The following is a 288358-nucleotide window of genomic DNA, read 5'->3' on the forward strand; positions in this document are numbered from 1 at the left end:
GCCCTAACCTTGAACATATTTCATCTTGCCTCAATTACCTGTGAGGAAACTCACTTACGAATTTATTTGCCCATTTGTGGCAGACAGTATTTTCCAAGGATGGTCACATCCATTTCCCCCATTTCATAAGCTCTTCTGCAATGTGAAAGTAATGAAAGGAAAATTGGGTCTGAGAAAGTATGTGATGTCCAGTCTATGGTCATTCACTTTCTCAACATGGGCACCAGTGTTCCAAGTTGTCCTTTTGTTTGTCATCTAGAGGTTTAGTGAGGATGGATGGGATGGGTCCTTTTTAGAAAATATAACATGGGAAATAGAACTTGAAGGCACATCTCCAGGAGTATTAGTTTGGGAAAAAGAATACAAGGAAGTGAGAATCTGAAAGTTGATTCCCTGATGGGATGTATTCTCCAGCTTGAAGGCTATTGCTCTTCACAGCCCCTCCTGTGGTATAATTTGAAAACTACTTTTATAAGATATCCTTAAAAGTTAGCAAATCAAAGTGGGATTGAGTTCAATAATGGAAAAAATTTTTAGTTAACTTTGATATAATAAAGATCCTTTGTCTTTCTCAGAATGCACTGACTCTCCAGGGTGGTGGAGGACGCAGAATGCAGCATTCCCCACACTGATTTGGATGTGAAACCTTTTTTTTCATGACATGAGAAAAGTGTTCAACTAAAGATGCTTTTGGAAGTACTGACCATATTAGCTATTGATTCCTGTGTAACAAAACACCACAGATTTAGCTTCAAACAACACACATTTATTATCTCACAGTTTCTGTGGGTCAGGAGTCTGGGTACACTTTGCTTTATTTTCTGCAAGGCTGCATTCAAGGTGTTGTCTGGGGATGGGTCTCATCTGACTCTTTGACTGGGAGGAGGTTCATTCCAATCAGGTTGTTGGCAGAATTCATTTCCTTGTGGTTGCAGGACTGGGGGCCCCATTTCCTTGTTGGCTGTTCCTTGCCCCTTGGGTCTCCTTTCATCGAAACCAACAAGTGAGCAGAAAGTCTCTTCAGAGATGTATGCCACCATCTTATATAACGTAACTGTATACATGTCTTCATGCTCACTCCACCATCTTTGTCGAAATCAGTTGATTAGAAGCAAGTCATAGGTCTCACCTGCACTCAAAAGGAGGGAATTACAGAAAGGCATGGATACCAAGAGTTAGGAATCATAGTGGTAAGAACTGCAAACCTCTTTGTACAAATGACTTTGTCCACCACCCACACTAAAAGACTTCAGCAAATTCTATCAACGCAGGGCTGCGTTCCTAGAAAGATAATTCCAACCCCTTAAAATGGCTGCCTCAGAAGGCTCAGGAAAATTTACTTTTTCTTCTGAGCTAAAATCTGACTCCTTTTTCTTCATAGAGCACTTACTTTAGAAAACTTGCAATTGTAAATCTTTTCTCTGTCCCTTTGAGATGTATCTTCTACAACCCAGAAATACCTTTGTCAATGACCAGGAAGTCATTCCTTTAACTGTGACCATCATGAAAGATAGGGTCCTTGTCCCCGCCCCCATCTCTGTGGGAGGATAGGAGCCTATCTTCAAAAAGCACCAGTTAGTAGTCACATATGGCCACCCACACTGACCAAATGCACAACATCCTTTAATATTTTCCATTAGCGCACACAGCATTTAAAAGACACCCTGTTTTTGTTTCAGGGAATCAGACTCAGTTTATGCAGGAGCATCTTTCTCCTGCAGTACCCTGAATAAACTCTGTCTTGCCACCTGTGACAAATGGCCAACTCTGTTTTCTCTGACAAGCGCAACCTTAATAGTTGATCTGCCACAATACCTGGAGGTTTTGGCATCATTTTGCTTCCCATTCTAATGTATCTACCTTAGCAAAGCTGAGCTTCAACAAGCATTTGTGGGTTCTGTGTTTGTAGAATAGCTTCCGTATTTCTCCTCTTATATAACAGACATGATCCTAATGGGTGCTGATTGTTTTAAAACAAATTAATAAAAAATAAAGCCTGAGGGGACTTTGATATTGATAAGAACCACAGACAGAGAAGTACAGTCTAGGTTGTAAGTCTGGCTCTAACATAGACTAGCCTGGATGGTGTTAGTAGGTGGAAATGAATCCTCTTGGTGGTAATGCATGGTTACCTTGAGGCATTTTAGAAGGGGAAAAAGAGTCTTAGGCCTGCTGGGAGAGAGAAACTGAGGTGGAGTGGGTAGTAATGATTCCCAAGTCCCACTGAATGGAAATTCACTCTTTTCTCCTGAGGAGTACAGATAATCTCAGCAGAAAAATATTCCATTTATGCAGCTCAAGCCTGATTTAGAAACTGACAAAATACAAAGAATTGGGGCTCTATGGGAAGTATGTCTGCGAAGCAAAGGCACTCATGGTCTTGGGGTATTTATTTCTGTCCTCCTGTTAAAGAATCTTTCTGAGGCTGTGTTGGATCTAGAAGGCGTGGCCACATGTGTTTCCTCTGGCCTCCTCCACACAGGACCACAGTCGACCAAAGGGCAGGTCCTGCCTCTTGTGGGTTCCTGTGAGGAGTGGGTCACTGTCTACCAACCATCTCTCCTCTGACCCTGTAGGGCCGGTTCCTCTGAGTCCCTCAAGCCTGTACCGCCAGCCCAGTTCCTCCAAGGGTATATGTGATTCATGAATCATGATACATCAAACCAGGAGAAGACATTGACCAGGTGTTGAATGAGTAGAGAGCAAGAGGGTTTTATAGGTGGTGGTATTTTGTATTGTTTTTCAAGGGAAGCTCAGAACTTCTTTTCTGTTTTATAATATAAACTATGGACACCAAGAGCTGAGACATTTTGTCTGTTCAGTGAACTGCAGAAAATGGCAAACCTTCGCAAGCCAGAGAAATGTATCTGCCCTGTGTGTGCTTAGAATATTTAAAGACCAATATGTTCTAACCTTTTTTGTTCTCAAAGTTTTGGAAATAGGATTCCACTAGATTGTATCTTTTAAAAAATTAATTGGTTTCAATTTTGCAAGAGCGTTTTAAGTCAACCATTATTCCCCTAGTTTTGTATCATCTTTAGTATTTCAGACTACATCATTTTTGTCATTGTAATGTCATTATAGAGTATCCTTGAAAATATGATTCTGAGGAATAGTATTCACTCCCTACCCTCAGCTGGTTGGATCCAAAGCCGTAGTAGCTCTAAAGTTAAATTAAATTCTATATAGATTTTTGCCTCTTTTTTAATATCTTATTTTCCCTCCCAATATTTAGACCTACTTTTCAAGAAAACTATTTATTAATATTTTTATATGGAAAGCCTCATTTATATTTTTCTTTCATTAGTGGTTTGGTTGTAGATTCTTCAGTTTAACATTGTTCTGCTCACATTAAGAAACTTCAGGTCATGTGCTGAGTGTTGGTCATCAAGTCATAGATTCTGGCCTAGGACCTTGAATATCAGTTGATTTTCTCATTCAGGGTCTGTTTGGACAAGTCATATTCTTCATGCTTTGCATTTCCATCACTATGTGTAATTTCTCTGAGCCACTTGGCTAATATTACTAGCTTTCATTTTTCTATTCTTGCTAGATTATAATGGCTTTATAATAGCTTTAAGCTTATTTGGGAATAAAATGTTTTAATGAAATTATAAAGGATACAATAGAGAAGATATTCCATAAATTTGAAACTATTTGAGAAAAGTTATTTAATATCTATCATGTTCATTATACTTATTTCATCTTCATGTAGCAGATAAGTCTTAGTGTCCCTGATCTGAGAGAAATGTCTCCTTCCAGGGATCCTATCACTGCCATTTGTAGTGCACCACTCTCCACCCACAGCTGATTGGACGTGAGGAAACATGCGACACAAGAACTGTGTCAGGTTACCTCATGTGAGACTATAGAATTTGTTAGCAGTTTCTAGAGTTAGATCAGGGGCTTCTTAGGGTTCATTTAAAACCTAGGATGATGAATACTCAGAAAAGAAGGATGTCCACAAACAGAGAGAGAGAAGGGGGTGGGGACTGAGACTAGCTAAGAAAAATAGGTGGAAGACTACAGAAAAGAATGCTGATCATTAGCAACCTTCATTCCAGCATATCCGTGGCTTTCCAGCACTTGGATTCTGTTAGAAATCCCCAAACTCATACATAAAATTGTTTTTTACATAAATTGGCTTGAGTGGATTTTTATTCTTTACAAACTAAATGTATGTGACTAAGAAATTTTACAACCCTCCTGTGAAAAATCATATTTAAAAACTAGCGCTGACTTTTCTTTTAAAAATTGTAGACAGAATCCATGTATCTCTCTGCTGCTTCTCTAAGAACTAGTAAAATTGCAGTAAAGAAATAAAAGGATTTGTAATCACAGGGACAAGTAAAAAATGAAGTCACATTTTGGACCAATGGGAAGAAAGCAGGAGAGTGATAAGTGCCTGAGGTAAGCAGGGAAGATGAGGCCCAGGGGCCTCAAACCCCATAACAACTCAAGAAGTGGAAGCGTCAGGCATGGTGGGAAGCTGGAGTACAGAGTGGAGCTAAAAAGAACATGCATGAGGAACAGACAGCTAGGTGCACCTCCCCCGCCCGCCCAGGTGGGCGAGTCCCTCCAGCTAAAGAAAGGGAGTCCGTTCCCTGCCCAAAGTAAACCAGAGTCTCCAGACGAAGGCACAGTGGGGAGGCTCCTTACTGACCATGAGGTTGAGTGAGTGTCCATGTGGGCCCATGAGACTCTCGAGCCCCCCGAGAGCCCTGGCTCCCACACCCCTGGCACGCTGTCTGCCCTGAGACACAGGCCCAAGATGGAGGCTGTAGCCTTCATTCTTCTTGCAGGAAATGAACAGCCTCACAGAAGAGAAACAGAGGGCTGGCATTTGGAAGAGCCTCCTATCCAAGCCTCCTGGGTGAGGCTCACCAGCCTACAAGGTGCCCCGTGTACATAGCGCCCACTCTGTAAATATGAGTGAGTCCAAGAGTTCCAGACATGTGAGGAAGACCTTCCACATGAAAGGGGAGAATGATGGCGACAGGATACTTAGGGGAGCAGAGTTGGGGGAACGGCCTGCAAAATAGCCCTTAGCTTCATTTAGATGAAGAGGAGAGTTTGGAACCATCAGCTTTGGGAGAGAATGGCCTCAAATGGGTAGAGATAGGTGGCTGGAACAGAACAAGGGGTGCTACCAGTTCCAGAAAGCAGGAGCTAGAAGGACATTTCCTGGTAGAAAAAAAATAATGCAGGAACAACTGAGTGCCTCGGTCATAGAGAAAGGCAGTCAGGACATTAAAAAAAAAAAAAAACGACTTTGCAAACAACCTCATGGAGAAAAGGGGCACAAAATTTGAATGTGTACTTTAGCAAAGATTATATACAGATGGCAAATAGGCACATTAAAAAGCATTCAACATCATTAGTCGTTAGGGAAATGCAAATTAAAATCACGAGATGCCCATTTGACTGGCTAAAGACAAATCAAAGCAAAAGAAAACAGAAAATACCAAGTGCTAGTGAGAAAGTGAAGATGTGAAGCAACTGTAGCCATCATTGCTGGTGGGGATGCAAAATGTTGCTGTCACTTTGGCCAACATTTTAGTAGCATCTTACAAAGGTAAACATACACTTACTGTTTGACCCAGCAATCCCGTTCCTTGTCATTTACCCAAGAGAAAAGAAAGGTATGTCTTCACAAAGATCTGTACATAGTAACTTTATTCGCAGTCACCAAATCCTAGAAGCCACTCAGATGTGTCTCAGCTGGTGAAGGGGTAAACACACTGTGGTAAATTCATACAATAAACACTACTAGACAATGAAAAAGAATCAAGTCCTGGTACATAAAATAGCATAGTAAGAAGCCTCCCTCAAAAGCTATGTACTGTACAATTCCATTTATATGATATTCTAGAAAAAAGGCACAACCCTAGGGGCAGAAAACAGATTAGTGGTTGCCAGAGGTTGACGGTGGGGAGAGACATTTACAGTCAGTCAGCTGTAAAAGGGCACAAGGGAATTTGGAAGTGCAGTGGAACTGTTGGCTACCTTAATTGTGGTAGCGGTTACACGATTGTATGGTTTGTCAAAACACAGAACTTCACATTAAAAGTGAGCTTTACTCTATGTAAATCGTAACTTTTAAAAATGAAGGAAAACTCAGTGAGGTTTCTGAGCCAGTTGAGAATGGTGTTCCTCAGGTGCATTGGAAAGCTGAGCTGGGCAACAGACAAGCCCAAAAGGAAACAGTATATTCTGCCTTGGCACACGGAGCCCAAGATGGCAGAAATACAGAGAATTAATATGGGTCAAGGTTGCGGGGCTTTTTATCGCTTACTAGTGTTCTAGTGTGTGACTTTACCAGAATTTCTCAGTCAGCCAGTTGAGGGACATTTGAGTTGTTTCCAGGTTCAGGTGATGATGAATAAATTCTCTACAATAGCCCCTCTCTTATATGCAGCTGCACTTCCCACAGTTTCAGTCACCCACAGTCAGCCATGGTTCAGAAAGATCCAGTGGACAACTCCAGAAAGAAACCTACGTTTTAAATTGTGCGTTGTTCTGAGTAGCACGATGAATTCTCACAGAGTTCTACTCCTTCCCGCCACCTCCCCCCTGCCCCGCCCTGATGCAAAGCATCCCTCTGTCCCGCATCTCCCACCCATTAGCCACTTAATAGCCATCTTGGTTATCAGACTGATTGTCTAGTATTGCAGTGCTTGTGATGAAGTCACCCTTATTTTACTTACTAAAGCACAAGAGTAGAGATGCTGGCAATTCGGACGTGCCAAACGAAAGCTGTAAAGTGCTTTCCTTAAGAAAAAGGGTAAAAGTTCTTGACCAATAAGGCATTTTCTTATCTTACTTCATCAAAGAAGGATGAGTACAGTACAATAAGATATTTTGAGAGAAAGAGACCACACTCACATCTTTTATTACAGCATATTGTTATAATTTTTTAATTATATTATGAGTTATAAATCTCTTACTGTGCCTAATTTATCAATTAAACTTTATTATAGGTATGTATGCCTGTACAATTATTTATATATATAAATATATATCCATGGTCTCAGACATCCACTGGGGGCCTTGGAACGTGTCTTCCATGGATAAGGGGGATCTACTGTATACATATTCATGTGTCTACTGAAAGATCTGAGCAGATAAGCCAGGGATATAGGTTTCTAAAATGCAAATCTGGTCATGTTCTTCCCCTGATTAAAATTCTTCACCGTTTCCTTATTGTCTGCAGCAGGGACTCTGCGCCGTGACAGCGCATGGGAATTACCTGGAGCGCTTTCCAAGCTTCCAGATGCTTGGCCACCCCCAGAGATTCTGATTTAATTGATTGTTGGATGGGCTTTGAGTGTCAGTTTTTTCAAAAGTTCATTGTGTGATTTTATTTTTTTTTAGATAAATCTTTTTTTAAAGTATTATTGAAATATAATGCACATACCATATAATTTATCCTTTTAGGCAGTACAATTTAATGGTATTTGTTACATTACATTATTGATTTTTAAAATTGTGGTCAGAGTGTATATAACATGAAATTTGCCATTTTAAAAAGTAACAATTCAATGGCATTAATTACTTTCGCAGTATTGTGCAGCCATCGTCACCACTGTTTCCTCTTCCTAGTTGACTTAAATGTCCAATTCTATAAACTAAACCCAAGTGCCTTCGCCAACCCCAAAGCCTTTCTGTCTTCCCAGATGCAACTCCTATCACTTCCAGTCCTGCATTCTCCTGGATTCAGACATGCTGAATCATCTTTAACCTTTGAGAACTCTTTACCTGTGCATATTCCTATTTCATCTCTCCGAAACTGTATTGCCATTACTTCTGGTAAAACCCCATGTCTTCAAGGACAGATTCAATATGATCTTTTGGGAGTGTTTTTTCTACCTCTGGGCTTATTTAGCTGCTCCCCTCTGTGATCCATAGCACCTTTATCAACTTCTAGTCAAGCACTTACTCATGACTATTTTCTATGTTTTCTATGTCTGTTTCTCTCTCTCTTTCTCTCTGAAACTCAAATGGTGAATTTGAAATGTGAACATATAAATTCATGAGACAGTTTTCTCCAAGAACTGCCAAGAAAGCCACCTGAGAGGGTGCTGTGAATGAGGAGTAAACTTAAGATGCTGAGATTTCAGGGATATTTGTTTCCACAACATAACCTAGCCTAGCCTGACTAATACACTCATGAAGATTTACTTACCATACATTTTTTTTATCCTCACCCCAGGACATTATTTAATTCCTTTTAGAGAGAGAGAAAGGGAGAGGGAGAGAGAGAAACATTGATGTAAGAGAGAAACTTCAATTGGCTGCTTCCCATACATGCCCTGACCAGGGATTGAACCTGCAACCTAGGTATGTGCCCTGACTGGAAATCAAACCCACAACCTTTCAGCATATGGGATAATGCTGTAACCAACTGAGCCATGTTAGCTAGGGCCATTCACCGTATTTATTAGCTGCTCTCTTGCAATATAAGTAAAAGGAAAATGAGACTTCCTGGGAAAGAGATCGCAGGTTTGAGAGAAGGCAGAAAGAGAGCTAGAATTTAGAGTCTGGGAAAGATGAAGGTGTGAAGAGGAGGTCTTGAGCAGAAGCTGTTCCTTCAGGAAGAGAGACCTGGGCTGGGATGAGGGAAGAAGGGGCTCACAAACTGAGCACTGAAGACAAACAGCCCACTAAAACCTTTTGCATAAGACTTCTTGGCTTCCAAAATTAGATATAATAAAATGTAAAATTTCAAACCCCAAATAAATACTTGCCAAAGAGATGCAGTCTAAAAAATAATCAGAAAGAATCATAATCCTGAACAGATGTTCCATTTGTTAATTTGATTTTCACTAACAAGATAGATTTTCAAAGGCACTGCTAATACACCACTTTTAAAAGTGTCATGTTTATATTAGATGTCTTGGTTCACCAGTGCTCCGGAGGTTGAAATGTGTTCCCCTTTATGATATGCAGCTCTGATTAGTTCTATTTTTTTCTTTTGCCTAAGATGCAAAAATGCAAACATGAACTGAGATTCTGTGTCATTTCTGCTTCTTACATCATGACCATTAAAAAAATTCAAAGACAATATCTTCTTTGAATCTCACTAAAAATGTGGCCTGAGATGCAAAAGACAAAATATACTATGGTCCAATCTTCCATTACCATACTAACCTGTTGACGGTTTCACATTATTGAAAAATTGAAAAATAAAACAAAATGTGCATTTGTCATAGAAAAACATTAAACATATCCAATCAGAAATGAACTGTTGAAAGGAGAAAAATAAATGTTAAGAAAGCACTGCTATCTGGGAATCTAAGGGAAAAAATATATAGATAAAGCAAGCATGGCAAAAATCTTAATAATCTTCCTGAGTCTCATTTATGAGTACATGGAGATTCTCTCCACTGTTAAATGTCTGGTATTGTTGATGATGATAAATGGTAGAGGGATCATAAACTTATAGATAAATAGCTTCAAACATTTGCACAAATCTAAGGACACAGCTAGTTGTATTAGGTTTCTTGATCACAGAATTTCATTATGTAAAAAATAATGATATTTTGCAAATAATAGGTTGAGTCTGTTTTTGGAGATCCCGCACGTGTTTTTTTCATTGTTGAACATAGAATGACAGATTCTGCAGTGATTATCACTCTTTCTGATACTGACATGAACCATGGAGAGCCACAGCTTCTGCTCCTTATGTATCAATAAGGAAGATGATGTGTTCAGACTTAAACATACAATATCTGATTCAATTATCTATTGTTTTCTGGAAACTGTGTCTATTGATTGTGGCTTGAAACATGCATATGAGAATTGTGACTCTTTTACTTCACTGACAGTATCAATAAAAGTAGAGTATATCTTATTTTCTAGAGTGAGATATTTAGTATGCTGTAGGTGGAAATGAAAGGCATAACCTAAGAGACAAAAGTGAACCTTTGAAACGTTAATGGGATGTTGTCTGTGTTATTATGAGCCTGATGATATCAAGTGCACACAAGAACACATAGATGTCATGCTGGGAAACCAATGATCTAGCCCTCATCTTGACTGCAGGCAAAGAATCTCATTAAAGCTATAAATTTCATGAGTCTCTCCCCAAATTTAAAACCCTTAAGGAAAATGGCTCTCATGGTTCAGTAGTTTTAAAGGGTTGTTCTTACTTGGCTTTGTAGCAAGGAAATTAATAGTTTTTCTGAAACAAATCAGAATTTTGCCATAGTTGCAAATGTTTTCATGCCATTGTTGTTAGCACTTAACTTCCTCTGTAGAAACAAAGTCATGGACTTCACATTGAATTCACCATGGGGTGACATTTATTACCTGCCATGATTGCCTAGGATAGTCGGGGGTGGAAATGAAATGTGCTCATTCATGGCTACGTAAAAATTGTTTTCTTGAGGTAAGATGAAATGGAGTGGGTTTCTAATCAACCTTCACTATTCAGAGTGAATCCTATTTAGCCTACCACCAGGAGAAGTATGTTGCTCCAGTCCCATATGGGGTCAGCACCCAACCAATAGAAATGTGTGCAGGCCTCAGGGATGCAAGACATTGGGACAATGTCAAGGCAATTAATTGAACTTTTTTCTTCTTTCTCAATGGACTTCAGAATAAATCTCACACGGCCACGTGAGAGATGCATTTGTAGAAATTCTCTCTCTCTCCCTCTCTCTCTTTCTCTACATTCAGTTTAAAGAGCAACTGTTTGTTGCATCTGGGAAAAACAAGACAAATTATAGTGGATGTAGGGCAGACAGTACAGATATATCAAATGCCTGCAGCTGTCTAAGCTTAGTGAAAATGTGTTAGTGATTGTTTTACAGAAAGAGCATACACAAAATGAGCAATAAGAATATAATTATTGCTTTCCAAAAAATATTAAACAATCAACATGACCTAGACTTACCTTATTTTATCTGGATGATCAGAAAGTTACAAATGAAAAGCTATTATACCCCAGGACAAGCATGTCCTATTTGGTGTGTGTGGGAATGAAACTCAAAAAAGTTCATTGACACTTGAAACTCAAAGCAGTTCATAAACCCTTCAAGTTGGAGCAACGGGGCACACAACTTGCCTTTTTCCTCCCTCTAGCTTTCTACTCCAAAGGGAAATGGATAGAAATTGTCCAGAAGATATTATGATTTTAAATTTTTAAATTAGGTTTAAATGTATTTTCAACTGTAAGACCATTAAAAAATCATTAAAATAGAATATGCAATCATTAAAACGCTTTAACTACATTAAATGTTTTCAATAAGACATCACACTATGTTTTGAATTTTTGTTTGTTAATTTCTTTTAAAACTGTCATTAGCATCTTTTGCAGTTATTATTTCTAACTTTTACACTGTTACTGTTACAAATGCTATTGTACAATGCCTCCAATTTCTCTGAAAGAAAATCAAGGATTAAACACTAATTTTGTGAACAACACTACTTAATGAAATAAGTGGTTTCTGAAAAGAATAACCATTATGAAGTATGTGCCATTTACTTAAAAAGAAAAAAAACTGCCTCTAGTTTTTGACTATTATGAATGAAGTTGTTAAAATATTTATTTCTAGATCTTCATGTGGACTCTTTTCATTTCTTTTGTGTAATAACCTATAGTGGAGTTACTGGTTCATATATTAAGGGAATGTTTATTTTTTAAAATATTTATTTATATTTAGAGAGAAGAGAAGGAAGGGAGAAAGAGGCAGAGTAAGATTGATGTGAAAGAGAAACATCAATCGGTTGCCTGTCACACGCCCCCATCCAGGTACCTGGCCCGCAACCCAGGCCTGTGCCTTGACCAGGAATCAGTCTGGTGGTCCTTTAGGTTTACAGGACAATGCCCAACCCACTGAACTACACCAGTCAGGGCTAAGGTTATATTTAATTTCATAGGAAACTTTCAAACTCTTTTTCCAAGTGGTATGCCGTCTTATACTTGCAGCAATAATCAGGTAGAAAAGATGACAATTTCATTTAGCTGTCAGCTTCCTTCTGTAGACACATAGCTGCTTTTTCAATAAGCTCATGAACAAAATGGCCATGCTGCAGGGAGAGAGATTGTGTATGGACTCAATAACATTCGTGTTTATTCCTGAAGACTCATTTGGTGTCCACTGCCAAACGCCTACCTTGCCAACAGCAGCAACCTATTCTAAACCCCTTATATGATATCTCTATTAGTTTTGTATTGCTGCATAAATGTTATCACAACATTAGCAGCTAATAATGATACACACTAATTATTCCACAATTTCCATGGGTTTATAGTCTGTACATGGCTTAGCTGGATACTTTGTATTAATTTTTATCAGACTTTATATTATAGCCTAAGACTAATTATGTCCAGTTGAAATGAAACCATGTATGTAATTTCAAATTTTCTATGACCCATAATAAAAAATGAAAATAGTTGAAATTTATTTTAATAATATATTTTACTTAACTGAATCTATTAAAATATTATTTCAGCATGTAATTAGAAAAAATTATTAATGAGGTCCTTTAGCTTTTTTCATGCTAATTCACCAAATTCTGACATGTATTTTATAGTTACAGTTGGAACTAGTCATATTTTAAGTGCTTAATAGGCTGGATTGGACAACAGCACTATAGACATTTTAGTGGGTATACAGTGGTAACTCACTGTTTTTTTTTTTTTAAGATTGTATTTATTTATTTTTAGAGAGAGGGGGAGGGAGAAAGAGAGGGAGAGAAACATCAATGTATGATTGCCTCTCATGCGCCCACTACCAGGGACCTGGTCCATAACCCAGGCATGTGCCTGACTGGGAATTGAACCGGTGAATGCTCCGATTCACAGGCTGGCACTTAGTCCACTGAGCCACACCAACCAGGGCTCACTGTGGTTTTAATTTGCATTTTCCTTATAATTCAACAATGTTGAGCATGTTTACTTGTACTTACTGGCCATTTGTATATCTTCTTTTGTATGTCTGTTCAAATGTCCAGCACCAGGTGAATAGATATACAAAGTGTGGTATAGTTATACAATGAAAAAGTACTCAGCAGTAAAAGGGATAAACTACTGATCATGCAATAACATGAATGAATCTAAAATACTATGCTGAGTGAAGAAAGTCAGACTCAAAAGGATAGATACAAAATGGTTCCATTTATATGAAACTAGAACAGGCAAAAGTAATGAAAAAGAAAGCAGATCAATGGCTATAGTAGGGATATGTTAGTGATTACAAAATTTCACAAGAAAACTTTTGGAAATGCTTTATATCTAGATTGGAGTGGTGATTGCATAGATATATACAAAATTTATTTAATTGCACATTTAAAATGGGTGCTGCTTTTTTTGTATGTAAATTATATTCCAATAAAAATGACTTAAAGATAAAAGCAGTATATGTTAGCAGTACCTGTCATGCAATTTGATGGTCAACTGTAAAATAACTGTGAGGCCCCTTGTTCAAAAATTAAACCTTTTTAAGAATTTCAAGACAGGGCAGATGGAGTTTGTCTGTTATTGAGTCCTCAATCATGGACAGTGCAGGGCATACATTAGGTCCCAAGAAAGTTCTGTTGAATAAATTTAAGAATTTGGGCATCTTAGTGCCCAGAACTTTGCATTACAGAACAACATAACACCTCTTCCTATTTCTGCTCTTTGTTCTGTAGATCTGAGGAAAAAGAATTCTGAATAAATTTTTTAAATGTTGTTCATAAGTATGAAAGATAAAAATACTGATTAAGAGCTGTTCTGTTTTTAAATTCTTTGATGATGTATGAAGAATTATAGCTCAATAATTAACATGAAGACAATACACTTTGGGTGACGGGGTGGAAATGATGCAGGAATCATGAGATAGAAGGGAATTTTGTCCTTTATGTATTTTATATTGTTAGTTACAGATTGACTTCTTGCGGCTGTGTTACACCTAGCATAGATGTGAAAATAAACTGAGTACTTGGGATATAAAGGTAAGAGAGGTACATATAATTGTGCAGTGGTTTATCTTCTTTAGAAATCAATTTTTAGATTATATTCTATTAACTTTGCTAAGGACCCTAAATATATTGCCATAGAGTTTTCACTGGGACTTCACTGCCGTGCTCTGTAAGATAAGTCAGAATTGTTGTAACAGAGGCATTTGGACTTATTTATATAACGTTATGGACTGTATGTGCCCCCCCTTCATAGGAAAAGCCCTAACTGTCTCCCGTCCCCACTTGTATGGCTATATTTGGAGTAAGGAAAAATTAAGACTAAATGAGGTCTCAGATTATGGTCCTGACCCAATAAAATTAGTGTTCTTATGAGAGAGATGGCAGAGAGTGTGCCTGCTCTTTCTCCGTGCACACACTGAGGAAGGCCGTGTGAGGACCAGCAAGACCATGACAGGCCAGCCAGAGAGAGGGGTCTCGCCAGAAACCAAAACCCGCTGGACTTGATCTGGGACTTCCCTTCTCCAAAACTGTGAAAAAGTGAATACCTGTCTCCAAAACTGTGAAAAACTGAATACCTGTTGTTTAGACCACCCAGCTGAGCTGAAACAATATGTAATATTTTATATAATATAAAATATATAATATGCATAATTTGATTCAAATTAAGTGACTAGCTTAATCACATTCACATAATGTGGGCAACTTTGTAGCATTTTAACAAGATTTATATGTATTAACTTATGATATGAATATGTGGGCCCTAAAAATTTTAGAAACTCATGACACATTTCCCCTAAAGGAAATTTAGTGATTCTACTCTATTACTATTGTAAATCAAGGGAGATATATTTGAAAAAAAAGTTTTTAAAGGAAAACTTGTGTTTTCAATGGTAAAAGGTATCATACCACTTAAATATAAATATTTAAAATGCCTGCTGGGTGGCTGAGTGTTACTGTGCCTCTCATACTCAAAACTTGCTTTAGAAATTAACAGCTGAGATGACAACACACTAATAACTAAATAAACAGTCTACTGAAAAATATGGCCATAAAGTTATTAAAAAAAAATCATAGAAAGCAATAAGAGGCTTTCACACTTGTTGTTCCATTATAACTCAATGTAAAAAAGATAAAGCAGGATTTTCATGTTTGGGAGCAGGTGGAATGATAGCTATAATTGTCTCACTTATTTCACTCAAGCCAGTCTTCAAAATGAACTAAGCGTGGCTAAGAAGTGAGGGGAAAGAAATAACTAAAGGAAAGGTAGCAGACGACGAATGAGATGCTAATAAGAAAGGGTGAGAATAGTGGATTGAAAAGAGGTACGACATTAAGTATTCCAGAGATAAAATGTGACATTCTGTGGTGAGACTGCTTGGGTTTGAAGTCTTGCTCTGCCAATTACAAGCTACGTACCTTGGTTAACTTATTTCCCTTGTCTAAGCCTCAGATCAATCATTGATAAAATGGGAAGGGTACTAGTAACCATATTATATGCTAATTAAGATGATTAGCAGTATAATGCATACTTAGTAGCATTTAACACAGTGCCTTCAAAAAATAAGTATAAAATCAGCTATTTTATGAATCATGTACTATTGCTTCTTTTCAAAAGTGACAGTTAATGTAATTCCAATCTATGTAAACATGAGCATTTTGAAATAGATTAATATCTATTTCAAAAATAGAAAAAAAATAGGAAAAGTCAAATTAATTTGTATTTGCTTATTGCAAGAGCCCTCTGTGGACTCTGACCTGACTTCCCAGGACTTCCCTTTGTCTCAAAGTCTTTGCTCCCAAATTCTTTGAGGGAGTCCAGTTGGTAGGATATAGCTGTTTTCCTGATATCCACTTATGTTGCATTATTTGGGGCTTACACAGGAACGAATTTTCTGTCTTGTCTAGCTGCAGTTTTCCCATTTCAGCTCACTGTGTCATAGCTGCCAGCACGTCCCACCGTCACACCTTTATCGAGCTTGTCAGGCGCCTGTGATAAAACTGTGGCTTCAGGGCAAGTACATGGATTCTGTTCTCATGGGGCAGTTGTATTTCTGACATCCTCCTATAAGCCTTCCAAAGTTCTGCCTCTTATTTTAAGAAACTCTGCCTTAAATAATCAAACAAAGACATTTGTCAAAAACATCTGGCTCTGCAAATAGCAAGTAGATTCTTTGCTCCTGCTGTAGCTGGCAAATGACAGGTTGGGAATTAGAACCAGGGAAAGAAAAACGGCTGGTTACTGAGAACTGATAAAGATGGAAATCAAAGAAATTTTACAAAATTCTTAAGACAAACAAACAGGTGGAGAACTGTTCTTGAAATGTTCAGGAAAACTGTGTAGGGCACAGCACATAGTAGGTCCTTAGTAAATATTTTATGAATTAAAAGTCATGGCCCTAGCATTAGACGGGAGGGGTTTGGGGGTTGGGTGAGAACGCTGAAGGGATTAAGACTCAGGGACACAGACAACAATAAGATGTTACCTGAGGGAAGGGGGGTGAGGGGAGGTAGGAAAAGGTAAAGGGGGATAAATGGTGAGGGAAGGAGACTTGACTTGGTGTGGTAAACACACAATGCAATATACAGGTGATACGTTGTAGGACTGTATACCTGAAACCGATACAATTTTATTCACTAATGTCATCCCCAATAATTCAATGAAAAAAAAGTCATGGCCCTACTTCTGCCACAGAGAATGTTATCGTTTCTTTTTAGCTTTTACCTACAATTCTTGAGTATTACAAGATATCTAAGTTGGTATCTAAAATGAAACCAGAAAATGGTATTTAATTTTGTGTCATTGGTTGATTTTAAGTGTTTTCACATGCATGTGTTGCCTGTTCACTTTTGAACTCTGCTGGTTTTTCTTTATAAAAATAATTGGTATTCTGTTAAGGCCATTGAAGAAGACAACAGAGATTAGTAAGGGGATAAAAGACTTTCAGAGTTTTGTTTTGTTTTTTTTCAGGTCATACAGATGTACTAACCTTAGATTACAGATAAGAGAAAAATTCTGCTATTCTCAAATTTCAGTTAAGAATTTTTTTAAAAAATATTTTAAAGGCCTAACTTTTGTAGAAAGTTTAAATTGCTCTAAAAACATACAAATTTCAAATGCAAGCTCCTATTTCATTTTCAACAACTTTATTCAGAACATTTTGCAGATTAAGGTTTTACAATTTAACATTTTACAATTAGAAATTTTATCTGCTACTACATAAATTGCAAACTTTTCAAAAACACTACAGAAAATCCTTTATTTCTTTGGATTTTTCTGTTCCATGCTGAGCTCCTGAGATATATTTTTTCTTTCAGCTTCATTTTCATCTTCCTGTGAAATAAATTTTAGAAAACATTAAAATATAAACTTTAGGGCATTTTATCAGCTACACTTAATACATTTTAACTCTGTTTCTCTGGAGGATTGACTATTGTGATTCCAGTAATCCTAGGGAAAAGGCTATAAAGAAAATGTTAAAATTATGTAACATTTAAATATTTACAGTGGGTGCTATTTTATACTACACATTGACTAAAAATTTCTACGATATATTTTAAAGCAACTTATTTTATCAACTCCCTAAAAATTTCTTTTGAAAATCACACCTGCCACTACCAAGTGTCCTTTTGAAGGGGTGAATCAGATCTTTTTACTTCACTGTTTGATGAAAAACAATAAATTTAACTTCCAAGACACTGTGTGCTCCAAGCATGGCATTTTTGTGTCATCTAGCATACTTCCTTGACAGGTCTGCCAATTTTCCAATTACTTGTACCACCATATGTTATCTGAAGATCAGTCAGCTCTAAAATAGGAAACATGGGCATGTCAGGCTATAGAATGCTTACATCTTCTCCAGTTTCAGTTCTAGGGGGTGGCCTCATAATTCAGAGCAGGATCCTGTGGAACACGGTGAATAAATGAAGTGACATCATAATGTCTGGTTCCATAGGAATAAAGTGCTTCTGGTGCTCAGTATTAAACGGCGACCTCCAAAGTCTGAATAATGAGAGGCTGGAAAAATATTTCATCTCACAATTTGAAACCCATCTCATCATCCCAATTCCTTCAACAATACCCAGGTACAAAGGGCTCTTGCTTTTCTAATATGTTTGATTTATCAAGTAAGACCTTTCATTTTTAATAGCTGCAGTAAAAAGCACTGCCTAACTCTTCACTGAGTTAATTAAAGCAGGAGTAGCAGTTTCTTAAGTATCTCTAGACAACAGTAATAATATCAGTATCACCAGACGCATCACCCTGTATCTCCATTATCTTATGGAACAAAATTCAGTTAGTTAAATAATTGTATGAGAAAATGCAAATCAAGATATATGTATTTGTTTTCCACAAAAACCCACACTTCACCTGTACACATTAAGTTGGAAAAAGCTTCCTTTATATGCTTTGTCTCTAAATTCAATAGGATCTGTGATTCAGACTTTGTCAACACCAGGAAAGTAGAGAAATTGTCAATATTATCAACCAACCTGAATATTATAGCTACATGGAATGCAAGGGACGGTGCTTCAAATATCATTTCAGCAACGTGATTTTAATACACTTCTCTAAGCACAAAAGCCACTATATTTCGTTTGCTCCTTTTTCCTAATTTATCTCTACTGAATGGAGCTACTATGTTCTGTTGACTCTTGAAAATCCATTAATGAACGTGTAGTTTCCACTTTTAGACAAGCATTTCTAGAGATTGCATTTTAATTATATCCTAATAAAAAGTCAATATTACTCTACAGTGTCCACTTTCTTCAGGTGAGATGCTGACAGAAAGCATTAAATCAGCAGGTAAAGGTGGCAAGACATTTTTGTTAGGTAGCACTGAATTTGTCTGTATGTTTCTCAAGGCAGGGCTTTATCTTTTTCCTTATATTCCTACCATCAAACAGGGCACAGTTAGTAGGTAGTTGGAATCCAAGAAATGTTTTCTCAGCTATTTGAAACAGTGGAGTAAAAATTGAATAAAAGAAAGGTCTGCCTAAACTAATTTAATTAGTTTAAATTAAATGTAATGTATTTTAATGGAAATTTAATGTAATTTGGAAAAGCATAATATCCTTCCTTAACCAGCTCACTCTCTGGCAATCTCAGCTTACTAGAGCAGTATTAAAAACAGAAATAAGCAAATGTTTGAAGCAACATCAGCTGAGAAGCCATTATCAAGCTCATATGCTTGAATGTGTACGAGAATGGAGCCTTCGTCATGTGGACAGCCTACTAACTTCCCCCACACTGATAACACTCTCTGGTTTAAGATGCTTGGCTATCCACTTTTCCTAGCAACCTTCAATTATGCTCTCAATCAAAATAGAAATGTAAAGGCTTAATGATAACCCTGAGGACTAGGAAGTATCTGTATGCTTTACTTTCATATTTACCTAACTTTCTTAATATAATGCCAGCCTTTTTCTTGTTGAATTTTTCTGAGTAACAAAGTATGGTTTATAAATGCATGTCTCTCCTAACATTGCCTTCTGTTCAGTACAGGTGCAAAAACTGGTCCTCACTTCCCTTTATGCTGAAGACATGTCTTAAAATATCTTGCCTTTCTATGCCTTTAAAAACACTTGTATAAGTAACAAAATCCCATCTCTTCCTTTGTATAAGGATAGCTGTGATCTGGATGTAAAAGAATTATGGAGGAATGGAAACGGCACCGAATCCTAACTGCCCAAGTGCAATCCATAACTGCTATGTATAACATTATCAAAATAATCACATTAACAGCAATGTATTTTTATCATTATAAATAAAAGCATTAGAATTAGAGCCAGTAAAGCTCCAGAAAGGATTTTTAGGGGTTGCTTTGACCCCCGCTTTTTTTTTGAAGTGTTAATTTGTGTTTTTAACATTGCAGGTCCATTTCTGTAAGAAGTTTACATGCAATTCACGATCAGCAAAAACATTAAAATTGCTCAGGCAGCAAATCAAGTATCATTGACAAATGAGTGCATAATGAGTGAAACTGCAAAGAAAGGAAGGCTTTTTACTGAAGTATTTCTTCACTACTGGATATTAAAGGCAGACAAAAATTTCTTCTGATAGATGGCAGGTTTTTGTCACTTTTTGCTGAGAAAAGACATCTGTTTGTTTCCCTGTGAAAGACCCTTGCCACACGGATCATTTTCTTGGTGACAGCCCTGACAAGTTTGACATTTGTTTCCTGAAGTGTTCTGAAGCAGTCAGCAAGAAAATGTACCCTTTGGGGCTGCTGGGAAGCAGACCGATTTACCTCTTAATGTTCAAGCTTGTTAATTCATCCTCCAAAAAATGTGTTGATTGTGACATCCTTGCAGATCTGCTACTTACATGTGGAATTTCAAGAATACCCATTCATATAACAATAATACCCATAAAGCCAAATAGCTACATATGGTTCTTGCTCTTCTTACACTAACAGCATTGCTGTAGTGAGGACAATGCAGTTATGGTCTAATGCTCCAGGTGACAACATGAGACTAAAATAGTTATTCTAACAGAGAAATAAGTACAAACACTGCCATTTTTATCCACACTAAATCTCTCTTAACATTGAATAAACTTGCAAGATTTTGTTTAAATGTTATTCAGATTGCACCAGATTGTAAGAGAAGAGTCCTCTATTTTCCCTTATTTACAAATTTGACTTAGTTCTCATGATAGTTCAAAGAATTGATGCTAATTAATAAAACCTATCCATCCTGCTTTCCCTTTCTCTTAGAAGGCATCCAATTCCAAATAAATGTCAATTGTTTTAGCAGCTAGAATATCTGTGGCTCAGACAATATTTAGATTCAAATTACAGTCCATGAGTACTGATAAATTGTATTTATCCTATAGACTGCTAAGTTTTAAATGATTTCTATAAAGGGTAGAATTATACAAAAGGACAACTTTCCCCATTATTTCTTTGTATCTTTAGAGCTGGCTTTCAGAGTACCTTGATAGTGGAGAAGCCTGTCCAAACACCACCTTAACAAGGGATGAAGGTTAACATCACCAGTGATATTTACTAACATTAACCCTTTGGGATAATGCACTAAAAAGGACACATCAACTCTGGTTCTGCGGTGTCCTTCCCAATAATGTACCACCTCTGTCTAGCTATGGGAAAACATCAGATAAAAACTACAAAATAATTGAACGGTAGTCTTCGAAAGTGTCAAGACAAGGCAAAGCTTGGCCTATCACAGATTGGGAAAGATTAAGGGGACATGATGACGAAACGCACTGTGGGATCCTAGGCAATAAAGGGGCATTGGGGGGCACTGGCAAAATTTGACTATGGTGCGTGCGGTTGTTAATAGCATTGTCCTGATGTTACTTTTCCTGGTTTCCGTGATTTACTTTGGTTACAGAAGATGATAACACTACAGGAAGCTGGATGACGGGCAAATGAGAATTATTTTTATTATTTTTGCAATTTTTCTGTAAGTCTAAAATTATTTCAAAATAAAAAGGTTAAAAAATAAAAATGGCCACTTAATGAGAATTTTCTAAATTCAAAGTAAATACAGCATGTGCTAAAAGATTTTATGTAGAAACACAAAGCACTGGTAGACCCTACACTGAAAATATATAGCTGGAATAAATTTGTTTGCATTTCATTGTTCTGCTTACAATTCCCCCCCTTCTTTTCTTCCTTTGAACCTGCTCTTGTTTTCACTAATCTTCTGTATTTTTTGACACTCTATTTTGTTTATTTCTTCTCACTTTAGGCTTTGTTTGTTGTTCTTTTTCTAGTTCCTTTAAGTGTAAAGTGAGATTGCTTATTTGATATTTTTCTTGTTTCTTAAGATAGGCCTGTAATGCTATGAATTTCCCAGTTCGGACTGCTTTTGCTGTGTCCCATAGATTTTGGATTGTTGTGTTCTCATTTTCATTTGTTTCGAGGTATCTTTTAGATTTCTATCTTGAGCTCATTGTGAACCCATTCATTGTTTAGCTACATGTTACTTATCCTCCATGTCTTTTTCCATTTTTTTTCCTCTTGTGATTGATTTCCAATTTCATATGGTCAGAGAAGATGCTTGATATGATTTAAATCTTCTTAAGTTTATTGAGATTTGTTTTGTATCCTAACATGTAGTCTCTCCTAGATAATATTCCGTGTGCACTTGAAAAGAATATATCTCCTGCTGCTTTGGGGTGAAAAGCTCTGAAGATATCAGTTAAATCCATCTGATCTAGTGTGTCATTTAAGGCCACTTTCCTTTTTGATTTTCTGTCTAAAAGTCCTTTCTTGAGTACTTTAAATGTTCATAGTGGTTATATTATTAATTTTTATTTTCTTGCTGTGATTTCATGTATTTCTTATTTTTCTACTCTGAGCATGGACTACTTTCACAATCAGAAAACATAAGCTTTCTTTGAATAAGTCCCTTCATAATTTGGCCATATGAACTATTTTTAGGAATAAGCCTAACGGGGGTCTATGCTTACAAAGAGAATGATGTCAGTTGTTTTTACTTTACTGAATTTGCCGTTCACAGCAGACAAAGCCACATGGTGATACAACAGTAAAAATGGAAGAGAGAAGGTGCAGCTAAACACTAATTAAAAGTATTTCTATTTTCTTATGATATATTCTTTAGATTTTAAATATTCCATTGACTAATTAGAGAGGAGTTATTGTTATTGATTCAAATGAACAGTCAAAATCATCCATATAATAATGGTCTTTTTTTATATGTTAATATACACACACACATATATTTACATATATACATATATAGAGAGAGCGGGGGAGCTTTTTGGCAAAAAAATATGTTGACACACTTGATCTATTCTGTTAGTTATAGAACAAGTGTAGAAAAGCAGTATATATTATATTGTTCCAATCTGTGATCAAAAACTTTCTTTTACTCATATAAAACACATACCAGATATAACTCTCAACAGCATTTAAGACTGTGTTTTTAATAGAGAAAATATGCTAGTGCTGCATAGTGAGCAAAAATTTATCTTAATAACTGGAAAAATACTGACGATAATGAAAATGTTTTAGGCAAAATGAGCACGCTCCATGCTTCAGACTAAAATTAATTAGAGTTTTTAACGTTTTACAATTCCACCATAATTCTTTAACTAGTACATTTACTTCATAGTAATAAATACTTGGATCATTAAGTAAAGTGCAAAATGTGTGTGATGTGCTACATTTAACAACCTTTGGCCCTTTTTTCTGTATTCCTGCATTCAGTTTTCCAATGCATTGAATAAGCAATTGAAGAACACAATTAAATTTCCTGACTTTGCATATTTGAGATTCTTATTTCATTTAATACAAAAGGCAATTAATCTACCATTTTACAACTGAATTCCAACTTTAGTGGGCCATGATAGATACTGAAATGAACTTACAAGAAATGCTTAATTAAATTTACTGTAAAAAAAGCATACAACGTTTTTTTTTTTCTTATGACAGAAGTTGCATATTTAATTAGAAAGTCTAGGGCTATACCATAAAATTAAACTAGGCAGGTTCTTAGCAAACCTAGCTCAAACACATATGTCATTAAACAGAATGGAGCTGTTCTATAAGTTTTTCTCTTTTTTCTCTACAAAGTGATTCAAACAAAAGATAGCTAATCAAAGAAATCTCCCTTTATTTAATATTACAAAATCATATCCTTTGTTTTAATAGCAAGTTAGATAGATAAAAGAGTAATAAGGGATATCTAATTCCATGTATGAGAATACATGCATAATTCTATTTCATTTGTTGAGTCATCACTTATCTCTCCAATTTGTGATTCTGGAGCAGATCCAGTGGAGTGGGTGTGCTTTTTGAAGTCTTTAGTTCCTCCTGTCACTGTTTATTTCTTGGGGGGGGGGGGCTTTTGGGAGCATGGGAAAGGGGCATTTAAAAATAAGACTTTGGATTTCCTCAGTACGATTTGGGATTAAGAGGGGATCCCTCTGACCTGGGGAGAAGGAACAGGAAAGTCTGCCCTGTCACCTGGGAGAGCACGTTTATAACAAAGAAAAAGAGGATTGGTGAGTAGGAGGCGGGAGTCCGGCAAACCAGGTGGGATGAGAGAGGATAAAGTGAATGGTGGATGGTGTGTCAGAGTGGACCCCTAATGAGCATAAACCCAACTCTGTAAGTTTATAATCTCGCCATGAACATGAAAAAAGCACAATTTTCATAATATGAATTTTAGGCATTTAAGATAGATTGCTAACTTGCTGGGACTAAGAATACCATCATACCTTTTTCTTTTTCTGGCAGATAAGTTCTTGTATGATGGCTATGTTTAATAACCCCCGAGGAGCTTATGGTCTTAAACATAAAATAAACAAACAAACAAAAGCACCTCTTCTTCTCTAGTAGACTTCTAACATGTGGGAAATATGCATGGAAGTGTATGTTAGAACTGTACTTTAGAGGCCCCATATTGATAACTTTCCTTCAGTTATAACAGTTTTTGGTTTAAAGGATATTACTTGTTTTTGAAATATTTAAGTTTGTAAGTTGGTATGTAGTTAGCACTAATTATAGGAAAAAAAAACCCCTCAAATTTCATAATTGGCTAACATAAATATATTGTCAAACGAGGATACCATATGTTAATGTATATGAATTAAAGTTTATGGCCTATGAAGATACTTAAAGAGGTTCTTCAGAAAATACTTTTGCATAAATCATGTACTATTCACTAAATGTAAATTTCAAAGATCCAAAACATGCTAATATTTAAAGGGATTACATATAAACCTCTTCTTTCCACATAGGTACCCATATGTTGTTTTCACCTGAAATACATATATACAGGTTTAAATCCCCAAGAGTTTAAAAAAATTCTACCAAATTAAAGGTAAAGTAATGTCAAAAAATGTTTGAGATATGCAAGTTCACCAAATTATAGTTCCATCACCAAGAGATTTCCAGGTTGAATTAGAAGAATCAATTGTTGACTCATTAAAATTTTCATACATGCATGCATTATTATGACTAGAAATTATTCAACAATAACTTAGTTCATCATTCAAGTGTGAAACTACTTATTTATAGTATATTTTATTTATTCATTAATATAAGCAATAACCATGGTACTGGAATTGGTAGCTTTCTCAGTAATGCACCCTTAGTCTAATCAAGAAAAAATAACACACAAATCTAAATTAAGAGAGAGTCTACAGAATAAATACAAAATACTCTCCAAAAGTGTCAAGAACATTAAAGGCAAGGAAGAGGAAGAGGAAGTAACTGTCATGAATTGGAGGACTCATAATGACAAAATGAAATAGGGGATCCTGAACCAGAAAAAGGACACAATTGGCAAAACCAGTAAAATACAAATGAGTTCTATAGTTTACTTAATAATGTTATACTAAGGCTTATGATCGGTAAGAGTTCTTCCTGTGTAAGATGTTAATATAAGAAGCTGCATCCTTTCCATGCAATTTTTGCAACTCTTTTAAAATCTAAAGTTATCTCAATAGAAAGAGTAAAAACGGACAAGCAAACAAATAATCTTTGTTAGATGATTTAGAAATATGTATACTTTGGTTTCAAATACTATAAAGTTTCTCACCAAAATAGTATGCCAAAGTAATCTGAGTTATGGATAATGAGGTTTTAGAATTTATCTGGTATGAACAGCACACTACAGACTGCTCACTCTGCAGAAGTATTTACTGTTAGTTGGTAAAACCATAGTTATTCAGCAACACTGAGTGATGTTTCCACATGAAATTCATTGTCATATTTTTAGGACTCACTCATGCAGTTTAAGAACCACTAGAACAATATTCAACTTGTAAAATAATAAGATATAAGAAGACCTGTTTGTATTCTTTTGTATTGTAGTTTTTGTGGGGGTAGTAGCTGTCCTTATTAATACTGACACTTCATTTTTGTACCTTTAATTAGGGATTTCAAAATAATGTCTGACTATAATCTAGAGAAAAAGATACGCTTTTGCTTAGCAAAAGAAATTTCTCCATGAAGCATCATTTAAGACTGACTAAATTGTGTACAAATATCAAAACAAAATGAAACTGTTAGTAAATCAAAAGCTAAAAATCATTTTGATTTTTTTTTTGTAACACAGTAACAGACTTGATTGTAAACTCATTTTCAAAGAGTCTGGAATACAGTTGTCCTTTGTCTTATATTAAAACATTTAATCTTTTTAAGATGATTATAACTCTTTAAGTAAATTCTATTCCTAGAATTCTTCACTTCCTTCTTCAACAAAAGTTGATTGAACAATGATTGTGTGTCCAACACTGGGCAAGGTGTTAGAAATAATAAAGATGAACAAGATGTTTGTTGCCGAGAGGAGCCCATGTTCCCATGAGGCCGACAGCTGTGCATAAAACTACAATGCAATGGAGAAAGTATATAATAAAGTTCATCAGGCATATAAATGTGAAGGGAAGAAACTGAACCATGACAATACAGAAGGAGAATTTATTTTTTAATGATTAATATTCTACAGAGTTGGGCTACAGCGTCCCACACACTCAAAGGTTAGTACTGTGAATCTTTAAAAACAAATACTTCTCAATGTCACTTACACTGCTCTTTTATTAAGGTAACCAATATTGAAGACTATATCCTTCAGAAATAAACTTATGTTTGGAAAGTGAATTTTTAAAACTTTACTCCCAAGTGAACAGATTAAGTTGCCTCAAATATCTATTTCAAGTTGAATGCTATTTTTCCCAGAGTGCACTCATTAATCTTCACAGTTTTATTGGAAATTAATTGCTCATTAGACATTCAAGTAACACATCTTCTATGGCACATTAATTTTTCATCCATGAAAAAAAGTTGACTTTGCTTCAAAATATTGTGCTAGAAGGATCTAAAAGTTTCAGGGAAGGCTCCCACCCTCCTGAAAATGACAAATACCTTGAGACCCAAAGGATAAGAAGGACAGGTAAGATGAGGAAGAGAGGGATAAGTGTTCCAGGTAGAGGGAACAGGGAGGAAGTGTGAAGTCAGCTGAAGCCCAGGGCCAGGGAAGAAAGGAGTGGGAAATGACATGGAAAGACAGGCAGTACCGGCTGTTGGCCTCTTTTGGTTCTAACATTGCACAATGCTCATAGATGGTTACTTCAGATATACCTGATATTTATCTTGTTTCTTGTATGCAGTTGTGTCCCAGAGGAAACTTGGGCTTTGTGGTCAGGGATTGGCAAACTTGATTCAAATCTTGACTAATATACACTGCATCCCTAAGCTGTGCAACTTTGGCTGGGGTTGGGGGGTGAGTGCGGGGGTGGGGTTTTGGGGGTTGGGGGAAATCACTTCCCCTTACATCACTAGAGTGTAAGTTTCATGATAGCAGCTTTTTTGTCTTGCTTACCACAGTATCCTCAGGCGAGAGTGAGGTTATCATACCATACCATAGCCTCTCAATGAATATTTCTTGAATCTATGAATGAATTCCCTACTACATAGACGCATGGGAAACAAGTAATAGTTTTATCTCCTTTAGTACTTAATAAATACTAAGTATTTGCATGCATTATATGCAATTTTCACAAATGCCAGACAAGTTAAGTATTGTCATTCCCATATCCTATTGAGAAAATTGAGGATTAGACACATTGAGGAACTGTCCTTAGTCACAAACTCAAGAATATAAGAGGAGCTGTGTTTCAAACTCCAGAATTCAAAGACTCCAAAGAATTCTCTTTCAAACATAACATGTAGACAATTAGAATTGCTCATGATCAATAAATTTTGAAAGCTTCACATACCTTTCCAAAATAATTGATTTTTTATCTGATAGATATTGACCACATTAATTTCTCAGTTACACAAAACGTCCTAAGTCTATCTTGCACAACTGATCCAAAAGCAATCTTCAAATTCAGAACAGTTCAATAATGCTGCTCTCTGAAGACTATTTATAAACACACCAACTGCTTTTCATTTTTCAAGCCTCCTGACAATGTTCAGGATTTGTTGTGTTATATTTCCTAAATCTCATGAGAATACAGAAATAGTTGAGGACAAAAAGGGGTATTGGGAAGATGTCACAAAAATCACTTTCTGAGCAACATAAAATTTTGCCATTACCCTGGGCTGACTGCTCTTCAAAAAAGCTCATGTAAAGAGGATTTATGATCAAGGTCCATGGCTTTCTCAATTCCTTGGCAGCTACTAACACAAAAGCTTACTTTCTGAGAAAGAAAAAAATAGCCTCTATTTGTAAGAAGAAGATTCATAAGGTCCGTGAAGGACTCTTGAGGGCTCTTGGGAATGTTGAGAGTTCAAACTCAAGAGACTCAAAGAAATCCTAATATGCTATTACATTGTGCATAAAAATTCTGACGTAATGCAATAGTTAACAACAAATGAAGTTATAAATTTAAGTTTATAAAAATGAGAAAGTTAATGATTTTATAGCCACATTATGTGACAACCATATTGTTAAATCAAAAATATGTTAAATGTTTCAAAAGTGTTTTCATAATATAGATGTTCAATAATTACAGAGGAAATTAAAATTCTCCATTGCACTATGAGAGGGTATTTAAGAAATTATCTTACTTTTTATTTTTAAATTACTGGTATACATTTTGTCACAGACAGAAAATACATATATAGAATGTAACTCCTTTATTCAATTTTGTCCTAAAATAGAATACAAAAGTAGACAAAAGTGGGCAAAAGTAGGTTTACAGTTACAAGTACATGAAACAGTTTATTCTTGTATTAGTAATTATTTATTTCTATTACAACTGTAAACCTACATTTGCCCACCCTTGTATAAACTGTTTATTCTGTATTTCACCACAGTTTGAAATGCCTTGTTAATGTATTCAATATCAAAAGAATAATAAAACAGGAATTCAACAGCAAAACAGGCATTTGAGACTGTTAGCATTTTGATTTTGTCCTCTCTGAAAGTAGTGGCCTGAATCATTGTTTGGACTTAGCACACAGGTAGTTACCCCATAATTACTTTGTGTTACATGTTTCACACATACTACAAGCAGCACAATAAATACATAATAATATCTGATTTCTGGAAATCTGCATGGGAAACTTAGTAACATTCTATTTTTCTTTGTAACCTTTTAACATCTATCTGCCTTAGTTTAAACTAAGATTTACTTGAAAAATTAATGATTTGTATGAAAGAATGAGAAGAAAGAAGAGGGAAAACTACTGAAAAATATGCTCCTTTCCGTTTTCCTTTCCTCCATTTTTTTCAGCCAATAATTACCTGGTTGAATACCTACTACATATCACATGCCCAGGGCAGAAAGGAGTACAAGCAGAACTGATCCTGCTCTCAGGAATTTTGTACACTTGAAATGTGAAGGTGTATTCAATTTATGTCTCCTACCTTCTGTAGAGCTTCCTCAGCAAATCAAATTATTTTGTTATGAAATGTTGCAAACATAATAATCATAACCATAACATATAACACCTATGAAGCTTCTGGATAGTCCTTCCCCATCCCATTTTCCTTCCTTCCTTCCTTCTTACCAAATGTGACCAGTATATGGAATTGGATATTAGTAACTCCCTAGTGTGTTTTTATGCTTTAACACTTTATATGAATGGCATTGTATCATGTCTACACCTTGCAGTTTATTTTCAAAATTATATGTTGCATGTATATTTATTTTGTACTTTCTTAATAGAACATGTTTTGGCTCAAAGCTAGCATCGCACACTAGAAACATTTACTACTAAAGTCAAAGTGATGACAAAAACACCCCTATTAATTAATCTTGTCTTGGATATATTTGCAAATAGTACTAGACAATAGAAAAGACATGAAGTATAAAATTGTAGAAGAGGTGGTAAAACCATCCCTATTCATATATATGTGGAAATGTCAAGAGAATCAATTGAAACACTGTTACAAACTAAGATAATTCAGTAAGAGGCTTTATTGATAACGTGAGGACAGTCAATAGTAGGTAACAAACAATAAAACTATATAGATTATTCAAAACTTTTAAATTCTATATCTGTACTCTTCTAATTACCTCCCTAAATTTCAAGACTGATTAAAGCTAGGATACTGCCCACTACGTTTATTTCCAAGAAAAGCAAATCGTTAAAGAAGCAATTCATATTCAAGAGATAAATCAGTTGCCAAGATAAGTTACAAAAGATTTCAATGATCTTTTCCAGACCATTCTTCTCTATTAAGAGCCATAGATTTTAGGGCTAGAAGGCACCTTCCTTAGAGGAGGGGTCATCTGATCCTTTCTTTTAACCCTGCTGATGAAGGAGCCATCCTTGGAGTACATAACTGACCTCCACAGGATCCCGCAGCTCTTTAATGACAGAGCTGGAATCAGAATTCACACCTTCTAAGTTGCTGCCTGGAACTGTCTGCCATGATGAGTCAGTACTGACCATAATGAATCAATACGATTTTAAATCAAATGTTGGCAAAAATAGAGCATGCATAAAAATAAAACAAGTTGGTGAGGTTTGTATTTGTACATGTGTGTATTCTGTCAGTTGAACTGATCCTATATTGAAAAAACAGTTGTGGGATTTTCTTATGCCGAACACCTTCCAGAGCACAATGGACCGTGTGTAGGCTTTGGCGTCACTCAAACCTATCTGAATCCTGCTTTGGCAGTTACTATAGGTGTGACTTTGGGGAGGGCACATGACCTCTCAGTCTCAGTTTCTCACCTGTAAAATGTAAACCAACAAAAACTCTAACCTCAAAAATTATAATTTGAGGAATTAAAAGTAGAACTATGCACACACATTTCACTAGTAAAATGCCTGTAACAGTAGGTACTCAAAAAAAAAAAAAAAAAAAAAGGTTCTCTATTATTAAGTTTAAGACAAATTTCCAAAAACTGTGGTCCAATGTTGAGCTCAAATGCACATGGTTAGAGTGTTTTTTTCTTCTTACAATAAAAAATGATCAGTTTTGCTTCCTTTTCTAACTATAATTTTAGCATTTCAATAAAAATGCTAATTATTATATAAAGAAGCACTCAAACTTACACATATAATATAGAAATGCCTATTTGTTTATTAACCTACAAATATGTGAGTGTCTACAACGTGCCAGCTTCTGTTCCAGGAGATGGAGAAACAAGTAGCAACAATAGTATGTCTCTGTGTTCATGGATCCTGAATTCCCAGGGAAAGATAAACAGTAAATTGTTAAGAGATAAATAATTTCATATTTTTCTATAGTAGGAAAAAATTGAGGAAAAGGATAGAAAAGTGTGGAGCACACTTTTTTTTTTTTTAACAAAGTAGACAGGGAAGTCCCTCTACTTAAGAGGTGACATTCAGGCTGAAACCTGAATGATCTGAAGGAACTGGTCATGTGAGAAGAGAATCCCAGGCATAGGGAACAAGGGCCAGGGCCCTGAAGTACAAATGAGCTCAGCGTGCCTGAGCACCAGAAAGGTCAGCGTATCTGGCATAAGATGAAATGTTAGCTGTGACTTTGTAGGCCTGTGATTCCCACTTGCTGGTTATTCCATTTGCAAAAATGAGAACCCATTGAGGAGGTTTAAGAATTTAAGTAATATGATTTGATTTTGAGTTCTAAGCTTATGGTGGCTACTGTATGGAGAAAAAAAGAGTAGAGATGAGGTTAGGTGTATAAAAATAAGGAAATAAGGCAGAAGGTTACCGCCATAGTCCAGAACAGGGATGACGGCAGCTCCAAGAACTACAGCAGTCATAGGAACGAAAAGGATGACGTGGTTCAGAGTCAGGACAGGCTAATAGGTAGGCAGAGGGAGCAAACAAGAGGGTAATTAACAATGATGCCTTTGTTTTGGGCACCCCAAAATGGTAGGAGTTGGGACAGACTATGTGAAAAGCAAGTTGTGATGGGAGTGAGGAAGGATCTGGAAACAATAATTCTATTTTGGCAACGTTAAACTTGAGACAATTTTCAGCTATTTGTTCAGAGCTCATATGAGAAGTTTGGAAGTCCCAACATAAAGATATTATGAGAACATAAAAAATCATCTAGGGAACGATGTGTAAGTAGAGAAAAGGGGGCCCCAATGACTAAGCCATGGTAATAAAACTTGGGTACAGTGGAGAATTCACTTAGATATAGGAAGAAAATTAGGAGACTGTGGAAGGGGGATGATATATACCAAGACAAGAAAATGTTTTAAGAAAGAGGGAATGATTAATATTGTCAGACGATGTTGTGTTCCGGTAAGATTCAGACAGAGGCAATGACGATTGAGTTTGATTAAAAAAAAAAAAAAAAAAGAGAGAGAGAGAGAGAGAGAGATTTTAAGTGATGAAGCACTTTAATTGTTAAGACAAGAACCATTTTGGTGGAGATTAAAGCCTACCTGAAACAGTTTTAAAGAAGGAATGGGAGATGTCATTGTGCATGTCTGCCTCCCTCCTTAATTTCAGGAACATGGATGTAATAACTGGAAGTAGCCATCTTTCAGCCATTAGCCATGGTGGGAAGACCAAGAGAATCATAGTAAAGTTACTCTTGACAGCCAGGGCTTTTTGTTGAATATTATGTTTTTATATTTCCTATATTAATCAAACTTTTCCTGCAGCATAAAAAACCTTTCCTCTAAAATCAATATATAATTATACTTTTTATCCTGGTCTCTAAGACTTTCAGTCTGTATAAAAAACAGAAAACAACTCCAGTGGTGATTTGCACAGTGAGTTCAGTGCCTTTACTGTAAATAGAACAGTCTTACGTCTCCTTTTAGGTTTGCATATCTTAGTTATGCTGAAAATGACCATATGGAGCTGACTGTGTATGTGAAAGAAAAACTCACATATAAGCAGACTTCTATAAGTGCTATTTTTAAAAAATGTGCATATATTGGGTTAGCCAAAAAGTCCATAAGGTTTTTTTTCTCCAGAAAATAAGACACTTTTTTCATTTTCACCAATAACTTTATTGATTTGGATATTTTGAGTATGTCAGCTATCTCCTGCATGGCATAACGTTGATTATTCTCAATTAATGTCTCAATTTGATAGCTATCAGCTTCCACACTGGTCTACCCAACCATGGAGCATCGTCCAGTGAGAAACCTCTAGCATAAAACTTCACAAATCACTTTTGATTTGTTCAATCAATCACAGCACCTTCATATACTGCACAAATCTATTGTTTCAGTTGCGTTTTTACCTTTCTTCAAATAATAAAGCAAAATATGCCAAAAATGTTGCATATTTTCATTTTCGAGATGGCTACACAAAAGTTCAATAGTTTTGATAAGATTTTTAAATGCATGCTGATATGACAGCTGTCACAATATACAATAACAAAATTGTTTTGAGGAAGTTAAAGACAACTGAGCGCTACTAGAGCCATCTTTCAGAAAAAAACAAACTTTTTGGCCAGCCCAATATGTTGCTTTATACACCAACCATAAACAGTCAGAATAATCCTCCTGACTGCAATTTAATATTCAACTTCAACTTAATGTTCTGAGAATTTTCTCTGCATGGCTGAATGAGAAGGCGAATAATATTTTGTACTCTTCACTTATTTTTTACAAACATTTCTAATTTTGGAGGAAATAGCGAAAATGGAGGTATTGAATACAGACAACTATTTGGAAGTTTTCCTGTGGTACAAAAATAAAAATAGCTAAAAAGGGATGAGATCAAAATTAGAGTCTGTGAAAAACTGGGAAATATTAAAACATGTTTGTCAAAGGAAGTATTGAAAAATAAAGAGATTTTTGAAAGAACTAAAATTATTTTTATCTGATATGCTTCTGGTATTAATTTAAAAAATAATGCCTTAGATCATACCAAAATTATTTGCTTTCAAGATATAATTGTATAGTATGTAAATATTCTTTTATAGGAAAGGTGTTAAGCACTAGAAACTATGTCATAAAACATAGTGTCAGAAGTGAAGATTTTCCTATGAAACATTTTAATATAACAGAATTAATTTAGTATAGTTAATAATAATGAAAAATTTAGACCCAACACATTCAAGAGCTTATTTGCCATTGTTTTTACAAACTTTTTTCAAATATTAAATGTTCTTATATTTTCCTTAGTTTATTTTCTAATACTAATATAACAAATTTAAAATATGGTAATATATAACATATAGAATAAAAACATGTGAAACAAATAAAGGGATAGTATTCTATGATATTGTTAAATTACTGTTTTAATGACATAGGGTTGATACTATTACATGGATCTATAATACATGCTACTTTTCATATTTATTAGAATACAGTGGTAAAAACAAAACACATGATTATTTGATTAGAAAAACAGCTCTTTAAATAGTTTGACTAAATTAAATATATTAACATAAAATTATTACAAAATTTCTATGAAACTATGGTGTGTTTTAGGACAGTAGTAGTGTTAAAACTGGTAAAAAATAAAATACTTCCATAAAATATACCAAGTGAATAAGCAACTTTATATTATCATAAAAATAATTTGAAAATGCTAAATTCTTTTCTGCCCAAGGAAAGTCATTCCCTACTAGACATTTTGGAGATTTGTTCATTTTCAGTCTGTTTAAGTTTATAGCAGTGATAATGATAGATACCACAAAGTTTTAAAATAACGTGAACTTTCCAGATATGAGGACTATATGTACACAAGAATTTTTTTCCTCCTTCTAGACCCTCACTGAAATAGCCAATGGAATTTTTAAAATAGAAGAAAAAGAAAGAGAGAGAGCAAGTGAGACAATATGCCTATAATGGTACTGGACTTTTACCATATGCTAAAATTATCGAGAATATTTGCTGGGACCCATCACACCAGGTTAGTTCCCCTGCTCTGGTTTTGACAGTACTATGGGTTCTTCTTTCATAGCTTTCATGCCATTTGTCTATATTCTCTGGTTGACTATAAGCATCATGAAGGGTTTTATCCTGCTTTGAACACCTAGTATTCCCAGCAACTGCTCTTGGGCCTTACGCTTATATGACGCTCAGTGAATATTTGTTAAACGAATGCAAGAAGAAAAGCTAGAAGGAAATACACCCATATGTTAACAGTGGTGATCTCTGGAAGGGAGGTTATGACTTTCGTTTTCTTTATCCATTCTTCTACTTCTTCCAAATGAACTATAAAGAATATATATTACTTGCATAATGACAACAAAGTAATTAAGAGATTTAAAACACACCTCAAACTAACCTGCCATTTAATTTCTTACTGACTCTGCCATAGATAAGTAGCAATATGAAAAAAGTAATAACTAAATGAATGCTGCCTGTTTATTTATAGGAAACATTTATACTAAATGACATTTATCTTATTCACAAATTGCTATAGCATGCCATCTTCAACAATTATCTAAAGTATATTTTAGTATAAACAATATAGTTCAATATATTTTTATTTTTCATTGTTGGAAAAGACAGTATCATGTCAAAGTCAAGAAATGTAAATATGGATTCCCAAAGCCATGTCAAATATCGCTAAAATAACTAAAACCATTTTAATTTCTAATTATTAATATAGATCAAATGGTGTATTGTTACCATTTGTATAGAATTATTCCTTTTCTATACAAATATCAAAAAATGCAAGCAATACTAAATCACAGGGCTACATTTTGTGTGCTAGCAGAAAAATCTAGATTTTTCAAATTGACAACTTTTATTAATTAACCATTACTGCATTTTGCCATGTATAATGCCCACTTTTTGCCCAAATTTTTGAGGGAAAAATAAGGACACGCATTATACATGGGATTATTATACAAAACCATGCGTGAGCATTATGCATGGCAACATATGATACATGTCATTAATGTAGCTTCTCACTATATTTATATGGGATAATTCTGAGAATTAAAGTTAAAAACTATGAACTATTAAGATAACTACTTCATTTCTTAATATATTTTAGTAATTTTTGTTTATGATCTTGTATATATAGTGAAAATGTGACTAAAACAAAATCTTGCCACTATTTTTTCCCTATAAAAAATAACAGTCTTCTCTAAGCTAGGTTTGTGATTCTGATAGGTTAAATTTGTCATACTATTTTTAATAAAATACTGCTTTCCTACTTTAATATAAGGAAAATACATATATTTTCCTTCAGGTAGGGAAATGCTGATGTTATCTTGGTTATAAGCTTGCTGCTGAAATGATTTAGGTAGTTTTCTCTTTCACACAATACCACTATAAGGCTTTTCTTTTCAAGCAATAAATTATAGTTGATACTTCAAACCCATTTAATATGTATCTTCTAGTTCAGAAATATGAGAAAACATAAATATTTATTCTATATAAACAGAACAGACACAAGATATAGATAAAAATGATCCAGGAATAATGAATAATAGTTATATGCACCACTATAAAAACAGAAAAGGGCATTAAGTATTTAAATTTGAGGATTCCTAAGGTTACTAAGAAAATTTAAAATCTGTTATTTTACATGTTTGGGATTCATGATTTTGATAATAAATTTAACATTGTTTATAGCACACTTTAGATAAAGTACAATAAAACCATTTGCTTTAACTGAGGGGCATCTGTGGCCAGTAAAACATCAAAAAAACTTGTCTAAGCAACCCTGATGTTAAAAATAATACCCAAACTATTTGTTTAAGCAAATTTTTCATTTTATTTAGCCATTTGTGATATTAGATATTCAAAAGGTGGCCACCCAAAGTTTTGTAGGCAAATAATTCTCACAGTCTGATAACTTGAGGAAAATATGCTAGTATTTTTTTTTACTTTCATGAAGCAGTAGTTTTGCATTTTGTGAGACTGCATGGTAAGGAAAAGCAAGTATCAAGTAGAAACAGCAATATCACTAACAAAGTGATATAAGTATAAAAACTTACAGGTGCTAGAAAAAAACAATTTGAAACTAGGTTTAAAAAGTCTAACACAAAAATAAAAAAAGATTCACATATACCACTGATGCAAAATGAAGCTGGCAATATCAAAGAATAAATCTGTATATAGATTAAACCTGCGTGTGGGAAATATATATCAAATTATGCTCTCGATGAAACTCAGACTATTATATAACTAAATGCAAAGAAAATTTTTTAATAACTTATTTCACATCAAAATAAGGAAATACTTATCTACATTGTCAAACAATAAGCTCACTTAGATAATCATAGAAATTATACAACATTTAGGAGTTTGTGGTTAAAAGAGATCTAACCACAAATGTACATAAATGAGGACTGAACATTGGGACCGTACAGGGGAAAGACCAATGGACTTGGAGACAGAAACTCAAAATCCTTTTCTGTGTCTTTGACAATTTGTTCTCAACTCCAGATTTTTAACGACAGAGTCTGATCTTGAGGGGTATAAGGTCTAAAGAGAATCTGACCAGTTGATCTACAGAGTCACTTCTACATTTGAATTTTGACTCCAACTACTCTAAATGAATAAGTATACTATTATGAATGAAACTTAAGGTGAAACTGGTATTTTCCTCAAACTTGGGAAACAAATTCTCTCCCTGTGCGAATGCTTTACAAACTGATTTTTTTTACAGGAGACATTACTTGTTTTTAGGTAAATCTGAGCACCTAATACCTACTTACTGACCTCATTACTAGCAACAATATAGTATCATATTAAATGCAACAATATGGGCTGGAATTAAAAGATGCTTAGAAAATACAGTATTCATATAATCCTGTTTAAAAACTATGAAGTAGTACTATGCCTTAATTTCATATTAATATGGAAAAAAGTGTCTATAATCAAATTTATATATGATACTGTTTTTCTCAAGCAATCTTTTTGACAGTGACAATGATATAAAGAGCTACTATAAATTTTTAGGCATTTCTTATTCTTTGGGCTATGAAATATCAAACATACATTCAATAAAATATCATGACTTTGTTCGTAAATCAGGATATACATGAGATTAACAATATTAATAACTGTATAATAATAGTCACATTGATAATGTGCTGCCATTTATGAAGGGTTTAATGGACTGGACATTTTGCTAGGCATTCTACACATTCTATCCTCTGATCTTCAGAACATGCCTATATAGATTTACCTTTACTAATGAAGAAACTGAAACTCAGGGTGGCACAGCTACTAGGCGGAGGAGTAGATATTCAAAACCAGGTTTGTCTGACTACAAACCTCATGCTACTCAGGTACATTGCACTTAATTTAAATTTTATAGAAATTGACATATATTACCGCATAGGTAATAAATATACAGAAATGGTATTGGCTTCTTGACATTTACATGACAAGACTGACCATATATCAAAGATGTTTTCCAGGAATTAAACATTTCTCAAAGTCAGTAAGTAGATGGGAACAATTTCAGATGATGCCAGAAATTGCAACCTACTGCCATTCTATTGGCATGAAGCCCTTCATTTTAACATGAAGTATAGAAATTTCAATATTATTACATAAACCTCTTCCAAATCCTATCATTTGAATGTGTTTGCTATTATAACAGCAAGCATGTGCTGGTCTAGACAAAAAGGTGAGTTTAGTGAGTTGTGAAAAACATTTGTTTAAAGATGTAATTTAAGAAAATCATGAAATATAGGGTCCATCACAAATAGTAAGGACGAGAAGGTTGCTGCACAGAGCTATGTATAGAGTCTGTATGGGAACGTATACAGAGGCGTATATGGATGTATGTAGGATGGTATGCAGGAATTTGTAGGGAATTGTGGTTCCCAGACAGAGGACTTTGAAAGTTACTGCTCCAAATAAACGGTCTGATAGGCCAGGTCACCCCTACTACCCTGACAGAAATCCAGAAGTCACTGTTATTTTTATACGGACTTGCTGATCAAAAAGATGCATTAATACATTAAGTCATAGGAATAGTACACTAAGTCATATCCTATGAAATATTTGATTTAACCTTCATCAATTCTAGAAATATTTACTATACTTTTTGTACACCTACTATATACCTTTAAAAGGTACCAAACTTACTTGTCATATATTTCATTTTTTGTACTTTCTTTAATTCTTTCAAAACAAAGCTAATAGCTTGTCACACTCCACATATTCGCCTCCACTTTTAAATTATCCATATTTTAGGGTTAGTGTACAATAGATACATTATTCATTTAAAAACAACTTTTTTAAACCTTTTAAATTTGATTTCAAACCAAAGGCTGATGATTTCTATTTGACTTTAATTTCCTTTCAATATGAAGTTCATCAGAGTGTGACAATTAGTTAACTTAATTAGGCTAACTTGATTAAGCTCTTTTCTAGGTCAATATGTAAAGTTACTCAAATTGAGAGCAGAGTTTATGAAATTAATGTTCCTATGTAATACAAATGACACTGAATCATGTATTAAATACTCTCCAAATATAGAAGAATGGTAGATATTGAAATAAATAGTGGCTCTAAAGGTTCAATATTGATAAATGTATTATTTTTAATAAAAACACAAATTACTTAAATATTCTCATCAATAAATCTATAAATTTATATATAAATCAGTTCTGTTCTAGCGACAACTTTTGCTTTAAATTACTCAAAACTAACTGCTTTCTATTGTCAATTCCAGTAGGACTGAAAGAACACATCTAAAAATCCTTCTGCTATAAAATAAAATTTTGCTTATGAATATAAATATTGCAAATGTGAAAAACAACACATAAGTTTAGCAGACATTGCTACTCCCTGAATTTCTGTAATAAGAACATTTCCAAGGCCTTTGCTTTTATTAGATTTTTACTCATACAAGAAAAAAAAAAGTAAAATATTTGTCTAAAAAACAAAACCCTCCCCAAGCTGTAAAAACAAGTCATGCATAACAGCCTCATGTTTGTGTTTGGCTAGACGACTTGGGTTCCAGAGTCACTTGTTACATGACCTCCAAATTCACTAAAAAGGAATAAAACTTTTAAAAATAAATTTTTATACTATATGATTCAAATCAAGGAGTTTAAATTTTACCGACAGTGAACTAAATGGAAATGAAACTTGAAATTAAAAATAGAAGTCTTCAGGCTGTAAAAATAAGTTCTCTGTGTCCATCAATCACAAGGTGATCTAGAATTTTGTGGATATTTGTATACTGCTAGCATTGATGGATTATCATCTCAAGTGAAATCGCAAATGAAACTGGTTATAATGACTGATGCTGGTAACACAATTGAATCTACTATTAACTTATTAATTTAGTAGTATGCCCACTGGCTTACATAAAAGAAATTTTTAGTGATTATGTAATACTATGAGAAAAAGTAGGATAAAAGTCATTTATGCCAGTGTTTCTCAACTGTTTTTTTTTATTAACATCCCCCAAAGGGTCTTTTTAGAACTTTTTCCTAAATTCCCCATGAAATTTAACACCACATATGTACTGTATATCGGTTTATGTACCTATGTGAAGTTGTACTTTATATATAAAAAGAGTAAAAACAAAGCATAACCTCTTAATTGATATGAGATTATGAATGACTACATATAATTTTAATCAAAAATAAAGGCTATTAATATGTAACAATTTAAAAACATTTCCTGAGTAATCATTATATAAATTATAACATCAAGTTACATATGCAAATTATAATTCACATAAACATAAAACAACAATATAAAATCAAGTCTGAATAAATCATTTCCAGCAAAAAAATAACTAAAAAATTAAATAAATCTTTAAAATCATTTATAGTGAACTTTAAATTTTTCTTGATAAAATACGTATCTGCTAAATAATCATACTGTCAACATTTACATTTTAGTATGTGACATAATTAATGACAGATTAAGTAATTTTTATAATATTAAGTTACAAAATATATATAATCTACTTTTATTTAATTCTAAGGCCTAGTTATACACAGAAACCATAACGAGCCAGCGCAAACAACGCCCACAAGACAGCAGTGGCAGCCAATAAGCACACGCATGGCCCAGCATGTAAAACGACTTCAAGATCAAGCAAGTGGTCGAAAGTTATCTGATCATAACCATCTGTTTGTCATTGTTTTGTAGCGCTGATCATGTATATGTTTGACATATTTTCTAACTCAATGTCAGCACTACTTGTACGATACCCAGGAAAACCAGAGAGACATTAAATACTAACAAGAAGATGTTATCAGAAAAGGTTAAGCTGTGGAAGGTCACAAACCAATTAATTTTGGTTTTTCCTCCTGCAAGAACCAATTTTTGCCCCATTGGGGTGACACTGCTCCCACTGAGAACGCATGGCGCGTGTTGTATAATAGTAAGATCTTAGAAAAATACACATAGGAGAAAAGTAACAAAATGTTAGCAGTGGTTATTTCTGAATAATCTTTATTTTCATCTTTATATACTACTTTATAACAAGCATTACTATTTATAACGTTCAAAAAAGTAATTAAAATAAGGATGGCCATGTTTACCATAAATACCATAATTAAATTAATTGCAGTCTTTTCACCTGAATACCTAACTAGAGAGCTAGACAAGTTTCACTGAATAAATTAGAGAATTTCTCGGTCTCTGACCTATGTTTATATACTTATGTTTATGTTTACATATTTATGTTTATGTTTACTTTTTTTTAGCTTAGGTAACCAAAATATTTGCAATGTACTAAATGTGATAAGCATGGTTAAAAATGGTAAATGCATTTTTCTAAAAGTTTCGACACGTTCTAGGATCCTGAAATAATAGAATATGGCAAAAAATATGCCCACCCTGAACTGTCATTTTTTTAAGGGAAAAGTAACCATGCAAAGATTTAAACATGAAGAAAAATGTAATCCATGTTTTGCTTGTAAATGCTGACAAGAAATTTCTAAAAACCTGGCTTCTTTCACAGTACAGAATACTTTATTACGGCCGTTGTATTATTTGTAAGTCAGAAATGAATAAATATGTTAGAATAAAGAGATAAAAAAAGCCAACAAGGCAAAAAGCCAAATACTAATCAAATACTAATTTTTAAGCCCAAATAAAAATGAAGAACTCTAACTTCTATCAGCTTGTATCCTGAAAACGGTTATTTGTAATTAAAATGCTGACAGAACGACTTAGCAGCAGCATCGCCACTATGTCAAACAATTCAAACAACAGAACTGGCACACGGAAGTCACAATAGCTGCTGACTGTCCCCAGCCTCACACTGACCTTAATATGTGATGAGAAATGAAGGAGTTTAAAAATAGCAGAAATGCAAACAGAGCTGATTTTAGAAAGAAAGGACAAGAAGCTAGGCTTGAAATAAGATGTTGGGAAATTTAAACTGTTGTCAACAATGTTAATTATATGCACCAAAAGCTTATTACTAATTATTTTTTTCCTACCATTCTCCACCACCTGTTTTTAAATACCAGTTGACTTTAATAAGACAGGTCTGAATGTATCATAGGTTAATTCTTTATCAGTTTTCATATATCATCGTTTACCTTGGTTGGCCAGCTGAAAATTATACAAGCTATAAATTAGCTTTAAACAAGCTCTGAATCAGGTTAGAACTGGTTTTCAAATTAAAGAGCCTTCAGTATATTACAGGGTGCTGTCAGTTTATTACCTCAATCAATTCTGTGTGGCCTGAGGTGGAAGGAAATGAATGCTGTCCTCATTTGCAATGGGTTTATCTCTTACAGCAGGCTCTGGAAACATAACCACAGCAATGAATTGAAAGCTAAAGCACATTTAACATTACCAATGCAGGAAACTGTTACTCCTTAACAAAGGTGGAGTTTCAATGGGGAAAAAAAAAACCCCACATTTCTTTACTGTGAAAAATATACAAAATATTAACAATTGATTATGCTTAAATTTTATAGAGTATTTTTTAAAAAATATAAAGATGACATTGTATTGAAGTAATTTTAATGGTCTTCAAGTAAAGAAAAAAAAATAAAAACACTAGATGTGCGATTCTCAGTGTTTCGGAAGTACTAGACATAAATATATATTTAACCTTTATGTTTGTAAAAAAGCCTTTTATTTCTCTTTCTTATGGATGTATGATTAAATAGAAAAGTGAATTAGGTACTAGTCAGGCTCATCATCATTGTTAACAGACTCTAAAACACAAATAAAATAGCCACAAAAAAAAGAAAAAGCTAGTAAGTAGGTATTATTTATTACTGAGGAAATGGGGCAGAGAGAGAACAAGTCACCTCCAAATTTATACAGATACCAAGATAATTTGATTCTGAGCCTGTGTCCTTGAAGAATATTTGACTAAATACAGGGACACTGAGTACATCTAAGAGACTAATTTCTCAGAAAACATTGTTTGTACTGGAAGATGTAAAGAGAAGCATTGATGAGGAAAGGAATGAAGTCAAGTTTAGAGGCCTTAGAAGGGTACGTAAGTGGAAAAGTGGGTTCCAATACCAGTAGATAAAGGAATCAGCATGTTTATGTGCAAGTACTCATTGAACACACATATAACGCAAGAATGCTTTCAGTCTTTTGACAAAGTTTGCTTAGAGGGCTATGTGTTGCTCTAACTAATCAGTCACTGTGTATCCTTCTATAGTTTGAGTATACTCATGCTGATGAAAAATGATTTTAGACATCTATACTTTCTCAGTACACTTGTTTTTAATCATTGAACAGATTTAATGATAATATACAACCATTTCTGAAGTGCTTAATGATAGAGTAATAAATGACTATAGAAAGATCACTAATCTGTACTAACCTGGTTAATAACCAGCTGTGTAACCCTGAGATTAAACTAGGCTTACTTCTCTGAAAAATAAAACACTTTGACTAATGTAAAATAACACACTTTGACTGTAAAATAAAGCACTTTTGACTAATTAATATTTTTGATATTATTTAACCCTATTAAGTGTCCATGAAATCAGTTTAGTGGAGATTACTCAGCATTCTTAATCCAAAAAAGAACAAAATTTTTAGCCTGATTTTATTCCAGGATATCTTTACATCATATATAACAAAGTATATAACATAAATCTTATTGAAAAAGTTTGAAAAGGATTTGTCTAAATGATAAGTCCTTTTCTTCTGATTTTTAACATTCTCTAAAGCAGGCGGTTCTCAACCCCGGAGGCCATGGACTGGTGCTAGTCTGTGGCCTGTTCGACATTGGGCTGCACAATAGGAAGTGAGTGGCGGGCTAGCAAGCAAAGCTTCATCTGTATTCACAGCTGCTCCCCGTCACTCACAATACTGTGCAAGCTCCGCCTCCTGTGAGATTAGATGCAGGGTCAGATTCTTATAGGAGCATGAACCCTACTGTGAACTGTGCACAGGAGGGATCCAGGTTGCGCACTCCTTAGGAGGATCTAATGCCTGATGACCTGAGCTGAGGTGGTGGTGCTAGTGCTGGGGAGCGGCTACAAATACAGGGTATCATTATCAGAGAGGTTGGACAGCACAGAGACAGTACTAAATCAACTGCTTGCAGACTCATAGCAAAACCCTATCAGTGAGTGGCAAGTGACAACTAAGCTGCATCTGGTGGCAGACTATAAAGCCACCTGCCACCCCAAGTCCGTTGAAAAATTGTCTTCCTCGAAACTGATCCCTGGTGCCAAAAAGGTTGGGACCACTGCTCTAAAGGACTCCAAACAGACTTCAGTAGTTATAGATTCATGACATAATATTTACAAGCCTTTATAATATGGTCTCAATCTAATCTCCCAATCACTTTGCATTAAAAACATTATTAGCTGAAAAGACTATAGCTTTCTCCATTGCTCCTTTACTAAAAATTAGTTCATTTTACATATATGTGTAGACTATATATATGTATGTATACATGTATGTAAATGTGTGTGTGTGTGTGTGTAGAGAGAGAGAGTTTTATTTCTGGGCTCTTTACTCTGTTCTGGTGATCTATATATGCCAGTTCCTTTGCCAGTACCACACTGTCTTGATTACTGGAGCTTTATATAAATCTTGTAGTTAGATAGTTTCAGTTCTCCAAATCTGTTCTTCTCCTTCAATATTGTGTTGGCTATTCTAGGACTTTAGACTTTCTATATTAACTTTAGATCAGTTTGTCAATATCCACAAAATGATTTGCTAAGATTCTGACTGGAATTGCACTGAGTCTATAGTTCAAATTGGGAAGAACTGTCATGTTGACAATATTGAGTTTCCTATCTATGTACATAGAATATTTCGCCAATTGTTTTTTATTTCTTTCATTAGAGTTTTGTAGTTTTCCTCATATGGATCTTGTATATATTTTATAAAATTTATACCTAAATATTTAATTTTTGGTGCTAATTAAAATGGTATTGTGGGTTTTTTTTTATGTCCTATTCCAGTTTTTCATTGCTGGAATATAAGAAAGCAATTGACTTTTAAATACTAACAAATTCAAAACACCACATCACATGAAAATAAGAATCTATGCAGAGACCTTACAATTTTCATAAAAGTTAACTCAAAATGGATCACAGACCTAAATGTAAAATGCAAAACTATAAAACTCCTAGAAGATAACATTAGGAGAAGATCTAGGTGACCATGGGTTTGACAATGACCTTATAGATACAACACCAAAAGTAAAAAGTAAAATCAGCAAGAGAAAAAAATAAGCTGGACTTCATTAAAATTAAAAACTCTCTGCAAAAGACACTGTTCAGGGAATGAAAAACCAAGCTACATACTGGGAGAAAATATTTGCAAAGCATATATCTGATAAAGGACTACAATCCAACATACACAAAGAACTCGTAAAACTCAACAGTAAGAAAACAAACAACCTAATTAAGAAATAAGCAAAAAATATGAAGAGACAGGTCGCTGGTGGGAATGTAAAAAGGTACAGTCATTTTGAAAGAAAGTGGCAGCTTCTTGCAAGACTAAACATACTGTTACCATGTGATCCAGCAATCATGCTCCTTGGTTTTTTCCAAATGAGCTGAGAACTCATTTATGTCCTCATTAAAACCTATGTGTACATGTTTATAGCAGTTTTATTTATAATTGCTCAAACTTGGAAGCAACCAAAATTGTTGTACATCCATTAAACTAACTATACACACATGTAGGTGAATAGATAAATCAACTGTGGTACATATTGTATGATTCCAACCATATGACATTCTGAAGAAGGCAAAACTTGGGAAACAGTAGAAAGATCTGTGGTTGTCCGGGGTTTGGGAAAGGGGACAGGGGTAAATAGGTTAGAGCCTAGTGGATTTTAAGGGCAGTGAGACTATTCTGAATGATATTGTAATGGTGGATATATAACATGCATTATTTTCAAAACCCACAAAATATAGTGCATTACAAAAACTGAATCTTAATGTAAATTATGGACTTCAGCTAAGAATTTATCAATACTGGTTCATCAAGTCTAACAAATGTATCACACCAATGCAAGATGTTAACAACAGGGGAAAATCAAAATAAATTTTAAAACACATTAGCAACTATTATTAGTAGAATTACTACTTTTCAAACTATTATGCAGTTTTCCCCATACCAATTGTGCACATCCTCTTTTTCTCCAAGGATTCCCTTATGTTGCTTCAAATACCAGAAAGGACTTTGAAGTATGGTAGCGCATGGTAGCATTATACTTCCCTGGCTTCTTAAAATTAGATTTAACCATGTACTTTGTAGAATGTAAACTGGAATGACATGTGATAATTTCCACGTATGATTTTAAAAGGCACTCTGCAATTTGCCATGTTTCCTGCTGCAGTGCTTTGTACCGCATATGTTGACATAAAACTGTCATCAGCTTGGGTCCCTGAGTGACCATCATGTGAATACTTGCCCTTCCAACCTATACTTGCATGAGGAATCAGCAGGTGTTAATCCACCAAAATTTTGGTATTTTTTGTGTTTATGCTGTATAACCTAGTCTAACCTGATTTATATTCCTATCAAACTCTACTTAGTTTTCATAATCCCATTCCAATGACATATTATTCACAATTTCTTTTTGATTCTTGGAGCTGAAAACAATGTTCCTAGTCTCTCAGTTCCCACAGTAGCACATCTGCACCTTCTAACAGCATTTACCCCTTTAAGTCTTGTATTATAATTATATGCATACATGCCTTATCTATCCTTCTGGAACGTAAGTTTTTTTTAAAGACCGGATCATGTCTGATTGTCTTATTATATCTGTAGCATCTAGTAGACTATATGGCATCCCTTTTGAATAATACACAGATTTTTATTCAATAAAATGGAGTTCCTAGTGCAGACATATTGGTAGGTCCATCAAGAAAAAGAAAGTACCTATATAAACAACAGTTACTGTTTATTATCAAATTTTATGTATGAAAAATACAAAATAGACATTTTCTTTGAGATTAATGTTACACTCTTTCAACAACTCCACTGTTGTTCTTTCTGGAGGACAGTTTCTTTTTAATTTAAAACTATATTTCTATTCCAAAGAAATCTGCTATAAATTCCAGAAACTCTTAAATGTTCATCGAAATACTGAGTGAACTACACGGGAGCAGAAACTATTCTAAGAAAGGATATTATTTTAAACTCGCTCATTAGATATTTTATGTTGCTTACACTAATTCTTTTCTGCATATTTGGGTCACAGCTACAGGCACTTACATTTCAGGCATCATCTGTTGTTTCAACAAATAGCCTTGGGCATCTAGGGCAAAGGCTAGAACCTACCTGCACTCTTCCACTGCCATTCAGAAAAATATTTAAAAAATGACTTCAATAACAACTAATAGGAAATAGGCTATCAGTGAAGAACTACCAAAAGCAACTTCAAATCTATCTTAGAAAAATTATGTGTAACATTCTAGCTCCTTGTCTTCAAGGAAGTATGAGAAAAATATTCTCTGCCATAAAAGTTTACAGTCTAGCTGGTAAACAGAACCTAGACATAAAAAGTGAATAAAAATATGAAGAAATATCTACCAAATGCCAAATGAACAGTCTAGCAAAACAAATGCAAAATAAATTTAGTCTAATTCCAAGGATTGTGGAGAAAACTGGGATTTCAGTTGGACATTTAATTTTTAAAAATATATAAACAAGCCTGATCATATTTATAAGTGACAGAAGGAAGGCTCAAAGGAGTGGGGAGAGAGAGGGAGACATAGGGAAGTCTATGTGGAATATTAGCTTGGGGCCGGATTATAGATTGCCCTGAAATTCAGGGATGATCCTTGACACCTGTCCTATAGAATGGACAATGCAGAGCTCCTTTTTGAGTTTTCAAACCTGGAAGGACATGTGAAAAGCCATCTTTCAAAAAGGCTGACTTGGAAAAATACTTCTAACATGGCTTAATGAGGATTGAAAAAGATTCTGGAAAGATTTTTGGAATAAAGAACAAAAGTAAGTGACTTTTTATTTTTTTCTGAGACAGGAAATAGAGATTGAGGTAGGGAAAGTAACGAAGATTGAAGTACAAAAAGTACAAGGGCTATTTCTCAGAATGAAAGGAGATAAGATGAGGCTATGGTCCCTTTTTTCTCAGTGAAGTAAAGGACAGAGTCATTGATAAATGAGAGTGCTGGAAATAAAACTGAGACTTGAGATATGTGGCAAAGATTTGAAATCACTGCCGTAAAAAATCTGATAAGGGGCTCACATGATGGCCACGAGGCCTGGGTTAGCTGTGGAGGCATACATTTATTGTGAACCTAAGTTCATAATCTCCTCCAGTTATTTCTGGCCAGAAAAGAAACAGTTGAGATGAATCAGTTGCGTGGATCCAGAGAAAGTTGAGGAATTATAATAGAGGGCTCTAGTGGTCTGTGAAAGTCTACATTAAAATGCCAAATCAGTTTAAAAAAGAAGGAGGGGGTTCAGTCAGAAGGAGGATAATGCCCTGGAGGTCTTGAGAAGTGCTGAGGAACTGGTAGAAAGCATCTGAAAAAGTGGAAGTCCTAAGAAAAAAAGATCATGACTTGAGTCACAGTGATAGGGTATTTGACATGTTCACATTAAAGGACTCATTGGATGGGTGAAATTTTCTCTCTCAGTCTCCCACAAATGGTCTAAAATTTCTTTTTTAAAAAGATATGCCCTGAAAGAATACTTCAGGAAATAGTTTCTTTGAAAGAAATATTTTCTGAAGCATTTCAGACCAAAAATTGGTCTGGTAACTCAAAGGAGAAGCCTGGAGAATGAGGAAAAGTGAGGCTGGAGAGTACGGATTTCTTTAGAAGAGGTACTTTAAAGGAAGTGCCTACGTAAGGGTGAGTTTTCTGAAAAGTACTTGGAGAGTTTGTCGCCTAGGGGTTTGAGGGACACAGACTGGGTGGCGATGCATGCCTGTCTAGCCACAGTGTCAGAGAACAGTCCAAGGATGCAGGGGGAATGACTGCTCTTCTGAGCTTGAAAGGCAAAGGTCCGCGTGTGCTTATTGAGGACAAATGATAACCTGTGAGAGAGCAAGACTCTGGTTGTCTAGAAAGGCATCTAACCGAAGAGGACAGCCTAGTGGGAATGAGGTGATACCGATCAAAGAGGAGGAAAGAAACTTAAGTTTTGAAAATGAGTTATGAGTGACCCATAGGAGAAATGATCTCTCACATCAAGGGAACCGCCAGTAGGAAAACCCTAGCAATGGCGGACAGCTAAAACCCACAGAGGAAGTAGGGACAAGAGGCAAAATCCAGTAAGTAGGCCCCTTCCAAACTGTGGACTTCCCAGTTTGAAGCAGACCTGAGCTGGTGAACAGAGAAGCTTTGAACCGGTTGAGAAGACTGAAACCCTGACATTAAACTGGGCTAGATTTTTCATGTTTTTAAAAAGACTATGAATACCTTAGGGAGACTGAAAAAAAAAAAAAAAAAAAAAAAAAAAGATAAAATATGCCCTGGAGTCATTTCAGGAAAGACCCAACAGAGCTCATTTAAAGTCACGGGCTGAAAGAATTAAGTTGCTTTCTGTTTGTATCTTGTCTTGAATTCAGGGAAAAAGTTTAATTATATCTGAATAAAAATGGAAGATTGGTCTTTTAAAAACAGGACTCTGGATAGCCCTTAAAAAATTTCATATGGAGAATAGGTAAGACCACTTCTAGTGTCTCCTTTTGTACTCTTTATTTAAATTTAATTTGAAGGGTTTTTATTAAAAGCGTTGGTTTCAGACTGAAGGATTTTTTTTCAAGTTGCTATGAAGAGTAAAAAATAAATAGGCAACTAACTATATCTGGCCCTATTGGGAAAATTCCTACGTTTGAGAAGCTTTTTACTGATAAAGGAATACAAATATACTTGATTAACATATAGAGTGTCATGTTTCCCAATGCTACTTTCATTAACTCAGGGGAAAATGAGGAAGGGGTGGGAAGGAGTGGAAAAGGAGAGAAAATTTGGAGACTTGGGAACAAATCTTGAAGACAGAAGGTTTACCTCACACACAAATTAGATTCATGAATAGTAGACTTGGGAGCACTCCAAAAGAAATGGAAGACAAGACTATACTTAATATAGTCTTTATACTGTAAACAGGTTAAAGCTTCCACACTGTTGCTGAATGTCACAGAGAAAAGGTAGAGAAATGGCCAAATTATATAGCAATTTGCCTGCTTAAAAGAGAAAAGGATGCTTCCTAAAAATATTTACTTGATTCACAATCTTAAAATGGCTTGAAGTAGGGAAAAATTAATGGTAAGTAAACTAATGACTGGATCCTGGATTAAATGTTATTAAATAATGCTGTTTTGTTGCTATATATGTTGAAACTGCTGCATTAGAATAAGAAAGTAATGCTTAAATACCATCTATTTATTACTTGCTTAAGCTACCTATATATCTGTGCTTTAAAAACTGATTCACAAATATCTGGTAATTTAAATTCAGAAATCTGACTTTAGAAACAGAATTTACAGAATACTATTTGCCTCTAAAAGCTGAGAAAAAAAGTCCAGTCCCTCAGGATCACAAAAGTGAACTAATAAAAATGCTCCGATGCAGCTTGAACTTTTCAAAGTGATTCTTAAAAATTTTAACCTCTGTGAGAGTACTTTAAAGAGTTTTCAAACCAGTGAAGCAGATAATCATTTGTAGGCATTATTGAAGGTACAGTTAACAAAAAACCAACTGAACTGCAATGAAGATATATCACTACAACATAAACCTTTAAGAAACCTTCAGAGAAAACATTAAAATAGATTGCATCTTAGGTGACCAGAGTTTAAATTTAGCATAGGAATATATTTCAAAAGAAAAAAAAGGAACAATACATTAAGGCTAAAACAACTCCTAGAAGTCCGAAACCACAAAAGAATCTAGGTAGCTGAGCTAGATCACAGGTGGAAATACAGCAGAGTAAAAATAGTTAATTCCATGGATCTTTATCTGTCAAGGAGGAGATAAACATTTTACTTTTTGTAAGTGAAGTAGTAACTTCATATACGCTCTTTGATTAACAAACAAAAGAACCCAAATGAGTCTATATTGCATTATAATTTGTATTTGATCCACTGACAAACAAGGTATTATTTTTGAGTAAGGGGAATTTTTACTGCAGAAGAATGCTGATATTGAGAAAAGTGTACAAAATCTTCCAGTTTGTACACAAAGTGGCTGACACTGCACGAATCAGAATATTCTTAAACTATCTTTGCTAACAGTTTGAATGTGGTTGGTTTTAGTTTCTTTTCACAATAAAGGTTTTCAAACTTCACAACTCATGACATTAAGAAGAAATATTTGACTCAGCTAAAATACAGTGCTTAGTGCCTAATAAAAAATTCACTTTTAGATCCCTTTCCCTTACCCTCCCTCCAAGTATGACAGATTAGATCCTGCTGGCTCTATATAAATCATCCACATTGTCAAGTGGGAGCTCTCTTAACACAGATACTTATTTCATTGAATTTTATGAAGAAAGAGCCTTGAGGCGTTACAGTCTATCTTCCACACCTTACAGTATGACCACCTTTAATCAATTTGTTTGTTTTAAGAATAATCTCCAGGTTCTCTCCCCTGCTTGTTGGAAAGACCAAAACAGGTCCTACCTAACTATAAAGGTATTTTTCCTTTTCCTATTACTCATAGTGTTTATTTATGAAAGAAAAATTGTCTGAGTTTCTACATTATGAAAATCTATAATGGCTTCGGGACAAAAATATGAGAATCTCTTGCAACAAAGAGAAAATATTTAATTCAATGTATGTATGAAAGCAAGTTTCTAAAATACAGGCTCTAAAATTAGGCAGGTGTGGGTTTGAATCTCTACAATAACACTTATTAGCTGTGTAATCCTTAAATTCTTTAAACTTCATTTTTTAAGCCACAAAAAGGATATAAAAAGACAGTAACTACCTTACAGACTATGGTGAGAATTAAATGGGATTTTACGTTTTAAGTGCTTAGATAGTGCTAGGCACATAGAGGTACTCAATAAATGTTCATTGCTGTTATGACTTTCTTATTTTAAAATTGTTCATTTTTTTGACCCAGCAATTACAATGAGAGTATATGTATGCAAAGAAATATTTCACAATACTTAAAAAATCTGGTTAGAAGAGTATTTAACATGAAAAATTCTATATACAATTATGTGGAAAAGGCCATTAAAACAATGTATATGCAAGGACTCATGGACAAAACCAAAGGGGAAGAGCTGAGGGAGGGAAGGAGGGAGGGGGCAAGGGAAAGAGGTGGGGGGAGGCAGAGACAAATGTATTTAAAAAGTAAATAAATTTAAAAAAAAATAAAAAAATAAAAAAATAAAAAAATAAAAATAAAAAATAAAACAATGTATATGATTACAGTTTTTTAATTAAAAATTTTTCCATTACAGTCAACATACACTATTATATTTTCAGATGTACAACATAGTGATTAGACATTTATATAACTTACAAAATGATCACCTCAATAAGTCTAGCACCCATCTGACACCAAACACCCGTGACTGTTATTACTAGCAATTAGTACTTCTTAATCTGCTCACCTATTTCACCCAGACGCCCAACCCCCCACCCCCCCAGTAACCATCAGTTTATTCTCTGTATCTATGAATTTGTTTTTGTTTTGTTTGCTTTTTTTTTTACACTCCACATATAAGTATAATCATATGGTACTTATATCTTTCTTTGTCTGACTTATTTTACTTAGCATAATTCCCTCTAGGTCATCCATGTTGTTACAAATGACGAGATTTCATTCTTCTTTTATGGCTGAATAGTACTCCATTTTGTGTGTGTGTGTGCATGTATGTATCCTCTTCTTTATCCATTTGTCTATCCATGGGCACTTAAGTTCCTTCCATATCTTGGCTGTTGTAAACAACACTGCAACACTGCAAAAAGCAAGGGGTGCTTTTTGAATGGGTGTTTTGGATTTCTTTGAATAAACACCCATAAGTAAAACTGCTGGGTCATATGGTAGTTCTATTTTTAATCTTATTGAGGGAACTCCATAGTGTTTCCCATAGTGGCTACACTTATCTGCATTCCAACCAACACTGCACTAGGGTTCCCTTTGCCCCACATCTTTGCCAGTATTTGTTGTTTGTTGATTTATTGAAGACAGCCATTTTGGCAGGTGTGAGGAGATCTCATTGTGGTTTTAGATTGCATTTCCCTTATGATTAGTGATGTTGAGCATCTTTTCATGTCTATTGGCCATCTGTATATCCTTTTTAGAGAAATGTCTACTCAGGTCCTCTGCCCATTTTTTTTAATTGATAAAATACTATCTTATTTTTATTTTATTTATTTTATTGTTGTTCAAGCAAAGTTGTCTCCACTTCTCCCCACCACCCTCCCCCACCCCACCCACCCCTACTTCCCATCCTCAATCCTACCCCCTTTGGTTTTGTCCATGGGTCCTTTATACATGACATGTTCCTTGATGACCCTTCCCCTTTGGGTTTCTTTTTGGTGTTAAGTTTTATGAATTTTCACAAAATTTTGTATATTAAGCCCTTAACAGATATAACACTGGTGAATATCTTCTCCCATTCAGTAGTTTTTTTTTTCATTTTGTTGATGGTTTACTTTCTTAATATGATTGCCATTCTTAAAGAGCAGGTTGTAGTAGGATACACTACCAAACATAAGCAGAAATATAATACCTTTAGATGCTGAAATTGCAGGTAATTTTAAACATTTGAATTTTTTTGAATTTTCTAAATATTCTGCAATGACCATGTATTACATTTATAAACAATTTAAACACACACACACACACAATGTATGTAACTTATTTTTCTGACTCCAAATTTTTCCAGAGAGTAAGGGTCAGAGAAAAGAAGGAGTAAAAGATTGAGAAGCACATCTTTTTATAGAGCAAAATTTTACACAAATGTTATTAATTCTCTTATATTAAAAATTACTATTTGAATTTTTTATTTCTAGCTTTAAAATTAAACAAAACATAGAGCCTGACACCTTAGTTATAGCCCATTTAATTGTATCTCCAGAATAATATTTCACTTGGAGATCAGCTGATATGTATTCTCCTCCTCAAGTAAATACTAAACCTTGTAGTAAAAGGACACTATCAGATAATGGAAATGGCCAACCAGAGCTTATTGGTAAATTTATCACTGCATTATGTCTTAATTAGACCAAAGGACAATAGTTTAAAAGGCAGAAAGTCTCTCTCTTGCTGATCATTAAATCAGAGAAAGTAGATGGATCATTAAATCTAAATCCCAAGTTTTCCTGTAGCAAAACTGGTGTGGTAATGAGCTCTGAATATGGATGCTGTCACCTGCAGAGTGAGAAAAGAAGACTGTGACAACAAGCCAATGAAGCCTATCAAAAAGACCAAAACATGGTCTAAGAAGGGAGAAAACCAGGAGAGAACCAGTTCACTAAAGGCAAGAATCAAGTTTGTAAAAAGTAGGAAGTTACCAACAGTGTCAACTACCACAAAGAAGTAGCAAAAAGATGAGGCAGAGTGATGGAGGAAGATGGGTGATGGGGACAAACTGCATACAGCTCAGGGAATATCCTTGAGATGTTGCTGGGCAATTCCACCACTTGCAAAGAAGAATGGGCATATGGTATGTTAGTAAGCCCGGGATGCTGTTGCACTGACCCTGAATCAGGGGTCATCAGTTTTCCTGGAACCTTCCTGTGGGGTTGAAAGACAGCCCTATTACAGAACAGCAAAATCTGAATACTGAAACTAGAGACAAAAGCATGGGCAAGCAACTGAAGAGATTAGGGTTAAAGCAGTAGTTCCTAAATTTTAATAATCATAATTATCACCCATGGAGTTTATGAAAATCTGACTCCTGAGCTCACTCCAGTGATACTGGTCCTGGTTTATAGCAGGTTTGCATGGGGCCTTTTAAACCACGTATTTCATAGTACTTTAGGAGATCCTGGTGCAGGTGTTTTGGTTTGTAGACTACACTTTGAAGAGAAATCACTGGCATTTGGGCTGCGTGAATTGACAAATGATGATAATTAGAAATTATGATGTAAATCAGAAGATTCTTTATTTTGATAAAGTACAGAAAGGAATAAGGTGATGTTCACCTCTTTATTAGGCCACAGGAGCTATCTTTAAAGTGAGTTCAAGGTAGCTTGTAGGGCCCCGTCCCAGTGAGAACTGAAGCCAAGAATCTGGCTTCAAGCCGAGCAGGACTGGACTATGCTGGGACCATGAGGCTGTGAAGGATACTGTGGACCAGTCTTGTAACTTGCCTTCCTCAGCATTTTACCAATGGAAAATATATAAAAACAGTTAAATATGTTATTCCCAGAGATATTCATTTTTTAAAGTAACATGAAGGTAAACAAACAAATTTATATGTTACGACTAAGGAAGTACAGTTATTCATCAGTATCCATAGTAGAGTTGGTTTCAGAACTACCAGGGATACAAAATCCTCAGATTGTCAAGTTCTTAGTCAACATCCCCCAAATCCACAAGTTCTGTGTCCCTAGATTCAACCAACTGCAGTTCTCAGTTGGTTGGACCTTGGTTGTGAAATCCGTGATACAGAGGGCTGACTGTGATTTCTTCCGCTGGGAATCAGGAGCAGGTGGCAGAAAGGGAGAGAACAGGTGTATACAAAATAGGGTTCTGGAGAGTTCAGGTGTATAAATCATTGCCTTTTGACTCATATATATAAAGGGCATGTTGAGATTCTACCTTTCTAAAAGAAAGGCATTAGTGCCATCTGAAAATGAGTATCATTTCCTAACTTAAGAATGAGTCTTTCTCTTAGCTTAAATGCCATAAGACATATTGAAGGCACATTATAATGTTATGAAATTCTAAATGTGTTTACACAGTGTGCCCTAAAAGTTAATACCCTTCAATTCTCTACTCCACAACAAATGTGAACATGTTAGCCCAGATTTTCTCACATTTCCATCCTTAAAAGTATTAAAACATTTATACAATAAAAGGATGAGTTTCTGATATATGCCTCCTCTCTAAAAGACATTTGTTAGGCTTGATGAATCTTTTATTATCAAAAAGTGCCTACACCTTGACGAAGTGGGCACATAAATTATCTTACACCTGTTTTCAGTGTTTGTTACTTTTGATTTATTTTGTTTTTACTTTTTATTTTTATTTCAGTTTCAACTTCATAGTTTTAATGACCTAGACAAGGAAATAATACCCCTCCACAATGTATAGAAAATTTCTTGGATATTTTCTCACCTATTAACAAAACATGTCTTTAATTAAAAACAGGTTTCCTTTTATGCACATATCAGTTATACCTTCCTATTATTCAGTACTTGGTTGAGTCATTGGTTTAAATATGAAATTAAACCTTTACTTTCTAAATATAATGCCTTTTACTTCTAAGCTAAAATAAAAACATTAATGTATGATCTATGTGATTCACAAAAGACCATGATTCTATACTTAGTGTGAAATAGTCATTGCCATCAATATAAAAATACCAATTATTTGCTAATGATATACGATAAATTTAGCAAAAATGCCTTATGCAATACTACATAATTTTAAAAGTCTAGAGAACCATAAGTGCCTTAGTTTAAAAAACGTTAATTATAAAAATACTTTTCTTTGCCTCTTAACTCTAGCAAGAAATTAAAATGAATAGCCTTTTTTTGTGAATAAAGAAATTAGACATGACCTTACTGTAGCATCAAAACTAAGAGACAAGAAAGATTTTTACTTGGTATATGTGAAGACAAAAAATAAAACACAAAAAGTTGGTCTTCAGATTACTTTTTTAAAAACATCTCTTACATTTAAAAATCTGAACATTTTCACTAAATTTGAACTTTTCTCTCTGTGATTAAAGAGATGCCATTTACAGAGTATCTCCATTATTCCAAGTTATTGCCATTAAATTTGTCACAAATGAGCAACCTGAAGCTCACTAAAGTGAAGCAACTTACTGAAGGTCACAAGCATTGTAAATAGTTAATATATGAACCCAATTTATTTCTCTTTAAAGCTCATAAAGCTATTTTCTCTACATCATATTGCATACTTTGACTTTCTGAGTACTTTAAATTATTCTGTTTTGCTACTCAACAATGCCTCAAATTATACGAGACTCCATAAATTTAATGACACCTTTATATGGAAAAAGATATTATCATTTAAAGATATAAACTACTTATATAGATACACATCTGAATTTCAGAAATGTCAAAAAATAAATGTCAAAATGGCATTTTGTAATATGGCATAACCCACTCTATGTCCCCAACTGTAATCTATAATTTCTTATCGATCTTGGTAAGCATTCTATCAGAACATCAAGATTGGAATGCTTAAATATATTTAATTTCAGAACTTAATTCCATTAAATATCAGAATTTATTCTTTGAGTTTTCTAGCTCAGATATGAAGAAGTCTCTCTTAATTGTAGGCAAAAAGGTACTTCTTAAACCACAATATGTAAGTTAAAAAGACAATTTTTAACATAAATAATTCTACAAAATGAAGAAATAGTTAAACTAAATGTTTAATAAATTAGAAGGAATAAACTAATTGTATCTACATCTAGAATACATGAAATCACACTTTTTTGAGGTGTTGAGCCTTTCTTAATTGGGTGTGACTTTCACAACCCTGGGAACGGACTCGTTTAGTTCAACTAGGACCATCTTTTTGCAATGAACCATGTCTCTGACACACACACGTTACATACAAATACTGGATAACAAGGTCACATAATTAATATATTCTACATTCCTTTTGGATTTATACATTGGTATATTTTAAAACTCAATTTTAATATCTCAGGTACTAGGTTAATAAGGTAAAAATATTTTTACTAACTTTTTATAAGTGGTAATGGGATGTCTTCTGGCCTAACTATCATATTCTTAGCACGAGACTTTTTTCCCTCCAAAATAATAAAAAATAAAACCATAAAAAAGTTTAAACACTAAAGGATAATATGAAGTTGGTGAGTTTTGAAAGACAACTCTATGTATGGCACCCTACTGTACTTTGATTAATTATCTCAGTTATGATTTAGTTTTTCATCACATATGGCATTCCACAGCATGCTATGTAAAAGCATCAGGCCCACATGCCATCTGAATTAGAAAATGGCTTGGTTTTTCCTGTTTGTAGTAAGTGTAACTTAAAAAGTAATTTCATTTTTCAATTTTGCATATTATTAATATAGGGAACATCTGTCTAATTTTAGAGGTTCCAATCATTTTCATTCTCTGTGAATACGATACTGAAATATATAAAATATATGTCATAAACATTGATACATTTTACCTAGAGGAAAGGGATCAAATTTTTGAAAAGATTCTTAAGGAATACCTGACCATAACTTATTGAAGTAAATCAATATGCTTAATGCATATTACACAGTCCCCACGAAAACTACCTTAGGTTACAGGACTAAACAGATCAACATAGATTCTAATTCTATTATAAAGAATAACTATAAACAATCATTGTTTTGCTGAAAAGTGTTACTTGATAAAAATATTACCTAGGGATAGGTTTCAGAAACCTGTCTAGGACAATCAAGTAATTCAGAAACATGTTCAGGACAATCAAGTAAGCAACCTCTTTGAGCAGGCAGTCGTGACAAATAAATAATAAGTTCAGTACATAAATGTTCAGTTTAAACAAATAACATACTTTAAAAAAAAAAGCACAGTGGAATTGTTTATGGCTATTACTTTTTATTGAATTCACAAATCATTGTTGCCTGTCTGAAAGTATGGCACTCCTTTAGAAACTAAGGGTGTAAAAAACTATACACAATTTTGCCTGCCAGGAAAAATGCTAGCTTAACTGGCTACATCTTGAACATGGTCTGGGATAAGGTAGAAGATCAACTGGAAGTTTGTGGGCTTTCTTCCATACACTAACTAAGAGGAAATTTAAAGTTTAAATATTTAACTATAGTCATCATCAAGGATAAGCATCCCAGAGTTTTAGTTCTCAGACAGATTTGTTCTATGAAATTCTAATGTAGGGTACTGTACACAAGTTTTCTCCAGATTTTTACTTACCTGTATCAGTAAAAAGGCAAATCAACACTCATTAAAGCTAAATAAACTACATTGTTGTAAGCTCTACTGCTTGTCACACAAATGCTAGAATACTGAATTAAGACACTTAGGTGGTATAAATTTTAGCTGAAAATGACTTCTCTGTCAACCATGTTAAATTCAAAGATTTAAAATTTAAACTAACGTCAGATAAAATCCAAGAAGCCAAATGAATAATTAAAATATTAAAAAGTCCTTTTTTATGAGTCAGTTATGTGCTTCCAATTTAAAAGAACCTTAAAGGATAACTCATTTTAATTTCATAGTTTTCATAAATCTTAATGATACATAAAATTCAGACATCCAATTTCTAGTATTTCCAGGTTCAATTAAATGTTCTTGCTTAATGTATTGTGGCAAGATACTCCTTGGAGAGATTATTCTGATCTGTGATTAAAGAAGGAAAATTCTCAATGACTATCTTACTTGAAAATAAATATTGTTTTGACTTAAGTATGTCGGTTATAGAATTTTTCTTGCTCAATGGAGAAAATTTGGGAAATAAAATCTTAAAATATCTTATTCCCCCCTACTCAGGGATTTCTAATACAATGATTATCAAAAAGTACTACTTGTTTCAGTTGGCATTTGTAGTTCCAGAAAAATCTTCCATAGGGATTTAGATGAGATTTCTATGCATATTTATGACTTAAAAAGAGTAGTATACTAGAAAGATCAAATATAAGCAAACCACATGGAGGTCTCCAAGCTAAGACAGCTCATCTTGTACTAGTCAGATAATGACCTGTCATATTTACTCCATGCTTTTCGTATAACAGAGTTTAAACAAGTATGAAGAGCTAACATCACAACTGGCACTATAAAATATATGATGTATATTTAAATTCTCAGTGGCACTTGTGTATATAGAGGACTTGGATGAAGCACCTTTAAAATAAATATTTATACACATTCATTATCCATGTGAAAAGAAGTTGTCTTCACGTTGGGTGTTTCAGCAGACAGAATTTGTTGCAATCTATATCAAGTATACCGCAGAAAGAGATCAAGTAGTGAACTGTGTCCTGTATTTTAAAAAATACAATATTAAATCTACTTTATATTTTATATGTTAGTATACATCATAATTTTTAAGTGTCAGTTAAAGTTTGGTTTGGATTATACACATTGTGTGTATTTGTTTTAAAATTCTAAAAAAGTTCATTTTTAGCTTGAAAACTTTAATAACTGAAGAATTCATAAAATATATAAAACAGTGGTTCTTATTCCTGACAGTTCATTAAAGTAATTTGAGGAGCTTGTAAAAAATATAAACATCCACCCTCATTCCCTCTCTCTTTGCTTCCTGAACAATTCAGTCTAAAACCCATCAGGTTATGGTAAGCAAAGTAGGTATCCATGTGGTGTAGATGTAAAGGGTGAAAGAGATAAGTTTTATATCAGGGGATTAATCATGTAAAAATATATACTAAGGATAATGGGAGCCAATTTTCTGTCAGGGAATTACAAATATGGATAGGGAAAAACTAGAATGGTTTATAATACCAGTAAACACATAGAAGTATAGATATAAATGTATATGTGTATTAATTTACATGCAGGCATATTTTGGAGATATTGCAGGTTTGGTTCCAAACAACTAAAATAAAGAGAATATCACAATAAAGTGAGTCATACAAATGTTTTGGTTTCCTAGTCCATACAAAAGTTATGTTCACACTACACTGTAGTTTATGAAGTGTGCAATATCATTATGTCTAAAAATATGATGTATATACACACATACCTTACCAAAATATGATACAGAGACACAAAGTAAGCAAATGCTATTGAAAAATGGTGCTGATAGACTAGCTCAATGCAGGGTTGCCACAAACCTGCAATTTGTAAAAAACATAGTATCTCTAAGGTGCAATAAAATTAAGTGCAATAAAATGAGGTGTGCCCATACATACATCTAGTCCTTGGCACTGTCTACTGAGAAGACCTAGTAGGAGCAACATCCCAGTAACAATGAGCACATATAGTACCCATATCTTGGCTTCTAAATACCATTCTGTACTAAAAGGAACCAGAGCTCTTTGGATAAATAGCTGGTTCCAGGAATAGGTCATGGAAACTACATGTTGAGCCAGAACATTTTTAGGAAGAAAATACTCAAAGAATTGCTGATGATGTCAAAAGAATACAGATGTCAATTAGAGCCAGTCTGAAGTGGCTTTCATTAAACATATTTGGGACAATTTGAAAATCAAAATAAATAATGGTAAGAACCAGTATAATCCACGGGGGGGGAACAAAAAATGAATATTTAATTAGGAATAGGATATTTACATAGTTTCAATTCCCCCCCTCCCCACCACAAATTACTTATTAATTAGAAAGGGGAAGAAAATGGAAAAGACTTTTCATATAATTCCTAATTCAAGTGATTAAAGTTAACATCGCTATCGATGGTTCAAATAAAGATCATGTGTTGACATGTTGTGAAGATGAAAAAACGCTAGTAGTTATAAAGCACAGGTGTGACAAATTCCCTTTCTAAAAGGTTACTCAACTAGCAGTATAAGACGGTGGTCTTCAAATACTTTTGCTGATACACCCCAATACTAAAAATATTTAAGTATGTACCTTAACATAAGTGTGTATGTGTAAAATTCTCTATTTGTCCTATAGCATGAATAATTGTTTACATAATAAAACAGACTCAGGCATAGAAATTAAAATGGGACATAACACAGAATTAAGTTGATTCAATCAGTCATCTTGTCTGCCCCTTGGGTGCAAACACTCCATTTTGGAAGCCTCTAATGAAGGGAATGGAGAAAGGGGGAGATGAGTCTGGTAGGCCTATTTAGATAGCTTGTAAAACAGGAGGAATTGATAGAATGAGATAAAAGTGAGGCACTGAAGCAAGGCAGCAGCAGTAGAGAAAAGGAGTTAAGAGCAGACTGGAGAAACATTTAAGGAAGAAAACTTACAGGAGTCAGGAAATAATGTTCTGTATGAGACAAGGATGGGGAAGGCTTGAAGATGATCCCAGGTATTTGGCTTGGGTGAATTGATGGAAGTACAGAAGAAAGAACAAATAAGAGATGGGTGAGGTGGAGGAGGAAGAATAAAATACCTTGGTTTTCCAGGCATATTGCACATGGTAAAGAGCAAGAAAAAATTAATTCATATTGATAGAAATCAATGAACTAGCTCCACTGAAAATAAACAGTTTACTGTCTTGGTAGTTACTGCCTTAATCAAATGTCTTCAAAGTGTAACCTATGGGAGAAGATATATTTTGTGCATGTTGGTTTCCGTGTGTTTGTATGTGTGCAGATTTGTGTCTCCATGTGTACACATGTAACGGTGTATACCTGCATCCATGTAATTGGTCATTTTTCATGAAAACTAAAGCAACTACCTACATTTATGAAGTGTTGATAAGACAGAGAAGATCTTATCATGCCATATTTCATGGGTTTGGGTAGAATAAACATTCTATATACAAATATTGAATCAGTATGTTTTATACCTGAAAATAATATAATGTTATAGTCAATTATATCTCATTTTTAAAAAGCCATTCTACTTTTAGGTGTATTGTTATTAAATTTATTTTACCAGACCTAACTACACTTAGATGTATTTTATCTTTCATGTGCTAAAAATTAAGTTTCTATATTTAGATATGATGGTTCTTTGTACACTTTTGTGGATTACTATAAAAGTAATAAGCATAATTAGTGACATAGTGACAAAAAGCCCACAGCAAAAAGCCTATTACTTGAGAGACAAAGTCATGTATAAATCTATTATGCTGCTGAGAGTATACATGGCAATATTTCAGAGTTTCCCTCAGTGAGTAAAATTGGGAGACTATTAACAAGCAAGTAATATTTAAAGTGCAATGCATTTTCAAATTAATATTAAACTATATACCTTCACCTTGTATTATTTAAAATTGTAAGTAAATTAAATAATTTCTTTTTTTATTTGCAAAATAAATAATTTCTTATTTGGAGTCAAATATTTATACTAAAAGTTAACACTTCTTGGACTTAATCCTGACTACCACAGAGAAAGGAAGTTATATATTTTATGGCTATAACAACTTTACACTCACTTTCCTCCACCTAAATTTATTGGCAACTGTATCACTTCCTTTCTTTGGCAGTAACTACTTCTGCCTTAACTTTTCATATCATTAAAATACATGAACATGGCAAATATACTCAGTATTAACTAACAAATAACATTCCACCAAAACAAAGGAGAAAAATAAAGGACATGCAAAATCTATTAACTTGCATTCTGAGGTTCTTTTAGGCCCTAAGATGATACAAATTTTCTAGACTCAGATATTAATAATCCACTGCTTTTCTAATTTAATAGCTTCTGCAGAAATTCATTGACTTATAAAGTATGACATTATCTACCAAGGCTTTCTTGTTGGGGCCCAATACTAGCAAACATCTTTCAAGAGAGAATGTAAACAGAAATATACTACCTGTTGGTCAGGAATGGAAGTCTTCAAACGTGAGGAAAACAGAGTTGATATAACACAAATATTCAAGAAAATGAATCGTTTCCTTACTTTCAGTTTAGCTGTTACATTGAACTTAATTTTTTATTGGAAAAAGTATAAATCTGTAATAGTCATGTTGGTATGACAAAAACACAAATCCATTTCATTGCTGTTGTTCTTACAGTAAACTGCTATGACATTCCCAAAATGAGATACTATCTTTAGATTAAATTTCAAAATGTTGGGTTTTTGTTGTTTTTTTTTAGCTATTCAATCACTGGTCAGAGTATAGCAAATACAATGCAAGTTTTCTAACAATGTGCCATCCGAATGGATTTCCATTCAGTGTCCAAAGACCCATTTATTATTCCCTGGTAGAGAGGAAAAAACAAAAACAAAAAACAACTTACCCTTCCTTCTCATGGCTATTGGCACCTACTGCATTTACAAAATATGTGATATATTCCCAAACTATGTGAAATATGTTCCCTTGCATTTTCAATATTCATTAATAAAATTACTATATAACTTAAAGCCACTCTTTGCATTTACTATAATGCTACATATTTATAGTATTATAGAACCTTTTCAAAAGAATGTATGAAAAAAAGGCATATTCATAAAAGGCAATAAAATCCTTTTTCAAAAATTGCTTTCCTAATTTGCTTGTTGAGAGTACGAGGAAACCATGAACAAAAAAAAAAATGTACCTTTTTATTACAAAGAGTTTCATATGACAACTATTTAAAATGTATAGTACGCAACTAATTTTTTATTTAATACAATTTCTGGATAGCATTATTAAATTATGCAATAACTTCTTTTGATAGTAAATATGCTCCCTCTTAAATCTGGGTCTTAATCAAATAAGTGGAAAATAATTCTTGATATTTTATAGTTTAAAAATCGGGCAAAATGATTTATTATGAAATATAACGAATATCTGTTCCATTTTAATAATTATTGTACAAGTATATAAAACTTTTAATAAATGTGTTATTTTTAAAAACATTTATATAGTTTTTTTCTATAACCAAATATTCTTCTCCATTTTTTAAATTTAAAAAATATAATGTATACAGAGGGCCTTTGGGTAAGCTGGAGCAAATCATTTTAAGTAATGATAAAAAGAATAGTTTTGATTCCATGATCATATGGGAATTCAGTATCAATTGTAATTTATTCTAGGACAGATAAAGGTATGTAAGTGGCATTTTAAAATGGATGGCTTGATGTCCATATTACAATAGACAGTTAATTTCCATGGTCTATTTAAGGAAGAACAATTTGATTAATCTAGAGGCTGACCAGAATGTCTTAGTTCAAATATATTCAATATTTCTGTCAAATCAATCAAAGTGTTGAGTCTAGCTCTTCACTAACATACTTGAAAGAAACACACTAATCTTAAACTGTAAATTTTCACCATTTAAGGTGATAATAATGATATTCAAAAGACATAACTTCAACAGTTTATTTTTAGAGATAAACTATTAAACAACCTAATTAGAAATTTCATCCTTTCTATTTAGCTAAAATAAATATCAGAAATAAATTTTAGAATATGAAAATTAGCTTTCTCAAAAAAACAGAACTTATAAACACTCAAAATATACTTATTTTAGTCCTCTACCAAAAAATTGGATTTTTACCAGTTATTCTTTTAGTCAACATTTATACCTATTACTACATATCTTTTTCTGTCAGAACAAATTTCTGTGGCTAAAGTCAGAACTTCCCTATTAGTCTCTATTTCCTAGATGTGGTAAATTAGCAGAGGGTGACTTTATTTTGATTACCATAGTACTATTTAATAAGTCGCATGAATAAAGAGAATACCCAAAACAGCTAAAAAAATATTTCATAGAGGAAATTTATATAATTTAGTAGAGCTGCTTATTCAAGAAGGTAACGGCAATTAAATACCCATGGCAACATATTTTCTTAAAGTGTACTAGATTAAAATGTTGGTCCTTCATATTCCAATCCCTTTAAAGTTAGGAAGTTGATGGTATGTATCAAAACAACATGTTTTCTTACAGGCTTTCCCCCACTTACCTTAGAAGATGAAGAATCACACTCCTGACATATCCATCCATAGCCTGTTTGTTTAGGAGACTTTTTCAAAGGAGGATCCAAACAGCCAAAGTGGTAGCACAGTCTGCATTCATCACACCTGCAGGGTAAACAGATTTATGGTATATTTAAATAATATTTTTAAAAACCCTCTCTCAAAGACAACTAGCAAACTATTATACATTTCAACTTTAATACTATTAATTCTACCATTACCTCACAAGATTATTAAATTAATGTTTAGGACAAAAAACAATCTAAACCTGAAATAATAATGGTAGGAAAAACAAAATATAACAATAAATTTAACAAAAAAATATTCAGAACACTCTGATAATAGAAATATTAAGAGTATATGAATGAATATATGTGTATAGCCATATGTGTTTAAAACTAACAACAATTTCAATTTTGAACTTCAAGAATTAATCATTTGCCCATTAGATAGCTTAAGAACAATAGTCAAGATTTGGAAACAGCCTAAGTGCCCATCAGCGGATGAGTGGATAAAAAAGCTGTGGTACATTTAAACAATGGAAAACTACACAGCAGCAAAAAAGCAGCAGCTCTTACATTTTGCAACAGGATGGATGAACCTGGAGAAAATCATGCTAAGTGAAATAAGCCATCCAGTGAAAGAAAAATACTGCATGATCTCACTTATTTATGGAATCTAATGAACATGAGAAACTAATGAACAAAATAGTAATAGAAGCTTAGAGACATAAAACAGACAGCCAGCTGTTGGAAAGGAATAGGGGGACAGATGAAAGATGATGAAGGGATTAACCAGAGGACATTTAAGCACAACCCAGGGACAGGGTCAACAATAAGAGGACTGGCTAGGGGAGGGTAGAGGGTGGGGCTGGGTGGAGGTGGGGAAAGGGAGACAAAGCGGGAACAACTCTAACAGCATAAACAATGAAAATAAAATTTAAAAAATTAAGAATGTGATACATATAATTCAAGATTATAAATTCAATACATTGTCATTGTTCTAAAATTTTCAGAGCTCTAAAGAATCTGACAGGCTATATACACAAATCTGTAATCATTTCTATACAATTCATATCTCATCACTCTCCAGGTTAATGTAGATTATAAATAAACTTTCCTCTGTTTACAGCATGCTATTACAATGTATAGCAAATAACAACCATTCTAAAATCTGGATGATATTTTCTCAAACATAAATTTTCTCAAAATTTACCTGTCGCTTTTTCTTAGTGTATTGGTTTTTCAAAGGACCTCCTAATACATTTTAAACCTTATTAATAAATGTTTTGATAGTGTCTTTGCCACCTATGATGTACAAAATCTAAGAAAACTATCATACCTATTCTTCGTTTCAGACAATCTCATCCTGCTGACAATGAAGAAAGATCTGTATTATTTCAGTGTCTTATAAAAAGAATTTTTTATCAGTAGGAATAACAAGACCAAAATTTAACAACAAATAACAAAGATGTATACATCCTATAGAAAAATTATATTCCTCCTTTCCTTTGTGTTCTTTTTAAAATTAAAAAAAATACTTTTCGCCAATCCAATTTGTCAGATTCTCTTTATATACTGTTTTTCTTATTGATTTAAAACTTTAAAAATGGAGAAATCCACAACTTAGAAACCAAGGGAAAAATTTCAGGACCCACATTATTTGACTATAAGCCGATTCCTATTCAATAACCTTTATGAGAAAAAAAGGGGAAGCAACCATTATAAACAACACATAAAAACAACTGATTTTTAAAAACCACCACAATAAATGAGACTATAAATATACATGCACACTAAAAATTTCATATAATGTTGCAAAACCCAATCTCCCAAAAGCCCATTTTAGGAATCAAGAGGTTTTTTTTTTCAGAAAAGTTAGCAACCTAGCTAATATTCAGGCATAAAGAAGTTTAAAACACAATATGTCATAAGTTTATGCATTTCTTCTGCTACATCTTTCTCCTTATGAATCAAATAAACTTACGTATTTTTCCAAAAACCTCCTTTTAGACTCAAGATATAGATTTGGAAAAATAATGTTTACTATGATAATTCTAGCTATGGAAAAAATAAAATCAAATAAGAATAACAGTACTTTATTTACTATGTGAGTGTGATAAATGAACTATCCAAAATTATATTTAAAAGTATTTAAAACAGTTAAATGTCTGTGTTCCAAGATTAAGAAAGAAATAATGGATCAGCCCAAAGATCATATATGCATAACCCACAGACACAGTCTGCAACAGTGTGGTGATGGCCAGAGGGGATGGCTGGGTGGGGGTGGGCAAGGCGGGGGAAAGAGGAACATCCTAATAGTGTCGACAACATATCCAAAGGAACCCAAAACACTAAATCGAAAGAACATAAGCACCCCTATGTTCATTGCAGTGTTATTTGTAATTGCCAAGATATGGAATAAGCCCAAGTGTCCATCAATAGATGAGTGGATAAAAAAACTATAGGACATTTACATATTGGAATTCTACTCAGCTGTAAAAAAGGAGAAAAATTTACCCTTGTAACAGTATGGATGGACCTGGAGAACATTATGCTAAGTGAAATAAGCCAGTCAGAGAAAGACAAACACCATATGATTTCACTCACATGTGAAATTCAACGAACAAACTGAACTAACAAACAAAACAAAGATAGACTCATAGACGGTAAGCAGATGACAGCTAGTTGCGGGGTGGGGAATTTAGGGGGCGGAGGATTGAGCAAAAAGGAACAAGGGTTCAGGGACATGAACAAGTGTAGTGACTGCTGCGGGCAGGTGAGCACAAGTGAATTAAATGGTAATGAAAAAAACAATGAAGATTAAATAAAAAATATCAGACAGATATAAAAATATAAGGAATAAGGCAAATAAAAATAAGAAATAATATATAGCTAGCATCAAATGTAATAGATTAAATGGCAAGCCCACACAATTTGATGTCCTTTCTTAATTTATTTCCCTTTCAATAGTTAAAATTTCAATTACATTAAATATATGGATGGTTATAGGAACCTTCAGAGTATAAACATTTCTGAGTTTATGAGAATTTGAGATTTCTAAATAGTTGAGGGCATAGTCCTTCAAGCATGAAAACAAGTATTTCAGTCATCTTTGAATGGGAAATTTGAAAAGAATCACATTCTTTACTTTATCAAGAAAATATATAAAATGTAAGTTGCAGTGTCTTTGTCATCTCAGGGTCATGAGTATGAGGAACAGATGGCGCTGTGTGTCTAACAGTGTGCCAGGCTTTTGTGTCTGCAGTGAGAGCCACCATTCTGCTGTCGTGTTTGAATTCTTCTATTCAACTTCTATAGGTTTTCAGAGTCCTCCCTTGCTTGCAAAGTATCAGCCAGTGCTTTCTGATATTGTCGGTGTATTTGTCTAAGCAGCATTTCCCCAACAATTTGTTATGAATTCAGACACCAGATCACTAAACTTATTAAGACTACACTAAATTGACAGTACAAAGACATGAAAATGAGAATTTCTACTGAGTTAAGTACATGGACTCAATTTTCAGTATAGTCTTTTCTGTTTAACTTAAGGTTTTTGCACAACATTCTTTACAGTTCACAATGCCGGTATTCTGGGCTCTTGATAGGTAAGAGTTGTAGTATTAATGTCCCTAGTTCATATCAAATTACATATTTACTTTATAACTCTGTGTAATAATTTGCAAATTGAGATTCATAGTATATAATTCAAGTCAAACACCATGATGAATATAAACGTAGATTTTAATTCACTATTGTTTACCTTCTTGCATGCAGGTGATTCTTGTTGGAATATCTATGAATTTCCAGCTAATAAACTAAGAACAAATTTGTTAAATTGATACAGTTCCAATTTGTAGATGATTTCAATTAATTGTAAAATCAAGCTATCTTTCAGTTCAAGAACAAATGCAAAAAGGAAAAAAAAGGTTTTATATGCTAGATTTGTTAGAAGATAATGTCAAAGTATATGCCATTTAGAAATGACCCAATCCTTACTGATTCCTCCAATAGTGATACATTTTAGACTGACTTACATGTGGAACTCTAATATATTTGTGATGGGTTCCAGAGGAAAGGAAGACTTTGCTTGTCGGAACAAATGGTGATATGGGAGCCCTCTCAAGTTATAGCTCACTCGCCAGTAAATAGAAAACTGCAATTCCAAGACTAAGTAGCAAAAATGAGTAGTTAATACACTTAGGAACTGCCAAAATCCAGGAAAGAAAAACAAAAAGAAATAACTCAATCTTGAACTCATTAGCTCTATTAATAAAAAAAAATAAGCTCTTTCTAGAAATGACTAAAATTATTTCCATGTGGAAAAATATCTGGTTGTTTCTACACTAGAATATTGAACTAAAAAAATATTTATGTGCTGGTAACAAAAATATCCTGAATGATACAGTGAACTTGAGCAGAATTTGCAAATATTAATATACCATAGACAAACATAAGAGATACTATTAAGAATACTAGAAGTTGAAGAACAATGTAAATGGTAAAAATGGTGGATTACATATTTCATGCACATACACACCACTGTGTAAACTTTAGCAAATTTTGTCAGAACAAATTCTGGATATGTTACAAATTTATATCATTTTAAAACTCAAAATCAGAAACTCATAGGGTCTGCAAACATTCTGCTACCTAAAAAAAACTGAGTTGAAATAATTATTGATCAAATTATTATTTTTGATCTGTACCTCTACTTCTTACATATACTTGGATATACCTAACTGTAGTACATATTTTATTTATCAAAATAAACAGTAAATAAAATGTTTTTAGAATCTTTTGCAAAAGAAGTCATTGACCCACAGAAGAACAGTGACACAACACAATATATACTTTATTAAATAACGCAAATGTCTATGTAATAAAAACAGACTATCGTAACATACCAATAGTACATATATTAAATAGGAAGGAAATGTCTTAAAATATTAAGAGGGAATATAAAACTAACCTGTAAAGAAACACAATGAGATTTTTAATAAAATGCAAACTGGATGCTTAAAGAAGTACCCTTTAAACATCTAACAAATACTGTCCACGTTAACACTATAGGGCACTCTAAAATTACAATTTAAATGAAATTAAATGAATCCCATTTATAAAATAAAAGGAAAATTGACTGTTTAATTGGATTCTTACTAAATACAATTTCCTAGGCATAAGATTAATAATGGATACACATATAAATAAAGTAGCTGTGTAAATTCTTTTACACATTTATTTAACAAAATGCAGTGAGCAAATAAACATAGTTCTATATGTGTTTAAAATACTTATTTAGCATATGGTTAAGTATAGCACCCTAGACAAAGAAGAGGATGAAAATGATTTATGTTCGTATGTCCCATGATCCATAATGAGCGATCAGTCATGTTTATCTGATTGCTGAAAAAATACATACCAGTGAAAAAGAAACAACTGATATATTTCCTCCTGTGCCTAAGAGACAGGCCAAAGGCAGTGTTCTGAAGGATTTAACTCCCCTAAGGTCCAGCTGATAATTTCACTAGGAGAGTACAATAACTATTTTTTAAACAGAACAATTCAGTGCCCCTCTTATGCATAAAATTTGTAGCTAGATGTTAAGCTAAACTTCAGGAGGAAGAGCTATCATGGGATTTGAAAAGGAATGTAAATTTTTTATCATCAATTTGATTCATTATCAAGCTATTTTTCATATCCATGAAACATTTATTTAGATCCCTTCCAAGTTTATATAGAGACAAATAAAATACTGACTCTGACCATATATGCTATTACATTGGTTCACTTAAAAGGAAACCCTAAATATCAAGAGAATTCATGGATTAGATTTTCTTTCCCATCATTTCCCTGTAAAAATTCTCTATAGGAAAGATTAAAATAATTGGTCTTGAATATTAACATTACTTAAGTAAAATCTCACTAGCAGCTTAAATACCCACACAAATCTGTTAACCAGTAGTGACAGATTCTTTCATTGAACAGTAGCCAATTATTTCAGTTACTCATTTTAAAAGGAGAAAGTGCAGGTCTGTGGCCGATGAGTTAAATCACCACATAACATAATACAAACATGCACAAAATTCTGCATTCTACCAATATTCAAATAACATTTAATATCAATAAAGACATTTTATTCCTTATATTTTACAACAGTCTTAGTGCAAACCACTTATATAAGCATTTTCTAAACAAAATAACTAGAAAATGTCTTTATATCATATTTCACAAACATAAGACTAATATGGAAGTCTTAAACATATTTTCATTAATGCCACTGTAGACCCTTATCACAGCCAGTAATGAGTGTAAGAAAGACAAAAATATTCTTCACATGTGAAATAATGATCACTTAAATAATGAGATCTCTTCAGTTAACTATACCTGCACAGCCAGGTTACAAGATTAAAAGTGAAACAAAAAAAAAAAAAAAAATGAGACATGAAATAAAAGAATTCATGTAAAAATACACAGTAAGGTCAAATACCTCTTCACAGCATGAGGGAATGATTTGACATTTCCATACCTGAAACACGTCTGCTATGTTCTTTAATAAACTGATCTCCATCTGCTCATGCCCTGGGAAATTTTTCAGCAGTACAACCTGCTGTGGTCAAGCCCCACATAACTTTGTATTTACCTGTTCATAATTAACTAATTATGCTCTAATCAATAGTGTAGATCTTGATTTTACAATGTAAATCAGATACATGAGATAATGGCTGGGGGTCAATCTCATTTTATTTACAAAGCCCAGAAGGAGCAGCCAATTTCATTACATCTTGTGTACCTGAACAGCAGTGAATCTTATCAGCAGACCTGCAGAAAGTCTTAGAGTGAGTGCTGGGAGGAAGAGGCCTGAATTTTTATTAAGAATGCATTTGCAAAGCATGTCCATCTCAGAAATACTTATAATCACAATCCGTAGTATATGTAAAATTTACAAAGTGCTGACTCAGATTGTAGAAAAAGATTTCTGCCTTTGTATGATGTACAGCACTAAAGCTGAATCTCTTATGCAAGCTACAATTATCAAAACCAATTTCAGAAAACAAAATTAATAATGTTAATATTCCATTGTGCTACAAAGAGTCCTTCTGAATTCCTAGAATAAGTTTTGGTGAAATATTCATAAAATATTCCCATACTGTGAATCAAGTAAAACAGTGGTAAGGTTTGTCAATAAAGAGCAGTAAGTGTTTAAAAAGGAGTAGTCATGTCTACGGCCGCACCACCCTGACCGTGCCTGATCTCATCTGATCTCAGAAAGCTAAGCAGGGTCAGGCCTGGTTAGTACTTGGTTGAGAGAGTAGTCTTATTAAGTGGTAGACTATAAAACCAGGAAATAGGATAACGGGTGTGAATATTCTTATTGCTTATGGTCAGCAATGTATTCTTAATATTATAAACAGTAAGGATATATAAGTGATAGAGTAATAGCACTTCTAAATTTAATACAGATAAAGGCTAAGGCTAAACTTTGTTTTCATGTTCAAAAATAACCCAAATTTCAAATAGTTTTTTAAAAGGAATTAGTGAATTATGGATGAAGATGTGTTTTTTGATTCATTTCTAAATCTAAACTATTGCTTCACCCATTATAAGTATAAAATAAAATATACATTTGTTTAACTAAATTTATGAAAGTAAATTATATGTGTTGTATAGCGCATGTGTTGTGATGATACCACCACAACTATTTTTTATCTAAAAGCAAATATATTTGAAAATATAAGGGCCCTTTTAAAGAGATTAAAGCAATATTCAGGCAATCAATGTCAGCCACAGCCCTGGCTGGTGTGGCTCAGTCGATTGAGTGCAGGCCTGTGAACAGAAAGGTTGCAGTGGTTTGATTCCTGATCAGGGCACATGCCTGGGTTGAGGGCCAGGTCCCCAGTTGGGGTGTGTGAGAGGCAACCAATCGATGCTTCACACCGATGTTTCTCTCCCTCTCTCCCTCCATTCCCCTCTTTCTAAAAAGTAAAATTTTATTTAAAAAAAAAGTCAACCACAACATAATGATTCTTTTTAAAATATATACAATTGTTCTCAAAGTGATGTCCCTGGCCAGTGACATCTGCATCGCTTGGGAACTTGCTATAACTGCAAATTTTGAGGCCTCATCACAGACCCACTGAATCAGGGACTCCTGGGAGCCAGGAGGGGGAAGGAGCACCGTGGGGAGAAGGAAGATAAGGAGGGAACTATGGCAGAAATTTGTTTTTAACAAAACCTTCTTGTGATTCTGATGCAATGTAAAGTTTGAGAACCACTATGATATACTACCATGCAATTCTTCTTGTATTTCAGATCTTTTAATTTCCTTCCTGATATTTTTTGTGTTTTTTTCTTCTCTTCCTGTTGCAATACATTTACCTGTTGAGCTGTTTTCTCTCATATATGTCTGTGAACTGGTTCATATTTTCTTAAGTACCTATTAATATCTCCTTGGAATAGCACTGGACCAATTAAGGAAAAGATATAGTTTTATACTGTGGAAATATGACAACGTTCAGGGGACTATCAGGAGAAAATGTTTTCTACTCCCTTCAAAAGTCCTCCTATTCCAAATATATGTTTCTAGGACCAATACTTATGAATTAAGCAGTTTATATTTGTGATGTGCAAAAACAGATTCTTAGAGCTAGCACCAAATCTGGAATAGTCTACCTACCACTGAAGACTGCAAGATGGAGAATGATGACAATGTAGTATTCTAATTAGAAAGAACCACAGTGGAAGGGATTTTGATTAATAGTGATACCAAAACCATAAGGCTTAATGATTTCTCAAGAATTATAACATAAAATGACCACTAGTAATTTCTCACCATATACCAAAGAAAGGCCAGGGTCTAATGCATTTGCACGTTCTTTTAAGAAAATGGCAATCTGTAATTTTTCTTAAAATCAGCTGGAGTTCAGCAATTATCATAATAATTACCAACACTTCTCTAAAACTTATGTAGTAATAAAGATCGAGTCCATTCTTATTCTTTTAAAAAAAGCCTACTGGTTTTGCTATAGGTTATTAATATTTTTCCTCAAATGTTATAAGATCTTTCGATAAATTAGTCTAAGTTTATACAGATTACTTTTAGTAAACATCCAATAAAACGGTTGCTTACTATAACTATAGATTACTAGCATACAGAAACTTTACATTTACACTTGCTTTTGATTATGTATCACATTGCCTACTCTTTTCCTAAAGTTTAAACTATTTTCAATTGCCACTATACCTGAAAAAATGCCCAAAACCACATTTACAAATCAGGAAATTCCAAGAAACAAGTTGACAATTTACATGTATATGTGCATTTCAATTTCAACAAAGAGTTTCTTCTAAATCAGTTCAAGATGGAGTGATGAAATATTCGACATATTCCTGTAGTTGACTTAAAACTTGATTATTAAAGCTTGAAGATCAAATTTTAATTCTGTAAACCTCTGGAAAAATAAAGATGTTGATGAGGATCTTTCAGCTGGCAGGTTGGATAGTCAATAAGCTTTGCATCTCCCTCCTTATTTCTTAACCTCATCCTTAAGGTCAAGAAAAATAAAATTATACTGAACGCAGAAAGTTTGTATTAAACCAATAAAGACTGAATAAATTTGGGCATTACTAAAAACATTTAGAGATCAACTCATATATTCTTACTTATGAACGCAAAACGTGAAGTTGTAAAAATTTCATGCTAATAATAGTGCTTTCACACGAGGACTAATGAGTCAAAACTAGAATACATATACTTCACAAGTCTTTCACTTCTGCTGAATATTATAAATAGAAATGTTTAATGTAAGAGTCTATAGTTTCTCAATGCAGCATTTCATATACGGATATATGTATTAAGTTGAATGAAACAGAATAGCAGACTAATAGAATGCATTGTCTTTCTTGTTACTGGTATTGTTCAACAACAGCAGTAAGCAGCACATTGCATTTAAGTCCCATAGGCTTCCATAACTCTTCAGTAAGTCCAAATACTGTATATCATCATTTGCCAAAGAAGCAAGAGGGAAAAACATTACTTAATAGGACAATTCTGACAAGACGTTATCTAATATTTTTCAACAATGCACATCAAATATTTCTGATTAGTGCAAAGAAAAGTAGAAGAAAAAAAAAAGAAAAAAAAATCCACACCGGCAAATTAAGTGCCTTGTCAGTCCAAGTAATAAACCAATCAATTACATTCTATCCAAACCTGACAACCAAAGGCAACTTTTTGCAGTGATAAGCTTATGGAAAGGACAAGATAGCTGTTCTCCTTTACTTTATGTACTCTATTGAGAGTGTTATCCACACTTTTAAAATCACACTTATAAAAGAGGTTTCCAGGATTGCCTCCGAGGATGAGCTGTGGCAGAGTTGGGTCTCATGAAGGGTATCTACACAGTAAAGTGATAAGAAAAGAACATTAACATTTAAAGATCATAGCAGCTCTGCACTACGTCTTATGAAACATACTAACAATACCACAGTAGATTCAAATAACATATGATCTGGTCCAAGGAGATAGATACCCTAAACCTAAATGCCACCATCTTATGTAGGCTCTTAATAGTTAAAATGGAGCTATTTCTTCACCTACAACACTGAGTTGCCTCCTGTTGTATTATTATATCTATTTGTTGTCAAAATAAATCTATCTTACTAAAACAAAAAAGAAAATATAAACACGAAGGGTTTGTATTTACATGTGTTTAATTAATACAGCAAAGGTATTTGGTTAATAAATATCTTGAAAAACAGCAATTTGCTATTTTTCATCAAATATGGCATTTTACCAATGCTTGGGAAAGCATGCAATAGTGCTGTAAACAAGAACACCTAACCAGTATGGCCAGGCTCATTCTACTCAACTGTAAAGTCTCAGGGAGGAAACTGTCACATGAGTCTTATCCCCTGTGCCAACACTGCCTTCCTTTAAAAACAAAAAAACAAAAACAAAGAAAAAACTATTCCAGAAATGTTTGGTTACAATTGTGAAAAGTTATCCCTCACTAGCTAGTTTAGTGGTCTGTGCAACAAAAAAAACAACAGAGAATACACCACAATGTAAAGACCTGGTCATTGATTATAAATGCACGAATTTTAGCCAAATTTTCAAAATTCATACACTTGCATTAATTTCTCAAAACTTGCTCTAGTGTTTCTTGTACTGGTTTCCCCTATTGACATATATTCATTTGCTATCTTTGTTCCTTTTTTTTTTTTTGGAGGAGAAATTTTAGGTGCTCAGTAATTAGAATATTTTTTAACTATGGTACACATAAAAATTTATCATTTCCTTCAGATATTTATATCTGTGTTGATGAGGTGAATTGTCAAGTAGTCACACATCACAACAAAAGCTCATTTTGATATGTAACTATCAGAGAGATGTGTTTAATGCTTCTAAATTCCATTGAGAAAAAGAAAGTGAAAAGTGGCACAATCCCAGACAAAGCACTACTAAGAAGAGCTATCATACCGAGCTGAGTAACTGCCAAAGAAAGCCAAAACAAAACTTTACAAGGAAAAAAGGAATATAATGGGAAAGTTTTCAGAGATATGAGAAATAGAGTTAATCCCCTTGTTGAATGCCAGGGAAACAGGAAGAGTTGAACTCCTTTGTTGAATAGTCTCCTGTGCTAACTTCTCTGAATGCTTCAGTCTCTAAGTGAAGAACTTAAGCATATTCTGAAGCTGATATTCCGAGAATTGCTTTGCCTACAGGTTAAGTACTACCAGGCAAGCATAGTGCAAGAGGGAGTGATCACATCATTTACCACAGAATTAAAATTAACTCTTAATTATATGCACAAATGATGGAGACTGTGAGACAAGATAGATTTGTATTTAACTTTAATAGGAATTTGAATATATATATACATTGGGTATTAGGTAATCTGCTTTAACCATCAATTAAATCTAGATGAAGTCTAACTTTGTAAAAAGCTAAAAAGCTATCACTAATATTCTTCCATCCTAAAATTTCACTTAAAACTCCGAATCTCCCTTAAAGCCAGAATGGGCAATGGGACTCATTTGCTGCTATCTTCCCAGGAGAAAAGACTTAGGGTCTTTTCCTTCAGAGATCAAGCTTTGGCTTTGTCTTCATTCCATGTGTACCTAGTAAAATTACTTGGAAATTAATGTAGAAAAAAAGAAATTAACTAATTTCAAAAGACTTCTCTGATGTATCCACATGCACTTTGTATCTTATACAGTTGGAATCCATGCCAAGAAGAAGCATCTACTTCTTGTGCCCCAACCACATCAAATATGGTAAAGCAGTGCAGCTGGTGAGGCAGTGTGCCTTTCAGAGTATGAGCTGCACAGTAAAGATTTGCACTGTTTTCCAGTGTGATCTTGGATAAGTCGCTCTTCTCATTTTCCTCACCCACAAAGTAGGGATTAAACCAATCTCTATCTTATGAGGTGGCTGCGAGGATTATTTGAGGTAAAGTACAAAAAAGCACCAGCACATTAACTGGCCCATAATAAATAAGCATTCTATAAATCTCAGCAACCAATGAAAAGAACTGTAGATTTATCAAACACTATCATAGTGTTTATTAGAAGGGAAAGACTAGATTCTAGTAATACTTACTATAATATATTCTAATAATAATAATTTCAATATATAACTGGAATAACTTCTATTAGCGTCCCTGTACCTCAGTTACCTAATCTCCGAAATGGAGATGTGTGTATGTCACAGGACTGTTGTAGAAACTCAATGAGCTAATCCGTTTAGAGAGCAGAGAATCGAGCCTGGGACATAGTAAGATCTAACATTAACGTTATTTTCATTTTCAGTCAGTCAAGATTAAAATATCTGTCTGGGTTTAATTACAAATGTTAAACATGTAAGATTCTTACACGTTATTACCTAGAAATCAAAATCTATGAACTACAAATGTTTATCCAATCTTATTTTCCAATTCATTTCACCTTTAATTTTATTACTATTATATTCATTTCATAGGCCCAAAATTATACAAAAGTTATACAAATAAAAACCAAATTATAGGAGGAACAGATGAAAGAGGGTGTTTGATTTAAAGAAGAAAAAGAAGAAAAAAGAGAAAACAATATACAGCAGGTCCTTGAATAATGTTTTGTTCAACACAGTTTCACTTTAACATTATTAGGGAGATGTGGGAACCTACATCTTGTTTATATCAATTAGTCTATGGTAAAACTGGTTGTATTTTCATTTAAAGTCACAGTGCCTATCCATGACATTGAGGACTAACTGTTGTTGGTTTCAGCACTAGAAAGATGGATTATGCTTGTTTTGTATGACTCCAAGGACTGAAGTTTTTGAGACCTGTCAGCTCACTTGGAGACAACAACTGCCAATAGTCAGAACCGCCTCAAGGGGGAGCAGGTAACTTACACACTTCTACCCCTGGCAGAAGCTCTTTCCCCATCACTTAGTAGCGACACCGGGCAGCTGAATCAAATCTCAGATGAATCATGGGATAACACACTTGAAGAGCATTTTCAGGACTGTGTAGTGTTTGTTTTCGCACCTCTTTCATGTTATAAAAATAAAAAATGTTAGAAAAAAGAAGGTTGATGCCTCATTCTTAACAAACGAGGACCTGACTTTAGAGCTAACTTAACTCAAAGCCGTTCATCTGGCCAGTAACAGAGCTGTCGCTATGGTCCCAGTGTTAACAAGTAATTGGATAATAGATAATCCCTTCTGTATAAATCAACAATATTAACACACTGCAATGGAAAATAAGTAAATAATTACAAAAGTAAATTTTACTAAAAAATAAATGAGTGAAACAAAAAATATTTCATTGCTATAAGTGCTTGAAATTATGTTTACTACTCTAAAATTGTGTATTCCAGAAATACCACACTTCACTATGTAATTACTGTATATTATATTCAGGCTTCTGTTTTCTTTAAATACAAACTGTCAGTAATGCATTTACTTTTTAAAATTTTAAAAATTAAAATGTTAAAACAATATAGAAATATTTATGAATCATGCAAAGTTACTCAAAGGTTTAGTGTTTCAATATATAATAGATTTTGAAAGTCAAGGAATGTTATACATTAAATGCTAAATGTGTGAGGCAGGCTGGCCATTCCACACATCTAACAAAATCATCAAATCAACTTAAGTATAAAAGAAAAATTATACTGAGTAAACATTTTCTTTTTAATCCTAATTTTATAGACTACCTTAATAAAAAAGCAATCAGGGGCACCTTGGCTGACTTCATTTTACAAATACAAATATTTTGAAAATTAAACACCTCTTCCCTAACTTTTACTAATAGAAAAGCGTTCTGAAAAAGTAACTTTTTAAGTAAAGTTTCCCTCACAAGACCCAGTTTATTTTTCTAACTTCCTCTTTAAAACTTCTTCTCTTCATGATGTACAATACAGCATTTTAGGTCTAAAGACATTAACTTAAATCATTGATCATTGTTTTTTTATGAAGCCAGATCTATGGCAAAAGACCACATCTTTGGTGATAGGGATGGCCAAGAAACTTGTAAGAACAGTGATATAAAGCGTGCAAATTTAGATTTTAGGCTGCTCTGTGCCGTAAGACTGCTCTGTTACCCTAAATTGCTCAGTAAATGCTGAAGACAACCTTGAAATAATGGCATTTGGAAAATAAAGAACAGCAGAACCCAGCGAGAATGATGAAGCAGGAGAATATATGGCCTTCTGTGAATATCTGGGAGAATATTGCTGGGCTTTTCTCAATGACTGGAGTTCTGATTGTGGCCATTTTATCAGGCAAGAGAAAGACTCAGAAGGTTGGGAAATCAAGACATATTAGAGCTACACAACGCAGTTATACATTAGCAATAAAAATGAGGAGAGCCAAGGTAACAGATCCAAGGAGGGCTAAGCAGAAATGAGAAACCCAGAAAGGAGGCAAGAGGAAAGAGTTAAGCAGCTAAGGTGTACAAAATACCATAGTAAAGGATATTGAAACAAACACTGAGAAAAGTATCCATGAAACCACAAGAATGGGAAAGAGGGGAAATGGATGTCAAGAAACATTATGATGGAAAACTGCTGCCGAATAATTTGATATATTTTAGTCTTCAAATAATACACAACAGCTTTATGTTTTTAAAATGTTCAACAAATTGCATGAATAAAAATATATGAAGATGCTTTAAGATTATAAGGATTTAAACACTTCTTGTATTTTTGAATTTTTCTGGTTTAATATGCAATACAATTTTATATCAAATAAAAATTTTAAATATATATATATTTCTACTTACCTGCTTTACATTTATAAAAAAATGTTAATTTTTAGAACAGTTGTAGATTTGCAGAATAAATGAACAGATATAATAAGATTTACATATACTCCCTCCTCACCACAAACTCCTCTTTCTTTAAATTGTTAAAATGTTAAAAAAAAAAATGTTAAAAGTATTTATTTTCACATCATGGCACCTTTGATAGCTCAGGGATAGGGAAAAATAAAGGGGAAGAATGCCAGGTAGACAGAAATAGAGAAAGAGACAAACATACCAATACTTGGGAGTATGCATACTTCATCAATTTTTATTCAGTGCAATGATATTGAACAAGTCATTAAGTCAGATAAACTGGAATAAACAATGAACTTCAAGAATGTGAAGGGAAGGAAGATTTTCGGATGAAGACTGAGCTGGCATTAATTCTGCCACTGGCACTGTGTGCTTTAAGATTTTACAGGCTTGTGAAGTAGTAAAATACTATTTGAAGGGAGTCAGTGATACACTAAGGGTGAATGAGGGGGACCGCCCAAAAAACAGAATTATCTTCTGGAGGGCAGACCCCTTGTAATACAGGCTTCCCCACTAGGAGAGTGTCCTAGGAACCCATCAGTATCCGAGTACTAGCGGGTGGTGTTGTGAGAGGCTGCATTCAGCTTCAGTGTATTTTTTTTGAAGATTTTTTTCAATGCATTTGCCCATTTATGATGGGTGATTTATGAGCACTGTTGCCCACGCAGCAGTTTTTGACCAATAATGGCATGACCCCCATACCCACCCTCTCTGTTCACCAGATCTTTCCCTGAGCAACTTCTATTGTTTCCCCTGGATGAAAAAGTCCTCATAGGAAAACGTTTTGTTGATGTGGAAGAGAAGGGGTGGGGGGGGAACCTGGCAGAAGCGCTAATAGGCATCAAAATCGACAAATTCAAAAACCGTTTTGAACAGTGGGAGAAAAGTCTTGGTAGTGTATTGCATCAAACAGAGAATACTTGGAAGGTGACTGAAGCTTAAACATGTAGAATAAATACACATTTTTTTATAAATAAATTCTGGATTTTTGGGTTCCTCCATTAAAAGTTCTTTAAAAGAGGTCTAAATAAGATAGCAATATAGATAAAATGAAATCATAAAAATACACAATGCAAAAGTAGGCAGAAAAGAGAGGAGAAGTAATAAAGAACAGATGAAGTAAACAGAAAACAGTAACAAGCTGGTAGATTTAAACCAAACCATATCAATAATTACATTATTTCTAAGTAATGTAACCAACCCAGTTAAAAGACTAAAGTTCTCAGACTGTATAGAATAGCAAGTTCCAAACATATGCTGTTTACTAGAAATCTAGTCCACTTTAAATGCGATCCATGTGTCTGTGTGTGCATATGTGTGTGAATGTCATATATAAATATATTTTAAATATAAAGATATAGATAGTTAAACAAAAGAGGGTAAAAGATATGCCATAGAAACAGCAATCAAAAGCTGGAGTACTTATAATAATATCCAAGTTTTCTTCAGAACATAAGAATGTTACCAGGGTAAAAAGACAGTACCTTAACAAAGGCGGCAAATCACTAAGAAGAAATAACAAAGGAATGGTACCTGAGAATGGTACCTGAGAATGTATAAAGCAAAAGCTAGTAGAACTGAAAGGTGATATATACAAATCCACAGTTGTAGTTGGAGACTTTAATACTCTTAGTAATTAATAATAGAAGTAGCATAAAAGTAAGTATATATAAAAACACCTGAGCAACACTATCAACCTAGTCTTTTATAGGATATTCCACTCAAAACCAGATAAATGTACATTCTTTTCAAGTGCACATAGAACAAAATAGACCATAATCTGGAACATAAAAAAACAAAACAAAAAAACACCTCAATGAATTTGAAAGGATTGAAGCCATATAATATATGTTCTTTGACCACAATGGAATTAAACTACAAACCATTAACAGAAAGATACATGGGAAATCCCCCAAATATCTGAAAATAAAACAACACACATCTCAATAACCCAGGAGTTAAAGATAAAGTCACAAGGGAAATTAAAAGCTTAGAGTCTAAAAGCTGAAAGTTTGTTGTGCAGGACTATCTTGCACTTTCTGACTATAGTAAAAACAGAATCTTAAACACCAGGCCATGGTTTTTAAGAGATATTATCAGATACTGCATTATTTCAGAGCTGTCTAGAGCCACTGCTATTGCCAACCTGGTTCATGGGTCACTGCAAAGGAAAAACACACTTTTTAACTGGTCTGTCATTTGGCATGCAGAGCTTTAATTGATTCTGAGATTCTCTGCATCCTTCCTTCAACATTTTATTATAGCATTTAGCCAAGAGAACTTTGTCTCCTCCCTAAAGGCTCGAGGAGTCAATGGTCAGGTACAGCTAGCAGGTAGGAGGGCTCTTGGTGTATGAGGTTCCTACATAAGAGCAGCTACAGTATAAAGACTTCAAAAGGCCCACTCATTTAGGTTTAGATCAATAAATATGTGAACATATGCCAAAAAAAGAAAGGCAGTGTTGTCTAAATTCTCAGGTATGATTCCTTCGTTATTCACCTCTGTATCTCCAGGACTAAGTCCAGGATTAGATGCAAATGAATATACAATGATTATTTGCTGAATGAATGCTTTTCTAAAGTCTTCCCCAAACAGTTAGAACTTAGCATAATAAAAGGATAAAGCTAAGCACCTGAGAGAGAACTAGCACAGTACTACTATGTACCTAATACCTGTGAAGCTTTGTATAAACCCACAGATGCACAAACTTCACCCCCATAAATTTACAAACTACTGATTTGGAATCTCAAAGACTGGGATTTTTTTTGTTTGTTTTGCTTGTAATTATATCTACAGTGATTGGCAACATTAGCCAAGCTGACAACCACTATCTTAGTGCTTAAGCTAAAAAGCTTTTGGAATAAAACAGTGATTCTCAAAGTGTGATCCCCAAACCATCAGAATGAGCATTAAATGAGAACTTAGAAATACAGATTCTTTCGCGCCACCCCAGAATGACCAAAACAGAAACTACTGAGTTTAATACGACTTTCAGATTATTTGAATATACCTGAAGATTAAGGAGCTCTACTTAAAGTAGAGCAAATTCAGCTGGTATGAAGGAAACACAAAGAAAAGAGGCATGAAACAAAAGCTAATAATACATACATACATACATAAATGTAGGGAAAAAGTTACAAATGTTACACACCTTTACCAAGTGTGGACCAGTTAACATTCAGCTAAGCAGAAACGAGTATTATTTACACACGAAGATATTTTGGTCACCAAAACAAAACTTTAGTTAAAAAAAAAAAACACTGAGTACTAAGCAATCTCATCTTGAGGATCTCCTTCTTTGTAATTAAATTTCTCTGAACTTAGCCTATGGCTTGACTAAACCAAGGACATCTTCCCAGTTCTTTGGGTTCCTCCATTCTTATGGAACATGATTTCCTTCCAGAGAGACCTTCAGTAGCTACTCAGAAACAGTCATTTACTTAAAGGTAGGAGAGTTAGGTTTAGACACCTGAATTGCGTGGAACAAATCTGTAACAGCTACCAAATCTATTTGGAGTCTGCTCTGTATTTGCAATCCCAAAACTTTAAATACATTCTGGAAGTTTCTCATTTAACACGCCTAAAAATCCCCTATGACACCCTTCACCTATTGTATTTGTCTCCAAAAAATAAATTGAGTCACTCATCTTTCTATCAGTGGTACCACTAGTCTTTCCTATTGCAGGTATCCTCCACTTTTCAAAAGTTCGTATTACACTATTTCGTTTTTTACGAAAGCCCTATATTAGTACCTGTTTTCAATAACAGAAAGAAATCCAAAGATGAGTTTCACTTAAAAAAAAGGTGAAAAGCAAAACCAGCATTCAGTGTTTCGCAGTGAACAGCTACAGAGGCAGTGAGCACCTTGAGCAGTGACATTAGGTAGTGCTCCCAAATTCCTTCCCAGCGGGCTGCACTCAGCACCTCAGCACCACGCCCCCACAGCTCTGAACTGTGCCGGGGAGAGTCTGTGCTTTAGCGCTCTTTATTTTGTGTGTCTGTTAGCAAGACGTGTTTGGTCTCAGTTATCAGAAGCCTAAGAGAGCTCCTAAGGGTCTTATGCTTGGTGTAAAACTGGGTATAATTAAGGGTTTCAATCAAGGTGAATGAATTAAGGGCATTGGGCATGCATTGTACTTTCCTGCCTTCACAAATACACTGGGTTTTGAAAGGGCACATAAATTTAGGGCAGATTTTCAGGATGTCTCCAGTGCCTATGACAGAAATCTATGATAGAAAAATGGGGCAAAGAAGTCAAGCATACTGTCATATTTCAAGTCTTCCATATCAGCCACACCAATGAGGAACCTCAGCCTTTGACATCAAGTCAGGCAGATGTAGAAGGTGTAGATGTTAGTAACATGCCTGCCCCGATGGATTCAAATGACAATGAGATGCTAACAGATGACCCTTTTCCTCTCTCTCCTACACCCCAGTCTCCTACACCTCCTACCACCCCGACTTCAATCAGCGTAGCCAAACAGCACTAGCTCTCAGCCTTCCAGTGTGTGCACTGCCTTCCCAATTCTGGTTAAGAGAAAATACACTGTACATATGTTATTTCTACCTTATACAGGCTGTGTAGTTATCAAATCATTCCTGCTTTTATTTTATGTTAGTGTTATTGTTGTGTGTTACTTGGTAGGTTCCTTTCGGGTTCTGGGAATGCTCGAAAATTTTTCCATATAAATTAATCGCAATTGCCTCTTCACTTTAACACCATTTCCACTTATGAAAGATTTCATAGGTGTGCTCTACTTTCAGATAGCAAGGAAAATACTCTGTAGTTATATTAAAGTCAGCCAGTTTCAGCTAACTCTTGCCTTTCTTCCCTGCATCCCTATTTTAGTTAATTACCTGCTACAACTCCTCAGGTGAATTTATGTCTCCTGAGTCCTTCCCATTTATTTTTCCATCGGTCTAGATGCATAGCCCTCAAACTGGTCTGCTTCCAGATGCTCATACATTCATCCATCACACAGGCCACCACAGTATCAGTTTGCTAGAGCACTGTCCTCCCTGTCATCTCTTGCCTTCAGAGAATCCCCCATAGGACTCCTAAAATCTTGAGCCTGAACCCAAGCCCTGATCTGCCTTACACCTGCATCAGACATCCGCAACAGCCTCAGCCTGTATCTTTTTCACCGCCACTCATTCTCCAGAAGGATTTACTACCTCCCATGTTAATCTTCTGAAACCTGCTCAGACTGTAAGGTCCAACCGAAAAGTCACTTAGGTTTAATATAAAAATGTCTCCTTCCTTCTTTAAGAAATATTCTCATGATTCTCTAAATCCATATGTCTCTTAAATACCCTCCATGTAACAATTTGATGAATAAATGAGTAATTTTAATATCTTTAATGAATATGAAATCAACTAGAAAAATAAATTTGATGACAATAACACAAGAACTTTATTTTTAAGAGAATAGGGAAAAACATATTCTATAATTTCTTGACAAATGAAAGCTTCAGAAAAACAGTAACAGAAATCTTTGGTCAATATGCTCAGTGCTCTATGAGAAACTCAACTTCTCTTTTAAAAAAGATCTGCATTTATAGGCCATGTCACAAAATGGTCCTTGATATAATCAGGCAATTTTTTGATTCTTTAATAATTGACACAAACAAGTAATCTGACAAGAGAAATTTGAGTCTGGAAGATTTCAGTCACTTAAATGGAAAGTTATTGAGTGATGTAAGTTCACTTGGCAGTGACTGAATCCCATTGATTTAGTCTCTCGTAGCCCTATCTTCCTTGAGCAGCTGTCTGTGTCCATCTGATTTACTAGGCAATTACAGGGAGTGCCTAACACTTTAATTCAAGGCAGAACTCCTCCTCTGCTTGCAATTATTTGGAGAGAACATACTTAAAGAGTTACTTTTCTGTAGTTCAATCTATCACATTTCACAGTGCTCAAGTGGTTGCTATTTATGAAGTAAATCACAGAGTTCTTAGCTTCATATATTATTTTTGTGCTAAAAATGACACACACACAGAATACATGGACAATTTTACACTAAAGTCACATCATACATATACACTTTTAATAGTGTAATCCTGAGGTAATAATTGACCTCTCTAACTTGTCACTCTTCTCTTCATCCATAGTACTTTTTCAAATTGCCTATTTTAGGAATATAGAAATATAATAAATACCTCATAAAAAGTTTCCAGAGTATTCATCTACAGTTCAAAGGAAAGCCATAAAGCATTAAACAACTTATATAGGATCTATGAAAGAAAGGCTGAAGAAACTGGGTTATTCACTTTTTAATAATTTTCTAAATTTCTTTCACCAAAGAACTAAAGTAAGGGTAAAATAAAACAAATTTTGATGAAATAACAGCATACCCTTGCCTACAGAAGAATTAAATATCATAATAACCAATCTAGGTAGATTTTAAAAGGTATTGTTTTGTAGAGAAATGGTAAATCCTCAAATTAATAATTTAATTTTCAGATAACGCATGTGAGGAAATAAAGATCACAAGAAACTCTAATATGCAAGGTTTTAAAGAGAAAAATCCAGATTTAACAGCAAATAAATCTTTTGAAATTTATGTTAAGGTATGTTACTTATTTACATTCTAATTTCTAGTTCCAATAATAAAGTAAATCAGAATAAATCAAAGTTATAGTTGATAAAATAACAGTAAAGATGAAGACAAATAATCTAATTCCAAATCTAATATTTTCTTACAGTATTACAGGCCAAGCAATAAAGTACAAAGGAGGCAATGCCATTATTTATATACATATACATTTCTATATTATATATTAATATATGTTATTATTTATCAGTATAAAAAAGAGGCTTAATGACAGTGAAAAACTTGCCTACACATAATAATTCTATCTGATATCAAGAAATCATACATTGTTGCCAAAAATTGTTTTCAGAGATTTAAGACAGCCAGACTCAGAACAAGAAGATCTAGGAAATTTATAAAGTGAGCAATTTTATATATGGGATATAAGACTACTTGCTCGACTGAGAGCAAAATTTAAAAAGATATGCCTGTGAAGTTTAAAGCTCAAGAAATGTAGCAAGAATTGATCACCAATTACACTGAAGTGACCAGACTAAATGAATAAAATGCCACAGAATAAAAGTAGCTATTGTCACAGAAAGAAACTGTGGAAACCCAATGAAATACAGTGACATGACACTGCAGGTTTTTCAAGTATTTAAACAGTGAAGAGACTTTTATAGTTAATGCGGAAGAAGGAACTATACACTCCAAAACAACAATTACACTGATAAACAGTTAAGGCACTAGAATAAAAGTGTTAAAAATTGCACACATTTCATTAAAAATATTATTATTGATAGGGCACATAAAGATACAACTGTGTGTTATAATAGGCTCTTTAAAAGGAGTAGGATTATTATAAGAACTTAATAACACAGACCCTGTAGAAACAGTGTGATAATGAACCCCAAAGTCAAGAGGTCTGGGTTCCAAGCTTCACTCGCCAATAAGGGATCTTTTACAAACCGTCCATTCAAAAAATTACTGAAAGATTATAGCATGCCAAGTTTTGCCCTGGCTTTTGCGATATGAAGTAAAACTCTGTCATTAAGTTCACAGTCCAGCGGGGGGCAGGGGATCAAGTGAACAAAAATACAAGACTCTAAATTAGGAGAGCTTTAATACGGTGTGGCAGATATTAGTAGAGAAGGCTGCATCGCTGCTAATGGGGCAGATTGGGCCAATAGTCTTTGCTTGAGAAATAGGAGAGAGGGTATTAGAGAAAGGAAAAACCAAAAAGGTAAACAAATAGTAAAGCAAGTGTTAAAAAGGTTAAGTAGGAATTTATGAGGCAGAGATTATGTGGAATAAAATTGAGGCAGAAAGAAAATACAAAGTAATTTAAAGTATATATGTTTAAAAAAAAAAAGCAGTCTGGTATGGTTGGAGTAAAGGGTAATGTAGTTAAGCAACAGGGGACTAGATATTTTTCTGGAGATCCTCTGAAAAGACCTAAGCAAATAGGTAACGTAAGTATGTGATACAGAAAGATGGCTATGGATGAATTAACTGGAGAAAACATAGCTATAAGGAGGAAAAAAATTAGAAAGTTTCCTGCAAAAGCTCAAATAAGACAGTACAAAGGCCAAAACTGAGACAGTAGAAGTGAAGGTGTATATTGAAGATACTGATTATTAGGAGTTAGGAGAAACTGGGTCAACTGTTCACACTAAATCTGAGATACTGGTGAAATCTCAATTGGCAATAGCTTGCTAGGCATACCCATCAGAAACTAAGTAGGGAGTCTGGCTATAATTAAAAATTTGGAATTATTCATCATTACTGGAACATGGAAGATATGTCAAAGATGAAATCGCCAGAGACCACGTAAAATGAAACAAAGACCTCAGAATGTTAAGGAACACTAAATGTGCAGGCAAGGCAGGCAGAGGTAGAGTCTATATAAAAGAACTCTCCAGAGAGACAGGAGAGAATACCTAGGAGAATGCCATGTCTTGAAAGCCAAAGGAAAGGAGTCAATGAAGAAAAAAAAGTTGAAGATATATAAGAGTGGGAAATAATCAAAGTCAAGGAGATCAGGATACAGGGTATTGATAGAAATATTAGCTTCACAAGGAAAAGGGGGGAACCTATTCTGTACTGTTAGGAAAGGAGAGGGAAGGTTTGCGGAGGAGAGGCCTAAGGATGTTACTATTATAGGTAAGTTACAGGTTACATGTTACAAAGTGAAAGCATTTCTGTCTGACGGCTCCTGTTTGCTATGTTAAGCAGGAGATGAAGTAATTTGTTAAACATGGAGAAAAGAAGGGGTGATGAGATCTGGAGTATGAGGAAAATGGAAATAGGTATTTAGACATTAAATTCATGTTAAATTTTGTTAAAAAAAATTAATTTTACACATAATCTTACCACACTAAAAAAAATGCTAATTTCTTATTTTCTTTCAATCTCTAGCTATCTGTATGTAACAATTTAGTAGTATATACTTGTCTCCTAAAATAGGTTTATCATCCTATATAATTATCTTGTAACTTATAAAAGATACATAATATTTTTTGTCCTACTGATTTGCTATAGTTTATCATAACCTTTCTATACAATTGTTAAACTTTTTATTTTTGGATTTTTATATTTTTAGTGTGTATAATTTTTCTTCTACATAGTTATAAATGTTTTTTTATATAACTTTCTTCTTTGAATATTTCCTTGTACTAAGTTCTGAGGAGGAAGTTATTATGGTATGATATGATAAGGCTATATAACTAAGACAACCAAAACAAGAAAATTCATTTTTTAAAGAGTAGGATTATATAAAAAGTATACTAAATTTGTAAAAGATACTTTTTAAATGTCTTAACATCAAAAATATTGTGTTATTTTCATTACAGTTGTTACTGTTTGAATCATTTGACAATTTGTAAAATGCTCATTCTAGACAATAGGTTGTTGCATGTGATTGTGGGCATATATGTGTGTGACCAATAAATTTTTCTTCTGAAGTTAATAATAATCTTCAAAGTTAAATTTTATACTAAAGAGAACAAAGTAAGCAGTATTCTACCAGAAGTTAAGGCTTACAAAACATAAAATTATGTCCTACACACAGTAATTTTTAGGTGATTTATAATCTTTATGTTAGTTTGAAGATGTATATTTTACTTTTTCTTTTTTTTGCTTCCATTTAACTTCTGAAAATCATCTTGATTTTCCTAAATTATTCAGTTGATTTTCTTCTTACATATTTCAACTGCTTACCCAATACCAAAAGAGTGTTAGAGTTAGAGTCTTATAGACATGTTAGAGACATTTGTCTCTATGTGTCATACAAAGCACACACACATGCAAAGCTATGAACATGAATGAAATCACCTAGAGATTAATTAACAAGTGAGAAGGGGGCTGGGGGTCACAAAGCTCATAAATGTAATTCATGCTGCAAGAGCCACTGAAAGAAACAGCTGGGTAAAGACTTAGAAGCTAATCAATGGACTAAAGCAGAAGAATATGGCACTATTCAGGGGCTGGCACAAATAGCGCCCCTATAGTATTACAAAATCATAAGTGTGTAATTCTGTAACAGAACAATATCACACTGAAGCATACCATATGACATTTTAGGTGAAATGTTCAAATAAAACTACAAATTATTACACCCATATTATTACCCTACCAACCACACTAAAGCAGGACTTACTTCTGCTGGGCCCTGCATATCAAAGTACCTATATCTAAACAAACCAAAACAAGTAAAGAAGAAGCACAGTGTCTTCTATTGCCATGAAATTACCCCAGGAAGCCAAATTAGGAGTTCTTAACCTGTTAACAAATTTCTTTTAAACTGGAGGGAAAAGAAGATTGGATCAGCATACAATCAGACAGTCACACGGTCAGATGGAATTTCACTGACGCTGTGTTACCCAAGCTGTGTAAGTGAGCCCATACCCAGGCACTCCATACCAACACTGAAACTGAAAACCCAGTGCTGCAAAAGTCTGACAAACTACATTTTGGCAAGTTAGTTTCTCTTTCATGCCATGTTTTCATGAACTGTAAATAAGCTCTATACTAGTTTTCTTTTTTACCTGGTTTCTAAAGTTTAATAAAAATCAAAGATTAGAAAAACTTTACATAAAAATGTCAGTTTTAGCTTCCACATTGTTGTCTACACACACGCACACACACACACACAAATAGAAACCTGGTATCTTTTTGTTAAGCATGTGACCACAGCCAATTAATTCAGTTCAGCTCTGGGGTGGTGCATGGCGCCTGTGCCTGAAAATGAAAATTTAAAATGGGTGGCCACGGGACATTTGGTGGCCTTAATGCATTGTCAACATTGCTACTTCGTAGTTTTGTACTAGTTTTGTTGGGACAACGTGATGACTTCGTTTCCAATGGACATGTATCCTGTCAAAGTTAACAGACATTAATCTTTTGGACTGTGAATCTATCTGTACTTGTTTCCTCGTATAGCTCTAGCGATATGCATCCTTGTGCAACTCTAGTGATATACATCCAAAGTGACAGTAAAAAGTCGGACAATTTCTGGGTTACAAGTCGTAGGTGAGATTTATCTAATTACTAAACAAAGCTTTCTTGATTTATTGACATGTCGTTTATGATCAGGGGTTACTAGAAAGAAAAAAAAAGAGGACAATGGAGGAAAAAATGAACTTTAAAGGAAAAAATCATTGTGAAGATATAATAGAATTAAATGATTTGCACATCACACTTAACATACAATGTAAAAGAGGGGGGGAAAACCTTGTTCCTAATTTATTTATTTATTTATTTATTTATTTATTTATTTATTTATTTAGAAAACATTCATATAATAGAATTCAGTGCTTGGTCACTCTTCCTCTACATTCCTATCCTAACTTTGGTTTCTTTTTAATGAATAAAAGGAGTCAGCAAAACAAAATGCCACCATTAAATCATTTTGCAACATTTTGTGTCAAAAATGTAATGGGAAATGCACACATCAAGGGAAAGGTTACTGTTCTTCCAGAACATCTTTTCGCTTGGTTCATGGCTCATTCTTCTCCATAACTGTGCAGGCACTACTGATGGCCTTCTCTCTCAGTTTAATGTGGCATTTGAAGGATTATGGCATTTTCAGGAAACCACAGTGCAGTGATTTTAGTGGTTATCTGGCTGAAAGTGATACTGTGATTGAGAGTAAGTGCACTGTTTATGTGCAATGGTAAAAGTCAGCTAGCGAGTCATCTTACAATGTCAAACCCATTCTTGATTATGCATTTTCTTAATAATACATGAGTTCAGTCTAGAAAGTAAGACAGAATTAGAGGAAACTCCTTTTAAACGGGAGCCTGCTGTATATTAGGTACACTATAGTTAGCTTTAAGTCCTATTAAGGACCTGGTAATAGGAAGGGCTAATTCAGAAACTGATACTCTTAATTCATTTCAGTTTAGGATATAATTGTTCCATGAAACTGTTTCACAAAAAGGGTTGAAATGAATTAATAATTAAAAGAAAAACTCTTAAAAATTTAAATGAAAAGAAACAATATATCCCATAGATACACAACAATCAGGAGCTAGCAAGTGAATAAATATGAAAGATGCTATAAATACTCAGATAACATGTCATTATTACCTACAAATATATTTTAGCCTATTTAAAAGTTCAGTGTATAATATTTTGTTTTAAGGAATTAAGAAAAAAATCAAAAAACTTTTCAGATTAAACTACTATAAACATTCCTCACAAACATACATCTCAATTAGTAAAAACTGAAAAGGGGCGGCCTTACAATTAACCCACATTATCTGTGATAGGCTGTCGTCTATAAAAAGTATAACTGGAATTGAAATTAGAAAAATATCTTGGGCTAACAATTAACAGCACTGTTGGTGGGAGATTTGTGTTATAAATTTAGAATTCCTTATACCTAGATAGTATTTTTCATTTCCAAATTTCTGTCTCTTTTTTTATTCCTATAGTAATATAAAAACATAAAATGCAAAAATTAAAGGGATCTCCAAATCGACTTAATGCATTGCTGATTTTATGAATGAAATAACTGGTTCCCAGGAAGGTTCTCTGCGTGCCTCATGGTGGCACAGCCTCTTGCTGCAGAGGCTCAGCCCTCTGCCCTCCCACCATTCACCTGATTGGTCACTGAAGTTGTCAAGGGAGGCTCACTTTTGAGCATATTAAGATAAATATTAAATGCACTAACATTGCAAAAAAAAAGAGAGAGGAAGTTTATCCCTTAATAAGCAAAAAAAATTATCATTAGGGTTTTCCTAATTAACAACCTCTCCATATACAATATTTATTGGAAAATTAGTTATACTAACAATGCAAACCCCACCTAGAGAATGAATAAAGTAAAATAAGAGGAAAAAAATGAGCTTTGATAATGTTTTCTTCCCTATTCCTAATTATAAAATACAAATTTGAAAGCATTTCTGTTCAAATACCAGTGTTAACTAAAACACACACACACACACACACACACACACACACACACACACACACGCTTACTTTACTACCTGAATAAGGTCACATTAAGGCTGTGTAATTCTGAGTTTATATATTTCTGAGATTTAACTCTCAGAAATGTATGCTAAAGTTAAGTGTACTTAACTCACAGTTCCATGTATGCTAGAGAAAGAATCAAAGATGCAAAACTTCTCAACTAAGGAACAAATTGACATTTTATGAAGATCGTGCAGTGGCAATGTCCTTATTTACTAAATTCAAAGGACAGCAATTCTTTGTCTATTATTTTATACTGTTCCACTTAACTTAAACCCCTCCTCTCACAATTCCCCCCTAAAAAAATTCTCAGATCACAAGTAATCTAGAGGCTGTTCTATATGCAAGTTTTATAGGGCCTCCAAATTTAACTCACAAAATGTAAATATATGTGCTTGTAATCGTGCTTTTTTTATTTTTTGCACAACTGTGGTTGATAGAAATACTCACTTCTCTAAAATTTCACATCATTGTGACTGTGCACTCAGAGTTTTCTTCAATCTACTATTAGAGCAATGATGTATGTTGTTCTTCAAGAAAACAGAGGGACTACAAAAGCATTTAATAAATAGATGACCACAATTAAACTTAGTAATGACCAAAAAAGTCAAACTATAGATGGCATCACATATCTTCCCAAACAGTAACTTCAATCAATATATAGCGTATAATATTAAATGTATATATGTTAAATATGTATACATATACCATTTTAATATATATAACACAATATAAATATGTTATATTCATACACTCTTTAGATGTAAATGTATCTTAAAATAATCTGAAAAAGATATAATCTTGTCTGCCCAAAAATGAGTTATTTCCTTAAAAACAAATATTCCCAAGTTATCTAAAAAGGTCAGATTCATTATTAGTGCTAAGATCCTCATTCAAAATAAAATATAAATAAGAAATAGTTCCATAACATTTAGAGTTAAAAAGGAAAAGCACAATAGTAATAAAAGAAAATCAAATAGCATGGTTAGAATAAAGATAATAGCACTTAAGTCCCAAAAAACATCAAATATGGTTGTGAAAGCCATAAAATAATGAAAACCAAACATCAAATTTGATTTTGAAAAGGATGTCATTTAGACTGCAACAAATGCACTGACCAAAGGCAATTGTATCCAGCCTGGGAGCTGACAAGTAAATTACACAGAGACAGTATATGGTTAACAGCATAGGATCTGGAGCCAGACTGCCTAAATTTAGTATTAGTCCCACCACTTTTGAGCCCTGAAACTTCTGGGAAATTACGTAAGATCTCTATGACTTAGTTTCCTCAATTTAATGGAGATAATGATACTGTTTAGTTCATAGGATAGTTTTAAGGATTAGATGATTTAATATGTATATATGAGGTGTCTGCTATGTAGTAAGCATTGTGTAAGTGTTTTATTATAGTTGTTGGTGCTGTTTGCATGTACAGAGCATTTGTAATTCCCTAACTACCGTGGCAAGTCCTTTACTTATATTAATCCCACTTAATCCTCCAACAAGTTTATGGGGTAGGTATTACTGATTACTGCTATTCCACAGATAAGAAAACTAAGCCACAGGGGAGATAAATACAGAGCTGACAAGTAACAGGTTTCAAACCCAACTGAGCAAGTATAAATCCTCATGTTTGATTATTCATTATACAATACTGTCTCCAAAAAATATAGAAAGACTTCAAGATTTTATAAAATGTAGACTCTTCACATAATTTAGCTGGTTTTTTAAATATCCAATGTTAAAAATATCAATTTCAAGAAAAAAATGAGATTATTTTTTCACATTTCAAGACTGACTTTCGTATTTCTTTAATTAGAAGTTTCTTTGTTAAAGGAAAAAATATTCAGTGACATTTGTTGAAGATGGTAAGGCAGACTTTATTTAGGAACATTACACTAAAGGGATCACTGCAAATGGGACTTTTCACTGTAGAGGAGAGAGTCTGGGCCCTACGCTGAAGTTGAACAAATGGGAATTTACAGCCAAAGACCAGGCTGGGCATCAGTGGGTGGAAACATCAGAGTTCAGAGGGTTCTGGCTAAAGGAGCCTAACGAGATTCTTGCTGAAGACAACACCTGGCTAGGTGATCATCTGAGGGTGGGGGTAGGGTGGAGGTCAGGAACCTGATCAGACACCTAGGGTGACGAGATGTCAAGGGTGAGGGGTTCTGGTTAAGCTGACTCAGCAGGGTTCATGCTAAATCTGGATTTCATACGCAAGTTAACAGAGGAATGAGCCTAGAAGATTCAGAAACCTGACTAAAGCTTGGTTGCCTTTAGTGCATTAGAAATTTTTGAAAACAAAGAAAGAATCTTTGTTGCCTTTAAGCATTAGAAATTTTTGGGAAAAAAATCTAATTTACACATAGCCAAAAACATGTATAATAATAATATTAAGATGAAAAAAAGTGGGCTGAGAAAGGAATAAGCTATGAGGAAGCACTGACAAGAAAATATCGGTAGCGGTTGCCTGGGGCTGCGAGTGGGAGCCAGGACAGACAGTACAGAAACTGGCACTTTTTGAGGTGATGGAAATACTCTAAAATTAGATAGTAGTGATGGCTGAACAACTCAAATTTATTAAAAATCTTTATGCTCTACACTTACAGTGTTTGAACTTTTATGGTCTGAAAATTAGACCTCAATATAGTTATCTTTAAAAAATGTTGCTATTTATCAAAGAAGTGGACATTTTGATTCAACTTATTTTACACTCCCCTCTAGCTAACCAAGAGACAGGGCAACAAGAAAACAGCTTTCACTTTAAGAGACCTAATAAAAAAATAATCACATTCTACATAGTTGCAGAATAGTATAGAAAGACTCTACTGAGTATGTTTACAGGAAAGCCTGCGGCGGAATGTAAACAAATAGGCAGGGTGGATTTGGGAAGCTGAAATTTCACATAATCTTTGAATATCAGAACTAGTGTGTTAGACTTCAGAGATGACATAGCCTAAGGTACTGTCCTAAAATAAGAAAACTGAGATCCGTATAGATTAAGTGACTGGCCTAAAATGGAACTAGCAATTGACAGGCTTGGACCAGCTGAGACCTTCAAACTCTTAAGTGAAGAGATCATCAGGCAATCAAAAGCTTAATCTTTTTTGTTTGATTGTAACATGTATATACCATTTTTAAGTTTGTTTTTAAAATTAAAAATGTTTGCAAATTTTTAAGTAAAACAAAGCAACTGGAAACTGTTTAAAGAAATGTCCCTGCCCTCAAAAGAGATTATAACCGCTATCAATTGTATGAAGCTGAAACTGTGTACAAATCTAGCAATGTGTCGGTAAATAATTTAACAAGCATTTATTTTGAAGTAACTGCTTGTACGATATTGTATTAAGACTAGCAGAACTATCACAAACAAATGGGAAGCCAAGAATCTGCCCTTCTTTAGGGGAAAAAGTAAAAACAACTCATAAATGATTTCCAAGCAAGTGGATGACAGCATGATGTAGGATTTTATGTGGGTCCCAACAGCAATCAACGCAAGAAAAAGATCATTATGAAATCATGTAAGTCAGGAAGGATACGAGAAAGAATTAAATACTGACTAGTCTTAGATGGGAGAATATGATTCAAAATACTGCAGGAAGCAGAAGTCTTAAATAATTGAAGGGCACATTCAAATGATAATAATGACTAAAGGAGCAACTGACAACTGAGATGAAATAAATTCCTTGAAAAACACACCTTACCCAAACTAATTCAAGATGAAAAAAAATTTCAATAGTTCTACATCTATTTTAAAAATTGAATTAATTAATCAGTAACCTTCCAACAATGAAAACTCTGGTACACATGGTTTCACTGGGAACTTCAACAAAAATTCAGTACTCAGTAAAGAAATAATATTAGCCATAAACAAATGCTTTTGAAGAAAAGGAGAAGCAGAACACTTGTTAAGGCCTTTTAGAGGCCAGTATAACCTGATAATAAGACCTGATAAAGACTTTACAACAAAAACAATGAACAGAACAAGACTTTTCTGAATAGACAACAGCCCTTATCAAAATATTAGCAAATGAATTCCAAAAATATAGAAAAGAGACCATATCTCATGATCAGGAGGGGTTTATTCCAGGACTACAGAGTTGGTGGAATTTTTAAGGCCTCCTTATTTGGGGAAAGGAGGAGCTAGACTAAAACACTGCTCATGCACCTTTCCCAAGATCCCCTTGTTGAAGGAGGGATTTTATCCACTGACACAGTTCTACTTCGTAGCCCTTGCTGGCTCTCCTTCCCCAGACCCTGGGTCGGTAAAAGAGCAAGAGCCTTTTGTTCATGCCTCTGTCAACAGAGACATGCATGCCCCCCGCCCCACCCAGTGTCTGCAGTGAACCATTTGACCCTTACCTAGCTCTGGTTAGTAGGTGGAAGTGGAATGTTTGGGAAGTAAGCAACCATTCATGCAATAAATAAGTAATTTTAACTGTGACTTTCAGTTTGGTTTGTGATCCAAATTGACCACCTCAATACCTGGCAGCTCTCAACACCTTGTATAAACTGTTAAAAACTGTATTTAAAATTTTGTTATACAATAGCATCAAAAGACATTGACTACTTTGGAATATAATCAATAATAGACTTGCAAGACTTCTACAGTGAAAACTACAAAAACAGTGATGAGAAAAAGTATGCAATATCTGAATATCTGAATAAATGTAGAGATATACCAAATTCATGGATTAGAAGACAACATTGTTCAGATGTTAATGTTCCCCAAATTCATCCATGTATTCAGCACATAGCTAATCATAATCCCAGTAGGCTTTTTTGGTCTTTAAAAAAAGTCAACTATACATAACATAAAATGGATCATTTTAACCATTAAGTGGACAATTTGGAGGCACTGAGTAAATTGTCCCTGTTGTGTAACCATCACCACCATCCCTCTCCAGAACTTTCTCATTTTCCCCAACTGAAACTATGTACCCGTGAAACGTGAACCAGCCAGTCACCCTGCTCCTAGCAACTACCATTCTACTTTGTCTCTATGAATTTGACTATTCTAATTCCCTCATATTAAAGGGAATTATACAATATTTGTCCTTTTGACTGACTTATTTCACTTAGCGTAAGGTCTTCGGGCTCCTTCCATTGTATAGCATGCATCAGAATTTCCTTCCTTTTTAAGGCTAATACTCCACAATATGTACATACCACATTTTGTTTATCCAGTCATTGATTGATGGGCACTTGGGCTGCTTTCCCATTTTGGCTACTGCCAGCACTGCCATTTACATGCATGCACAACTCTTTGATTCTCTGCTTTCAATTCTTTTGAGTATATACCCAGAAGTGGGAATGCTCCATCATATAGCAATTTAATTTTTTGAGGAACCACAATACTGTTTTCCATAGTGGATGCACTATTTTATAACACATTCCCATTGACAGTGCACAAAGGTTCCAATTTGTCCACATCCTCACCAACACTTGTTATTTTCTGGGTTTTTTGTTTGTTGGTTGGTTTTTACTTTTGTTTTCTAATAGCCATTCTAATGGATTTGAAGTGGCATCTCATTGTGGTTTAGATTTGAATTGCCCTAATGATTAGTGCTTATCACCCATTTGTATATCTTCTTTAGAGAAATGTCTATTCAAGTCCTTTGTTCATTTTCAATCAGGTTTTTTCTGTTGTTGTTGTCAACAAGTTTTAATTCTTCATACACTATTGATAATCCCTTGTCAGATATATGATTTGCAAGTATTTTCTCCTATTTTGTGGGTTGCCTTTTCTCTCTGTTGATAGTGTCCTTTAATACCCAAAAATGATATCCAATTTATCTATTTTTGTTGCTGTTGCCAGTGCTTTCTTTTTTTTTTCTTCTGATGTCATACTTTTTTTTTTTTTAATGAAAATAGGCAAGCTGATTCTGACACATGCAAATGCAAGGGCTCTGGAATAAAAAGACCTTATTATAAGGCCCCAACGGTCAAGACAATTGGTATTATGGAATAGAATACAAAGTCTAAAAATAGGCCCACATTTAAAAAAATTGATTTTTAACAATGGCACCAAAGCAACTTAAGGTGATAAGACAAGCATTTTCAACAAATGGTGCTGGAAAACTAGAAACTCACGTGAGATAATCAACAAACCGTCCTTAACTCTACCTGCGACCATAAACAAAATTCAATTTCAGATGGCTCACATATCTCAATATGAAAGTTAAAATTATAAAGCTTCTATAAGAAAACAAGGGAGATAATCTTTGTGAGCTGGACTGAGGAAAACAATTCTAAGATAGGAAACAAAAGCAATAATCATCAAAAGGAAATAGTGCTAAATAAAATTAGTATCTTTTCTTAAATGACACCACTAAGAAAAATGAACAGGCAAGCCACAAATATGTTTGAAAAACATTATTTGTATAAGGACTCAAAATCAGAATATATTAAAGACTCCTACAATTCCACACTAAACACACAGCACAATTTTTTTAAAGGGGCAAAAAATTAGCTCACAAAGGAAGACATACCAATAGCTAGTGGACTCATGAAAATATGCTGGAAATCATTATACATCAGGGTAAGGCAAATAAAACAATAGGGGGATTCTCTCAACATCAATTAAAATAGCTGACATCAAATAAAAACTAAACACGCCATTTATATGAAATACTACAAGAGGTAAAACTAACTTGTGAAAAATATAGAAAAGTGGTTGTCTTTGTGAAGGACTTTTGGGAAAGGGCACCAGTTTGCGGGGAAGATGAAAATGTTCTGTGTCTTAATAGAAATGGTGGGGGGCAGGTGCTACATGAGTGCATGCTTTTGATAAAATTCACACATATTTTCACTTAACATTTATGCGTATCATTGTATATAATCTTTTACCCTGCCCCTCCCACACACAGAAACAAACAACTATTGAATTCAGTAGATGTTCTCTTTGCAGTGGTGTGGGTTGGCAATTCTTAAACTACTTCCCATATAGTCTATGCTCGGGCAAACAGGTAAGCATAGTGCCCTGAAAATCTACATGTTCGAGAACTACTGAACAAAACAATCTGTACATAAATTTTCATAAATGGAAACAGTATTTCCATGAAATTGTTTTAGCTTGTTTCATCATTTCATCATTACATCAAGATTTACAACTTGAAGTTGAATTGTTATTTCCTATAGTTTACAAAGTCTTGATTTAAAAACACAAAACCCATATGATTAAAGTTTTTATTTAGATATAGCCAATTTTTTTACTTGACTTTTAATTTTTTGTTGTTTATATCTAAATTACTAAGATTATCTTTAATCAAAATACCTATTAAAAAACTTTAAATAGTTGTAATATTTGCTCTTTTTTTCTATTCATCTTTAATAAAAAAGGAAAGAAAATAGCTTTATTATTCGACGATCAGGCTGATTTCTTTACACATTCTAGCATTGTTCATATTACATATTGTCATTCTTCTTTTAAAAATATTTTATTTATTTATTTTTAGAGAGCAGGGAAGGAAGGGGGAGAGAGGGGAGGGGATAAAGAGAGGGAGAGAAACATCAATGAGTGGTTGCCTCTCACGTGCCCCCTACTGGGTACCTGGCCTGCAACCCAGGCATGTGCCCTAAACTTGGAATGGAACCAGCAACCGTTTGGTTTGCAGGCCAGCACTCAATCAACTGAAACACACCACACGACACATATTCTTATTCTTATAGAGTTTTACTTCTGGTATTAAGCTGATTCAATTAGGTAGCTTTTGAAAAATTAATACAATTAAATGATATAATTTTCAAAAATAACAATAAATTAAGCTTTCAAAACAAAAGCAGACCTCATAGGATAACTTCTCTTTTAAAAATATCAAAATAAAATCAATTGCTAAACAAAATAGAAATTTAGGAATATTTTATCAAAACAAGGATATAATTATGTTAAATACTCCAAAATGTGGCAGAAATAGGGGTTTCTAACTTTACTGAATTTTAATTCTACTTAAGTTTAGATGATAGTATATTTTTGTTTAGTAATCATATCAGAATTTCCTTGAAATGCAGCTGACACTTTAACAGTTATTTAAGAAATAAAGTAAGTGTATAAATATAATGACCTATTTAAAATCTTAAGAAAATAAAGTTTCGAAAGATCATAATTGTATTCCTTTGTTTAAATTTTCAAATAATTCCTAATGCTTCATTAATTTGGATTTAGAATGCCCAACTCTTCTTCCTTTTTGATGTTAACTCTGTTAAAAAAAAGGTAGACAGCATATTTCTTCAGGTGTAGAGGTATAGGGAGTCCCTGTGTGTTCTGAGACATCATGATATGCTAAGATGCTTATACTTTCAAAAGAGAAAAGCCAGGTTAGACATATCACCAACTATTAATAGCAGCCAAACTTGAAGAAAGAGACTCTCAGAATGACATGAGGTGGTAAGAGGCTCTCAGGCTCTTAGGGTGACACAAGGGGATATAGTTTACCACATATAACTGAAAGAAATATTAAAAATCCAAACCAGGGAACAACCCTTTAGCATACAGTAACTGCACTATACTAATTGCTGATCACGAATATAAAAGTAAACAAAGCAAAACAAAGCCCTGAAACCTATCTTTGAAACTGCTGTTAGAGGTAAAGAATAGAAACAAAAGTTTATCCAGAAATGTCTTTGTGAAGAAAACGTCTGTTTTTAATGCATTTGAAATTTAATAGAACACACAGCCATTTTAAAACATATTTGTTTCTAAGTTTTAATTTTTAAGTATCTAAATAATATACCTTTGCACCATCACTTTACAATCTTGATATTCCTACCTGAATATGCAAGTTTTATCATTAATATGATTATATGATAAACTGCACAAGAAATAAAGTAGCAAATACATACAATAAAAAAAACTCATTGTATTTGTTTTAAGAAATATATAAAATTTCTTAAAACAAATTTGTTTTAAGAAATATATAAAATTTGTTTTAAGAAATATATAAAATTTGTTTTAAGAAATATATAAAATTTGTTTTAAGAAATATATAAAATTAAGATTAAGAGATAAAACTAGGTTTCATGTTTTTTTAAGTAACCTACACCATTTTAAGTGATCTGATGTTCTATGAATATAGTAACTAAAGTTTTAACTAATTTTAACTTCACTTTTAATCTAATCAAATATATGGGAGAAAATACTCTTTCAACTATGACCCAGGCACTACAGTAAACTGCATACAGATTAGAAAAGCAAAAGTAATTAAAAATAAAAGAATCTGTAAAATCAAAAACTAATATTTGAAATAAAAATGTGATACATATGCATTCTTTCTGGTGCTCCTAATAACTGATGATACAGTCCAATTTACTTTTGAGTAAAGCACTCAGAGGCCAGATATTTAAAATGTGAAATAAAGAAGAGTGCCAACAACATTGTTAAGAGACAACACAGACATCTACTCTTGTAACTGAAATGGTTCAATACCTATATAATTTGCCATATACTCAAATAAGGAGGAGACAGCAGGCACTTCATAGTTTGAATTTAGCTATATAAGCAAAATAGCTTCATAGATCACTTCCTACCCTCTGAGTAATGGCCACAATACAAAATATTAAAGATGCCAGGGTTCTTCGTTTTAGGACACCTTTTTTCTCTTCCCTATCTCCTATTAAGTTAAAAAAAAATGTATTGCATTGAGTTTGCACAGTGAAGATAAAATTTGAGGTCTAAATATTTAGTGTTATTCCCACTTTGATTGATAAAGATTTAGAGAAGGCTCACCTATCTCTAAAATCTTTTAAAAATCAAATATGTTTAAAGAGAGGAATTTTTATTTTACAATGATGCATCAACTAATTGATCTCAAATCTGTGGTTTCTATTTCCTTACCTAATACACAGAAAAAAAAAATTCTTTAGTGACATAAAAGGAATTCTCCTTTATTAAACTTTTTAAACATCTTCATCAAATACTTATATTAAGTATATATGTTCTAGGAATAAATTATAATACTAAAAGTTTTGTATTAATTCAGCAAAGAATAGTGAGTCATTACTTATGTGGAGTAGTCATTCATTTTCAAGCATTTATTGAGTATTAAATGTGCTAGGAACTGTGGAAATAAAAATAAATAAGATAACACTAAATGGGCCCATAATTACCTCCAACAAAAAACATCCATCACAGAGATAAATACCTAAAACGACGGTACAATTCCAAGTCAGGGTTTCAATTTGGCCTTTACCATTTAATTTCACTAAATAAAGAAATGTATTTTAATTGGAAACTTCCCAGATAACTTTTAATTAAATTTAAAAGGTAGATGGCAAAAAAGGAAACACTGTTTTTAAAAAGTCCATAGATACTATCAACCATCTTTCTATTTAAGACCTTGACAATTTTTGCATTTCCTGTATCTAGCAGGAATAGGTCAGTCTAATCATTTTAGAAGAACATGTTTCAACAAATTAATTTTTTTGTTCCACATATTCTAGAAATAATTATATACAAAAACAGAACATACACATTCTCTGAAAGGTAAAAATATAAGCATCTATTATTACTGGAACACATTTACTTATTGGAGAGCCCACACATACGTATGCTTTGTAATACTAAATAATATCGCTGTCCTACTATTATATATGGAAAGAATTTACTGTCACTCAGCAATTATTCACAAAGTCCCTAATGGAGCAGAATATGATTTTTATCATGCACAATAACAGGAAAAACTGAGATACAGAAATACTAAATCAAGTTGCCAAAAGAAGAACTGAAAAAAACTTAAGAGGCAAAACAGAAAATAATGGTTGGAACCTACTATTACAGTTAACAGATAAATTGAATGCAATTTCCCAGTGATGTTAAAATATTATAAATGTAAATTGACACATATACATACACAAAAACATGGAAAAAGCAAGGAAAATAATTAAGGAGGAAATTTTTATATAGCCTGAATTACATAGAGAAGTGTGGTTTCAAAATCAAAGCTGCCAAACAGCAGATTCCAGTGAGTCATGTTCATTTGTTCAAAGGAACTTGAGGAAATAAATACGGTATATTCAGTAAAAGATTATTAATTAAATTATGACCCAAGAAGTTTAATTTTATAAGAGAACCTGATAGACATAAACAATAAGTATAATGTTTCTCTGACCAAGCACTGAAATATATCTTTAGAGAAAATAAAGTCTAATTTTAAATGTCTTAAAATTTAAGTTACAAAAAAGAATTTCACATGTACGTAATGTTAAAGATACAACTTAATCATAAATGGGTGGACATTTTAGGGGATTTGCAAACAATGATGGTGCCAATTACAAAGTAAAAGAGATAGTATAGGACATGTCCCATACTATCCATGTCCAATAAAAAAAACTATGGTTTTTTTCTTTTGGTCACTAATATGGGATATTAGCTTGTAATATTACCTTTTAAACACATTAAATTCTACATAAAATGAAATTCTCTAACTCAAGAGCAACTGTGCTTAAGCTGAATGTGTTTTTTTTTTTTTACAGAACAACTACATTATAACCATAAAATTTTATGGCATTGTTTTATCCAGCTTATTTTGTCCTCAAAATTATTATAAAACTTTTTAAGTCCCTCTTCATTACCTCTTTAAATCCTTTGCAGAAAATCTGTGATGTTATCTTCTTAACAAGGTAAAGCCAAGGAAGAAGGCTTTGTATATCCATCATATCTATAGCAACAAAAATATCTTTACCTTCCAGGAGACTTTCACAGAATCACAAACAGTGGCATGTTATAATAATGCAATTGGGAATGAGAATTTTATAAGAGAAACTAATTAAATGAGAGTAAAGGCTAATATGAAAAAATATTATTAAAAATCAAAGAAAGATGGTAACTATTTTTTAATACAACTAAAATATTTGTTGAAGATGCTCCTGTTATAAAGTGGTTTTAAAAATAAAAATTGTACTTATTTCCTGGATTATTTCTTTGATATACATGGCCAAATAAATAAATAAAAACCGGGTAAAAATGTATAGGTCTTACAGTAAAACGGCCTGAATTAACCTACTATTTAAAAATAAATAAATAAGAGAGTAGATATTTCCATAGGTTCAATTAATGGAAAAGATAACCAGGTCTCTAAGATTTTAACTATTGTTTCAAAGTGATCATGCCTGACAATGCACCCTCAACCCCAAGGAAATTTCCTCTAGAATGAATTTTTGTCCAGCATACAAGATTGTTTTTTTATGGTTTTTTTTCTTTTGGTCACTAATATTTATTGTTTTATTATTTCATGTATTCCACTACAGTATGCTTATGTCTGAAATTTATTTTTTTTTACATAAAGCAGAAAATTACATTGTGGTCAGAATTATTCATGTGTATCTTCTATCATTAAAACTACTTCACCCTACGTTTCAATGAATATAACCCTGAGGAGAGCTCACAAGACAGTCAAAAAGCACTGGCCAAATGTCACAGACTCTCTTGACTTTGTTGAAGCGCTTTGTATTTCTTCCCTGTAATTTTAATTCTCTCCTTATCTTCTTCGATGAGAGTATAAAAAACTCATACACTTGAAACGTTTTGCCTTTATTTGAGCAATGAAAACAAATAGAAATTATACTTTTAAAGACAAATAAATGACATCATTTTGGAAGTAAATATTTAAAATTACATAACAGTATTAATAGCTATTTTATTGAGGTAGTGTTTTTGAAACATTTAATTTCTGTGCCTTCAGGTAATTTAATACAGGTTTATAAAAAGGCAATTTTTTCAAGAGAGCAGAAAGGGTTCCCCTGACATACTAAAAGATTATTTATGTCACTATCCTTTGAAAGAGTGATAACTCTTTTAAATGAGGTCTCCTGAGTTCACCCACCCACTCTTCCATCTCACACAGGGCTTTGAGCAATTCCTTCATCTCAGCAAAAGAGGCAAATGGCTAAAATTAGCAGTGTCTGGACCATCAGGAATAGCCACAGTGCAACATCAGCTGAGATCCCTGATTAGCATTATGTTAGCTAAAAAAAAGAAAAAGGATACCAAAACAAAACAGAGGAGAAAACAAAACATAAAACAAAATAAAATCTATCTGGCCATCTTTTCACCTTTCTTTATTTCACAAGAGAGAAGCATTTAACACATTTGTTTTGATAAACAGTAAGGAACGAGTGATAAAGCTCCTATCAATAAAAAGTATCTCTATCTTATCATTATTGCTAATAAACTTCAAGTTTTAGAACATGCTAAGAGAACTTAGTAATTTTTATTGTTTAATGAGACAAAACAATAATCTCAGTGCAAAGTGTTTAGATGAAATTGCTTTTGTGGCTTCTAAATACGGAATGTTGTCAACTTCTCCTATCAGGAGAATGTTAATTCTCTTATGTTCAAAATTCAGATTGTCGCTCCTAATTACATCTAACTCCAGAGAATAACCAAGTGTGGCAGGTTAATAAGCAGGTGAAATCTGCTCCTGAAGTACTGCTTCCACTAAATAAGGTCAAGAAAAGGTCCTGTCCTGTGATTTTCCCCCCCATTATATTTGTGATGAAAAAAATGACGAAAAGGCAACGGTAACCCCCTGAAGACAAGGTCTCAGCATACAACTTACCTGACAAGATTTTCATTGTCTCCCGTTCCCTTGCACGTAGCACATTCAGTTCGTAAATCTTCAGCCTTGGGCTTCTTCTGTAACACAGACTGCCTCTGTCTTCTCTCTCTAGGAACTCTTTCCTGCCATCCCAGGGAGAACAAAACATAAAACAATATCAGGATATAAGAAAAACAGAAATAACTTTGAGCATAAAAGTTTATCAAAGTTTATACTATGTAAAACATGCTTAACTTATTCCAACCTCATGTTTTTCTTCATCAGGAATGAAGCTTCGTTTTCGTCCTCTTGTTCTCTGAAAAGAAAAAGAAAAAATCCACAACTGCTTAGCTTAAACACTTGAAAAATTAGTATTTCTAATTAATACTGTAATGCTCTATTGCACTGTTACAATTTATGCCACAGGAAATAAAAACAAAACAAATTTATAGCGCTTTACTTTTAAATAACACAAGTATCTGATAGGAAAAAAAGCTCTCCAAAATTAATTTGAAGAATTTTTTTCAATATTTCATATATGTCACACAATTTTGATTTATGCAGAGAATTTAAATTTTCAAAATTTATGAGACTTCTAGAGCAGAAATGCTAAACCTAGACTCATACTATATCTACTATATGTCCGTTTGTGTGTATGTGCATGCATGTTTGTGTAACAAAAACAATCAATTTTTAACAGCCCAGAACATGAGAGACAAGGAGCTCAGGTGTCCCAAATATTTGTTAAAACAGAACCAACTAAAACATGCTATAATTAATTTATTTAATTAAAATTTACATCCTATATTTCAGAACACACTTACCATGTGAAAGACAACATCCAAACATTTAGGAGTAATAAAGTATGAAATGCAAAAGTATTTACAGCCAAGATGTTAAAAAATCTCCACCCCCTTAGCACAGACTCTGTAGACCTATAATCCCATGTGCAGACTACTGCTCTTCAGATAATGGAGGAGAAAGGAGGTATACTCCCACAAATTACTGTGTTGAGACCAAGGAACATTTCCAAGTTAGAGCAGTTACCAAATAATTCTAAATAGAATTTCTATCCAATGTAAATACATTGATGTTCCTAAAGTACTGATGTTGCCATTCATACTACCAAGTCCCTTGTTATTTAATACCATCACTAGTTGCATACTACTCTAATCTGCCCCTAGACAACCAAGACTTGATGGAATTAGTCATTGAAAAGTAGTGATTTATAAACTATTCATTTACATTTGCATTGCCAATTAATATGTTTTAATCACAACTGTGTAAGGAATTAGGAAGAAAAAGCAACACTCTATCCAGGAAGAAAAAATAACACTGTATCAAGGAGAAGTCTATAAATGCAGACCCTGCATGTATTCTTAATCCCAAAGACCAGTACTGAGCCTTGCTCCTCAAAATATCAGTCATGGCTTATTTAGCACTGGCCTTCTCTAAGAGCTTGGCAGAAATTTAGAATCTTAATTCTTACTTCATACTGAACTGGAATCTGCCTTTTAACAAGATCCACAAGTAAGTCACGCACACATCAGAGTTTGAGAACATAAGTGCAGTAAAATCCTTAATACTGACAACACTTATCTAAGTTCTAACTAAAACTTTATGGCTAGCTCTTTACATATCCATCTTTCCCTTCGGTGACATCCCTCTCCTTTATGCCTCAGTTTCTGTCCCCCAACACAGTTCATCCCCAAACTGGTAAGGAGCATGCCATTCTCATCTTCGCAAACCCAATTAACCTTAATACATTATATATTACATAAAGGCTGAATACATTTGTTGTAATAAAATAAGTAAGTGGTTAGATTAAAATTCACACACGATTTGCTAGATAATACAAATGATGAAACAATAGACAAAAGGGTAAATTATTGTTCCCTTCTCTAATAAGATATATTTTAATTTGCATAATTTTTGCATGTAGGGAATTTCAGTGAGGTGACCAGAATAACCAATATCAAAGGGAAAATATTCAAATTACTCATTTTAGTTCTATAACTCTTTCAGAATGCTCAGAACGCCTCACTCATTCCCATATATTTTTTTCATTCAACCCCTCTTTTATGTAATGAAGTAGCAAATGAATCATTTAGTTTTTGAATCATCTAGCCAGCGAATTAATTTTTGAAGTATATATGTGAACACTCCAAGTTCATGTTATCAATTATTTTGAAAATATACAATTATTTACCATTTTTAATTAATACTTTAAATCTTCAATCATCTGGAATGACTCTATGAACTGGAAGTTTTTCATGCTCATATTACAATTAGTATCATAAAGCACAATAATTCCAGTAAGTGATCCTAACACAATGGCTTAAGTTACATTTCTCTGTATTTATAAACTCCTTCTTATATCACTGTATATATTTAACTAAAGTACTATTTTAAAACTGAGTAATTGTATTTATAATTACCTAAAACAGTCATTTTTAAATTAAGTGCATTTATTACCAAATAGTAATCACTGATGTATTCCTATAGTAATTTTAAATAACTAACCATAAGCAACATAAACATATTCCAGCCAGAAACACAACATTACAAGCAACGTGAAATGACAGCATCTCAGAGCTCTGGAAACGCAGTCCAGGGAAGGGCTTGAGGATCGCACCGCTGATACCTAACAGAGGTAAACTTCAAACCTAGGTTATCTCAACCTGCAATTCAGTGTTTTTTTTCTTATATGACGAACCCAAGATTAATAAATTTAATCCCAAATAGAGATGACCAAAATTATCATGAGAAAACAAATCTCTTACTCTCACTTGAATATTTACACTGTAACATCATAATGCCTAAATGAAGAATTCTTACATTTCAAAACAAGTATATAAGAGAATTATACCTCAATACTTCAAACTAACACTGTATTCTATCCAATTTGCTACCCTACACATTATAATGACTACCATGATCCATTACCAAAGTAAATTATAGCAGGTTTCTTTAGCATTAATCACATCACCAATATTTACAAAGAGAAAAGGTAAGGTGATTGCATTCAAACACAACTCTTCACAATACCAAGTCCTCCAAGAAGATGCCAAGAGCTGTTGGTTCTTTCTAGTTTTAATGAAATAGCCATGACAACTCACAACTGCCTATGATCACAACAGAACATATGTTAAACATGGTGCCTCTGAATGAATCAGAAAATCTAAAGGGAGTTAATAAGTGGGAGATGATGCAAGAAAAGCAACAAGAAAGAAAAGCAAGAACATGTTTGGCTCACCCAACAAATTTCAATGATCAAAGAACCTGCCCCATCTTAGATGTACAGAAGTATTCATAACCAGGTGGTTACTTCATGATGTACATTGAGGCTGAAACACTATTTTTTTTATTTTAGTTATTTTCAGAGAGGGGAATGGGAGGGAAAAAGAGAGGAAGAGAGACATCATTGTGTGAGAGAAACATAGATCGGCTCCCCAATCTGGGGACCTGGCCCTCACACTAGGCATGTGCCCTGACCAGAAATCGAACAACACAACCCTTCAGTTCACAGGCTGATACTCAATCCACTGAGCCACACCAGCCAGGGTGAAGCTGACCCTATTTTAAAAACAAAATAAAGCAGCGGGGTATAGATAACATGGAAAGAAGAATTTTATTTAATATTATGTGTCTTAGAAGTTAACACAGATATGTTAATTATCTAGTTAGAAATGATCAGCTGAGGGTTCAATTTCAAATTGTAATTCCTTTTAGAATTTTTGAGCTATAAAAGGTAAATGAAAGTTTGAAGCTCATGCTACATCTTGACACATCCCTATTTTTTTTCTGTTTTGTTTTATTTTAAGAACTTTATTTGCCCAGGGAACAATGCAGTCTGAGCAGCTTAGATCACCTGGCTCTTTGTCTGTCTATGGTACATTTACTTGAAAACAGGAGGTGAAAAAAACATCCCCAAGAGAATGAATTGATATTAAGTATCTAAGTTAGAAAAGAATACAGTACTTTTACTCATCAGGCATCATTTTAATAGTTTATTCATCTGCAACAAATAATTAAATGTTTCAATCACTTCATTTAGATAGAAAACATGTAACACATTTAAATTAATTCTTAAGAGCTAGGGTTATTTTAATTTACAATTAAGTTTGATGCATGATGATTCTCCCAAGGTTAGAATGATTCATTTGACAAATGAGTTGAATTTAAAACTAAAAGACAGTGCCTCCACATCTTTAATATCATAAGATGGGTTTTGCACATTCATATATGCAGTTTTCTCTAAATTTAACGTTACCTTTTTATGACAAATCAACATTTATACAAATGATAATAAATAAGCCATTATTTAACCAGATAAAACATAAAGAATGTCTCCCTATGTAATTTATGTAAAAGAGAAAATGCTTATTCTTGAGCAAAATTTCAAATTCAATGTTAATTAGGACAAATTAATCAAACTTTGAAAACCTCTGTAAAGCTAAATATCCTCAGACTTATACAGGGAATAAATGCTAGTCACTGTCAGGTAGCTGTTCAAAATGCTTCACTATAAATTTTATACATATAAAGTGTACATATATATTCTAAAAAAATAAGTATTTCTTTTCCAATTATAGAACAATATGTTGAAAACAATCATATTAAAGCTCATAAAATATGCATAAAAGTTTGCCTATATAAACAAGGTTGAATAAAGTGCCATCTGTTTCTGTTAGCTACTGGCATACAGCAGATGGAATAATGATCACAGCGAGGGTTTTCCCTTCTTATCAACTGGTTGTAGCATTTATTTTTATCTAATCTAATTTCTATTAAGAGGGTTAGGAAAACACATAGAAGAATAACAAGAAAATCATGACCAACTGGGTTAACGCTATAAACTAAAATAACTGCAAGCCTAGAAATATAAAATATACATTTTACATAAGAATTCCTATAAAACCCTTCTCACAGTTAATGGTATATTTTTTAAAAATCCTGAAGTTCTACCTACTCTTCATTCTCTTTATTTCAAGCTCTTGGAAATAAAAATGATGGATTTCCAAAAGCAACATGCACAGACTTTGGGTTCCGAATAAGACTTCTGGACACCTACAGTATCCGGAATCTCTTCCAAGTGAGCCAAAGTGAGTTAAGTATGGTTCAGCTGCATCACAAAAATTTTGCCAAGGTTCTTCTAAGGATAACAGTAGACTCAACAATAGCTCTGATGTCCAAAGCATCCAAATAAACTTTTTTTGTGTGTGTGCAGAACTGTAATAATTTAATTAAAACAGTTAGTGTAAAATAATAAGTATATTAAGACAAGGCACAATGCACAGTAACCTTTAGTCATTTCATTAGGGCTGAATGGGACATTTATACAATGCAATACCACTTGGCCATAAAAAAAGAAGAAAATTTTACCCTTTATGATACAATGAATGAACCTGGAGAACATGATGCTAAGTGAAATAGCCAGTCAGAGAAACTCATATGTGGAACCTAATCAACAAACTGAACTAACAAGCAAAATAGAGACAGACTCATAGACAGAGAGCAGGATGACAGCTATGCGTGGGGTAGGTTAGAGGGCGGAGGGATCAAGCAAAGAGGAAAAAGGACTCCTGGACGTCGACAACAGCGTGGTGATTGCTGGGGTGGGGATGGTATAAGGGAGCTAAATGGTAATGGAAAACATACAATTTTTTTTAAAATTCAGAATGTGTGTGTGTGTGTGCGTGTGTGTGTGTGCACATAATTAAGTTAAAATTAAATTTAAAAAAGTATATAGAAAACATGTTCCTGATTTTCAAATTCTTAGGACTTAGGTTTTAACTTTGTTAAATAGGATATGACTTTGTAGTTGTAAAACTAATTTAACAACAAATGTAGTAAGAATAGCCTCCAGGATATTTGATTTTCAAATGCAGACTGCCACTTAGAACAAACTATTGACTTATAGTTTTAAGTAAGATGGAAAACAGATTAACCAAGTGTTTAAATCTAGTTCCAAAATAATGATTTATAAGAAAAGATGCATCCTGAAAACAACATGGTTTCAGTCAGAGGTGCTAAAAAGTACTTTGACTTTTTATTGCATTTTTTTAAAAGGAGATATAAAGACAAAATAAAAAATGTATGGAACAGAAAGAAAGATCTGACAACTTCAAAGACAGCAGAAGATGATGCATGTGTGTAAAAGAATATGGAAAGATAGGTCCCAACAAGTCCTTTGGCACTTGTATAAAAGATGAAAAGTCACTCCCTGACATAAAATGTAAAGAAAATGAAAAGAAAATCTGAAAGCTTTCAAGTTACATTAAAGTTGTTAGAAAATATGCCAAAACAGTACAAACATCAATTTTAAAGTAACTTCAAAAGAGACATGGGTAAGCTAATTTATATTTTCTTCAAAAGTAATTTCCTTGCCTAAAAGCAACTGAAAAGTTTCCACATAAAAAAATCATTCCGAGAAAATGTCTAAATAATGGATACTTAAACAAAAGTATCCCAGGCTGCCTTTACAGTAATTCTCTAGTTTTACCAATGAAACAGGATTAACATACAAGGAGAAGGAGACCAATTTCCTTCCTAGCACTAAAGGACTAGGAAAAAACAGTCTTCCAAAGTACACTGGCTTCAAATGCATGGCCATAGCGGGAGATGGAAGAACCTCGCTGTGAAATACTAAGTACCTGCTGTGAACCAAAACTTGTAGTAGTTTGTGGAGAGAGATGGTAAACAGGACAGCTCCTATCCATGGGGTTTCAGGTCTATAGACACCAAACAAATAATTACATGAATAATGACTTATAAATATGGTAAATCAACTAAAGCAAACTAAAATAATAAAATCACACTGCTCAGATCTTTCAAAATCTCGACTACAATCAAAATTGCTCTTAAGTTTAAGAGTGAGTCATAGTTTTCATACCCTTCATAATGATATAAAACTCTACAATCATCTTAAAGATAGATAGAGAGAAAATGCCTAACAATTTTTTTTTTTTTTAAATCTCAAAGGAACACATTTCAGTGTAATGGTGGCAACCCTCAGGCAGGATGGAAAAAGAACGAGTTTGGACAGGCAAGATGGAATCAAGGATGGTAGCAAAAGTATTACTAAAATGACTAAACATAGGATCCATTTAAGATCCTAGACTCGTAAGTGATAGCCAGGTAAGTGTACCTGGGTAAGCAAGTTGCTAGGTAGCTACAAGAATGAGGCTGGCTATTGGACTAGAAATGTAAAAAGGGACCCACAACATACTGAGCTCATAGTTATTTCACATACACCTTAAAATTAAAATAAAAAATTATTTCATCTAATAGTCTCTCTCTACTTAATGCAGAAAATCTGTCCAAAAAATAAATAAATAACCCTGATAGTCACACGGCTTTAACTATTCCAAAGAACAAGCAGTATGTTCCACCGTAAGACGGTTCTAACTGGGCCCAGTTTTACTGTCTGAGTTTATCCTAGCATTCATGTAACAGAAGCTTAAATGTTTAAAAATAAATGTCCAGGTCATTATTATGTAAAGAGTCTCTGTTCATCAATTTATTAAACTGACAAACGTAGAAAAAGCTTAATTACCATTGTGAAAAGGGCAGCAAAAGAAAACAGTGCTATGGAAATACTGTTTCAATTATTCCTCAGAGTATCTTTCTGGAACTTCATCATTACATCACATTAGGTTTTTCTTTCTTAGCTCATAGGAACTAAATTTGGGTGATAATGGGAAAAATAATAAAGGATTAATTACACTTTACTACAGATACATAATCTCAGTCATTTTTCATTGTTTGAGAGTTCAACTAGAAACATTTTAGCATCATCTGACAGCACCGATAACAGAGAGGGGAAAGGGGCTGCATCTTTTTTTTTCTTTTAAAATATCATCAGTGTCCCTTTCTCCAAGAGGGAACACGAGACGACTCTCACTTACTAAGCTGGCACTCTGATCTTTAGTCTCCAGAACTGAGAGCAATAAATTTCTGCCATCAAGAAAATAAGCGAAGAGAAGAGAGAAGGGAAGGCAGGGGAAGGGGAAAGGGAAGGGAAGAAGATATCATCAGTGTCTTAGCCAACAAAGAAATGTAAATCAAAACCACAGTGAGATACCACTTCACACCCACTAGGATGGCTATAGTCAAAAGGACAGACAATACTAAATGTTGGTGAGGATGTGGAAACACTGGAAGCCTCATACACTGCTGGTGAGAATGAAAACTATTAGAGCCACTTGGGAAAACAACCTGGCAGTTTCTTAAATGTTAAAATTAGAGTTAACATATAGGCCAGAAATTCCTCTCCTAGGTATACACATATGCCCAATTAAGTGAAAACTCATGTTCATAGAAAAAACTTGTACATGAGTATTCATAGCAGTGTGACCTATAACAACTAAAAAGTTGGGGGGAACCCCAAAATAGTACATCAAATGATGAATAGATAAATGAAATCTGGTATACCCACAATGGAAAATTATATGAAAATAAAAAGAAATTAAGTACTGATACATGCTGTAACATGAATAATCATGAAAATATTATGCAAGTGAAAAACAAATCCAGTCATATTATTCGATTTATATAGCATGTTGAGAAAGCAAATCTATAGTGATAGAGAGTATATAAATAGTTGACTAGGACTTGAGGTAGGGAGAATGGAAAATGGAGTCATTGCTAATGGATGTAGGATTTTTTTTTTCAGGGAAGCAATGAAAATGTTCTAAAATTGATTGTGGTAATAACTGTCCAACTCTGAAGTAATAAAAACACTGAATTGTACAACTTTAATGGATAAATTGTATAGTATGTGAATTATATCTCAGCAAAGATATGATTAAAAATCATCAGCTGTGATTGGATGAAGAGTCAATTTTAATAGAAGCAAACTTTGAAAAATAATAAATAAATTTTCTATTACTGCTTAAATTATGAAATTTCATATTTAAGTTACATCTAAATAAGCTAAAATGCCACTTACAGAATTATTTCAGCTTCCATCAATGATGACAAAACTAAATATTTTAAAATCCACCTATGGATACTATCATTTAATAAAATAAAGCATTTAAGTGAATATGAACTGTGGCACTACTGGACCCTTCCAAAAGTATGAATGAATGTGTCATTCATTTCTAACATCTCTGACTTCAAATGAAGATTATGTAGTGTTATAAGTCATTTTCCCATTTTGGTTTTAAATGACAAAAGAAAAGTAGACATCAATCTATGTATCACTGTCATAATAAATTGTCACAAATTTAGTGGCTTAAAACTAAACAAATGTATTAACTTACAGCAGGGTAGGCCAGAATTCTGACCTGAGTGTTGGTAGGCCTGCATCACCTTCTGGATGCTCTAAAGAGAGAATCAGCTCGCTTGCCTTCCCCATCGCCCAGAGGCTGCCCCTGTTCCTCGGCTCACAGCCCCTTTCTTCCATCTTCAGAGGCAGCAAGGCCGCATTTCTCCGACTCATTGTCTGTAGTTACATCTCCCTCTTAATTGAAAACAAAGTGCTCTCCTTTTAGGTACTCATGAGATTAGATTGGACCCACATGGATTATCCTGGTTAGTCTTCCCATCATCTTAAGGTCTATACATTTAATCAAACGTGCAAAGCCCCTTTTGCCATGTAAGGTGGCATATTCACAGATTCTGAGGATCAGGGTGTGCGTGCAAACAAGATAAATTCAAGTACTTACCCACAGCTATATAAAGGGTTATTGGCAGAGTATGGGCCAGAAATTAAATCTACCATGTGTCAGTTCAAGTACTTTCTACAACACACTAGGCTAACTTATAGGTTTTAATGCTATCTAAAACACTCTGGAATTTGATTTTGTACCATCTAACTTTTAAAGGGAATAATGATACAAAGAAATTGTCCCAGAGAGGAAAATACCATTATATTTTAAATGGTTACTTCCTTGAGCATAATAAGTCATATCTTTATACAAGATATTTTGAATTGAATAAATACAAGAAAGAAAAAAAAACTCTTAATCAGTATTTCTTAGCACAGACATAATTTAAAAAGAAATACACTATCCCAAAAACTAGTCATACCTATTTATCTGAAAAAATTAAATGGTTGAAATAGCAAGTGATTTTTTTTTGCTAAAGGTATGCTAATAATAATCATTAAGAACTATGACTGATGAGTGAATATGTATTAAAATTAAATTATTAAGATTTAATCCAACTAATATCTTTAAAATTTTGCCAAGTTAGTAATGGGAGAGGCTGTTGCCATCAAAGGGCCTATTATAAAAACATATGGTAAGAAAGACGGTTATACGTATTATGATCCAAAATATGGTTCAAAATTTTTACACTAAGTTTTACGCTAAAGGGCCCAATATGTCTGGCTAGCTAATACTTTAAAAATTTCAACTTATTAATACCCAGGCTTTGGGATATAGTAACAGTCAACTTGTAGGTTTTTTTGCTCAACTCCATCTTCTATCTTTTCTCTTTCATTTCAGAATTATCAAGTTACCTGCTAGGCAACTACCTCTCATATGGCCACTGTACTATCTAATTTATATTTCATTTTCTTGACAGTCGATTTTTCTATCAACTTGCTAGTTCCTAAAGGACATAGAGATTTCTTTATTTTGGTATTCTATTCATTATCTATTGCCCAGTGCTTTACATTATTAGTTGCTCAATAAATATATGTTAAAAAAAAATTAACTTGATCGTGGTTCAAGACTAGGACAAGGAGTCACAAGCATAGATTAGAGAGTATACAAAGTCCTGGGTTTTCCTGTAGCCAATTTTCACTACTTAACATGAAAAACTATTCAACTCAGAATAAATATGACCAAAGCATTCATATAAAAGATAACTGCCTAAATTGTGACAATTGTGAAGAAAATATAATGTAAATTCATGTTTCTATCTATTACAAACAAAAGTTCACCTTAAAGTACTATCTTCTCTTTATTGGACTCTACAGGTTTACCCAAGAGGACAAAATATGCTTAAGATCAAACCAGTGAGGCTTAGAATTATGTTGCATGCATCAGAAATCATGAGACACCCTCTAAGTGCCATGAGATAAAACTGAAAATCAGCAAAACCACAGTAGATGAAATAACTGTAGAACTACTGCGATTTCCAAAGATGTGGAAAAGAAACAATTAAGTATTTACATTGGAACATTATCAAATCATAAAATGGACTATGTGATACTAGACAGTGAGTGCTTCACAGATCAGTAAAACAGCAACCTACAATGTCAATGGGATTAGAGTTGTTTTGGCTCAATACCAAAGAAACAACCTGGAAAGGTGAAAGGAAAAAGATACTATTTCACAGTAGTGGAATGGAAGTACTATAATAAAAATTCATAGTTGAAAGATTAAAACCACGTAACATTTTAAGATGTTCAAGAAAAAGTTCTTAATCCAAGTAATATATGAAGTATGGCAGTGATTGGTCAACTTTTTTTCAGCTCATCACACACATAAATTAATACTAGAATTCGGCGGCACAGCAAAAAATATATTTTTTGCTGATTTGGCAAAAAAAATAGATATGTTTAATTCATTTATACCAAATGGCTATTGTTATGTTGGCTGTTGTCACTTTTTTTTTTTTTAATTTGACAATCTCAAGTGTGCCTCTGACTGAACAGTCAGGTACTGCATGTTTTAAAGATTCTTGGGGCACAGCAGTGTGGCACAGTACACCAGCGGAAAATCACGGAAGCATGATGGTTTTACAGTTAAAGGTGGGGTAGGTATATAAATTGATTCACTGTCTTATAAAAAGGATCTCATGCAGGAGAAGAAAAGCAATTCTCCCAGTACCAAATAAGTTGAATTATAGTATGATAAATGAGATTCCAGTCCTAAAGACCAAATATTTTCATTCCTGCAATAAATGAAAAATGTATTTGAAAACTATTCCCAAATGTTATTATTGGCTGTCAATGTGGAAATTAAAACTACTAGTTTTCTCCAGAATGTTCAATTAGACATATGAAAGTTATTATTTTATAAAGTGATATTACTATATAAACTGAATGTAGATTCAAAGCATCAGCTCAACCACTAAAAAATAAATTATATCAAAGCCAACTTTTGAAATAAACACTGGCAATGGATGGTATAAATTATAGGAATTCTTCAGGAGAGAGTTGCTTAATGCAATCCAAATTAAACGGACTCTCTTTGTCAAAGTCTCTAATAAGAAAAGCCCTGGACTCATTTGTGTAACTTCTATAAATAAAGAAGAAGAGAGGATGAAAGTCACTGAGTTAGCTGACATATCATCTATCACTAGAACCATTATTTTTAAGATTCTCTTCTTCGCCCATGTTACTCCCTCTTAATTAACTTTTTTTTTAAAGAAAGAGAAAAAAGTGGGAGAGAAAACATGTGATTCACTCAGAAATGAATGGCAAGTATTGTGAAGGCTAAGCTGGGTACTCAACGAGCCAGGGAAGGAGCTAACCCCCTCTCTGTTCTAAATCCCTCCGGGCCTGTAAGAAGCTCAGGTTCACTTTCATGGGCCTCCACTCAGGTTATCCTCTTGGTATTTTACAACTCTTCATTCACTGTCTGCATCCATGCTGTCAGTGATTCATTTACTTATTCCTTGCCTTGCATAATGCTCAGAGCTGGGAGAATACAGATGAAAAAGACAGCATCACAATTCTCAAACAGGAAACAAAAGTGGGCAGAGGAAAGAAGGCTGGAAATGCCGCTTTGTAGGCACCTACCCACATGGCCAGCAGATACTGCTGTACATTAGCCACTTCTGAAAACAGCAGCTGATTACTATGCTGGATGGCCGGTGGTCAGTCTGGCACGTCCCACCGCAGCCCCTTACTTATTCTAAGGCTGGAACCACTTTCCCCGGGGTCCCCTTCCCTGTACACTTCCATGGTAGTGAGCTCAGGTCTGAAACATAAGGAAAGGGAAGGCCATTGTTCTCAGGAGGCCAGGGGACTCTGAGGCTAGGCTTTCTCAGACGCTGCAGCCTTGCAGACCTTTTCGTTAACTTCCACTTCACAGTCCTGGCAGGCTTTGCAGGCTCCCCACAAACTCATTTCCCACCCACTCACCAGTGCTCTTTAGACTGAGAGCTTCACTGTCAAGTCCTCTGACCTAATGTCAGCTCCCGCCACCTGCTCAGAGCTGCAGGACAAGTATTTCATTGAAAATGTCTCTGATGATCAGCAGAGCTCCTCCAACGTATCATGAGAGCTTTCTTAACATTCACATCCTCAGTGGTATAAGCCCCTAATCCTCCACAGAGAGAACATTTTCATTTTCCTGACCAAACCCTTAGTCATCAAGCTGCTGAAGGCAAGAGGAGCCTCTGATTCTGACCCAAGGAGGAGAGCTGGTAATTTTGACTAGAAAGGCATCACAATGAAGTAATTTAAAAAATGGACCCAGGAACTAAATTTGATTTCTGACTTAAAAGCTTCATGTCTTTAGGCAAGTTAGTTACTTAAACTCTACCTCAGTTTCTCATCTATAAGGCAAAAATATTAGTAACTGCTTCATAGGGTAGTCATGACAAGTGGATTAATATAAAATGCATTGTAAATAACAGATAATGGTAAATAAAAATATGCTTTTCAATTCTTATTCTTCTATAGACTTGGTCCTACTATTTGTATCCAGCAATTAAAATATAAAATAATGGGTATTGAGATGTCAAAATACTGGAGATAGGATATCTGTGAGCCAATCTAAGATGTTACTAAGTCCTATCTCTGGAGTGGGAAACAATATGTGAAGAATTTTCTAAAACCAGATCATTATTCTTTTACTTATTAATACTTGAATATTTCTGTTTCTTTAACTATCCCCATACTACTTTTCCATATGGATCATTGATAATTTTGTTCTTTTTTTTTTTTTACAAATATACCAAAAGAAATATCAGATGATCAAAAATCAAAATACATAACCTTGTATTAAAGGTAGATTCGGGGCATGTGAATTTGGATTAGGGGAGGGGAATGCTGGCAAGAAAGTTAAAGGAGACTTTAATTATATTTTAAATTTCTTACAACTGAAAAGTATTCACATATTACTTCTATAGTTAAAATTTAATTTTAAGAATAACCTAACATTTGGAATGATAAGTTGCCAAAAAAAATTGATGGTAACCTAAAAAGTAAATATAAGGTAACATTAAAATATAAATCAGAGAATCTCCATATTTATACAGGAAAGGTATTTCCTGAAAGTATCGTATTTTCATTTTCACATTTATATATAGCCCCTTTAACACATTATTTTTAAACATGAAATCTTTAGTGCTGAAGTTTTTTTCATGTAACATTTCTGGCTAATCTATTTATCACCTTTGGGTAGAAAAAATTCTAAGAGAAAAATGTAATACTGGGACTACTCACTTTGAAGAGCATCTATATCTTACTGAATTGGATGTCTCAAAATATGCTGTATTTGTTCAGATTTCTATAAATCCTTATCAAGGAAACCAGAGTAGAATGAAATGAAAATTGACTTTTCTCAGTACCCAAATAATAAAAATATAGTAAGGCTTGCTGAAGTACTCTATTCCCACTGCACTCTCTGGCCGTGATAAATGGAAACTGCCTGTCAGCAGGAAAAAGTGGATGCCATTCTTCTAATAGCAGCCTTGTTTGGCACAAAGGAGGCATTGGAGCACAAAGATTGAGTTTACAGGCCCATCTCTCTCAACAATGACCAAACCACGTGAACATATCAAAAAGATATTCATTGCTTAATCAAAAAGACTGAGATCCCATAATATAAAATCACAGGTAAATGACTCAAGCTTTCTGTTCCTCAGTTTCATTTTTAGTAAAATAGAGGTTATAATAGTTAAATAATAGCTTATTTTTTAAAAGGGAGAATAGGGTGGAGAATTACAGTACAATGTCTGGTGTATGATGAATCATCATCAAATGTTAATTTTTATTATTATTAATATGTCTTATAAAAAGGTAAACTAATCTTCCACATACTCTTCTGACTTACCTACCTTTGAAAACAGTGTATTGAAATACAAAATACCCAGTGGTTAAGTAGTAGGAAGAAATACAAAGTAATAAAATGGTTGGATTTATTAGCAGTATGAATAAATGGAAGTTAAATTAATAGTAGCAATATATTGGGTTGGCCAAAATGTGTTCTTTTTTCTGTAAGGTGGCTCTAGTCACACTCTGTAGTCTTTAACTTCATTCATTTTGTTAGATTGTATTGTGATAGCTGTCGTACCAGCATGCATTTAAAACAAACATCAAAATCGGTGAATTTTCGTGTAGACATTTTAATATTAAAGATGGAAGAAAACATGCAACTTTTTTGGCATATTATCCTTTATTATTTCAAGAAAGGTGAAAATGCAACTGAAGTGCAAAAAAAAAAATGTGTGCAGTGTATGGAGAAAGTGCTGTGACTGATCAAATGTGTCAAAAGAGGGTTGTCAAATTTCATGCTGGAGATTTCTCACTGGGCGATGTTCCACTGTTGGACCAGGTGAGATTGATAGCAATCAAAATGAGACATTAATTGAGAACAATCAACATTATACTATGCAGGAGATAGCCAACATACTCAAAATGAAAAATGTCTTTTATTTTATGGAAACAACTAAACAGACTTTTTAGCCAACCCAATATTAGAATTTATTCAACTATTCCAACACACAAGTCCCTTCCTTCCTCCTTTCAGTCCGGTACTACCACCTGATTTTACTTCTAAACATAAAGATACAAAGTATAAAGAGTAAGAAATAGAAGGAGGTAAGGAAAACTATTCAATAAAAATGGGACTTCAATCCACAGCAGCCCTGATCATTTTACATTTTTGAGGGTCTTTGGACAACTCCACAGAGAGGCCTTTAAAAAAATAGATTAATGTGCTGTATGCTTAATTATGCTGTAAAGTCCGAATACTTAAAGTTATTCTAACAGAATACCAATTCTCATCTACCACAAAAAGGATTATTATAACAAAAGAAAAATCATTTTACTAGCATGAAATAACCTTGAACTATGTCTCTAAAAATTGTACTATCACTGCAACCCAAGGGAACATAACAAATTTAATAGAAATTGATAGAAAATTATAGGAAAAAATGATGATTTTAACAATTTTATTAATGGATAAATTATTTTGAAATGAGCGCTGAAATTTAGAGTATGTCATAAATCCCCTATGTCACAGAGGTAAATTTTTTCTCAAAATTTTGATAGACTAATATGACTATTGTGAAATAAACTACACTTTGATCGATAATGGCAGGAAAAACATAAATTAACAAAAGCCAAAATATTATAAGAAATCTAAGGATGGACTGACTATCCCAAAATGTTATATATGTACTAAAATAAAAAGCTCAAGGAGTAAGGTGCTAGGAACAAAAAAAAAAAAAAAAAATTAAAGGAAGAGCTAAATCAGTGATAAATTGTGAAAGGTATTTTCTTATACAAATTAGTAGGCAGTTATATACCTGGATTCCCATAGTTAACAGTGTGCTAATGAAAAGAAACTAGAGTGCTTCATTTTAACATACCATCTAATAATTTAAAATGCTAATACAACTCTGAAACAGAAATGACACATTAAAAAATTAAGATAACAACAGGAATTCAGCCTAAACAGTAAGCTCAAGAGGACTGAGCCCTGGCCGGGTGGCTCTGTTGGTCAGAGAATCAACCAAGGTTGTGGGCTCTATCCCTGCTCAGAGCACAGACGAGAACAAACCAATAAATGCATAAATAAAAGGAGAAACAATCAATAGTTTTTTTCCCTCTCTCTAAAATCAGGAAATACATTTTTTTTTAAAAGACCCAGACGAATGAGTGATCACTCTCTTCTGCATCTTACCTTCTCATGTTCCTTAATCTAGTACCTGATCAACTGACCATGCTCATAGGTTTTCTGAATTGCTGTACAGACTGACAGAGGGAAGATGGAAAGAAAAAGTGAAAATAATAGCCATAATTGTTATCTAAATAGTCTACATAATAATATCTCCTAAGATATTAGAATTAATGTCTAATAATTCTAGAAGAGATTAGAATATCCCCAATTCTAATTGATTAGCTCTAGGATATGCAAAGTATACATTTCAACAAACACCTCAGGAGGCCCTGGCACAAATAATCCATGGCCTCCGGAACACCAATTCCAAAGCTGGTACCACACAGTACTCTACACTACAATTTGGGTGGCGGGGGGGAAGCTTGGAAAAAAGTGCTCTTTGATAAAGTAAGTGAGGAAAAAAGTTAACTAATTTATATATTTTTTGTGAGAGTTTCAATATACATTTGAATTCCCCCAAAAGAGAAAATAACCATGTTACTACATTGTCTAAAATCACTGGCCACAGAATATTTTCTTATGTTTTACCCACCAATATCTACAATATTAAAACTTTTACACAAGGAAGCCAGAGACAAAGAATAAGATGAAAGCAATTGGACTAAATTAGAAAATTATAAAGCTTCCTTATAATTCTAATTCTAAAAAGTGGGATTCTCTTTTATCTTAAATAATACTAAACTATGGGCACATAAATATCACTATAATATATACAAAATTTCCCTCTACACAACTCCAAAGATAACGATGGTAACAATGACCATAAGAATTTCTTCAAATAAAAAGGAACTAGGAAAAAAAATGTTTCTGAAGAGGATAATCATTGTAAATATCTACATATGAAGTATCTACATACGGAGATTTCTAAGATTTTAAAAATAGCTGCAGATTTGGAATCAAAGAGTTACAGAAAATATTTTTAGAAACAGAGAAACAAGCAGGCTTATTCAAAGAAGGAAAATTATGTTTAGTTCATTTGTAAACAAAATATATTTGCAAATCCTTTAAAAACATTAAAACTTGTGAAAATTACAAATAGAACTACAACATATATTTGTAAAGCCTTAGCAAATTTTTAAAACTTGTGAAAATTACAAAAAAATACTATTTCAAGTTGATTAATTTAGAGCACCCATAATTAACTATTTCAATTATCTAACAGACAACAATTCCAGGATTCGCCTCATCAATTTCAAACAAGCCCATAAGACAAAAATGAATGAAATAATCTAGGTGACTTTCTTAAATGAAATCTTTTAAGTGATTCCAATATGGACAGTTACTACAGATGAAAGAAAACTTTAAGGGGGGAAAAAAAAAGACTCTCTAAAACTGAACAGGTAACACAGCTAATGATGACAACTAACCCTAAAAATATCTTTACATCTCCCTCAGGGGCAGGTAGATTTTTTTGACTACCTCAGCTCAAGGTAAGAAAGTAAAATGTCTCCCCAAAGAATGCGGAACTGCAATCCAGCCTCCATGGGTTTGGAGCAGGGATTCACACTACTCACGTAACGGGAAAGATGCACACCAAGCTTTAGGGCTCTCAGGCACCTGGTAATAACATGTAAATGTTTTCTGGAAGAAATTCTTTAAACTATGTTCTCAAAGAATTTTTAATGTGAAACAGGCTAACAACCTGATAAAAAAAAACTAGGAAAGACTTGAATATACATTTCCTAAAAAGGGAAATACAACGGACCAAAAATATATAGGTGCTCAAAGTCATTAGTTTTGAGAGGAACACTAAATAAAGGGACGATATACTGTTTTATGACACTGAAAAAGCATTAAAACTGTGGACAAGTTTGGGAGCAACAGTATCATTATTCGCTGCTGGTAAGAGTGTAAACTGCTTCAGGAAACACTGGAATTATCTTGCAAAACTGAAGATGCAAATATTCTATAGCTAAGCAAAGCCATGCCTTAGTATATACCCTAACTCCCTGTTACAATGCTGCAGGAACCCTTTACAAAAATATTTAAAACAAAGTTATTTATAAAACAAAAAAGACGCAAACAGCAAAAATGACAATCTACAGAACAAAAGATAAAATAAATAATGATCTGTTCTTCCAAAAAAATAAAATCACAGCTTAGTGAAAATAAATACATAGATCAGCATGTAGGAATGAAATCAATACAATGTTGGTCAAAGTATCAAATAACAGAAGAAGAAAGTTTGACTCCATTCATACAAAATTCAAAACCAGAAAAACTATGTAGTATTCATGAACACACACACTTGGGAGTGTAATTAAAAGAAGAGAATGAGAAATATAAAGTTGAAGAAGGAGGTGACTTCTAGGCTAAATGGATGGTAACGTGATTACCAAGGAATTCACAGAGGCTTCAAAAGCTTTAATAATGTTCTGTTTTTGAAGTTGGTTGGTAAATTCATTATATTAATAGCAAGTGTTCATTATTATTATGCTTTAAATGGAATACATAAACTATAAATTCTCAGGTATGTATGGTATATTTCATAATAGAAAACAATACAGTCTTAAGAATAACCAATCGCAGTACACAGGTTTTTTTCTTTGGCTCCTAAGTATATGTTCACCCTTTCTTTCACTTTCTCACCTCTGAAGTTTTTGTCCCAGAATTTTATGATGATCATGCTAAATAGGGAATAAATTACCGTGTTTCTTATTGGAATCTTCTTGGGTTCTGGAGGCATGTCCTGTGGAACAAATTTCACTGGCTCCTTAATCTGCCTCCTTGATCGTTTGGTTCCGTCTGGTAAGGTTTCCATGGCCATATCCGCTTCCATGTCGCTGCTCCCAGCCTGGTCACATTCTGAACACTGCCTGCATAGTGGGAAGGTGTAAGTTCATACATTTATTCTTACCTTCTAGCATTGTCTTTGCTTTCTATAAACACAAAACTTAAGTATATGTGAAAAATAAATAAAAACATACGTGGTATACGTAATCACATGGTATATAATGACTATATAGAGAAATCATATATACTCCTGTAAGAATAAAAACAAGTAAATATATAAAACAATTCCATGTAGCCCTATAAGTGTAATAAAAATATATGTAATAATGCTGCATGTTTAAGTGAACTAACATAAGAGATTCAGCACTGATTAAAAAGGCAGTTCCTTTTTGGAACTCAAGACTTTTATGTAAGTGACATTTATTGTGTTACCTGAAAATCAAAGTAATTTATTGACCCTGACTCTACTCCTATTACAGTGATCATATCTTTGAATCTTAGTTAATGACAAGCCATGATGAATATACCACTTAAGAAAACTCTGTAGAAACAGATTCTAAACAGTGTTGAAAAAATAAATGGGTCGTTTTAGTTAGTGGCCCATACTACTTATAAAAGAGAAAACATAAACTTACTCATTAAAAAGAACTTAATGAAGCATTTTTAAGAACATGGGGATGGGGGGAAGATGGCAGAGTAGGAGACAACAGGAATCTTTCTCTACCTAGAAAACAGTTGTACTAGCAGAGCCTGTCTGATGTAACTATTTTAGAAGGCTGAAGTGGATTGAAGGCTTGCAACTTCCAGGGAAAGGCTTGCACAGGCAAATCACTATTAATTTCGGTCGGTTTCAGCTCTTAGCAGTAGCAGCTGCCCAAGCTACCTGGCAGGCAGTTGTGCACATATTCCTCCTGCCCTAGCTTGCACACAGTAGTTAGGAACCAGGATGAGCAAATTGAACCCTGACTACAAATATTGGGATCTGCACTGATTGTTGTTGCTGATTTTGATCACAAAAGTGTAGACCAAGAGATGGATTTCCTCCTTCTATTAGTGCAAGGCACTCCCTCTCAGCCTAAAGTTACTTCCAGGACTTAAAAGATCAGTGTTCTTTATACCTCCATCTTCATTCTTCTCTTCTTGCCCTTTTGGGAGCCAGATATTAATGACTAGGACATTAAAAAATAAGTGCATATGCTAGCAAAACTGGAAAGTGGTCATGCTTCCCCGGGGAAAAGCTCAGAAAAGACATGAGAAGAATGTAAGTTTACACCTCAGGCTGATCCTCAGCACAGAGACAGCCCACTATAATAAAAAACAAACAAACAAACAAAAAACAATAACAGAACACAGCATATCCTGGGGATACAGGTGAATTCCTCAGGTGAATTCAAGAGTTACCACATTATAAAATTTCAATGTCCAGTTTTCGACAAAAAACCATAAGGCATACAAAGAAAGGCAAAAGTATACTCCATTTAAGGGACAAAAATTAAGTAAACAGAAGACTTGATGGCAGATCTATAAGACAAAGACTTTAAAAACAGCGCTGGCTGGTGTGGCTCAGTGGATTGAGTGCTAGCCTGTGAACCAAATGGTTGCTGGTTCGATTGCTAATCAATGGCACATGCCTGGGTTGCAGGCCAGGTCCCTGGTAAAGGGTGCATGAGAGGCAACCACACTTTGATGTTTCTCTCCCTATCTTTCTCCCTCCCTTCCCTACGCTAAAAATAAATAAATAAAATCTTTAAAAAAGCAGAAGAAGAAAAAGACTTTAAAACAATGGTTATAAAGATGCTCACTGAAATACAATGTGGAGAAAGTCTGGAAAACAATGTATGAACAAAATGGAAATATCAATAAAGAGATAGAAAACCAAAAAATAAATCAAAAAGAAATCTGGAGCTCAAAAGTACAATAATGTAAATGAAAATTTCATTTTTCATGGGAAATAAAGGAGATTTAAGTAGGCAAAAGAATCAGTGAACTTGAAGATAGGACTGTGGTAATTATCGAGTATGAGGAAAGAAAGAAAAAAAGACTGGAGGAGAGTAAACAGAACCTAATGGACATGTGGGGCATTGACAAGCGGCCCAACATTTGCATTGTAGAAGTCCCAGAAGGAGGAGAGAGAAAAGGACAGAGAAAATGTTTGAAGAAATAGTGACTGAAAACTCAAATTTGATTGAAGACATGAATATAAACATCCAAGAAGATCAACAAACCCCATATAAGATAAACTCAGAGTCTCACACTGACACATTATAATCAAACTTTCCAAAGAAAAAGACACAGAGAGACTCTTGAAAGCAGAAGGAATTTCAGAATCATCACATAGCAATCACAATAAGATTATCAGCAGATTTCTCATCAGAAACTTTGGGGGCTGGAAGGCACTGAGTTAATATATTCAAAATGTTAAAAGGAAAAAAAAAACCTGTCAACTAAGAATTCTATGTCCAACAAAACTGTCTTTCAAAAATGAGAGCGAAATTAGACATTCCCAAACAAAAGCTGAGGAAATTTATTACCACTAGCCCTGTCCTATAAGAAATTCTAAAAAAAATCCTGCAGGGTTAAAAAAAACCCAAAAAACAAAACAAAACAAAAAAAAAACAAAACAGTTGACCGTAATTGAGAGCTGTATTGACAAATAAAGATTTCAAGAAAATTTAATACCTGGTCAATTAGAAAGGCTAGTATTATTGTTGTAACAATGGTTTTTAACTCCACATTTTGTTTTTTACATGACACAAGAACTTTATACACTGAAAAAAAAAGTTTTGCCCTAAAAGCTAGTATTACATAGCTTTGGCTTGTAAGCCCAACTGTTGAACAAGGATCTGAATAAACATTTCTCTAAGTAAGATATACAAATAGCTAATAAACACATGAAAAGATGCTCATTACTACTAATCATTAGAGAAATGAAAATTACAACTATAATGACATACCACCACACATCCATCAGAAAGCTACTCTACAAAAAAACAAAACAAACATAATACAAAACAAAACAAAAACCAGAAAGTAACAAGTGTCTGCAAGGATGTAGACAAACTAGAATGTTTGTGCACTATTGGTAGGTGTGTAAAATGACAGACGCTTAGGAAAACAGTATGGTTGTTCCTCAAAAAATTAAAAATATTATTACCATTTAATCCACCAATTCCAGTTCTGGGTATATACCCCAAAGAATTGAAAGCTGAGTCTCAAGGATATATTTGTATACCCATGTTCATGGTAGCATTATTCACAATAGCTACATTGTGGAAGCAACCCAAGTATTCATTGACCAATGAATGGATGAGCATAATGTGGTATATACTTACAATGGAATATTATTCAGTTTTAAAAAAGAAATTCTGCAATATGCTACAACATGAATGAACCTTGAGGACCTTATACTGAGTAAAATAAGTCAGTTACAAAAAGGCAAATACTGTATGATTCTAGTTAGATGAGGTAAAGTAGTCAAAACCAGAGTTAGAGAGCGGAAGGGCAATTGGCAGGGGCTAGGAGGAGGGAAGAGTGGGGAGTTATTGTTTACCGGGTACAAAGTTATACTTTTACATGATGAAAAACACTTAGAGACTGTTGGCTGCACATTATTGATCTATTTAATAACACTGAAATGTATAACTTAGAAATCATTAAAATGGTAAATTTTGTTATGTGTACTTTGCCACAATAAAAGAAATTGGAAAAACATGAGTAATGCTAAAAAATTAAAACTGAAATATCAGTCTAAATCTGCTGTGCAACAGAACTTTACATGTTAGAATTGTGTGTATGTGCACTGTCCAGTGCAATAGCCACTAGCCCCATGTAGCTGTTGAGCACTTGTAAAGTGGCTAATGTGACTCAGATATTCATTTTTTTATTTAAATTATAATCAATTTAAATTCAAATTGCCACACATGGCTAGTGGCTAACATTTGAACAGCAGAATTCTGCACAATGACTGCTGGAAATCTTTATACTGACATGATAAAAGCCCCTTTCAAAAATTCATGCCAAGTTGTTAAAAGTAAAAATTTTTCATACAGTTTCTAAAAATTGAAAAGAATAATCAGAAAGTAATTCAATAAAAGTCTAATTTATAAGCATCCTTTTTATAAAAATATATAAAATATTTGAAATTTAGTTTACATGTGCTGTACCCTTAAATGAAACTTATCATTCTCTTATCAAACATTTTCAAAGATTTCTTATCATCTGAATTCGTGCTCCAACAAAATTCATATCTCTCACTCATAAATATGGTAAAACAATATCAAACTAAAATTTATTTTTAAAAAGTAACAGCTTTAAATTTTGAACTCCAATAACAATTAAATACAATGTGTCATTTGTGTTGCTAATACAAATACATTAATTGCAAAAATGCAAATTAATTTCTAAGGTATTAATTTTAATATCTTAAAATGCTCATTTAAAGAAAGCTATTGAAGAAAAATTTTAACAGTAAAAACACTGACCAATAAAAGAAAATCAAGGAAGTAATTTTTCATGTGTTACTTTAAAATTTTCATGTATCTATTACTAGAACAACCAAGCACTTCATTCTTTGATTACGGTAAAAATAAAAATATAACTAAAGTATAATATACAAAATTGCCATGTTTCATCCCATATGAAAAGCGTAAAGGCTCATCTGAAAAGTAAACAGGTTACAGAATCTCCTAATTGAAATGACGGGTATATTTTGAAATAATCTATTGACAGTCCTAACTTGTAAAAACCCCACAAAGTTTAGATATTATTAGTAAATAATAATAAAATACAACAGCCATCAAAACAGAAATGCCTATAGAAAGATCAAATATATCACAGAAAAGGACCAGTTCCTTGCCTTTACAGCATATAATCTTAACACTAAGTGATCATTTCTACCAGGTGAAATGAAATGTAGTCTAAGTTTCTCAGACAGTTCCAATGCACATTTAACATGCATGAATTTTGGGGTATTTAGGATAAGTCACTGTGCTGTGTATTTTTTTTTTGAGTTATTCACTTTTTACTCATTTTGTAACTGTAACTCTTGTGAGGACATTCTCTAACTTCTCTTGTGCATTCTCATCTCCATCAAAAGTAACACATCTAGGTGACAATGAAACTTGCTTTTGGAGAACTGTTATGCCCTGAGCACCACAAAATAATGAATAACTCAGAAATCAAAGGAAAATATAATCAGAAGTAGAGGAATAGAAATTTATCTATTCCTATTTCAAGACAACTGCCACATGATAGTTATAATACACAGAGTCAAACCATATGAACACACCACTTGCAGTTTTTTCAACAACTGTTAAACAATATAGTCTCCATATTATAAATATCCATTAAGATACTAAAAAGTATCTCGGCTACATTCATCAGCACACAAGAAAAAATAATAACCTGGGATAAAGCCATGGCTTGACCAATTCAATTGAGTTAAATAATACCTGGAGGAAAGTCTCAATTATCTTTCATAATGTCAAAACACATACCTGGCTTCTTTTCATAACCCACTAAGCTACTATTACCCATAAATTTAGCTAAACTCTCCTTAATCCTACATATTTTAACTTAATATATTCTACTAGGGAAGAGAATCCTATAATTTGTAATTCCCATGCAAAATACTAAAGGTAACCTTAAGTAATCAAAACATTCAATTAATTAAAAGTAGATTTTTTAAAGTATAAATAATAAAAATTCACTGTCTGGCAATTTCGCAAAAGAACAACCTCAATACTGAAATGCCAAGAGATTTTTTTCAGTGACCTATATCTTGTTCATCTCCAGCACCATACTACAACATATGTTCAGAATAATTACCCTTAATGTATAATAATGCTAAGATAAGTAAGTATATTAATTAATTTATAGAGAATATTATATGCATAAGCCAAAGCAAAAAAAATGATTTCATTAATCTTAAATGTAATAAACCTAGCAACACTCTATTTTCCAAATTTTATACAAAGTTTATGATTTACTCTTTTTCTTCTTTACACACAACTTCTTTTAATCTTCAAAGATACCACACAATAGTTTTTTTCCCTTTTCCCATGCTTTCCCTTCTTTTTAGAGGAAAATATTCATAGGTGCCTATATGAAACTTCATCAGGAAAATCAAAATCAAAATCAAAATGAGATACCATCTCACCCCTATAGAATGACTGTCATCAAAACAAGATAACAAGTGTTGACAGGAATACAGAGAAAAAGAAACCTTTGTGTACTGTTGGTGGGAATGTAAAACGCTGCAGCAGCCACGGAAGACAGTATGGAGACTGCTCGGAAAATTAAAAATAGAACTACTATATGATCCAGCAATTCTACTCTTGGGTATATACATATATCCAAAAGAATGGAATCACTATTCCTGAGAAGATATCTGTACTCCCATGATCACTGCATCATTATTTATAGTATTCAAGACATAGAAACAACCTATGTCCATCAATGAATGAATGGATTAAGAAAATGCGATATATATATATATATCACATTTACACATACATACACAATGAAATATTATTCAGTTATAAAAAAGAAGAAAATCTTGCCATTTGCAACAACATGAATAGATCTTGAAGTCATTATGTTAAATGTGTAAGTCAAAGGCAAATACTATATGATCTCACTTATATGTGGACTATTAAAAACAAACCAACTATAGATACAGGGAACAGATTGGTGAATGCCAGAGATACACAAAGAAAACATAATTATCTAAAGCTTAAAATGGGACAGCTGTAATAGCATAATCAATAAAATATACTTAATAAATAAATAAAACTTACTCCAAATACAGGGGTTGGCAAAAGTAGGTTTACAGTTGTGAGTATGCAAAACAGTTTATTATTGTATTATTTATTTGTATTAAGCTGTAAACCTACTTTTGCCAGCCCTTGTATATATACCCAATTAACTGCTAAGCAAAGCTAAGTTGATTTTAGAGGCCAAAGGAAGTATGATCACTAGAAACTAGAAGATACTGAAAGTTTTTTTTGTTTTTTGCTGCAATTCTAGTTTCTACTTTTACTTTGAAACACTGTAACCAATGCATAGGACTCTTAAGTAATTTAGGTCTCTTTGGGAGAGCTTTCACTAAAACATCCCAGGCCATGTTCTTTGATCTGAAGTTCTTCCAAAAACTCTCACCCACTGGAAACCAGAGCTCTGCAGACAAGCTCATAACCTCATTTAAGGAGACAACTGCACATATCCATGTCCAAGATCATGACTAAGCTCCCCCGCCCTGGAGAATACCAAACTGACTATCAATTTAGAAACCCATGTAGGATGCTTACTAATTCTGCTGGCATTACAGTAAGGTAGACCAGCATCTTCTTAAAGTTTGGTTTCAAAAACACATAAATATAAAAAGAATACATTCAACTACATTTGAAAAGAGCAGACCAATATGAGGTCTCATGACCAATTGATAAAAGGACATGAAGAAGCAATCCTGTAAAATGGTGAAATAATGGAAGCTTACTAATAAAATGAACAGAGGCAGCTGTATGAGATAAAAACATGCTTAGTGTGTTTGAGAAATATGCACCTTTTTGTATAGATGACCATTTAAGAATCTGGGGCTTATTCTTTTCTAAAACTAAAAAGGTAATTTGTATAAAAAGAATACCATGTCCATTACAAAGATTTCCCTGTCTTATATTCTTCCTATATAAAGTCAGCCTATTAATATTTGAATGAACATTTGTCTCTCCCTTGGACTAAAATTAAGGAAAGTATAAAATTTGTCATAGGTGTCCTAAGCTTTTATCAAACATCTGTAGTGATACAATATGCCCAAGTTAAGGGAAAAAAAGTAATTAAGAAACATGTAAAAATGTTTGCAAACATTTTTAGATTTGCAAAACAAATGGCTGAACTTAAATATAACTAGCACAAATGACAAATGCTAGAAATAAAGCCTTCAGTAACACTAACTTAGAAATAAAATATTAAATTACAAATAAAATGATGAATATGGAGGCAAATTCTTTGTTCTAACTTCACTATCACAGAAGTCCCACTTTTCCTCCTCTTTGCCACCCAACCAGGTCCACCCTCCCTCTGGCCATCACCATTTCAAAACTAAAGAAGCACTGGAGAAATTCTTACAATAAAGCAAAAGAAAACCATAAAAACACTGGACAGAATCATGCTTTAAGAACCCACTAAGATACCAAAATAGCATCAATTAACTTTTAGAAAATTATTACAGCTTTATTCATATAATACTATAATGAACATTTATGTCTGAAGCATTTTTTTTACCACAAAAATAGAAAACAGTAACAATGTAAGGTGATGAACATGCTAATTAGCTCGATTGTGGTGATTATTTTACAATGGTATGTATATCAAATTGTTAAGTTGTGCACCTTAAATATATACAATTTTTAATTGTTGATTATATCCAATAGAGTTGGATAAAATATTTATAAATGATCAATTTTAAAAAGTACCCAAAACTTTATTATGAAACAATGTAACATTTCATCGCTGCTGAAAGGAAGCCAACCCAATTCTAACGCCTAAACTCTCTCCATTTTACTTACCAATAACTGTTTTTCGTCTTTCTTGGCATTCTCGTAAGAGGGGGGTCCAGGCACCCAAGATGGTAATGGAGTTTGCAGGTATCACATAGTAAAAGAAGATGCTGATCATGGTTCTTCTTACAAATTCCACAACTTTGAATAAAGGCAGCAAATAAAGTATTAAAATAATAATTATCATACTGAAATTAACATATAGTATATTTTTTAAATTTCAAAATCTTTCAATTAACTTAGTATTTCTTTGAAATCTAAAGTTTTTTCATAACATCTTTTCATGATGTCAATAACTAATTATTAGTTCTAAATACCTTGGAGAATATAGAAAAATAGCTTGGATTTAGTATCAATTTAAACAGTCCTAGAGACAAACCTTTCAGAGAAGGGCATATAGAAGATATTTATTCTCAACATCATCTTTATTTTAATTTTAATTATCATTGAAAACGCATTGAACATTAGCTCAATTTTTCTCTAAAAGTATAAATTATTAAAATAAAATTTTCCTATTTTCTACTTCACTAAAACTACAAAAGAAGTGACTTTACAAATAAAATTCAGTTTCTTTTCTACCATTAATTATAAATCTTTCAAAGAGTCTTCAACATGTAAATAAGCTTCATATGTGTGTATATACATATTTTTTGAAAAAGCACACGCACACACACATATATAAAATGTTTCTTTTCAAAATCAGACTTTGTCTCCTAAAAATATACTATAGATATTTACTGTAGAGAATGAGGTGTTTTACTATTGATGTTAGTGTTATTTTGGATTTTGGTGGGGTTTTTTTTCAGGAATCTAACTTTTCTTGTGCAAAAAGGCAATTTTACTGAGAGCATACACACCATGACCTGAAAATCTAGAGTATGTTTCTTTATATTGGGAATGTAAAGGCTGAGGGAAACGCCACTGAGACTCTAAAATAGCTGTCCCTGTACAGAAACAGGCATTTGTACAGAAACAGCAATGATGTTTGAATTCTTTAAATAATCCTAGAAAAAAAAGAATACACACAAACAAAACAACAACAATAAAACCAATATTTGGTCTCAAAGTTGCTCAGAGTAAGAAAAAAATCACCTAAAATATATCCAAAAATAAAAATGAACTCTAGCGATGAAACTCAGAAGCATAGTGATATGGCTGATGGTTCCAAATGAACCAATTCTGTTTCGGGAAAGCTGGATTGAGAATGTGCTAGTCTTCACATAGTACGCTAGTGGGGTTCTCCCACATTTTAAGGATGTTATTTGCTGTTACCTATGGAAGGAGACTTCAACAAGGAAAGTGATTATAAAGATTGATGTTGCTAATGCTGCTATTTCTGAAAAAGGATGGACGTTTATGTATTACATAAGCATACATGCATGTTTACATGAGTATACACATTTGTGCATGTATATATCCACACAAACATGAATCTACTAGTGTCTTCTAAACTTTTCTCATTTAATCAATATAATCATTTATATTTAAAAAAATCATTTGGGGTGAACACACAATACAGTATATAGGTAATTAGTTGTGGAATTATACAGCTGAAACCTTTATCATTTTGTTAACCAGTGTCACCTCAATAAATTCAACAGAAAAAAATTAATTAATTAATTAATTAATTGTAACAAATTGTAACCTATTAAGGTATGGAAAGAAGTCTTGACTATAAAATTACTATAATGGTGAACATTGGTAAAATACTGAGCCAAAAATGAAAGAACATTAATACTTCTGAAAACAAAATTATTACAACTCAGAATAAAGAGAAAAAAGTTCAGACATTCAAATCTAAAACTTATCTTCATTCTCCCCCAGAGTATATATATAATACCCTTCATTACCTAAAAACACATGTAAAACTCTACAACTCATTCAAATAAAATAAAAATGCCTATTTAATATATTATTTAACTATTTATAAAAACAATCATCTACAATATTTAAAGTCACTTTCCAATTCTCCAAATAGGACTGTTCATTTCCATAAAGCTTATGCACATATTTCCCCAGTTACTTAAAGGACACAAAAAATCATTTCACTTATCTTATTAAGAGAGGCATAATAATCTCTTCTATCATAAAACCTGAAAAGCATCTTTGATGAAGGTATTGATAAAATGAACTTTAAATGCATGTAACTTAAATTCTGATGTGGCCAATTCATTCTCAAATACTTGAAGAATCTTATGCATAAAAGGTTATATAATTTAAAAATATACAATATTAATCAGTCATAATTTTATTACTTGCCTATAAAGTACTGTAGGAAGAGTAGATGTCTTTTGTGTGCCTCCTTCCTTTTTACTTGGTTTTCGCTCCTTGGGTGCTCGCAAAATTGCCGGTATGTTCAACTTCTATTGATTTGAACAAATGCAGTTTACTTTGTTTTAAAGAAGACATATAAAGCAACATTTTCCTCTCTATGCCATTCAAGTTAACTGAAAGTGCTAGGATAGTGAGGGGTAAATGTTTACCAGCTTTACACCAGCAAAAAGGATTAAAATGAGTTTTTGTTTCACAGTTACTTCCATTAGAAACATATGATTACAAACTTCCATCGATTTTCAGTGGAACACTAAAACCTTATGAAAATTAAACTTCTACTTCAGCTTTTAAAAGTGAAAGAAAAGGACAAGCATTTAAGAACATTTTAAAAACACACACAGTATACTTGACAAAAAGAATATTGAAGCCGTTTATTTTCCTCAACATCCCAACTACACTGGTGCTCCATAGGTTAATTAGAAAAATTATCTTATTGGACCAAACTCTCCACAAAGAGAATGAGATTCTCTTTGGGTTTCTACTAATCGGTGGTGTGCTGGCTTCTCAGACAGCAACCATCTATCAAAGTCATTTCTCAGTGGCCCAGTGGGCCGGCGTCTGTTCAACCAACTGGAAAAAAGTGTCATGCAAGCAGTACAAATGAATTCGACCTCTGCTGTGTATTTTATATTTGCACAAGGAAATCTGTGGACCTCTGTTAAGTCATTTAATAAATGAAAATGCCCTTTTATAGAAGATTCTTACGAGACACACCTGCAAATCAAGCCAAAAGATAATTCTAGCTTGGCAAATAAACTAATAATAGGCTTGCATTCAACATTAACTTCTCTAAATATAAAATATAAAACACCATAATCTTCCAAAAATCCATCGGCCACCTATCAATAGGAAAAAAGGCCAATTCTGCATAAGTACTCATTCTCATCTTGGAAATTATGTCATTCGGTAAAAGCCACATGCACCCTGTTCACAAAAGCATCTTCAAAGCTAGCACGGAACAATACATGTCAGCATGCATTACTTCCTAAACTATGTCTACATGCATTGTATGATGAATTTGACTCTATAAACCTGTGAAAGGAGAACAATGAGATTTATCTGTTCTTTGAATATCATCCTTCACAAATAAAACTAGTTTCATAGTAAAAGGACCACGATGAGTCTCCATCATCCTTAAAAAATATAACTGAAATTACTTGAATGAATTATTAATTTATGAATTATATACACTGTGCTAAAACAATTCAAAGAAGTCCATTTGGCAATGATTCTTCTTTTCAACACTAAGAACTTTAACAGGCTAAAAATGTTCAAGGATAAAGCAATTTTTTTCACAACTACAATAATACCTACTAAAGGGGAAAAACTACACTTTATCATTAAAATGTCTAAACCCATTTCTTACACAGCTCAAAAGCATAATCAACATGAAAACAAATCTCTCAAGTTTGCCTTTTAAATTTTACATTTCAAAAAACCCAACTAAATTTAAGAACACGACAGGAAAAAATAGGACAAAGAATCTAAAACTGCTAAATTGCAGTGCGGGGGGATGTAGTAGGAGGGGTTAACTCGTGTTTCAAATCTTAACTTCATCCCAATGACAGGTCAATCACTTAGAGCAAATGAAAAAATTTTGCAAACAAGATAGCTGTTAAAACAACCAAATTAAGCTACAGGTTCTCAGTAGGCAGCTTCTAATGCTCTAGATGTATTTCAGGCAGAAATCATTATCCCAGAGGATTATTTGGCCCTATCCACACAGAATTATTCAGTTAGCAAAGTGACAGTTGTATCACAGATCTGATTTTTGAAAATAATACAGAGAACAAGAAGAGGAAGAGGGAGCAATTTGAAAGAAACTAACCTGCCCTGTGATTCTGCCTAGTAAGGCCCATATTCCTTGCCCTTCACTCCGAAGTTTCCCATTCAGGTTTTGTAGTTCTTCTAGAGATTCACACAACTACAATGCAAATAATATAAATTAGTACACCATTAAAACATGTAGTAAAATGTGAAAATTTAAGCAATTCATCAATATACATCCAAGAATGTCTATGTTTACATCCCCTATAGTTATAATGCATTTAAGTCATAATACCGCTGAGACATGGGGCTGTCCAATTAGTTAAGAAGACTCAACAAAATGTAAGCACTTTATTTTACGGTAGCATTTTTACTAATGACAATGATACCTACATTTTTATATTGCTATAGTTTACTATATAATTTTACACACATTTTGTTCATTAATCCTTGTGACTATCAAAATGCATTTCTACCATATCCCAGTGAGAAAACTAAAGAACCTAGGGTTTTTGTGACTTGACCAAGATCACAGAACCAGCAAGAAGCCCCAGGTCTTCTGAATTTAATTCCAGTACTCTTTTCACTGCCATGTGGCAAATTATGAGATATTTCTTCCGACCAAGTTTTTATCACTCAAAATGTTATCTAACAATAAATCAATACCAGTTTTATATGTTCACATTACTTATTACCTAACATTTTGGCCACATTTGCTTTTATACGATCTTTCTTTTTGAGCTCCCTCATCATTAGAATGAAGAGGTAGAATAAAAATTTTAATTGGGAGGTATTTTTTTTTAAATCAAAAGTAACATTTTAAAACAATTCAAGATAAAAATAGTAATTTTATCTTATTTTATTTTATTTGTTTTTATTAAATTTATTGGGGTGACATTGGTTAATAAGGTCAATATAGGTTCAAGTATACATTTCTATGATACTAGATCTATATGTTGCACTGTGTGCCCACAACTCACAAATACACAACGGGATACTACTGAGCCATTAGGAAAGACGAGAAACTGCCATTTACAATGACGTGGACCTTGAGAATATTGTGCTTAGTGAAATAAGTCAATCAGAAAAAGCTAAGAACTATAAGATTTCAATGACAGGTGGGAAAAATGGTACATTAATAATAAGTTTTTAAGTTTTCTACAAACTTAGAGAAGTTCCATAGTACAAGGGTTAGGAATACAGAATTGCGTCCAACAGGTTGGCTTCAGACACCAGCTCTATGACTTGAAAACCTACAAGAGCCTCTAAGCAAATTACTTCACCTGTTTAAGACTCAGTTTCCTCCCCTGAAAATGAGAGCAATAAGCATAACCCACATTAAAAAGTTGAAGTGAGAATTGAATGAATACATGTAAAGTTCTCAAAATTGTTCCTGGCATATAGCAAGTGCTCAGTAGGTGTTAGAGATGATAATGAAGACAATGCGGAGTAGGAGTTTCAGGGAAGGACCTAAAAACTCAGAAGAATTTCAAAAGGAAACATAAATAGAAATGCTATAAAATCACCAAAAGAAATCATCAATAAGATATATTACATTGTTTGTTTTATAGACAACTTACCTTATTATATTCCACATGAAGCTTTTCTTGTTCATTCTCTAATTTATCCTTTATATTCTTTTGTTCAGCCATATTTTCCTGAATTTGAATCATGCGCATATTTCTCTCTATTTAAATTAAATATCCAATTTTACTTTAGTAGAAAATAAAAGCTAATATACAAAATACACAAAGGAAGAAACTACCACAGAGATGATTACATGGATAAACCTACATTACTTAAAATACTTTTAGTTCTATTCACAAATACATGAACCTAGCATTTTACAATAACTCACAACTTATTAGGAAAATAAACATGCCTTTGCTTGATATATATAGCATGGGTAATAAATTAAAAATTGACAGCATATCAAATATTTCCATTAGCAAATTGTTCTTATTGAAAATGTGCATGTATCGGTGTCTATACTGACCAAAATAATAATTCACAAAATCAGCAGTGAGAGCAGGTTGCTTATGCTTTCTCCTTCCATCCACACTAGAACTAGTATCTGAATTATCCACTGGGAAGATATCTGTACTGATCCCCATTAGTTCCGCTTTCCGCATCAGTTTACGAATGGCTGAAGCACTGCTAGTGAGTGGTCTGGGCAGTTTCTCCCTCGGAACCCAGGCCTGGGGCCTGGTGGATCGAGCTAGTTCTGCTTTGGCACGATACTGCTGAAGCCGGGCATTGATCCTTGCCTGTTAAAATAAAGTATACAAATCAAAAAGATATTAAAGTAAAATATACTCCTTATAATTTTTACTTCCATGCTTAGAGCAAGTAAAGATAGCCAGAATCCCCTCTCTCAAGGCAAGTTATATATATCCACAGTAAGATATACTGGTTCTTAAGGTGTACTGTATAATTCTTGGGTTACAGTAAATTAGTTTTACCCTCAGTAACAATAGTCCGGCTCTGTGATCAGGGTTGTCACAAATTAATGTGATTAAGTTGAAGTTTCTCTTTTTAATAATTGGAATAGTGTTCATAAATTTACTTAATTTAAATAGAAATGCATTTTAAATGATGGGAGAACTGATGAAATCCTTTGAATAAATAAACATCAGAACATCCTGAAAAAGTTGTGGTCAACATATTGCACTGATAGAATAACTTCTTTTAAGACATTTATTCAGTGTATGAGGAAACATGCTTTATAAATGGCTGCTCTGTTGACTAGATGGGGAGCAATATATTTAGCCACAAACTATACTCACCATTTAACTTAATGGCAATCCATTTCCTAAGTAACTAACCAAATTTCATATCTATGTTTTATATGTCATTGGCAAATACACATGAGATCTGAAATATATAACCTCAAAAGAACAAACATGAGTTTTGGCATAAGTTCCATACCTGTGCTTCTGGTGATAGCTGCTTCTCTCTTTCTTGTAAAGACATTTTACAATAGGATTGGAGAGCCAAGTAGTTTTTTCTCTTCCACTTTCTGTCTAACCTATCTGCATGCTGCTTACAATAAGCAAAAAATGGATCTGCTATATCCTATATCAAAAAACAGAAGGGGAAAGTGAACATTTTTACTCCAAAGGATCTTAAAAAAATTTAACACAAAGGATAGTTTTTAAAATATTCTCCAACAGTGTTGGTTATTTCTAAAACAAATGGCAAAAGTAATTTATATACACAACGATAAAAATTGCTTCTTTAGACCCTTAACCCTGTATATCAATGTCCCCTTAACAATTTTTTTTCCTTAAAGCGCCTCGTGGATTTAAAAATACTGAAATTAAATTTTATGTATTATATCTAATTAGAGTTGTGTACCTTAAAAAATCTTGTTTAAAATAAGTAGCATTTTAATAATTTTAGGTAGAAATTATCATTAAACATCAAAGTTATAAATATATAGATTAATGTTATAAAACAACAATATATTCAGAAAATACAGAACGAGCCAACACAGATTAGTGAGACATTTTTAACTGGCTAGCAATGCATAGACAGAGTCTAAACAGGATAAAAACGGGCTAAGAAGGCAAAGGCCTATCAATAAAACACTTCAGAGATATCCCCTTTAATTCTTTATATAACCCAGAAACCATAAATGAAAACACAACTTTCTCACAGCCTTCTCTCATGGCACTAGCCCAAAGGGAACATTTTTTATTCATGAAGAGTAGGGTACAAAACATAAAGACATTTATCAAAAATAGAAAATTTTACAAAATACACAACCGAAAAAAGTAATCTACAATGTGAATGCTAACAAAATGACAAGTAATCTCAAGGATGAGAAATATAGATAAGCTATTCATATAGTTTTTGTCTATGGTATAGTAAAGGGATCTCTTTGTAAAGTAGGGTTTTACAACCCAAAGAGAAATAATGACACACACAAGAAACAAATGAGAGAGAATAGAAAGATAGATAATAACTTTAAAAAAATCTAAAATGTCCTTAACTTTAAAAAAGAAACATGATGCAATTTTGTAGTGTGACACCCACAGATGTCATAATATAGCACTGTGGATAAGATCACAGAATTTGGAAATATAAAACCTTGGATATAAATCTTGGCTCTATAATTTACTGGTTTTGCAGCTTTGAACAAGTAGCTGAACATCTCTGGGCCTCTGTTAACTCATTAGTAAAATAGGCTTAATAGAAACTACTTCATATGGCTATAAAAATAAAATAAAAATATGTAGGATGGAGATTGCGCGCGCGCGCACACACACACACACACACACACACACACACCACCCCACCTCCCCCCCGCCTTCTCGTGACATGCTCTCAACCTTGGTAACAGAAAATGCTAAACGGAAATAAAGATTATACTGAACCTCAGTCAAGTGGTCAGATTTGAAGTATTATTCATTGTTTTAAAGTAGGAAAGGTTGAAATTGAGTTATCAGATAGAATTCATGCTTGCATAGGTAAATTAAACATTAGGGCCAAAGTCTAATTTAGGAAAAAAACCAGTCATCTTTGGTCTAAAGATATCTGAAAGGGAATAAGTAGCCCAAGTAATTTGCGGGGGGCGGGGTTTAATCAGTTAATTTTGGATTGAGGGACAATAAACCTTAACTCTAAGGTTAACATGAGCAAGGGATTAATCTTCTTTAGAGAATAGAACAGATATAATAAGCAAGTGTAACTACTGTAAAAACCACTGGCTTCCAATATCTATTCTTCCCTTTTCTTCCCTTTAGTGTTAGAACCCTCTGAGTTTTTACTGGATACATGGCTGCCCTGCTGGAAACATTTTGCTCCAGCCTCCCTGAAGCCAGACATGGCCATGTGACAAGTTCTAGCCAACGAGGTATGAAATTTTCAGAGCATGTCTTTGAAAGAAAGCTCCACTCTGAATTTCCTCTTTCCTCCTTCCAATGGCATGGAATCCAGTCAAAGTGATGTCAAACTATCTCTGATCATGTGAGAAAAACACAGTAATACACAAATCTTTTTAAGAAAAGTGTGACCGTTTTACATTTTTGCAAATCACTTTTATGTCTAAATAGTTGATATAAAAGAAGATAGCTTGATTCTCAAAACCTTTTCTACATTCAAAAATGTTATATTGTTATGTTATATAATCTCTGGATGTCACCACTGTTGTTGAGAGAATTAAGAATAAAAACAATATATACCATTTTCATATTATCATTAAGATAGCTTTAATCTCACAGACCCCTTGAAAGAATATGAAGGAATCTCCAAAACACATTTTTAAAACAACTGATTTCTTAAACTAAAGCTGATATACCTAGAGGGAAAATAAAGAATTAAAAACAATTTTAAAGAAAAAGAAATGCAGATTATAAAGACAGGGTAATGAGTTTATTTAGAGAGTAACAGAGCAATATTATTACCCAAATACAATTTCAGATTCTCATATAAAATATGCTGACATTTTTAAAACACTGGAATATGTTTCATTTCATCTATTAGATCTCCCTACCAAATTTTAACATGTTTTTCAAATGTCTGACTTGCTTTGACAAAACCTCATATATATTGTTTACTCTTGAAGTTTTAGACCAGTGATCTAGACAGACTTTAAGAATAAACTTGTAAGTTTAAGTGATGATGCATACCTGTTGTAGCATGTAACAGGGTCATGAGAAGCCTCATGAACATGTTCAACAGCTATGGGTTTAAAGAAACCTACCTCCTCCGCTGCTGCCTCTGAAAGCAGACCTTCTTTCTGGGCGCAGGTCACATGGAAATAAGCTCTGCACATCCCTGCATCGCAGCTGATGCAGACTCCAGTTCTAGCAAAACGAGGGTCTTCACAGAAACTACATTCCTACCATAGAGTAACAGGAAAGTGCTCAGTGTACAAATATCTCTAGAATGAAGATAGCATTCTCATACAAAGCAGCCACAAAATGCTCACAGTGAACCATAGTGTACATCTGTACAAACAGTAACAGTAGGCAAGCCAAGAGTTTACATGAAAAAAGTAATTCTCTATGTAGTTCAAATAAACCAAAGTTCCACTGACATAATAATAATGATAATATTATTTGAGGGCTTATCATATGTTAGGCACTATCCTAAGCACTTTACATATATTAATGTCATTTGCCAATATTCCGTACTAATATGTGAATGAGATACCGTAAGTATTCCCATTTTATACATGAGAAATTTGAGGTAAAGACAGGTTAAGAAATCTGCTCAAAATAACACAAGAAATAATTGGGGAACAGTCTTCCAACCAGGGTAATCATACCTTACAGTACATGCTTTTAACCATTAAGCTACACTGATTAGAACAATATAATAATGCTTGGAAAAATGAATGAAAAATAATAAAAAGTCAAAGAAAATTCACCGAAAGATCTAGGCATTACAATGAAAGAAATCATGCATTTTTAAAATATCTTTAAGAAAATTAAAAATAATCTTAAGTAAACAATTTGTTGAAATCAGTAGAGGTACATGATATCACCAATTATTTATATTATTTCTGTATATAAAAGGAAAACTATAAAAATATAAACTGCTGAAATTATCCCAAATCCCCTCAAAGTTTACTTATTTTATTTTTTTAACTCTCTTAACTACAGAGAAGGAAAAAATCTATCAAAATATATACTGCTTTGGTAATAGAAGAATCTTCATAGAAGAAAAACTTGCTAAATTGTGGAAAACTGCCAATAGACAATTAAGGAAGTTTTATTTAGTAAATGTTTTCTAAGTAAATTAAACATGAGGGAAACACATAATGGGGGAAAAGACTCAGTAGGCACGAAAAATATTGTTACAATACTGTAACAGGTAGTGTCTACGTCAGCAGTGAGTGAAAACAGCGGGAACAGGACTCTGGCTGCTGATGTGAAAACACTCCCAAATCCTGATGCTCTACCTCCTCGTTAAGGGTCTTTTTCCAACAGTAGTATAATGTGTATGTATGAAATGCCAGCAAATAGTAATCCAAACATAATACCAAAAAAGAGAGAGAATAGAGAGAGGAGAGGGCAGAAAAGAAAAAGAGAAATTAAATTATTTAAAGTATGTCACTACTATGAACAGAACCAAATTGTTAAGAATACATCCCCTGCCTAATTTAATGTAATATGGTAAATTTGAGCAAGGGATTTCAGAGTGAATACAAAGAAAAGTGTCCTGACAAAAAACTTCCTGACTTATAAGAATACAGAACAACCTATCAGGGAAAATAGAATATTCCTTAATTGCCTGAATCATTTAAAATGTGAGGGAGCTAAGCAACTGAGAACACAGGGGAGAAGTAGATAATCAGGATCAAGAAGGGTGGACCGTGTGGTCTAGAAGAGCTGCCCCTGTTATATTTCACAACAGTGTGTTTGATTTTGCAGATGAGGTAGAGAATACATAATGTTCTACTCCATTTCCTACTAATACTTCAAAATAAAATAAAAAATGGAAAAAAACCCAGCTAACAATTGGACACTTAATGATTCTTCAGTCTACAGGTTCCTGCTGGCTTCAGTTATATGAAGTAATATTTAGTCACTGTTTTTTTACTAGATTTATATTTATGATAATAATGTATACCTATTAAAAAAATGACTTAAGCTAGTCTCTTCTAGCTCTGTGCTTGTGAATTATGGAGCCACTATCAAAAAGTGGTAACTTCTACTTCCAATAATGGTGAACTAGGTAATCTGTATTAATGTGGCTCAGCTAGAAAATGTGGACAAATGGTTTTTTAAGCTATAGCTTAAAGGCATCAGAGAGATAACAAGATTTTGTAGAATTACCTGAGGACCAGGAAAGTAAATTCAGGCCTTGGACCTGCTTTTCTCCCTGGGGCTTTTAGCTAATTCTGGTGGGGTAAGCTGCAGATAGTTAAACAAAAATTACACACACTAAAGCACATAAGTACTGAAGTGCAGGGGGCAGGGTGGGGCATGGGAGTGGTTAGAGCCCAAAAACAGATACTCTGAATATAATTACAAAAACTGTCAAATTTCTAAGTTTTCAATATCAAAATTTTCCAATTACCTATAAGTTCCCCACTTCACCTTTAATATGTTACTGATATCATTCAAGAAACTTCCCAATTTCCCAACAGTAATGAAAAGAGAACATATTGGTGCCCAATTAGCTCTAGTATTCCCAGAATGTTTGTAGTAATTATATACCTGAGTTTCAGTTAATAAGTGGATATTTTTACCATTTATAATCCTATAAGTCAGTCAATACAAAATAATTTATAAACAATCAAGGCTGGAAATCTTTCACTCAGCAGATTATATACTCATAGTGATAAAACTAGTCCTCAAAACCTGCATAAAATAACAAGTGCTTCCTGTACTCTTTTTCACAATTTTGACAAATTCCACTTCAAAAATGAAGTCAGGAATTAGGTTTTACTTGATCCAACTAATTGAAAATACAGATTTGTTCTGAGAACCCACTATATCCCAGACAGCGTGTTAAATGCCAGGGAAATAGCAGTAGTATCAATATTATTTACCCCCACAGGTTATTCTAAATTAAAAATACATGGGAGAATTCATAAATTTCTGGTTTTCTGAGAAAATTACTATAAATAATAAGAGATTTAATGCTAAATACTATACAAATGGCATGATTACTAAGAAGGTAGTCAACACTATTAATAAAAAGTCATGTAAATTAATAAAAACTTTTTCAGACAATCAAAAACACTTTGTCTCACCTTGGCACCATATTTGGAGTAGTTCATTTCAGTTAGTGTTACTGGTCGCAATTTGTCAATATCTCCAAAGGCTACTCCAGGGACATACAGAGCGCAAACAATGTGAACCCATCTATAAGGAGAGAACATAACGTTTTGCCATCAACCCCTTTTATATAATATCCCCATGGAAAATAGACATAAAATATATACCATCTCAGATAACTACTGAAAGAGTTCTATGGTCAGATTTCAAAATTTCAGACGTACAACTGAAGAATATGGAACACGTATAGAATACTTTTTATTTACTGAAAAAGAGACCACAACAAGCGCTACGTTTCCAGCTGCTTAGCCAAAGCTGAGAGTCAACAGCTATAATTTCCTCTCACTTAACATTCATTGCAATTTGCACTTACCTGTTATTCTTAAACATTTGCACAAAACCATTACTCAAATGAAACAAAATATCATTTTCATATCCATGAAAAAGTATTCATGTTCATTATTTTAAGTACCTTGAGAATTAAAGATCGTAATTTAATACTGTGAAGTTACTCTGTAGTAATTAGGTAAAATAGTTCTTGTTACAGTTTTTCTAAAAGCTGTTGGATAATACTTAAGGACATATTTTAAAACAATATTTAATAAGCATCTTCCCAGGTTAAAACTGATTGCTAGAAAACTGTACCGAACAGTTATAATAGTATACGAGAGTCATATTTCATTCACTCATCTCTTTACCATGCAACCTACATACTAAAACTTCTATTCCCCGCATACGAATTTTTTTAAAGTGTGAACGATGCTACAACACTAAACAAAGAATGTTCAGAATTTCAGTACACAAAAAAATATATAGAAGTTGATTCTAATTCTTTTTTTTAAGTGCTCTGAACCTTGTTTAATGTATTAGATTCCATCTCTGTTTGCTTACAACCAAACAAAATATGGATCACTAGATTTTGAAATTTAAACAGATCTATATCACTTCTGTAAGAAAGGGTAAAAATGAAATGGCAAATCTCTCTTACCTTGTGAATATATTAACAATTTCTGCTTTATCACAGCTTAAGAGGCTATGATTGCTACATGGTTCTGTTTTGGGATGCACTATGAGGTTTAAAGAAATAAGACTAAGAATCCTCTTATAAAGGTACTGGGTAAAATAGTTACAAATCTTTAAAAATTATCTTTTTTATTGGAAGAAAATCCAAGGTTTAGAGATTTTTCTCTTGATAGAATGTTTTAATCCAACCTCCCAAATGCGTCCTGTGGAGTTCAATATAAAGATACACATCTTCAACAAGCAGCTCTCTCAATTTAATTTGCTCCGTTTTTTCATGCTCCACTGGTGTGTTAAGTGCCGCTGTACTCTGCAGGAGTTTATCTTTGATAAACCCAACAGCTGGCTGCTTACTTCATACTGACCTTCTTAATATATTTTAGTACAAGGCACACAAAGTACTGCAGACTTCAACTACCATTTCAGTATGATTGGCGCGCAAGTGTATCATTTTCCCCAACCACTCGTGAGAAGATGCCAACATTAGTCTTTATTAAAATTGCATATCAAAAAGCTGAGACAATGTTGGTCCTTATTAATACCTATTGTAAATAGCATTTTGTTCATTTGTTTAGCTGCACATACTTTAGAACTTTGTAATTAAGACAAATCAAGAATTCAAAATGGAATGATCTTCCTTGTTACTTTACCATACATTTTGCTTGGAGCTATGATGACAGATGTTGATTGGGGAAAGGAGCAGAAAACAAGCATCACATAAAACCACCAAAAAACAAAGAGTCAGAATGGTTATTCTGCTATAGAAACTACTAATAAGTTCTTTTAAATTCACATATGTTAATAAAGCAAGCTAAGGAGAAAGATACTTCTCAAAAGACTCATTTCAGAATGGTAACAATATTAATCAATCAAATTTGATTCTGAAATGCCTTGAATTTGTAGTGCCTTTACAACATTTAAAACAAATTCACTTCCAGTTTGTTATTTTCTGTTTTTCATGTATTCATTCAATAATCACTTACTCAGCATCTACTAGGAACAGAGTACCACACAGGCAGCTTGGGAGTCTAATAATGAATGTGACTGCTTACAGCATAGTACCTAACACGCTGTTTCTAGATATTAGTATGTCTGATATTACCGATAATCATCAGGTTTATTAAATCACTTAGGGCAGGGTAAAATACTCTAACAAATGAAATATAAATTTAATGATCAGAACATACTGATGGCTTTCTCACATTCAAGGACATCATTTTATATGTAGAATTGGTGGCTACCATCAGAAACAGGGAAATAAGTCTAATTAGCCCATGTAATAGAGTCAATTGCAAAACTTTTTCATTCTTTCCATTCATTGTTCTTCCTCCTTCCCTGTTTTCTATGTGAAGGTGGAATACTAAATGCCTTGTCAAATCTTTTTTTTTGTTGCCTTGAATCAAGCTAGTCTTACATCCCTCAAACTTTATCAAGACCTATAATTTCCACTAGTCTATAGGTGCATATGGATATGAACATAAACATAAATAAATTGGTCAAATAGTATAGAAGAACTTTTGCCAGAGTGCACAATTGAGGGAGGTATATATATATATATATATATATATATATATATATATATATATACACATAGTCCACAGGAGTCCATACAAATCTCTCTCAATAAATCTAAGTGGTTACAGAGGCCTCCCTTTTCTTCATTCTAAAGCAACTTTACAAGTTACTTTGTTAGTTGTGATAGCATGAAGAGACAGGCTACTTTAAAGTTTTCAATAAAACTTTCAAATTTTTAACAAAAAAAGTGAAAAAAAAAACCCCAACAACAACAAAACACCCCCTCCCTGAAAGGAAGCTCTGTGTTTTTTCTAAAGTTGACTTACTTATTTACCACAATTTACCACCATAAAGTTCAACTCTCAGAAACTGAAGAGTTACCAGAAAGAATTTATGCTGCTGGTACTCTATGATTACCTTAAATAAGTAGAATAATATTGTTAATAAGAAAGCACAAGCCCTGGCTGGTATGGCTCAGCGGATTGAGTGCCAGCCTGTGAATCGAAAGGTCACTGATTTGATTCCCAGTTAGGGCACATGCCTGGGTTGCAAGCCAGGTCCCCAGTTGGGGGCATGTGAGAGGTAACCAATAGATGTACCTCTCACACATTGACTTTTCTCTCCCTCTCTTTCTCCCTCCCTTCTCCTCTCTCAAAAATAAATAAATAAAATCTTAAAAAAAAAAAAAAGGAAAGAAAGCACTAGTAGTAGCAGTAGTAACAGTGGTGGCAGCAGCAGCAGCTGAACTAAGAAGACATTCAGTGAGCACCATTATGTTCCAGGAACTGTATAATTATTTTATAAGAATCATCTCACTTAGCCCCAGCTGGTGTGGCTCAGTGGATTGAGTGCCGGCCTGTGAACCAAAAAGTCGCTGGTTCAATTCCCAGTCGGGGCATATGCCTGGGATGGAAGCCAGGTCCCCAATAGGGGCATGAGAGAGGCAACCACACACTGATGTTTCTCTCCCTCTCTTTCTCCCTCCCTTCCCCTCTCTCTAAAGATTAAAAAAAAAAAAAAAAAAAAACGTCTAATTTAATCTTCTCCAAAGTAGTAAGGAAACTGAGGCATAAAGAGGTTAAATCGCTTGACTAAAATCACAGTTACTAAGAAATATAAATATAGGTAGTCCATCTTGAAAGCACACACTTGAAATGCTATACTAAACTCCCTAAGTCCAGGCCAAAGTCAGTCCAACATGCCCATGTCTATGATATAGACCACAGATTCACATCAATGCATCAAACTGTTGGTCATATACTTATTTCATTTTTTTGGATCAAAAATGAGAAAGCAGAGGTAAGAAGTTTAGCCATTTTTTTTTCCTAGAAATCAACACACAGGGTTCTCTAAGAGTTCACAGTAGAGCATATCCCAACAGTTTTATATGGCAACATCTCTCAAGGGCCTGCGTACTAATTGAGGCAAAAATGAGAAAAGTAAGGAAAATATTTTTTTTACTTTACTAAAGTAACATTTATTAAACTTTAAATCCTATCCTTTATTTCAGAACAGAATGCATCCTATCTTTTCCAATGCTAAAATATGAAAAATGATGGTGATCATTTATATAGGTTGTTTTGTTCTTGTTAAAATCTTAAACAAGTTTCATAAAAATACTGAAATATCTTTATATGGTAAAATAAAATATTGAGTGCCCCTCTTATAAGGAGGGGTGAGGGTGAGAGATGGTGTGGGTGGTAATCCACAAAATACAAAATGTTAGCAACTACCCTACATTTCTGTCATCCATCTCAGATGGTAGTCTCCTAAGAAAAACAGGAAAGATATCACACTATTCTGATGACAACTGTTTCAATGAGATAATACAGGTGACTGTGAATATAATAGCGAACAAACATAGAGGTCTCTGTGCTACTTAAAAATTTACTGCCTCTAAGCTCCAAATCCACCTTTCCATATCTAATCTGCAATAATGGATAGAAGCCCTAAAGCAAGCATTTCTGCTTTACAGTGAGCATGACGTTAAACTTCCTTAGAGCGGTGGAGGACATTGCAGGAGGAAAGGGCTTCTCAGCAGGGACAGAGGACAGGAGGAGGACATCTGCCACAGCCTTGCCCTAGCCACATGCATCGTCCCTCAGTGACCTTGCAGGCCTAGCCTAGAGACCACTTTTCTGTGGCCTGCACAACACAGACACCACATATAGGGCCCTGAGTCCCTCTGCCACCTGTGCTCAGTCATCTGCACTTGCCAAGAACCACAGATCAGTTCTGGCCAAGGCAAAGCAGCAAACTTGCCTGCCATCCAGTGGGCTACAACTACCCCTTCTCCAGCAAGGTCTGAGCTAAGGGATGCCTGGGAGAAGGGGTTATCCTTCTAGTCTTTTGGAGTTCTTTTATATCTTATAGTTACTTTTTACCATAGCTTAATAATCCTTTAATTTAAGCTTCCCCTTTTAATTCACCACATGGGTTCTGTCCCCTGATATATTCTTGGAGACAAAAAGATATGGGTTCATCCCTGGCCAGGAAGTTCCCATTTGGTTAGAGCATCCTCTCAATATACCAAGGTTAAGGGTTTGATCCCCAGTCAGGGAACATACAAGAATAAACCAGTGAATGCATAAATAAGTGAAACAACAAATCAATGTTTCTCTCTCTCTCCACCCCTCTTCCTCTCGTTCTCTAAAATCAATCAATCAATCAATGAAGATATGGGTTCAAACTTGATTGTTCACTAGCTCGTGGTTTTGAGAAAATTAAAATTACTTAAATGATCTGAGCCTCAGATACTAGACCTATAAAATCAGAAACTTTATAACCTGTATCATTGTAGGGCTAATAATAGGATTAAATAGGATGCTGGGTATAAAGATGCATGTAGGCGCTCAATAAATGGTCTTTCCTCCTTGCCACTCTGACCTTTAGTCTACTGTTCGTTTACTCTATGCCGAGAAGATACAAAAATGCAATAAAACGAAAGAGTGCAACTCAGAAAATCAGAGTAAAAGAATAAAGTATTCAAAAGCAGACACATTATAAAGCAGGCATGTTAACCCAACAGAATTATGACATCGACCTTCCAGCATCTGTCTCCTTGAAAATTCCATCCTGATTAGGACACAGTTCACAGCTAGGGGAAACACCACATTTACATGCATCACAAAACCAAGGTTCAGTGGAGTTTTCAGAAGCTGAACTCATAATAGAGTCACTCTCTCCATCAACTCCATAGCAACCTAGGAAAAAAGAAAAAGTATGATTAAATAACTTGTTTTTTAAACTTAAATTTATAAAATCACAAAAGGAGAAGGAAGAAAACAGGAAAAAATTCTAAAAAATTGTTTATAATAATAATATGAAAGTCAAAACACAAAGATAAATCATTTTATAAAAAGTACTTTTTACCTACTATAGTATATGCCATAAAATAAACAACTTTTTAAAATAGTTTTAGACCTATGGAAAAATCATTGCAGGAGGGGAAAAATGTACAGTTCTTTAAAACTTTTTTTAATTTAAAAATACTTAAATATGAATTTTCACTTAAAAAAAATCAGACTGAGTCTAGAAACTGTTGATTACTAAGTATTTTTTGAGTTCCTTTTGTCCTTTGTACTGGACACTAAAATAAATAAATACACACATGCACACATCCATATACAACCACTTTTCATGCAAAACAAACATACAAACAAAAAAGTCTCTGATCTATTTTTGGAGGTGGCAGATTAAAACACAAAGTCATCGAACCGCAACAGCAAAGTAAGTATTAGTTAAAGGAAAAGAAAGGCAATAAAACGTTTGAACAGTTCATACTAGAGTTAGACAAGCTGAGTTCCATTCACAAATGAGCCACCTTTAGCTAAAAGGGTTTTTTTTTAAAAACATTTTTAATTCAATCTTCTGTAAAAATGTATTCATAACTGAAATGAATGAAAACATTCCTCTTCTCATACACTAATAACTTGTATTCTGATAGTAGTTAATGTGATAAAAATATTTAAAGATAACTCATGAACATATCAAATAAACATTATTTAGCATAGTTCTTTACATTTTAAAGTAGGACATGTTATTCTTCAACTACCTTCCAATTCTCAAAAGCAAAAAATTTCTTTATTAACTAAAAAATGCTTGTCTGGGATTATAAATAATATTTAAAGTTATTATTTGGGTTTCCAAATCTGTCTAAAATTTGTATAAAATCAAAAATATTTTCCCTGATTTTGAGGTTTAAAGAAGGTAGATTAGATCTACCTTCAAAGCTGTAAGCCAACAGGAAATTCAGGTAGGACCTCACTGTCAACATCTTGTTAAGATCAGGTTCTCATCATTAAAATTCCAAAAACTCAATTGTGTCTACAAACTCAGTGTTGAAGAGGCTCTCAGTATCCAACAAACCAACCTAACTCACTAGAAAGTGATGTCACATCCAGTATGAATAATTCTTTCTCAGTATAAAGATACCAAGAAGAATGTATTGGCACCATCAGAAGACTGAAAATCATAGAATCCAATAAAGGGAAATTGAAAAGTTGAGAGATAATTTCACCCAAGCTATAAAAAACTACACTGTACTAGTGATGGGTTACAACAAATGCCATTTTTCTTGTGATACCATAGTGACTCCTAAATAATTTTATTTTTCCTAAATGGTGCTTGACACACACCAACTTTATATAATCCAATTTCTCTTCTTCTGTAAAAGAAGACGTGGCCCTCATATTAAAACATCCTTCAGAGAAACAATTTATTCCACATACAGTAGTGCAATAGATTACAACTTAATTCTAGTTCAGATGTATGCCTTTGTCATTTTTAGGCCTGAGCATTTTTTCTCATCTCCTAAGACACATTTATGACCTCTCAAGATATGTCGCTTCTACAGAGAGCCAAGTGTGAACTTTCCCAAGACTCTTTCCACCTGGTTGATTCTAGCAAGGTGGTCTTAGTGACGAAGTCTAAAGGGCACCCAGGGTAACCTCCCATAAAGTGAAGACATTAGAAAAATCACTATGAGAAACATATAATTATCATCTCTCAAAAGGCTTCACTACTTAGGTTAGTTTACATGTCCACTGTAAGGTCATGTGATTATTTGACATGGCTATACACTTAGTAGACAAAAAGAACCTACATTGGAGTGCCTCCTTACAACCACCAAAGATACCCAAATTAAAGTACATAAGTCTTATGTACTTTATTCACATCAAGTACATAAAACAATCACTCAGAAAGAAAAAAATGACATATAAGTAGTAAATAATTTTTTAAATAACATTAATTTACTAGATGTTATTAATATGTCAAGAGTCATGTATAAGTATTTTATTTATACATTACTACCATTCAATACAGGCTATAATTAAAACAATCTAGTAGGCAAAACTAAAAGTTGATTTGCAGCTATCATTTATATAAGCTGCCTCAAAAAAAATCCAAAAATTATTGTCATCCTTAAGCTATTCCATGGCTTTATAGTAGTGAAACTTAACATAATGTAAAAGTCATATAAAAGAATGCCAAAGAAAAGATTTTAAAGAAACTAGACTACAGAATACAAGATAAGCAAGGTAATCAAAATCCATTAATTTCTTTAACATCATTAAATTGTAGGTAATCATCATCTTCATCACCGGTAGATCATAAAAGTAAAAGGAAGTAACAGTTTCCTTCTTGGAGCAGTTATTGATTGTCCCCAAAGCAAAATATTGTATTTAAAGAAAAATCATAAAACAAAAAATAGTCACCTTGCTTTCTCAAAGGGGTATGCAATAGTACACGGAAAAAATTTTTTCTTTACAAAATAATGTTCCCTTTGAAGAAAATTCTTTCATTTGTAGTCATGCAAATAATAAAGCCCTGAAGGAGCTATCCATTTTATTCTTTTCATTTACCAAAATCAAGGTAAATCACAGAAGTTCACTTTTTTTAGAATAAAGCAACATTTCAATTGTTTTTTTGTTTTTGGTTTTTTAAGATGTACTACACACAGAGCAAACATTTGCACTGAGACTTAACCACCTAGGAACAACCTCTGGAATGATTTCTAAGATCCTCTCCTAGAAAATTTCTACCTGTAAGCTGGAAGACCGGTATCATGCAAGCTCAAAGAACAACCAGCAAGTGGGCACATACTTCTTCTTCAGCTCTACCGCCCCTGAGAAAGAGCCCACACAGTGTAATCACCTTCACAAAGTTCTTTCCTTGCCCACCACCTGCCGATTTTTCCCATATTTTTTTTGCTACACCTGTTGGGTTTACTCAGCTCTAGACCAAAGTTATAGCTCTGGATATCCACTCTAATCTATTTTAATTAGCAACTAAATACATTTTTAAATCATTTTTTTCTTTCTTCCATGCAAAACAGAATTTAAGCTACCACAAAACAAGGTTTATTCTCTTTTTTAACTCTGAGTTGAATATGCAAATAGTGCATCTTCAATATGATTAAGAAAAAAAGTTTTATATTAAAATATGGGTAAACATAAAATAAAAAATGTATGAACATAAAATCCATTTCAGATGGATTAATCAGGTTTTCAAGTGAGTAAAACATAGAAAATGTTTCTAAGGCTAATTAGGATCAACCTTTAAATAACGCATGCAACCTAAACAAATCATAGTTAAAGAAAAGTAATACAAAATGCGTTTAAATTTGTTTTTAATTACACAAAGGTATGGATAGTTCAAATAAGTGGAAATTTTCCCCATTCAATTTGTCACAAGAGACTAATAGACCTGCAGTCTTCTATATTGTAGCTATATACCTGGACAAACAGCATCTCTGAGGCAGAATTACCTCATCAGCAGTATGTGCTTAATTATATCCATCCTAATTATCTCTCAGTACAGAAAGGCAAAAAAAAGAAACAGAAAAGTTGCCATTTAAAAACTTAAACCTGTCACTAAACCTTTGATTACAATATCCACTAAAAGATTTTAAAGTGAGAGAAGACCTTATACATGATACCTGTCAGAAATACATCCTAAAGCACCTAAGAACCAAAGTATCTTTTGACTTGTAAGCTCAAATGGTTATGAATTGAACAAAATTTTACTACCTAGTAAACACTCATGCAGATATATATTTGCATACATTAAGAAATAGAAATGGTGTAGGACTAGACTAAAAGCAGAATGAAAAATAAACAAATTGGCGGAAAACACATCTTAGTAGACCTGACCTGATCTGATTTACTGCATAGCAACTCAACTTTAGGACAATTGCTGGCAAGTGCAGTACCTAATTCTTTGTCTTGCACTGTGACACATACCTGACATTCTTCTTCAGACACGGTGCAATCAGTGTATCATGAAAACTGACATCACAGTCAGGGGTACCCTAGTATTACAAGTCAGTTATAAGACCTTGTCACAAAGGTGTTTATACTAAGTGACAGTTTGGAACCTTTCAATTTCAAAAAGAAAAGAAATTTATCAACATTTAGATGAAATGAGTCCTCTGAAAACTAATTAGACAATCATACATTTAAAAATACATTTGGAGTACTATCTTTTAGCAGAACCTCAACTTTAAAGTATCTCAATTATAATTACTTAAGGAGTATGCTTTAAAAGAAGGAGGAGGAAGAAAAGGAGGAAGAGGAAAAAAGATAAATACACCAAAATGCTAACTATGGTTGTCTAGCTATTAGGACTATTAGAAATGATTTTTTTTCCCTTCTCTCTGTTCTCTATTTCCCACAACTTATTTAATGTTCATGTATTATACTCTGATTAGCAAACAGTTTCTCTCTAAAATAAAGCATTCAATTAGTTCATGTTTAACCATGAGATGTTTAATGGAAAGTTCCATGGCTGGATTACAATATGGAAATCTGTCATTTAGGCACCTGAATTTTCAAAAAGCAAACAAACCTTAGTAACACTAGCTTCCTATTATCCTTTAGAAAATTTCCCTTTCTCTTGATTAATTTTAGATGAAAATTCATTTAAGTTCTTAAAAAGCAGTAGAGAAAAATCTACAAATGTGACTACAAAATAGAACATTCTACACAGTGAAACGTACCACAAAGTGAAAAGGTACAGGAGAGGGTGGAAAAAATATTTGTAAGGATAGAAAATAACTGTTACATACACAACAAGCAAAGGATAAGCCAATGAGAAAAAGACAAAGCCTATTTTAAAGTGACAAAGGAAATGTATAGTAAGTAACAAAATAAAATGCAACAGCCTGTTGGGGAAGGTCATCATCAGTTGATATGGGAAGTGGGCCTGGGCGGCTGAAGGCTTCCGACTCCCTCCCCTGTACTTGGAATTGTGTGTTTCCCTGCGCCAGAAATCGCCAGAGCACTTAGACTTGATATAGAAATACGCTGATGAGGCTCTCTGGACATGGTATGGGACTGAACTCTGTGAAGGCCTCCTGTGTACGTGGCTGACCCCAGGTAAGACTTCGGTGTAATTTTTTTTTATCCTCATTCAGGACATCTTTTCATTGCTTTTAAAGAGAGAGAAAGGGGGAGAGAGAGAAAGAAAGAGAGACAGACAGACAAACATCGATGTGAGAGAGAAGCATTGACCTACTGCATTCTTGTGCCCTCCCCAGACTGGCAACGTGGGTCTGAGCCCTAATCTAACCAGGAATCAAACCCACGACCCGCTGGTCTATGGTACACAGCTCCAACCAACTGAGCCACACTGGCCAGGGCAAGGCTGCAATATAAACTTTTAAGATTCTGGCCAGTGGGTGCAGAAAACTACTTGCCTTGTGCTGCCCACAACAAGCCTCCTAAGTCCCTTTGTTTATTAAAACTGCCACCTACCAAAACTGGCATGATGTGCCTTTTTCTTCAGTGGCTCATCTGCAGGCTGGTTAGCCCCAAGTTTATATCCCTAGTCCCAACATCTTACCATGCCCAGAGAGTTTAAAACCATACTTACACTATCTTCCTCAAAACCTATTCCTCTCTTGGATCACTGCAATGGTCTCCCTAAACCATCTCCCTAAATCCCACCTTAGGCCCAGTTAGACCACCTCCATCTACTCTTAACCCCACAGCCAGAGTGATCCTTTCAAAATATAAATCAAATCAGATTAATCCTTGATCAAAACTCATGAATGTCTTCCTACACCCATCACAGTAAAATCTAAAATCAGTACTATTCTCTACAAGGCCTCACCCGGTTTGTCCCAGTCTCTGTCCCACCACGAAGCAGCTCACTCACTCAGTTCTAGCCATACCCAATCTCTGTGCCATTACGCAAGCACTCCAAGTATGTTTCTATTTCAGGATCTTTACACTCGCTACTCCCTCTTCCTAGAGGGCTCTTTACCCAATATTCATATGGCTTCTCCCTTACATCCTTCAGGTCACTGCTCAAATATCACCTTATCAGACAGTTTTCTTTGTCACCTTTTATAAATACGAACTTCTACCTATCCACTCAACCCCCTGCACCCATAGAATTCCCAGCAATCCTTGTCCTGGTTTATTTTTCCCCATTGTCCAGATCATCACCTGAAATATATTTATTTATTATTTCATTTTTTTCATTGACTGTCTCTCTCAACAAAACATTAAGCTCCATGAAAGGCAGCAACTTCTACATTCTGTTTATTTTACATGTGTAAAAGCTACAGAATGCCCAGTACATGTAAGGTACTCAAAAAACATTACTGAAAAAAAATAAATGAATGGGCAATAGAAAGAGGAGACATTCCCGCAGTGAGCCTTAACAGCAAGAGAGGGTGACTTCATATGAAGGCAAGAGGATGGGTTCAACAGCATAGGCCCCACAGGTCCCCAAGGTCCCGCAGGTCCAGCAGATTCCCAGAATCAGCTGGGAGGAGTACTAATACTAGAAGGGCAGGCAAAGGCAAGGCCAGAGAAACACTGTTTTATGGCAGTCATGGCCATGATAGAAAAAAAATTAACTGCCCTGGCCAGGTAGCTCATTTGGTTAAAGCATTGTGCCAAAACACCAAGGTTGTGGGTTTGATCCCTGGTCAGGGCACATATAAGAATCAACCAATGAATGTATAAATAAGTGGAACAACAAATCGATAGCTCTCTCTCTCCCTTCCTATGTCTAAAATTAACCAATAAATTAAAAAGAAGTTTGAAAGGAAAAAAGTTAACTGACAGAAAAAAATAAAATTTTACCACAGGGAAGCCTTGAAGATACCTTCTCAACCAAGTAATCAAAATAACATCAGCAGTAACTGGACAAATAAACATTATATGCTTTCTAATATGATCCACTGAGAATACAATGACACTTCTGTGATATTCCTGCCTAAAGCACATAACCTGAATCTAATCATGGAAAAACATTTAAAAAAAAACATATTAAGGAAATTCTATAAAATAATTGGCCTGTATTCTTCAAAAATACCAATGGCAAAATACCAAAGGCTCAGGATATTTTCTAGATATAGTGACTAAATAGACAAGAGAACTGATGTAATCAATGATTCTAGATTTCATTTTGCTAGAATTGACATTATTGGGATAATGGGTGAAGTTAGATAATAGTATTCTATTGGTGTTAATTTGCTGACTTTGATAATTATGTAGTTACCAGTATATAATAGAATGCCCTTTTTCTTAAGAAATACAGGTATTTAGGGATAGCGGAGGCATTATACCTACAGTTTATTCTCACAGAGGACAAGAAAAATACTGTTATATGAGTGAATAAATAAAACAAATATAGCAAAATGTTACCATCTGTGATATATGAATAAAAAAATATGGGACTTCTTTGTATTACTCTTACAACTTTTCTGTAATTCAGAAATTAAATAAAAATTTTAAGTGAAAAATAAAAATAAAAAATGTTTGAAAATTACAATCAGGAAAAATACTTTCAATGTATTACAGTGACTCCTATTTCAGATTTTAAAAGATGACTTCTATATATTCTCCTATAAAGTTCAAAATTTAAAATAATTATGAAAGAAGTATATAACATCACTAGACTTAGAATGTAGCTTTTTAAATACTGTAATACATTCTACTGGACTAATATATTGACTTTTTCTACACCTAAATTTCATTTAAAAACTAGAAATAAATAATGCCATGAAGAAAAAATATAACACTGACCATCAAGAAATACTGTGGCTTCCACATAATAAGATTTCTATTTTAATTATTTAAAAATACATTTAGAATTAAGAGGGGAGGTTGTAGAAGGTAAAGAAGGTCAAGTATATGGTGACAGAAGGAGACTACACTTTGCATGATGAACACACAAAATACAGAGGATGTATTACAATATTATACACCTGAAGCTTACATAATCATAGCAACCAGTATCATCCCAATAATTAAATTAAAAATTTAAAAAACACATTTAAAGTTAACATAATCTGAAAAATAACACCCATCATACTTTAAGGACTCAGTATGTCTTACATCAATGGAAACATGAGTGCACTGTCGGTGGGGATGCGGACTGGTGCAGCCATTGTGGAAAACAATATGGAGTATCCTTTAACAATTAAAGATGAACTCCCTTTTGACCCAGTGATTCCACTTCTGGGACTATACCCCAAAGATCCCAAAACACCAATACAAAAAAACACATGCACCCCTATGTTTAAAGCAGTGCTATTTATAATACCCAAGATCTGTAAACAGCCTAAGTGTCCATCAGTGCAGTGGATGAGTTGGATAAAAAAGCAGTGGCACATTTACACAGTGGAATACCATGCAGCAGTAATAAAGAAGAAACTTGCATTTTGCAGCAGTATGGATGGACCTGGAGAAAATCATGCTAAGTGAATTAAGAGTCAGTGAAAGAAAAAATACCACACAATCTCACTTATGTGTGGAATCTGATGAATACAAACTAATGAACAAGATAGTAACAGAAGCTTAGATACATAGAACAGACTGACCACTGATGAAAAGGTGTGGGAACGTAATCAAAGATAGTGAAGGGATTAACCAAAGAGCATCTATGCATAGTCCGAGGACATGGACAACAAAGTGGGGACTGCCTCAGGGGGGGAAGAGGGTAGGGCTGGGAGAGGGAGGGGAAGGGGAGAATAGTAGGAACGACTATAACAGCTTAAACAATAATAATAATTCAAAAAAGTAATATAGAAAAATCGTAAAATAGTACAAATGGAAAGGAGTTGATTTTACTTTTTTAAATGCAGTTTTAATCAGCCATTTCTAAAAGGAGAAAAAGACAAAGCAAAATTACCTTCATGGACTGTAATGCCACAATTGTCACACTGAATTATTTCATCAGCATCTTCACTATTATCTCCAAGACAAACACAGCAAATCAGAATATGGTCCATTTTTTGAGAACTCCAGTTTTGACTCTTCTCAAGAATCAGCGAGTCCTAATATTAAAATATACCAGAAAATCACATATTTAAAAGGTAATTTTAACAAATAAAATTCTCACTTTAAATTATTTTATGCATTTTCAAAATTACACTGCATTCTCCATCCTTTTAGTAATTTCAGAGTGTGCTACATTTGACAAGTACGCCTCTTTGTCAAGGACCTAGAAGCGCCCTCCAGTTTTTCACTTCTCTGCAAGTCCCACATACCCTCTTCTCTAGGAAATGACAAAGCAAACATGCAACTAACAACTCTACATCTGTTTTGCCAGTCTAAATTATAGTCCCACCTTTTAAAATAGGAAAAAGGAAAAATTAACTCATAAGTAATTATTAATCCTATGCATTGGTTTAAAAGATATAAAACATTAGGCTCCTACTCTTTGGAAATTTATAATCCTCCCTAGGGAAGACAAGACACACATATATTACACAAGAATAAATCAATTCAGGATAACATATAAGAAATTATGTCTGTGATGGCAGAGCTACAGACTCTGTAATCCTCAAGTGTATAAGGGGAATTCAGAGGTTTCAGGGTCATCCACCTACTGTATGACAGCTACATGAGCACCTACCTAGGTCTATCTGTGTATACAGCTACAGATAACCATCCAGAAAAGGATCCAGGGCGACCAGTCGCTAGAAGTCAGAGCACTCTACTGGGTTTATGTCAAGAAATATCTAGTGTAAATTGGTAGTAAAGACACCAAGGTAATTGTAATATAGGAGAAAGAAAGATGAATAGGTAAGTATAAAAAGATAAAACTTCAGGGGAAGTTTGCTCCTTTTCATTTAAACCTTCTGCATTATGGATTTAAACTTTAAAGGATAAGTTAACAAGACAATGATTTTTGTCATATATAACAGATTGGGATTTGTATTACATATAAAAGTTGGCACTTGAGTCTGTATATTTTCATTTAAGAACCTAACCATATTCAGAAATAAAATTAATAAGTTAGTTCCACATTGTATATTCACTAAATATATTCATATTCATTTTTTTATATTTTTGTATTCTTTTACGCTGACCAATATTGTAAGGTAAAAATAGCAATTTATGACATTTGAATGACACTTGGATGTCACAATGACACTTTCAATATATTTCTGTTTAATACATCTAATCTTTCAGTTGATTTGTAAAATAAATCAAAAGAATGCAAAAGTCAACAAGGAGGTATGACATTTCCCTTGAGAATTCTAGTACTTTAAATTTTATACTTTGCTTCCTTTTGTTATAAAAGCAAAGTTGTTTCAGGGCTTTAGACATGGCAAGCAAATAAAGGTAAAAACTTCCTAAAAAGAAAACATATGTTTCACAATACTTTGGTACAGTTAGCAAAACAAAAATCTGCCCAGGTTTTCATCCCATTAGCCATATTTCAAATGTAACAGCATTTGATTTAGAGTCAAAAGTGCTTTGGTTTCATTCTCATCTCTCATGTAATGACTGTAGAAACTTGAAGCTGCAGTTTTCTCATCTATAAAAAGGGATGATAAAAATATATCTACCTCTTGGGGTTGTTGTGGGAATTAACAACAGAATGTATGTAAAAATGTTCCTGGGCCCTGGCTGGTGTGGCTGAGTGGATTGAGTGCCAACCTGCACACTGAAAGGTCACCGGTTCAATTCCTAGTCAGGGCATATGCCTGGGTTGCCATCCAGGTCCCTAGTTGGGGGCATGGCAAAAGCAACCAACCAATTGATGTGTGTCTCACAATTGATGTTTCTCTTCCTCCCTTCCCCTCTCTCTAAAAGTAAATAAATAAAATCTTAAAAAAAAAAAAAAAAGAGTTTCTGAGACATACTAAGCACTCAGCAAAGATTCATTCCCATTCCTCTGTACTTCTTGTAGGTGGCTCAAAAGAGAAGCATGAGCGGACCATTTATTACACTGGGGAATCTGCCTTGGAACCCCAAAAGAAAATTTATAAGCCTCAATGGACATAGACATAGTTATTGTAACTTTTTCCCATGGTTAATTCCAAAAAGACATTCTTCTTTGAGTATTACATCTAAGTTTAAAAAAAAAAAAATCACAGACTAGGAAAAGACCTAACAAACAACCAGAGTTTGATACTCATGTTTATAGGCTTTGACAATATTTCTCTGGGGAATTATAACAAAGAGCCCCTTGAAATAGGTTTATCCATGTGGGAAACAAGTAAATTTCTAAGCATCAGAAAAACTGACATCAACTGGTAGCTCTAATTCTATTACTTAGTGATTTTTCTAATTTGCTCAAAAAAAAAAAACACCCCATAGTAAGTAGCTATATTATATCTGTACCAGCTTCTATATATATTACCATTGAGAGGCAGAGAAAACAGATATAACTGGTTATCTTTGGCTCTCTGTTCCCCATCACTAGAAACTCTTATTGGAAATGTAATACTACCCAATCCAATGGTTGACAGGCTGTGCTTCAGGGGGATAAGCTAAATGACACATTCTCTTAAAAAACTATGCTCTAAGTGTCTTTAATAGATCAAGAATGTGTTTAAGCACCCTTATAATCAGAATATAAAGGCCAATTTAGTATCAATTTTTATTAGCATATTTCTAAAGCTGTACTATTCTAAGTTTCTGGAGAAAACAGTTAATATTTTCACTACCATATATCACTTGAAAATAGTATTTTACATAAAAATAGAAATTGGGAAAGTCAGTTTTGAATGGCACAAGAGTTACCACCTAGAATATAACTTTACTATTATGGAATAATTTAAATAAATCTATGGTGATTATGAATGGGACACTACAATAGATTCAGTATAGTAAATTATCTCATTTTTCCCTTGGGATTTAAATTTATACCAAAAATGATATTATTGGCCAATGGTCTCAGGTTTCATGGCCCTAAAACATGTTTAGTGTTCATTTATGCGTGTATGCCCCATAGATAATTATAAATAATGTACACAACAGGGAAAATTCTAAGTTAAATGTATTTTTAATAGAAGGAAATTCCAGCACACTTCATGTAAAACCAGAATTGAAGAAATCTATTGACCCAAAGAAGAGGAAAAAAATTAGTATACCAAGATATTTGACCCATAGTTCTTTCTCTACATTTTTAGAGAAGTTTAAATTCTTAAGAATCTCAAGTAATTTTTGTACAGTGTTATACATTGATTTTTTTGGACTTAAGAGAAATCTGTTTTATTTTGAAATATGTGAAAAGGCAGTTGATTTGTAAATAAGAAACCCTAAACACAGTGGCTATTTACAAATTTCAGCCAAATTTGTACATTTTAACTAGCAAATCAGTTGACAACTGCCATTTCTTCACATCAGAAGAAACTAATATCCATTTAATATAACTGAGTCTTTTATTTAAAAAAAAAACTTCCATCTGAAAATTGCTATTATAATGACTTTTTGTCATATATTAATTCAAAGCTCTAGTTTTAAAGTCCTGAAAATGGGAACATCCTGAAATGTGTAGTCTCTGAAAACACTACACAGCGCTCCCCAAAAAATCTACTTCTACTTCAGGAAACTAAAAGGCAAGATAACCTTAGTGAATCTCAAAGCTTCAAGATAAAAGTTTGAAAGGACACATAACCATATTCTGAAAGGATTGTGCAAAATGCACCAGATTCAAAAATGCCATGATACCATTGACAAAACCAAGTGCTCATATGCAGAAAATGCTCAATTCTAAAACAGTACTTCTCAAGATATGGTCTGGGAACTCTCCTTTAGGGAGGTCTACAAAGTAAAGGATATTTTCATCCTAATACTAAGGTTATTTGCCTTTTTCTCTCTCTATCATGGGTATAAGGTAAAGTTTTTTACAAGCTACAGGACATGCGATGGCATTATTGATCTGCCAACTTATATGCCTCCATATGCCCAAATTTTTGAAGTTTCAGAGTTTTAATTTGAAATGGTAAATATTGATATTTAGCCTACATAATATAACTGGGATCTCGATATTTTTTTTAAACCTCAGTTGAGGATATGTTTATTGATTTTTAGAGAGAAATGAAGAAAGAGAGAGGAAGAAAAACAGGTATTGTTTGCCTCCCATACAAGCCCCAAATGGGGATTAAACCTGCAACCTAGTTATGTGCCCTGAATGGAAATCAAACTTGTAACCTTTGTGGCGCACGGAACGCTGCTCTGACCAACTGAGCCACCTGGCTAGGGCTGGATCCTTAGTAACTTTTAAAAGTGTAAGGATGTCCTGAGAACAAAATGTTTGAGAACCCCTGCTCTAGAATATTTTAAGGTCTACAGCATAGATAAATATGTTAAGGCCATTAAGAGCTGATAGTTATAAAAGGCCTCTGCTCAAAAAAATATCCAATTCTCCTAAGAAACTTCAGAATTACAAAAGTTCCTGGGCGTCATTTATGTAACATCCAACATCATTTCCCTACAAAGTACTTGACATAACAGCCAAGAAAAAATGTACTTGCTTATAAACTAAATAGAATTTTATTATGTACTGCTAAAGCCACATTTTAGCTATCTCTACTACCAAGTAGGATTTGAAAACTTAAAGTAAAAGCAAAACTTAAAGGAAAACAATACTTCAAATATATACAGATTGACTAATGGACACTTGGCAAGGTATAACTACCTATAACAGCCAGGACGATATAAACATTAGCTCTAAAGCAACAGGGATTACCTTTAGTCCTCTTTTTACAAAGCCAAGATCATATGAATAGAAAATTTAAAAATATAAGATTAAATAATAACCTCAATTCATTTTTTATTAAAATTTAATATCTAATTTGTCAAATTGACTAGTTTTTATTAACATTTAATATCTAATTTGAGTAACATTTAAATAGAACTAAAGTTTTAAAAATTGAAGAATTTCAATAATAGTCTTGAGGGGAAAACAGTTATCAAACATTCAGGTAGAATATTATTCAGGGAAAATTAACTTTTGATAAGTTCTTCAACATTTCTACATAGTGTAAAGCAAAAGAAAAATTAACATAAAATAACAGAAGAGAAATTGATTTAGCTAAGTAAGAAGAAACAAGGCACTTTTCCAAGAAATGCTCTGGAATCACATTCCTTTGGGACTGTTAACCTAAATATATCAAGTACCATTATTTACTCAAGTCTCTTCTGGTAGGAAAAACTAAACAGAGCATGTGGCCTTTAAATGCATCATAAAAATAGTCTACAATCTCTTAAGCAATAATTATGTATTATGGATTATTAACAAATAGGTAATGTACAGATTTTATGTGGCAAATTTCTAAACATATGAAGGTGTTCCCCATACCTTAGCGTAATTCAAATCCACCCTGGCTCTATCATCAGCCAGCCTGCTTTTGTGAAAGTCAGGCTGATAAAAATGAAGTAAGGAGGTGATGCTGCCAAAGGGAAAATTATTTGGTAAATGCAAATGTAATACTAAGTGCTATAAAATAAACTGGATACATGCCTAAAAATCAAATAAGAACAACTAGATTTTCCATACTTCTATTTCCATAAATTGGTATTGAGAATATGGAATTGCTTGTGCTATATCATTATAAGTACTATATTATATTCCAAATGACAATTTTTCTTTACCTAAAGATAAGAATTAGGAGAGCAGTGGAGGCAAGCAACATTCTTCATATGAAAGTGGGCAAACTAGAAGTTAAAAAAATGTTTATAATCTAAAATATAAACCCTTGTTTCATCTCTACTAACATATAACCCCTCATAGACTGCTGTCTATATTATTTGATTAAGGAAATCACCAAATTTTTAAATAAAACTTAGTTAAGATGGATAATCACTGCTATATAAAATTTGTAAGCAGAATGTAAAAAAACTAATAAAGCATAAAAGGAAAAATTTTCTATCAGTTTAACCTATTGCAATGGTATGAAGAAAAAAACAAAAAAATAAGTACTTGATAAAGTGAAAAAGTGAATTTTTATGACTATAAACATGCTAACAAAATGACAGACTTAATTATTCTACTTCTACATGTGATGTAACATATATCTACATGTGAGAAGACAACTCAATCTTTCTTTTGAAGAAAAACATATACATAAACACACAGACAAAAAGACACAAATGTGTTTGGCTGAAGAGTCTTGAATGTTGCATCTCGGGCCCAATGGATAAACCTCGGGCCCAATGGATAAACCTTTCAGTAGTAGAACTTCAAGTGGAAGAACTGAGTCATTACTGTAGTTTTATGACAGAAATGTTTGTTTTATGATAGAAATGTTTGTTTTCATTTCTTTGTGGAGAGAACTTATTCACTAAATACATGTAAACATATAGTTTGCACTTACTCGAATGCATCTAAAGCAAAGACTTGGTGACTATTCAGATGATGGTGCTACAACTGGTGAAGAAATTAACCTTGAAAATGAATCTCTAAAAGTCTGAGACAATCATTAAGCTGTTTGTTGCCCTGCTCAAAAGTATTCTAAAAGTCTAATCTTTTATGTGGATATGAATATAACTAAGTTGAAAGAAAGGTGCCCTTTCTCATAATCCAGTTAGCACCACTCAGTCCTATGAACAATGGGGTGAGAGGATAGAATGGGGAAAGAAAAACCCTACCATTTCCCAAGTCTATGGATATAAAAATATTCCTCTAAATATATAGACTGTGAGCTCCTTGAGAACGATGATTGTGAGCTCCTTGAGAACGGTGACTAACAGTAGGTACTCAATAAAGGTTGGTTGGTCAAATGAATAAATGCTACAGTTAGGGCGCTCTTTCACTCCCACAATGTCATAAATAGGATTTCAAGGAAGCCACTCAATATAATTAGTAGAATGGTTTAGAGAATTCCCTTTTCCCCAGACAGACAGATATCATAAAAATTGGGTTGATCTACCTCATTACTCTTGCTTTGAGATAATGTCAGGCTATCATTGGTCAGTTCCTCATCATCAGCACTGTTTCTGCTAAGAACTTTACTCTTCTTTTTCTTGCAACCCCCTTCGCTGGCAGGGCTGCTATGATCTTCATCATTGCCTTCATCATTCTCATCCTCATCACTCCCGCTTCCCTCATCTTCATCATCCTCATTGTCTCCATCACTTCCTTCTTTCTGAGATGCATATCTTCCCTTTCTCTTTACTACAGTAGGTCGCCAATCATTGTCATCTTCACTGTCATAGTCATCCATGTCATTCAGTTCCTCCATGGATACAAAATCCAAAAGGGGTCGATTCCGACGAAGGTTCCACTTTTTTGGCTCACTGACTTGCTCCTCTGTGGTGGTGGTTGTAGTGGGGACTGAAGGAGATGTGTTAACAGCAGGAGGACTTGTGGCTGGCGTGGTGGCAGCAGCAGAAGCAGCCACATTGTCAGATACTGTTGCTTTTTCTTTCTCCTTTTCTCTCTCCCTCTCTTTCTCTTTTTCTTTCTCCTTTTCTTTTTCCTTTTCTTTTTCCTTTTTCTTTCTAGATCTTTCTCCGTTTTCTTCTTCTTCCTTCTTTTCCGTTTTAACTAACTGTTTTTCCGATGACAGTATTTCTTCCTCTGTAGAATTTTTAAGTTGTTCTTCTTTTACTTTTATATCTTCATTCAGTTCTTCCTCTAAAATATTTTCTTCAGAATCACTACAGGAACCTTCTCCACTGTCCTTTGAGGGGTCTTCACTTCCATTACCACTCCCTTCAGAATCTGTTGAAAATATGAGAAAAAAAAACCACACATATGTATATACATACACACACACACACACAACGCTGACACAAATGAAACCACCAAAATCTGTGAGTAACTTGCAAAACAATATAAACAAATTTAAGTCAAAGGATGGCAGACATTACTAACCTGATTAAATAATAAATCAATGGAGTTGGTGTAATGATTTTAGTTCAATATAGTACTAATGAAGATGAATATATGTAATTCTAAATTAAAATATGCTTTAAAAAGAGGAGCACTGTTTTGTCATAACACATGCTATATCTGGTACCCTAGAGGCATTTATTTTTTCTAAAAGTAAATATCATTCTTTTTAAATTGGATACTTGATTTTTATTTTAATTTAATTATAACAGAATACACACCAAAGTTTTCTTCCCTTGTATCTTCCTTTCATAAACTACATGGACTTACAAGCAGTGAGTCACAATCAGGACACAAAAGTCCTAGCCCCAAAAACTTTTGTTTTATCATTTCCTGCTTTACCAGCAAAACTAAACAAAGATATTTATGTGTGTCAACTTGTGTCACATCCCAAACATAAGCAATCAATTTTAGAAGCACCAAGTACACAGATGAGAAGAGACAACAGCAATGGCACAGAAAATGGAAGTTGTAAGAGAAGTTATCAATTTTCCTGTTTATTAGGATACTTATTAGGATATCAATAAAAGAGTCACCTAAACTTTCAAAAAGTTATCTAGGGGATAACTGCTATATCCCCTAGAATGGAAGAAATTAATCAAGTTTTTAAAAACTAAGCTGTCTTGGAAATGAGCATCCATAGCAGTCACTAAAAAGATAGGCTAAGGACATTAACGAATTCACATAGGACTATAAGCCTTCTAGCAAGTTTCTTCTGTTCCTGCCTAGCACAACCCAGGCCCTCTTAGCCCAACACTACTCAGAAACCTAATCATCTTTATGCCTGATCAAATAAATAAAAATCTAAAAATCTGGGGAGAGGGACAAAGGAGGAGAAAAAAAGGAGAATGAGAAACAAACCAGTCATAGTCAGGTCGCTGCCAACATCGATAGTAAAATCTGTAGGGTGATGAATATTTTCCACCAATAACCAAGAAAAGGGTGATAATAAATGATAAAGTCTGTTTCCACACCATATTAATTCCTGTTAACTCAACCAGCCTTAGCGTGTATTGTTAATTGAGCATTAAATATAAAAGGAAGTTGTCTATGGTTAGTACCTGGTACTTAAATAGCTCAGAAGTCTTTTACAAATGGCTGATTTTAAAAATATCCTGCTAGTTAAAGCACCTTAAAAAAAAAAAGACTAACATTTAGCAGATGTCAACTGACCTAATAAAAATCATAGTCAATCTCTAGATTGTCATGCAGGTACTCATAGTTTATTCAGGACTGTTGTGAAAAAGCACTCTCATCCTAAACAATCTTGCATAAATTTCTGCAGTAAAATGTACAAATATTTATGAGTATGATAAATAAACACTACAAATAGACTCCTATCAATACCAGTCAGGTTTTCCCATCAAGTAACTTTGTGTTACACTTAGAAAACACCTCTGGATTTGTTAGCACCTATGATTTCAGAAAGTATGTGGGCTCAGTATCACTCACAAATAAATGACTTCTTTCAGTCCAATAGCCCTACAAACCATTAAGAAAATTTTGATTTTTTTTTAAATACTACTCACAGCAATTAAACCCAACCTACCAAGAAAAACTGCCTCTGGTAATAATTCCTAGATATTTTTAAATAAGAACAATTTTATTATTAAACAATTAGAGTTGACTAAACACTTCTAAGGCAAAAAAGAATCTGTGTGCACACTGACTAAAGAAAACCGGAGCATCTTGCAAAAGAGCCAGCAGATGGAGAATGGGTACTCTTCTTGACTAATCTTCTCGAAGCCTTTTTAGAAGTACCTAAAAAGTACTCCTAATTATTTTACCAATAAAAGCATAACAACAGATACAAAAGTAAGATTAACTGTAGCACAAATGTGGGTACCTGATCAACACTGAGAAGAATCCAACTTTGCTATTAGTAAGTTTTACTAAACATCAAGAATTTTAAAATTTTGTTTTGGTAGGTATTGCCAATACAAACCCATTACTTATTTTTCAAAATAGAGGGAAATTTAATTGTTTTTATTTTATAATCATGCCTGAATATAAAGCAAATTTTAAAAGGTTTAAATGCTTTACATGTGTTAACATGTCATTAGAAAACTGAGATTCTCCCGCAAATCCAAATCCTGGTAGCTTACCCAACCCTTCCTTCTCCAAATATAACTTATTAACCACACTCTACTCACAGGCATCAAGAACATGTCAAATTTTATTTTTCGTTGATCTCTGAAAAATAACTTCATCTAATTAGTCATCACTTCTTGTTGGTACATATGCACTTCATAGATGGAGATAAAAACATTTAGTTACAAGCATAGCTTGGGAATAATGGCAATGAGAAAATAAGAATCCTTGGCTACCTATATTTTTGTAGGCTGCAAAGTTTCCTATCACTAAGAATGCAAACAAAGACTCTGCCAGATTCCAGTTCTATCACTCTTACACCCTTAAAAGAAAAAAGAACAGACTAGAAGAATAATCTAAACACTTCAAATATTGCTAATCTTAGGCATAAGGACCAGTGAATTCTAAATCTGTAATAAAAATTTTTATACTAGAAAAAATATTTAAAATTGAATTCCTTACTTCCTATTGAGTTAAACACAAGGTAACCTTTCTCAAACACACACTATATCAAAATCTCTCCAAACAATAGCTATTTCAACTTATAGAAAGTTACAGAGTTTTTTTTACAGTTATAGAATTAAAAATCCAACTTTCAAGAACCACTTCTCAATATTCAATGCTTAAGTTCTCCCCATGATATATATCAAACAATGAAACCAAAAACAAAACAAAAACAAAAAAATGAAACAGTATCATTTAAACCAAAGTTTTAGGTTAGTTTTACAACATAAAGAATCATCTTTGTTCAGCAAACCTAATTATTTAATTATTCTGGTCACTGATGGAGCCCACCAATGATTAGCATTATAACTATACACAATAGACAAAAGGCAGATCACCACTCCATTGGTTATTCAGTTATCATCCTGTGACTATTTTTGACAAACCCTGTGTAGCTCTTTTAAAAAAGCCAATCAGTCAACACAACTACCCTCTAGTTCCAGCTATGAGAATTGTGTCCCACAGTGAACAGTTGGCATTGTCTAGAGACAATGGTTGCCATGAAAGGACCAGGGTTAGAGGGTGCTAGGTAGAGAAGATGCTACTGGCATTTACTAAGGAGAAAACAGAGATGCTCATGAACATCCTACAATACACAGGACAGGCACCCACAACAAAGAATTATCCAACACAAAACGTCAATAGCGCTGAGATTAAGAAACTGTGGTCTAGCAAACAGGGCCTCAGTATGACCTCATTCTACTTTCCTAGCCTCATCTATTCTATTCTTTTATTTTTTCATGATCCAGGATTAATAAACCACATTTTCCAGCCTCTACACTTTTAACAGTTAATGTTTCCCCACCAAGATTTGTTTCTGATTTAACTCTTATGTTACCAACAAAACATCCTAGATAATCCAATCTAAAGTAGTCCCATATCCTTTGAAAAACCTGAACTGTGTAAGTGATCAATCATGCTTTATACCATCTATCCATTATGTCATCTAATTATCCTAATATTATCACTATTTCTTTGTGAATTCATCATAACATCCAGAAGTGCCTTTACAGAAAACTACAGACAGTCAATGAACATATCTTGATTCACTTAAGCTAAAGTCAGATTAAGCACAAAATAATACCAAAGCAAAGTCTCAGCCTGACACTTCCAGTTAAATTATTTTCTGACGACTTCACCTAATTAACCTTACTATCACTTAAGATATAAAATTAACCATCTTACTTTGGCCATGGGGTTGGCGGACATAGCATTGGTATTTTGTCATGTTTAGTAAAAGTAATATATGTTCTTTTCTTCAAAAAGATTCCATTTATATAGCATATTACTAAATGTAATCTACCCTAGCCCTAACCCTAGGTCCAAGTCTCAAATATAACCACTTTAACTAGGTCAAACCATGAAATTGCCAATATGACAGTTTTATATCTACAAAACTGGTAATTTTATATGGTTTCATCTAACATTTCCACATATGGTTTTTCTGGTGGTTATCACCATAATTCTAATACACTTATACCCCATTTTAGTATTTATTAACTTCTAATTTATTGACTCTCCTTAGTCAAAAGTGAGAAATTTAGCTCTACCTTCACATTAGAGATAAAAGATAATCTATTTTCAGTTCATAATTTTGTAATTTTAGAGGCTTATAATTATTTTTTTTAATTTTTATGTATTGATTTGAGAGAAGAAAGGAGAGAGAGACACACACACACACAGAGAAATATTGATTTGCTGTTCCACTTATTTAAGTATTTATTGCTTGATTCTTTTATGTGCCATGACTGGGGATTGTACCTGCAACCTGGGCAGATGGAGACAATGCTCCAACCAACTGAAATACCTAGCCAGGGCAAGGCTTATAATTATTAACTTGCCAATCTTTCTGGCAGATAATTTTTGAGCAACATTCATCCTTTTCAATATTATCATCTGAGAAATAAATGAATAAAATTATGTTTATTATGTTTATCTGCAAGGGTCTTAAATATAACCTCTGTCTCTAGAATTATATATATTTATTCTTAAAGCCCAACAGAGATAGGAAGTTTTGTGTCATAATTTCAGATTTCAAAATAAAGATCAGAAGAAACTGATACACAGAGTCCAGATAAAAATTGAGGCCAATCAAGCTACACATTTTGCCATTAAGTTCTAAGGAAATCAATAGTTCATTCAGTGAGTAATTTCTAGAAATTGTTTTGAAAGAAGCTATGATCAACCAGTGGTTAGGTACTATTTTTCCACTTTGTTTAATATCCTATTCATAAGTAGGCTTGGGATTCCACAATGTTAAAATGTTTGAAAACCAATGATGAATCTAATGTCTTATTTCATGTAAAAGTCTAACTACCTCAGGCAGAGAAAAGATTCAAACAGGAATCACTGGTAATCAAGAGTAAGCCAACACCTCAGCTATGTGAGACACCAATGTGCCTTAACCAAGAGCAGAAAATATCATTCAATTTCTACTGACTATGAACTATTTTAAAGAAAATCATTTTCTACTAAACTCTCATTTACAGTAACACCAATGACTACACAGATAAATTTTGACCGGGGTTCACAAATTTAATATCCCGCAGAGGCCAGGAAAGTAAATTACAAATGTAGCCAAATAGGTGTTATGACATGAGGGAACAGAAGGTATATAGACTTTGAACACCTTTAGATTTTTTTAAAATAAAATTATCAGCTAACAAAACTCATCCTACCACTGATGACAAATAATAGATAATTCCCATCAATTCTGAGATTTAACAAAGTCAGGAATCTCTATTTAGCTTGATACATAAATTATTTTGAGAAAGTAGTTTGCACCATTAAATTGTCTTAACCCTTGTAAAAGTGATCACTGTGAATGACTCCATCTCAATAAGCAAAAAGAAAAAAATCTACAAAAATCAGAATTTATTGCCATAAAAATAATTATGGAATACTTAAAGAAATTAAGCTTTTGAGTTTTTCTCATAAAGTTATTCAAGTAAGTCATAATTTCTGAGACTCAAGCTATTTTTGTCACACTTTGCAGTATGGATCATAACAAACCAAAACAATATAAGAATATTCCTCTCTGCCAAGGTTTAACCACGAGAACTAAAGGATGTTTGGATTTTACACCTTGCCCTTCTCATTCTTTCTCTTCTTTGGAAGTACCAAGCATCAGTGAATCAACTAAATGGAAGATAAAAAGAGCAGAGAAGCAAAGGTTGAAAAAAGCAATCAAGATAAACTTTACTTTTGATTACTGAGAGTGACCTCAATTAGTCACCACAACATCCAAGCAGTTTCACTGTAAGATTACATCCTATCTCTTTTTAGGATCTAAGCAGTGGAAAGACTGTAAATTTTGGAATCAAAAGATATGGATTAGATCCATTATGGCCTGAGTGGCCTCATACAAGTTCTCTAAACTCAGTTCCTCTGTCATCTGTAAAATAACATCTCCTTCACGAAGTAACTCTAAAAATTAAATGAGATTATAGGAACAAAAAGTTCTCAGTAAATCATGAGCAAATTCTGATCACTGGTGCTCTTAAATGTAATAATAGAAACACAAACTCTCTTCATCCCTTCCTATCATCCCTAGCAGGGAAAAGAAAGAAAGAAAGAGAAAGAAAGGAAGGCCAGCAAAGAGAGAGATGACTGAACATAGAAAATTCTATGGAAGAATATTTTTAACTTTTTAAAGGGTTGAAATTGGAAGGGCTTTCATTTCTCACTTTACTTAAATTTCCACTCAAAAGGGGTAGAATTATAAGTAATTTTTATTGTTCATGTGCATCTTGGTATTTTTTACGTAAAACATTTTAACATAATTTGTATCCATTTCTCAGATTCCTGCAATTAAAACTTTATATGTATCTCTCTCTATGAGTTACAATGAACAGAAGATACAAAGTACACCATACTTTTCTATGTTTTTCAATTTTTGTACAATGTGAATATATGACCTTTTAAAAAAAGTTCATTGTTTTTAAAATCACAAAATATAAAGCAAGCATGCATGCTTTACATCTCAGAGATTTTTGAAAGGCCCAGTCCATAAGGTCCAGCTGCTACTACGAAGCACAACTTTTTTCTCTGGTCAGTTTTATTCTGGTATGGGAGCTACAGACAAAAAATAAAACGCCTCCGAAGGTGCCAAGTGAACTGGAAAGAGAACCCTGCTCCTCCTGCTCGCAAGCAGTTCATGACTCTCATTGCTCTCAGGATATCACTCTACCCAGTGACATCTCTCACTTTTCCCCTCCATCCATGAAATAAGCATAAATATATTTTCAGGTAAAGAATAGAGAAAATGTTTCTGCATCTTTGGAGTAAGTCCTCTGCCAGCTCCTTATCTAAGTATCAACAGAAAGAGAGGTAACGATAGGACCTAGTGTTAGGATCTTAGGGAAATGTGGGAAGTCAAATGGACAAAATAAATGACGTTTATGTGCTTTAACTTTAAATTGTCATTTTTATCAAAACCGACTCTTGAAAAAAAAAAAGTCTGAAAATAAACCCAACTCCAGAAATCTGAGAAAGGGAAGAGAGAAACATTTACCTGAGGCATCTCCAACTTTAAAATCACTGTCATCTGAACTATCATAATCGAGAGCTTCTAGCAGAGAAGCTGCCAAAGGCTTCACCTGCCTCCTCTTGGAGCTGCGATCCACTGTTAAGGGGGGGAAAAAAATACAGCGTCATTCAAAATCACACCAAGCACAGGGGAGGGCTGTGGTGCTGAAGGAAGGTACGGAAGGCCTCCTGCAGGGAATCTTTATCTAATTCAGTTCTCAGCAAAGGGTGTTGAGGGAGGCAGGGGTGAGAACGCGGGCTCGCGAGGGCCGGGCCGCAAGGTGGGCAGCTCCAGCCACGAGGTGCGGCGAAGGCGAACCCAGTCTGGCCGAAATCGAAGCTGACCCTCCTGCACACCTTTGTGATGTTTCGGTGCCTCGCTCGTAATCCCTCATTTAGACACCCTGACAATCAACAGAAAGAAAATGCAAAGCCCAAGGAATAAAAGAAGCCGCGATCATTCCCGCGGACTGTGAAGGGGAACAGTCCACGGATCGCCCCAGCCCCCTCCCTGCTGTCCCACCGGCTCTGGCTTCTGGAAGGGCTGACATGATTCTTTCTCCCCGCGGAGGCCTCCGACACTTACTAAGGAATCCGTGAGGTGGTCGTTTGGAGGAGACCTAGAGAGAGGCTGCGAGAGCCCAGGCAGCGCCGAGGTCGGGGACTGAGACCGCGGAAACAGATCGGAAAGATGCTATTTAAAATCGGCGGTGCCGCCGAGCGGACCGGGGCATCCCAGGTGCACCCCTTCAGTCCCCGCCCGCACCCCACCCCCCGGCCCGCCCCCCAGCCTTCTTAGAGCCGGCCCCGGCCGCTCGCGCCCCCTTCCCACGGCGCTCCCCGGGCACAGGCGCCCTCCGGTCCAGGCAGCGTGGCCAACCCGGCAGGCCTGGGGAGTTAATATCCCGTTAAAACTGTTAAGAAAAAAAAGAAAAGAAAAACTTTATTAGCCTGCACCAAAAGCAACAGGGAAAACAAAAACAAAAACAGATTTTGCACAATCCGAAGCCGATTGCCTGAGACAATAGGGAAAGCAACGACCCGGATACAGCTCGGGAGAGAAGGAAGTAAAAACACGAGGCAGAGCGGGGCCCTAAGTGCAGCAGGAGCCGAGAGCGCCTGCGCCGGGGCTCGCGGCCCCTCTCCCTCCCAGAGAGGAACCGAACAGAGCCGAAAGGAAGCCGAGAGCGAGCGGAGACGGAGCGGAGGGCGAGCCGAGCGGAGCCGACTGTGGTCGGCGAGAACCGAGAACCTCCCCAGACTCTACGTGGCTCCGCCCACAAATCCCTGAGGCTCCGCCGTTGGTGCAAATCCGTAGGGGACTCAATTTTTGTTTCTGATTTTAAGTCTTCACTTAGAATACATTTTCCATAAAAGGACGTTTGATAACTTAAGTCACTATCAAAAAAAAATAAGTAATACTATCTCTTCTGCTGCTTCTTCCATAAATTGGATTCTTTAAAATGTCTAGGAACCTGGGAAATTTTTATATCCTGGAAGTGGGTAATGTGAGACTAGCTTTATATCTTGCTTGGTTGTTGCTTTGATAATTGCAACTCTAACAGAGGGAGAATCATTCATTTAATTATATTAACTATTGTTTCAATGATTGTTCTGTGAACAGACATTGCCACATAAGTAAAATATACATAGTATTTAATTCTGTTAAGAGAAAGAGATAATATGCGTAGGGGAATATATTCCCTCTCACAAGTATATTGTGTAACTCAAAATGTGTGTCCATGGGAATGTGAAATTGTGCCTTGCATCCACTTAGAAAATTTATTAAAATGAATTATTAAACCCATAACAACCGGAGAATATGCACAACCAGACACAGCAGTCCTTTGTCAATGTCGGATGGTCTTTGGGGCCAGTTCGATGCCAACAGGAATCTCCAGTTTAGTATGGCTGCGGAACAACGCAGTAGTTAGTATACAGCTCAATTGTGAAGCAGCATGGCACGGCGGGGAGGCAACACCTGGGACCAGGCCCCTCTCCGGCTAGACAACTCTGCTCCTGGTCTGCTCCCCTCTACTCCAGTGAGACATCTTTGGTGTTTCAGCTCCAGCCAGGGAAACACAACCTTCGGTCTTTCCTGGAAAGGTAAAGTGGACTTTTAGGGCTAGAGAGGGCCTTACTTCTACAGACAGAAGTCCTGCCCCTGGGGCTTTTGCAAGTGAGAACTCCAAATCCTCTCAGTTTGATCCAAAAATCACCGCCCTGATTTGTCAAAATAGAGCTTCTCTGATTGCTCAGTGAAGATCCTGATGGTGATATAGCTGTGCACGTCCAATAGGATGGGGAAAACTTCAGTCCTGTTGACTGAAATGCTATTCCAGGAACTCCTTTATAAGGACTGGCCCCTAGGTCAGGGACACAACGCAGGCAGGCAGGTCAGTGCAGGCTTCTCCCTGAAGTGTGGTTTGCATGAAAGTCCCCTATTTAGAAATGGATGCTTGACTCTGCCTTTAAATTTGAGTCCAGGTAGCCACCAGCAGCTTTTTAGTGTTGGTATCTACTTTCTTGGGAGTCCACACCTTTGACAGTTACAAACACCATGCTTATTCACATACAAGTTAGTTACTTTTTAAAGCAACGTTAAAATGTTAGAATCTAAGCAATATTAATACTTTTTTTAAATGTTTGTATATCAAGGATAGAGAAAGGTTTGCAGGAAGCTGATTCAATTTATTTGTTTATTCCACAAGTATACATTAATAATGTGGCAATGTTTATAACATAAGAAAATACACTGTTACGAAAGACTTTAAATGTGTAGGAATCAAATCATATAATGTAGTCGAGCTTACCCTTTGAAGACACATGTTTAATGCTTTTATAAACTGGAATTAAATTATATAACATTAAATTTGAAAAATACTGGGTTGGCCAAAAAGTTCTTGTGTTGTTTTTTTTTTCTGTAAAATAAGACATTTTTTCATTTTCACCAATAACTTTATTGATTTGGGTATTTTAGTACGTTGGCTATCTCCTGCATGGTTACATTCCTCTCAGTGTCTCAGTTTGATTGCTATCAACTTCAACTGGTCCACCCAACTGTGGAGCATCTTCCAGAGAGAAATCTCCAGTGCAAAACTTCCCCAAACACTTTTGACACATTCAACCAGTCACGGTGCCTTCTCCATACACTGCATAAATCTTTTTTCACATTTCAGTTGCATTTTTACCTTTCTTGAAATAATAACACATAATATGCCCAAAATGTTGCTTATTTTCTTCCATCTTCAATATTAAAGTGGCTACACAAAAATTCACTAATTTTGATGTTTTTTAAAAATGCACGCTGATATGACAGCTGTCACAATACAATCAACAAAATTGTTTTGAGTGAAGTTAAAAACTACTAAGCATTATTAGAGCCATCTTATGGAAAAAACCTAATGAACTTTTTGGCCAACCCAATAGTAAATATACATGAAGCACAGTTTGTGAAGTGATTACATAGAGGTTGGACTTTCTGCAAGACAGTTGTCTTTTCCTTTTCCAGAGTTTAGGATACAGCCGAGGATACAAACAAGTCAATAAACCATTGCTGTATGCTGTGGAAAGGGCTACCAGAGAGAAAATACACACACACAGGAGAGAGAAGCCACTCAGGAGGGCTTCCTGGAGAAACTTATATTTAGATCCAGACACAAAGTGTCTGAACTGGCCTGGGGAAGGGAGGGAAGGAGAGAAAGGTGTTCCAGACCAAGGGAGGGACATATGCAAATGTCCCGGGCTAAGGCAGCAGGACTAGTCAGGTTCCTCAAAAGCTGGACTAATGCCCCCAGGACATCCCTCCATAACAGTTATAGCGCAACCTCGTCTTTCTGTTTTCCTTAATACTGCTAAAAATGTAAACCCTTCCAATATGTATGAGCTGCTAGTCATATGACCCAAACTGCCACTGCTGTGTCCCCCCCCCAACCTTTCTATTGTGCTGTAGAAACGTCCATTCCAAATTTTTTTTCAAACCTACTTAATACACCTTCTTCCTTATAATTGGAACTGAATCCAAGACATTTGGAGGTAAAGAGATGGGGTGCTTGGGGAAAATAAAATAAAAAATGAAACAAAATTTGAATTGTTTTACCTGGTTTGAGAGAGAAGATGTAGATCTGGATTAACATTTTTAAGCATCAGGAAAGTGCTAATCAGTTTGTGATAAGTCTAAGGGTAATAGGTCTGGTTCACAAAGGGTAATCAAACATCTGAATTACCTTTCTACCCTCCCCAAAATTCACTGAAATCACAAATATACAAATAGAAATAAAGCCATAAAACCATAGTGCTACTATAAACCTGAGAGGAGTGTCCTCAGCAAACTTTTGAGGGCTACTAATTTTGACAGTTACGGAGAAAGGGTCAAATTGCCAACAAAACCCACCAGACCAAGAAGCTAAAAATCTTACCCAAGAGAAAGAGAGGAGTCACAATAAATGAATTTTTCTAGTAAATTCTCCATATAACCCTTAGATGGGAGATAATGAGGCCTGTTAGAAAGGCAGGCTTGGACAGCAAGCTGGGTAATGCATTAGAAGGGGAAAGTCACATAGCAATTCTGATTTCAGAGGAACTGAAAACAGTGTTTCTCCCCAGAATAAAACTTCAAGTTCAGTTCTACTAAGTAGGAAGTCTGACTCCAGAAATTTACCAGAATGAGCACCAGGTTTATAGGAGAAAGAAGGAGTGAGCCCAGTGATTATCAATTGCCACAAGAAATAGGAAGATTCAGCATGCAAACTACTCATGAACCATAAAGGGCAGCCTACTCACGTGCACCCTCCCTATACCACCATCCTCCTTTTTCCGCACACAACCATCAGAGCAAGGATATCTATAAACAGAACTTGCATACGTATCTGCCAGGTGAACAGGTCTTACTTAGGCAAGGCATATAAATTCTGGTCAGCAATACCACACAATCTATGTATACAGACATATAGGCAATGAAGAATCATTAAGTATTTTAGTAAAACTAATGACATGGAAGAACTAAAATTTTAAAAACCTTTAGAACAATTATATGATTCAGATATATCAGGTCTCCTATGTACATCATGAGATTTAGAAGGTGAAAGGGAGACAGAGACCTTCTCTTCTTAGCTGTAGCAACCGCAAAGAAAGCTGCATTGTAAATGAGAATAGCATCTACCTTCTAGCTTCTACCTTCAAACGTGTAAGTCATGGTGGAAGAGCAGCTCTGGAAAAGGTCAGTTAACAATAGCTGCTCTTGTTTTCTGACTTCTAGATCACAGCCAGTTGTATAATCTGGAAACTAAAAGTTTCATTGTATCCTGACCTTCACTCCTCCAGCATTTCCAAAGATTTTGCATGCACCAAATTTCTTTTCGGAATAAACTACCTAGAGTGGTTTCTACCTCCTCCACTAATATCTTTTCTGATACAGTATTTGGCACAGAAAGGTGTTCATGAAAGAAAGAAAACCTCAGGTATTTAAGTTTTATTATTTGACTTAGGATTGGTCTAAAGACAGTGATAACGTTATTACCAGTGAAAAATAAGACGTTGATAGTCGAAGGCATCAATGGTAAAATAGTTATTGATATTATCACAGTTAATCACCTGGAATAAGGTGCCTGTTGAAGGAAAGTCTTTGGTAACAAGTGTTTGATAGAACATTAGGAGGGAAATGAAAAATATTGAGCAGGGCTACAGCCAGCAGCTAGCCGAACAGCTGTCATTTGTGATCTCTAAGAAGACATATTTTGCAGAAAGTCGATGGCTCATTTGACCTTGCTATAATTAATATTTTCAGAGATATTCAAGAGAAAACACTATTGATGAAGTAAGAAAAGGTTGAGCTGAAATTTCTGAACTTCAAGAGAAACTCAAATGCTGCCATAGAGAAAAAACAGAATGTCTACAAAGGAAAAGGAATCAGGTTCAAATTAGAATTCTTAACTGCAACTTTGGATGGCCAGGACCTTGAAAGTCACTTCAATGTTTTTAATAATGGGTTTATTGGTAATCACCCTTTTCATATTATGTAAAATATAACATGACTACAGAATTTTCATGTTATGTAAAACATAATTGACAACAGAATTTTCTTCAAGGATTTAGTCAGAAGCTACTCTAGTATTACATGAGTAAAAACTTCTCTTAAACAAAAGAATAATGTTAAAAAATTTGTTTTTCATATATATAATACAAAACTTTTAAATGTACAAATGAGTATCAGGAAAATATATTTTCATCTGTTATCTTTATTGAGATATAATTCATATGCCTTAAAACTCACCCTTTCATGTTGTAAAATTTAGTGGGTTTTAGCATATTCAATATTTGTACAACCACCACCATTTATTTTTAGAACATTTACACCGCGCCAGAAAGAACACTTCCCATACTCACTTGCAGCAACTCCTCATTTTTTCTATTCCTGGCCCCTGCCAATCACTAATCTAATTTCTGTCTCTATGGATTTGTCTATTCTAAACATTTCATATAAATGGAATAAAAACTGTGTGGTCTTAGTTTCTTGTTGTTTTTTGTCTGTTTGTTTTTCTAGTGTAGTGTTTTCATGGTTCATCCACATCGTAATACAGCTTGTTTTTAAGTTAACATGGTACTGCAAAATGTGATCAGTATTTGTTCTGCATTGAGAAAAAAAGGAAAGTGAGAATTGAGTACCTCAATATTTGTTATAATAGCTGTTTATTCGACAGACTCTTAGCCAAGTCAAGGTGTTTTATCATGTTAGAGGCTGAGTTTCACAAGGGCCAAGTCCTAAGAAAGCAAAGCAGATGGGCAAAGACAGCATCACTGGAGCAACATCATAAAGTTTACAATATCATATGTTAGACAGACAAATAAGGTTAGTTAGAGACAGGAGGTTTCATGTCATCAACTCAAAAGGTGGAAGAGCTTTCAAACAAACAAGCATGCATAATGATACCTTCTGTTCTTTTTAATCCATCAGGTCTTTAATTGACAAATCATAAGGAAGCTTCCTAACATTGTTCTAAATCTATGCAACTTAGTTGTCAAAAAAATTTTATTGGAAAATAACAGAGAAAAGTGAAAAATAAATACATGTTTAGATCAAAGGATCATCAGGAAGAAAACACCTGCCCTAGCTGGTGTGGCTCAGTGGACTGAGTGCCAGCCTGCAAAGTAAGCGTTTGCTGGTTTGATTCCCAGTCAGGGCACATGCCTGGGTTGCAGGCCAGGTCTCCAGTAGGGGGAGTGGAATAGGCAACTACGCATCGATGTTTCCCTTTCTCCCACCCTTTCCCTTTAAAAATAAATTAATAATTTTTTTTTTAAGAAAACACCTTGCTAAGTACCATCTGTGCCAAGACCCAATAGCCTCTCTTGAGCCCCCTCAATTAATACTCCCTTGGTGCCTATAAAGATAGTCATTATCCCGAATCTAACACTATTTTAAAATTTTATGTAAATGGACTCATACAGTACATATTGTTTTCGGTCTGGGTTCTTTGACTTTTTTGTGTGTGAGGATCATCTAGGTTGTTGTGTATAGTTGTAGTTCATTTGCATTGTAGAAATACATGCTTGAATGTATCACAATTTATCTATTCATTTACCTTTGATCAATATTTTGGCTCTTTCCAGTTCAAGGCTGTTATAAATAATGATTCTATATGTATTCATTCATGCCTCTTGGTATACAAAAGCACACATTTCCTTTAGGTTTATGTCTCAAAATGAAATCACTTGATTATACAGTATTCAAATATTCAACCTTAGTAAAAAAAAAAAAACAAAAAAACCCAACAGATAGTACTAAGTGTAGTACAAATGTATATTCTCATTAGCAACGTACCAGTATTTAGGTATTGCTTTCTTTTTCTTCTATATAGTACTTGAAGAGAGTCTTGAATCTTTAGTTTGATATCTTACATCAGATTTGAAATGATCTTTCTTATACTTCCAAATATTTTTTATGCTCTAGTCCAGCAATTTTCAACCTTTTTCATCTCATGGCACACAAATTACTAAAATTCTGTGGCACAGTGAAAAAATTTCGTATTTTTTGCCAATCTGACCAAAAAAATAGGTATAATTTTTATTAATTCATACCAGATACCTATTATCTTGGCTGTTGTCATTTTTTAAAAATATTTTATTTATTTTAGAGAGAGGGAGAGGGAGAGAACCATCAATGTGTGGTTGCCTCTCACACAACCCCTACTGGGGACCTGGCCTGCAACCATTATATATTAGATACTCTTTTATCTTCTTTGTCTCTTGCACTATCTCTATTTGCCTCACAGTTCTTTGTTTTTGTTGTTATTGTTGTCTACTTGTCCTTCATTTTCCACTTGGTGAAAGGCATGTGGTTACAGGGTGTCAGGAAGGCTCCTGTGGTTTGGATAGTAAATTCTCTTTTTGGCAGTTTGCTGTTTCGATATAAAAGAAACTGCCCTGGCTGGTGTGGCTCAGCGGATTGAGTGCCAGCCTGAGAACTGAAAGGTTGCCAGTTTGATTCCCAATCAGGGCACATGCCTGGGTTGCAGGCCAGATCCCCGGTTGGGGGCATGTAAGAGGCAACCAATCAATGTATCTTTCACATATCGATATTTCTCTCCCTCTCTTTCTCTCTCCCTTCCCCTCTTTCTAAAAATAAATAAGTAAAATCTTTAAAAGAAACCAATTGCCTCTTCTCGCTGTAGCCTGCCTGGTCTATGGAGTTGGGTAGCGAGGAGGGTAGGGAGGAAAGGAGAAGAGTACAGAAAAGGGGCTCAAAAACACCTAGCGCCTCTGGAAGTCAGGCAGCTGGTGGTGGCAACTCAGGATGAAGGCCTGGTGTTGGCTTTGCTGGGCTGCCCACCAAGCTGCTTTGCCCGTGTCTTTTTCAGCCAGGTCACAGGTGATCATGCTGATGGAGGCCTGGGGAGATTTCAAGTGCTCTGGGTACTCCAGCACTGTGGCCATGAATGACAGAGTCACTTCCCCAAAGAGAAGTTCACTCACCAGTGACCTGGCTAGGCCTTGGGGAAACTGGGGTGGTAGAGGATGGCTTCCCCAGGGTACTCAGCCCTTCCACAGGAGCTGTTACTGGAACTGGAACCCAGACGGTGCCTATAGTAGTCATGGGTGACCAACAGCAAGTCACTGAAGGGGTGGAGGGGAAGGCTCCCATGGTCTTGCTTGTGGGCCGGTGGAAACCTTGGTGGTGACCACTTAAAGGCCTTGGCACACAGTCACGGGTGGCGGAGAAAGGGGCACCAGGTCTGGGAGCCCAGTCGCAGGGACTGGTGGGGAGCTGCTCCATGATCGAGTCTGTGGAGTAACAGTTCCTTCTTTAATGTATCTCTTTCCTCTTGCATTTTACTGTAAATAGCAAGAAGAAACATGGCTTTGCCTTCAACACCTTGCTTGGAAATCTCCTCAGCTAATACCCACATTCATCATTTGCAAGTTCTACTTTATGCTCGATAATAGAACACAATTCAGCCAAATTGTCTTCCACTTATGACAAGGAACATCTTTCCTCCAGTGTCCAATAACATGCTCCTCGTTTCTTTCTGTGACCTCATCAGAAGCACCTTTAATGTTCATATTTCTACCAGTATTTTTTCATGACAATTTCTGTGTTCTCTAAGGTTATAGAAGCTTTCTCTACCATGTTCCTCACTTCCATGTAAACTCTCATCAGAACTGCATTTCATGTCCATATTTCTAGTAATTGTCTCTCCAAGGCAATCTAGACTCTTTCTATCATGTACTTCAAAATTCTTCTAGCCTCTACATATTACCGAATTCCAAAGACATTTCCCCATTTTTAGGTATTTGGTACAGCAGCAATTCATTTTTGGTACCAAAATCTGTATTACCTTTCAAGGAATGCCATAAAAATGACTACCAATTGCGTGGCTTAAAACAATAGGAATTTATTTTCTCACAGATCTGGAGGTCGGAAGCGAGAAATCAAGGTATCAACAGGTCACACTTCCTCCAAAGGCTTGAGGGGAGAATCTTTCCCTGCTTCTTCCAGTTACTGGTGTCTCCTGGTGTTCCTGAGCATTTGGTAGCTCCAATCTTTGGGTTCTTTATATGATCTTCCTTCTCATGTGTTTCTTTGTGTGTACATACCCCTTCTTATAAGGATACCAGTCATTGGATTTAGATACCACCCTAGTCCAGTGTGACATTATCTTAACCAATTACCTCTTCAAAGACCCTTTTTCCAAATAAGTTTAGATTCCGAGGCTCCAGGTGTTCAGGAATTTTCAGCTGACACTATGAAACCCACTGCACCCTTCAATGTCTTTGAACAGAAAAGCATAGTCTGCATTGTCTGTGTAATCTAGAGTGCTAATCTTGGAGTGAAAGTCTGAATAGTTTTAAAGTCAAGTAATTTAACATTAATATTTTACTACTGCCCCCCATTTTGAGGGATACGATATCTCTTTGATAAACTGCTGTCATTAGTCTGGTTGGAATTAAAGAAAGCATGAGTGGACTGTTCATGTTAAATTTAAGTATGAGGTTAATGCTTGCTTTGTAACATGAATTTTGAATACTCCTTTTTCAATGTTATGGGACAAATTAAATAGTATAGGAATTATTTATACCTTGAAGTTTTGATAGATGTTATGGATTGAATGTTTGTACCCTGCAAAAATTCATACATTGAGGCTGTAACCTGCAGTGTGATACTATTTGGACATGGTGCCTTTCAGAGGTAATTGGGTTTAGATGAGATTGTGAGGGTGGAGACCATGTAATTGGATTAGTGTCCTGAGAAGTAGTAGAGAGAAAATCTTGTGAGGACAGTGACAAGGCTTTCAATGAGAAAGGTTCTCACTGGGAACCAAATCTGAGGGCACCTTGATCTTGGAATGGCAAATGCTTTTTGTATCAAAGGCTGTTAATAAAGACCATCAGAAGTAGTTTGATTTAGGCCCTCTCCTGCCCAGGAGCACACCTACACTTTTCCCTTCTCCCTCCCCCACCCCTCCTTCTCCCAACCGAGCTATGTAGCCCTTACCCTTATCTCTCCTAAGCTCTAAGAGACTTCTTTTTGCCTCTGGAACTTGTTTTCTGAGCCAATATCTTCTATCGCCCACTTCTTCTACCTGCAACTTTCTAAATAAACTTTATCTTGTATTCTGAATCTTGACTCAGAATTATTAGCCATAACTCGAGTACTGAGGTTGCTGAACGAAGGTTTGGTCTGACCCCACTGGTGTAACTCTGGGTGCCATTCTCACTGCCAACAAATCTCGGTGGAGGACATGTGGTAATCACATTGTATTTTTTTTCCAATTTTTCTATAGGCTTAAATTTTTTTAAAGTAAAAACTAGAGGAAAACACAGAAATGAGATATAAACTCTTGAACAAAAACATTATATTACTACTATAATAAAAATTATAAGTAAATCAACCTTTTAAAAAAATTAGTTTGCTTTCTATTGACTAGTAACATACTTGGACTGTCATATCCCAGGAGACATTAACTCTGCATCACTCCGGTGGGGTCCTTGATCATCTCTTAATTCTACAGAAAATCATGATGGTCAGTTACATTGATAGTATCATGTTGGTTGAACCTAGTAAGAAAGAAGCAACAACTACTCTTGACACACTGGTAAGATGGGAGGAATTAAATCTGACCAAATAATCAGGTTTCTGTCATGCAGTGATATTTCTTGGGTTCCAGTGGTCTGGGGCATGTCAAGATAACACTTTCAGAGTAAAAACAAAAAACTATATCCATGTAGCAGGGGCGATACCGTGATGACAAAGGTGGTTTTCCCAGGGCAAGTCTCACACCAATGTGTGCTGACCCCTGTGATTTCCCCAAATGTGGGAAACTCAGCTGCGTAATTTGTGGTACTGGGGGACTGTGTTCACACTCTCCCCTAAAACACCAAAAAGTGAAGGACTACGTTTGGCTCCTCATATGACAAAGATGCTTAACACTAAGTGAGCCTCTTTGGAAATGGGAGGAAACATCTACCTCATCTGGGTGTACTACTCTTACCTATTTACTGGGCAAACTGAACAGTTGGTAGTTTAGGGCAGGGCAGCAACCAGTCTGGGATGCCATGAATTGGTCTTCAACTGAGGTGTATAACCTAGCAGATCTGTCAGTGCTTGAAGCAAATTACCATGCTACCTGGGTTATCTGTCATGAACTGGGTCCCATATGACAGTCATAAGATTGAACATGCACAGCGGCAGTCCAACTCCACCTGGAAACCAGATGGGTCTGAGTGGGTTCGGAAGGCATAGGTGAGCCGCATGAATAAGTGTCACAGATGCCCATGTTCTATGCTCCTGCAATAATGCCTCTTATCCTCTCAAACTGCATCTATGGATCTATGGCGCACTCCCAACAGCCAGTTAACTGAGGAAGAAATATTTACAGATGGCTCTTTATGAAATGCTGTCAATATACCAAAGTAGACAATTCTAGCACTATCATCCCACTCTGGATTGACTCTGAAGGACAGTAGTGAAAGATGACATAGCAGTAGCTCTTAATATTTTTCCTAGCAATCTGCTAATGAAATTTTGACTTACCATCTCCGCAACCATGCTTTGCTGGTCTAGAAGTCTCAGTTTCAAGGAAGAAAGCTTCTCTCAGGAGACAGGGCAATAATTTCATTAAACTCAAAGCTGAGCCTGCCAACTAGTTACTTTGGGCCCCTCATGTAAATCAGTAAACTGGCAAATAAGAGGGGTCACTCTATTAGCTTGTGTGATTGATTTTGATTAGCATGGGAAAATTGGAATACTACAACTCAGTGAGGGTAAGGAATATGTATGAAATGCATGAGATTCCCCGGGGTGTCTCTTTGTACTCCTGTCTTTTGCCAAATTACTCCTTTAGATTCTATATTCCTGGATTAAGGTTTATGTCTAGTTCTGTGACAAATGGCTCTCATGTCTTCTGCAGGATGCCCACACCACTGAACGTGAGAGTTTGGAGGCAACAAGAGATCCAGCGGGGTCTCTCTGTCTTCATGGTTTCATCCTCGCAAGTTCTAATGTGTCTTTGCTTCTGCACTTCATATCCCACTTCCCTTCCTGACTGCCTCCCTGCTGACATTAGGCTGTGATAAGAAACACTGCGCCACAAGTGTATGATGCCAATTCCTTGTAATAAATCCATTATTATATATGTATATATCTGGGAAGCTCTGTCTCTCTGATTGAACCCTGACTGATATATCTTTCTACATCTCTCATTTATTCTAACTTTTCTGTTCTGACTCCTCCTTCCTGACCTGGTCCTCATTTTGATCATGTTCTCTAGGGTTTTAATATTGACCCTCTTCTCTCCTTACACTTTCCTTCTTACACATTCTTTGTAGACAAGTTCATCAATAAGCCCTTTCCTTTTAAATTGGACAATCCCAGACCAAACTTAACTCAAGTGATGTTTCTGCCAGTATTCAGAGCATCTCTAATTGGACATTTCATAGGTATACTAAACTCAACATTCCAAAAATAAAATAATATCCTTGATCTTGGCATGGATGCTATACACCTAGTATGTGTGTAGCACTTGTCAAAAAGCTTTAAAATTATACCCCCGGCCCCTCTAGACTACAAGGTGTTAAAGAAAGAGAGCAGGGTATTATTTTTCTTATCCTAAGCACTCAGTGTGCTGAACAACACATAGTAGGCACTTAATACATGTTTAATAAATTAACACATTAATAAATAATGACTGAATATCCATTCATGGAAAAGATAGATACTACAGATAATAAATGGCAACATAAAAGAGTAATAGAACATAATTTTCAAAAAAAGCTATAACCAGACAATTTAGGTATATAGTATAATATTCTAAAAATTTTAAATACAGTTTTCCTAAAATATTATTTAGCTGCAAGATTCCAGTGACAAGAAGTACCAGTTATTTCAAACTGCTAGAGTCTACTAGAGTTTCTTTACTTTTTTAGTATTCATTGAATTTTGCACATAAAGTGATTCAGGTATTTCATTTAAACTTATGAGAGTATATGAAGCTTTGAGATTTATAATAGGGATGTAAACTTTCACAGACCAAAATATGTTTTCAATTCTTTTAATAAAATTTTATAATTAAATACAGTTTATGCTAAGTAACCATAATACTAATGGAAGGACATATTTATTTTTAGTTTAAGGATAGCTACAGAATCTTTATTAACAAGTGAAGGTATAATTTGTATTTATATTATCAGAAGAACAACTCCAGTTGTCAATTTACCTGCTAGAAAAATAATTAAATGCCTAAATGCAAACAGAGTAAAAAATTTAAGATTCTGCCTTCAATTTGCATTAATATAATTATACTCCACGGCTCACTTATCATTTCTCTCTAAAGAACCCGTTTCTTTACTGTCACACATTAATAGCACATAATCACTATGGCTTTGAGAATTTTTAGGCTTGTATATTCAGAGAAGGCATTCAAGAGAAAACATTTTGGAGGGGTCCTATTGACATACTGCCTAGATTTTTTTAGAGTTATTCACTGTACAGCTTACATTTAACTCAGACAACTAATATTTATATTATCTTTTTGTATTTTAAAATTGTTCACAAAATTAAACCAAGCAAAGGAACAAGAAATACAGAGGGCACAAGTCGCAAGAGTGGGATGATAAAAAACAGCTCCAGTTCATTTAAGATATTGTGCCCTGTGGTTGTTTTGTCTCATGTTTAGGTATAAAACTTTGTATGAGTCTTCATTGCAAAAACAGTAGTTCCAAATCTAAATTCTTAAAAATCTGGGATAATCTTTTCCATTTCATTTTCTATAACAACTTTCTATGTAACCTAAGTTCTCATCACACTAACCTCATCTCAATTCCTTCTATACATTATGTACTTACACTATGAACTTTTATTTCTTCTGCTTTATTCAGGCTATTTCAAATATATGGAATACACATTTTCCCTCTTTTTTTGGCCTGATCATTCTGTAAAGATTATTGTCTTCATTAAGTTCTTTGCAAGCCCCACAATCTTTTTTTTTCCTCTGTGTTATCAGTAATTTTACTTTTGTATCCTTATTGCTTAAATCAAGTCATCTAGCTAAGCATGGTATAAACAGGGAGATACAAATATAATCTTTTCCCACTAAGGACATTAAATATTATGGATAAAAAGACAATCTATCACAGTTTGCCCTTTTTTTAAAATCCTCGCATGAGGACATATTTTCTTTTTTTTTAAGAGAGAAAGGAGAGGGGTTTGGGGAGACAGGGGGCGGGGGTAGACAGACAGAGAGGCAGAGAGAGATTGGTTTCCATCTCAACCAGTGATGGAATCTGCAACCTAGGCATGTGGCCTGACCAGGAATCAAACCCAAGACCTCTCGGTCTATGGGAGGACACCCCAACTATCTGACCAGACAGGTCGGGTCAGTCTGCCCTTCTGATTGCAATCATTTCAATCTTTCTCCTTTCCAGTTTCAAAACATATTCACCCTCCTCACCAAGGAAGTTAACCTAAAAGTCTTTTATTATCTTCATTGCCAGCTCAAAGCCCTTGATCCCTGAACGATGCTGTAGTCTCAAACTACAAAAGCAGTTTGTTCAGGCTGTTTCCTTTTGGTCTGGAAACCTGTGAAATAACACAGTCAAGTTATTTGCCTCACAACAAGCAAAATGCAATATGGTGAAACAGGAATTAGGTAACTACAATGAATGATCCTCTTCAGAAATAGAAAGAATGGAAAGCACACTCTGGTTCTGAAAAATCTCACAAGGCAGAAGTTGCTGCTGACTGAAGGTATGGAATATTCCTTGATTAGGCACTGATACTGCAATCTGGGGATTAGTTCTAGTTCTTTCTTCCCTGTGGCTTCCACTCAGGGAAGTCTTGTCTTAGATCTACTCAAGAGGATATTATAGAATAGGCCTTCCTTGGAAAATGAGCAAATCTCTCAACCTGCTTCTCATCTCCAGATGACTGGTGAATCCAAGTGTCATTACACATCTCCAACTGTCAGAGATATTTTATCCCAAGGCTGATGTTTCTTTTAGCAGTACTCAGTCTACTTCTCTTCCATCTGATTCCAGTAAACTCTGTCTATCAAAGGCCATACTCACAATTCTTTTGCCTTTCTTTCTCTAAATTTAATTTCAGTCACTTTGATCCTGTCAGGCTTTGGTGAGAGAGCTATACCTTTATCTACTTGATTTCCAAATTGTTCAGTTGAGAATAGTTACATTCCTGAATGTGTTATTAACCTCACAGTTTAAAGAAAATTTGTTATCTATTGATTTCAGAGGAGAAGATGGAAGGAGGGAGAGAAGGAGGGGAGAGAGAGTATGAGATAGATTGATTTGTTTTTCCATTTATAAATGTATTCATTGATTGCTTCTTATATATGCCCTCATAGGGATCAAACCCACAACCTTGACATATCTGGACAATGCTCTAACCAACTGAGCTACCTGACCAGGGTTGGATTTTACTTTTTTATTAGCAGTGGTATTCTGTATTTTATTATCAACTGTTATCAGTGAAAATAAAATATACCCTCCTAATTTCTTTGCTGAAATTCTACCTACACTTACTACTATTAGGTTCCTATAGTCACTTCTAAATATTTTCCATGATTTTTGTGCCTAATTTTTTTAAACATAGCCACATTCCTTACCATAGTCTGTAAGGTCAATGTCAGAGAGGCCTTTATAATCTCTCTGATCTCATTTTCTTCTCTTCTTTGTTATGGATCAGCCACACTGGTTTCCCTTGAGCATTTTTTTTTCAACTTCAAAACCTTTTCTCTTGACAATTGAAATGTTGTTCTCCCAGATCTTCACCAGTTTACCTCCTTTTCGTTTAGATTCAGCTCAAGTATTACCTCCTTAGATGGACCTTCCTTGTCTATTCTCACTAAAGTAACCTTCTATCCTCTATCCCCCCATGTCCTTCTGTCTCATTATTCTACTTTATTGGTTTATCACTACCTAAAATGACCTTAATTGTTTGTTTACAGTTTGTCTTTCCAACCAGGATGGAAGCTCCATTAGGGCAGAACAATTTTCTCATTCCCTGTTATCTACCTAGTAGAACTGTACCTGGTGCAGAGTAGGTACTTAAGTAAAGATTTATTGAATGAATGAAAAAGACACTAGTCTTCCTAAGCTTCCTGATACATCATCTTGATAATATCCATTTACCTTTTTCTTTCTCCCCTGCCTCGCTGGTCTTATCTCTTCTCGCAAGCATTGTATGTTGGAATTCCTCAGCTCCATGTCCCTTGCCTCACTGGTCACTGTACCTTCTCTCCCTAAACAATCTCTCTCATTCAGTCAGATGGCTTCAATCATATGGCAGATTGCTCTTCTGCCCTACATAAATCCACTTGAGTTTTACATACGCATCCACCATTCTCTACTGTTTCTTATTTAATAATTGGCATCAACATCCACACAGATGGTCAAAAATTGAACCTCTGAAGAAAGCATCCTAGATTCCTCGGTCTTCTCACTCTCCCATATTCTACCCATCACCAAGCCCTGCTGGTGCTACCTCCTAAGTACTTCTGGAATCTTGTCTTCATCATCGCAGTCCCTACACTAGACCAAGCTACTTATCTCACATAGGGACTGTTGCAATGGCTCATTAACAGTCCCTCCCCTTTCACGCTCATCTCCTCTAATCCATCCTTCACAAACAAAGCAATCATTTAAAACCACAGTATATTGTTTTGCTTAACTTCCCAATTCTCTCAGCACAAGAGCCACGACGTGTATGTTAGTGGTCACTGGCCCATCAGGTCTGATCCCCCCTTGCTCTCCCTCTTCCAGTTCCAACCGGACCAGACCTCCCTCAGGTCTCTCTCTAGATTCAAACCCTATCACTCACCTCTGCTCTGTACACCTGCATCTTCCGTTTTCAGTCGGTTAACGTCCCCTTCTCCTTCAGGTCTAACATTACTTATTGTTGAAGGAGCCTTTTCCTACTCTTCCCAGACCCAATTACTTGTGTGATTCGTTGATCACGGCTTTAAGTTCAGATTTATCCCTAGCACCCCCTAAACTTTGACCCATGCTTTGGGGAAGAGAGAGATATGAAAACTGTACTGGGGTATTAGAAAAGATGTGTAGGGAAACGTTCACTGAAAATACATATTAAGAATGCAATTTTGAGTCCAGGGAGAGGGCAATGTCGCAAATAACTTTGTGGCGTTGAACATTCAATTGACTTTCAGGACCTCAGGGTTTAGAGATCAGAATGACAGAAATATTGCCATCTTTAAAGTATTTACTAGTTTTTAACCTCTGCCCGTAAGCGACAGGCTAAGAAAGGAAGCAGCTGCAGTCTTCTTAAACCGCAGTTGCTGACCTTAGCGGCAAGAGACTCGACCTGCTGTCCAGGCACCCGGCGCTCAGCTGTTCCAGGCGTCGCTCTGCTCCCTCTGCGGCGGTCAGCGCCGGCCGGCGCGCGCCCTGCACGCGCGCCCCCAGCGCCTCGGCGCGCGGACCTGCCGGCGGGCGCCTAGCGAGAGGACCCGGCTGGCGGTGCGCGCGCGCCCGCCCGCCTCCATCTCTCTACGCGTGGCCTCCTGAGAAAGTGCCTGGCTAGTCAATACAAGTGTTCCGGTTTGGGCGGAAAAAATTACCGTCAGGAATATACATTGCACAGGAATAAGAATGTTTCCCTTGGAGTGGAACGCTAAAGGTCTGATTAGGATAGAGTAGACCTGTGAGGCGCTGGGTGAAGCAGGCACTATTATGGACAGCCGCATCCAGGCCCTCCTGCCGCAGGGTGCCTTCTGAGCCAGGGGTCCTTCAGGTAGGAGGCCCTGGGTGACTTTGGACGTCCGCTCTTCCTCGGCGCACTACCTGCTCCCGGCCGTTCAGTTTTCTTCTTTCTCTGCCTCTGGGCCCTGCGCCGCAGCCATGCTCCGTCAGATCATCAGTCAGGCCAAGAAGCATCCAAGCGTAAGTTCCTGACCTGTTTCCCTGTGGGCCATCCTGTGTGGGACTGCGGCTGCCTCAGTCCCTCGGGAGCGCCCTCCTTCACTGCCACTTACCCGTTTGTTCCTTGAGGCCGGATCTGGCCTCAGTTTGTCCTGTCTGCCTGTTTGCTCCAGGCCCTTGAGCTCTGACCTTCCACACCGTGCGTTGTGGGGTTTGGGCTGCTGGCCAGCTGAAGGTGAAGGATACGTTCTAGGAAAAGAGGGAAATAGTGAATGTTGGAACAATCTGGTGGTCGTGGCTTCTTGCAGATTTCTCGGACGAAGAGGAATGTTAGTGCGCTGTGTGGGTTAGAGACAAGTCAAGCTGGGGTTACCCATTTTTGTGCTGTCTGGTGAGGATCTCGTACACACTATTGAACCGCCAGGCCTTGTGGCAAATGTGAGGGTCTATTATGTTGGAATCCTCAGTTTGTTTTGATGTGTTGACATTTTGGGGGGAGTTTGGTAGCGCAGAGTTTAACTGCAGTCACATTCTTTTGTCTGTCTCTTTTTCCCCCAGCACGTCAGTGTACTGTGGTTTAAAAACTAAATTACGCTGTCTTTAGTCTTTACCTTAAATTCACTTGTTTACGCATTAAGCATTGGTAGCAGTATGCTTTCAGAGGTTATACCTCAAACTAATTGTAGCAGATGTGTTTCTGTTTACTTAATTTGTGTTTTTCGTAACGTGTTCATGCAGGCAAGCGTAAATAGTTTGCCAAGGGCTTGTTCTTCAAGCCGCAAAATGAAGGAAGCTGGGGAATTTAATGGGAATGATGCATAAAAGTTAGAAAGGTGAAGCAGAAGGTATATTTTCTTGGAAATTTTAAATTTGAATTTTTTTTTCTATGTTAAGCCAGAATAGTTTTCACATCTTTTGGAAATCCCACTTTTTTCTTTTGAACACAGTTTTAAGAAATATTAATTCAGTGTAAGAACTACTTTATTAAAATTTTAAGACAACTGAAAAATAGTTTGAAACTTAGGAATCAATGTGTAGAAACTACTGTAGTTTTTCGGTTACCAGTATGTAGGTATTTGAAGGTGGCTATTAATTCTTGTCTATTTTGTGTTTGATTCTAGTTGATCCCCCTGTTTGTGTTTATTGGAGCTGGAGGTACTGGAGCAGTGCTGTATGTCATGCGCTTGGCATTGTTCAATCCAGATGTCTGGTGAGTACTTAAAAAATTTGAAACTTTGATGGTTTATCAGGCTGGTTTAGGAACCACCATTTTTCTGGGGAGGCAGCATCAACTAATAGAAAGCCTGAGTTTTGTAGTCATGCTGTAAGTTCAGATCCTAGTTCTGCCGTTGCCATTTGCTTTTCCTGGTTCATGAAATCATCTAAATTTCTGAGTCATTTTCTCATCAGTAGAGTGGAACTGCTAATACCTATCTTGTAAAGATTGAGATAATTATTTTTATTAAAAAAACTTAATCAGGGTTACTGGTACATATAAATGTTTTTTGCTTGCTTTTCCACAATAATTTTTTTTTGAAGTTGGAAAACATCAGGCAAGGGAAAAAGATTGACTCATTGTTATTTTACACACTTTTCTATATATCACTTCATTGATGAAATAGAAAACTTTATTAACAGCCAAGTATAAAGTTTCCTGTGACAGGGATAGGGACAAGGACAACTGCCCCAAGAGGTTCTGTGTTTACCTTTTTTCTAATTGATTGCATGACATTGCTTATTATAGAGCCTCTGTTTCAACTTTATAATGAAATTGTACAACACTGTACTTCACTTAATAATGAGATTGATCTTTTCAAAACATTAGCTTCTTAAGAAGTACAGAACTATTTTAAATCATTTTTATTGCTATAACAATTACAATGTTTTATTTTAGTTGGGACAGAAAGAATAACCCAGAACCCTGGAACAAGCTGGGTCCCAATGAACAATATAAGGTAAGCTACAAAGTTGTTTCAAAAAGCTGGAAAGTGTGTTTTATTTAATAAAATTAGTCATGGAATAGTTTTTTGTTGTTGTTGTTGGGTTTTTTTTCTTTTAAATTGGATGTGCGGGTAAAATTCCATTATAAAGAACTTAGAAGAGCTGCTAGACTGTTTTGTGAAATTAAAATGGCATATTTTTCTGATAAGTATTTTTGCTAAGAACTTTATACACAGACTAGACTTGGGATGTGAAATTAAGATAATGTCTCAATTCTACTGATTTGATGAAGGAAAAAAAGGATAGTATAGCTGTTTACCATTTTCATAGATGTTAATTTTGTGTAGTTTTTCTTAAACTTTACATAGGTATGAACTAGAGAGTATGTTCAGATTCATCAGCTCCACCCCTAGGTTTTGATTTCACTGGTCTGTTGTGGATACTGAGAATTTGCATCTCTAACAAGGTTCTGCATGATGCTGACATTACTGGTCCATGAACCACACTTTGAATAGCACTAATCTAGTATAGTAAATGTTTTGGTTGGCTGTTCTTGCTATGATTGAAATATTTCATGTGACAGTAGGAAGAAATGAAAGTCAGTTGAAACTGAAATTTTACCATGAATCTTCTAGATAAAATTTTAAACATCTTTTCTAAAGAGTGGTTTGTGGAACTACTCTTCCAAAGAATGATTTCATGGACTGGGTCCATTTATTTATTTTTTTGAGATATAATTGATTACTATAGTTTAAGTTTATACATTTTGGTTTGATACATTGATATGTTGCAGTATGATTACTGCAGTAGCATTAACCAACACTTTTATCACATCACGTGCTTACATTTTTCGTGTGTTAAGAACAATTAGGATTTAGTTTCTTAGCAACTTTGAGATTTATAATATAGTTGACTAGGTCTCCAGAACTTATTTATCTATGAGTTGCAAGTTTGTATCCTTAAATAACATCTTCCTAATTCTTCCAGCTCTTAGTAACCCACATTCTACTCTTTGTTTTCATTAGTCCAGCTCTTTAGATTTCACTTGTAAGTGACATTATACAGTGTTTGTCTTTCTCTGTCTGGCTTAGCTCACTTAGCATAATGCCCTCAAGGTCCATCCATAAAGGGAATCAATAAATGGTTGTTAAAATCAGACCATTTATTGATTCCCCAAACATAACCTTCCTTATGTGTATAATTTTTGTATATAAAGACAAATGTCAAAAACACGGCAGATTGATAGGGTATAATTTATATACCATACAACTTACCTATTTAAAGTATATAACTCACCCATAAAGTATATAGTAAAGTATATACTATACCAGGCTGCTTCATCAAAAAAAAGAGAAATAGCAGCTTGCATAAGCACTTGCAAGAAGAGATACTATGACTAATGTGTGTCTAGGACCCCATAGGAGATATAGCTCCATGATGAAGATGGATGCTATCATTATTGATAACAGCAACTTTTTAAGACAGTTATCACATTTTGCTGATTCCAAGCTTTCCACTCAACCTTCAGATTATAATTTGGCTTCCAAATCTCTCAAAAAAATCTCACTACAAGAAACAAACAAAAATGCATTGGTGAAGCTGAAAGGAGCCATCTGGTCTCTGTTAAATTTTGCCTCAAAAAAATCATTAGCAGGCATTGTGGCTTATTTCTCTCTCATAAATTTGTTTAAATTAAGTCCATTCTAGAGAAAATGGATTCATATCTAATAAAAGTAAAAAAAGAAAACCGAAAAACAGGTAGGTGTTGGTCCATTCACCAAGGATCATAGTGGAGTCTCTGGGTTTGTATAGTTCGCAAAGCTCCCCAGGTGATCCTGATAATGAAGCCAGTTACCAATGCTCTGGGAAATGACAACATGCCAGTGTGAGGCCATGCGAATTCAGAAATGGAATGTTGCTACAACAAAAATCTAATGTGTGTGCATAGTTTGGGCTGTCAGTAGCTATGACACTGATGTTAGACACTGGAAAGATGAATCACATAATAGCAAAATATTTGATGAAGTGGCACCTGCTGTACTTGGAAGGTGGACTATATGCCTGAAGAGCTGTTACAGAAAAAGATTTCAGAAAACAGGATGTTAATGGACTATTACTGTGGCTGTATTTGCCAAGAGATGAGCTTGTAGAAGAATTGGATGATTCGCAAGCAGAAAAAAAGGGAATCGGTCCAGAAACTAGTGAGCCTAGAGTGAATGGAGGCTACTACTGCTTCTAAACCAGTAGTGATGTAGATTAGGTTATTTAATCATTCACTGCCCTTCACCAAAGAGAATTTGTTTTTATGGCCCACCGACACCAAGTTTGATGACCTGACCTGCTCTGGCAAATCATAAGTTAGGGGAAGTGATATCTGCCCATTCTAAACCAGTGTGTGGTTACCCCCATTGTTCTTTTCCATCTGTCATGAGACAAAAAATTGACAGTTAAGGATTACTCATTCAGCCTAGGATAGGAATCAGGAGAAATGGATGAGTGAGTTTGTAAGTGGTATATAATCTGAATGAAAAAAATAAACCTTTGTTATTGTAAACCACTAAGATTTGGAGGTTATGTGTTGTCACTTTACAGAGCTAACTAATACAAATCAGAGGGGACTGAAATAGGATTTAAGAATCAAAGGTTCAGCAACACTTCTCAGACAAATAAAAAGCCCAAAATCAAGATCAGACTATGTCGTGCCTTCCCAGCTGTTCCAAAGACCTTCAAGATAGCAACCATTAAATTGAGAAAAAGAATGGGGACGTGGAAGCTGAAAAATAAAGCAGATTTGAAAATTCAACACAGAACTTTGATACTGGCACATGGAACTAAATAGAGGCACACACATGAGAAGCCTGGTTAGTTTTGAGAAAACTGGCAAAGATACTGTGACCTTTATACCCTGCATGGGTGTAGGGGCTGCTTATTTTCGTTGTTTGGCAACCTGATCTTTATTTGCCTCTTTATATTATAAAGTAAGCGTGAGTAAGGTTCTCTTAATTATCCGAGGTCTACAAAGCACTCTGCATGTAGTGCCCAGCATCTATTTAAAGCCCCACAAATGTTTATTTTCTTCTTAATATTTACCTGTAGTTTCTTTTACAAATATCCCCGTAATATTTTGGTAACATGTTAGGGATAACACAGGTTTTTTGTTTGTTTGTTTTTTTAAAATTCTTATTATCTAAGGTCAGTTGCTTCGTGAGAGAGTGCTGTCAGAACAAAGAATACTGCTTTAGGGCTTATTCATATTTCTCTGTGAAAGTCTGTGCATCTCAGGGATATCAAGAATAAACTTTACTACCTGGGAGGGTTTTTGTTCCTTTTTTCTTTAGCAGTAAAATAAGAATTTTTTTAGTTAGAGATATAGAAGTTAGGGTATATTGGGAGAAAGAAAGCAAAGGACTTGAAGAAATGGATACAGATTTATGAGCTTCTTGCTTAAATCCCTGAAGAAAGTGTTAATGATTCTATTTTATTTTTTTTGATTCTTCAAGTAATTATATATAACACAGTCTCTTCAGTGTTGTTTTGCACAAGAATGAGTAAACCCAAGATAATAGCCTTATAATTTCTAATATTTTAACTTAAGGCAATTTTTGGAAATGACAGAAGTTCCAAATATACCGTATAATTAAAATAAATTGTTATTTAAAAGCAAAAATAGAGTACTATTTGAAGGCTTTTGTACCAGAGGTGGTCAGGTGTCAGTTTGATATTGATGCAGTCTGGGTTAGAAAAGTAATGGGAAAAAAAGCCATCAAAGTAAGTCAATTTGTGTCTACAAAGCTATATAAACAACACAACAAAGCATTACCACATTACTAGCTTATCTTGGTTGCTATAAATCTCTCCTATCTTATAAAACTTTGCTAACCAAAGTAGAGATGATAATACTTGGTATTCCTCTATTCTGTTGGCAGTTCATCTGCATACTTAGTGGACATGAAAGTAAAAACTTAAGAACTGGAAGTATGTATCAGAAGGAATTCTTATGCACTATGAAACAGGAATTTTTTAGAGGTTCTGACTAACAGATTATACTAGCACCGCTCTCCTGCAGTGGACTGAATATTTTGACCTTACAAAATTATTATTAAAGGACTGGAGTTTTGGTGTCTTTCTTTGAATGAGTGTCCCATTGTTAAATACTCAGTAAAAAATTGATGTGTATAACTTTTACTGTAGAAAGCTGAATAAAAATAATTATAAAACTTCTGTACCATCTGCGTATTTGATAGATTATCTAACATACTTTTTTTCTTTTCCAAGTTCTACTCCGTGAATGTAGATTACAGCAAACTGAAGAAAGAAGGTCCACAGTTCTAAATGAAATGTTTCACTATAAAGCTGCTTAGAATGAAGGTCTTCCAGAAGCCATCCGCACAACTTTCCACTTAACCAGGAAATATTTCCCCTCCAAATGCACGAGATCCCATTGGTGTATTCTGTTGGGGTTTACACTGATTAATAAATGTTTGAAACTTGATATGTCTCACTATTTGATGCTGAAAATGTGCTCTGAATTTTATAACTGGGTATAGGAAATACTACAATTTAAAGAATTTCTTGAGTATAGTTGAAGAGACTTTAAATTGCTCGATAAGATGCTTTCATTTTGTGTACTTTACTAGAGCGTAATTAACAACTGCAACTGGAAATTACACAAAGGTAGATCAGGAAGAATATTTAAGCCTCTTTGGCATTGGCAAAATGGAAACTTCTAGATTTCTGTTACTGGCTAATAATTGAAGTATGTGCATTTGTTAACTGATTATTATTAGGTTTAAAGATTTTATTTATTTTTAGAGAGGGGAAGGGAGGGAGAAAGAGAGGGGGAGAGAAATCAGTGTGGTTGCCTCTCAGGTGCCCCCTACTGTGGACCTGGCCAGCAACCCAGGTGGGTGCCCCGACCGGGAATTGAACCAATGACCCTTTGGTTCACAGGCCAGCACTCAGTCCACTGAGCCATGCCAACCAGGGCTTTATACATTTATTTTTAAACTTCAGAAAACTAAGATGCAGATTAAACTACTCAAGCATATTCTCTTAGCCAAATGTGGGTATTTAAACCCAAGTACTCTTGAACCTAGAGTGTGGAGTGCATTTTAGTTAATTTAAGCTCCTGTCTCCCTTGCATAATTTCAGTCTAGAGCAGGGTTTCCCAACCTTGCCACTATTGACTTTATAAGTTATTTAGCAGCAACCATGTTCCCTACTACTATGGTCCAGTAGCATTCCTCCCCGAGGTTGTGAAAACCAAAAAAACCACCAGATGTTTCTGAATGTCCCCTGGTGGGCAAAATGCCCCATCCCCACCTCTGTTAACTGCTTTAGACACACTGGTACAAATCACCTCAAAAAGTTGAAAATTGTGTAAAGAAATGTAACGGCTAAAGTTATATAGGTACCCAAGTAATTGATAACACTAAGCAGTTCCAAATACTACATTAAGGAATTTTTAATAACATTTCCTAGCATTGACAACAATTGCATGGATTCTTAAAGATTCTTTAATAGCATCCTCTTAGTGTTCAGTATTGAAATTTCCCACCTAAGAATGAATGTTAACTGGCATAAAATATAGTGCATTCTGAAGAGACTAAATCCTATTACTGCTACTCAAGAAACTACAATGGCAATTAAGTAGATTGTCACTTAGGAATGCATCAGGTGTAAATACTGCCAGGAAATATAACTTGCTTTTTTTTTTTCCCTTGAATGAATTAGTTTAAAATTATACTTTTAGTGTGCTTATTTAATCAGAGAACAGAATGCTTTGTCAGTTCCTCATCTTAATGAGGTCAGCAGGCAAAGCTGCATTTAAATGCAAATGTCTTGCTCAGAGATGGAGAACAGATGACAGCTGGAGGGGGGATATCAGGGGTGGAGGGATGGAGCAAAAAGGAAAAAACTCACGGACATGGACGACAGTGAGGCGATTGCTGGGGGGAGTGGTGGTACAGGGACTAACTGGTAATGGAAAAAATATGAATATATTTAAAAAATAAATGCAAATATCTTGTGTTAGCACGCACCTGTATTTGGAAAGGTTCAGTTTTAAGAATTTACAAATGCTTCCCAGTAGGTACTTGAAAGAAAAGAACCAAATTATACTGATTCATACTTTCAAATTCATTAACCTGCACTGATCAGGTTTTACCCTCCTATTCCACTAAAAATGTTTCTGTTAAAGTCATTGATGATCTTCATATTTCTAAATTCAAGTCAAAAGTACTCACTTTGATCTATCTCACAGTGACAGCTGACACAGCTCCTCCTTGAAACATTTGCATTCCTTAGTCTGCCATACTGTCATTGTTTTTTCACCATTGACTTTTCTACTCAGTCTCTTGGTGGTACACTTTCATCTTCATGACCTTTTAATGTTGGAATGCCACAAAGGAAAAACACTTCGGGCCTTTCCACTCTCTGCAGTCTCTGCTCCCAGCCCTGTATCTTCAAACACCATGCTTTAGATGTCCAAGGTTACTTTTCAGAACAGGTTCTTCTTCCATATGTATATGTATACACACACACACACACACACACACACACACACACACACTCTCTCTTTCTCTATCTCTATATCTCTATATCTCCACTTTTCCATATCTATGCCTAATGGGAATCTTAAATTTAACATATCCAATTCTGAACTTCAAAACCTCAATCCTCACATCTACAGTATTCAACCCCACTGTTACTAATCAGTTTATAGGAACACCACTCTTGAAGTAGTTCAGACCAGAATACTTGGAATCAACTTTTTTTAACATCCTACCTTCCATCAGTAAATGAATAAATCGTTTATTAAATCAGTTAATGTTTGCTCTATGTTCAAAACATACCTAGAATCTCACTGTTTTCAACACACAATTCTACCATCACCTTGGTCTTAAAGCCATCGTCTAACCTGGGTTATTAAAATAACTTGAAGCTCATCTCCCTGTCACCAATATGCTCTCAACACAGCAGCCAATGCGACCTTCAGTACATAAGTCAGAATATGACATTTCTTTGCTTGAAACCCACCATTTCCCCATTTTAATCACTAAAAGCTTGATACTTAAAACTTTCTGACTCCTTTTTGTACTATTCTCTACTTGCTCACACACCTCAACCAACTGGATTTCCTTGATCTTTCACAAATAGAAGCATATTCTGCCTCACGGCTTTGTCCTTCCCCGGCTTGAAATTCTTTCCCCCAAGTATTGACATGGCTACTCTCATGGCTCACTCTTAATATTTTTCTAGTTTTGGCTCCAATGTCACCTTTCCAATGAGGCCTTCCCTGTGCAAAATTTTACATCCTACTTCACCTGCATGACTTTCTATCTTTCCCGCCTTTGTTTTTCACCTTAGTGCTTTTACCATCTAATATGTGATTAACTGACTTATTTGAAATATCTTCCCTCACTAAAATACAAGTTCCATGAGGAAAAGAATTTTTGTGTTTTGTTTCTTGATATATCCTCAATGCCTACAATGTTACCTAGCACATACTTGGTGTTCAATAAATATTTGTTAAATGGATAAATAAAAGGCCAGTTCACTAATTGTCTAGAACAGAGTGTCTAGTCTAAGTGCCTACAAGTGACTCTTGATGGAGGCAGAGAATTAGATCTGGAGTTGGCAGAATGCTGTTTGCAAAAGGACCCTGAGCTATACTCATTACCACTCCCAGCTGACAATTTTTTAATAGGTCTGTTTTTATTTCCCACTAAAGCATTATGCTTATACTAAAATAACATTTCTTATCCTGGAATTTGAAAGCTACTTTCTATTTTACAACATTTTAATCAAGATGAGTCTGAGTAAAGAAAGAAAATAGATACAAGCACAAATAAAACCAGCTAGGTCCTCCTTTCATATAAAAAAAATGTCTCCTTGCCCCAAACTATCCATTTTCTCTTACTTCCATTTTTTCTTTCCAAATATGAAGGTAATGCTTGCTCAACACAATTAAAATTACTCTCAGAAAACATTTTTATATATCTAAGGCTTTTTTATAGTGGTAGAAAATGTTAGAATGCTATTCTGTAACCACTTCTTGAAAAGTGCTCAAATACGGCATTCAGGAACCTCATTTTGTTTGTTTTTGTTTGGTTTATTTGTAAATTAAAGTTGACATTTAACATTATTTTATATTAGTTTTAGGTGTATAGCATAGTTGTTAGACAGTTATATAATTTATGAAGTGGTCCCCCAATAAGTTATGTTTGAAGTAAAAATCTTAAAGGCTTATCTTCTCTAAATAGCAGTTGTGTTTTAATTCTCTGTTAACTTGAAATTTAAATTTCAAATCAAATAGAAATATACATATAAATTATATGTACAGTTACTATATTTTAATATTTTCAATTATAGCAGTTGGTCACTTTCCTCTAGTGTGGTTGGTAGAATTCATTTTTGGAGGAAATCTTTACTTGGTTATATAGAAAGTGAAGAAAAAAGGCAAGAGAAAGGGTTACATTAGCAGTATCAGGATGAAACTAAAGCAATAATAAATAACATTAAGCTTTACATGTATAACTTCATTTACTATTAATTACAGCATTGTAAGGAAGATTTGTTACCCCTTCCTTTTTTTCTTTTCGGACAGATGAGGAAGCCAAGGCATAAAAGTATGCCCAATGTCAAACAAAACTAGGAAGTGGTGGAGCCAGGATTTGAATCCAAGCAATTTGACTTCAGAGTTGACTGCTGAACCACTTAGACCTGTCTCATAAGGTTGTCTTTAGAATTAAATAATATGTATATAAGAGGCTTTGTATAGCTCTCAGCAGAATAAATATTACTTAAATATTAGCTATTATAGTTATAAATCCTGGAGTAATTTCTCTTCTTTTAGAAACTTTAATGGAAAACATCCAAAGGGCATAGAAAACTAAAAGCAAAGAAAAGGATTATTTAGTTAAAACTTATCCTACTACCAATAATCTGTTCAAATGCTTTTTTTTTATTGCATATATCATTGATTTCAACATGTGGACAAGGTTAGCACATTTTACACCAGAGCTGTAAGACTAAGAAGTGGTAAGGTTTATGTTTCTCCCTGGGTCTGCTAAAACAATGTCTGCCCACATTGCAGGCTATGATAATGTTCTACCCTATCTGATTTGCATTATGACTCAGTGAATTAAAATCTTGATATGCAGCTCATCTCTCCTAGGGTGAAAATGATACTGAATTAATCCATGCCTGATGCCGAAAGAAATTTTTGATGCTATATGAATGACAAATAGCATCTGGATAATTTTCTTAGGTCTCTTCTGCTATTGTTTTTTAATCTTAAAAAGCAACAGCTTGTATACTCCGTAATAGCCTTTTTCCGTGTTTCTAATCAGAAGGATTTTTGGACTCCATATTAATTCATCACATATGAAGATACTTTGCAAACTTCATTTATTTAAAAATGGTCAAAGAGTATTTGTCCTCCTCTGTTATGAAGTATATTTAAACATCTTAAATTACAAAGCATCTTTGTTAGAAGAACCTTACTAAATTGCTCTAACCCTACAATTCTTATAAGGGGTTTCTCTCATGTCGCCTCTTGATTATTTGCAGCAGTGGTATACTGGTAAATATTTAACAACCATCTCTTTAAGGGAAAAATGCTGATTTGTAGAATTTGCCAATTTCTGTAATTGGCAGATTAGTGCATTCCCCCAGAGTTGTCCTCTTCCTAATGCCTGGAACCTGAGAATATATTAGGGTACATGGCAAGAAGAATAAGGTTGCAGATGAAATTAATGTTGCCAATTAACTGACTTTAAAATTGGATTATCCTGGATTATTTAGGGTCTGGTGTAATCAGAAAATTCCTTAAAATGAAAGAGTGGGGTATGACTCCAAAAGAAAGATCAAAGAAATGCAATGTTGCTTGCTTTACAGATGAAGAAAAGGGCCATAAACCAAGGAATGTGGAAGGCCTCTAGAATCTGGAAAAATCTATGGAAATGAATTCTCTTAAATCTTTCAGAAAGGAATTTAGCTCAATAAGACCTGTGACAGACTTCTAATTTACATAACTATAAGATAATAAATTTGTGTATGATGCCACTAAATGTGTGGTAATTTGTTACAAGCAATAGAAAACTAACATACCTGCTGCAATAGGGTTCAAGGTACCATCTTGGAGTTATTGATCACAAGATGGAAGAAGATGAGAACAATCAGCTCCTGGAAACTGATGTGATATGGATCCAGCACACCATTGAGTGGTTTCAAATGAAAAAAAGTTTTGTGAGCAAAAGAGGGGAAAATGGGGACATCTGTAATAGTGTAAACAATAAAACTTAAAAAAAAGTTTAGTTTCTTCTTATATTTTAAAGTAAAATATTAATCTAGATAAAAATGTGACTAACTGAAAACCTCATGCTAATATTTACTAGTCTTTAGTTTTCTTGCTTTTTTTCCTCTTACAACCTAAGGAAGGTAGGAAGCGAGCAATTATAAAAGGGAATGGAAATGGGGCAGGGTTATCACATTAAACAACTCCTGAAACTAAGGAATTTTTCACACAGTCTAAGGTAAAAATGATGTCATATGGAGCTGAGCAAAATTAAGTGTCCAAAATTGTTTTAGGTTTTTAAACAAATATGAAAACTGTTGCTTTTTGATAAAGTGTTTCTTTTAAATTTTTGACTAGAAACTAATTTTATAAGTAAGAAACTCAGAATCATGTAGGAAAAAGAGCATCGTGTTTGTAATCACATACATTATGGTTTTGGTTACTGCCGAACCAAAAGAACCCAGAAGAAATGCAAGAGATCAAAACATTGCAACAGAAATGAAGAAAGCCTTTGATATGTTCATATAGACTGCATGTGGCTAAGGAAAAAACTCTCTAAGGTAGAGCATATATCAATAGTATTTTTGAATAATCATGTAGAGAGAACAAGGACTGGAAAATAAACAACTTCAGAATATCCAAAGACCGGGATAACTATACAAAAGGTGTAAGAGGCATATAATGGAAATACAAGAAATGGAAGATTTCCAGTCAACATGGCAGCATAAGTAAACATGACTCACCTCCTTGCACAACCAGATCAAAATTACAACAAAATATAGACAACCATCACTCAGAATTGTCAGGCATCAAGTCGAATGGAAGTCTGACCACTACAGAATTAAAGAAACCACATCCATCCAGACTGGTAGGAGGGGTGCAGATACAGAGCAGTCTGGTGCCACATTCCATGTGGTGGATAAAAATTTGGGAAGGATATCCTGGGTGTGAGGAATCCCAGCCCTACACCAGGTTCCAGTGACAGAAAGATAAGTCCCAATAACTTATGGCAGCCAAAAAGCAGTGGGGACTCAGTTGGTGGAAGGAACTTCTAGAGTACAAAGCAGTTCCTCTTAAAGAACCCAGGCATGGACTCACCTACTCAGACTCACTCCCTCTGAGCTCCAGAATCACAGTAGCAGCTTGAAAGGCACCAGTGGTACACAGGGAGAAACTGAAGTGTCTGGCATCAAGGCGAGAGCTGGGCAAACAGAATTGTGGTCAGAGCCACAGAGCTAGCAGGCCAGTGCCATATCTGAGACTCCATCAACCTGGCTAACACTATTTCCCCCACCCTGGAGATCCCCTGAGGCTTTTTTCCAACCAACTTAAAACTGTTACCAGTGGCTTTACCATTAAATGGCCAGTCTTGACTCAAGCTTCACAATTTCCTCAATTCTTTCAAACAAGCAACAGCTAGCCTCAGTGAGCTCCCAGTCCCCATAACTCCTGCTAAGTGGCCATAGGCCCAGCACTAGCAGGAGCCAGCCTAGATTCACAGCTTGGCTTTGCCTGGGAATATCCAAGTACAGACAAGCAGCAGCCATCTCAAATTGCTCTATAGCTCAGGCAGCGTGGCCCTGGGCAAAACTCATGTGGGGGCTGACCTTGGCCTGCATGACCCAGGAAACTCTGGGGCCTTTGCACCTAGTAGACAGCTACAGATCACAATGAAGCACCACCACCCTGCCCCTGCACAGCTGATCCTCCATGGAGGGCAGAGGTTGGTGGTCAGTGGTCACAGACAATCCTTGCAACTGACTGGCCTGGGTAAATCCCTCCCATGTGCTTGCCAACAGCAATGAAGCCTCAACTGCAAGAGGAGGCTGTACTCAGCCCACAAGAAGGGCACACCTTCAGTACCCAGCTTGAGTGATAGGGAAAGATGTGCCACTGGATGCTACTGGACACCTACAACATTAGGCCATGATACCAAGACAAGGAATCATAACAGCTCTACCTAATACATAGAAACAAATACAAGGATGCTGCCAAAATGAGGAGACAAAGAAACATGGCCCAAATGAAAGAACAGGTCAAAACTCCAGGAAAAGAGCTAAACAAAATGGAGATAAGCAATCTGTCAGATACAAAGTTCAAAACACTGGTTATAAGGATTCTCCAGGAACTTAGTGAGGACTTCAACAGTATAAAAAAAGATCCAATCAGAAATGAAGGACACACTAATTGAAATAAAGAACAATTTACAGGGAAAAAGCAGTCGAGTGATGAAGCTGAGAATCAAATCAATGATTTGGAACATAAGAAAAAAATCAACCAATCAGAACAAGAAAAGAGAATCAAAAAAAAAAAAAAAAGAGGATAGTATAAGCAGCTTGTGGGACAACTTTAATCAATCCAACATTCGCTTCATAGGGGTGCCAGAAGGAGAAGTGAAAGCAAGACATTGGAAATATATTTGAATAAAAGAATGAAAAACACTTTCCTCATTTGGTGAAGGAAATAGACATGCAAGTCCAAGAATCACAGAGAGTCCCAAACAAGATTGATTCAAAGAGGCCCACTCCAAGGCACATCATAATTAAAATGCCAAAGTTTAAAGATAACAAGAGAATCCTAAAAGCAGCAAGAGAAAAGCAGTTAGTTACCTATAGGGGAATTTCCATAAAGCTGTCTTCTGATTTCTCAAAAGAAACTTGCAATCTAGGAGGGACTGATAGGAAATATTCAGTCATGAAATGCAGGGAACTACAGCTAGGAATGGTGTACCCAGCAAAGCTATCATTTAGAATTGAAGGGCAAATAAAGAACTTCTCAGACAAGGAAAAATTAAAGGAGTTCATCATCACCAAACCATTATTATATGAAATGTTAAAGGGAATTATTTAAGAAAAAGTTCAAACTGTGAACAATAAAATGGCAATGAATATACATCTATCAACAGTTAAATCTAACAAACAAAGTAAGCAAATAAGAAGAACAGAGACATAATCATGGATACAGGGAGAATTTTTGATGGTTATCTGATGGGAAGGGTATTATGAGGAATGAGTGAAGAGGTGAAGGGATTAAGAAGTACAATAGGTAGTTACAGAATAGCCATGGGGATATAAAGTACAGTATAAGAAATGGAGTAGTCAAAGAACCTATGTATGACCCATGGACATGAACAATGGTGTATGGATTGCCTGAGGGAGTTGGGGGGTGCTTGGATGGAGAGAGACAAAAGGGGATAAATTAGGACAACTGTAATAGCATGATCAATAAGATATAATTAAAACAAAGAGAGAGAAGAAAGGAAGGCAGGAAGACTTATTTTAGACAATAATGACGGCGAATTTGGCAAAATTAATATTGGAAACCAGAACACAGATCCAGGAAGTGCAAGAACATCAAACAGATAAATTCCAAAAACCTACTTTTAGACACATAATTTTAAAACTACAGAAAATCAGAGATAAAGAAAAATCCTGAAAGCAACGGTTGGGGGTGGGGGTGGAGGTGGAGAATTGCTTGTAGAGAAACAAAGGTAGGAATTACACTTGATGTTTTCTTAGAAACCATGGAAGCAAGAAGAGAGTGGAGTGAAATATTAAAGTTTTGAGAAAATAAAAAAATCACCACCCTAGAATTCTGTGTCCAAAAAAATTCAACAAAAGTGAAAAAACAATTAAAAATTTCTCAAACATTGAGTTTTTATGCCAGTAGACCTGCCTTGTAAGAAAAGTTAGAAGTTTTGAAGGGATGGGAAATAATGTACATCAAAAACTTGGATCTACATAAAGAAATGAAGAGCATCAAAGATGGAAAATGTGAAGGTAAAAGAAAAACTTTTACTTTCCTTCATAATTGATCTAATGTACAACAGTATGTTCAAAATCATATCAACAATGTATTTCTTTATTCATGCTATGTTTATAGCTCACATATTTATATATGCATTTAGATATTTTAAATGTTTATGCAGGCTTATGTATAAGTGAAGTGAATGATATAAGGGACACGGGTAAGTAGTTAGGATTATTTTTATTTGTTGTTTTTTAAATAGTGTGTTGGTTGTACCAATTTATTTTATATTTTTATTTCAATTTTACTTCATTGATTTTTAAGAGAGAGTGGAAGGGGAAGAGGAGAGAGAAACATCAATTTGTATTCTACTCATTTACGCATTCATTGGTTGACTGTGGTCTATCTTAGATGACTGAACACATGACCAAGGACTGAACACATGACCTTGGCATATTGGGACAATGTTCTAACCAGCTGAGCTATCTGGCCAAGGCTAGGATTGTTTTGTTATTATAAGGTATTCATCTCTGTGTAAAGTGGCATAGTGTTATTTAAAACTGAACTTGGATTAGCTTTAAATTTGTATTGCAAAGTCTATGGTAATCGCTAAAAGAGATTTTAAAAAAAGGAACTATGACCAATATGGTAAGAAAGGAGAAAAAAGTGGACTTATATAAAATGCTCAGCTAAAACCACAAAAGGAAAAAAAATAAAAAAGGAGTAGAAGGCAAAAATAAAAACAAAGAACATGGGCAAAAAATAGAAAATACTAACAATAGGGTTAGTTGGGTATAAAATAGGGTATATATTATTCCAACCATATCAATAATCATTTTGAATGCATTTATAAAAGACTGAGATTGTCAGAGAGCATCAAAAAATAAGACTCAGCTATATGTCACTTGAAATATGAAGGCCCATATTGATTAAAACTAACTGGATGGAGAAAAATATACCAGGCTAATCAAAATAAAACAGAAGTAGCTGTAATAATTTCAGAGTACACCTCAAAGTAAAGAACATTATCCGGGATAAAGAGGAGCATTACATAATGATAAAGGGGTCAATTGTACAAGAAGATAATAATCATTAATGTGTATGCAATTAACAACAGAGCATCAAACCACATGAGGCAAAAAGTGATGGAACTGAAGGAGAAATAGATAAATCCACTGTCATAGTTGGAGACTTCAACACCCATCTGTCAGAAATGGACAGGTCCAGGAGGCAGAAAATCAGTAAGGACATAGCTGAACTCAACAAAGCCATCCATCAACTGGATATAATCGACATCTATAGATTATTTCACCCAACAATAGCGGATACACATATTTTTCAGTCTTGCTTGGAATGTCATCTAAGATAGACCACATTTTGAGACATAAAACACATTTTAACAAATTTAACAGAATAGAAATCATAAATATCTATACTCAGTTCACAATTAAATTAAACTAGAAATCAATAACAAAGATAACTGGAAAATCCTCAAATACATGGAGATTAAACAATACACTTGTAAAGAACTTGGGGGTAAAAGAAGAAATCTCAGGAGAAATTTGAAGAGAATTTCAACTAAATGAAAATGAAAACAATGTATCAACATTTGTGGGATGCTATGAAAGCAATGCTTAGGGAGAAATACACACACACACACACACACACACACATGGCATTGGATGTACACATTAGAAAAGAAGAAAGATTTTATTAATAGTCTAAATTCCCACTTGGGTAAACTAGAAAAAGAAAATCAAATTAAATTCAAAGTAAACAAAAGAATAATAATTAGAACAGCAATCAATAAAACTGAACACAGGGAGTTAATAGAGGAAATCAATGAAACTGAAAACTAGTTCTTTGAAAAGATCAATAAAAATTGATAAACCTCTAGCCAAGATAACTGAATAAAAGGACACATATTATTAATATCAGAAATGAAAGTGGGGACATCACTACGCATACCATGGACATTAAACGGATAAAAAGGAAAACTATGAACAATCAACAAATTTGATAATCTAGATGAAATGGATCTTGAACAACACAGTTTGCCAAAACTCACACAGAAGAGACAATCTTAATAGGTTTAAATCTATAAAATAAATTAATCCAATAATGAATAGTCATCCAAAATGGAAAGCAGTAGGCCCAGGTGAATACAGTGGTAGTTCTACTAAATATTTAAGGGATAAATTATACCAATTTTTTACAATTTCTTTGAGAGAATAAAAGAAGAGAGAGTACTTCCCAATTCATTCTATGAGGTCAGCAATGCCCTAACACACAAACTAGACAAGACACTGTAAGAAAAGAAAACTGTAGATCAAAATCTCCCATGAACATAGGTATAAAAGTCCTGAACAAAATATTAGCAAAACAAATCCAACAATGTATATAAAAATTACACTCCATAACCTAGTGGCATTTATCCTAGATATGCAAAGCTGGATTACATTAGAAAATAAATTAATGTAATCCATTATAGCTTTTTTATAGATTTTTAAAGAAAAATAAAAATCACATGATTATATCAACAGAGGCAGAAAAGGTATTTGCCAAAACACAATTCATGATAAAAATTCTGAGTAAACTCAGGATAGAGGGGAACTTCCTCAACTTGATAAAGTACATCTGCAAAAAGCCTAGAGCTAACATCATACTTGATGGAGAGAAACCCAGAACTTTCCTGCTAAGATCAGGATCAAGGCAAAATGGCCTCTCCCGTTGCTTCTTTTCAACATCATACTGCTACTAGCTAAAGCTAGTACTGATAAGTACTAGCTAAAGCAGTAAGGCAAGAAAAAGGGGGAAAAAAGGTACATAGATTGGGAAGGAAGAAACAAAATTGCCTGTTCATAGATGACGTTATCACCTATGTAGAAAATCTGAAAGAATCAACTAAAAAGTGTCTGCAGTTAATGTAAGTGATTAATTATATTGCAAGGTTGCTGGGGGCAAGGTTAATATACAGAAATCAATCATTTTCCTGTATACCAGCAATAAACAAATGGAATATAAAATTAAAAACAATACCATTTACATTATAATCTAGAAAAATAGGTAAAATCTCATTAAATGTGTACAATAACTATATGAGAAAAACACAAACTTGAATGAAAGAAATTTTTAAAAAACTAAAAAAAAAAAAAAAAAAGAACTAGAAAGTGGAGAGATAGTCCATGTTCATGGATAAGAAATCTCAGTATTTTCAAGATGTCAATTTTTCCCAGCCTGACTGATAGATTCAACACAAATCCAATCAAAATCTTCATGATTTATTTTTGTAAGTATTGACAAACTGATTCTGAAGTTTCTATGGAGAGGGAAAAGACCCAGAAGAGCCAACACAATATTGAAGGAGAAGAGCTAAGTTGAAACACTAACATTACCCAACTTCAAGACTTAATATTGTATAAAGCTACAGTAATCAAGACAGTGTGGTACTGGTGAAAGAACAGAGGAACAGATTAATGGAACAGAATAGAGAGCCCAGAAAAAAGTTACAGCCACTTTGGAAAACAGTATGATGGCTTTTGTATAAAAGTTAAACATACTCTTACTATAGGATCCAGCAATTGTGCTTCTTGGTTTTTATCCAAAGAAGCTCAAAACATGCCCACATAAAACTTTACATGGGTATTTATAGCAGCTTTATTCATAATTATCAAAACTTGGAAGCCAGCAAGATGTCTTTTAGTAGATGAGTGGATAAATAAACTGTGGTACATCCAAACAATCAAATACTATGCAGCACTAAAAAGAGATGAACTATCAAGCCATGAAAAGACATGGAAAAACCTTTAAGATATATTAATAAGTAAAAGAAGCCAATCTGAAAAGGCTTCATACTGTATGATGTTCTGGAAAAGACAAAACTATGGAGACAGTAAAAAGTTCAGTGGTTGCCAGTGGTTGGGGACAGAGGTGGCAAGGGATAAGTGGAACACAGATTTTTCAGGCACTGAAAATACTCTCTATGATACTATAATGATGGGCACATCATTATATATTTGTCCAAACTGATAGCATGAACAGTATTAAGAGTGAACCATAATAATAAACTATGGACTTGGAATCATTTTGATGTGTCAGCGTAGAGTCATCACTCTAACAAATGTACCACTCTGGTGAGGGTTGTTGATAATAGGGAGGCTATCCCTATGTGGGAACAGGGGAATTAAGGGAAATCTCTGTACTTTCCCCTCAATTTTGCTGTGAACCTAAAACTGCTCTAAAAAAATAAAATCTTAACTTAAAAAAAAAGGACAAGAAAAGAAGGTTAAAAATATTTTAGAATGTGATTTCCAGAGAATCTGCAATTCTTTTCTCCCTTGGACCTCTAATAACACATTGCAATGGTTTTAATATTTATGATGGCTACAAAAACTTTATGCATAAATCTACTTCCCCATTACACATATATTGAGTGACACACTGAGATTTTCTATGTATCTATGAGAATAGGGCATATGTCTGTTTTGCTTGTCACTGTATCTCCAGGGCCTGACAGTGCCTGCAATTAATAGGCCTGAAAGGCCATATTCATTGATTGAATACTTAGAACATAATGTGATTGCAGAGGCTTTTGATTTATACACATTTTCTCAGTATAACTTAATTTGTAGATGGTAGCTGAATTTCGAATGAATGTTTAGAATCAAAAACTCAAGTGCTTATAGGATATGAAAATGAAAATAAAATGCAGTGAAATGTTTTTTATAAGCACTGAAGAGATCATATATAAAACAGCAGTAAAAGAGCTGTTGGAAAACTCTAATTACTAACAGTTGTTTACCATGTAGACACCTTATATGACATTTCTAGATGGAAGCTATTAATTTGAATTACTCTAGAAAAATAATGTATATAGGCATTTGTAGTTTATCATTATAATATGGTAATATGCCCCCTCTTTTTTTTTATCGAATCCTACAGTGCCTAACAGTCATGAGTAAATTTATAGACTTGTTTTTCATATTGAAGCAAAATGACTATAAGCATGAAATGTCCCCTTCTTTTAGTTTCCTTACTGCAGACAAATAAAACAAAAGACCTAATGGATAATGAGAATAAATTACTCCATAGAGAAATAAGAACAAGATGCCTATTATTAATTTTTAGGTCCATAAACAAACAAGCAAATTAGATAATCTTACTTGGTCAGCATTGGAAGAAAAAATAATTTTAATTCTAGTTTTGAACTTGACTTTCAAATAAGTATAATTTTTGAGTTCAGATAGATGTGGTTGCCAGGAGAAGAAAGTAAATATGGTATTTGCTGGTATATCAATATGTAGACATGATCAAAATCATAAACAATTGCCAGAAATACAGTGCTATTTATAAGAATGCAGTGAGAATTAGTTTACTGGAAAGAAAATGGAAAGACATTGGAGCTAATTTATATTGCTTCTTAAGAGCAAAAACCTAATAAAATATTGTATTAGGAAAGAACTGCTTAGAAAGCAAAGAACATGGAGATACATTAAATAATCAGACTGCTAGGGATAAAAAAAATAAAGCTTCGGAATTAAGAGGATTAATTTTGCACTTGCTTCTGTAATAAATAGGGAGGGGAAGAGGGGAGCTTTTGTTTTGAAATACAAAGCTATTTACATGGCTTATCTCACTTTTTACCCTCATGTCAGTCCTATTGGGCTGCCATTATTGTACTCATTTTCATACAGAAAAAGCAAAATGCAAAGAGGCTGGTTGACTAAGTGATTCAAAATCACATTACTATGTGATTTTGAGCAGGTGTTTGAATTCAGTTCTACATAGCTTGAAAGTTCATTCTCTTTCCACTCTGCCATGCCTGCTGCCTGGCAAGATCCTCTGTACTTGCAGCCAAGCTTGTCAGGGTAGCTCATGAAAGGTGTCAGTAAGTTTGAGTCCTAAAGCCGTTTACACAATGTTCTGACTTTACAAATCTGCAAACCTGGTGTGAGTGGCTTAACCTTGCCTTAGCTGTAGCTGGATTTTTCATTGCCTTCGGGTTGTTTTTATTTCTATTTTGACAGATGAAGAATCTGGAGTATTGAGGTTAAGTAAATTACCTCTGGTTACACAGAACACAAATTGCTGAAATGGGATTTGAGACCAGGCAGGGTAATTCCAGAGCACACATACTTAACCACTGTGCTAAAATGTCAGGTCTCATGGAGAAGGAATTACATAATCCTTTTTCCCTACCACAGGTTTCATTACCTCCTGGTGATTTAGGCTGCTTTTGAACAGGTGGCTGGGGATAAGAGGATGGGTAGGGAGGGGATTGCAGAGGGAAGGAAACTCAAATGCAGTTCATTAATAATTACTCTGGTGACTGTTTCATGGCTCATTCTTGCTCTTGGTATCTGTTGTGGAGGGAAAAACAAAGAGTATATTTAGGTAGTGATAAATAGGGATATAAGGTATAAGGTTTATAGCGTCGTGTATGTAAGCTGGTAGTAAGAGATAAGGCTGAAAATGTGTATTTAGGACAGACCAAGAAAGGAAGAAAAGATAAGAAGACTGAATTTTTAAGGTAGTTGAAGGGGAGCATTTATGATAGACATAATCAGAGGTTTGCTTTTGGGCTATTAATCTGGTATAGTTGTATAGAAGAGGGGAGGCATTGGAATCCGGAACTTTAACAAATGACTGTTTAAAAGTAATTTATACTACATGTACTTATAGGGAAATATTAATTGTTAAAATAGATAAATCCCCAAGTCTTAGTCAGTTTGAGCTGCAATAACAAAGTATCATAGGCTTGGGCGGCTTAGTTAACAGAAGTTTATTTTCTCACAGTTCGGGAGCCTTGGATGTTCAAGATTAATGTGCCTGCATGATTCAGTTTCTGGTGAGGACTCTTTTCCTAACTTGTAGTCTTTCTATGTTATCACGTGGCAAAGAGAGAGAGAACAAACTCCCTGGTATCTCACTTTATGAGGGCACTAATGCCATCATGAGGATCCCACCCTCATGACCTCATCTAACTCTAATTACATACCAAAAGCCCTATCTCATGATATTGGGGTTTAGGGCTTCATCATATGCATTTGGGGGAATATAAATGTTCAGCCCATGGCGCCCCAAATGTTCATGACTTAACATAATAAGATTTAGTGATGTCCAAAACAGGTGTTCCTAGACAGGAAGTTTTCAATATGGGTCCATTCAAGGACCTTTTTGTTTTATGATTCCTCTCTCTTGTAGGACCTAGAAGTCCTCTGCATTTATTTGGCAAAAGGGCAAAGAGAATGGGGGATCACACATGGGAGGTTTTATAGGATATGACTGAAAGTGGTTTACATCACTTGTAATCCTTATAGAATAACTCATTCATATGTCCGCAGCTAATCATAAGGGAAAGAGACTGGACAATGCACATCAGTCAAAATAGGTTATGCTATTGTAGTAAGCAACACCAAAAATTTCATTAATATCAGTAACAATAGAACAATCACAGAACATTGACAAAACAGGTCAGCGAGGAAGTTCTGCTGATCATAGTCACTCTGCGGCCCAAGTTAATGAAGACCTTATTTCACAAGCCACTCTCTGATCATTACAAATTTGACTCATTCCCTTTCTCTCAAGGAAAGTGGTCACCTCCTAATTTTTATCTAGATACAGAATTAACCTCATTGTTGAGGTTGATTTTTGGGTGACACATAATAGTTTCTATACCAGGGAGTGATGTGTAATAATTTCTAAGTTAGGTCTTGATAGTCTTGATATACCATATTTTGCTGTGTATAATGCGCACTCATGTTTTTGGCCTGATCTTTCAGGAAAAAAATCTTTCATTTTAGTTTTTTTAATTCGATTTTTAATTCATTTATATTTAGAAACAAAACTGATTATCGCATTCCAGGCTATTATTTTGCATATGAATATCATTATTGTTTTCTAGAGTTACACTTTTAATGCATAAGCACAAATAAAGAAATTAAAAACATATATATATACAGAATTAGTACTACCCATGTATAATGAACATCCTTATTTTTCTCTCAAAATTTCAGTCAAAAAAGTGTGCATTATATATGGCAAAATATGGTAGTTCCTCTTGAGCCAGAGACCTAAGAACTACAAGACAAACTATCTATATCCAGTGTACTCAATATATAGTGATAAACAGGATAAGATAACCAGAATAAACATTCCCATTCAAATAAAAAAAATGCAAAAAGTATATATTTTTTAAAAAAAGAGGAAGAAACAGAAACACACAGCAGTCTCTGTCCATTAAAATTCTGAAATCTCTCCATGTCATATGGGTTCCCTACTCTAGGGGAAGGAATATTTATTGATTGGGTCAGTTCTACTTTCTAGGAAGAATTGCCTATCCATTGTTCTCCACGGCTCTCAGGTCTTCCCTTTTGAGGAGTGTTTCTTTCCATTATTCCTCTCTGTCTCACATCAAATGGACATTAGAGAATATGGCTTCCTTGGAGACTGAATTACTTCTTGTCCAAGGAAAGTTGGAGGCCTAAGGCTGTTCTAAGTCTCAAACAGTCACAGCTATTTCTAGTCTAGACTCATTGTTTATTTCACAGAAAAATGCTCTTGTAACTTTAACAGGTATTTAATGTAATTTCAGATACTTATATGTACCAATGACATTTTATGTGCCAATGACATATCCATAGTTCTCTTCTGGACATACTTAGATTTACTATATACCTTTTTTTTTTCATTCTTGTTTGGTTTTTCCCCTTCTTCTTTATTACTTCTCTCTCATGCTGTCATCATTTTCTCTTTGTGTCTCAACTTAGAGTACCTTAGACTTACCAGACCTTGGTGCTAGAGCACACCTTTATTTTATTTTCCATGGGTAATTGTGACCAGTGAAAAGCATACACTGGGTGCCAATTCAATTTATTTACAAACCCTACATTGGCTCTCTGCCAGAAGCCTGAATTTTACTCAGTCTCTCTTGCTCAATGTCTTTTCTGTTTTATCTTTTATTATTCGGATTTTCAGAGAGTTACCTCCTCCAACCCCACTGCTGCTAATCCTTTTCCTGAGATTCTCATTTTGTTGTAATACTTCATGGAGTATAGGCAACACCAACCAAAGCAAACTACTAAACGTCTCTTTCCAACCTTTCCCTTGGGGTCACAAGTTCATTAGGCATATAATCTTCCATTTAAGTTATTTTAGGTGGCAGGTCTATTAATGTTTTGGCATTGGCATAGTATTGGAGAACCATATTTTCAACCTCTGAAAAAAAATTTTTTTTTAAATCACCTGTTACTCGAACTCAATGCCACATTTGTTAGGTTTTGCTGTTATGGCAGTATCTGACTGGTAAGTACTAATTTCTGCATTTCCAGTATAGGCCAGATTATGATATAGAATAAAAAACTCTCAAATTTTAACAGCTTACTAAACCAAAGTTTATTTTTTCTTTCATGCTACATGCTTAGTATGGGTTGGGTGAAAGCTTCTCTTCATAATTGTCACTATGGAATCAAGTCTTGTGGCAGATTCATTTAAACATTTTATTCCAAAATCTTTCTCAGATTTAGCACAAAAATCCCGCTGTGAGTCTCAGTTGAGCCAGAGCAATTTGCATTCAACTATTCTGGTCAAAATTCTGGAAGTCCAGTGTCCCTGGAACCTCCTCAATTCTGGGAAACTGGGATGGGTAGTCAACCCACACAATCACTGAAGCAGTGGGAAAGAAATGTTACACTTAAGACATCAGCTCAGTGTTGACCACCTGCCACTTCTTCTCATTGACCAGTGCTAGGCAGATGGCATTGCCTAAAACCAGCAGGCAGAAGGAACAACTGACCATGTGTATATAAGGCAGTGAGTCGGAAATATTTAGTGAACAGCACAAAGGACTATCACACTAGTTCTGTGCCCGGGGGAAAAACTGATTTGTTAAGCAGCTGTCAGACCATAGCATAGAAAGGAAATTGTGGTGGCTTAATATATTAAAACATGAAAAATTGCACAATAAAAATCAATATAAAAATGATAAAAGCAGATGTTTAGAAGGAGATCTAGAAAAGAAATCAGATACCAATGAATGACAGGATCTGCTTTTGAACTATAAATTTAGCAACAAATGCATTCTTGGTTTCAGTTAGTATATACACACTTACATGTGGCAGTGGAAATAATACATGTAGATTTTTAAGATCAGTACTCTCTGAGAATAAAATTTGGAGAGATACACAGACAATGAACGCAAATCAGCCACCTGTAGGAATTGTTCTTTCTGAACTCAGCAAATGTGAGAATGAATTTTAAGGACTTTAACGCCCATCATTTACTAGAGTATAGGTTCAGTATAGCATTTAATCATTTACTCATCTATTAATTTATTCAACACAATAAACTGAGTGACAAACATTGTGATAGGTACTAATATATAGACATATAATGTCCCTTTTCTTATTGGAAAAGATAAACAGGTAAATGTGTTAGTTACAGAGTATGAGGGGAATAGCCAGGATGATAAGATAGAGAGCAAACAGAGAGGGCAAAGAGGTGGGAAGAATTCTCTGTGTGTGTTTTTATAATATTAAAAAAAAGTTTTATTGTATTTTTTCCATTACCATTTATCCCTTTATACTTCCCCCTACCAATCACCACACAGAAATTTGAATCAAGTCATAAGGGAAGTTTCCTGTGAGGAAGTCAAATAGCTAAAGTCTGAGGGATTGGGATAGCTTTACAAACACGCGTATTAGCAAGTGCAAAGGTGCTGAGGCTTGAAAGAAGAGCCAAGTCAAGTCCAAAGGGCTAGAGTGTAGCCATGGGAAAATTGATACAGAGAATGGTTGGTGAGGAGTTAGGAGCCAGGGAGTTTGGACTTTATTCTGGTAATAGAATGATTTTTATTCAGTAAGTGGTAAGATCTGCTTTTTGGTTTTACAAAGAACAATCTTATTGCTCTTTGGAGAATGAATGGAAGAGGGCAAGAGTGAAGGCAAAGGGCCTAGTTAGGACCACTTTTAACAATCTTGGTGAGACATAATACTGTTAGGATTAGGGTAGTGGCAATAGGGATAGAAAGAAGAGAATGGATTTTAGATATAATGTGGAAGTAGCAGCAGCAGTAGGACTTGATGATGGATATAAGGTGAGGAAGAAAGAGAAGGATCAAGGATGACTCTAGTTTTTGGCTTGAGCAACTTGAGTTGGATGTACCCTTTACTGGCCTATGGAAATCTTGGAAAGAAACAAGGTCTGTGGGAAAACCAAAATTTCTGCTTAGGTAGTTTGATATACTTGGTGACTATCCGAGTGGTTTTATCAAGTAAGCACTTGGGTACACGTTAGTCTGGAGACCTGGAGAAAAGACTGGGCTAGAGATACACATTTATGAGTCATCAGCACATTGATGGTATTTAAAGGTAGGACAGTGGTTAAAAACATATAGGGAGATGGTGTACACACAGAAGAGGAGAAGGTTCTAGATAGCTGGGATGGCGCTTCATCATTTAGGGATTTTGTAGAGAAAGTGGAACAAGAAAGAAGACTGTGAAGCTGTGGCCAGAAAGACATAATGTTGTCTAATGAACATTAAGTAAGACGACTATTTCAAGAAGTGGTGATGGTTAATTAAGCTATTGCTGCTGAAAAGTTCAATAAGTAAAGGACAGAAAAGAGCCACCAAGTTTGACAACATGTAGACTGTGACAAGAGCAATCCCTATGAGTAGGTAGAGGAATGAGTGGGAAATGAAGATATGGAGACGGCTAGTATAGATAAAGATCTCCAGGCATAAACTAATCATATTAAATATAAACAGCTGTGATATAATGAAACTGCAACTTAATATACCAGAGTAAATGGAAAATTTACCAGTTTATAATTATATTACTTATCTGTAGATGGAAATTAATTAACCAAAGGTGACAGTGAGAGTAGAACCTAGAAAGGGGAGACCAACGTCCAGGAATCTAGTACTTAGTCCAACAGGCTCGAAAGGAGAGTGACAATGAACCTGGAGGGAAAATTGTCTTCACCACAGAGATGACTTTCACGAAGAGCTAGGACTCTTTAGATTTTACCACTGTTGGAATAAAAACTTCCTCAAAGCTATCTATCTCTCTTCACTTTGATATCTGGCCTACCAGACAACCTTCTCACTAATAACTCAGCGTCCCAAAGTAACTTAGTATGAGAAGGAAGGAAAGAGAAACAGAGGAGTTTTGATGAAAGGCTACAAATGAAAGGATTTATTTTGAAGATAGGTTTTCATTTTTGTTTTTGTTTATTCCTAAGAGGCAAGTAAAAAGATAGGATACAATCAGACACAGCAAGATACGTAGTAAGTGACCAAGTGTGGATCTAGGTTGGTGTGTTGTCAGCTCAGGCCGCCATAACAGAATACAACAGAACTTGATTTTCTCATAGTCTGGAGGCTGAAAATCCAAGATCAAGGTGCTGGAAAATTCAGTTCCTGGTGAAACTTCTTTTCCTGCCTTGCAGATTGCTGTCCTCTCACTGTCTTCATATGACCTTTGTTCTGTGCATGTGCATGTGCCTGTGCAGAGAGAGAGAGATCTCTGCTATCTCTTCCTCTCATAAGAACTCCAGTTCTATGAGATCAGGGCCCCCACCTTATGACCTCTTTTAACCTTAATTACCTCCTTAAAGGCTCCATCTTCAAAAACCAGCTCTTTGGGAGAATGGGCTTCCACATATCAATTTGGAAAGGGACACGATGTAGTCCATAACAGATAGTTTTACTCTTCTTTCATTATTCTCTACTGACATTATGTAATAAGAAATGGAAGGATTGCACACCATTTATTACAGTTTGATTATGTTCCTAAGAAAGATCTTGCAGTCTGAGAGTTGGAATTTGTATAATAGTGTTAAACAAAATTGGGAATTGGAGTAGTAGATATAAAACAAAAATGTCTAGGAGAGTTGGGGTAAGTGTAGGGAAAAGACAATACTTATAATGAGGGCTTCCTCAAAATGCTTGGCTATTCAATTTAAACTAATGTTTTTCTAACATTTTTATGTCATGGCAGGAAAATGACAGAAATGATAATTTTGTAGCATTTGTAGGCATAGACACATGGGTCTTGTTGTAAAGTTTTTGTATTATTAATTTTATATTTTATTAATATATACAATAGTGAGAATAATGAAAAGAAAATAATATGGAAATACTACTGTTGACTACATATGTAATTTTAAATACAATATTTTAAAATGTTTTAATGACAAAGAGTTTGTTCTCTGAATGTATTGTTTTTAGTATCAGGGTTTTCTTCTCTTTAGAATGGACACATGAAATTACTGATCAAGACTTGTAAGTGATGATCCATTTAAATTCTTGACAGTTATTTATGAGAAACATTTTTCATGTAGTATGTAATAAAAAATTAAAACAAATTCTTTAGGAGACTTCACTTTTATAGGAATTGAAATCAACTTTAAAAAGTGTTTTTTAAAAGGTTTACCTCTTTTTAAATGGACAACTATAATGTTGGATGTTTTTGAGGTAGTGAAAAGATTTCAAATTCAATTGCACTTTTCCAGACCAAGCTTTTACTACGTATGCATTGTTAGAGGAGCCATGTCATGAAGCTAGCTTGGTGGCCACTGAAAGGGCAAATTAAGCATGACTGTTATTAACGATGGCAGATTTGAGGGTGTAGTCTCCAGCTGTGTATGCCAGGTGCCCTGCCTGATCTCACCCCGCCATTCTGGGGCATGGCTGTACAGCTTAAACGCCTGGAGCACACACTCCTTCAGCAGCTCCCGGTTCACTTGTGGGGCACTCCGTGGCTGAGTGTTGAAGCAGCTCTGAGGATGTCCCGATGATAGAACACATCCTTGTTCATGCTCGTCCCTGTATGACAAAACAGGAAGCACTGAAGGTCCCTTGTGATTACCTGAAGGCAGTATTTGGGCATACCCCTGAGGAGCCCCAGAGAAGGCTCTTTTTGCTGCACTGTGCTCCCAAATGTTACAGAGGCCACCATGTCAGGTGAAATCAAGAGGGATGATGTTTTCAAGGAAACTAGCGGAAGGTGTAATAGGGAAAAAGTGCAGATTCATTTACTCAGAACTTAAATTCTCTGAACTTTCTATCCCTTTTGATTGCTGTGCTTATCATATAAAAAACCCCAAAATGCCATATTTATTTAAAAAGTGTCATCCAGCTCAGTATTTTTTGCTTTTGCTTTTTTTTTTTTGTATACTGGCACCAAGAAACATTTTATTGGAAAATTAAAGTCTCTTCAAGCAAGGATTAAAACAAAATTTGCAATTTTTCTTAACAATCTATTATACATACAACATCTATGCACTTGTAGCAATCTTCTTGAATATACTAGTAATACTCTTCTAGTAGTAGCCAATATATTTCTTAAACACCTTTATTGGGACTTGAGTCATACACCATGCAAGTCACCCTTTAAAGTATATAAGCCAATGATTTTATATAGGTTTACAGATAAGTGCAACCATTGCCACACTCAATTATAGAACATTTTTATCATCTCAAAAAGAAACCGTCCCCCTTTAGCTGCCACCATCCTTTTCTTCCATAACTTTCTGAGCTCTAAGCAACCAGTAATCTATTTTCTGTCTCCATTGATTTGCCTATTCTAGTCTCTCATATGAACAGAATAATATAATATGTAGACTTTCGTGACTGACTTATTTCACTTAGCCTAATATTTTCAAGGTTCATCTAAGCTGCACCATGTATCAGCACTTCATTTCTTTTTATGGCCAAATAATATTTCATTGTATGAATAGAACACATTTACTTTATCTTTTTGTTCATTGATTGACATTTGGACTGTTTCCACATTTTGGCTATTGTAATTAATGCTGCTATGAATATTCTTGTACAAATTTTTGCATGTATATATATGTTTGATTTCTTTTGCATATATATTAGGAGTGGAATTACTGAGTCATATGGTGACTCTATGTTTAATCACTTGAAGAACTGCCCCCTGTTTTCCAAAGTGGCTGCACATTTTGCATATCCGTCAGCAGTGTGTGAATATTCTGATTTCTCCATATCCTCATCAGCACTTGTTATTATCTAACCTATTAATTTTAGCTATCTTAGTGAATGTGAAGTAGTATCTCGTTGTGGTTTTGACTTCTCTCTTTTGACTAATGGTGTCAAGCACCTTTTCATGTGCTTATTAGGCACTGATTTGTATACCTTCCTAGAAGAAGTAATTCTTCATGTTTTTGGCCACTCTTTAAAGATTGAGTCACAAGAATTCTTTATATAGTCATGATATAAGTTTCTTATCAGATATATATTTACAAACATTTTCTCCCACTCTGTGGGCTGTCTTTTCACTTTTTTTATTGTGTATTTTGTATTGTTTATTGTGTGTTTATTGTGAAGCACAAACATTTTGATGAAGTCAAATTTATCTATTTTTTTTCTTTTGGTGCTCATGATTTTAGTGTTATATCTAAGAATTCTTTGCTAAATTTTATACTTTCTAGGAATTTTATGGTTTTATCTCTTGCATTCAGGTCTTTGATTCATTTTGAGTTGTTTTGTGTCTCTTATAAAGTAAGTGCATTTTGATTATCTCCTTTTCACCCAGTTGGTGAGGGAGATAATCCCCTACCCTAAATACTGCGAGATGGCCGAACGCATAATATCTAACACTGAACCTATGAAATCCAATGGGAGTTTATTGATCAATCATACAGGTGCAGAGGAGGACATAGCATGTCAAATAGGGCCACATGGGGGTAGCGCTTGAGAATAGTAGGAATAAGCAGAGACTGTGGAAGTCAGCTGTTTTATAGATAAGTTGATTTTATCTTTACTAAAAACTCAATTGCTCCTGTAAAAATGTCAGTTGTCCAACCTGTGGCCCGCAGGCCACATGAGACCCAGATGGCTATGAATGTGACCCAACACAAAATAGTAAATTTGCTTAAAATATATTTTTTTACTCATCAATTTTTGTGAGTGTTTGTGTATTTAATGTGTGGCCCAAGACAACTCTTATTCTTTCAGTGTGGCCCAGAGATGCCAAAAGGTTGGCTACCCCCACGACTGTAGTAGATAACTAAGGTACAGTTGAAATAACATTCCACTGAACTTGTGGGCTGTAGTTGCTGTTGTATTTACTCATCATCAGTCATTGTAAGCTTTTTGAAAATTCGTTAGGTTTGGCATCAGAAGAAGACCTGAAATTCAACATTAGCCCTGAGATTGGAAATATTTTGTTAAGTTTTTAATTTAATTTAATTTCTTTACTTTTTTTTTTCTGGTTGAGAATGTAGGTGACAATCTGGTACCCAACTTTATAATTAAGTGAATTAGGAGCAGCAATTGGGATTAGCTTTGCAAAACCAGATTAAATATGAGACTAGAGATATATTATAAAACCATGTTAACTGAAAAAGAGAAAGGAGAAGCCCATATAACATTTGCTTTTTTTTTTTTATTATTTTAACATTTTAATGGGATTTGAATACAAATGTATGCAGGTCACCATTAATTTACTTTATTAATTTTTTTAGCATTTTATTGAACTAATGTTTATATCTGATATTTTATAGAGACTAAAAATTCCACTATACTTACTATGTAAATTAGTTCCAAAACAATTTGGTTGTTACCTTCAGCTATAAACAGATATGACAAATTCAAGCTGATTTGGGAAATTATTTAATCAGTGAGAGACAAAATATGTGCAAATGAAAATGAAATGTCATATTGAACAAATCAATTTCAAGCTGAACTAATATAATTTCTACATATAATTTGAGCTTCCCATAAATATTAACAATGCAAAGTCAAACCCATATTTTTATATTTATATCACACTACGATATCATTTTCATTATTTTCAAAAATATGTTAATGCGAGTTACAGAAAATGAGATTCTAGTTGTAAAAGCTTACCAGATTGAAACCTAAAAGGAAAAAACCCCACAAGTTTGTATATTTTCCTTTCAATTAGATTTATTGCGTATTGGTGAAGCTAGAGTGAATCACTGTCTTTCTGACTATAAAACTCGTATTCTCATGCTATAATATATCTGCTGCCTCCCATAATACTCTTATATTAATTTAACATATTCTAGAGAACTGTATGATTAATAAAGAAGCTACAAAAAAATAAAACTTACTTCAGGTTAATTCTGTTCTTTCAGATGGAAATTTCATGATTTTTTTTTTCAGTGTATATTTAAAAATCTCAGTAGATGATTTAACAAGCAAGATGTTGTGACTTAAATTTGCCCTAAGAATGTTGAAAACTTTGGTAAGATTAGTTGAAAAAGGTTTTTAAAAAACTGTCCATTCAAACCTAGCAGCTATTCCTTTCCCCTTTTTAAATCTGGCCCCCACAAAAGAGGTATTTTAAATTGACTTAAATGAAGACTGTTTTTTTGTTCTGGAAAAACTGGTAGTTTTATTACACAAAACTCTAAGGGGCTCTGCTATCCTTTAAGGTGAACTGAGGTTCCTCTCGGAGTAAGCAGATCTGCATTTCTACAGCAAGTGTTTCCTTTGAAGAAGAGATTCTTTGTCTGTGTCTGTCATTAAGGGCAACTGTGCCGGCTCCCTGGCTTGCTGAGGTGTGTGCTTGCTGCAGCAGGAGCTCACAAGCAATCTACACCTGGGGATGGACGAGTAGTTCATTGGACATGTATTGAGCATCACGTATGGACCAGACACTGTGGAAGGTGCTAGAATACATTGGTAAAAATAATACAGAAGTCCATATAGCCTATATTCTAGTAGAGGAAGACAGGCGATAACAAATAAGTAAAATATATTGTGAATGAGATGTTAATAAATGCTCTGGAGAGAAACAGTGGAGAAGGGAATGGGAATGTATTGGGTGGCTTTACTATTTTATTTATTTATTAAGAAATAGCCACAAACTACAAATGTAGGAATGGTGCAAGAAACTTCTGTTTTCATAAACCATTTTAGAGTAAGTTGCTGTTACCCCTGACTGTATTACAAACAAGGACTTTCTCCTACAAAACCGTCATGCAGCCACCAAACCCGGAAGTTGGCACTCGTTCTTTACTGCCATCTCATCCAGTTTCTCAATGGTCACAATAATGATTATACAAAAGGACTCTAACCAGGACCATGTATTGCATTTAGTCATCAGGTCTTCTCAGTGCCCTTCACTCAAAACTAGTTTTTCATCAATGGGTGGAATCCTTTCTCAATGTATATGTATATAGAATCATCATGTTGTACACTTTATCTTATAATCGTATTGGCCAATTATGCCTGGGGTTAAAAAACATGCCCTCCCTGCCCCATTTTTCAGTGTTTCTTTGACTTTCACCCTGACACTTTTGAAGGTTAGTGGCCAAACATTTTGTTGACTGTCCCTGTGTAAGTGTTTGTCTGATGATTCCTCATGCTTAGATGCCAATTACATGTTTTTGGTAAGAATGGCACATAGGTGAAGCTGTGTTGTTATAGCATCCTATCAGGGGTAAGTGGTTTCCATCTGTCCTATAGTTGGTACTGTTAACTTTGATCACTTCATTAAGAAGATGTCTGTCAGGCAGCTTCAATCTATTCTTTTTTTCTTTGTAATTAAAAAGCATTTTATGGGGAGGTATTTTGAGAGTATATCAACATCCCATTCCACATTTACTTACATCTACTAGTCTTAGCAACTATTGATGGTTCTTGGTTGATTATTACTATGATGTTCCATGACTTTTACTACATTTATTAGAAAAAATCTTTCTCTTAGAGAAAATATTTCTCTTCTCGTCTTTTATTTATTTTTTTAAAATTTATCTTAGGATGAACACATGGATATTATTTAGATAAACATTACTACTTAATTTGATGCTCAAATTTTCCACACTTGGTCAGTGGGGGCCTTTTCAAGCTGACACCTCTGTCATTTTGAAAAAGCCCCATCTTTGAGCATTTCCTTTCTGTTGGGCATTACAAGATACTTCAGGCTTATTTTGTAATTACTCTACTCAGCCCTGTAATCAGCTACTTTCAAGGATCTCTGAATCTCATAAGTGGAGAATAACATTTGGAAATTTGGAAACTAAGATCTTAGTGCTATATGTATGCTTGTTGCTAATGGAGTATTGTTGCTCCCAGATCTTTTTAGTGGACAGAGCTGGGATTATATGTATCCTATACATATATTTATATACATATTCATTTCTACATCTATACCTTTAGAAAGCATGAATTAACTTTAATCCCTAGCTCCAATTGAGCACCACAGGGCTCATTCTAATTTTCTTCCTTTCCATATTTGTGACTCCCTTCTCCCCTGGTGAGAAACATGGCTGCCATTATATTTAACATATTTAGGTGTTAAATTTTCTCTGAAAAGAATAAATCTGCTGCCGCTGCTACTACTTCTTTCCACCACATAGCTGCGATTTTCACTCTCCACCCACTTTATCCCATTTAGACCTCCATACCCTGCTCCAGGAGTCCTCTGTCAGGGCCTTCTGCACCGACGGCCTCCTCACCTCACGGATTCCTACACACAACGCACAGGCCCGCTGCCCGCAACCTGAGTGTAGGGATGTCTGCCTTGCTGGGCTTTTGGACTAATTATTTAGGAAGGCAGGAAAAATACAGGCTTGTAATTTTCAAAAGAAAGTTCATTGAAAACATCTTGGTAAGAATATTCGATTTGGGGGGAAGATCTGAAGTTGGTAAGGAGTGGGTCCTGTGGATATTTGGAGAAGAATTTTCCAGACAAAGGGAGTAACATGTGCAAAAGCCCTGAGGCGCAGAGGTGCCCTGTGAGCAAAACGCAGGAAGGCTGCCATCATCAGAGCACAGCGAGAAAGGGCGAGAGTGACAGCTGAGGTCAGAGAGGTGTCAGTGGGCCAGATTCTGCAAGGCCGCCAGCTCATTGTACAGCCTTGGCTTTTTTCGAAGTCAGCTAGGGCACAATAGGGGGATTTTGAGCAGCGAAGTGATGTAAATTGACTTTTGTTTTAAAAGTATCATCCTAGTTCCCGTGTTGAGAACAGACTGTGCTGTTATATGTGTGTGTGTGTTAGTGGGAAGTGGAGAGGGGGGTTGAAAGCAAAGAGGACAGTTAAAAGTCTATTGGGATAATTAGAAGAGAAATTAGACTAAATATGGTGGCTGTGAAGGTGGTGAGAAGTGGTCAAATTCTGTATATGTTATGAAGGTACAACTGAGGACATTTGATAAAGTTTACATATATAGTATAAAAATAAAAGATATATAAATAAATAACTAAAAATACTGAAATGCAAACTTAAAGAGGTTGGAAATTTTTTTGGAGGGGATCAGTTTAGTTCAGTTTCTAGAACAATGCCTGGCACGTAACAGATATTCAACAATGAAAGGGACTCATAAGGGCCAACAAAAATACTTTTAAATGTTTTCTTTTACTGAGTATACCTTCTAGAAACTAAAATACAGAATAATAAAGGGCCCTGAGTGTGTTCAGTAGTTCCTCACTGCAGGGTGCCAGCACCCAGCCATTATAACATGATGGGTTCCTGGGCAGACGGAGTGAGTGACATTAATTTTCTATGCCCAATGAGGACACACCAATCTTTGAGTAGGAATTATTTAAAAGAATAAAATAAGAGGAGATGTGGTAACTCTACGTATTTCAACAGAGTCTCCCTAGTTGTGAATTAGAGAAAACAGCAGATGTGTAGCAAGTGTGCTGGAAAATTTACACTCTTGTATCCCACACCTCTAAATTGATATACACTTTTAAGAAGGATACTGACAATATATGTAGGAGACTTAAAACATGTTTGTTATAATCAATACAACAATTCACACTCTGTATTCCCACTCAGTTTCATGTACATGGATTTAGTGACTTCACATTCCTAGTTACACAAAAGGTCACATATAGTTTAAAAATTCAAGTATGTCATGTAAATTTTTCAAGACTCCAAATGCTCAGAGCAGTAGACTGTCTGGTAACTTATTTTTGAAGTCTCCTGCATATACATTGTTCAAAAATTTAGTGCATTTAATTTGCCAAAAGGGATTGTCTTCCTTAGCAATTCTTTGCGCAGAGAGGGAATAAGAGAAGGTGGGTAATCCTCTGGTTTGTCTCACCTTTGTAACGCTGATCCCACCCACCCTAACGTCCTCCATGTCCTTGGCTACGATGATGCCACTATCATCAATATGATGACCTGCACAGACCACCGTAGCTCTTTTCAGAGGTTTACTTAGTTTTACAGCTAGCCATGAGGGACCCACAGTTCACACTCCTGGATGCCTGGATGCCGCCTTTATGATTATAAAATGTTATACATGCTTATTGGGTAATACAAAGAACACCTAGCAATTAACATTTCAGATCATTTCTTTTCTTTATTATTGGGATCCTACTGTAACTCTTCTTTATTTTTTAATGTTTAGCCATTGCATTTAATATATTATTTATTATATGTGAAAAACTGTAGTTTTGGAGATTTTTTTAAACATAATTTTTAATAGTCACAAAATATACCACTGTAAGAGTTACAAAATTTATTTGAGTAATCCCTGATGGTTAGACATTTAGGTTGTTTTGTCACTTCTTTCTGAGGTGCTCCTATGCCAAGATTTCAACTGAACAGGTGAGGGGATTAAAGAATTTCTTGATTCCATGGTTGGTGGGAATGCAGACTGGTGCAGCCACTGTGGAAAACAGTATGGAGTTTCCTCAAAAACTAGAAATGGGACTGCCTTTTGAACCAGTGATTCCACTGCTGGGATTATACACTAAGAATCATGAATCACCAATTCAAAAGGGCCTATGTGTCCCTATATTCATAACAGCACTATTTAGAATAGCCAAGTGCTGGAAGCAACCTAAGTGCCCAACAGTAAATGAGTGGATCAAAAAACTGTGGTACATTTACAAAATGGAATACTATGCAACAGAAAGGAAGAAGGAACTCCTTCCTTTCTCGACAGCATGGATGCAAGGGGAGAGCATTGTGCTAAATGAAATAAGCTAGGCAGCGAAAGACAAATACCATATGATTTCACCTATTAGTGGAATCCAATGAATAAAACAAACAAATGAGCAAAATAGAACCAGAGGCACGGAAACAAGGAACAGAGCAACAGTGACCAGAGGGGCTGGGATAGGGGGATAAGGGGGGAAAGAAGGGGAAGGGGCATGTCAAGGAACAGGTATAAATGACCCAAGGACAAAGACAACAGGGTGAGGATTGACTGTGGGTGGGACACAGGAGTGTAATGGGGGAAAACTGGGACAACTGTAATAGATCAACAATAAAAAAAGAATTTCTTGAAAGGCATTAGAAATGGGCAAATAAATTGAGGTGTAAAAGAATCTGTAGCATGCATAGACATTATCATTAGCCCCATCATAGCCCTAACTTTAAAATGAGGTTCCAATTCAGACCTACATGTGGGAGCATCACAGAACAGTGGCACCAATTATATGCCAATTTTTTTAAGTTGTATTTACATGATACTGAAACAACGCATAAAGTAAGTCAATTCAGTAAAACTATGACTTTACTGTTTCAAATCCTGCCATACTACCAATGGCTGCTAGAGGGCAGCAGAAGCCAGGAACTGGCAAGAAAAGCAAAGTTTGGACAGGCGGCAGAGGCTCTGGCCAGGCCTGGGGAGCCATCTGTTCAGGGTTGAGACAGAAGATTGGGTTCAAGGAGTCTGCAAGAAAGGTCCATTTAGTAACTTGTGAGGCCAACGATATAAAAAACTAATTAGAGAGCTAAAAGATTTAGGTGCTTAACAGGCACTTCCCTTAAACCGTTTTGAAGATTGAATCAAACAGATAACGACTAGGAAGAATCACCAAGTTTAAGTCCAAAACCATGGCTTATGAGGTTATCCGTTTGAAGGAGAAAGTAGAGTTAACGTTGTGGTAATGTTTGAAGTGCACATATCAGGGAAGCAAGCAAGATGCCTGTGCATGAACCAGGAACGTCAGAGGACCATGACAACATGACTCTAACCTTCATCTAAGCAGACCATCCATTTGAAGATGCTTTATGTGAGGGCAACAAATGAACACATGTTAGGGCATAAGAACCTATAGGAAAAGGTAACGTTTTAGTAAGACAATTTGTAGCTTCTGGTAGAAGAACAATATTGGGTAGGGATCTGAGAGCTGGATTTAAAGTGTAGCCACCTAGTAGTTGTGTAACTATAAGTACATTATTTAACTTTGTTGGGCTTCTGGTTTCCTCTGGACAAATTGTGTGGGGAGGGCTTGGACGGGATGATTTCTAAGATACCTAGGATATCTGAAATTCTTCTAGGGCTGGAGTAATTGATGATTAGTTAAAACCATCACTCAGTCATCCTGAATAGGTAGAGTGAGATAACAGTCTGGCATCAGTCTTTCCCTGTCCTCTATGAATTGCCTAATGTAGCTAGTGAGAAAGTTATAATCTTATTGTTTCTTATTTGAGCTTAGAGGAACAGAAGCCAGAAGTTACACTGCACACTGATGTAAAAAGAAGCAGCAAGATTTCCCAGGATTTGTTGATCCTATTTTAAATAAACTGGTTTGTATCTTTGCATAATCTTTAAAGAAGTTGTAAAAGAATGCCCAAAAGCTCATCACTGAATTCACACTTTTTGAGTGTTGACATAGAGTGAGGAATATTTTAAAGGACCTTTGGGGCATTTTAGACTTTTCTAGTCAGAGCTTATACTTTTGAATTCTAGATAAACATATTGTCAAAATGTTTATCATTTCCTTTCCACATCATTGTGTGATTACAAACAATTTTTTCAAATTTCTTTTAAATTTGCTTGTAACTTACTCTAAATTGGGAGTTACTCCTGTTTGAATTTCACACCTTTATGGAAAAATTTAGTAAGTAGATAAGTCTAAGGAGATTGCAGTTATTAGGCTGCAAACATTTTCTGAAAACCTACTCTCTTGTGCATTGACAGAAAATAAAATATAGACATTTTAAAATTTCAGGCAACTTTAATGCAGCTTAGAAATGAACTCTGATCTGCTTTTATCTAATGATATACAAAATTTTTAAATATATTAAAAGTAATGCATAGTTAAATTGATTTTTTTAAAGCTGGAATGTATCATCAACATTGTTTGGTACACTCCCAAGAGATCATTTAATTATATTTTTCTCTAGTGATTCAATATTTTGAAGTATTTTTTCTAGTTTTCTCACCAAAATCTTTCCTTAGATGACAATTTGATTTTTTTAAAAATTTCAAATGAATCAGAAACACATACAACTACTGATCTTTTTAGCATGAATTCAGCAATGACACCATCCTGAGATGATGAATTTTAACCAAATAAAAAAAAATCCTAGTGTGTAGTGCAGACTCACTGTGAGTATGTATATTACTTCTGCTATAGTTTTGAAATATTGAAAACAGCTCCAGGACTCCTATGGACCTTGGAGAGCCACTTTTCCCTAAGTCTTTCAATTTTCACATGAATAACTCAATCAGTAGTTTAAAGTCACAGTGATACATGTCCAGTGCTCCATCTACAGGGCTGGGTGTTCCCTTTTCTTGATTAATCATTACAGCTATGGTAATAAAAGAAATTAAGTTAATATTTATTACAAAAAATGAATTTAGAAATTTGAATTGGTTTTTTTTTTTTGTTTGTTTGTTTTATTGTTTCTTAGATTACATTTAACAGAACAAATCTAGCTTTAGGAGGCATCTCAGGTAGCAGATTCAAGGAACTAAATTCTGGATATTTCCTGGAAAATCAGTTCCTAGGTAATGTCCTTTACATTGTTTCCTTTATAGAATCCTTCAAGGATAAGATTTGAGAGATTATTTTGTTTTAGAATCATGACTTTCAATTTATTACTTAAACTTTGTTAGGTACTAACTATTTGCAAAACAGGAAATCTTTAATTTCTATCTTCATAGAAGTCAAATAGTAACATTGTACATGTATGCATGTATGTGTGTATTTGCTAATTACACAGGCAGCCTTCCCACCCTGCCCATAAACATGTTACATGTATATAGTTTACTAAAGGTGAGGAGAAAGACTATTATGAGTAATCCTGAAATACCAAAGTACGGGTTACCTACTCCTTCTAATTATAGAACTAGTTCCCAGTATATACATAGGCAAAACTATCTCTTGCCATGTTCTTCCTTGAGGTAGAAGTCCTGTATCAACCTTTTTAAAAAAAAAATCAAAATGTGCAAATATGTCATCTTGAAGGGCTAGTACAATGATTTATTATCAGCATTACCAAGTCCACATGAGCATTTTGTCAACTAGGTTAACTAGCAGAGAGTAGGGATGAGAAATAAAGAAAATCAAGTTAAGAAGTGTGGTGAGATGAAGGACAATTGAACTTAGAAGTTCAAGTGACAGGCAGTGACAGCCAGAGCTCTACTCTAAAGACACCAGGAACCTGGAGTTGGAATCAGAGAACAAATAAATTTTGTCCTATAAATAGTTTTGGTTAGCTCAGTTCTATATATAGTATTTGTGTTTTGAGAAAAACCAACCTTTGAACTGAAGAACAATTTACACGGAAACAACAGTAGAATGAATGAAAGTGAAAATGAAATCAATGATTTGGAACATAAGGAAGCAAAAAACAACCATGCAGAACAACAAAAAGAAAAAAGAATTCAAAAACATGAGGATAGTATAAACAGCCTCTCGGACAACTTCATGAGGTCCAACATTTACCTCATAAGGGAGTCAGAAGGAGAAGAGATAGAACAAGAAATTAGAAATCTATCTGAAAAAATAGTGAAAGATAACTTTCCTAATTTGGTGAAGGAAATAATCATGCAAGTCCAGGAAGTACCCAGAGTCCCAATTATGATGGACTCAAAGAGGCCCATTCCACGACGCATTATTAAAAGGCCAAAGGTTAAAGTTAAAGACAGACTCTTAAAAGCAAGAGAAAATAAGTTAGTTAAGGGGGGTTGCCAGATGGGAGGGGGAAGGGGGAGAAGGGGTGAAGAGGTGAGAGGATTAAGAAGTACAAAGAGGTAATTACAGAATAGCCATGGGGATGAAAAATACAGTATAGGAAAGCAAGTACCCAAAGAATTTGTACACATGACCCATGAACATGAACAATGCGGGGGGGAATATTGCTTGAGGGAGTAGGGGGCACTGGCTGGAGGGGACAAAAGGGGAAAACTCATCACATTGTAATAGAACAATCAATAAAATATAATTTTTTATAAAACAACATATGTGGAAGTACCTGCTTCTAATATTTTTCTAGAATTAGAACTTCACTGCTTGCTAGGCCTTGCTTTTAATATTTCAGTTATCACTAGAGTAAAACAAACACTTAATTTTATGTTTTTCAAAAGATAAACAATTAAAAAATACTTTACTGTTGTACATGAAAACAATAATTATATTTCTACTTTATGTTTGTCTCCAGAGAATATTTAAAGGAGGGAATCTTTAAAAACAGAGTCAAATAATTTGACTAAAAACACTCAGAATTCTTCAATGGCAACTAGTGGGGGAAAAAAAGCACTTACAACTCTATGGGAACACAATATTGCAGGGTTTTATAGAACCCTGTAGCTCACACTAGCATAGCTGGTTAGTGGCAAAATCGAGCCTAGGGACCAGTGTCCTCCTGCTCTTGACACGCTCAATTCACAGGACGGGCCCTCAGGAGGAACTGAAAATAAACTTGAATTAAAAACGTTTTAATTTCTCTCTTTATAATAAGTACCACTTTTTCATCAAAGTCTTGTCATGAGCCAGGCATTACGTACATCAGCTGCAATTCTTAGAGCCACCTGGAAGGTGCTGATGGTTAACACTGAGAGGTGGAATTGCACAGAGGTTAGGAGCACTGGTTCTGAGTCACATAGAGTAGTACCTGGTACCTATCTGGATTCAAATTCCACACTTGTCACTTAATGGTTTTGTGGCCTCCGTTTCCTCATCTTTGAGATCGAGATGAGGAGTACTTATTTTTTAGTGTTGATGTAAGTGAGAAGACTGGCCTGGCTCTGTCAGCCAGGACTTGGTGTTGGTAGGAGCTCACTTGACACTGGCAGCTGGATTGTGGTACTTGCCTCCTAAACACACTTAAGTTCCTAGAACGTTAATGGCAAACAAGGCCGCTCTGTGATTGTGATGGATCAAGGCAAACAAATAAGAATATAATCATGTCAGAACAAAGATAAAACCAAGAACAATGTCCTGTTGGAAACTGTCCCCCCCTGGTTTCAGGGACTGTAGTCTCACCGAGAGGCTAGAGGGCCCCAAGGCTGGAGCTGAGCAAGGACGCCTTGGAGAAATAGGCCACTGAGGAGACAAAACCTGTCCCCTGGCAGGGGCGCAGCCCCTGCCTCCCTCACATCACCCTGCTTGGTCCTAGAGGATGGCTGGTTGGTCAATGACAGGTAAGACCCCCTCAATGGCAGGGGCAACTGAAGACAGGCACAGTCGCATGGGGGCCATCAGGGAAGGACTTGGGGGACATGGAGAAGAAGCAAAAGACCCTCACTCCTCGGCTTTGTCCTGGCCGGAGCCCTCATTCTCCCCGAAATAAGTCTCCTTATCTCTTGGCTGCTCTGCCCGCTGCCTGACTGGGTCAGTGAAACAATATAAAAGGCAGGTACAGCCCTAAACTGGATCAGGCGGTCCCTGGGGACAAGTAGGCATGGAAAAGGAATGCATTAAATCCTAGAACTTACTTTGCTAACAATGCCCTTGAGTTAATGAGTACTGATGTTTGGGGTGGAGCATAGAATGTGATCAGTTTCCCAGGTTTCAGGGCTGAATGGGCCCCACCTTGTCTACCAGACCCTGACCTGAGGCATAGCTCTGTGTTCCTCCAATTGTTATCTATGATCTCTGTTTTCTGTAAACATAGCCTTTTGACCTTGATTGATGAGCTGTGCATGCATGCTGTATACCCCTGTGCATATTGTTTTCAATAAAAGCCACTTCAAGAGAAGGGCTCGGGACATTCTCCACTAGAGGGAATCGCCAGCCCCTTTTCCTGGCAGACTGAGAAGCATCTGGAATGATTTATTTTACTGCCCTCATCCACGTGACCCGCGGGGTTGCTCTGCAAGAACGGGATACCTCCATCAATGTACAAACCACATAAATAAAAAATGACGAAGTGTCCCCATGACTTGGCTAAAATGAATGACTAACTTTATTAATTATAAATCTAGTATTACTCTATTTTCTCTCCTTCTAGATAAGAATGATAAGAATACCAATTATAGAATTACACAGTATAAAATACACAGCAGTGTTCTACATCCTCCAATGCTCCCTAAATAACCTAACACAAGCCCGAATCCCAGTCCTTCCAAACACCCACTTCCTGAGATGCCCCACAGTTCTCTGTGATGTGTGTGTTGTCTCTCTCATTGTAACAAGTCAATAAACCCAACCTTGGCTGACCAGCGGTATGCTCCTGGTGGTCCTCAGCTAAAGAGCACTGACATGAGGAATGAATAAATTAATCCATGTGAAGGACTTTGAATAGCGACAGATACCTAGTAAGTGCTCAATAAATATTACCTATATCGTGTTTTATGACTTTGTAGATGGTGATATGGAAACTCAGAGAGGGCCCACAGCTGGGAGGTGGTAGTGCTGAAATTCCAGTTTGGGTTTATTATGCTCCAGAGCCCATGTTTTGACTATCCCACACTACTGTGCTTTGATTAATCACCTTTGTCCTCCTCATCCCTCCTGTTAGGACGTGCCATTACTGGTTCTCCGGGGTTTTAATTGTGTCTTGATCTATGTTTAAATAAGAATTCTTTTCCTTTAAATGACATTAACATTCAACCATTAATTCTATTTATTTATGTAGAGGCTTATTAGGTGAAAGACCTTCAGATTTTTTCTTTTACTACAACTTAAGTCTTTGACCATGGTAAAATTCTCTTTTATCCTTTGAAATATCATTGACGGAAAAGGCTGTGCTAAAGACTGCTAACTTAGATTTTGGGCAATATAAGATTGCTGGAAGACAGGAATGGCAGTGGTCCCAAGCTAACCCCAGGGTAGAGAAGTCTGAAGTTGGAAGCTCAGGTATAGGCCTCAGTTAAATCACCCAGCCAACTGCTAATGTGATAAGGGAGTACTGGAAAACCTCAAGGAAAAATAACACTGGCAGCCAAAGCATGCTTGACTTTCAGAGCCAAAGGTACAAGAGAGGTTGATAATAAATTAGACCATGGATGTAAGTGCCTTTTGTATCCATTTGCTTTCTAGTTTATTTGTCATTGGAATTTGTATGTGTGTTAGGCTGGTGGATTTAGGCCTTCTGCATGTATTTTCTGTAGGTAAAAACTTCTAATTGTGTTCTTCCCAAATTGTGTTTCTGTGAGTGCTGGTATTCTAGGAGACAGTGATATCTGTGAAAGACAGTTGAGTGTTAACTTTTTTCTTTTTCATAATTAAATTTATTGGGGTGAGATTGTTAATAAAATTACATAGGTTTCAGATGTACAATGCTAATACACCATCAGTGTATTTTATTGTGTGTTCACCACCCCAAGTCAAGTCTCCTTCCATTGCCACTTATTCCCCCATATACTCTTCTACCACTCCTCACATCCCAAATGTTAATTTTTTGAATGATTCCAACTGTGTCTACTTCTTAGAGATTCACAAAGGCACATTAACAATTCAAAGCTCTTAAAAATTCAGTAAATAGTTTATCCTTGGAAGTCAGGCATTTCCCAAATTCATTGAGATTTAAGACTTTGTCCTAGAACATAGCATCGTCACCACCGTCATCATCATCATCGCTAACACTTATAGAGTGTTACCAAACATTAGACACTGTTCTAAGTTCTTTTCATATATTAAGTCATTGCTTCAACAATTTTATCATTGTTAGAGAGACTGAGGCATAGAACAGTTAAGTAAACTATTCAGTACAGACTGTTCTTTTAACTGTTAATGTCTTAGGAGTTAAAGTGGGCAGTGCTCTTTTGACTTAAAGAGGTAACAAAGAGAAAAGAACTAGATTTATTCAAGTATTTTGTCAGCATTTATTAGAAACTAGTATGAATAAATAATGTTCAAAGTACTGGAGATACAGCATTGAGTAAGCTAGACAAGATCCCAATTCTTACGGAGTTTACATTATAGTGGGGATAAATAGACAATAACAAATAAACACATAAATATTAAAAAAAAACCCTCAGGTATTGATGTTACTATGAAAACAGAATGGTAATCTGACACAGTATGGGTTAAGTGCAGTTTAATTATTGTTAAAAATTAATTCTGATGCCTTATCAAATGTAACTTAATGTGACTCTAACATAGAATGAGTTTAATCATTACCTTTTATTTTATTTTTTAACTATATTTTATTGGTGATGCTATTACAGTTGTCCTGATTTTTCCCCCTTTCTTCCCCTCCATCCAGCACCTCCCACTCCCTCAGGCAATCCCTCTACCATTGTTCCTGTCCAAGGCCGTGTGTAAGTTCTTCTGCTACTCCTTTTCCTATACTCTATTTTGCATCTCCATTGTTATTCTGTAACTACCTGTTTTTACTTCTTAATCCCCTCATCTCTCACCAATTCTCCCATACCACCCCTCCCATATCTTTATCTTTAGCTTTTCACATTTTAATTATAATGTGTCTAGGGGTGGGCCTCTTTGCATCCATCTTGTTGGGGATTCTCTGTGCTTCCTGGGCTGGCATGTCTATTTCCTTTACCAAATTAGTGAAGATTTCTTTCATTATTTTTTCAAATAGATTTATAATATCTTGCTCTTTCTCTTCTCCTACTGGCACCCCTTTGAAGCAAATGTTGGACTGATTAAAGTTGTTCCACAGGCTTCTTATGCTACCCTTGTGTTTTTGGATTCTCTTTTCTTCTTGTTCTGATTGGTTGTTTTTTGCTTCCTTATGTCCAAATCATTGATTTGATTCTTGTCTTCATCCACTCTAGTGTTGTTTCCCTGTAAATTGTTCTTTATTTTAATTAATATATCCTTTGCTTCTGACTGTATCTTTTTTATGCTGTTAAGGTCCGCGCTTGAGCTTCCTTATTGCCAATGTTTTGAACTGTGCATCTGATAGATTGCTTATCTCCATTTCTTTTAGCTCTTTTTTCTGTAGTTTTGAGCTCTTCTTTCATCTTCTCATTTTGGCAGCCTCCCTGTGTTTGTTTCTATGTATTAGGTAGAAATGCTATGATTCCCTGTCTTGGTAGTGTAGCCTAATGTTGTAGGTGTCCTGTAGGGTCCAGTGGGACAGCCTCCCCTATCACCCAAGCTGGGTGTTTGAGCTGCGCCCTTCCTGTGGGCTGACTACACAATCATCTTGTAGTTGAGCCTTGACTATTGTTGGCAGGTCAATGGGGGGAATTTACCTAGGTAGTCAGCTGCAAGGACTGCCTGTGACCACTGACCACCAACCTCCACCCTCTGTGGAGGATCAGCTGTACAGGGGCAGAGTGGTGGTGCTCTGATGTGGTCTGTAGTTGTCCACTGAGTGTGCTGACCCTGGGGTTTCCAAGGTGGTGCAGGCCAAGATCAGCCCCGACCTATGTTTTGCCCAGGGCCACCCTGTCTGAGCTATAAAGCAATTTGAGATGGCTGTTACTTGTCCTGGAGTTGGAGATTTTCAGATGAAGCCAAGCTGTGAATCTAAGCTGTTAATTCTGGGCCTGGGGCTCAGTGAGGCCAGCTGCTTCTTGTTTATTCATATGGAAAAGCAGCGTGGGTGGGTCTGTAAGTTGGGTGTGACAGAGTCTCTGGGGATCTCCAAGGTGGGTCAAAAAGTGTTAGCCCGGTTGATGGTATCTTAGATATGGCACCAGTCTGTTGGCTCTGTGTAGGGAGGTCCCCAGGAAATGGACAATGCCCTCTGCTTGCCTTGATGCAAGACACCTCAGCCTCCCCCTGCATGCCACTGGTGCCCCTCAAGATGGAGCCCAGAGGGAGTGAGTCTGAGAAGGTGAGACTGTGTATGGATTTTTTGTTAAGGGGAACTGCTTAAATCTCCAGAAGTTTCTTCCACTGACTCAATTCCTGCTGGTTTTTGCAGCCAGAAGTTGTGGGCACTTATCTTCCTGGCACTGTTACCCTGAGCTGGGGGGGCTGGTGTGGGGCTGGGACTCCTTGCTCCTGAGATAGCCCTCCTGAATTTTTATACACCACATGTGGATGTGGGACCAGCCCATTCTGTGTCTAACCCTCTCCTACCAGTCTGGATGGGTGTGGCTTCTTTAATTTCTTTAATACCATAGTTGTCAGACTTTCATTCAACTTGATTTCTGTCAGTCATGAGTGATCCTTGTTCTATATTTCAGTTGTAGTTTTGTTGTGGCTGTGCGAAGGGGTGAGCCATGTCCGCCTCTGTTGCCATCTTGACCAGAAGTCCAATCATTACCTTTTAATATTAGTTTTACTGATTCCTTGGTAATGTGTTTTTCCTCATTGGAAAGGTCATCAGTTTGGCTCAGAGCAGTGTTTCTCAAATGGGATCAATCAAGTACTCGTTCCTCAGAATTTTCATACTAGCATATGCTTGAAAATAGTTTTGTGGTAAAAGACGTTAAACAACTGTTTTTATTATATCAATTACTCAGAACCTCTAATACATTTTTTTTAAAAAGAAATCTAGTGAATAATATTTTAAAATTTTTTGACCTCTCATAAAACCTCTTGGTGGGAACTCTTCATGGGAGTAGCGTTGTGCACTTTGGAGTGCATTGCTTCGGAGATCTCTCTCTCTCTCTCTCTCTCTTTAATGCATGGCACATTTGTGGTGCACTGAATTGAGATAATTAGCTCACTTAAAAGAAGCTTTGATTTTTGTATTGATTTCGAATAATTTCTTATTAAACTCTTCTTTGTTGTCAGATTTCTAAAAAGCCAAGTTTTAGTTGTAAGAGAAATATTTCATAGAAAAGTATCATTGTTTAATATTCAAAAATCTTGTTAATTCTGTTTGTTGGCATTTGGGTTAGTGGGTACAAGATTGGACTGGAAACTAGATAATCTGTTTTCTTCCCCCTTGGTACCTTGCTTTATTATCATAAGTTTTTATTGATAAAACTTTATTATCATAAGTTTTTATTGATAAACCTCTTGGAATCTAGTGGACACTATGTATTATTGTATTATGTGTTGTTTCTCTGTCAATAAGTAAAAGAAAGTATAAACCTTTCTGTCATCTCACATGAACAAAAAGAGAAATAACGTTTTCCCTAAAGTACAGTGAAAAATATTCCTGTCACACATATTCCCAGTTCCCAAAGGCTAAAATTGTTAGCAGTTCCTTGCATAGTCTTCTCGAGATATTATTATTATATGTATAATATACATATATTATATCACACATACATGAAAATATACATATATTATATATGTATGTAATATTTACACTTACATACACATTTAAAACTTCCCCTTTGAATACTAATGAGATATATAATAATAGCACGCTGTTCGACCCCCACTTTATTCACTTTACAGTTCATTTTGGGAATGTTTCCATATCAGTTGGTAGAGATCTGCCTCATTAAAAGAAGGAAAATAGGAACAAAAACTCCTGCAAAATATTCCATTATATAATTGTTAACTTAATCTAACTATATTCCACTGCATGGATTACTATAATTTATTTAGTCTCTATTTCATAGACATTAGGGTGATTTTTAAGTCATTGTCTAAAATAAAAATAAGCTCTTTAAATATTCTTGTGATTGGGAGAATTTTGCCTTAGTATTTTTATTTAAAAATTTTGTTTCTAAATTGACTTCTTACAATTTGAAAAGATTTTTTCCTTGTTATTTGGCTTGGTATAAAAATATTTTCAGGTTCCAGAACACTGAAATTTTTAAACTTGTGATCTGAATATATGCTTATAAAAATCTGATTTCCTGTATTAAAATTCTCATTTTTATTTTCACTGATATTGTAAGTTTTCATATTTATTACATCATAATATTTATATATTTCCACCAAAATATTAAATATTAACAAAACATTTAAGTTCTTAATTTTTGAGTTTTAGACCTAGAACCCTTCTACATGGATTATTGTTCTGAGTATAGTACACTGCACATTTGGTTGACTTCTTTCTATATAAACAAGTCAGGAATAATAAAAATGAGTTTAGATTGGATCAGATACAATGAGGGTTGAAGAGTGATGGCTGATGCAAACAAGAGGGGTGATTAGCATTGTTCTTGCTGCATGATGCATCATACTGCATCGCGCATTAAAACAATGGATCGTCCTTCAGGATATCAAAGACTTTGTAGCAAACCACATAATGGGAAATATACAGTCCCTTGTCATTTTGCAAAAAAAATGAGAGTTACAATAACAATTTTAAGAGTTCTTTTCAAGTCTCAAAGAACATCATGGTGCCAGCACTGATGAGAATGTACTCACTTTGTCCTTGGTAATGGACACTGTGAATTTTATTGTTCTTTTATTCTGCAGTACTGTTCTGTGATGACTCGTAAGCTGTTTTGATTTCTGGGTACTTTAGCTTAAAGTGGACTAGGAACTCTTCTACCCTTGAGGGTGTTAGAATTCTAATGATTCTGTTTGATCTACCATGTTAAACTCAAATGAAATAAATCAGGAGAAATACACATAGTGAGTATATCAAAGAGTTATTTCTACTTCTGGGCATAAGGCAGTTGCTAAGCAACCTGTGTCAGGCTTCATGGTCATCTGTTAGGAAGGACACAAAGTCAATGTTCACTCAAGACACATAAGATCCTAAATGAAAAAGACCATTTTGTTGGATTCAAGAAAAACCTGCTTGGATGAATGTATAATGCTTGCAGGATATGAATCATCTATTCGCAGATGTATTTAAAAGAGCAATGAAATTGGCACCAAAAAAAAAAAAAAAAAAAAAAGAAAAGAAAAAAGAAAACAAGAAAAACTCCACATCCTATCCAAGCAGGTTGGGAGGACAAAGAAAATAAATTAAATTTTGTATGAATTGTTCCCACTTACCAGGATCTACATTCAGAACACTCTGGTTATCTGTGGGATAGAATAGCCTTAATAGGCTGTGCTGCCAACCTGCCAATAATGGGGTAGTCCACAGTGCACCTTTGGGATTTGGAGTTTTATTGATAATAATAAAATCACTTACAATCTTCTTTCACATTATTTTTCAGTATGACATTTTAAGATATAACGTCTGTAACTTAGAAAAGACTTTTTTCAAAGAAAAGAGGTATGGGATAGGTTTCAGGCAGAGTTTAACAAAGCTCTCTGAGGCACAAAGTGTGGAGGAATTATGTTTTTTGCTCTACAGAACCTATATATTCAGTATCTAAAATGACTGATGATTTTCCTTCCTTATTTTTTTCTGTATATATTTTTTTCTAATAGCACACTATTGCTTGACTGATCAAAGCATTTCATTGTGCTGTGATCCATAGAGCCATGCTTAACTGCAAGGTACCATTTAGTAGGCACTTTTCTCATACGAAGTGTGTTTTTTTAACTCATCTGAGTCCAGTTCCTTAAATATTAAACAGGGCTATAAATAACCATCTCAAGAAAATATGAGAATCTAATGAAATATTATATAAACATATATAATGCCTAGCAAATAGTATTAAAACTATGGCTTAGACTATTATATTAGGACATAATATGCCCAGTAGAAATGTTGCTTTTTGTCTGCTAATGGCATACAAAGTTTTAATGGGAAATACAGTAATTTATGTTCTCTATTCAGCCCTTTTTTTTGAGAAGTTAATCACATGTAATTAGGATTTAGATAATTATATCTGTGTTTAAAGTACAGATGGCAGCCCATTTTCTTTTGTTTTTTCCTCCAAGAAGTATGAAATACCCGAAGTTTGTCAGTAAAGGGATATTTCTTTCCATAACATAATATCTTTAGCATATTAATGATACAAAAAACTCATTCCCCACAAGTCTAACTTCTCCCACAGACACGTAGATTCTCTTTAGATTTGAGGCCAGCTTGTTATTTTTGGTAAGAACTTTTGTGTTTAATTTTGAGAGTCTGCTAAAAATCTGTTAACATTTTTCATTAATGATGAGTTCAGTGATTGTGTGAGGTCTGTTGGGAAGAGCACTGTGATGATGAGGAGAAAGATCCAGAATCTATCCTCAGGTAGTTACGGCTCTTCCTCTTAGCACAAGACAGGCCTAGGCGTTTCCTCTGTGGCAGTAGAACAATTGTTAATTGATTCAGTAAACTATTTTTTTTTTCATGCCTACTATGTGCTATACATTATGGTAGGTGCTGATAATTTAGTGGTGAACAAATTTGAAGTGAGCTCTGCCCTCCTGGAGCAGTGGGGGAAAGTAAAGTTCTAAGTGTCTTAAAGAAAATTGACAGGGTGTAGGGATAGAAGATGTTGCTGCTGGGTTGGGTGAATGAGTTGAGAGGGTGGCCAGGAAAGATCTCTGACCAGAGGACATTTAGACTGGCACCATTTGGAAGAGAATTGACTCCCTGGACCTCAGCATTCAGTATGGGTACCTACCTCCACCACAGCTGATGTACCTGTCATTGACCTTGCTTTGTCCCCAGGACTCATGAGTTTGAATAATACAGTATGGTCTTTCATCTCCTTTTCTTTTATGAAGGCATTCAGCTTTTATCTTTGTGTTCTGAGACAGGTGTTTCATTTTCCTGATAGATGCTATGTCATTCTTTAGCAACCAGTGCTTCTTTCATTTTATGAGGACTGTTTACTTCTACACATTTTCATTCCAACCCATGCTTTTTCCCCCCATATAAATGATGAGCTCTTTAAAAATAAACTGATCTGTTGGTACAGATCAGGGAGGAGCTATAATCCACAAATTAGAGTATGGTTGTTCCATTTTGCAGGTTTGTTTTTCTATATCTGGATTTCCAGTTTCTCATAAACAAGTGAACATTGCTTAGAAATGGATATAGAAGGTCATTTATATAGTACTAATTACTGCATTTTCATAGAATTTTAACTTTTTGAAATTATTACAGTATGTACATTTAGAGAGAAGTCCGGTTTAACAGCAATAATAAAAGTATCCTTGTATTGGCAAGAGTGGTATTTTCAATTTGTTTACCTTTCAAAACACTCATGAGTTGTAAGAGTAGGAGAATATCAATATACACAATGTAAATGTTAATAGACTAGTAATAATGTTTATACATTTATATTATTCAAGCCTAAAGTTCACAAATTCTATTTTAATACAAATCAGTACCTACATGTCTATATGAATGACTGGGAGTTTTCAAAATTATAATTATTACCTAACAACTGCTAGAAAGGTATTATGAGAAAGGAAGTCAAACAATGTGAAACTTAAACGAGAATATCATACTAGAATAACATCTCTAATCCATATTTTACCTTCACGGTGTTTAAATGCACTATAAGTAAAAGGCTTCTAAAACTTACTGAGGAGGTATACAAATGTGAATCAGTGTTGTACATAAAAAAACTGGTTAAAATTTATTTTTCTCTTAAGGATTTTTTTTTTTTGCCCACCTTTAATTTAAAAACAATGGAAAACTGCCCTGGTCAATATGACTCAGTTGGTTGGAGCATCATCCCATAGTCAAAGGGTTGTTCAGTTATCAGTCAAGGCACATACATAGGTTGCAGGTTTGATCCCTGAGGGGGGTACCCCATCCCGTGAAGTCCCTCAGGGTTGCCGTGGATGTGGAAAAGAAGCTGTTCCAGACACTCTTGGTCTGCCAGGAAAAGGGGCTGGCGATTCCCTCTAGTGGAGAATGTCCCGAGCCCTTCTCTTGAAGTGGCTTTTATTGAAAACAATATGCACAGGGGTATACAGCATGCATGCACAGCTCATCAATCAAGGTCAAAAGGCTATGTTTACAGAAAACAGAGATCATAGATAACAATTGGAGGAACACAAAGCTATGCCTCAGGTCAGGGTATGGTAGACAGGGTGGGGCCCATTCAGCCCTGAAACCTGGGAAACTGATCACATTCTATGCTCCACCCCAAACATCAGTACTCATTAACTCAAGGGCATTGTTAGCAAAGTAAGTTCTAGGATTTAATGCATTCCTTTTCCATGCCTACTTGTCCCCAGGGACCGCCTGATCCAGTTTAGGGCTGTACCTGCCCTTTATATTGTTTCACTGACCCAGTCAGGCAGCGGGCAGAGCAGCCAAGAGACAAGGAGACTTATTTCGGGGAGAATGAGGGCTCCGGCCAGGACAAAGCCGAGGAGTGAGGGTCTTTTGCTTCTTCTCCATGTCCCCCAAGTCCTTCCCTGATGGCCCCCATGCGACTGTGCCTGTCTTCAGTTGCCCCTGCCACTGAGGGGTCTTACCTGTCATTGACCAACCAGCCATCCTCTAGGACCAAGCAGGGTGATGTGAGGGAGGCAGGGGCTGCGCCCCTGCCAGGGGCCAGGTTTTGTCTCCTCAGTGGCTATTTCTCCAAGGCGTCCTTGCTCAGCTCCAGCCTTGGGGCCCTCTAGCCTCTCGGTGAGACTACAGTCCCTGAAACCAGGGGGGGACAGTTTCCAACAGGACATTGTTCTTGGTTTTATCTTTGTTCTGACATGATTATATTCTTATTTGTTTGCCTTGATCCATCACAATCACAGAGCGGCCTTGTTTGCCATTAACGTTCTAGGAACTTAAGTGTGTTTAGGAGGCAAGTACCACAATCCAGCTGCCAGTGTCAAGTGAGCTTCTACCAACACCAAGTCCTGGCTGACAGAGCCAGGCCAGTCTTCTCACTTACATCAACACTAAAAAATAAGTACTCCTCATCTCGATCTCAAAGATGAGGAAACGGAGGCCACAAAACCATTAAGTGACAAGTGTGGAATTTGAATCCAGATAGGTACCAGGTACTACTCTATGTGACTCAGAACCAGTGCTCCTAACCTCTGTGCAATTCCACCTCTCAGTGTTAACCATCAGCACCTTCCAGGTGGCTCTAAAAATTGCAGCTGATGTACGTAATGCCTGGCTCATGACAAGACTTTGATGAAAAAGTGGTACTTATTATAAAGAGAGAAATTAAAACGTTTTTAATTCAAGTTTATTTTCAGTTCCTCCCAAGGGCCTGTCCTGTGAATTGAGCGTGTCAAGAGCAGGAGGACACTGGTCCCTAGGCTCGATTTTGCCACTAACCAGCTATGCTAGTGTGAGCTACAGGGTTCTATAAAACCCTGCAATATTGTGTTCCCATAGAGTTGTAAGTGCTTTTTTCCCCCACTAGTTGCCATTGAAGAATTCTGAGTGTTTTTAGTCAAATTATTTGACTCTGTTTTTAAAGATTCCCTCCTTTAAATATTCTCTGGAGACAAACATAAAGTAGAAATATAATTATTTTTTTCATGTACAAGATTAAAGTATTTTTTTAATTGTTTATCGGTGAGACTACAGTCCCTGCAACCAGGGGGGACAGTTCCCAGCAGATCCCTAGAACAGGCGTGTGAATCCCCAGTACTGGCGTGCACGCAAGGCAACCAATCAATGTTCTCTCTCATGTCGATGTTTCTCTCCCTCCTCTGTCTCTAAAAGCAATGATAAAACGTATTTAGGAGAGGATTAAAAAAAAAAGCTAACCTTCTTTATAATAAAGTTTTATATTTGTAAAGATTAGAAATAAGCATAATTATAAAGCGTAAAGTAAGGAATTCAGTTATGTTAAAGAATGAGAAAACCATTTTTCAGACTGTATATACATTTTTAGAAATATATTTTTGGACTATATTTTTCTAAATCATACATATCACAAAAATATCCATACATTAGTTTTCAGCCTCTAGCTCCATTTGCATAACGTACCCATAAATACTTTGATACAACCATTTGAGAATAAAATGAAAAGTATTTCATTTAATTTACAGAATGGGGTTTTATAGAATTTTCTAAACAGGAATTTTTGTGGTTCAATTGCCATTTTGCAATGGTATTAAGACTTAGAATTACAGCAATAATTTAATTACATTTGATTAAAGTGATGTGTTTATCTTTGACTAATAGAATCACAAAATACTGATGTATTCAACTTGACCTTCTCAGTGATCCAAATCAGCTACTCCAGCTCTATTTCTTTGTAGTCATTTTCTTAATGGCCTTGCTGACATACCCCCATTTTTTGGAGAATAGCCCCAGCTTTACTTAAATTACTCACTATGCCTCTGTTTAATAAATTCATTTAAAAAATATCCCACCCTCTTTTAGAGAATATTTAGACCGAGGACAAAGCAGTTCCCATTGTGACTTGGCCCTCATCTATTAAATGTAGTACATTGAATGAGTGCAGGGGACGGGATCTGGCCTGGGTAACTGCTCTCTTCTCATCATAATTCTTCTGGGTCTGAACTTTGGTGTCTTGGTCAATAAAAATCAGGCTCCACTTCCAAAATGGATTAAACATAAAAATACTTGCTTTTCCCTTTTATTCTCCTCTGTTTCAAACTAGTGAAAAAATACCAGAATATCTATATTTATGCTAACCCCATTTTTGAAGTCAAAGTAAAAATAATAGGGCACAATTAACCATTTATTTAAATATTTATTTCTTAGTGTGCATTTCTATGTCTCTTCTCTCAACTCTAAGAGGAAGTATCTGTGTATATACTTTGCTTGAAGAGAATTTTTCTGTCCTTCTTATATGTATCTTCCCTTCTGTGGCTGTTGTTAGCAGCTACAGTCCACACATCTTGAGTTGAATAGCACTTGAGCAGGTTCCTACGTAAATGAGCATTTATTCACTTTTCACACCCCTTTTACCATCGTGGGAACGAGTAGGATTAGGGGGAATTGTGGGGCATTGCCTTTGCTGCAGTTGCCACTTAGATTTATGGAAATATTGGAAAAAATTGCCTTGGCCACTTTGACTTTTTAAAAAAAAGTTCATCAAAAGGAGTTAGGAGTGATAATGAAAGTATATTTGATTAACAAAATTTAAGGTAATATAATACTAACACTGTTACTGTATTCTTCCAGATGTTCCTTATGAATATGCAGCAGATATAAATGCTTTTATTTTTCTCCTTTAAAAAAATCATGTTAAAAATTATTCTGTGCACTATTATTTTAAATGTTTTTTTAAAACAGCATGCATATATTTGAATACCAGATTAATTTTTGATTAATAACAAAATACTCTCTGTGATTCAAAATGTAAAAAAGGCAAACCCTAGAATTTATTTTTTCATGTATAAATATGTAATTATAGGTATGTAATTTCTAAGTGTTTGGCAATTTGGTGGGCAAATTAACAGGTATAAACCTTCATTTTTCTCCCCAAGATTATGATCTGATTCTGGGAAGGAGAATCATGCTTTTATAAAGGTAACACTCATGGCAATACACATAACTTTCAAATATATGTAGAGGACAAAATTATGTCTTTGAAGCTCATTCTTGCCATTTGACATCAAACTATTTTCAGAAAAAAATACTACTTTTGTATTAAAGGATTTGAGCAATTAAAAAATTATAGAAAAGAAAGTAATAGAAGTGACCCCTAGTCTCACTATCCCCAATTGTCATTTTAAGTGAACATTATTCCATTTTCATTCTATGTATGTATGTATGCAAACAGAGGCTAGAAAGAAAGCTTTGAAATATTTTCAGGAACACGGGCCATACTGTATATATATTTTAAAAACAAAATATATTAGGCTTATTTTTATTTGAATTTAGAGGTAGCAAATGAAAGTAAAGTGAAAGGAACTGCTGAAACGCAAATGTTTTGAATTATTATTTTTTAAAATATCCTTTTAAGATTAAATAAAATGATTATGGAAATCATTAATAGTAGCTTTTTTAAAAAGCATCTTCAGTTTATGATCATGTGGATAATATGGTGGCCATTAGTGCTTTTATGTTTCCTTCTACTTCTTATCTGCTGGTATTTGTAAGATTATTATTTTCATGCTGTCAAGGTATATAGAATTTCCATTCTATTCAATAATATACACATTTTTCTTTGTACTTTACTTAAATGAAGACAGTACTTGTTGATTTTGCATTGTTTTACCATTCCTGAGTTCTTTATTTTTATTCTTCCTATAAAAATAGTTTGAAATTTTGATAAGTTTCTTAAAAGCAGTTTTTTGAATCAAGGCTCAAGGGTTTTGTGGTTTCAATTCTTTCATGTTTTAGAATGATTACCTGTTGGTCTTACACTTGACTAATATCATGGGTGCCCATTGGGTCACTAATTTTCTTTTAGAATTCTGTAGAATTGTTCCTATGCTTATGGCATGCAATATGTGTAGAAATCTAAAGCCAGTATGATGTTTTTAAAAAATTTTTATAAGTGATTTTTTCCCATCAGACATCTGCCTGAAGAATTCTTTATTTAATCCTTAAAGTTCAATAACTTAATAGAATATGTCTTAATATTTTGCATTTTGCATCTTCATTTTTAAATCATTTTTATTTTTCAATTACAGTTGGCATACATTATTATATTAGTTTCAGGTGTACTCCCCAGTGATTAGATGTCACATAACTTACTAAGCAACCATCCCCCAAAATCTCATACCCATCTAACACCAAACATAGTTAGAATATTATTGACTATATATATTCCCTCTGCTGTACTTTATATCCCTATGACTGTTCTGTAACAACCAGTTTGTAATTCCCAATCCCTTCCCCTTTTTCACCAATCCTCCACCTCCCTTTCATCTGGTAACTGTCAGAATATTCTCTGTATCTGTGAAATCTGTTTCTATGCTGCTTGTTCGTTTATTATTATTATTTTTTTATTTTTTATTTTATTGTTTTAATCTTCACCTGAAGACATCTCATTGACTCTAGAGAGAGATGAAGGAAGGGAGGGAGAGAGGGAGAGAAACATCAATGTGAGAGAAATATCTATCAGTTGCCTCTTGTTTGCATCCTGACCAGGGACTGAACCTGCAATCTAGGCATGTGCTCTGACTGGGAATCAAACTTGCAATCTTTTGGTTTACAGGATGATGCTCCCATCTGAGCATCATCCAACCAGGGCTATTTTGAGGCACAAGAACCAGGGCTATTTTGTTTTTTTGATTCAATTGTTGACAGATATGTATTTATTGCCATTTTATTGTTTACAGTTTTAATTGTTCTTCATCTCCTTCTTCCCCTTCCTCTTTATTCTCTTCCTTTTCCCCCTCTTCCCCTCCCCTATGGCCTCTTCTTCTTTCTTCTTTCTGTATCGGAAGACATTTTTTCATTCCATATAATACTGGCTTGGTGGTAATGAACTCCTTTAGCTTTTTCTTGTCTGGGGAACTCTTTTTCTGTCCTTCAGTTCTAATTGATAGCTCTGCTAGGTGAAGTAATCTTGATTGCAGGTTCTTGTTTTTCATCACTTTCAATCTTTCCTGCCAATCCCTTCTGACTCTCAAAGTTTCTGTTGAGAAGTCAGCTGACAGTTTTATGGGAGCTCCCTTCTTGGTAACTAACTACTTTTCTCTTGCTGCTATTAAGATTCTTTCTTTGTCTTGGTGTGGGCCTCTTTGGGTTCATCTTATTTGGGACTCTATATTTCCTGGGCTTGTACGTCTATTTCTACCTCCTGAGTGTGTTGCTTGTGGAGGTGGTTGGGTGGTGATACTTTGATGTGGTCTGAAGATATTCACTGGGTGCACTGTCTCTGGGGCCTCCTGGGAAGTACAGGTCAATGTCAATGGCTACCTGTGTTCTTCCTGGGGCTGCCTGGCATGAGCTACAGAGTGATCTGCAGATGGCTTCTAGTTGTGCCGGGCTTGGAATTTCCCAGGTGAGGCCAAGCTGTGAACCAAGGCTGGCTGCTGCTAGTGCCAGGCCTGCGGCCACTTAGTGAGAGGTATGGGTACACTGAGGCCAGATCAGGACATGCCATTTGTATGGAAAAGCCACAAGAAACAGCTTGGGTGGGCCCAAAAATTGAGTGGAATGTGACCTCAGGGAATCACCAGGGTAAGCAAATAATGTGAGCCAGGTTGATAGTCTCAGATATGGCACCTGCCTCCTGACTCTGTGGGGGTAAGGCTCATCAAAGGGAAAAAAGGCCTCTGCTAGCACTTCTGTCTTATAGAAAGCAGTCCCCCAACTCCCATCTTAATGCTGGGCAATTCCACATATTGGCTATTTTGAATAGTACTATAATGGACACGAGAGTGCAGATATGTCTTTAAGATCCTCATTTCAATTCTTTTGGGTATATGCCCAGAAGTGGCATTGATGGATCATATGGTAATTCTATTTTCAGTTTTTTGAGTTGAATCTTCATATTGTTTTTTATAGTGGCTGCACCATTTTGCATTCCCACCAACTGTGCAAGGGTTCCAATTCCTCCACATTTTTTCTAGTATTTGTTTTGTTTTTGATAATAGCCTTCCTGTCACATGGGAGGTGATGTCTCATTGTGTTGGTTTACATTTGTCTGGTGATTAGTAACACTGAACCTCTTTTTACATACCTGCTGGCCATCGTAGAAATCAATAGCAAAAAGAAGACTGGAAAATTCACAAATATGTGAAAATTAAACAGCACATTCTTGAACAGTAAATAGGTAAAAAAAGAAATCAAAAGGGAAATTTAAAAAATATTGAGAAAAATGAAAATAGAAATATAATATACTGAAACTTATGGAATGCAGACAAATGCAGTACTGAAGGCAGTTTTTAACAGTAAATGCCTACATTAAAAAAAAAAAACCCTCAAATAAATGACCTAACTTCATACCCAAGAAACTAGACATAAAAGAAAAACTGATTTAAGCCCAGATTTAGGAGAAGCAAGGCAATAATAAAGATGAGAGCAGAAGTAAATGAATTAGAGAATAGAAAACCAATAGAAAAAAAATCTACAAAACTAAAATTTTTTGAAAAGATGAATAAAATTGACATTTAGCCAGATTTACTAAGAAAAAAAGAAAATTAAAAAAACTAAGATGACTAACTTTTGATTCTATGAGAGATGATTTTCTTCAACAAATTGCAATTGATAACTACACATTTTTTGAAAAGTTACATTTTATTATTTTTAAAATGCTATTTTTTATTTTTTAATTTTTTCTTTATTTTTTAAATTTAATCTTTATTTTATTTTTTAAAATTACCATTAAGTCCCCTATACTCTCCTTTCCACAGCAATCACCACACTGTTGTCCATGTCCATGAGTCCTTTTTCCTTTTTGTTCAATCCCTCCACCCCCTATTCTTCCCCCACCACTAGCTGTCATCTGATCTCCATCTATGAATCTGTTTCTGTTTTGCTTGTTAGTTCAGTTTGTTCATTAGATTCCACACATGAGAGAAATCATATAGTATTTGTCTTTCTCTGACTGGCTTATTTCACTTAGCATAATATTCTCCAAGTCTATCACTGGATTTTATCAAAAACTTCTTCTGTATCTATTGCTATGATCACGTTGTTTTTATCTTTCATTCTGTTTATGTGGTGAATCACATTTATTGATTTGTGAATGTTGCACCAGCCTTGCATATTTTTTAATTGCAGTTCACATTCAATGTTATTTTGTATTAATTTCAGGTGTACAGCATAGTGATTAGAGACTCGTATACTTTACAAAGTGTTCCCCTGATATTTCCAGTACCTACCTGGCACCATACATATTACAATATTATTGACTATATTTCCTATCATGTACCAATTTGTAGCTACTAATCTGTAGTTATTAATTCCTTCATCTTTTTAACCCAGCCCAACAGAAACAGGCTCACAGACACAGAGATCAGAAAGAAGGCTCCGTATTTCTTATGTCTTCCATAGTGAAACCTTGTGAGGAAGGCAGTTGGGAAGGGAGTTGAGCTCGGTTCTGAGCAGGCTTTGGTGGAATATTTGGACTCTGTTCTCACTTCTGAGATATTATTAAACATCCCACACTAGGGTTTCCTGAAATTAATTGGAATACATGTCCTAATCTTATAGAGCAAACAGGAAAATGGCTCATTACCTGTGTAGCCCTAGGGGTTTTGCTTCCATTAGAGCTTCTTAGTTTCATTGTTCATTTCCTAAACTTGTGTCTTCCCTATAGCTCTTTCCAGTTCTTTTCATCAGAACATCATTCAGTTCCTTTTCGCCAGATTTAGTGGGATTCACTGAGGACTCACTATTTGGCTTCTGAGGGAGAGGGCTGAGTCAGGGATTAGGTGCCTCATAATAAAATACCTCCTACTCTGCTCTTTACCCCTCTTGGCTGCCACTTTTTGAGCTTCATGACATTGGACTGCTTAGTTGTTGCTGCTGAATTTTCCTGGGTTTTGCTATTTTAATTTCATTGAATTGAATATTGGGAAAGGAAATTCTGTGCAGCAGTTTTATTCTACCATCTTAGCTCAGAAATCCCCAAAGTTTTAATTAACCAGATATTTCTATTCATTGTACAGATATGAAAATTAGTGAAGAGATGATTAGGTAGGACACATTATCATGTGAACAAGTACTTAATTACATTGGAGATGCAAATGTTTTTTTGAGATTATACTTTTGTAAACAAGATGATCTTGTAATGGAGGATTTGTGATATCTACAATGTAAAGGAGTCTCAGAGGAAAAATTAGGGGAACTATGTGAACTATTTATTGCCTGAGTCAGTAGTATGCATAAAATCCAATGAATACCTGACTGTGTGCAAAATCACAACACAGTGCATGCTATAGCACAGCCTTGTTTTTTCTTTTAAATATATTGATTACTTTTTCAATTCTTATATGTGGACTGAAGAAATGTTGTCTCAGACTGACATACTTCTGAGTATTTTAAATCTCTAGCAATCAAAAATACACTTGGGAGAGAACTAATTTCACCCCTCAAGCATTAAAACTCAGGGCCTGTATTCATTGTTTATTTTACATAATGTAAAACAACATGAGGCATGATATATTATACAATGGATGAATGGGAATTTTAGAAAATAAGGAATCAATTTACACTTACACCTGGTAGATGAAATTTTATGTGTTGGAAGTTGTCCTGATATATCAAACATGATTTTTTTTTTTTAGTCAACTGAAGTTTTTGTCACTAGCATACATTAAAGGATAAAATATTTCAGTGATTATAGTTTGATTATATTTTCCTGGAATATAATGGTATTTACAATTTATTATGTTTTAAAAGATTTTATTTATTTATTTTTAGAGAGAATGAAAGGGAAGGAGAAAGAAGGTTGCCTCTTACGTGCCCTCAACTGGGGACCTGACCTGGAGCCCTGACATGTGCCCTGACTGGCAATTGAACAAGTGAAAGTAATCCATGGAGTATAGAATCACAATTATCAACTAACAGTGGGTGATATGTTGCTTTACCCTAGGAATTCTGGGGTGAGTTCATTGGAATTGGCCATCTCCTAGTGCTCCTATTTCAGGCCTATGCTCTCCTTTGAAAGAGAGAGAGTCAAATAATTGAAGTAAGCTCAGCATTGACTCTGGTGGCTTCTGCTCCGTCGTTGAAATCGGACTTACAAACCTCAAAATAAAAAAGTTATGCGGATAGGAGGGAGAGAATGGTGCTGAGTAGCCTTTGGGGAGGTGGTACTGGGCTGCCTTTTGGTTGCTCTTAGGTCTGTTCCTGCCCTTTCATACCTTGCTCTGTATACTAGAAGCCGGACCTTTGCAAACTTCAACTTCCAGACTTTTAACCAGTAGCTTCCAGGTAGGTCTGACTAATGGGAGGATCCGTAGGAGACTGCAGAGGGGGAAGGGAGGTGTGGCCTCTTCTCCTAGAGCCATCTCCAGCAGGAGACTTTAGCTGTGAGGTCCAGGGTTCTTTGGTAGTTCCACCGGAGGTAGAAGTGGCTTCTACGGTTTCAGTGGTATCAGAACAGACCAGAGGTGGCTGCTGTTTCCAGCGAGTGGCTTCTGGTGGTTCAGGCAGAGCGACAGAGATTTCAGAGGCGGCAGCAGTGTCTGGCCGTGTTAGCAGTCGCTGTGCTCCCGAATCGGGTAATCCCCGTGCCTCCCCTTTCCCACTTCAGCCCAAGGGGTAGTAGCAGCTTCTGTGGTTCTTATTCTCTAACTGTCTTCACTTTACCCAAACCTTTATGATCCTTTAGCCCTTCCGTCATTTTTTTTTTTACAAGGATTTCTTGTAGTAAATACTCTGCATTGAAGCTATTTAGCATGATTTCTGTTTTCCTGATGAGAGTTTACTGGTTCTGTATTTTCAGTACCTTCCTGGCATTACCTCAAAGTGTTCTAAGCCAGGCACTCTTTAGCCAGAGGGAGCACTTTCATTCTGTCTGGTGGCTGGGATCTTCCTTAGATTCCAGTGGCAGCGATCAGGGGTGCTCTGTGGCTTTCTATATGGGCATGATGTGATATTTTCCTGCATGTGCTGGCATTCCCTAGGAATTGCATGTTTTAATAGAGCTCATGCTTGTCTCTGTTTACCACACTTTCTATAGATCCTCCCATCATAGCACTTCATGTATTGGATGGGAATTACATTGACTGATTGATTGGCATCTTTTTGGCTCCACTGGACTGTAAGATTCACAAGAGAAAGCATCATGTCTGTCTTGTTTACTGTTATATCACTAATCCCTAGACAGTACCAAGGACTTGTGGCTTCTCATTAGATGTTTGGATGAATGAGTGAACAACTTGCTCTCTGTGTGTGTGCGTACATTTGTGTGCGTGTGTGTTTGGATCCCTCAATTTAACTTGCTATTCTGTCAGTTTATGCTTTTTATTGAATATTTGAACTAGCTTCTACTTTCTTACTTTGTGCTTTCTGTTTACTTCACTTACAATTTGTTTCTCATTTCCTACCTTTCCTAAGAATGATAGAGCTTCATTTATTCCTTTCCCTTCCTCTTTTTGTAAACCTCCTGGACTATGTTGGAACAATAGATTCCATTTCCAGTCTTTCCATACTTATTACTCAGAATGCCTAGAGGCCTATTTTTGACACGAGTTGTACAGTTATGTTTGATTTGCTTATATTTCATTGAGAAACCCTCTGCACTGGTATCAAGGTAATGAACTTTCTTGTGCTTTGTCCAACTTTAACAATGATTACAATAATAACAAAATAGTCAAACTTGATTCATCTATTAATACTCCCTACTTCATGTCACTTCTTTTGTAACTATTTCAGTATTTGTTTCTAAATGGTAGTCTCTTACAAAATATAATGGCAATGCCATGATAACTCCTAAAAATTCACTTAATGTCATCATATATCACATTAGTGTTTCAAATATTCCTGATGGTCTTATAACCTTTTTTGTTCAAATCAGGATCCAAATAGGATCCACAATGTCAATAAAAAAGTTTTATCTGAATCTATTTTAATTTATTTTCTCCTTCTTTCTCTTTTTTATTTTTCCATCGCAACTTATTCTGCAAATTTTTATATAGTATGTGTTTTGTCAAATGAATCCCTATTTTTTTAATTGAAATATAATTGAAATATAATATGATTTTTTTCAGGTGTTCAACATAATCATTTGTATATGTATATATTACAAAATGATCGTCACAATGTCTAATTAATATCCCTCATCACACATAGTTACACTTTTGCGTGTGTGTGTAATGAGAACTTTTAAGATCTACTCTCTTAACAACTTTCAAATTTACAACACAGTATTATTAACTGTAATTACCATGCTATACATTAAACCCCCAGAACTTATGTATTTTATAACAAAGTTTATACCTTTTGATCCCTGTCACCCATTTTGCCTATCTCCCCCACTCCTGCCTCTAGCAACTACTTCTCTGTTCCTCGAATTTATGAGTTTTTTTTAATTGAAAAAAGAACATATGGTATTTGTCTTTCTCTTTCTGACTTATTTCACTTTGTGTTCTGAAGTTCTGCCTGTGTTATCATAAATAGCAGGGTTTCCTTTTTTTAATAGCTGAAAAATATTTCATTACTAAAGTGTTCCACAACTTCTCTATCCATTCATTTGTTGATGGATGTTGAGGCTATTTCCCTGTCTTGGTTATTGCAAATAACATTACTGTGAACATGGATGTGCAGATATCTCTTTGACATAGTGTTTTTGTCCCCTTTGGCTCTATTCCTAGAAGTGGACTTGCTAGGTGATATGGTAGTTCTATTTTTAATTTTTTGAGGAAACTCCATACTCTTTTCCATATGGTTTCACCAGTTTCAATTCCCACCAATAGTGCACAGGGCTTTCTTTTTCTTGAGGCCTCATCAACACTTATATCTTATCTTTTTGATAATAACCAATCTAACAGGTATGAGGTGTTAACTCATTGTGGTTTTGAATTACATTTCCCTAATGATTAATGATGTTAAGCACCTTTTTATGTACTTATTGGCCATTTATTTTTGTTTTATTTATGAACCATGATGATGCTTATCTTGATTTTGTGTATGGTTATGTCTTAAGAAACTAAAAAATGTGTTTTATCTTTCATCATTATGGATTTAGAGCAAATTGGAGAGTTTAGAAGATAAACACATTACGCATTTGACTTTGATTATTTCTATTTAATATTTGAGTCCACAGCAGCAATGGTGAATGAAAGACGATGTAGTGATTTCTCTGCTGTGAAAGTCCTGGTCACTCCCTATCTTCTTTGGAAAAATGTATATTCAAGTCCTTTGCCTTTATTTTTTAAATTTGGATTATTTTTCTTTTTGCTATTGAGTCATATGAGTTTTTATATATTTTGATATTAACATCTTGTAAGGTATGTTTTGCAAATTTTTCCCATTCTGTAGGCTGTCTTTTCATTTCATTGAAGATTTCTTCTACTGTGCAGATTCTTTTCAGTTTAATGTAGTCCTACTTGTTTTTTTATTTTGTTGCTTGCACTTTAGATGCCATATGCTGCAATTGGCCATGGTGGGAGTATTTTTCCACAGAAATTGGCAAATGTTACAAAGCAGGGCTTGATTTATTGTATTGTTGATTATCTAGACCTAAGATTGTAATAGGAAATATTAATGCAGATTAAACTGAAAAGTGTGCTGTGTTTGTAGCCATTGAATTGTGAATAGCCCAACAAGAAAAATTAAATATTCTTCCAGTGTTCAAAAACTATTTTCAAAGAAGCCATTCATATTATTGATGAGTGAGTAAAGTTCTGGCATACAACTTTGTTGTTTATCTTACTTGTTAATGTAAAGGGAAATGTCAACCAGCATGCATGTTGGACTTATTTTAGTCTGCCAATAGTAATTACAGGTTAGCTATGGATAAAAGATTTCAGAAAAATCAACAAAAACATTCATGAGAACCAGTTGGCTATATGGAATTTACAGTAAAGAATATTGTGTATTTTGTTATTTGTAAGTTGTATGCTGCACAATCATTATATGTTTACCCCCTCCAAACAAACAAACAAACAAACAAACAAACCTGGTTTGTAAGCATTAATCAGTACAATCTTGGGGGTAGGTCTGGGCAATAACAGAATGTAAAAATGCACAGAAAATGTAACAGCTTTATTAAAGTACAGTTGATATACAAAAAACTGCATATATTTAAAGTAAACAATTTGGTGGATGTGAACACATACACATACCTCTGAAACCGTCACCACAGTCAAGGTAATAAACATATTCAAAAGTTTCGTTCTGGCCCACCTTCTTTGGTAATAAGCACCCTTAACTTGAGATCTATTCTCTTAACATTTTTTTTTTCCAGTGTACAATACAGTGTTGTTAACTATAGGCACTATATTCTACAGTAAAGGACAAATATTGTATGATCCCAATTATCTAAGGTATCTGAGATAGTCATAGAAGCAGAGAGTGGAATGGTGGTTACCAGGGGCTGGGAGGAGGGGGAAATGGGAGTTGTTCAAGGGATAGAAAGTTTCGTTTATACGAAGATTCACAAGAATTTGTAGCCTCCTTTTCTGGGGCCTTAGAGTTGTCCTCCAACTTCTTTCCACAGATTGAGCCTTCGCTACTCTAGGAGGACCTTTAATTTTGTTAACCCCAAGGTACTGAGAGCTGTTAACCACAGCTTTTTGAGGTACTTTGAATGCACTGGGTTTATGGTTCTAGTTACTCCTCTGTTTTTCTGTTCTATTTCTGAACCATGATGATGCTTATCTTGATTTTGTGTGTCATTCTGTCTTAAGAAACTAAACATATATGTTTTATATCTCATCATATTGGTTTAGAACAAATTGGGGAGTTTAGAAGATAAACACACTATGCATTTGACCTTGGTTACTTCTATTAATATTTGAGTACAAAATAGCAAGTGTGAGTGAAAGATGCAGTGATTTCTCTGCTGTGGAGGTCCTGGTCACTCCCTGACTTCAGTACCACCATTTCTGCAAATCCTTGCCCATGTTTCTCTCCTGGTCTATATAGAATTCATTGTTCTGTTCATTCCTTTTACATAATTCTTTCATTTAACAATTTTTTGTTGTTTCTAGTATGTTTTCAGTGTGCTTGGCACTAGGTACACAGTGGTGACTAAAATCAGATGTGGTCTTAGCCTTTGTGGACCTTATTCTTCGGGGGAGAGACAAAGGTTAATTAGGTAATCACGTGAATAAATTGCAAGTTGTGATAAACATAGCAAATCAGAAACAGGAAGCTTCAATTGTTTATTATAACAAGACCAGATATAGTCTATCATTCCAGCAAAGACTTCATTGAGGTTGTGACATCTGAATTAAAATTTGAAGGGTGAGTAGGAATTAACAACTTGAACCAAGGGGAACTACTGGGAGAAATGATGACAGGAAAGAAGGATAGTGTGTTTGAGATGCAAACACCATGGACAGGAAGTACCCATAATTAAGAGTAGAAAGATAGACAGGGCATGTAGAGCCTTGAGAAACTATTGAAAATTTTGAGTAATTGAATCATGTGATCTAATATGTTTTAAAAAGGTCATTTTGTCAAAAGTAGTTTGGAAATAATCCAAAATGTAGATCATGATGAGTTAAATGACCATTAATGTAGCAGTCTAATGAGAGAGCAAGGAAACATAGCCTTGGGTTGTGGTGATACTGCAGAGAAGTGCATGGTTAGAGAGATGTTTAGGAGGAAGGATTGATAAGGCATGGTGATATATTGAATATAAGGGATGAGAAAGAGGGCAGTTTCAAGGTGTCCATACCGGATTTGGTCATGAACAACTAGAAGACTGGTACCAATCATTGACTCTGAGAAAAACGACAAAAGACCCATTTTGAGTTCTTGTTTTGGACAGTCTAAGTTTGAAATACTTTTGATACTTCACTGTGGAGATGTTGACTGTTAATTAGATATGCCATGTTTATGCCTTTTATATTTAGTATTTCTTTTGAGACTGTGAACTCTTGCAGTCTAGAATAAATGTTATACCACTCGAAGTTTTATTTTCAGGCAGCAGATGCTGGCTCCAATTAAGTGGAAAATGAGTTTATTGAAAAGCTATTGAGTACCTCCAAGGCTTCATATTAGGCTAGGATACTAGGCATGAAAAAATATTTCTGGGAATAAATCCCCATATCCCACATCAGAAATGGTCAATGGGGAAACCATGGCAGAACACCATGCGCTACACCTGTACTGCTGCCTCTTCAGTGCCGACGCCTCAGCTTAACCACAGCTGCCAGTACATGCCATTTCCAGGCCTTGACCTTTTGCCTTCATCAGCCATAGTGCATTGCAGGCAGGGTGGATGAGTCAGCGTCAGATAGGGCTGCATTGGATACCAGAACCTCGGTCGCTGGGTTTTCCTTTATCTGTATGAATGTCTGGGAATGCAAGTGTCTAATATTTTCAGCTCCTGTGAGGGAACAAACCTTTTCCATTCCACCATGATAAAGTAAAGACAATTTTTCATCATTTTAATAATTTAGAAAGTCTTTTTATTACTAGATTATCACATTTGTATTATTTAAATTTGTTTTTATAAATGAATCTCACTGTGAAACTCCATGCTTATCACCACAATTTACTCTTTGGAAAAAATACATATTTTTTTTCAAAGCAAGAATGTCCTTACATTTCTTATTTGAGGGACACAGAGTACATTTCAGTGCCCAAAATATTTTAGACATTTTATTTAAAGAAAACATTTTCTTTCCATTTCTCCTTTCCTACCTGTACCTTATAATGCTAAACAAATAAATAACATTTGACATTTCCTATTGTTCCATGGTGTGTTTCTGCCCTAGAACTTATTTCACATTCCATCAGTCCCATTTAGATTGATGGAACATGATCATTTACCACTTCCCTTGCCTTCTTCCTTTTTATGTTTGGGCCTTGTAAGTTTTATTTTTTCCCTTCAAAAATATGAAAAAACTGTTTTTGAAAAATTCTGCATTGTCTTTATAAGCTATAATTGATGAGTAACAAAGATTCTAGTTGAATCTTGTTTAATGGCAGTGATGATTAATGAAGAAATAATTTCTTATTAACTTGAGAAAAATAGTCGTACTAGATCATTTTCCCCCAGACATGCAAATTAGACAATTTTAGTTGCTTATTCCCATTTTATCTCTCAAAGTTTTGGTGTGAAAAGATGCCCTTTGCTTTTCCCTCCGATTAATGTCAGTTTTCCTTGATATTAGCATCTTGATTTTTTTCTATGATAGCAAGAGTTGTTGTTAGAAGGGACATGCTGTATTATAATGCTAATTACCTGTCCTTTTAATATAAACTCTCCTGGTACATTGTAGTGGTGTCAGTTATGCTAGAACCAAATGTGTTAGAATGCTTCTCCCTGTGACGTTTTAGGTTAGCCCTGGCCGAGAGGACTTCACGCAAGATTTGAAAGGCAGAAGTGAAGCAGCAAGCATAACCCTAGAAGGCTAATACGGTTAGATACAGGGACAGATTCAGAAGTGCAGGTAGGTGTCACAGGTTCCAGCTAGTTCTTGCTCTGCATCCAGCTTTTCTTTCTTCACAGTGGTTCCAGGCCCACTCCTGGCCGCTCTGTAGAGGACTCACGGAAGTGGCAGCTCTACAGGGGCACTTCCCATAGCCCTCTCCACAAGCTGTCCTTTCACAGCCCTGTTTAATGGTTGAATGCGCTTGGCTCCTCAGATTGCCTGGTTGGTTACTCATTCTGAGCCTCCAGATTCCTTCTTGGACCTCCAGTTGCCCAGCCATTTCCCTAACCATGTAAGATCTAACTCCTGTAAAAAAACCTCTTAGCCTGTAAGTCATGGTGAGTCTGTTTCCTGATTGAATCTTGACTGATGTCAATTCTTTATGCTAAAATTTGTTCTGATAACTTTTTTTTTGCTGCTTGTCCTTCATCATGAATTATTATGATTTGTTTTTGCAAATTTAAGACATCTCTTGACCTACATAAATTTGATTTCTATTATTGATAAAAAGTTTAATTTAATTTTCTTTGAGTTATTGAGTGCTCTGGTTCTAGTGTATAATGAGCATAATTAAAACTATAATCATACCTTAACTGCTATTTTTAAAGTTTATTATGCTGATGACCTTGTACAAGGTTATGTGAGTTTGTAGTACCAGAGCAAGTAGTAATCAGATGATCTCATTTGAACTGTATGAAATATATTTTTGTACTTCATACTTATTGAAGGTATAGCTAGGTTGGTTATTCTGAGCCCTTAACAAATGTAAACAATGTATCAGCATATGGGTTGATTAAATTAATCTGCTTTATACTTTTTTTAGCTCATGAGTGATGATTTTGAGGCATGGCTTTGTTTCAAATTCATTCTTAATGGAAGATGAAGTGCATGTTGTCTCTGAGAGTATGAAATATGGGTGAGGTATAAAATAAAAGTTTATATAAATTAAGGGTATGCAAAGCTTAAGGTAAAAAGCTAATGCAGATATTAATTATGTGTTTAATAAACTTAATTTCCCCACTTAATTCTTAAAACAAATGTTTGCTAGATTTAATATTTTATAATTATCAGAGTTTAAGGGATTAGAAATCTAGAGGGGATGAGTAGTTTAGATAAGATTACAGAGAGAATAAATTGCAGAAGTGGGTTCTGGGCCAAGGTTGTTGGACCTGGGTGCTCATGCTTATAACAGCTACACAGTACAGCCTCCTAGCTCCTTGCCCAGCAGAATATGGTGAGAAGAGAATGGTCTTTGAAGTTGGAAAAGCCTGGAGTAAAATATCAGCCCCATGGCTTACTAATTGTCTACACTTGAGTAGGGCAATTAAACTCATTTGTCCACAATTTATTAATTTGAAAAACTGAGGTAATTACACATCCCAAGGTAATTATGAGAATGTTAGTATTTTTAAAGCACATTATAATTGGTAGTCATTAATATATTCCCTAGATATATGTGAATGTTCTTAGTATATTTATAGTCTCTTATTATATTTATTTTTAAAATTATTTTTTATTAATTATGCTTATACAGTTGTCCTGATTTTTCCTCTGTTGTCCTCCCTCCACGCAGCACCCCCCACTCCCTCAGGTAGTCCCTCCGCCATTGTTCATGTCCATGCATGTAAGTTCTTTGGCTACTCTATTTCCTATACTGTACTTTATATCCCCATGGCAATTCTGTAAGTACCTATTTGTACTTTTTAATACCCTCACCTGTTCATCCATTACTCTACACCCCCTCCCATCTGGCAGCCATCAAAAACTCTCTGTATCCATGATTCTGTCTCTGTTCTTGTTTGCTTAGTTTGTTTTTTAGATTTAATTGTTGAATTATATGTATTTTTGCCTTTTATTGTTCATAGTTTTGATCTTTTTCTTAAATAAGTCCGTTTAACATTTCATATAATAATGGTTGAGTGAGGATGAACTCCTTTAATTTTTTTCTTGTCTGAGAAGCTCTGTATCTGTCCTTTGATTCTAAATAATGTCTGCTGGGTAGAGCAATCTTGGCTGTAGGTCCCTGTGTTTCATGACTTTGAGTATTTCTTGCCAATGCCTTCTAGCCTGCGAAGTTTCTTTTGAGAAATCAGCTGACAGTCTATGGGAACTCCCTTGCAGGTAACTAACTTCTTTCCTCTTGCTTCTTTTTAGGATTCTCTCTTTATATTTAATCTGTGGGATTTTAATTATGATGTGTCTTTGAGCGGGCCTCTTTGAATCCATCTTGATTGGGATTCTCAGTGCTTCCTCAACTTGCATGTCTATTTCCTTCGCCTTTCATTATTTTTTCAAACAGATTCCCAATTTCTTGCTCTTTCTCTTCTCCTTCTGGCACCCCCATGATGCGAATGTTGGACCTCTTGAAGTTGTCGTAGAGGCTGCTTATACTATCCTCATTTTTTTGGATTCTTTTTTCTTCTTGTTGTTCCGATGGGTTGTTCTTTGCTTCCTTATATTCCAAATCATTTATTTGATTCTCAGCTTCATTCACTCTACTGTTGTTTCCCTGTTAATTGTTCTTTATTTCAATTAATGTATGCTTTGTTTCTGACCGGATCTTTTTTATGCTGTTGAGGCTCACTAAGTTCCTTGAGCATGCTTCTAACCTGTGTTTTGAACTCTGCATCTGATAGATTGCTTATCTTCATTTTGTTTAGCTCTTTTTTTGGAGTTTTGATCTGTTCTTTCATTTGGGCCATGTTTCTTTGTCTCCTTATTTTGACTGCCTCCCTGTGTTTATTTCTATGTATTAGGTAGAGCTGCTTTGACTCTGTGTCTTTGTATTGTGGCCAAATGTTATAGGTGTCCTGTAGGGTCCAATGGCAAAGCCTCTCCTATTACTCAAACTGGGTACTAGAGGTTTTACCATCTTGTGGGCTGCATACACCCTCCTCTTGCAGTTGAGCCTTGGTTGCTGTTGGCAGATCAATGGGAGGGTTTTCCCCAAGCCTGTCAGCTGCAAGGATTGGCTGTGACCACAGACCATCAACCTCTACCTTCTGAGGAACATCAGCAGGGGCAGTGTATTGGTGCTCTGGTGTGGTCTGTAGCTGTCCACTGAATGCACAGGCTGTGAGGATTCCTGGGTGGTGTAGACCAAGGTAAGCCCCCACCTCTGTTTTGTCCAGGACCACCTTGCCTGAGCTATAATGTAAGTTGAGATGCCTGCTACTATTGCTGGGCTTGGAGATTCCCAGGTGAAGCCAAGCTGTGAATGTAGGCTGGTTGTTGCTAGTGCCAGGCCTGGGCCTCACTGAGGCCAACTGTTGCTTATTTGAGAGGATATAGGTAGTTTTACAGTATAAGCCAAGACCAGCCATTTATATGGAAAGGCAATGTTGGTGGGCCCATAAGTTGCATAAGGTGGAGTTTCTGGGGATCTCCAAGGCAAGTCAAACAGTGTTAGCCAGGTTGATGGAGTCTGAGATACAGCACCAGCCTGCCAGCTCTGTGGCTCTGCAGTAGGAGGTCTCAGAAGATGAACAATAATCTGCTTGCCCCAATGCCAGACACTTCAGCCTCTCCCAATATGCCACTAGTATCCTTCGAGCTGTCCCCTACCCCCCCACCAGTGCTGGAGCTCAGAGGGAGTGAGTCTGAGTAGGTAAGTCTGTGTGTGCATTCTTTAAGAGTATCTGCTTGGGTCTCCAGAATTTTCTTCCACTGACTCAATGCTGACTGGTTTTTGCTGCCTGCAGTTGTGGGGACTTATCTTCCTGGCACTGGAACCCTGGGCTGGGGGGGCTTTGTGTGTGGTTGGGACTCCTCACTCCTGAGATATCCCTCCCAAATTTTTATCTACCACATGTCAACATAGGACCAACCAATTCTGCATCTGCACTCCTCCTGCTAGTCTGTACAGATACAGTTTCTTTCATTCTGTAGTTGTCAGTTTTCCATTCAACCCGATTTCTGATCTGTTCTGAGTGACATGTTCCATATGTTAGTTGTAATTCTCATGTGTTTGTGTGAAGAGGTGAATCATTCCTTCCTACACTATCTTGACTGGAAATCCGTGAACTTTCTATGTACTGTTGTTAGTAGTACAAGAGATGGTAAAACAAAAATCTGTTATGTGATAGGGGAGTGGGGTACATTAACCCACCATTTCTAGATGGAAGAGATATTGTTTAATTTAGAAATAAAAAAGTGTACATAGTAAAAAATGAACACTGATGTGAAATAATGATATTTATAGGAGTAAAAATTGGACATCTTCTGAATTACTGACATGGACAAATGTTAAATCAACTTTCTGCCATATTCTTTGTTTTTCCTTGGGAATTTGTTTTTTTTTGGAACGTAGGGGATGGGTCACTGGGTGGTCATACCCCACCGGGATACTCGCCATTCTAATCTTCCTGGGATCGCTTTGGGAGACGTCCCTTTTTCTTGAAGCTGCTGCTCTTGCCTCCAGCATTCTCTTCAGGTCTGCTGCTGAGTGGCTCGCTTTGGAAGAGAATTTCCTCTTTTTATTGGGGACACTCCTATTTCTGCCTCTTCAGGGTCATTAGCTGGCTCCTCCTTGGAGAAAGATTTCTTCCTGTTGGGAAGATTTCCGCTGCCAGTTGTCTCCTCAAGATCACTACTAACCAGCTTCTCCTTGGAAAAAGATTTCTTTTTCTTGGGTTTGGATGAAAAAGACAGGCACGTCTTCCAGCCCATTCTCCTGAGGAGCTTCCTGGAGCTTTTGCTTTTTCTTTCTTTTGGGTTTTTCACTTCTCTCTTGCAGACACAGCCAAGAACAAAGAGCATGAATTTACTTACCCCCAGTTGAGGACTCCTGGGAGGCAGCCAAGGACAGAACACACTTGCCCAGGGAACCGGTGTGTGCTACAACCAGCCCTCTGGGCTCTTGAACAAGTTCTCTCAGCACCTGTCTCCTTCCTCACACTCCCCTGGAGTACTACTGCTGTTTTGTGCAGTTGCTAGGGCAGTTGCAGCCAGCCATGTTTTTTCCCTCTCCAAGTGTTTTCTCTCCTGTTTCTCCGGTTTCCTAGTAATCTCAGCAGTGCTTCCTTGGCCTGAACCGTTGCCTCCTTCATGACATCCAGATTCTTTCGTGGAATCTCTCTCCAGACTCATAAGACAGCTGCTCCTCCACTTGTTCTCAAGGCTTTTCCCAAAATACACCTGTAGGTAACTCAAAGAAACAATAAATTTATGGGGCAATACTCCATTTGTTTGCTGGGTATCAGGACTTTGTTCTTGGCAGCTGCTCGGCCAGTAAAGGTGGAGTGGAAAGTGAGTCCCTATTTTGGCATGTTACCCCTTATCTTCAGGGCTCTGGAAACTTGGTCCCTTTGATGGGCCCTAGGAATCAATCAGACACCAGGACTGTTTTACATATTCTTAAGGAAATGTTATTTTATGAAGACTTTTATAATAACAAGGGAAAATATTTAAATATTGGTGGGAAAGTAAGATAAAGAATACTACCTATAAAAATACATTTAAAAACTGGAAGGAAACAAAATATTAATAGTAGTGGGCACACAAGTGAAATCTTTTTGTTTTATTTTCCTGTGGTTTCCAAATTTTCTCTGTTACCATTACAATAAAATATAAGCTTTATTTGAGAAGTTGTGAACTGCTACTGAGAATGGTACTTTGCTGTTTATTCATGGGTATGAATCCCACAATAGAAGGATTAAGAAGCTAATAAATTGCTTTTTATTTTATTGGCAAAGCTGAAGAGGTATGTGAGCAAACTTCTTTTCTTAAATGGCTGACATACATTTTCTTATTTCTTTTTCTTTTCCCACAATTATCGCTAGGTGTAAAGGTGTTGGCACCACGACAGCATTTCATTTTCTGCAGAGGAGTGTATGCAATATTTATATATTACATCTCATTACCCTGAAATCAGTTTATGATAAAGGGAGCCAGAACTCTTCCACGGGGCTGCTGCTTTTTGTTTCAAGAGGCATCTTTTCACTGGAGTGTAGTAACGGCCATAGTACTTTAGCAAATAGCTATAAAACATGAAACCGTCCTCCTTTCTTGTATTAATCCATCAGGAAGCTTTCAGAGATCCTTCTTGTCTAAAATATTCATAGGCAGCAAAATGTCCTGAATGCCCTACAGAATTTGTGCAGAGCCAGGCAGATGATTGATAGTGAAGTTCTGTTCTGAGTCACTCACAGTATGTAATTCTATTTGTCTTGCCAGATCGGGATAGCAGGCAACTTACAAAAAGTAAAGGTAACAGACACCATATTTTCTTACTTTTAAAAAAGAACTTGGTGTCTCTACTTCAGTGTACTCCACTGAATATAGCAGATTTTTATTAAATAAAAGCAGAGGCAAGCGAGCTATTCCTTGTAGAGTGGTATACACTTTTATTGAGCAGATGTCATTATTATATTACATATTTCTTTTGGGTGTATATTTGCTTACTTGGGTAGGTCTTAAGTAAAGGGTGTTCAAATGTCTAATTAAAGAAAAAACAGTTGGGGTGCCTCATATAATCAAGGTATACAGTAGACACTCAATAAATTCCTTTACTAATAAAAGTCAGTTTCATGCTTCCAGTATTTTTGACATTAGTGTTGTAAAGATATCTATTATTCAGTTTTCCATAAAATTAATGCTAAAGCTGAAATTCTGTTCAGGTTAATCTCATGAAGTCAGGTAATGTCATAGGTAAGCAATAGATAAGCAATAAATGACATTGCACTACTAGCTAGTTTTAGAACTTTAACACTTACTCCCTGAGAGCATGAGTCTATCATTTGCGCTTGTACACAGATCTCTGAGTTTTGACCAAGTTAAACCCTTGGAATTAGGTCTGGATGACTTGCTCTTAGTTTACAGGCTTCAGTATATAAACTATTATTGTTCATGTCACATAATGTTCTGCACTATATTCATATCTAAAATAAGTTGCAATGTACAGAAAGATAGAAAAATTAATTACAGTATTTTTTTTCTATAGTGAAAGGATACTAGAAATATGGCACCACTGTAAAGAAATTCTTGATGCATGAGATCATCGAGGTCATTTGACACCTCCTACCTATGAGGAAGAGGTGTTTGAGCCAAGAGCCATTTGTAAGTGTGCATAACTCGGTAGACTTCAATTAAAGAGCAGGGACCATATTCCAGCAATGTTCAACTTTCAATCACATGTATTACTTTGCACATAGTAGGACATCAAGAAATGCTTCAATAAGCAAAATCCAGAAGAGTCTTAGATTTCAGGCAAAAATTATTTAGGCAGAAATATACAACCGGTGGTTTTTCACAGGAGACTCCCTAGACCTTGAAACTGGAGTATCACTTTGACTAGTTGGCTTTACATTTCTCATTGAGCTCTCTTCCTATATTTCATCCTTTAGCATATTCTTTATCTTTTTTCTTGGCATATGAAATATGGCTACCTTTCAATATTTGAGACAAGAAATGAATTTTCCCAGAAATTTTGCCCACTAGGCAATGAAACATTTGCTGACGCAGTTAACCAAAGATGTATACACATGTCTAACCTATCCTGTAAACATCTTCTTGTTTATTGTAATTCGTTGATAATTTCATTCCCTTTTTACTGATGTAGTAAAAAGTTGCTTTTTAAGTAGTATGAGAACCAAGTGGAATTTGTGATTCTTTAAGTATATTAATTTTTGTTTTTTTAAAAAAAAAACATGTAGAGGAGCAAGTCTAGAATAGGTTACTTGAAATTTTTTCAACCTTTATTTTCAATTTAAACTTGTTTAGAAAATATGATTATTGGGGTAAATTTATAAGTTTTCAAAAGCATTGTGCTATCCAAAGTCTTTGGCAGCCTTTTCAATCAGATTTATGATTATAGTTAATGGTAGATATATTACAGAAAGATTTGCAGCTCCTTTTGAGGTATGTGTTTGTGTACAGATTTTCCTTTAGTCTGATCTAAAATTCTTTAATCCCCTTGATTTTTTGAATATCTAATTGGAGTTTCCATAGCTAGATTTTTAAAACAGCAGGAAAGGAAGTTTGGGCTGCTTATTTATTTATTTAAAAATGTTTATTAAATTTTTATTTTGTGTTAGGCCTCTGCTGGGCATGAGACCCATCCACAAATAAGAGAGAGGTTTTCCCTTCTCTTGGGCTTGTGTTTTAGTGGGGAAAGCCAATAACAACTGCACATTCTGGTAAACATTTTAATGGAAATGAAGAGTGGGCTCGGGCAGACAGTATTGGGCAAGGCAGGGCGTTGTTTTACATGTGTGCACCACTTTAGACGTGAGGTCAGGGGAAACATCGCTGGGATAGTGACATTCAGCTGAGTCCCAAGGGACGAGATGACGCCTGCCTCTTTGCAAAGGGACAGGTGAAGAATATGCTTAGAAAGAGTATATGCAAAGGCCCTGCAGTGGAACAGAGTTTACTTTTAAAAGACCAAAAAGAAGAGCAGAGTGTCTAAAGTGCAGTGAGGAAGGGGATGAGTAGTGTTAGGTGAGGATGAATAGGCCATATTCTGAAGGACTGTGTGACTATGTTAAAGAGGTTACATTTTTATTCTGAGAGCTGTGTAGAGTAGTTGAAAGGCTTTAAGCATAAGAGGGATACAATCTGATTGAAATTTTACAGAAATTATACCACTATGTAGAAGGATTATATTTCAGGGATTTGGGGAACAGAAATGAAAAGAAGATAGATTAGAAGGCTCTGGCAGGAATCCAGGAGGGGGTTGACATGAGCTGAGAATAAAGTGACAGCAGTGGAGTTGGCGAGCAGTGCACAGATGCAGGATATTTTTGGAGGTAAAATTGATCGGTTTTGATAGTGAATTTTGGAAAATGAGGGGAACGTGGTATTAAAAAAATAGGCAATAAAATTGTGTGATATTGAAATATACACTGCCTAGATTTAATTTGAAAATAGGAAAGAATATTGCAAAGAATCTGTCTTTAAATGTTGGACTTTCTACTTCTAATTAACCACGAACTTATCTGGTGAACTCTATTTTTATCATATAAATTAAAATTAGGCAGTAAAGTTGGTGGTTACAAGAGCAGGTTTAGGAACAAGGCTACATGTGTTGGATCTAAGCTCAATCACATGCTAGTTATGTGACCTTGGAAAAATTATTTTTCTATCTCTCAACTTCCTCATTTGCAATTATACCTGTTCAGAAAATTGTCACTAATAAATGAGGCAACTCACCTAAAGTACTTGGTATACTGTGGAACATGGTGAACACTCAATTGTAGCTACTATTTTCTTAGTAAATGGGAAGCTTCAAGAGCCAAACTAGATAGCTAAAAAACAAGAAAAGATCATCTTAGGTATCTGGATAGTTGAGGTTTACTGAGGGTGAATTACCTTAATTTTATTCTACTCAAGTTCAAAACTTTTAGTCAGTCATATCTTTTTACCAACTGAGTGTCTGCCTTTCCAATACCTTGCTTTCATGGAATATTGAAACCATATATTTTTATTTAAACTATTAAATTTACATTGCAAATTTTCTTAAGTCTTGAAACAAATGTTTTACATGTCCCTAGTCTTTCTAATCATCACACACTAGTCACCTGCCATAAGAACCACCTTGGGGTAACCCTTGGTTTCTTGCTAGTTATTTTAACGGGTGTTTTCCTGGATAGTCTGATTTCCTGAACGTGTTGTGAGCTGACGACACAGATGTAAAGGCGGAGGAGCAGTGCTGCTCTGGTTATTGATGTTGCCACGTGGGAGGTTTTGGCAAGAGCGTGGGTCATTCTGTCTGTCTCTGTGGCTGGCCCTCAGAGGGGTGCTTGGGAGCAGGAGCCGCATCGAGGGGAGGCAGCCTCATTAGTGCCGCAGCCGTCATCAATTAAAACGTGTCCTTGGCAAGGATAGGCCCTCCTCCCTCCAGTTAGCTTGTAGTGCAAGTGTCTGTTTTTAAAGAGTAACTTGATTTGGCTGTCTTTTCCCATGGTTAATAGAAGAACAAATGGAAATAATATTTGCAACAACAACTGTAACAGCAATGAACACTTACTGAGGACTTACCTGCTTTTTATCAACTTTATATATTCATATTTTATGACTCTTGAAGAAGTGAGGAGAAATCGCTTCTGTAGGCAAAAAATAGGTAGGAAGCTCCTGCCCTGTTTCACTTACTTGTTCAGCCTTTATTTCTCCTTGTGCTGCCCCTGAGGAGAGGATCCTTCAGAGAGGGTCTTGAACATGCTGCTGGCAAAGCCAGATTAGGTTTTGGGTTGAGAAAGGGCGTTGTGGGAGAAAGAATGGATGGATTTTGACAAGAGGGACTATGTGAACTAGAGGTTCTGCAGGCACCCGTTCAGTTGCCTATATGCAGACCCAGTACATTTGGGTAATGGAACTAAACAATTCTGACTTTAGCATCCCAGATGGTACTCCTGCTTTGGAACTGGTTTAAGTCTGAGCAGCAAAGCAGAACTAAGACTGTATGTAGCTTGGATTGGCCCTATGCTTTAAGGTGTGGTCATGTCATTCTTTTTCTAAATTAAGGACTTACAGCCATGGGTACATGCTGAAAAGACTGCATGAGCCATTAGTTCAGTAGTCTGGGTTCAAATGAGAGAAATGTGGTACGGATATAGATAGGTATGATATAGATATATAGATATAGATGACTGAAGTTTGTTAGGGGAAGGAAAATACCACTTCCTTGGAGTTTGGCTAACCACTGAGGCTTCATTTGGCGGAAGCTGTTCAGAATGTTATTGGGCTTTTGTTTAGCTGAGTAGGGAACGCCAGTTAGTGGATTTTGAATGTATCAGGGTGGAGAGGGGAAATAGAGTTCGCAGAGAATGTTGGGGCTGGAAGAAATTTTTTTTCTGTAATATAACTTCTATCTTGTGATGAAGATTGGACTAGAATCTCCATTTTGAGTTTGAGTGTGTGTTTTATTTTGGGGCATTATGCATATGGGATGGGTTCAAGAAGTACACAGGATGAGTGTTGAAATTCTGATAGTGCCCATGCATACATAATTTACATGGCAAAGAAAAGGGTGGGGGGATTGTGGAGTAACCACCATTCATCTGCGCAGGCAGGAGAAGGCGCCCAGAATACATTGATCAATGGAGTCTCATGCCTTTTCCAATGCCTGACGTGTGACAGATAGTCAGGAAATATTTGCTGAAGCAATTTTTTTTTGTTTTTGGAATGAGTGAAAAGAAGGCGGCTGGAGAGAGGACATACTGAGAGTGTATTTCATGAAACTTCTTAGTGTCTGGGAACAGAAATGTGCCCATGTTCACTCTGAGCAAGTGAAGTGCTTAAAAGGCATGTGGATGTGCTCGTGCATATGTATATGTATTTTAAAGATTAAATGTGTGCAGGGACTCTGCAAGAAATTCCACTTTCTGTGGTTTAAGAATAAAACCAGCAAGTCAGTACATTTACGGCACTTGAACTTCTAACATTAACAGCTTCTGTTTGCTTCCTTAAGAACACTGTTCTCTTTCATGTTGGAGGGATCTTTTACTGTGGATGTGATGATACGTTACTAAACACAGGGGAATGCCTTTGGTTAATAAGAGACAGGATTAGAATCCATTTAGATTATATCTTGATTATCACTAGATTGTTTTCCTTTGAAGAACATAAAGTGAATGGTGACTCCCAACTGTTTTCTTTTTTTGTAAAGCAAGCTCAGTTTCTCCCAAGGATTTTCATCTTAAATGAAATCAAAGAAACAAAAAGGAGTAAAACAGAGACTATAATTTTTGTCTTTTTAAAAACTTTTTCATTCATATTCCTTTTGGCTATATTGATGAAGTAATTAGATTGGAATAAATTAAATTCATGGTTGATCAATGTGAATTGCTACAGGACTAGTTAAGTTGAAGAAAGTAACCAAAGTGAATGGATTTTGAATAGCCAAATCTATATCACTCACCTTACCACAGACTATCTTTGTTTTAAATAATCAATTTGAAAATGGAGTGGGTAATTTTAAAAGGCATAGTCCTTTTTCTTATTTTTATAGACATTTTCATTTTAATTCTAATTGTTCTTTTATGTCCATTGTCTCTTGTGGAAAGCTATGTGACAAAGAAAGTAGAAAACATAATGGCAAATGAAGTAAGGATAATTGTGTACATATTCTGATCATCAATGTTATGCTTTAAAGGGGAGAAATGCATGTCTGTGTATGTATGTTAATATGTGCATGCATACACATATGTGTACACATATGAATATAGACACACACAGAGTAGTCTAAAAACATTTATTTGAAGTAATGTGGCAAAGAAAAGTTTCTCATTTGATGTCTATAATAGAGTAAAATTTACCTGCTTTGAAATTTTAACAAACAAAGTGAAACTTTATCTTCTGTGGACATCTACTTTGGCTATAGCATCTGACAGCATTCTATTCTGATAACCTCTCTTTGATGTTTTTCTTCTTTTCACAGCAGTTTGTTACAATTTGGTATGACTCATAATAAGAATTTAGAAATGTATTTTTTCCTTCTTCCCTGGGTGTATTGTTATCTTTTAGCAATACTTCTGTTGTATGCAGCAGAAAGCAACTTGCCACATTTTTCTTTTGAGGTGAATCCATTTACAAAACAGCCTTCTAGCAATTTGTAGCTGAAAAGAATCAAACTGAAGGAACGCATTTATTTTCTCACTTTTCAAGGAAAGGAATCCCACACACCTTGACAATGGACAACTCCCTCTGGGATCTTGATGCAATATCATTTGTGTAGACATATGTGGGTATTCTATTTTTCTTATTAAGTCTACCTCTATGCAGTATATGCATGTATTTCTTTTTCTAGGAGAATAGAGAAGGATTGATATAGGGAATTGAAATGATCCTGATATTCCAACTGGAATACTTCTAATAGTTCCAGAATATTAGGAACTGTACAAAGAACTTGAAAATACACTTATATTAGTGTTCCCACAAAATAACCAGGTAGAAAATGGGTCAAGCAATGTGTTGAAAGGTTGTGGATTAACTAATGGGGTCTTCTGAGGAGAGCTGATTCCTGAGACTAGATTCCAAGCCTGCTGCAAAATTTAGTACTGATTAAGCAAAATGAGTAATAAGGCACAGTGAAGTAAACAGTATTTGATTAGGGTTGAATGGACAGGTGCATGAAAGGAAGTGGAGAACAGAAGGATATACGACAGCTTTGTAATTTAGATAAACCAGATTCCTCTCAGTTTTATTGTGCCTCAGCCAGACTGTGGCTGGATATGAGCTGCCTTAAGAGGCAAGGTCCTTAAGTGGGAAATTAATCAATGAAATCACCCTTTTATCAGTAGTAATCATCTATCTTTATCTCTGGTAACACTCTTTGTCTTAAAGTCTACGTTTTCTGAATAGTATAGCAACTCCAATCTACTTATGCTTGCTGTTTGCATGGTATATCTTTTTTCATCTATTTATTTTTAATCTAGTATTTTTACATTTAAAGTACATCTGTTTTAGAAAACATATTTGGGTTTTGCTTTTTTATTCACTCTGACAGTTTCTGCTTTTTAATCAGAATGCTTAACATTTTTCTTATCTGATTGGATTTAGGTATACCTTTTTTATTATTTATTTTCAGCCACATATCATTGTATTTTATTTCTTTAGTGTTTTCTGTAAACACCCTTAACTTTTTACAGTCTATTTAAAATTTTATAACACATGCAGAAGTGAATTTTATGTAGTTTCTTGTAACAATCTTTATATAAAAAGTCAAATATGAGATTTTAAAAGGTGATTTAATTAGGTTTAAAGAATAGAGTCCAGATTTGTAGCCTTTGGTAATCTAATCTCACCAAAGAATAGAATTGGATGGTGTAGAGGAGAACTTCAGTCCTGAACTCTGCCAGATTTAATAGCAACTGTGTCAAGCCCTGCATCCTGTTTATACCAGTTACCACAAGAAGCCGAAAGCCCCCTTGGACTACTACTTGGATTCTCATTCCTATATGGTTCTGTGTAGCTGCTAAGTTGGTTCCCATCTCCCTTTTACCCCATTTTTAAAACCCAGCTCTTATGTCCTCTAGAATGCATTTGTCGTAAGCAAACATACCTCACCTTTAAACCTCAGCATCTTCTATGTTTCACTTTTTTCTTCTTCCTTCCTCCCTTCCTTCCTTCCTTCCTTCCTTCCTTCCTTCCTTCCTTCCTTCCTTCCTTCCTTCCTTCCTTCTTTCCTTTCCTCCCTCCTTCCTTCCCTTCCTTTTTTTTTTTTTGCCATAACTGAAGTCAAATACTAAAGATAATATTTTGCATCTGTCTCTCTATGTGGGTGACTGCTATCCTTCTATACTGTTTGAAGAACTAGGCAGGGAAGTAGTATAGGTGTACTACTTGTCCCTCATTGTTGCTTTCAATGTTTTCCCTTCCAGCCCCCGAAGAGCCACAGCTTTAAAACTCATGCCATCAGATTATACCAACCACATCTCCCTTCCCCTTGCACAGCCATCTGGAGGCTCTAAGTTGCTTTTCTTAATTTGTTGAAGATTTTAATACTAAATTGCTGTCATTCTTTCCTGATTACTCCACTCACAATTTTTTGATGGGTTCAGTATTCCAAGCAGACCTCTTCAGTGCCTTTATTTTCTTGATTTTTCGTTCTCTTCTTTTCTTCTCTTTCCTGTCTTCATCCAGCTTCAGCTATTTATCTTCATGGTTGCTCTCTTGACTTTGTTACTACCAATGATGACTTTCCTTTTTAAATCTTCATTTCAGGCTTTCTGTCTCCTGTATATTCAGCTTGCTCCCTCTAAAATATGATTTCCAAAAATACTTTGTACCTATTAAAACTTTTAATCCTTTGATTATCTCATCTTTTAAATGTATGTTAATGTAGTGACCATGATAATTCGTTTTGCAGACATCCTACCATAGGGTTAAAGACTGTATTTTCCAGCCTTCCTTGCAGCCATGTGTGGCAATGAAATCAAGTTCAGTCCTAGGGATGGAAACTGGAAATTTAAGTGCAGTTTTCAGAATTACTATTTAAAAGAGGAAGACTTTCCTCTTCAATCTTCCTTCCTATATGTTGAATCAGATATGGACTTTAGGGCTGAACCTGAGTGACCATCTTAGACTATGAGCGAAACTTTCTTCATTGTGAAGCAGCAAGATATGGTAAAAGGATCCTTGGTCCCTGATATCATAGGGCACCATACTAGTCTTGAACTGCCTCTATCTGTACTATTTCACGTGTGAGAAAAACAAGCTCCGGCCTCGTTATGGTCCTGTTATTTTGGGCGTTCTGTCATATATACCGGCACCAGGTCCTAACCGACGTAGGAGGGAGTGAGATGGCAAGAAGGCCTGTTATGAGGTCCTTTCAATAACTCAGGTGATGGAGAACAGTGGCTTGGACTAGGTGGCAGCTGTGGAGGTGCTGAAAGTATTGAGATTCCGAATGTTTGATGCAGCAGAATGTTTGCTTATGAAGAGTAAGGGGTAAACAAGCAGTCACAAAGGTGTGATTCTGTGTAACAATAAGCAAAGAAAATGGGGCCACGAGAAGAGAAGTATGTTTGGAGGGGAAACGGGTGAGCTCACTTTAGATACTACTGTTCTCTGTTTGAAAAGCTGCCAGGATGGGCTGTTCCAGATTTCTCAAACATGCAGATGTAGATCTGGGGATAATTCACACTGAGCTGACAGCAGCCACAAAAGCATACAGGCTAAGGCAAAAGAAGAAAGGAGGGCCCAGGACACAATTCTACGGACTGATTCTCTCCCAGGTGTACCCATCGTCAGAGGGCTTTATGTGGCATTGAGGTACACTGTGAAGAGATGCACGGACCTTACTATCACTGATTTTGTACAAGTAGATGCTGGCTGCCTCTCTAGCAATTTTTCCTTACTTAAAAGAACATGTTCTTTTTTCTTTTCCTAGGTTTTCTTTATTTATGAAGGGATTGAATCCAAATTCTCTCGAATGAAATTATTTTGGTAACTTTGGCTGAGTATAATACAGCCTAGGGTTTATAGCACAAAATCACTCCGCAGTTGGCACCACTGTGTGGAGGAAAGTTTTTATGCGAAAGGCCAAAATTAGCGTGGAGACCTATGAAGAACATAACATATCCTCTTTCTGTATCCAAGGAGCAATCTTTCTGTGTAGATTTGTTGGCAAAATGATGCTTCCATCTAGGCCTACTTTGAAAATTAAAACAAAAAACTTCCATTTGGGGAATAAAAAGCACAGCTTAAAGTAATTTTTTTTCCCAAAAGTTTCCTTGCCTTGAATATAAATGAGCTTCTTACACACTGTTTTACTGACAAAATGGTCTGGCACACAATATAGCAAAACTAAGAAGCTTGTTTATACCAGAATTCTTTTTTTGGGTGTTTTGCCATTGAATTTTTAAATTTTTGAAAGAAATTTACAATTAAGAGGTGACTAGCCTTGGCTGGTGTGGCTCGGTCTGTTGGAGTGTCATCCTGTAAAACAAAGGGTCACTGGGTTTGATACAGGTCAGGGCACATATCTAGGTTGCGGGTTTGGTCCCTGGTCAGATTATGTGTGGGAGGCAGCCAATCAATGTTTTTCTCATATCACTGTTTCTCTCTCTCTTTTCTTTCCTTTCTCTCTCTGGAATCTATGTATCTATCTATCTATCTATCTAATTTAAAAAAGATGTGCTTAATAATTTTGGGGGCATTTCTGATTTTCTTTTATTTTGTTTGGTGGAGGCAGCAGGTTAGAGTGGAAAGAACATGGACTTAGGCATCAAGCAGATATGGCTCTGCCACTTACTTCTGGTGTGACTGCTTTGGTGTATCCTTAAATAAAAATAACTACTCCTATGTTATAATATCATGAGAATGAAAGTAGGTGATGCATATAAAGTGTGGAGCATTATGATCATAGCATAGTGTTTTATAGCAACTATTGTTGGTGCTATTATTATTAATAATGATTTCCTTCTGTAACAACCACTAGCTTAGCCTTCTTTTCAAGGCTATATGAAAAAGAGGTTCTTCAAGGAAAATTTTCTTTGAGTTCTAAAGTAGTAATTCTCTGTTTTGTTTTGTCCTGATGCCGTGCTTCCAGCTGGTGATGTTCACATAAATGATGTACTCGCGTGAGCCTGTGAAATGTCCATGGGTTATCAGTAACTACCAGCAAGCCGGTTATGTTGTCATTCTTTCTCTACTACTCACAAAGCGTATTGGGAAATAAGTGGGATTTTTTCATTTAACAACTGTTGGATGAGAGCCTACTATATCAGACGTCCTTTCCTGGTGAATAAAAAAAGAATGGATCTTACCCACCTGGAGCATACAACCTAGTACATATGAGAATGGTGTTTTTACATGAATAACCTTGAATGTAATCTGATTTTAAAAATAATCATTGATTGCAGGGGGAAATGGGGTATATGGGACCTAAATGGTAATGGGAAAAATATAGCGCACACTTTTTAAAAAAGAAAGTAAAGAGGAAAATAAGAATCATTTCCCAAACTTTGTGTCTTTGAAAAGTAATGGATTATTGTGACATCCTTCACAGCGGATTGAGCCATTTTAGTATGTTACAGCTTTGGAGCAGGAGTCTCTCAGTCTAAGTACGAGCAAGGCACCTAATCCATGATATACACACGGTTTTATGCCAAATCCATTTAGAGGAGGTAGCAAGGAAACCAATACTTATAATATCTAATAGATAATAATATAATGAGTAACTACAGTATAGATACCATGTGGTGAGCATTAATCAAGTACTTCAGATAGCTCTGCTTCTTTCACATTCTGGCCTGAGAATTTAATCAAAGGAAACACAACTTTACACAAATATGAATCATTGGATCACTTTGACTTGTGTACCTCACAACTCACTGCTTCCTTTGGGAACCTCTGATGATTCCACACACACATTGACATACTTTGCTGGACAGCTGTATCCAAAGGCAGTCTTCCTGTGGGAAGCACTCTTCCCTGGTAAACAGGGTTGTTTCTGACCATGCATAACAACATGGCTTTTGGCAGCAATGTGGGAGGTCATGCTGGTGACTCTGACACAGAAATTAGCAGAACGGATCCTCAAAATGTACGGTAGCAGCAAGAAGAGTGGCATCATAACAAGTTCAAGAGAAACAGCTTGAAACTTCATGGACTCAGAAGATGTATTTTGAGTAGAATGTGGTGTAATAGCTTGTGGATTATATTTCTTTCATGTAAGTATCAGTAGAAAAAATTTAATAACACAAGACAAGTTAACTTGTAACAAAGGACACAGTTTAAGAATCTACATAAATTATACTTTTTTTAATTCTCAAAGTTCCTCATTTTCATTCTGAAGGTTGGAACTGACAAAGCAACCTTCTCATTCTTAGATTCCTGTTGTTATTATTTTATTTGGCTCTATTATGAAACAGCTTCGATTGCATGGGCAAAAGGTAAAAACACAGGTGGTTGCACAGATATTTGCAATGCACCATAAGGGATGAGAAGATGCCACAACCTGCCATTATCCTAGTTGCCTTAGGATTTTGGAGACATCTGTTGGTTATGTTATTAGGGATGAAAACCTGTTCTTTAACGATGATGGGAACACAAGGTGTCACTGGAGTATTAAGGACGGCAGTGTCCCTTAAGGACAGTAATGGGTCGTTTAATCAACCATGTTTGAGGCCTTTACTCCTCAAGGCATTACTCCGAGCTCAAAGGTAAGTCGGGGGCGGGGGGGAATGTTCTTGGTGGCATGAGAGGGCAATAACCTTTAGTAAGCTCTAAGTTCTAATGATTTTAAAGGTGGTTCTGATTATAGTAAAGTGATGCTTAATTTGATCACACCTAAATTATTCTCAATTGTAATAAAGTTTCCCTAAATAAGCAAAATTTATAAAATAAGCACAAATTTTGAGTTTTGAGACTTTCATGCTCAGTATAACGTTACTAATCCCGGATCCCCTCTGTCTACACCATCCCCTGTCACTATTTTGATATTCCATTTCCAGGGAGTTTTGATAAAAGCTGGCTTGTTAAACTACCTTTGCTACCAGTGTCTAAATTCTGAGAATCTTTAGGAAAGAGTATGTAAGAATGATGGAGTCTGTAGCAGGAGCGTCCAACCCATGGCCCTTGGGCTGCGTGCAGCCCAGGGTGGCAATGAAAGCAGCCCAACCCCAAATCGTAAATTTATTAAAACTTTTTTCCCCTCATAAGTTTTTGTGAGTGTTTGTGTATTTAATGTGTGGCTCAAGACAACTCTTCTTCCAGTGTGGCCCACAGGTGCCAAAAGGCTGGACACCCCTGCAAAGCAATTATTTCAACAGCGTAATCACAGTCTATAATGACTATAATGGGAGAAGCATTTAAATAAACTAATGTGACTACAAAATCTGGATTTTTAGAAGGCATACACAAAAGATGAAAAGAAGATAACTATGGGAGAATATGAAAGCTGCAGATATATGTAAGATGTATTAAGAAGAACAAAGTTATGTCTTATTTTCTTTATATTTAAAATAGATAAGATACAAGAAATAGGAACAAACTACTGACAGAGTCAAAGCTTAGATGGATTTCAAAGACATCAGGTTGAGTAAGAGAAGCCAGTCTCAAAAGCTCACATACTGTATGGTTCCATTTCCATGACATTCTTGAAAAGACAAAATTGTGGTCTCACAGAACAAATTTGCGATTAGCAGAGGTTGAGTGAGAGGTTAACATGTGTGTGAGTATAAAGGGGTAGCACAGAGAGGTCTTTGCAATGATGGAACTGTTCTGTCTGATTATGGTGGTGGTTACATGAATCTAACATGAGTAGTCACAGAACTGTACATCCAAAGATATAAAGTTAATCGTGCTGCATGACAATTTAGAAAATAAAAAAAAAAATTAAACCCAACAGAGGAAAAAAGAGGTGTAATAATACTAGGCTCTTGGAGCAGCTGGTAAGATGAACTGAGATCATGTGGTTGTATGTATGTGTGTAAAGCCCTTGGCCCACCCATAACTAGTGCTCAAAGTATGTAGTTGTCTTTATGCTTCTGCTTTTAGCTAAGTCATTAAAAACCCCAGTACCTCAGGTTCCTTTTTATCTTTTAAGAAATGAAAAACTAAATTATACTATATTATTGACATATAGAAGATAGTGTATGTGCCTGTGTGTCCTGTTGTATAAGCTGGAAAATTCATCAATGCATGCTTTAGAAATTTTTGAATAAGCTTGATGTGCAGCACAGATTTTTCTGTGCCAATGAAAGTATCATTGAAAAAATCTCATATGATTGCTTTGGGGTTAAATGAGGTAATGTGCAGGGTAGGGCAAAAGTAGGTTTACAGTTGTGAGTATGCAAAACAGAGTTTATTCTTGTATTATTAATTAACTACTGTATTACTTTCTGTACAAATTCCATATGAGTAGCTGTATAGTTTTTCATATGGAAAACAATACAATCATTAATAAATAGTAATACAAAAATAAAATCTGTTTCACATACTCAGAAATGTAAAACTACTTTTGCCCCACGCTGTATATAAAGCATATAGTACACAGTAAACACACAGTAAGTGATAGTCAATTTACATTTGAAGCTAATTCTAGTACTAGCCATATTTATATCATAGCATTGTGGGAAATATATATCAGTGTGTTGTAAA

The 288358-nt window shown here is 35.0% G+C and overlaps 2 protein-coding genes and 1 non-coding gene across 6 annotated transcripts; 2 read left to right on the forward strand and 1 right to left on the reverse strand.

Moving 5' to 3' along the window:
* Positions 1-794: 794 nt before the first annotated feature.
* PHF14 (PHD finger protein 14) lies at positions 795-179029 on the reverse strand. Of its 4 annotated transcripts, none has more exons than XM_054564333.1 (18): positions 178869-179029; positions 178269-178379; positions 170196-170989; positions 163217-163361; positions 154110-154269; positions 148507-148618; positions 145504-145641; positions 142725-142871; positions 141793-142063; positions 141377-141483; positions 139858-139953; positions 137955-138058; positions 135705-135836; positions 127055-127223; positions 107856-107906; positions 107612-107733; positions 65710-65827; positions 795-1129 (listed from the first exon to the last, which is right to left on the reverse strand). In XM_054564333.1, coding segments are annotated over exons 1-18 (2802 nt in total). In that variant the 5' UTR covers positions 178870-179029; the 3' UTR covers positions 795-1105. The 4 variants fall into 4 exon arrangements, with proteins under 4 accessions (XP_054420308.1, XP_054420307.1, XP_054420309.1 ...); XM_054564332.1 differs by lacking the exon at positions 795-1129 and adding an exon at positions 17116-17239; XM_054564334.1 differs by lacking the exons at positions 795-1129; positions 65710-65827 and adding an exon at positions 75990-76118.
* Positions 179030-189994: 10965 nt separating this feature from the next.
* LOC129063595 (U1 spliceosomal RNA) lies at positions 189995-190150 on the forward strand. The gene has a single exon (XR_008528379.1). It is a non-coding gene; the product is annotated as a U1 spliceosomal RNA (small nuclear RNA).
* Positions 190151-197019: 6869 nt separating this feature from the next.
* On the forward strand, positions 197020-203600 carry NDUFA4 (NDUFA4 mitochondrial complex associated). The gene is made up of 4 exons (XM_054563965.1): positions 197020-197188; positions 198289-198377; positions 199062-199122; positions 203384-203600. The coding sequence occupies exons 1-4, from the start codon at positions 197147-197149 to the stop codon at positions 203438-203440; spliced, it is 249 nt and encodes an 82-aa protein (XP_054419940.1). The 5' UTR covers positions 197020-197146; the 3' UTR covers positions 203441-203600.
* Positions 203601-288358: the final 84758 nt, after the last annotated feature.

This window comes from Pteronotus mesoamericanus, unplaced genomic scaffold, assembly GCF_021234165.1.
Source record: "Pteronotus mesoamericanus isolate MK-2021 breed Mesoamerican mustached bat unplaced genomic scaffold, CSHL_Meso_final scaffold_85, whole genome shotgun sequence".
NCBI lineage: Eukaryota > Metazoa > Chordata > Mammalia > Chiroptera > Mormoopidae > Pteronotus > Pteronotus mesoamericanus.

Bases quoted from the DNA above. Each gene is read 5' to 3' on its own strand.
- PHF14 (XM_054564332.1), bottom strand. The intron at 135,837-137,954 runs GCAAGTAATAAA...CTTTATTCAAAG, and splicing joins CTTCCTACAGTACTTTATAG to TTGTGGAATTTGTAAGAAGA. The intron at 107,734-107,855 runs GTTGGAATAAGT...CTGGGATGGCAG, and splicing joins CTGATGAAGAAAAACATGAG to GAAAGAGTTCCTAGAGAGAG.
- NDUFA4 (XM_054563965.1), top strand. From the start codon at position 197,147: ATGCTCCGTCAGATCATCAGTCAGGCCAAGAAGCATCCAAGC. The intron at 198,378-199,061 runs GTGAGTACTTAA...GTTTTATTTTAG, and splicing joins TTGTTCAATCCAGATGTCTG to TTGGGACAGAAAGAATAACC. The intron at 199,123-203,383 runs GTAAGCTACAAA...TTCTTTTCCAAG, and splicing joins GTCCCAATGAACAATATAAG to TTCTACTCCGTGAATGTAGA.